Source organism: Ranitomeya imitator, chromosome 9, assembly GCF_032444005.1.
Source record: "Ranitomeya imitator isolate aRanImi1 chromosome 9, aRanImi1.pri, whole genome shotgun sequence".
Lineage (NCBI taxonomy): Eukaryota > Metazoa > Chordata > Amphibia > Anura > Dendrobatidae > Ranitomeya > Ranitomeya imitator.
The window spans coordinates 153,751,535-154,029,989 of record NC_091290.1 but is presented as its reverse complement, the minus strand read 5'-3'; the positions used below and the strand labels follow the sequence as shown (position 1 = coordinate 154,029,989).

General features: G+C 54.3%; 10 protein-coding genes across 17 annotated transcripts in view; 2 read left to right on the top strand and 8 right to left on the bottom strand.

Annotated features, from left to right (window-relative positions):
* EXOSC6 (exosome component 6) overlaps positions 1-3,110 on the bottom strand; it is a gene marked incomplete at its 3' end in the record, with an annotated part of 5,937 nt that extends 2,827 nt beyond the window's left edge. Inside the window, exon 1 of the mRNA XM_069738441.1 lies at positions 2,250-3,110. Within this exon, the coding sequence (XP_069594542.1) occupies positions 2,250-2,904 (655 nt within the window). The remainder of the gene's footprint in view (positions 1-2,249) is intronic.
* A 1,527-nt stretch (positions 3,111-4,637) lies between these two features.
* Positions 4,638-18,350, bottom strand: AARS1 (alanyl-tRNA synthetase 1). 2 transcript variants are annotated; one of them, XM_069739522.1, is made up of 21 exons: positions 18,230-18,350; positions 16,526-16,678; positions 10,232-10,420; positions 10,010-10,155; positions 9,234-9,425; positions 8,996-9,140; positions 8,164-8,309; positions 7,986-8,094; positions 7,756-7,906; positions 7,544-7,668; positions 7,178-7,322; positions 6,918-7,096; positions 6,661-6,774; positions 6,380-6,586; positions 6,125-6,309; positions 5,944-6,052; positions 5,759-5,872; positions 5,569-5,688; positions 5,402-5,488; positions 5,215-5,328; positions 4,638-5,137 (listed from the first exon to the last, which is right to left on the bottom strand). In XM_069739522.1, exons 2-21 carry the CDS (start codon positions 16,664-16,666, stop codon positions 4,952-4,954), a joined length of 2,904 nt encoding a protein of 967 aa, XP_069595623.1. In that variant the 5' UTR covers positions 16,667-16,678; positions 18,230-18,350; the 3' UTR covers positions 4,638-4,951. The 2 variants fall into 2 exon arrangements, with proteins under 2 accessions (XP_069595623.1, XP_069595624.1); XM_069739523.1 differs by lacking the exon at positions 18,230-18,350 and adding an exon at positions 18,173-18,191.
* A 16,549-nt stretch (positions 18,351-34,899) lies between these two features.
* LOC138649275 (fibulin-7-like) lies at positions 34,900-61,371 on the top strand. 2 transcript variants are annotated; one of them, XM_069739520.1, is made up of 8 exons: positions 34,900-35,032; positions 35,120-35,218; positions 46,336-46,486; positions 46,560-46,730; positions 59,859-59,984; positions 60,445-60,582; positions 60,668-60,806; positions 60,911-61,365. In XM_069739520.1, the coding sequence occupies exons 1-8, from the start codon at positions 34,979-34,981 to the stop codon at positions 61,269-61,271; spliced, it is 1,239 nt and encodes a 412-aa protein (XP_069595621.1). In that variant the 5' UTR covers positions 34,900-34,978; the 3' UTR covers positions 61,272-61,365. The 2 variants fall into 2 exon arrangements, with proteins under 2 accessions (XP_069595621.1, XP_069595622.1); XM_069739521.1 differs by lacking the exon at positions 59,859-59,984 and having other exon boundaries at positions 60,911-61,371.
* Positions 61,372-72,598: 11,227 nt separating this feature from the next.
* PDPR (pyruvate dehydrogenase phosphatase regulatory subunit) lies at positions 72,599-100,544 on the bottom strand. Of its 4 annotated transcripts, none has more exons than XM_069739515.1 (18): positions 100,439-100,544; positions 99,970-100,194; positions 90,669-90,802; positions 83,739-83,820; positions 83,508-83,671; positions 82,815-82,936; positions 79,576-79,693; positions 79,168-79,317; positions 78,514-78,706; positions 78,311-78,435; positions 78,072-78,227; positions 77,851-77,984; positions 77,102-77,250; positions 74,313-74,425; positions 74,141-74,235; positions 73,971-74,060; positions 73,718-73,900; positions 72,599-73,538 (listed from the first exon to the last, which is right to left on the bottom strand). In XM_069739515.1, exons 2-18 carry the CDS (start codon positions 100,182-100,184, stop codon positions 73,167-73,169), a joined length of 2,595 nt encoding a protein of 864 aa, XP_069595616.1. In that variant the 5' UTR covers positions 100,185-100,194; positions 100,439-100,544; the 3' UTR covers positions 72,599-73,166. The 4 variants fall into 4 exon arrangements, with proteins under 4 accessions (XP_069595616.1, XP_069595620.1, XP_069595618.1 ...); XM_069739519.1 differs by having other exon boundaries at positions 100,472-100,536; XM_069739517.1 differs by having other exon boundaries at positions 100,446-100,524.
* A 16,996-nt stretch (positions 100,545-117,540) lies between these two features.
* Positions 117,541-118,005, top strand: LOC138648652 (uncharacterized). Its single transcript, XM_069738440.1, has one exon. The coding sequence runs from the start codon at positions 117,541-117,543 to the stop codon at positions 118,003-118,005; it is 465 nt and encodes a 154-aa protein (XP_069594541.1).
* A 4,293-nt stretch (positions 118,006-122,298) lies between these two features.
* Positions 122,299-146,138, bottom strand: GLG1 (golgi glycoprotein 1). The gene is made up of 27 exons (XM_069739511.1): positions 145,800-146,138; positions 135,850-135,882; positions 135,161-135,247; positions 134,839-135,054; positions 134,556-134,759; positions 134,237-134,308; positions 133,954-134,137; positions 133,422-133,636; positions 133,206-133,327; positions 133,022-133,123; positions 132,133-132,286; positions 131,647-131,784; positions 131,480-131,566; positions 131,325-131,387; positions 129,641-129,754; positions 128,387-128,475; positions 126,974-127,091; positions 126,809-126,901; positions 126,340-126,477; positions 126,128-126,251; positions 125,905-126,047; positions 125,471-125,572; positions 125,266-125,373; positions 125,030-125,150; positions 124,710-124,816; positions 124,086-124,249; positions 122,299-122,641 (listed from the first exon to the last, which is right to left on the bottom strand). Exons 1-27 carry the CDS (start codon positions 146,067-146,069, stop codon positions 122,620-122,622), a joined length of 3,390 nt encoding a protein of 1,129 aa, XP_069595612.1. The 5' UTR covers positions 146,070-146,138; the 3' UTR covers positions 122,299-122,619.
* Positions 146,139-149,591: 3,453 nt separating this feature from the next.
* RFWD3 (ring finger and WD repeat domain 3) lies at positions 149,592-161,395 on the bottom strand. 2 transcript variants are annotated; one of them, XM_069739513.1, is made up of 13 exons: positions 161,291-161,395; positions 158,406-158,763; positions 158,107-158,333; positions 156,361-156,479; positions 156,001-156,195; positions 153,507-153,598; positions 153,042-153,156; positions 152,304-152,532; positions 151,017-151,167; positions 150,747-150,923; positions 150,458-150,669; positions 150,166-150,383; positions 149,592-149,850 (listed from the first exon to the last, which is right to left on the bottom strand). In XM_069739513.1, exons 2-13 carry the CDS (start codon positions 158,753-158,755, stop codon positions 149,707-149,709), a joined length of 2,229 nt encoding a protein of 742 aa, XP_069595614.1. In that variant the 5' UTR covers positions 158,756-158,763; positions 161,291-161,395; the 3' UTR covers positions 149,592-149,706. The 2 variants fall into 2 exon arrangements, with proteins under 2 accessions (XP_069595614.1, XP_069595613.1); XM_069739512.1 differs by having other exon boundaries at positions 161,237-161,366.
* An 11,268-nt stretch (positions 161,396-172,663) lies between these two features.
* On the bottom strand, positions 172,664-200,753 carry LOC138649273 (mixed lineage kinase domain-like protein). Of its 2 annotated transcripts, none has more exons than XR_011315283.1 (11): positions 200,577-200,753; positions 197,098-197,584; positions 196,760-196,819; positions 194,703-194,886; positions 194,533-194,630; positions 182,384-182,519; positions 182,191-182,275; positions 181,928-182,073; positions 180,295-180,345; positions 177,585-177,731; positions 172,664-174,047 (listed from the first exon to the last, which is right to left on the bottom strand). XR_011315283.1 is itself a non-coding variant. In XM_069739514.1 (11 exons), the coding sequence occupies exons 2-11, from the start codon at positions 197,546-197,548 to the stop codon at positions 174,001-174,003; spliced, it is 1,449 nt and encodes a 482-aa protein (XP_069595615.1). In that variant the 5' UTR covers positions 197,549-197,584; positions 200,577-200,747; the 3' UTR covers positions 173,863-174,000. The 2 variants fall into 2 exon arrangements, 1 of the variants encoding a protein (XP_069595615.1); XM_069739514.1 differs by having other exon boundaries at positions 173,863-174,047; positions 177,585-177,775; positions 200,577-200,747.
* Positions 200,754-214,438: 13,685 nt separating this feature from the next.
* Positions 214,439-230,116, bottom strand: LOC138649270 (mixed lineage kinase domain-like protein). The gene is made up of 11 exons (XM_069739510.1): positions 230,097-230,116; positions 228,547-229,000; positions 227,020-227,100; positions 226,183-226,342; positions 225,737-225,834; positions 221,977-222,112; positions 221,814-221,898; positions 221,447-221,595; positions 221,057-221,106; positions 220,838-220,963; positions 214,439-216,584 (listed from the first exon to the last, which is right to left on the bottom strand). The coding sequence occupies exons 2-11, from the start codon at positions 228,995-228,997 to the stop codon at positions 216,538-216,540; spliced, it is 1,383 nt and encodes a 460-aa protein (XP_069595611.1). The 5' UTR covers positions 228,998-229,000; positions 230,097-230,116; the 3' UTR covers positions 214,439-216,537.
* A 22,177-nt stretch (positions 230,117-252,293) lies between these two features.
* On the bottom strand, positions 252,294-265,168 carry LOC138649269 (fatty acyl-CoA hydrolase precursor, medium chain-like). The gene is made up of 13 exons (XM_069739508.1): positions 265,044-265,168; positions 261,492-261,693; positions 259,798-259,936; positions 259,458-259,591; positions 259,114-259,267; positions 258,867-258,980; positions 258,178-258,273; positions 257,543-257,683; positions 257,391-257,468; positions 256,874-257,021; positions 254,951-255,100; positions 253,586-253,658; positions 252,294-253,124 (listed from the first exon to the last, which is right to left on the bottom strand). The coding sequence occupies exons 1-13, from the start codon at positions 265,105-265,107 to the stop codon at positions 252,944-252,946; spliced, it is 1,674 nt and encodes a 557-aa protein (XP_069595609.1). The 5' UTR covers positions 265,108-265,168; the 3' UTR covers positions 252,294-252,943.
* Positions 265,169-278,455: the final 13,287 nt, after the last annotated feature.

The following is a 278,455-nucleotide window of genomic DNA, read 5'->3' as shown; positions in this document are numbered from 1 at the left end:
CCGCTCTCCCCCCCCCCCCCCAGTACACGGACCCCGCTCTCCCCTCCCCCCAGTACACGGACCCCGCTCTCCCCTCCCCCAGTACACGGACCCCGCTCTCCCCCCCCAGTACACGGACCCCGCTCTCCCCCCCCCCAGTACACGGACCCCCGCTCTTCCCCCCCCCCAGTACACGGACCCCGCTCTCCCCCCCCCCCAGTACACGGACCCCGCTCTCCCCCCCCCCCAGTACACGGACCCCGCTCTCCCCCCCCCCCAGTACACGGACCCCGCTCTCCCCTCCCCCCAGTACACGGACCCCGCTCTCCCCCTCCCCCAGTACACGGACCCCGCTCTCCCCCCCCCAGTACACGGACCCCGCTCTCCCCCCCCCCCCAGTACACGGACCCCCGCTCTTCCCCCCCCCCAGTACACGGACCCCGCTCTCCCCTCCCCCCAGTACACGGACCCCGCTCTCCCCCCCCCCCCAGTACACGGACCCCGCTCTTCCCCCCCCCCCCGTACATGGACCCCGCTCTTCCCCCCCCCCGTACACGGACCCCGCTCTTCCACCCCCCCCAGTACACGGACCCCGCTCTCCCCCCCCCCCAGTACACGGACCCCGCTCTCCCCCCCCCCCCAGTACACGGACCCCGCTCTCCCCCTCCCCCCAGTACACGGACCCCGCTCTCCCCTCCCCCCAGTACACGGACCCCGCTCTCCCCTCCCCCCAGTACACGGACCCCGCTCTCCCCCTCCCCCCAGTACACGGACCCCGCTCTCCCCTCCCCCCAGTACACGGACCCCGCTCTCCCCTCCCCCCAGTACACGGACCCCGCTCTCCCCTCCCCCCAGTACACGGACCCCGCTCTCCCCCCCCCCAGTACACGGACCCCGCTCTCACCTCCCCCCAGTACACGGACCCCGCTCTCCCCCCCCCCCAGTACACGGACCCCGCTCTCCCCCCCCCCCCCCAGTACACGGACCCCGCTCTCCCCTCCCCCCAGTACACGGACCCCGCTCTCCCCTCCCCCAGTACACGGACCCCGCTCTCCCCCCCAGTACACGGACCCCGCTCTCCCCCCCCCAGTACACGGACCCCCGCTCTTCCCCCCCCCAGTACACGGACCCCGCTCTCCCCCCCCCCAGTACACGGACCCCGCTCTCCCCCCCCCCAGTACACGGACCCCGCTCTCCCCCCCCCCCAGTACACGGACCCCGCTCTCCCCTCCCCCCAGTACACGGACCCCGCTCTCCCCCTCCCCCAGTACACGGACCCCGCTCTCCCCCCCCAGTACACGGACCCCGCTCTCCCCCCCCCCCCAGTACACGGACCCCGCTCTTCCCCCCCCCCAGTACACGGACCCCGCTCTCCCCCCCCCCCAGTACACGGACCCCGCTCTCCCCCCCCCCCCCAGTACACGGACCCCGCTCTCCCCCCCCCCCCCCAGTACACGGACCCCGCTCTTCCCCCCCCCCGTACACGGACCCCGCTCTTCCACCCCCCCCAGTACATGGACCCCGCTCTCCCCCCCCCCAGTACACGGACCCCGCTCTTCCCCCCCCCCCCCCGTACACGGACACCGCTCTTCCCCCCCCCCCCAAATCACGGACCCCGCCCTTCCCCCCCCAGTACACGGACCCCGCTCTTCCCCCCCAGTACACGGACCCCGCTCTTCCCACCCCCCAGTACACGGACCCCGCTCTTCCCTCCCCCCAGTACACGGACCCCGCTCTCCCCTCCCCCCAGTACACGGACCCCGCTCTCCCCCCCCCCAGTACACGGACCCCGCTCTCCCCCCCCCCCCCCCCCCGTACATGGACCCCGCTCTTCCCCCCCCGTACACGGACCCCGCTCTTCCACCCCCCCCAGTACACGGACCCCGCTCTCCCCCCCCCCCAGTACACGGACCCCGCTCTCCCCCCCCCCCCAGTACACGGACCCCGCTCTCCCCTCCCCCCAGTACACGGACCCCGCTCTCCCCTCCCCCCAGTACACGGACCCCGCTCTCCCCTCCCCCCAGTACACGGACCCCGCTCTCCCCTCCCCCAGTACACGGACCCCGCTCTCCCCTCCCCCCAGTACACGGACCCCGCTCTCCCCTCCCCCCAGTACACGGACCCCGCTCTCCCCTCCCCCCAGTACACGGACCCCGCTCTCCCCTCCCCCCAGTACACGGACCCCGCTCTCCCCCCCCCAGTACACGGACCCCGCTCTCCCCTCCCCCCAGTACACGGACCCCGCTCTCCCCTCCCCCCAGTACACGGACCCCGCTCTCCCCTCCCCCCAGTACACGGACCCCGCTCTGTGGCCGCCATCACCTGGTGCAGCGCCGGCAGGAGGCTCAGGTACATGGTGGCTCCCGCCGCCTCCTCCGCGTCGTCCGGGTCCAGCAGCAGCTCGTCCTCCCCGCGGCTCAGCCCCGCTCCCACCGCCAGGTCGTACATCTCCACCCCCGCGTCCGCCAGGGCCAGGGAGGCGCAGGAGACGGCGGCGGGCAGCGCGGAGCCCCGGTCCTCCAGCACCAGAGCCCACAGCGCCAGCTCCGCCCGGGGGAAGCGCTCCAGCCGCACCGCGGCCTCCAGACTCTCCTGCAGCAGCAGAGCGGCCGGGCGGGCGGCGGCGGAGGACCAGGCCCCGGCCCGGGAGAACGGAGCCCAGCGCAGCTCACACAGCAGGCGGCCGCGGCCCTCCCCGCCGCCCCACTCCCGGGGCCCGGACACCGAGCACAGCACCTTGGTGCCCCCGACCTCTATGTACGCGGAGCCTGCGGCCTGACTGAGCAGCCCGGCCCGCACGAAGACTGCCCGCGGCTCCCCGGCAGCACGGCCCGTCCTCCCCGCAGCGGGCTCCCGGGGCACGGCGTACAGCAGCGGAGACTGGGACTCCTCCGGGCCGCGCACACGGCGGCTGTCACCGGGCATCACTGCGGTCCTCCAAGGCCAGCGAGAGGGAGGAGGGACAGAGCGAAAACCAGCGAGAGGGAGGCGGAACAGAGCGGCCGCCGAGAACCAGCGAGAGGGAGGAGGGACAGAGCGGCCGCCGAGAACCAGCGAGAGGAGGAGGGACAGAGCGGCCGGCCAGAACCAGCGAGAGGAGGAGGGACAGAGCGGCCGGCCAGAACCAGCGAGAGGAGGAGGGACAGAGCGGCCGGCCAGAACCAGCGAGAGGAGGAGGGACAGAGCGGCCGGCCAGAACCAGCGAGAGGAGGAGGGACAGAGCGAAAACCAGCGAGAGGGAGGCGGGACAGAGCGGCCGCCGAGAACCAGCGAGAGGGAGGCGGGACAGAGCGGCCGGCCAGAACCAGCGAGAGGAGGAGGGACAGAGCGGCCGCCGAGAACCAGCGAGAGGGAGGAGGGACAGAGCGGCCGCCGAGAACCAGCGAGAGGGAGGAGGGACAGAGCGGCCGCCGAGAACCAGCGAGAGGGAGGAGGGACAGAGCGGCCGGCCAGAACCAGCGAGAGGAGGAGGGACAGAGCGAGAACCAGCGAGAGGAGGAGGGACAGAGCGAGAACCAGCGAGATGAGGAGGGACAGAGCGGCCGGCCAGAACCAGCGAGAGGGAGGAGGGACAGAGCGGCCGCCGAGAACCAGCGAGACGAGGAGGAACAGCGCGAGAACCAGCGAGAGGAGGAGGGACAGAGCGGCTCATCTAGTTCCGGCGGTTCTAGTCGGCTGATACGTGTATTTCTTTAGCTGCGGTTGATCCTGGTGTGTGATCTGTGGGGGAGGAGCTGAGCACTTGTGTTTGAGTCCAGTGGGCGGTCCTGCCAGTGATTGACATCTGCCGTGGGTCGCTGCTCAGTGACGGCTGTTATGTGCTGGACCCTGCGCTGTATATTCCGACCTGTCCTCTTCGGGGCGAGTTCACACCCGGATTTTGCTGCTCTCCCGAATGACCTCCCATTAACCCGTTGTCTTCCAGGTGCCATTCATTCTGCTGTGGAGAAGCTGAATACTAGGCTGGGGGTGCGGGAGACGTGTGACCGCGCCGGATTCCACTGGGAAGCTCCCCGAGTACCTGCCACCCTCCCCCAAGCACCCGCCATCCACCCCCGAGCACCCGCCATCCACCCCCGAGCACCCGCCATCCTTCCCAGCCATTCTCCCCCGAGCACCCGCCATCCTTCCCGGCCATTCTCCCCCGAGCACCCGCCATCCTTCCCGGCCATCCACCCCCGAGCACCCGCCATCCTTCCCGGCCATCCTCCCCAAGCACCCGACATCCTTCCCAAGCGCCCGCCATCCTTCCCGGCCATCCTCCCCCGAGCACCCGCCATCCTTCTCGGCCATCCTCCCCCGAGCACCCGCCATCCTTCTCGGCCATCCTCCCCCGAGCACCCGCCATCCTCCCCCGAGCACCCGCCATCCTTCTCGGCCATCCTCCCCCGAGCACCCGCCATCCTTCTCGGCCATCCTCCCCCGAGCGCCCGCCATCCTTCCCTCCATCTGTCTGTCACTTGGGGCTGGAATGCACCAGGAACTCTGCATTACCGTGGGATCAGCATGTGTGGGGGTTACACAGACCTGTTTGGGGCCCCCATTACCACAGGGGCCACACGTGGGGTCCTGGCTGCAGGGTCTGTTCTCACCTTCCACGGCTGCAGTTTTCTACACTGAGACCACGACAACATTGTGCATTGTTTTTTTTTTTTATTGCAGCTTATTCTACACATGGTGCAGACCCGTTATCCCCATTGCGGGGGCAGCACGGTACAGACCAGTGGCTAATACCACCTTGTTAACAACTTGGTGGCCAGTCCCTTCTTGGCCGGTCAGGAGCGGCTACGAGCTCTAAGTCTTAGTCAATGAAGGATGCGCTAGTACTGAGGCGAGTGGGGGAGGGGAGATGAAACTAGCGGATGATCTGTGCCCGTGGGGCAGACACGTCACATAACACTTTCCATGCCAGGCAGATGAGCAGCCCACCAAAAACGGGCGGACGGAGCGTTTTTCCCCGTGTTGCGACTTTTCAGTTCTTCAAGGATTCGATCTTCAGTTTGGCGAAGTCTTCAGCGAGTCTCAGCACCTCCGGGAGGCAGCCGACGTTCTTGCCCGTGGCCTGTGCAGACGTGTCCTTCCCTCCACCCTTACCGTCCATCAGCTCGGACACCTGCTGGACCCACTCGTTGGCTTTCAGGCCTTTGTCCACAGTTTCCTGTGGGAGACAAGTCAGTAGGTGGCTGGGAAATCTCAGCAGCAGAGTCCCAGAGGCAGGAAGGCGCCAATGCTCACCTGCGGCACCTGGCACAGGCACGTGATCTTCCCAGCTTCATTGTCCACAGCAAAGATGATGGCTGCAGTTTCTGGAGACTGAGACTTGAGGAGCTTCAGAGATTCATTGAGAGCCTGCGGCAGAGACAACAGACATAAGAGCAATGGCTGCCACCACCAATAAGGCAACGCTAGACGGTGTAGGCACCTTGGCCGAGGCTCCGGCTTCCATCGCCAGCACCAGGAGCGGTTGGTTTGGGTTTTCTGTGATCAGCAGCTTGGTTTTCTCCAGAACCTGAGTAGACACCAGTGGGAAGAGGAATAAACCACAGACCCCATCGTGGCCACCACCAGAGCACTCAGCACGGCACTCACCCGCTTCTGGATGTCAGCCTTGGTGGCACGATCCAGATCATCCATGGTCTTCTTCAGGGATTTGAGCAGCTCTCGGAGTTCATCCTTCTGCCACTGAGAGATGACGGCTGTAGCCAGAGTCTGAGGAAGTCCAGAATGTCAGAGGAGCAGGACAGGGCAGAGGATGGCAGACAGGGGGTGGCAGTCCTACCTCACTGAGGTCAGCAATCTCCTTCTGAACCTCCTTATTGGGGGCAGTCTGCTGCTTGACTTTATCTTCCAGTTCAGATAATGCGACTTTCAGGGTCTCCTGCTTCCGCACAGCCTGCAGAGACAGAGAGTCATCATCTGAGCGGCCATTACCTGCCCAAGAAGGCAGGGGGAGGTACAACTCACCTTCTGGGCCTCCGCGCCTGTGACTGCCACAATCCTCCGGATTCCCTTTGCAATGGCTTCCTCTGTAACAATGACAAATTGTCCGGCGTGGCCGGAGTTCTGCAGGTGCCTGGAAGAGAAGCCACCGTCAGAGGCCACGGTGCGAACATCTCCGTGTACCGGACCATTGTCCACCACTTACGTTCCACCGCAGAACTCAACCGAGGTCACAGAGCCTGCAGAGCCCGAGGGGTCAGCCAGCAGATCCTCCACAGGGATCCCCACAGACACGACACGTACGGGGTCTGGATAGGTTTCATCAAACACAGCGCGCAGACCCTGAATCGCTTTAGCAGCTACCAAGGGGCAGTCCAAGGCGTAGACGGTCTGTGCACAGAGAGGACCGGTCACCAGATGAGGATGAGCGGAGGGGTCAGGAATTCGGGCTCGCACTCACCTTGTTCTCCTGGATCAGCTGATTGGCAATCTCCTCTGCTCGGTGGATTTCCTTCGTGCTCATGGCCCCTTTTGCTGTGAAGTCGAACCTCAGTCTGTCCGGAGCCACCAGAGACCCCCTTTGATCCGCCTCCCCGAGGACCGAGCGCAGGGCAAAGTTCAGGATGTGGGTGGCCGTGTGGTTGCTCATAACTGGACGTCGCCTCGTCTGTGAAGAGACTTGTTACAAGATGGCCGGAGGCGTCAGGTCCTCTAGTTACAGGAGCAGAGCTGCGCACTCACCTCATCCAAGTAGAGACGCACGCGGTCCCCGACCTTCAGGCTGCCGTACACTGTCCCCACGTGCAGGATGTAGCCGCCCCGGACCTGCGTGTTCCGGACACTAAACTCTGTTTTCTACAAACAAAAAGAACATTTTTAATGGAAAAATCTCCAATAAACGCGGCCAAGAGACAGACGAGGACCCATCAGAGGTGGTCACTGTACGAGGAGGTGACCAGCAGTCCCTCGCCCACGCCATTACATAAGACACCACTCACGTCCTCGCTGCTGTCGTCCTCCCGGACCATGTACCCCTCATCGTACGTCTGTCCTCCTTGTTCTGCATAGAAGCAGGTCTTGTCCAGGACCAGGCCGCACTCCTGTCCGGTGCTGACCTCCTCCACAAAGGTCTTCTCCCGGCGGATCGCCTTCACAGTGGCCTCCACGCCTTCAAACTCTGGAGACCATGACAATGATTGCCGCTGTTACCTGCCCACCCACAGAACCCCGCCCGTCAGGCACACACCCCTCATCTTACCGTAGTCCCCACCACAACTGGATGTGTAGTTGTACTTCGGAGAATCGTCTGTCGGCTCCAATCCCCGAGAGCGAAGCTCTTCAATGGCGTAAATATCCAACATCAGCAGATCCTCGTCCCCGGCTCCCTTCCCCTGAGACTTCAGCTGTAATAGACAGAGGATGATGACTACTCCCAGCGATAGATATGGGGATCGTCCGCCGTCATAAGATCAGAACACCCTCAGTGGCCAGGGAACCACAAATTCAGAATCTAGGAGATCACTAGCAGGAAGTCTGCTTGTTATCCACACGACACGGCTCGGCACTTCATAGAGATGAGGTCACCCTTCCATACAGATGACGGGGGCAGCAGTCGATGTGTTACCTGGGCAGCTTTCCGCTCTTCCTCAAAGCTATCCATATCCACTCTCAGGCCTCGCTCCTCTGCGATCAGACCGGTCAGATCCACAGGGAACCCATATGTGTCGTACAGCAGCCATGCCGTGTCACCTGGTGAGGGGTAGAAAGGGTCTCCATGTTACTTCTCAGCAAGACCCCGCCAGTCATGGGGTCTCAGCAACCTGCAGCTCCTCTTACCAGGGATGGTCTTGTTCTCTCCCAGACTCTGTATCTTTCGGTCCAAGATGCGGCGCCCCCTATTGAGGGTTTTTAGGAACTGGGTCTCCTCCTCATTGATGATGTCCTTCACCATGTCAGGGTCTTTCTTAAGCTCAGGGAAAGCATCTCCCTGCATGGACAGCAGATGACATTGCAGCAGGCGGAAAAGGAAGGGGCGGCGCGGGAAACACTCGGCAGCGCACACTCACCAATGATTGGACAACCACATCAACCAGAGTAGCGAAGAATCCTTTGGAGGCGTTGAGCTTCTCGTGTGCGTATCTCACAGCGCGGCGAAGGATACGACGTAAGACATAGCTACGACCAAAGACAAGATGAGGCGACTGCTCCACCACGTGTAGGCCAGTGTCGGTATATAAGACTTACCCACGGCCCGTATTGTCAGGTCTCCCACCATCAGCAAGGGCAACAGTGATCGTCCTGGCATGATCTGCCAGCACTCTGTATGCCATGTCTATGCCGTCTTCATCCTCTGCACCCACTTTGCCAGAATAAGGCCTGGCGCCAGTGCCCTGTGGGTAAAGACACATTATAGGGCCAGACAACAGTAAACCAACACTAGACAGCGAGCGCCGGGAGGGGGTACAGAGATGCTCTGCAGGCGAGTAGAGCACCGGCGGCGATGTAGCCCAGGATCCGCACAAGGTACTGAACAAGTAGTTACCCAGAATCCCCCAGTGTGACGCTGCCACGCCCGTGACCCCGCAGAGGACGTGTGCTGCCCATTCACGTGGACCCGAAGTGTCACTGATCCGGTGAGTCTCCGGCCATCAGACTCCGAGCAGCTCCTGTTCTCATCCATTTTGTGGATCAGAATTGGCCATTACAGTCCATAGGATCCGTATAAAATGGACGGCAGACATTGTACTCGGAGACCCGTCCCGGCTTCAGGTGGGTTTTCCCGATCCATTAAGAGTCAAAAGGATAAAACCAGTTCTGACCATTCTAAAGCCGGAGGGGGAAAACAACAGATGCCATATAGGGGCAAAACAGATGTCGCCCAAGAGAAACACCATCCGTTTCTTAAAGCTGACATGGAAGTGTGGATGTAGCCTAAAGCGCAGCAGAGCGGAGCGCCCACGGGGCAAGGCGCACCCCGAGCGGAGCGCCCACGGGGCAAGGCGCAACCCGAGCGGAGAGCCCACGGGGCAAGGCGCAACCAGAGCGTCGCGCCCAGACAACTCGGCGCTGCTCGTACCTTCTGGATGGCGTCAAAGTACGGAACAAAGAGGTCAGTGTCGTAGTTGGACATCTTTGTCTGCAGCACGGACACCAGTCTCTCCAGCCCCATCCCGGTGTCGATACTCTTCTTGGGCAGCGGCTTCAGGCTCCCGTCACTTTCCCTATAACAGAAGGGTCACGTGTACAGTCCCAGGGGTCTACGGACACAGCGATGGGTGGAATCAGCCGTAATGCACAATGCGATGATCCGTTACCTGTTATACTGAATGAACACCAGATTCCAGATCTCCAGCACGTTGGGGTCATCCATATTCACCAAGTGAGCGGCGTCACGGCCCCCAATACGGTCAAAGTGCATCTCACTGCAGGGTCCACAGGGGCCCGTGTCCCCCATCTCCCAGAAGTTATCTTTCATGCTGCCTGGTAAAATGCGGCTCTCTGGAAGTCTGGGGAGAAAGATACAGTCAATACTCCACTGATACCTCTCCCAGCCTTTATAGAGGTCTCAGTGCCCCCCACCCCCCCAGGAGACCCCGAGCAGTAATGTGGCACAGCGCCCCCCCAGCCAAGAAGACCCTGAGCAGTAAGATAGCACAGCGCCCCCCCCCCCCAGAGCCAGGGCAACCCTGAGCAGTAAGATAGCACAGCGCCCCCCCAGCCAAGGAGACCCGAGCAGTAATGTGGCATAGTGCCCCCCCCCCCCCAGCCAAGGAGACCCTGAGCAGTAAGATGGCACAGCGCCCCCCCCCCCCCCCAGGAGACCCGAGTGGCAAGGTGGCACTGCGCCCCCCCCCTCACCTCAGGAGACCCCGAGCAGTAATGTGGCACAGTGCCCCCCCAGCTAAGGAGACCCCGAGCAGAAAGATGGCACAGCGCCCCCCCAGCCCAGGAGCCCCCAAGTAGTAAGATGGCACTGTGCCCCCCAGCTAAGGAGACCCCGAGCAGAAAGATGGCACTGCGCCCCACACCTCAGGAGACCCCGAGCAGAAAGATGGCACTGCGCCCCACACCTCAGGAGACCCCGTCTTACCCCAGGCTGAGCCAGATCTGTTTACATTCCAGGTCCGGATCCAATCCGGCCGCCTCGTTACCACCAAAGTAAGTGACGTACAGGCGCTCAATGTCAATGCCAAACTCCTTGGTCAGAAGGTCCAGGGCCAGTTTACACGCCAACTCCTGCAGGGGGCAGCACAGGGTTATTACCCCCAGTACCACCATCCCTGCACCAGCCACACTGGGCGCCAGGCCTCACCTTGAAGTAGTCTCCAAAAGACCAGGAGCCGAGCATCTCGAAGAAGGTGTGGTGGTAGACGTCCTTGCCCACGTCGTCCAGGTCGTTGTGCTTCCCCCCGGCGCGGATACATTTCTGAGTGTTGGCGGCGCGGCTCAGCCGGGCCATCGGGTGAGAGGGGTCAATGGTGTTCAGGAAGATCGGCTTGAACTGGAGAAAAGGAGCAGAGTAGCAGAGCGAATCCATAACCCTCATCATCCTCAGAGGCGACGTAGTGATGACGCTCAGCAGCAATCACTAGAGCCGCCCGGACCCCCGGTTCTCTCACCCCGTGGACTGTGGCACCTCTGCCCAGGACACTGCCCTGGACCCGCGCCCTCAGCAGACAGAGCTGCCAACTATTACCCCATGGGGAAGGTGTGTGCGGACCCCGGCTACATGGAGGCATATGACTGAGGGGGCCGCGGCCGTCTGTGCAGTGCGGCTGCAGGGGGCTCACCAGGAGCTGCCGACAAATAATCATCCGGCATAGATTACAGCCAGACCCCAGCGGACCACCACCCTGCTGACATGAGGCTGCACCACCCCCGCCCACCACACAAAATGCTGAGTGATAAGCATGTGTGACCGGACCCCCACCCAACCTGCTAATCATAAGAATCGTACCTTTAGGTGGGGGTCACATGCCACATTTGTCAGGGGGAGTAAACTGTTAGGCGGGAGGACAGGAACTTCTTACATGGAGTCTGAGTCGGTTGCATGGGAATCAAATATCTGATCTCACAACATCTCAAGTGCGACTCGAATGTCATTATTAATCTGCTCAAAGCAATAAGAATTTCTACATTCTGCACCACGTTACATTTTAGAGGGGACTCGGAAAATTTTAGGGCTTAAAACTGGGGGGATTGGGGATTAATCAAATTGTCCTGGGTAGTGCATTCCAAAGAATTGGCGCAGCACGTGATAAGTCCTGAAGACTGGAGTGGGAGGTTCTGATTATTGAGGATGCTAACATGAGGTCATTAGCGGAGCAGAGGGCACGGGTAGGGTGGTAGACTGAGACCAGAGAGGAGATGTAGGGTGGTGCTGAGCCATGGAGCGCTTTGTGGGTAAGACTGAAAAGTTTATATTGGACTCTCTACAGATGGGTAACCAGTGCAATGACTGGCACAGGGCAGAGGCATCGGTGTAACGGATGGGTAACCAGTGCAATGGCTGGCGCTGGGCAGAGGCATCGGTGTAACGGATGGCTAACCAGTGCAATGGCTGGCACTGGGCAGCGGTGTAACGGATGGCTAACCAGCGCAATGGCTGGCACAGGGCAGAGGCATCGGTGTAACGGATGGGTAACCAGCACAATGGCTGGCGCCGGGTGGAGGCATCAGTGTAACGGATGGGTAACCAGTGCAATGACTGGCACAGGGCGGAGGCATCGGTGAAACAGATGGCTAACCAGTGCAATGACTGGCACAGGGCAGAGGCATCGGTGTAACGGATGGGTAACCAGTGCAATGACTGGCACAGGGCAGAGGCATTGGTGTAATGGATGGGTAACCAGTGCAATGACTGGGGCAGAGGCATTGGTGTAATGGATGGGTAACCAGTGCAATGACTGGGGCAGAGGCATTGGTGTAATGGATGGGTAACCAGTGCAATGACTGGCACAGGGCAGAGGCATCGGTGTAATGGATGGGTAACCAGTGTAATGACTGGCACAGGGCGGAGGCATCGGTGAAACGGATGGCTAACCAGTGCAATGACTGGCACAGGGCAGAGGCATTGGTGTAATGGATGGGTAACCAGTGCAATGACTGGCACAGGGCAGAGGCATCGGTGTAATGGATGGGTAACCAGTGTAATGACTGGCACAGGGCGGAGGCATCGGTGAAACGGATGGCTAACCAGTGCAATGACTGGCACAGGGCAGAGGCATTGGTGTAATGGATGGGTAACCAGTGCAATGACTGGGGCAGAGGCATTGGTGTAATGGATGGGTAACCAGTGCAATGACTGGCACAGGGCAGAGGCATCGGTGTAATGGATGGGTAACCAGTGTAATGACTGGCACAGGGCGGAGGCATCGGTGAAACGGATGGCTAACCAGTGCAATGACTGGCACAGGGCAGAGGCATCGGTGTAACGGATGGGTAACCAGTGCAATGACTGGCACAGGGCAGAGGCATTGGTATAATGGATGGGTAACCAGTGCAATGACTGGGGCAGAGGCATCGGTGTAATGGATGGGTAACCAGTGCAATGACTGGCACAGGGCAGAGGCATCGGTGTAACGGATGGGTAACCAATGCAGTGACTGGCACAGGGCTGAGGCATCAGTGTAACGGATAGGTAACCAGTGCAATGACTGGCACAGGGCGGAGGCATCGGTGTAACGGATGGGTAACCAGTGCAATAACTGGCGCAATCTTCAGTTTATTGGTAGGAACTATCCACGCAGCACATAACAGAAGGAACAATATCAGGGATGGTAACAAACCAGAACACCCTCACACCACCAAATCATCAAATCTACAAAATGTTCATAATAGAGATCCATAACTCATTAATTGAGAACCCAACTGGATCGTTAAAGTGGCCTCTTCATGTCCTGAAGGGTTGAACAATTCTCTCCCCGCAGTCTTTTAGCCTTCTTCCCCACCCTGGGTTGCAGGTCTCCAGGCTTAGCATCAGATATTCTCTTATTTCTGCCTCCCCCCATCTTATCTCCCCCCTTACTCCCGGCCCCTTTTCTGCATCTTCTTCACATCTAGATTTAGTAATTGTGACGTCATTTTTGTTTTAACCCTTTACCCCCAAGGGTGGTTTGCACGTTAATGACCGAGCCAATTTTTACAATTCTGACCACTGTCCCTTTATGAGGTTATAACTCTGGAACGCTTCAACGGATCCCGGTGATTCTGACAATGTTTTCTCGTGACATATTGTACTTCATGTTAGTGGTAAAATTTCTTTGATATTACCTGCATTTATTTGTGAAAAAAACGGAAATTTGGCGAAAATTTTGAAAATTTCGCAATTTTCCAACTTTGAATTTTTATGCAATTAAATCACAGAGATATGTCACACAAAATACTTAATAAGTAACATTTCCCACATGTCTACTTTACATCAGCACAATTTTGGAACCAAAATTTTTTTTTGTTAGGGAGTTATAAGGGTTAAAAGTTGACCAGCAATTTCTCATTTTTACAACACCATTTTTTTTTTTTTTAGGAACCACATCTCATTTGAAATCATTTTGAGGGGTCTATATGATAGAAAATTCCCAAGTGTGACACCATTCTAAAAACTGCACCCCTCAAGGTGCTCAAAACCACATTCAAGAAGTTTATTAACCCTTCAGGTGTTGAATTTTTGGAATGTTTAAATAAAAATATTTAGAATTGAGAGTCCTCAGTGGTTGATACCATTTAATGGCTAACTGAAAAGATGGTAACAAATTGCAGCTTTCGAGACTACACAGGTCTCTTCATCAGGCAAAGACTAAAACAAATTCTGAAGAATCACATATGTATGCACAACATAGTATAGGAAAAAAAACACGGTACCAAGATATATTTCTTTCCTGTATCTAAATAAAAATGAACATTTAACTTTTTTTTCACAAAAAATTTACTTCAGCTCCAATTTGTTTTATTTTACCAAGGGTAACAGGAGAAAATGGACCCCAAACATTGTTGTACAATTTGTCCTGAGTACGCCGATACCCCATATGTGGGGGTAAACCACAGTTTGGGCGCATGGGAGAGCTCAGAAGGGAAGGAGTGCCATTTGACTTTTCAATGCAAAATTGGCTGCAATTGAGATGGGACGCCATGTTGCGTTTGGAGAGCCCCTAATGTGCCTAAACATTGAAACCCCCACAAGTGACACCATTTTGGAAAGTAGACCCCCTAAGGAACTTATCTAGAGGTGTGGTGAGCACTTTGACCCACCAAGTGCTTCACAGAAGTTTATAATGCAGAGCCGTAAAAATAAAACAAAATTTTTTTCCCACAAAATTTATTTTTTAGCCCCCAGTTTTGTATTTTCCCCAAGGGTAACAGGAGAAATTGGACCCCAAAAGTTGTTGTCCAATTTGTGCTGAGTACGCCGATACCCCATATGTTGGGGTAAACCACTGTTTGGGCACACGGTAGAGCTCGGAAGGGAAGGAGCACCGTTTTACTTTTTCAACGCAGAATTGGCTGGAATTGAGATTGGACGCCATGTCGTGTTTGGAGAGCCCCTGATGTGTCTAAACAGTGGAAACCCCCCAATTATAACTGAAAACCTAATCCAAACACATCCCTAACCCTAATCCCAACAGTAACCCTAACCACATCTCTAACCCTCACACACCCCTAACCCTAATCCCAACCCTATTCCCAACCGTAAATGTAATCTAAACCCTAACTGTAACTTTAGCCCTAACCGTAGCCCTAATCCTAGCCCTAACCCTAGCCCTAACCCTAGCCCTAACCCTAGCCCTAACCCTAGCCCTAACCCTAGCCCTAACCCCAACCCTAACGGGAAAATGGAAATAAATACATTTTTTTTATTTTTCCCTAACTAAGGGGGTGATGAAGGGGGGTTGATTTACTTTTATAGCGGGTTTTTTAGCGGGTTTTTATGATTAGCAGCCGTCACACACTGAAAGACGCTTTTTATTGCAAAAAATATTTTTTGCGTTACCACATTTTGAGAGCTATAATTTTTCCATATTTTGGTCCACAGAGTCATGTGAGGTCTTGTTTTTTGCGGGACGAGTTGACGTTTTTATTGGTAACATTTTCGGGCACGTGACATTTTTTGATCGCTTTTTATTCCGATTTTTGTGAGGCAGAATTACCTAAAACCAGCTATTCATGAATTTCTTTTGGGGGAGGCGTTTATACCGTTCCGCGTTTGGTAAAATTGATAAAGCAGTTTTATTCTTCGGGTCAGTACGATTACAGCGACACCTCATTTATATCATTTTTTATGTTTTGGCGCTTTTATACGATAAAAACTATTTTATAGAAAAAAATAATTATTTTTGCATCGCTTTATTCTGAGGACTATAACTTTTTTATTTTTTTGCTGATGATGCTGTATGGCGGCTCGTTTTTTGCGGGACAAGATGACGTTTTCAGCGGTACCAGGGTTATTTATATCTGTCTTTTTGATCGCGTTATTCCACTTTTTGCTCGGCGGTATGATAATAAAGCGTTGTTTTTTGCCTCTTTTTTTTTTTCTTAAGGTGTTTACTGAAGGGGTTAACTAGTGGTATAGTTTTATAGGTCGGGCCGTTACGGACGCGGCGATACTAAATATGTGTACTTTTATTGTTTTTTATTTAGATAAAGAAATTAATTTATGGGATTTTTTTTTATTTTACTCTTTCACTTTGTCCCGGGGGGGACATCACAGATCGATGATCTGACAGTTTGCACAGCACTCTGTCAGATCACCGATCTGACTTACAGTGCTGCAGGCTTCACAGTGCCTGCTCTGAGCAGGCTTTGTGAAGCCACCTCCCTCTCTGCAGGACCCGGATGCCGCGGCCATCTTGGATCCGGGGCCTGCAGCGAGGAAGGAGGTGATCGCGTTGCTGCGGGGGGCTCAGGGAAGGCCGCAGGGAGCCCCCTCCCTGCGCGATGCTTCTCTGTACCGCCGGCACATCGCGATCATGTTTGATCGCGGTGTGCCGGTGGTCTGTGACCGCTCCTGGCACATAGTGCCGGATGTCAGCTGCGATAGGCAGCTGACACCCGGCCGCGATCGGTCACGCTCCCCCGCGTGAGCGCGGCCGATCGCGCTGGACGTACTATTCCGTCCTTGGGAATTAGGGCCCACCCCACATGGACGGAATAGTACGTCCAATGGCAGAAAGGGGTTAATTGTCGAGGCCCCAGTCACAGTCTCCTGTTAGGTCTGACCTCTAGAAAGCCGTCGGTCGACATCTTGGTTCTTGCACGGCCGATGAGGCGTCCGATCGGCTCTGATGTGCGCAGCGTGAATGAGGATGTTGTGGTTCCTACACCATCTGGATGTTCCCGTCATCGGCAGCGCCCCGGACCACCACTTATATTTACTCTACACGGCCCACCTGCTGGATGGCGCAGATCCAGCTCACCCCCCATCCCATCAGCACACCCCTGAACTCTATGCCATGTGTGGGTGAGGAGGCCCCAAAACCGAAATCCAGGACGGCAGCAGTGCTGGGGGACCCATGCCCAAAGGAGCCGATGTGGGGGCACAAGTCCAGGGAACCGCAGACCTCACAGATCGGGGGTCTATAGGGTGGTATCAGCACAGACAGGGGTCACCAACCTGGTTCATGCCAGCGTTGGCAAACAGCAGCGTGGGGTCATCCAGGGGGACGGTGGCCGAGGAGTGGACGTACGTGTGACCATTGTCCTTAAAGAAATCAATGAACTTCTGTCGGATGGCGGAAGCCGTCATTGTCGTCATGATGACTGTGACCTGCGCAAAAAGAGAGACCACCATGTGTCAGCCATCTGCCCCAGCACAGGGCAACCCCCAGCGTCAGTCATATCGGGGGGCACAGCGCGGACCCCGGAAGACGGCAACTCCAAAAAGGTCTATGAAAGCCAGAACCTTAGAGCCAACAGAGACACGTGGCCCGAGGGGTTAAATCCCCATACCCCTCTATATCTGGGGTAACTCCCCCCCCCCCAATACCCCTCTATATCCGGGGTAACTCCCCCCACCCCCCCAATACCCCTCTATATCCGGGGTAACTCCCCCCACCCCCCCAATACCCCTCTATATCCGGGGTAACTCCCCCCCCACCCCCAATACCCCTCTATATCCGGGGTAACTCCCCCCCACCCCCAATACCCCTCTATATCCGGGGTAACTCCCCCCCCACCCCCAATACCCCTCTATATCCGGGGTAACTCCCCCCCCCCCAATACCCCTCTATATCCGGGGTAACTCCCCCCCCAATACCCCTCTATATCCGGGGTAACTCCCCCCCCCCCCCAATACCCCTCTATATCCGGGGTAACTCCCCCCCCCCCCCCAATACCCCTCTATATCCGGGGTAACTCCCCCCACCCCCCCAATACCCCTCTATATCCGGGGTAACTCCCCCCCCCCCCCCAATACCCCTCTATATCCGGGGTAACTCCCCCCACCCCCCCAATACCCCTCTATATCCGGGGTAACTCCCCCCACCCCCCCAATACCCCTCTATATCCGGGGTAACTCCCCCCACCCCCCCAATACCCCTCTATATCCGGGGTAACTCCCCCCACCCCCCCAATACCCCTCTATATCCGGGGTAACTCCCCCCACCCCCCCAATACCCCTCTATATCCGGGGTAACTCCCCCCACCCCCCCAATACCCCTCTATATCCGGGGTAACTCCCCCCACCCCCCCAATACCCCTCTATATCCGGGGTAACTCCCCCCACCCCCCCAATACCCCTCTATATCCGGGATAACTCCCCCCACCCCCCCCAATACCCCTCTATATCCGGGGTAACTCCCCCCCACCCCCAATACCCCTCTATATCCGGGGTAACTCCCCCCCCACCCCCAATACCCCTCTATATCCGGGGTAACTCCCCCCCCCCCAATACCCCTCTATATCCGGGGTAACTCCCCCCCCAATACCCCTCTATATCCGGGGTAACTCCCCCCCCCCCCCCAATACCCCTCTATATCCGGGGTAACTCCCCCCCCCCCCAATACCCCTCTATATCCGGGGTAACTCCCCCCTCCCCCCCAATACCCCTCTATATCCGGGGTAACTCCCCCCCCCCAATACCCCTCTATATCCGGGGTAACTCCCCCCACCCCCCCAATACCCCTCTATATCTGGGGTAACTCCCCCCTCCCCCCCAATACCCCTCTATATCCGGGGTAACTCCCCCCCCCCAATACCCCTCTATATCCGGGGGGTAGCTCCCCCATTCTCCCCCCATACACCTATATAGCCGGGATAATACTTCTCTTAGCCCCCACTACACCCGGGTCCTGTCCCTCCGGTCCGGGGGTCGCGCTACCTCCGGGGTCTCCTCGCCTCTTCTGCTTCTCACGCTGTCTGTGCTTGGTCAGAAGGCGCTGACAGTAGACCGAAGCCCCGCCCTGACTCTTCGCTGATTGGCTTACAGGTGCCGGTTGTACGATTCTATTGGATGAATCTGCTGCCTGTCTTCGAAAACGAGGCTGTCGGCTGATGCAACTAGCGGTAAAGGCAGGCGCTCAGATCATGTGACCGGGGGTAACCTGGGGGGAGTGACGGCCAGAGGGCAGTGCGCAGCTGCGGGGGGCGGAGAGGGGCCTGTGACAGCCAGAGGGTGAGAACAAATCATCGACCGCCAGAGGGCGCTGCGCACCCAGCCAGTGAGCAAAAGAAGGAAGACCACGGGGCAGGCTGAGATACACGGGACAGGCTGAGATACACGGGACAGGCTGAGATACACGGGGCAGGCTGAGATACACGAAGCAGGCTGAGATACACGGGGCAGGCTGAGATACACGGGACAGGCTGAGATACACGGGGCAGGCTGAGATACACGGGGCAGGCTGAGATACACGGGGCAGGCTGAGATACACGGGACAGGCTGAGATACACGGGACAGGCTGAGATACACGGGACAGGCTGAGATACACGGGACAGGCTGAGATACACGGGGCAGGCTGAGATACACAGGGCAGGCTGAGATACACGGGACAGGCTGAGATACACGGGGCAGGCTGAGATACACGGGGCAGGCTGAGATACACGGGACAGGCTGAGATACACGGGACAGGCTGAGATACACGGGACAGGCTGAGATACACGGGGCAGGCTGAGATACACGGGGCAGGCTGAGATACACGAAGCAGGCTGAGATACACGGGGCAGGCTGAGATACACGGGGCAGGCTGAGATACACGAGGCAGGCTGAGATACACGGGGCAGGCTGAGATACACGGGACAGGCTGAGATACACGGGGCAGGCTGAGATACACGGGGCAGGCTGAGATACACGAAGCAGGCTGAGATACACGAAGCAGGCTGAGATACACGGGGCAGGCTGAGATACACGGGACAGACTGAGATACACAGGGCAGGCTGAGATACACGGGACAGGCTGAGATACACGGGACAGGCTGAGATACACGGGACAGGCTGAGATACACGGGACAGGCTGAGATACACGGGACAGGCTGAGATACACGGGGCAGGCTGAGATACACGGGGCAGGCTGAGATACACGGGGCAGGCTGAGATACACGGGACAGGCTGAGATACACGGGGCAGGCTGAGATACACGGGACAGGCTGAGATACACGGGACAGGCTGAGATACACGGGGCAGGCTGAGATACACGGGGCAGGCTGAGATACACGGGACAGGCTGAGATACACGGGGCAGGCTGAGATACACGGGGCAGGCTGAGATACAAGGGGCAGGCTGAGATACACGAGGCAGGCTGAGATACACGGGGCAGGCTGAGATACACGGGACAGGCTGAGATACACGGGGCAGGCTGAGATACACGGGGCAGGCTGAGATACACGGGGCAGGCTGAGATACACGAGGCAGGCTGAGATACACGGGGCAGGCTGAGATTCACGGGGCAGGCTGAGATACACGGGGCAGGCTGAGATACACGGGGCAGGCTGAGATACACGAGTCAGGCTGAGATACACGGGGCAGGCTGAGATACACGAGGCAGGCTGAGATACACGGGGCAGGCTGAGATACACGGGGCAGGCTGAGATACACGAGGCAGGCTGAGATACACGGGGCAGGCTGAGATACACGGGGCAGGCTGAGATACACGGGGCAGGCTGAGATTCACGAGGCAGGCTGAGATACACGGGGCAGGCTGAGATACACGGGGCAGGCTGAGATACAGGAGTCAGGCTGAGATACACGGGGCAGGCTGAGATACACGAGGCAGGCTGAGATACACGGGGCAGGCTGAGATACACGGGGCAGGCTGAGATACACGGGGCAGGCTGAGATACACGAGGCAGGCTGAGATACACGGGGCAGGCTGAGATACACGAGGCAGGCTGAGATACACGGGGCAGGCTGAGATTCACGAGGCAGGCTGAGATACACGGGGCAGGCTGAGATACACGGGGCAGGCTGAGATACACGAGTCAGGCTGAGATACACGGGGCAGGCTGAGATACACGAGGCAGGCTGAGATACACGGGGCAGGCTGAGATACACGGGGCAGGCTGAGATACACGAGGCAGGCTGAGATACACGGGGCAGGCTGAGATACACGAGGCAGGCTGAGATACACGGGACAGGCTGAGATACACGGGACAGGCTGAGATACACGGGGCAGGCTGAGATACACGGGGCAGGCTGAGATACACGAAGCAGGCTGAGATACACGGGGCAGGCTGAGATACACGGGGCAGGCTGAGATACACGGGGCAGGCTGAGATACACGAAGCAGGCTGAGATACACGGGGCAGGCTGAGATACACGGGACAGGCTGAGATACACGGGGCAGGCTGAGATACACGGGGCAGGCTGAGATACACGAAGCAGGCTGAGATACACGAAGCAGGCTGAGATACACGGGACAGGCTGAGATACACGGGGCAGGCTGAGATACACGGGGCAGGCTGAGATACACGGGACAGGCTGAGATACACGGGGCAGGCTGAGATACACGGGGCAGGCTGAGATACAAGGGGCAGGCTGAGATACACGAGGCAGGCTGAGATACACGGGGCAGGCTGAGATACACGGGACAGGCTGAGATACACGGGGCAGGCTGAGATACACGGGGCAGGCTGAGATACACGGGGCAGGCTGAGATACACGAGGCAGGCTGAGATACACGGGGCAGGCTGAGATTCACGGGGCAGGCTGAGATACACGGGGCAGGCTGAGATACACGGGGCAGGCTGAGATACACGAGTCAGGCTGAGATACACGGGGCAGGCTGAGATACACGAGGCAGGCTGAGATACACGGGGCAGGCTGAGATACACGGGGCAGGCTGAGATACACGAGGCAGGCTGAGATACACGGGGCAGGCTGAGATACACGGGGCAGGCTGAGATACACGGGGCAGGCTGAGATTCACGAGGCAGGCTGAGATACACGGGGCAGGCTGAGATACACGGGGCAGGCTGAGATACAGGAGTCAGGCTGAGATACACGGGGCAGGCTGAGATACACGAGGCAGGCTGAGATACACGGGGCAGGCTGAGATACACGGGGCAGGCTGAGATACACGGGGCAGGCTGAGATACACGAGGCAGGCTGAGATACACGGGGCAGGCTGAGATACACGAGGCAGGCTGAGATACACGGGGCAGGCTGAGATTCACGAGGCAGGCTGAGATACACGGGGCAGGCTGAGATACACGGGGCAGGCTGAGATACACGAGTCAGGCTGAGATACACGGGGCAGGCTGAGATACACGAGGCAGGCTGAGATACACGGGGCAGGCTGAGATACACGGGGCAGGCTGAGATACACGAGGCAGGCTGAGATACACGGGGCAGGCTGAGATACACGAGGCAGGCTGAGATACACGGGGCAGGCTGAGATTCACGAGGCAGGCTGAGATACACGGGGCAGGCTGAGATACACGGGGCAGGCTGAGATACACGAGTCAGGCTGAGATACACGGGGCAGGCTGAGATACACGAGGCAGGCTGAGATACACGGGGCAGGCTGAGATACACGGGGCAGGCTGAGATACACGAGGCAGGCTGAGATACACGAAGCAGGCTGAGATACACGGGACAGGCTGAGATACACGGGGCAGGCTGAGATACACGGGGCAGGCTGAGATACACGGGGCAGGCTGAGATTCACGAGGCAGGCTGAGATACACGGGACAGGCTGAGATACACGGGGCAGGCTGAGATACACGAGGCAGGCTGAGATACACGGGGCAGGCTGAGATACACGGGGCAGGCTGAGATACACGAGGCAGGCTGAGATACACGGGGCAGGCTGAGATACACGGGGCAGGCTGAGATACACGAGTCAGGCTGAGATACACGGGGCAGGCTGAGATACACGAGGCAGGCTGAGATACACGGGGCAGGCTGAGATACACGGGGCAGGCTGAGATACACGAGGCAGGCTGAGATACACGAAGCAGGCTGAGATACACGGGACAGGCTGAGATACACGGGGCAGGCTGAGACACACGGGGCAGGCTGAGACACACGGGGCAGGCTGAGATACACGGGACAGGCTGAGATACACGGGGCAGGCTGAGACACACGGGGCAGGCTGAGACACACGGGGCAGGCTGAGATACACGGGACAGGCTGAGATACACGGGGCAGGCTGAGATACACGGGACAGGCTGAGATACACGGGGCAGGCTGAGATACACGAAGCAGGCTGAGATACACGGGGCAGGCTGAGATGCATGGGACAGGCTGAGATGCACGGGGCAGGCTGAGATGCACGGGGCAGGCTGAGATGCACGGGACAGGCTGAGATACACGGGGCAGGCTGAGATACACGGGACAGGCTGACATACACGGGGCAGGCTGAGATACACGGGGCAGGCTGAGATACACGGGACAGGCTGAGATACACGGGGCAGGCTGAGATACACGGGGCAGGCTGACATACACGGGGCAGGCTGAGATACACGGGGCAGGCTGACATACACGGGACAGGCTGAGATACACGGGAAAGGCTGAGATACACGGGACAGGCTGAGATACACGGGGCAGGCTGAGATACACGGGGCAGGCTGAGATACACGGGGCAGGCTGAGATACACGAAACAGGCTGAGATACACGGGGCAGGCTGAGATACACGAAGCAGGCTGAGATACACGGGGCAGGCTGAGATACACGGGACAGGCTGAGATACACAGGGCAGGCTGAGATACACGGGACAGGCTGAGATACACGGGACAGGCTGAGATACACGGGGCAGGCTGAGATACACGGGGCAGGCTGACATACACGGGGCAGGCTGAGATACACGGGGCAGGCTGACATACACGGGACAGGCTGAGATACACGGGAAAGGCTGAGATACACGGGACAGGCTGAGATACACGGGGCAGGCTGAGATACACGGGGCAGGCTGAGATACACGGGGCAGGCTGAGATACACGAAACAGGCTGAGATACACGGGGCAGGCTGAGATACACGAAGCAGGCTGAGATACACGGGGCAGGCTGAGATACACGGGACAGGCTGAGATACACAGGGCAGGCTGAGATACACGGGACAGGCTGAGATACACGGGACAGGCTGAGATACACGGGGCAGGCTGAGATACACGGGACAGGCTGAGATACACGGGGCAGGCTGAGATACACGGGACAGGCTGAGATACACGGGACAGGCTGAGATGCACGGGGCAGGCTGAGATGCACGGGGCAGGCTGAGATGCACAGGGCAGACTGAGATACACGGGGCAGGCTGAGATGCACGGGACAGGCTGAGATGCACGGGGCAGGCTGAGATGCACGGGGCAGGCTGAGATGCACGGGGAAGACTGAGATACACGGGGCAGGCTGAGATACACAGCTCAGCACCACACGGGACAGGATTAGATAGACGGCTCAGCAGTCAGTATCACACAGGACAGGATTAGATACACGGCTCAGCAGTCAGTATCACACAGGATAGGATTAGATACACGGCTCAGCAGTCAGTATCACACAGGAGAGGATTAGATACACGGCTCAGCAGTCAGTATCACAGGATAGGATTAGATACACAGCTCAGCAGACAGTATCACACAGGAGAGGATTAGATACACAGCTCAGCAGTCAGTATCACACAGGAGAGGATTAGATACACAGCTCAGCAGACAGTATCACACAGAAGAGGATTAGATACACGGCTCAGCAGTCAGGATCACACAGGAGAGGATTAGATACACAGCTCAGCAGACAATATCACACAGTAGAGGATTAGATACACGGCTCAGCAGACAGTATCACACAGGACAGGATTAGATACACGGCTCAGCAGACAGTATCACACAGGATAGGATTAGATACACTGCTCAGCAGACAGTATCACACAGGATAGGATTAGATACACGGCTCAGCAGACAGTATCACACAGGATAGGATTAGATACACGGCTCAGCAGACAGTATCACACAGGAGAGGATTAGATACACGGCTCAGCAGTCAGTATCACACAGGAGAGGATTAGATACACAGCTCAGCAGTCAGTATCACACAGGAGAGGATTAGATACACAGCTCAGCAGTCAGTATCACACAGGATAGGATTAGATACACGGCTCAGCAGTCAGTATCACACAGGAGAGGATTAGATACACTGCTCAGCAGACAGTATCACACAGGAGAGGATTAGATACACAGCTCAGCAGTCAGTATCACACAGGAGAGGATTAGATACACAGCTCAGCAGTCAGTACCACACAGGATAGGATTAGATACACGGCTCAGCAGACAGTATCACACAGGATAGGATTAGATACACGGCTCAGCAGTCAGTATCACACAGGAGAGGATTAGATACACGGCTCAGCAGACAGTATCACACAGGAGAGGATTAGATACACGGCTCAGCAGTCAGTATCACACAGGAGAGGATTAGATACACGGCTCAGCAGTCAGTATCACACAGGATAGGATTAGATACACGGCTCAGCAGTCAGTATCACACAGGATAGGATTAGATACACAGCTCAGCAGACAGTATCACACAGGACAGGATTAGATACACAGCTCAGCAGACAGTATCACACAGGACAGGATTAGATACACGGCTCAGCAGACAGTATCACACAGGAGAGGATTAGATACACGGCTCAGCAGTCAGTATCACACAGGAGAGGATTAGATACACGGCTCAGCAGACAGTATCACACAGGAGAGGATTAGATACAGCTCAGCAGACAGTATCACACAGGATAGGATTAGATACACGGCTCAGCAGACAGTATCACACAGGATAGGATTAGATACACGGCTCAGCAGACAGTATCACACAGGATAGGATTAGATACACGGCTCAGCAGACAGTATCACACAGGATAGGATTAGATACACGGCTCAGCAGACAGTATCACACAGGATAGGATTAGATACACAGCTCAGCAGACAGTATCACACAGGATAGGATTAGATACACGGCTCAGCAGTCAGTATCACACAGGACAGGATTAGATACACGGCTCAGCAGACAGTATCATTCAGGAGAGGATTAGATACATGGCTCAGCAGTCAGTATCACACAGGAGAGGATTAGATACACGGCTCAGCAGTCAGTATCACACATGATAGGATTAGATACACAGCTCAGCAGACAGTATCACACAGGAGAGGATTAGATACAGCTCAGCAGACAGTATCACACAGGATAGGATTAGATACACGGCTCAGCAGTCAGTATCACACAGGAGAGGATTAGATACACGGCTCAGCAGACAGTATCACACAGGAGAGGATTAGATACACGGCTCAGCAGTCAGTATCACACAGGAGAGGATTAGATACACGGCTCAGCAGTCAGTATCACACAGGATAGGATTAGATACACGGCTCAGCAGTCAGTATCACACAGGAGAGGATTAGATACACGGCTCAGCAGACAGTATCACACAGGATAGGATTAGATACACAGCTCAGCAGTCAGTATCACACAGGATAGGATTAGATACAGCTCAGCAGTCAGTATCACACAGGAGAGGATTAGATACACGGCTCAGCAGACAGTATCACACAGGAGAGGATTAGATACAGCTCAGCAGACAGTATCACACAGGATAGGATTAGATACACGGCTCAGCAGACAGTATCACACAGGATAGGATTAGATACACGGCTCAGCAGACAGTATCACACAGGATAGGATTAGATACACAGCTCAGCAGTCAGTATCACACAGGATAGGATTAGATACAGCTCAGCAGACAGTATCACACAGGATAGGATTAGATACACGGCTCAGCAGACAGTATCACACAGGACAGGATTAGATACACGGCTCAGCAGACAGTATCACACAGGAGAGGATTAGATACATGGCTCAGCAGTCAGTATCACACAGGAGAGGATTAGATACACGGCTCAGCAGTCAGTATCACACAGGATAGGATTAGATACACAGCTCAGCAGACAGTATCACACAGGAGAGGATTAGATACAGCTCAGCAGACAGTATCACACAGGATAGGATTAGATACACAGCTCAGCAGTCAGTATCACACAGGAGAGGATTAGATACAGCTCAGCAGACAGTATCACACAGGATAGGATTAGATACACAGCTCAGCAGACAGTATCACACAGGAGAGGATTAGATACAGCTCAGCAGACAGTATCACACAGGATAGGATTAGATACACGGCTCAGCAGACAGTATCACACAGGACAGGATTAGATACACGGCTCAGCAGACAGTATCACACAGGAGAGGATTAGATACATGGCTCAGCAGTCAGTATCACACAGGAGAGGATTAGATACACGGCTCAGCAGTCAGTATCACACAGGATAGGATTAGATACACAGCTCAGCAGACAGTATCACACAGGAGAGGATTAGATACAGCTCAGCAGACAGTATCACACAGGATAGGATTAGATACACGGCTCAGCAGTCAGTATCACACAGGAGAGGATTAGATACACGGCTCAGCAGACAGTATCACACAGGAGAGGATTAGATACACGGCTCAGCAGTCAGTATCACACAGGAGAGGATTAGATACACGGCTCAGCAGTCAGTATCACACAGGATAGGATTAGATACACAGCTCAGCAGACAGTATCACACAGGACAGGATTAGATACACGGCTCAGCAGACAGTATCACACAGGAGAGGATTAGATACACGGCTCAGCAGTCAGTATCACACAGGAGAGGATTAGATACACGGCTCAGCAGACAGTATCACACAGGAGAGGATTAGATACAGCTCAGCAGACAGTATCACACAGGATAGGATTAGATACACGGCTCAGCAGACAGTATCACACAGGACAGGATTAGATACACGGCTCAGCAGACAGTATCACACAGGAGAGGATTAGATACATGGCTCAGCAGTCAGTATCACACAGGAGAGGATTAGATACACGGCTCAGCAGTCAGTATCACACAGGATAGGATTAGATACACAGCTCAGCAGTCAGTATCACACAGGAGAGGATTAGATACACAGCTCAGCAGTCAGTATCACACAGGATAGGATTAGATACACGGCTCAGCAGACAGTATCACACAGGATAGGATTAGATACAGCTCAGCAGACAGTATCACACAGGATAGGATTAGATACAGCTCAGCAGACAGTATCACACAGGAGAGGATTAGATACACGGCTCAGCAGACAGTATCACACAGGATAGGATTAGATACATGGCTCAGCAGACAGTATCACACAGGATAGGATTAGATACACGGCTCAGCAGTCAGTATCACACAGGAGAGGATTAGATACATGGCTCAGCAGTCAGTATCACACAGGAGAGGATTAGATACACGGCTCAGCAGTCAGTATCACACAGGATAGGATTAGATACATGGCTCAGCAGACAGTATCACACAGGATAGGATTAGATACACGGCTCAGCAGACAGTATCACACAGGATAGGATTAGATACATGGCTCAGCAGTCAGTATCACACAGGAGAGGATTAGATACACGGCTCAGCAGTCAGTATCACACAGGATAGGATTAGATACATGGCTCAGTAGACAGTATCACACAGGATAGGATTAGATACACGGCTCAGCAGACAGTATCACACAGGATAGGATTAGATACACAGCTCAGCAGACAGTATCACACAGGATAGGATTAGATACACGGCTCAGCAGACAGTATCACACAGGATAGGATTAGATACATGGCTCAGCAGTCAGTATCACACAGGAGAGGATTAGATACACGGCTCAGCAGTCAGTATCACACAGGATAGGATTAGATACATGGCTCAGTAGACAGTATCACACAGGATAGGATTAGATACACGGCTCAGCAGACAGTATCACACAGGATAGGATTAGATACACAGCTCAGCAGACAGTATCACACAGGATAGGATTAGATACACGGCTCAGCAGACAGTATCACACAGGATAGGATTAGATACACAGCTCAGCAGACAGTATCACACAGGATAGGATTAGATACACGGCTCAGCAGACAGTATCACACAGGAGAGGATTAGATACACGGCTCAGCAGACAGTATCACACAGGAGAGGATTAGATACACGGCTCAGCAGACAGTATCACACAGGAGAGGATTAGATACACAGCTCAGCAGACAGTATCACACAGGATAGGATTAGATACACGGCTCAGCAGTCAGTATCACACAGGAGAGGATTAGATACATGGCTCAGCAGACAGTATCACACAGGATAGGATTAGATACACGGCTCAGCAGTCAGTATCACACAGGAGAGGATTAGATACATGGCTCAGCAGTCAGTATCACACAGGAGAGGATTAGATACACGGCTCAGCAGTCAGTATCACACAGGATAGGATTAGATACATGGCTCAGCAGACAGTATCACACAGGATAGGATTAGATACACGGCTCAGCAGACAGTATCACACAGGATAGGATTAGATACACGGCTCAGCAGACAGTATCACACAGGATAGGATTAGATACACAGCTCAGCAGACAGTATCACACAGGATAGGATTAGATACACGGCTCAGCAGTCAGTATCACACAGGAGAGGATTAGATACACGGCTCAGCAGACAGTATCACACAGGATAGGATTAGATACACAGCTCAGCAGACAGTATCACACAGGATAGGATTAGATACACGGCTCAGCAGTCAGTATCACACAGGATAGGATTAGATACACGGCTCAGCAGACAGTATCACACAGGAGAGGATTAGATACACGGCTCAGCAGTCAGTATCACACAGGAGAGGATTAGATACACGGCTCAGCAGACAGTATCACACAGGAGAGGATTAGATACACGGCTCAGCAGACAGTATCACACAGGAGAGGATTAGATACACGGCTCAGCAGACAGTATCACACAGGAGAGGATTAGATACACGGCTCAGCAGTCAGTATCACACAGGAGAGGATTAGATACACGGCTCAGCAGACAGTATCACACAGGAGAGGATTAGATACACGGCTCAGCAGTCAGTATCACACAGGATAGGATTAGATACACGGCTCAGCAGACAGTATCACACAGGAGAGGATTAGATACACGGCTCAGCAGACAGTATCACACAGGAGAGGATTAGATACACGGCTCAGCAGACAGTATCACACAGGAGAGGATTAGATACACGGCTCAGCAGACAGTATCACACAGGAGAGGATTAGATACACGGCTCAGCAGACAGTATCACACAGGATAGGATTAGATACACGGCTCAGCAGACAGTATCACACAGGAGAGGATTAGATACACAGCTCAGCAGACAGTATCACACAGGAGAGGATTAGATACACGGCTCAGCAGACAGTATCACACAGGAGAGGATTAGGTACACAGCTCAGCAGACAGTATCACACAGGAGAGGATTAGATACACGGCTCAGCAGACAGTATCACACAGGAGAGGATTAGATACACGGCTCAGTAATTTTCCGGTGTTTATGAATCGGATCTTTATGATCGGGGTCCGGACGGCAGAGTTGGGTTATTAGTGGGAGGTTAGAACTTATAGTCTGTGTGTGGCCCCTGTATACAGCTGTATCCATCACCAGCGCAGGGGACTGATGACTGACACTGTGCGGGCTGGAAGAAGTGATCATCTGCAGGAGCGTGTGATGAGATGGCGTACACCCGTTACCAATAGTGATGTGTGATGGTCAAGATGTTCTGCAGATGATGGGCAGGATGCTCTGCAGGTGATGGGCAGGATGCTCTGCGGGTGATGGTCAGGATGCTCTGCAGGTGATGGGGCAGGATGCTCTGCAGGTGATGGTCAGGATGCTCTGCGGGTGATGGGCAGGATGCTCTGCAGATGATGGTCAGGATGCTCTGCAGGTGATGGGGCAGGATGCTCTGCGGGTGATGGGCAGGATGCTCAGGATGCTCTGCAGGTGATGGTCAGGATGCTCTGCAGGTGATGGGGCAGGATGCTCTGCAGATGATGGGCAGGATGCTCTGCAGGTGATGGTCAGGATGCTCTGCAGGTGATGGTCAGGATGCTCTGCCGGTGATGGGGCAGGATGCTCTGCAGATGATGGGCAGGATGCTCTGCAGGTGATGGTCAGGATGCTCTGCAGGTGATGGGGCAGGATGCTCTGCAGGTTATGGGCAGGATGCTCTGCAGGTGATGGGCAGGATGCTCTGCAGGTGATGGTCAGGATGCTCTGCAGGTTATGGGCAGAATGCTCTGCAGGTGATGGTCAGGATGCTCTGCAGGTGATGGGGCAGGATGCTCTGCAGATGATGGGCAGGATGCTCTGCAGGTGATGGTCAGGATGCTCTGCAGGTGATGGTCAGGATGCTCTGCAGGTGATGGGCAGGATGCTCTGCAGGTGATGGTCAGGATGCTCTGCCGGTGATGGGGCAGGATGCTCTGCGGGTGATGGGCAGGATGCTCTGCAGGTTATGGGCAGGATGCTCTGCAGGTGATGGGGCAGGATGCTCTGCAGGTGATGGGCAGGATGCTCTGCAGGTGATGGGGCAGGATGCTCTGCGGGTGATGGGCAGGATGCTCTGCAGGTGATGGGCAGGATGCTCTGCAGGTGATGGTCAGGATGCTCTGCAGGTGATGGGCCGGATGCTCTGCAGATGATGGGCAGGATGCTCTGCAAGTGATGGGCAGGATGCTCTGCAGATGATGGAGCAGGATGCTCTGCAGGTGATGGGCACGATGCTCTGCAGGTGATGGGGCAGAATGCTCTGCCCTGCAGGTGATGGGGCAGGATGTTCTGCAGGTGATGGTCAGGATGCTCTGCAGGTGATGGTCAGGATGCTCTGCAGGTGATGGTCAAGATGCTCTGCGGGTGATGGGCAGGATGCTCTGCAGGTGATGGGCAGGATGCTCTGCAGGTGATGGGGCAGGATGTTCTGCAGGTGATGGGGCAGGATGCTCTGCGGGTGATGGGCAGGATGCTCTGCAGGTGATGGTCAGGATGCTCTGCGGGTGATGGTCAGGATGCTCTGCAGGTGATGGGCAGGATGCTCTGCAGGTGATGGGGCAGGATGTTCTGCAGGTGATGGGGCAGGATGCTCTGCGGGTGATGGGCAGGATGCTCTGTAGGTGATGGTCAGGATGCTCTGCAGGTGATGGTCAGGATGCTCTGCCGGTGATGGGGCAGGATGCTCTGCAGATGATGGGCAGGATGCTCTGCAAGTGATGGGCAGGATGCTCTGCAGATGATGGAGCAGGATGCTCTGCAGAAGATGGGCCGGATGCTCTGCAGGTGATGGGCAGGATGCTCTGCAGGTGATGGTCAGGATGCTCTGCAGGTGATGGTCAGGATGCTCTGCGGGTGATGAGCAGGATGCTCTGCGGGTGATGGGCAAGATGCTCTGCGGGTGATGGTCAAGATGCTCTGCAGATGATGGGCCGGATGCTCTGCAGATGATGGGCAGGATGCTCTGCAAGTGATGGGCAGGATGCTCTGCAGATGATGGAGCAGGATGCTCTGCAGGTGATGGGCCGGATGCTCTGCAGGTGATGGGCACGATGCTCTGCAGGTGATGGGGCAGAATGCTCTGCCCTGCAGGTGATGGGGCAGGATGTTCTGCAGGTGGTGGTCAGGATGCTCTGCAGGTGATGGTCAGGATGCTCTGCAGGTGATGGTCAGGATGCTCTGCGTGTGATGGTCAGGATGCTCTGCAGGTGATGGTCAGGATGCTCTGCAGGTGATGGTCAGGATGCTCTGCAGGTGATGGTCAGGATGCTCTGCAGGTGATGGTCAGGATGCTCTGCAGGTGATGGTCAGGATGCTCTGCAGGTTATGGGCAGGATGCTCTGCAGGTGATGGGCAGGATGCTCTGCGGGTGATGGGCAGGATGCTCTGCGGGTGATGGTCAGGATGCTCTGCGGGTGATGGGGCAGGATGCTCTGCAGATGATGGGCAGGATGCTCTGCAAGTGATGGGCAGGATGCTCTGCAGATGATGGAGCAGGATGCTCTGCAGGTGATGGGCCGGATGCTCTGCAGGTGATGGTCAGGATGTTCTGCAGGTGATGGGCAGGATGCTCTGCAGGTGATGGGCAGGATGCTCTGCAGGTGATGGGCAGGATGCTCTGCGGGTGATGGTCAGGATGCTCTGCAGGTTATGGGCAGGATGCTCTGCAGATGATGGAGCAGGATGCTCTGCAGGTGATGGGCCGGATGCTCTGCAGGTGATGGGCACGATGCTCTGCAGGTGATGGGCAGGATGCTCTGCAGGTGATGGGCAGGATGCTTTGCGGGTGATGGGCAGGATGCTCTGCAGGTGATGGTCAGGATGCTCTGCAGGTGATGGGGCAGGATGCTCTGCAGATGATGGGCAGGATGCTCTGCAAGTGATGGGCAGGATGCTCTGCAGATGATGGAGCAGGATGCTCTGCAGGTGATGGGCCGGATGCTCTGCAGGTGATGGTCAGGATGTTCTGCAGGTGATGGGCAGGATGCTCTGCAGGTGATGGGCAGGATGCTCTGCAGGTGATGGGCAGGATGCTCTGCAGGTGATGGGGCAGGATGCTCTGCAGATGATGGGCAGGATGCTCTGCAAGTGATGGTCAGGATGCTCTGCAGGTGATGGTCAGGATGCTCTGCAGGTGATGGTCAGGATGCTCTGCAGGTGATGGTCAGGATGCTCTGCAGGTGATGGGCAGGATGCTCTGCAGGTGATGGGCAGGATGCTCTGCAGGTGATGGGCAGGATGCTCTGCGGGTGATGGTCAGGATGCTCTGCGGGTGATGTGGCAGGATGCTCTGCGGGTGATGGGCAGGATGCTCTGCGGGTGATGGTCAGGATGCTCTGCAGGTGATGGTCAGGATGCTCTGCAGGTGATGGTCAGGATGCTCTGCAGGTGATGGTCAGGATGCTCTGCAGGTGATGGTCAGGATGCTCTGCAGGTTATGGGCAGGATGCTCTGCAGGTGATGGGCAGGATGCTCTGCGGGTGATGGGCAGGATGCTCTGCAGGTGATGGTCAGGATGCTCTGCAGGTGATGGGGCAGGATGCTCTGCAGATGATGGGCAGGATGCTCTGCAAGTGATGGGCAGGATGCTCTGCAGATGATGGAGCAGGATGCTCTGCAGGTGATGGGCAGGATGCTCTGCAGGTGATGGTCAGGATGCTCTGCAGGTGATGGGCAGGATGCTCTGCAGGTGATGGGCAGGATGCTCTGCGGGTGATGGTCAGGATGCTCTGCGGGTGATGGGGCAGGATGCTCTGCGGGTGATGGGCAGGATGCTCTGCAGGTGATGGTCAGGATGCTCTGCAGGTGATGGTCAGGATGCTCTGCAGGTGATGGTCAGGATGCTCTGCAGGTTATGGGCAGGATGCTCTGCAGGTGATGGGCAGGATGCTCTGCGGGTGATGGGCAGGATGCTCTGCAGGTGATGGTCAGGATGCTCTGCAAGTGATGGGCAGGATGCTCTGCAGATGATGGGCAGGATGCTCTGCAAGTGATGGGCAGGATGCTCTGCAGATGATGGAGCAGGATGCTCTGCAGGTGATGGGCCGGATGCTCTGCAGGTGATGGTCAGGATGTTCTGCAGGTGATGGGCAGGATGCTCTGCAAGTGATGGGCAGGATGCTCTGCAGATGATGGGGCAGAATGCTCTGCAGGTGATGGGGCAGGATGCTCTGCAGGTGATGGGGCAGGATGCTCTGCAGGTGATGGGCAGGATGCTCTGCAGGTGATGGGCAGGATGCTCTGCAGGTGATGGGCAGGATGCTCTGCAGGTGATGGGCAGGATGCTCTGCAGGTGATGGGCAGGATGCTCTGCAGATGATGGAGCAGGATGCTCTGCAGGTGATGGGCAGGATGCTCTGCAGGTGATGGGCAGGATGCTCTGCAGGTGATGGGCAGGATGCTCTGCAGGTGATGGGCAGGATGCTCTGCGGGTGATGGTCAGGATGCTCTGCGGGTGATGGGGCAGGATGCTCTGCGGGTGATGGGCAGGATGCTCTGCAGGTGATGTTCAGGATGCTCTGCAGGTGATGGTCAGGATGCTCTGCAGGTGATGGTCAGGATGCTCTGCAGGTTATGGGCAGGATGCTCTGCAGGTGATGGGCAGGATGCTCTGCGGGTGATGGGCAGGATGCTCTGCAGGTGATGGTCAGGATGCTCTGCAAGTGATGGGCAGGATGCTCTGCAGATGATGGGCAGGATGCTCTGCAAGTGATGGGCAGGATGCTCTGCAGATGATGGAGCAGGATGCTCTGCAGGTGATGGGCCGGATGCTCTGCAGGTGATGGTCAGGATGTTCTGCAGGTGATGGGCAGGATGCTCTGCAAGTGATGGGCAGGATGCTCTGCAGATGATGGGGCAGAATGCTCTGCAGGTGATGGGGCAGGATGCTCTGCAGGTGATGGGGCAGGATGCTCTGCAGGTGATGGGCAGGATGCTCTGCAGGTGATGGGCAGGATGCTCTGCAGGTGATGGGCAGGATGCTCTGCAGGTGATGGGCAGGATGCTCTGCAGGTGATGGGCAGGATGCTCTGCAGATGATGGAGCAGGATGCTCTGCAGGTGATGGGCAGGATGCTCTGCAGGTGATGGGCAGGATGCTCTGCAGCAGAGCTGTGTTTTGCAATGCTCTGCGGGCACAGCTCTAACAAACAGGTCTTGTTGCCGCCGCGCTGTTTACTGTGCTGGAGGAACCCCGCCTGCGGCTGCCAGGAATGTGGAGGTGATGTGTCTGCAGCGCTCGCTGCCACCAATCACATCTCTGCGGAGGCCCCGGACGGTGAGTGACCCTATATGTGCTGCTCCATCTCAGACAGGATCAGAGTATTCTAGTAACTGGGATTACAACTCTCATCGTGTTCTGCAGGACGTCTGTACTGACACCATGCTGCCGACAGTCCTCCTCCTCCTCAGCGTCTCCCTCCACCTGCTCGGTGACAGCGCGGCGCAGGCGAGTCCTCCAGAGGTAAGAGACACAAGTACACGAGGGTCTCCGGGGGGCAACCAGCACAGAGAGCAAGATCACAGCTGAGCCTTCATATCTGACACACCGTGTATCACTACTCCCATCATCCCCGACCCCAGAGCTCACAATCTAATCTCCTATCACACAATGTATCACTACTCCCATCATCCCTGACCCCGGAGCTCACAATCTAATCTCCTATCACACAATGTATCACTACTCCCATCATCTCTGACCCCGGAGCTCACAATCTAATCTCCTATCACACAATGTATCACTACTCCCATCATCCCCGACCCCGGAGCTCACAATCTAATCTCCTATCATACAGTGTATCACTACTCCCATCATCCCTGACCCCAGAGCTCACAATCTAATCTCCTATTACACAATGTATCACTACTCCCATCATCCCTGACCCCAGAGCTCACAATCTAATCTCCTATCATACAATGTATCACTACTCCCATCATCCCCGACCCCAGAGCTCACAATCTAATCTCCTATCACACAATGTATCACTACTCCCATCATCCCTGACCCCGGAGCTCACAATCTAATCTCCTATCACACAATGTATCACTACTCCCATCATCCCCGACCCCAGAGCTCACAATCTAATCTCCTATCACACAATGTATCACTACTCCCATCATCCCTGACCCCAGAGCTCACAATCTAATCTCCTATCACACAATGTATCACTACTCCCATCATCCCCGACCCCAGAGCTCACAATCTAATCTCCTATCACACAATGTATCACTACTCCCATCATCCCCGACCCCGGAGCTCACAATCTAATCTCCTAACACACAGTGTATCACTACTCCCATCATCCCTGACCCCAGAGCTCACAATCTAATCTCCTATCACACAATGTATCACTACTCCCATCATCCCCGACCCCGGAGCTCACAATCTAATCTCCTATCACACAGTGTATCACTACTCCCATCATCCCTGACCCCGGAGCTCACAATCTAATCTCCTATCACACAGTGTATCACTACTCCCATCATCCCTGACCCCGGAGCTCACAATCTAATCTCCTATCACACAGTGTATCACTACTCCCATCATCCCTGACCCCAGAGCTCACAATCTAATCTCCTATCATACAATGTATCACTACTCCCATCATCCCCGACCCCGGAGCTCACAATCTAATCTCCTATCACACAGTGTATCACTACTCCCATCATCCCTGACCCCAGAGCTCACAATCTAATCTCCTATCACACAATGTATCACTACTCCCATCATCCCTGACCCCAGAGCTCACAATCTAATCTATCACACAATGTATCACTACTCCCATCATCCCCGACCCCAGAGCTCACAATCTAATCTCCTATCACACAGTGTATCACTACTCCCATCATCTCTGACCCCAGAGCTCACAATCTAATCTCCTATCACACAATGTATCACTACTCCCATCATCCCTGACCCCAGAGCTCACAATCTAATCTCCTATCACACAGTGTATCACTACTCCCATCATCCCTGACCCCGGAGCTCACAATCTAATCTCCTATCACACAGTGTATCACTACTCCCATCATCCCAGACCCCAGAGCTCACAATCTAATCTCCTATCACACAATGTATCACTACTCCCATCATCCCCGACCCCGGAGCTCACAATCTAATCTCCTATCACACAATGTATCACTACTCCCATCATCCCTGACCCCAGAGCTCACAATCTAATCTCCTATCACACAATGTATCACTACTCCCATCATCCCTGACCCCAGAGCTCACAATCTAATCTCCTATCACACAATGTATCACTACTCCCATCATCCCCGACCCCAGAGCTCACAATCTAATCTCCTATCACACAGTGTATCACTACTCCCATCATCCCTGACCCCAGAGCTCACAATCTAATCTCCTATCACACAATGTATCACTACTCCCATCATCCCCGACCCCAGAGCTCACAATCTAATCTCCTATCACACAATGTATCACTACTCCCATCATCCCCGACCCCGGAGCTCACAATCTAATCTCCTATCACACAGTGTATCACTACTCCCATCATCCCCGACCCCAGAGCTCACAATCTAATCTCCTATCACACAATGTATCACTACTCCCATCATCCCCGACCCCGGAGCTCACAATCTAATCTCCTATCACACAATGTATCACTACTCCCATCATCCCCGACCCCAGAGCTCACAATCTAATCTCCTATCACACAGTGTATCACTACTCCCATCATCCCTGACCCCAGAGCTCACAATCTAATCTCCTATCACACAGTGTATCACTACTCCCATCATCCCTGACCCCGGAGATCACAATCTAATCTCCTATCACACAATGTATCACTACTCCCATCATCCCCGACCCCGGAGCTCACAATCTAATCTCCTATCACACAATGTATCACTATTCCCATCATCCCCGACCCCGGAGATCACAATCTAATCTCCTATCACACAATGTATCACTACTCCCATCATCCCCGACCCCGGAGCTCACAATCTAATCTCCTATCACACAGTGTATCACTACTCCCATCATCCCTGACCCCGGAGATCACAATCTAATCTCCTATCACACAATGTATCACTACTCCCATCATCCCCGACCCCGGAGCTCACAATCTAATCTCCTATCACACAATGTATCACTACTCCCATCATCCCTGACCCCGGAGCTCACAATCTAATCTCCTATCACACAATGTATCACTACTCCCATCATCCCCGACCCCAGAGCTCACAATCTAATCTCCTATCACACAATGTATCACTACTCCCATCATCCCTGACCCCGGAGCTCACAATCTAATCTCCTATCACACAATATATCACTACTCCCATCATCCCCGACCCCGGAGCTCACAATCTAATCTCCTATCACACAGTGTATCACTACTCCCATCATCCCTGACCCCAGAGCTCACAATCTAATCTCCTATCACACAGTGTATCACTACTCCCATCATCTCTGACCCCGGAGCTCACAATCTAATCTCCTATCACACAATGTATCACTACTCCCATCATCCCCGACCCCAGAGCTCACAATCTAATCTCCTATCACACAGTGTATCACTACTCCCATCATCTCTGACCCCGGAGCTCACAATCTAATCTCCTATCACACAGTGTATCACTACTCCCATCATCTCTGACCCCGGAGCTCACAATCTAATCTCCTATCACACAATGTATCACTACTCCCATCATCCCCGACCCCAGAGCTCACAATCTAATCTCCTATCACACAGTGTATCACTACTCCCATCATCTCTGACCCCGGAGCTCACAATCTAATCTCCTATCACACAATGTATCACTACTCCCATCATCTCTGACCCCGGAGCTCACAATCTAATCTCCTATCACACAGTGTATCACTACTCCCATCATCCCTGACCCCAGAGCTCACAATCTAATCTCCTATCACACAGTGTATCACTACTCCCATCATCTCTGACCCCGGAGCTCACAATCTAATCTCCTATCACACAATGTATCACTACTCCCATCATCCCCGACCCCAGAGCTCACAATCTAATCTCCTATCACACAATGTATCACTACTCCCATCATCCCCGACCCCGGAGCTCACAATCTAATCTCCTATCACACAGTGTATCACTACTCCCATCATCCCCGACCCCAGAGCTCACAATCTAATCTCCTATCACACAGTGTATCACTACTCCCATCATCCCCGACCCCGGAGCTCACAATCTAATCTCCTATCACACAATGTATCACTACTCCCATCATCCCTGACCCCAGAGCTCACAATCTAATCTCCTATCACACAGTGTATCACTACTCCCATCATCCCTGACCCCGGAGCTCACAATCTAATCTCCTATCACACAGTGTATCACTACTCCCATCATCCCTGACCCCGGAGCTCACAATCTAATCTCCTATCACACAGTGTATCACTACTCCCATCATCCCTGACCCCGGAGCTCACAATCTAATCTCCTATCACACAGTGTATCACTACTCCCATCATCCCTGACCCCGGAGCTCACAATCTAATCTCCTATCACACAGTGTATCACTACTCCCATCATCCCTGACCCCGGAGCTCACAATCTAATCTCCTATCACACAGTGTATCACTACTCCCATCATCCCTGACCCCGGAGCTCACAATCTAATCTCCTATCACACAGTGTATCACTACTCCCATCATCCCCGACCCCAGAGCTCACAATCTAATCTCCTATCACACAATGTATCACTACTCCCATCATCCCTGACCCCGGAGCTCACAATCTAATCTCTTATCACACAATGTATCACTACTCCCATCATCCCTGACCCCAGAGCTCACAATCTAATCTCCTATCACACAATGTATCACTACTCCCATCATCCCCGACCCCGGAGCTCACAATCTAATCTCCTATCACACAATGTATCACTACTCCCATCATACCTGTCCCGGATCCCACCGTGCTGCCACCAATGTCACGGATCCCACCGGCTATGTCAGGGATCCTACCAATTTGTTATGAACCGGGGTTGTTTCGTTGCCCCCAGTTCCTTCTGAAGGGAATTTATCTATATCCCACTTCTCAGTTCCGCTTTGGAACTTGCAGCTCTCTGGCGCCCCCTTACCCTCAGGTCAGTACTGCACCTAGGATAATTAGTCGCCAGAAAGGCTGCCTGCTATGTACTGGCTACTGGGCATGCTGCAGCGAGGGCGATATAACTACTTACACTCAGGCGGGAACAATAATTATCATCGCCACCACCACTACAAAGCCTCCCAAACGCACATAACAAAGCATGCTGCCACCAGCTTCAATTTCCTAGGATTAATGGGTTCAGAGCCAACCCAAATCAGTAGCGTAAATCACTTCAGAGGACGCGACAGTTTGTTTAGAGCATGGAAAGACAAGCTAGTAATTTTATATTTTACTCCAAAAAAGGTAGGCAGTGTTTACAAAGTATAAAAAGATATTACAAAGAAGACAATATCATATGTACAACACAGATTACAAATAAAATGGGATTAAAATTGAAAAGAACACTTACAGATCGTTCAGATCATTTCATATCATCATGGCTGGCCGTGGGCTTTGTAGGATACATACATCAAGATGCATATCACATCTATATAGCACCAGGACCCTGGACACAAAGACACTGCAAGAATGCTGTCTCACTAAGGTATTCCTAGCGCAAAACCCCGCCACTCCCCCTGCGGTGACATCACTTAGGGATTGAAACCTCCCCTTTTCTAAGAATATGAAAACTATTTTTACGCATATCTCGTATACGAACTATACCAGGTTCCCGGGGTGCACCACGTCGGGGCAATTCTTTTAAATGTAAGCACGGCGCAATTACATGGACTGCTTAAGGAGAAATCCACGCTTTGCACTCGTTGCGTTTAGCTGCTAGCGCTTTCAGTGAGTGATAGATCTATGAATGGACATCTGGAATATATAATTCTTATATTTCTAGCCCAAATCGGTGCCCATACAGTTGTGGCCAAAAGTATTGACACCCCTGCAATTCTGTCAGATAATACTCAGTTTCTTCCTGAAAATGATTGCAATCACAAATTATTTGGTATTATTATCTTCATTTAATTTGTCTGAAATGAAAAAACAGAAAAGAGAATGAAGCAAAAAGCAAAACATTGATCAGTTCACACAAAACTCCAAAAATGGGCCAGACAAAATTATCGGCACCCTCAGCCTAATACTTGGTTGCACAACCTTTAGCCAAAATAACTGTAACCACCGCTTCCGGTAACCATCAATGAGTTTCTTACAATGCTCTGCTGGAATTTTAGACCATTCTTCTTTGGCAAACTGCTCCAGGTCCCTGATATTTGAAGGGTGCCTTCTCCAAACTGCCATTTTTAGATCTCTCCACAGGTGATCTATGGGATTCAGGGCTGGACTCATTGCTGGCCACCTTAGAAGTCTCCAGTGCTTTCTCTCAAACCATTTTCTAGTGATTTTTGAAGTGTGTTTTGGGTCATTGTCCTGCTGGAAGACCCTTGACCTCTGAGGGAGACCCAGCTTTCTCACACTGGGCCCTACCCTTTGTTGGTAGTCTTCAGACTTCATAATGCCATGCACACGGTCAAGCAGTCCAGTGCCAGAGGCAGCAAAGCAACCCCAAAACATCAGGGAACCTCCGCCATGTTTGACTGTAGGGACCGTGTTCTTTTCTTTGAATGCCTCTTTTTTTTCTCCTGTAAACTCTATGTTGATGTCTTTGCCCAAAAAGCTCTACTTTTGTCTCATCTGACCAGAAAACATTGTCCAAAACGTTTTAGGCTTTTTCAGGTAAGTTTTAGCAAACTCCAGCCTGGCTTTTTTAAGTCTCGAGGTAAGAAGTGGGGTCTTCCTTGGTCTCCTACCAAACAGTCCCTTTTCATTCAGACGCCGACAGATAGTATTGGTTGACACTGTTGTACCCTCAGACTGTGTCAGATCTTCTGAAACTCCTAGAGTGAACCCACAGTACCGCGACAACGAACCTCCCAGGGACGAGCTGACCAGGTGACCACCCCCAATGCAGGGAGCGTTAGGGGCAGACCCGAGGGAGACTATTGCCACGGAAGCTGAGAAGACGCAGAACTGACTATAGCGGAGACACGGGACAGACAGGGTATTGCGGTAACACAGAACAGGCGGGGTATGATGGATGCACAAAACAGAGCAAGGCATGGCGGACGCACAGGACAGAGCAAGGTATGGCGGACTCACAGGACAGGGCAAGGTAAGGCGGACGCACAAGACAGAGCAAGGTATGGCGGGACCTGGGTCAAATGACAATCAGGCAAAGAGTAGGGGGAGAGGCTACCTGATATAGCAGGAGTTGCGCTGCACTTCCGAGTCAGGAACCCTCCAGGATCACAGGAAGGGGAGGAGTGGAGGGAGCAAGGACCAGCCTAAGGGAGTGCGCATGCGCCCCCAGAGCAGGAAGTGCACATGCGCCGGGGCCGAGAACCAGGATCCAGCGAGGAGGGAAGAAGAGAGGAGACCAGGCGGCGCGCGGACAGTCTGGGAGCGCGCAGAGACGAATGCGCACGCCGGGAGCCGGAAGAAGCGGCAGCAGCGGCGCGCCGGGACAGGTAAGCATGAGAAGAGCCAGAGGGGAATGCGGGAGGCGTGACAGACTGCAGGGCAGATTGAACTTGTTAGGATGTTAGTCGAGGTTCTTTATCCAACATCCGCACAATATTGCGTTGAAATCTCTTGTCAAATTTTCTTTTCCGTCCACATCTAGGGAGGTTAGCCACAGTGCCACGGGCTTTAATCTTCTTGATGACACTGCGCACGGTAGACACAGGAACATTCAGGTCTTTGGAGATGGACTTGCAGCCTTCAGATTGCTCATGTTTCCTCACAATTTGGTTTCTCAAGTCCTCAGACAGGTTTTTGGTCTTCTTTCTTTTCTCCATGCTGTTAGGTGCCACAGGTAAGTTACAGGCGCTGTTAATTACACAAATTAGAGAAGCATCACATGATTTTTCGAACAGTGCCAATACTTTTGTCCACCCCCTTTTTATGTTTGGTGTGGAATTATATCCAATTTGGCTTTAGGACAATTCTTTTTGTGTTTTTTCATTTAAGACAAATTAAATTAAAATTGCAAACACAAATTCTTTGTTATTATCATTTTCAGGAAGAAACTGAGTATTATCTGACATAATTGCAGGGGTGTCAATACTTTTGGCCACAACTTTATATATCACACTAATAGAACAAAGAATCTCAACAAAGAAAGTACCAGTTTTGGCCATTATTTGATGTGAGGGGGGAAATGAGGAGTCTAGGGAGACTGGAATTTGCAGCGTACAGCCATAAAACTACAGTGATTCTAGTGAGGGTTTTGAATTACGCACATAGCAGCAGGCCGAGTGAGAAGAGGGAGGTCGGAATGGCCTACAGCGTGTCTGTTCTTGAATGCAGCAGAGCTCAGTGTGTGCGACAATATACAGTAAAAAACCCATGTTCCTGACACCTCCCCCTTTTTGGACTGTGCTACGGAGGCAGGACCTCTCAGTACTCCTCCATGCGCTCTTCGGCAGGTTCAACCTGGTGGGACAACCCATCTGCATTGCCATGCTCCCTGCCTGTTTTGTGTTTGATTGTAAAGTCATACTGCTGGAGGGCAAGGCTCCAGCGTAGCAGCCTTCCGTTGGTTCCACAAATGGCTTTTAGCCAGCGCAGAGGGTCGTGGTCCATCACCACAGTGAAGGTGCGACAATAGGGCTGCCAACGTTGCAGGGCCCATACTATGGCCAGTCACTCCTTCTCGATGGTGTAATAGGCCACTTTCCTTGGCAGAAGCTTCCGGCTCAGGTACAACATGGGGTGCTCGTGGTTCCCCGAGTCGACCTGGCTGAGCACAGCACCGAGGCCAAACTCGCCGGTGTCAGTCTGCACCAAGAACGGTCGACTGCTTTCAACACAGGAGCGTTGCACAGGGCCGTTTTCAACGCCTGGAAGGCCCCCTCACAGTTCTCAGTCCAGTCGACTATGTGCGTTAGCTTCGTCCTGGTGAGGTCCGTCAAGGGTTTGCCAGGCTACTATAGTTCTGTACGAAGCGCCTATAGTACCCTGCAGTGCCCAGGAAGGACATCACCTGTTTCTTGGTCCTGGGGGTGGGCCAGGACACTATCGCGTCCACTATCCAAGGCTCTGGCTTTATGGACTTCTCACCTACCCGATGCTCCAGGTAGTGGACCTCTCTCATGCCCATCTGGCACTTTCACAGCTTGATGGTCAAGACCGGCCCGGTGAATTCGGCTGAGCACCTCCTCAACATGCTGCATGTTCGTCCCAGGAAAAACTGAAGATGGCAATGTCATCCAGGTACGCCACCGCGTACTTCTCCAGCCCCTGAAGCAGGTGGTTGACCATCCGCTGGAAAGTGGCAGGGGCATTCTTCATGCCGAATGGCATGACCGTGGACTCGTACAGTCCAAAGGGGGTGATAAAGGTGGACTTCTCCTGCGCCTCGGGGCGCAGGGGATTCTGCCAGTATCCTCGACTCAGATCCATTATGGTCAGATATTTTGCACCAGCTAACCGCTCAAGCAGCACCTCTATGCGCGGCATTGCGTGTGCGTCAGAGGCCGTGATGGTGTTGAGCCCCCTGTAGTCCACGCAGAACTGGGTGGTCCGATCCTTCTTTGGCACGAGAACTACAGGTGAGGCCGTTGAATCTGACCGTTGAATCACCCCCAGCTGTAACATCTCATCGACCTCCTGGCGCATAACCTGCTGCACCTCGTCGGAGATCCGATAGGGTGTTCGCCGTAGTGGGGCATGATTCCCGGTGTCCACCTCGTGAACCGCTAACATGGTCCTTCCAGGTCGGTTGGAGAACACAACCCGGAAAGGTTCCAGCGTGGTCCACAACTGTGACCACTGAGATTCGGTTAACAAGGCGCTTATCTCCACGTCCTTGATGGACCCACCAACCTTGGCTTGGGCCAGCATGTCCAGGAGGGGGTCTTCCTCCCCGTCTTCGGGCAGGCTGCAGACCGCTATAACGTAAGGTTCACGTTCGTGATGAGCCTTCATTGTGTTGACGTGAAAGGCCTTTCACCTACTTCGAGCATGACCACGTAGGTGACTGGGTTGAGCTGTTGGTGGACGACGTACAAGCCTTCCCATGCTGCTTGAAGCTTATCTTTTGGTACGGGGAACATCATCTACACCTTTTGACCAACGTGGTAGGGCTACTCCTGGGTGTTCTGGTCGTACCGGTGCTTCTGATCAGCCTGAGCCTGCGTCATGTTGTCATGCAGCAACTGTGTCAAGGTCTGCATTTTGTCACGGAAGCGCGTGACATACTCCACTATGGAAACTTCAGAAGGGTTCTGCTCCTCTTCCCAGGATTCCCTTACCAACCCAAGGGGTCCCCGGACTCACCTGCCGTACAGAAGTTCGAAGGGGAAGAAACCCATCGAGGCCTGCGGAACCTCTCGGTAAGCGAATAGCAGGTGTGGGAGGTACCGCTCCCAATCGCGCCTTTGGGTCTCAACCAGCATGCGTAGCATCTGTTTGAGGGTACAATTGAAGAACTCACACAAGCCATTGGTCTGTGGGTGATACGCACTCGATACCAGACGCTTCACGTGTATTTTCTTACGGAGAGCCTCCATTAGGCGAGATATGAATTGGGTCCTGTAGTGAGGTATGTATAGATATATATGTATAACCAGCAGTAGTTTAACATCTGTCCTGAGACTGCAGGTCTCACAAAAGTCACAACATATGTATCTTGAGAAGGCAGTCTACTGTCTCCAATCTCGCCAGGGGGTCTCCCTGAAAACCAATAAAGGGAAACATTTCACACCTTCTAGCTCTTTTGGAGAGATGTCAATTACAGCCTAACACTATCTATCTGTTCGGAACTTTACAAAAAAATTTCAGAGAAATAATATATTCATTGATAGAGTGGCCATGCCCAGTGAAAAACAAGCAATTATAATATCAACCTGAGAGGCTGGTCTAGAAATCTGACCTCCAGGGTGACTCTATAAATTAGGCCTGTATACATAGAATCGTTTTCATAGATTGAGGGCAGCCGAGCTGATGTGTTCCAGTCCATAGTCACCCCCCCTCAGGGAGCAGAAAGCAGACTACAAAGTTAGGTATTTCTGTAAGTTTTCTCCTGTTTATTTTTATAACTGTTTTGCATATTTGTATGTCTTTTTATTACCATATTTGTATACCTTTTTTCTTATTGTAAGCGCTGTACCTTTTTGTATTATAGCATAAAACTTAACAAGTTGAACCTTGTATGTTCTAAAGAATCCATAGCCTTAAACTGTGTGAGCCTTATGATTGGCAGACAGTAGTAGTAATATTTCATCGCCCGTGTGTTCGGTGAGTGGTGGCAGCATGTATGAGCGGGTGTGTGGCCTGGGTTGGTGTGGGAGTTATGCTCCCATTACAGCATAAGACAGGTTGAATGCTGGACTGAGAGTGGGGAGATAGATTAACCCTTGCAGGCACAACCCCAAGTCACGTGTGAGAGCGGGCACGTGACAAATAACTGACACCACGGAGGAGGGATCCGTGACATGGGGTCTCCAGATCGGGGGCAGTCAGCGGCAGTTCTCTGTACCCTCAGGTCTGCTCCGAGCAGCGGGAGGCTCTCCGCGCCCTGCACCAGGTCCAGAAGCTGCTCACGGACCACGAGGCCTCGTACCTGCGGGGAGTACGGACCCTCAGCAGAAGACTGAACCAGCTGAGGGGGCAACTGCAGAGACGGGAGGATAAAGGTGGGAGCTGCCCCCAAACCGCCATTTACCTGCCTGCTGACTGTCTCCTGACGGAGGTTTCTTCCCACCGCAGACTCCTGTCCACAGCTGAAGCCACCACGACACGGTCGGATCCTGGGCAGAAAGCTGAAGTTGGGACACGAGCTGCACGTCCTGTGTGACCCTGGCTACCAGCTGAGTGGCTCCGAGTCCAGGACCTGCACGGAGAACCAGACCTGGAGCGGACAGCCGGCCGTCTGCAGCGGTAACAGCGAGAGCGTGGCCAGGGCGGTGGGGTGGCAGAGGGTCGGGCGTGGAGCCTTCACATAAGAAATGGGGCAGTGGCCCGCGGACTTCTGGCACGATCTCGCACCTACCTAGATATCACTTCAGACATACAGCTGACTAACATCACAGAGCCGCTCGTGAGAAGGGGCCTGGCTGACTGTGCCAAGCCAGCGCCATCACGACTGCTGTACAGTCTGAAAAGGGGGCTTAAAACCAGGCCCCCTCTGCGCATAGCACCAGTGTCAGTGACGCCCCCTCCGCTCATAGCACCTGTGTCAGCCGGGCTCCCTCCGCTCATAGCGCCAGTGTCAGCCAGGCCCCCTCCGGGCATAGCACTAGTGTCAGCCAGGCCCCCTCCGGGCATAGCACCAGTGTCAGCCAGGCCCCCTCCGCTCATAGCACCAATGTCAGCCGGGCCCCCACCGCTCATAGCACCAGTGTCAGCGAGGCCCCCTTCGCTCATAGCACCAGTGTCAGCCGGGCCCCCACCGCTCATAGCACCAGTGTCAGCTGGGCCCCCTCCGCTCATAGCACCAGTGTCAGCCGGGCCCCCACCGCTCATAGCACCAGTGTCAGCGAGGCCCCCACCGCTCATAGCACCAGTGTCAGCCGGGCCCCCACCGCTCATAGCACCAGTGTCAGCCGGGCCCCCTCCGCTCATAGCACCAGTGTCAGCCGGGCCCCCACCGCTCATAGCACCAGTGTCAGCCAGGCCCCCACCGCTCATAGCACCAGTGTCAGCGAGGCCCCCTCCGCTCATAGCACCAGTGTCAGCGAGGCCCCCTCCGCTCATAGCACCAGTGTCAGCGAGGCCCCCTCCGCTCATAGCACCAGTGTCAGCGAGGCCCCCTCCGCTCATAGCACCAGTGTCAGCGGGGCCCCCTCCGCTCATAGCACCAGTGTCAGCGAGGCCCCCTCCGCTCATAGCACCAGTGTCAGCGAGGCCCCCTCCGCTCATAGCACCAGTGTCAGCGAGGCCCCCTCCGCTCATAGCACCAGTGTCAGCGAGGCCCCCTCCGCTCATAGCACCAGTGTCAGCGAGGCCCCCTCCGCTCATAGCACCAGTGTCAGCGGGGCCCCCTCCGCTCATAGCACCAGTGTCAGCGAGGCCCCCACCGCTCATAGCACCAGTGTCAGCGAGGCCCCCTCCGCTCATAGCACCAGTGTCAGCCGGGCCCCCTCCGCTCATAGCACCAGTGTCAGCCGGGCCCCCACCGCTAATAGCACCAGTGTCAGCCGGGCCCCCTCCGCTAATAGCACCAGTGTCAGCGAGGCCCCCTCCGCTCATAGCACCAGTGTCAGCGAGGCCCCCTCCGCTCATAGCACCAGTGTCAGCGAGGCCCCCTCCGCTCATAGCACCAGTATCAGCGAGGCCCCCTCCGCTCATAGCACCAGTGTCAGCGGGGCCCCCTCCGCTCATAGCACCAGTGTCAGCGAGGCCCCCTCCGCTCATAGCACCAGTGTCAGCCGGGCCCCCTCCGCTCATAGCACCAGTGTCAGCGAGGCCCCCTCCGCTCATAGCACCAGTGTCAGCGAGGCCCCCTCCGCTCATAGCACCAGTGTCAGCCGGGCCCCCTCCGCTCATAGCACCAGTGTCAGCCGGGCCCCCTCCGCTCATAGCACCAGTGTCAGCGAGGCCCCCTCCGCTCATAGCACCAGTGTCAGCCGGGCCCCCACCGCTCATAGCACCAGTGTCAGCCGGGCCCCCACCGCTCATAGCACCAGTGTCAGCGAGGCCCCCTCCGCTCATAGCACCAGTGTCAGCGAGGCCCCCTCCGCTCATAGCACCAGTGTCAGCCGGGCCCCCTCCGCTCATAGCACCAGTGTCAGCGAGGCCCCCTCCGCTCATAGCACCAGTGTCAGCCGGGCCCCCTCCGCTCATAGCACCAGTGTCAGCGAGGCCCCCTCCGCTCATAGCACCAGTGTCAGCGAGGCCCCCTCCGCTCATAGCACCAGTGTCAGCGAGGCCCCCTCCGCTCATAGCACCAGTGTCAGCCGGGCCCCCTCCGCTCATAGCACCAGTGTCAGCGAGGCCCCCTCCGCTCATAGCACCAGTGTCAGCGAGGCCCCCTCCGCTCATAGCACCAGTGTCAGCCGGGCCCCCTCCGCTCATAGCACCAGTGTCAGCCGGGCCCCCTCCGCTCATAGCACCAGTGTCAGCCGGGCCCCCTCCGCTCATAGCACCAGTGTCAGCGAGGCCCCCTCCGCTCATAGCACCAGTGTCAGCGAGGCCCCCACCGCTCATAGCACCAGTGTCAGCGAGGCCCCCACCGCTCATAGCACCAGTGTCAGCGAGGCCCCCTCTGCTCATAGCACCAGTGTCAGCCGGGTCCCCACCGCTCATAGCACCAGTGTCAGCCGGGCCCCCTCCGCTCATAGCACCAGTGTCAGCCGGGCCCCCACCGCTCATAGCACCAGTGTCAGCCGGGCCCCCTCCGCTCATAGCACCAGTGTCAGCGAGGCCCCCTCCGCTCATAGCACCAGTGTCAGCGAGGCCCCCTCTGCTCATAGCACCAGTGTCAGCCGGGCCCCCTCCGCTCATAGCCCCAGTGTCAGCCGGGCCCCCACCGCTCATAGCACCAGTGTCAGCGAGGCCCCCTCCGCTCATAGCACCAGTGTCAGCGAGGCCCCCTCCGCTCATAGCACCAGTGTCAGCGAGGCCCCCTCCGCTCATAGCACCAGTGTCAGCCGGGCCCCCTCCGCTCATAGCACCAGTGTCAGCCGGGCCCCCTCCGCTCATAGCACCAGTGTCAGCCGGGCCCCCTCCGCTCATAGCACCAGTGTCAGCGAGGCCCCCTCCGCTCATAGCACCAGTGTCAGCGAGGCCCCCACCGCTCATAGCACCAGTGTCAGCGAGGCCCCCACCGCTCATAGCACCAGTGTCAGCGAGGCCCCCTCTGCTCATAGCACCAGTGTCAGCCGGGTCCCCACCGCTCATAGCACCAGTGTCAGCCGGGCCCCCTCCGCTCATAGCACCAGTGTCAGCGAGGCCCCCTCCGCTCATAGCACCAGTGTCAGCCGGGCCCCCACCGCTCATAGCACCAGTGTCAGCCGGGCCCCCACCGCTCATAGCACCAGTGTCAGCCGGGCCCCCACCGCTCATAGCACCAGTGTCAGCCGGGCCCCCTCCGCTAATAGCACCAGTGTCAGCGAGGCCCCCTCCGCTCATAGCACCAGTGTCAGCCGGGCCCCCTCCGCTCATAGCACCAGTGTCAGCGAGGCCCCCTCCGCTCATAGCACCAGTGTCAGCCGGGCCCCCTCCGCTCATAGCACCAGGGTCAGCCGGGCCCCCTCCGCTCATAGCACCAGTGTCAGCCGGGCCCCCTCCGCTCATAGCACCAGTGTCAGCGAGGCCCCCACCGCTCATAGCACCAGTGTCAGCGAGGCCCCCACCGCTCATAGCACCAGTGTCAGCGAGGCCCCCTCTGCTCATAGCACCAGTGTCAGCCGGGTCCCCACCGCTCATAGCACCAGTGTCAGCCGGGCCCCCTCCGCTCATAGCACCAGTGTCAGCGAGGCCCCCTCCGCTAATAGCACCAGTGTCAGCGAGGCCCCCTCCGCTCATAGCACCAGTGTCAGCCGGGCCCCCTCCGCTCATAGCACCAGTGTCAGCGGGGCCCCCTCCGCTCATAGCACCAGTGTCAGCCGGGCCCCCACCGCTCATAGCACCAGTGTCAGCCGGGCCCCCACCGCTCATAGCACCAGTGTCAGCCGGGCCCCCACCGCTCATAGCACCAGTGTCAGCCGGGCCCCCTCCGCTAATAGCACCAGTGTCAGCGAGGCCCCCTCCGCTCATAGCACCAGTGTCAGCCGGGCCCCCTCCGCTCATAGCACCAGTGTCAGCGAGGCCCCCTCCGCTCATAGCACCAGTGTCAGCGAGGCCCCCTCCGCTCATAGCACCAGTGTCAGCCGGGCCCCCTCCGCTCATAGCACCAGTGTCAGCGAGGCCCCCTCCGCTCATAGCACCAGTATCAGCGAGGCCCCCTCCGCTCATAGCACCAGTGTCAGCGGGGCCCCCTCCGCTCATAGCACCAGTGTCAGCCGGGCCCCCTCCGCTCATAGCACCAGTGTCAGCGAGGCCCCCTCCGCTCATAGCACCAGTGTCAGCGAGGCCCCCTCCGCTCATAGCACCAGTGTCAGCCGGGCCCCCTCCGCTCATAGCACCAGTGTCAGCCGGGCCCCCTCCGCTCATAGCACCAGTGTCAGCCGGGCCCCCTCCGCTCATAGCACCAGTGTCAGCGAGGCCCCCTCCGCTCATAGCACCAGTGTCAGCCGGGCCCCCACCGCTCATAGCACCAGTGTCAGCCGGGCCCCCTCCGCTCATAGCACCAGTGTCAGCGAGGCCCCCTCCGCTCATAGCACCAGTGTCAGCGAGGCCCCCTCCGCTCATAGCACCAGTGTCAGCGAGGCCCCCACCACTCATAGCACCAGTGTCAGCGAGGCCCCCTCTGCTCATAGCACCAGTGTCAGCCGGGCCCCCTCCGCTCATAGCACCAGTGTCAGCGAGGCCCCCACCGCTCATAGCACCAGTGTCAGCGAGGCCCCCACCACTCATAGCACCAGTGTCAGCGAGGCCCCCTCTGCTCATAGCACCAGTGTCAGCCGGGCCCCCTCCGCTCATAGCACCAGTGTCAGCGAGGCCCCCTCCGCTCATAGCACCAGTGTCAGCGAGGCCCCCTCCGCTCATAGCACCAGTGTCAGCGAGGCCCCCTCCGCTCATAGCACCAGTGTCAGCGAGGCCCCCTCCGCTCATAGCACCAGTGTCAGCGAGGCCCCCTCCGCTCATAGCACCAGTGTCAGCCGGGCCCCCTCCGCTCATAGCACCAGTGTCAGCGAGGCCCCCTCCGCTCATAGCACCAGTGTCAGCCGGGCCCCCTCCGCTCATAGCACCAGTGTCAGCGAGGCCCCCTCCGCTCATAGCACCAGTGTCAGCGAGGCCCCCTCCGCTCATAGCACCAGTGTCAGCGAGGCCCCCTCCGCTCATAGCACCAGTGTCAGCGAGGCCCCCTCCGCTCATAGCACCAGTGTCAGCCGGGCCCCCTCCGCTCATAGCACCAGTGTCAGCGAGGCCCCCTCCGCTCATAGCACCAGTGTCAGCGAGGCCCCCTCCGCTCATAGCACCAGTGTCAGCCGGGCCCCCTCCGCTCATAGCACCAGTGTCAGCCGGGCCCCCTCCGCTCATAGCACCAGTGTCAGCCGGGCCCCCTCCGCTCATAGCACCAGTGTCAGCGAGGCCCCCTCCGCTCATAGCACCAGTGTCAGCGAGGCCCCCACCGCTCATAGCACCAGTGTCAGCGAGGCCCCCACCGCTCATAGCACCAGTGTCAGCGAGGCCCCCTCCGCTAATAGCACCAGTGTCAGCGAGGCCCCCTCTGCTCATAGCACCAGTGTCAGCCGGGTCCCCACCGCTCATAGCACCAGTGTCAGCCGGGCCCCCTCCGCTCATAGCACCAGTGTCAGCCGGGCCCCCACCGCTCATAGCACCAGTGTCAGCCGGGCCCCCTCCGCTCATAGCACCAGTGTCAGCGAGGCCCCCTCCGCTCATAGCACCAGTGTCAGCGAGGCCCCCTCTGCTCATAGCACCAGTGTCAGCCGGGCCCCCTCCGCTCATAGCACCAGTGTCAGCGAGGCCCCCTCCGCTCATAGCACCAGTGTCAGCGAGGCCCCCTCCGCTCATAGCACCAGTGTCAGCCGGGCCCCCTCCGCTCATAGCACCAGTGTCAGCCGGGCCCCCTCCGCTCATAGCACCAGTGTCAGCCGGGCCCCCTCCGCTCATAGCACCAGTGTCAGCGAGGCCCCCTCCGCTCATAGCACCAGTGTCAGCGAGGCCCCCTCTGCTCATAGCACCAGTGTCAGCGAGGCCCCCTCCGCTCATAGCACCAGTGTCAGCGAGGCCCCCACCGCTCATAGCACCAGTGTCAGCGAGGCCCCCACCGCTCATAGCACCAGTGTCAGCGAGGCCCCCTCTGCTCATAGCACCAGTGTCAGCCGGGTCCCCACCGCTCATAGCACCAGTGTCAGCCGGGCCCCCTCCGCTCATAGCACCAGTGTCAGCGAGGCCCCCTCCGCTCATAGCACCAGTGTCAGCCGGGCCCCCACCGCTCATAGCACCAGTGTCAGCCGGGCCCCCACCGCTCATAGCACCAGTGTCAGCCGGGCCCCCACCGCTCATAGCACCAGTGTCAGCCGGGCCCCCTCCGCTAATAGCACCAGTGTCAGCGAGGCCCCCTCCGCTCATAGCACCAGTGTCAGCCGGGCCCCCTCCGCTCATAGCACCAGTGTCAGCGAGGCCCCCTCCGCTCATAGCACCAGTGTCAGCCGGGCCCCCTCCGCTCATAGCACCAGTGTCAGCGAGGCCCCCTCCGCTCATAGCACCAGTGTCAGCCGGGCCCCCTCCGCTCATAGCACCAGTGTCAGCCGGGCCCCCTCCGCTCATAGCACCAGTGTCAGCCGGGCCCCCTCCGCTCATAGCACCAGTGTCAGCGAGGCCCCCTCCGCTCATAGCACCAGTGTCAGCGAGGCCCCCACCGCTCATAGCACCAGTGTCAGCGAGGCCCCCTCCGCTAATAGCACCAGTGTCAGCGAGGCCCCCTCCGCTCATAGCACCAGTGTCAGCCGGGCCCCCTCCGCTCATAGCACCAGTGTCAGCGGGGCCCCCTCCGCTCATAGCACCAGTGTCAGCCGGGCCCCCACCGCTCATAGCACCAGTGTCAGCCGGGCCCCCACCGCTCATAGCACCAGTGTCAGCCGGGCCCCCACCGCTCATAGCACCAGTGTCAGCCGGGCCCCCTCCGCTAATAGCACCAGTGTCAGCGAGGCCCCCTCCGCTCATAGCACCAGTGTCAGCCGGGCCCCCTCCGCTCATAGCACCAGTGTCAGCGAGGCCCCCTCCGCTCATAGCACCAGTGTCAGCGAGGCCCCCTCCGCTCATAGCACCAGTGTCAGCCGGGCCCCCTCCGCTCATAGCACCAGTGTCAGCGAGGCCCCCTCCGCTCATAGCACCAGTATCAGCGAGGCCCCCTCCGCTCATAGCACCAGTGTCAGCGGGGCCCCCTCCGCTCATAGCACCAGTGTCAGCCGGGCCCCCTCCGCTCATAGCACCAGTGTCAGCAAGGCCCCCTCCGCTCATAGCACCAGTGTCAGCGAGGCCCCCTCCGCTCATAGCACCAGTGTCAGCCGGGCCCCCTCCGCTCATAGCACCAGTGTCAGCCGGGCCCCCTCCGCTCATAGCACCAGTGTCAGCCGGGCCCCCTCCGCTCATAGCACCAGTGTCAGCGAGGCCCCCTCCGCTCATAGCACCAGTGTCAGCCGGGCCCCCACCGCTCATAGCACCAGTGTCAGCCGGGCCCCCTCCGCTCATAGCACCAGTGTCAGCGAGGCCCCCTCCGCTCATAGCACCAGTGTCAGCGAGGCCCCCTCCGCTCATAGCACCAGTGTCAGCGAGGCCCCCACCACTCATAGCACCAGTGTCAGCGAGGCCCCCTCTGCTCATAGCACCAGTGTCAGCCGGGCCCCCTCCGCTCATAGCACCAGTGTCAGCGAGGCCCCCACCGCTCATAGCACCAGTGTCAGCGAGGCCCCCACCACTCATAGCACCAGTGTCAGCGAGGCCCCCTCTGCTCATAGCACCAGTGTCAGCCGGGCCCCCTCCGCTCATAGCACCAGTGTCAGCGAGGCCCCCTCCGCTCATAGCACCAGTGTCAGCGAGGCCCCCTCCGCTCATAGCACCAGTGTCAGCGAGGCCCCCTCCGCTCATAGCACCAGTGTCAGCGAGGCCCCCTCCGCTCATAGCACCAGTGTCAGCGAGGCCCCCTCCGCTCATAGCACCAGTGTCAGCCGGGCCCCCTCCGCTCATAGCACCAGTGTCAGCGAGGCCCCCTCCGCTCATAGCACCAGTGTCAGCCGGGCCCCCTCCGCTCATAGCACCAGTGTCAGCGAGGCCCCCTCCGCTCATAGCACCAGTGTCAGCGAGGCCCCCTCCGCTCATAGCACCAGTGTCAGCGAGGCCCCCTCCGCTCATAGCACCAGTGTCAGCGAGGCCCCCTCCGCTCATAGCACCAGTGTCAGCCGGGCCCCCTCCGCTCATAGCACCAGTGTCAGCGAGGCCCCCTCCGCTCATAGCACCAGTGTCAGCGAGGCCCCCTCCGCTCATAGCACCAGTGTCAGCCGGGCCCCCTCCGCTCATAGCACCAGTGTCAGCCGGGCCCCCTCCGCTCATAGCACCAGTGTCAGCCGGGCCCCCTCCGCTCATAGCACCAGTGTCAGCGAGGCCCCCTCCGCTCATAGCACCAGTGTCAGCGAGGCCCCCACCGCTCATAGCACCAGTGTCAGCGAGGCCCCCACCGCTCATAGCACCAGTGTCAGCGAGGCCCCCTCCGCTAATAGCACCAGTGTCAGCGAGGCCCCCTCTGCTCATAGCACCAGTGTCAGCCGGGTCCCCACCGCTCATAGCACCAGTGTCAGCCGGGCCCCCTCCGCTCATAGCACCAGTGTCAGCCGGGCCCCCACCGCTCATAGCACCAGTGTCAGCCGGGCCCCCTCCGCTCATAGCACCAGTGTCAGCGAGGCCCCCTCCGCTCATAGCACCAGTGTCAGCGAGGCCCCCTCTGCTCATAGCACCAGTGTCAGCCGGGCCCCCTCCGCTCATAGCACCAGTGTCAGCGAGGCCCCCTCCGCTCATAGCACCAGTGTCAGCGAGGCCCCCTCCGCTCATAGCACCAGTGTCAGCCGGGCCCCCTCCGCTCATAGCACCAGTGTCAGCCGGGCCCCCTCCGCTCATAGCACCAGTGTCAGCCGGGCCCCCTCCGCTCATAGCACCAGTGTCAGCGAGGCCCCCTCCGCTCATAGCACCAGTGTCAGCGAGGCCCCCTCTGCTCATAGCACCAGTGTCAGCGAGGCCCCCTCCGCTCATAGCACCAGTGTCAGCGAGGCCCCCACCGCTCATAGCACCAGTGTCAGCGAGGCCCCCACCGCTCATAGCACCAGTGTCAGCGAGGCCCCCTCTGCTCATAGCACCAGTGTCAGCCGGGTCCCCACCGCTCATAGCACCAGTGTCAGCCGGGCCCCCTCCGCTCATAGCACCAGTGTCAGCGAGGCCCCCTCCGCTCATAGCACCAGTGTCAGCCGGGCCCCCACCGCTCATAGCACCAGTGTCAGCCGGGCCCCCACCGCTCATAGCACCAGTGTCAGCCGGGCCCCCACCGCTCATAGCACCAGTGTCAGCCGGGCCCCCTCCGCTAATAGCACCAGTGTCAGCGAGGCCCCCTCCGCTCATAGCACCAGTGTCAGCCGGGCCCCCTCCGCTCATAGCACCAGTGTCAGCGAGGCCCCCTCCGCTCATAGCACCAGTGTCAGCCGGGCCCCCTCCGCTCATAGCACCAGTGTCAGCGAGGCCCCCTCCGCTCATAGCACCAGTGTCAGCCGGGCCCCCTCCGCTCATAGCACCAGTGTCAGCCGGGCCCCCTCCGCTCATAGCACCAGTGTCAGCCGGGCCCCCTCCGCTCATAGCACCAGTGTCAGCGAGGCCCCCTCCGCTCATAGCACCAGTGTCAGCGAGGCCCCCACCGCTCATAGCACCAGTGTCAGCGAGGCCCCCACCGCTCATAGCACCAGTGTCAGCGAGGCCCCCTCCGCTCATAGCACCAGTGTCAGCGAGGCCCCCTCCGCTCATAGCACCAGTGTCAGCGAGGCCCCCACCGCTCATAGCACCAGTGTCAGCGAGGCCCCCACCGCTCATAGCACCAGTGTCAGCGAGGCCCCCACCGCTCATAGCACCAGTGTCAGCGAGGCCCCCTCTGCTCATAGCACCAGTGTCAGCCGGGTCCCCACCGCTCATAGCACCAGTGTCAGCCGGGCCCCCTCCGCTCATAGCACCAGTGTCAGCGAGGCCCCCTCCGCTAATAGCACCAGTGTCAGCGAGGCCCCCTCCGCTCATAGCACCAGTGTCAGCGAGGCCCCCTCCGCTCATAGCACCAGTGTCAGCGAGGCCCCCTCCGCTCATAGCACCAGTGTCAGCCGGGCCCCCACCGCTCATAGCACCAGTGTCAGCCGGGCCCCCACCGCTCATAGCACCAGTGTCAGCCGGGCCCCCACCGCTCATAGCACCAGTGTCAGCCGGGCCCCCACCGCTCATAGCACCAGTGTCAGCCGGGCCCCCACCGCTCATAGCACCAGTGTCAGCCGGGCCCCCTCCGCTAATAGCACCAGTGTCAGCGAGGCCCCCTCCGCTCATAGCACCAGTGTCAGCCGGGCCCCCTCCGCTCATAGCACCAGTGTCAGCGAGGCCCCCTCCGCTCATAGCACCAGTGTCAGCGAGGCCCCCTCCGCTCATAGCACCAGTGTCAGCCGGGCCCCCTCCGCTCATAGCACCAGTGTCAGCGAGGCCCCCTCCGCTCATAGCACCAGTGTCAGCGAGGCCCCCTCCGCTCATAGCACCAGTGTCAGCCGGGCCCCCTCCGCTCATAGCACCAGTGTCAGCGAGGCCCCCACCGCTCATAGCACCAGTGTCAGCGAGGCCCCCACCGCTCATAGCACCAGTGTCAGCGAGGCCCCCACCGCTCATAGCACCAGTGTCAGCGAGGCCCCCTCCGCTCATAGCACCAGTGTCAACCGGGCCCCCTCCGCTCATAGCACCAGTGTCAGCCGGGCCCCCTCCGCTCATAGCACCAGTGTCAGCCGGGCCCCCTCCGCTCATAGCACCAGTGTCAGCGAGGCCCCCTCCGCTCATAGCACCAGTGTCAGCGAGGCCCCCTCTGCTCATAGCACCAGTGTCAGCCGGGCCCCCTCCGCTCATAGCACCAGTGTCAGCGAGGCCCCCTCCGCTCATAGCACCAGTGTCAGCGAGGCCCCCACCGCTCATAGCACCAGTGTCAGCGAGGCCCCCACCGCTCATAGCACCAGTGTCAGCGAGGCCCCCACCGCTCATAGCACCAGTGTCAGCGAGGCCCCCACCGCTCATAGCACCAGTGTCAGCGAGGCCCCCTCCGCTCATAGCACCAGTGTCAGCCGGGCCCCCTCCGCTCATAGCACCAGTGTCAGCCGGGCCCCCTCCGCTCATAGCACCAGTGTCAGCGAGGCCCCCTCCGCTCATAGCACCAGTGTCAGCGAGGCCCCCTCCGCTCATAGCACCAGTGTCAGCCGGGCCCCCACCGCTCATAGCACCAGTGTCAGCGAGGCCCCCTCCGCTCATAGCACCAGTGTCAGCCGAGCCCCCACCGCTCATAGCACCAGTGTCAGCCGGGCCCCCTCCGCTCATAGCACCAGTGTCAGCCGGGCCCCCTCCGCTCATAGCACCAGTGTCAGCCGGGCCCCCTCCGCTCATAGCACCAGTGTCAGCGAGGCCCCCTCCGCTCATAGCACCAGTGTCAGCGAGGCCCCCTCCGCTCATAGCACCAGTGTCAGCCGGGCCCCCTCCGCTCATAGCACCAGTGTCAGCCGGGCCCCCACCGCTCATAGCACCAGTGTCAGCCGGGCCCCCTCCGCTCATAGCACCAGTGTCAGCCGGGCCCCCACCGCTCATAGCACCAGTGTCAGCCGGGCCCCCTCCGCTCATAGCACCAGTGTCAGCGAGGCCCCCTCCGCTCATAGCACCAGTGTCAGCCGGGCCCCCTCCGCTCATAGCACCAGTGTCAGCGAGGCCCCCTCCGCTAATAGCACCAGTGTCAGCGAGGCCCCCTCCGCTAATAGCACCAGTGTCAGCCGGGCCCCCTCCGCTAATAGCACCAGTGTCAGCGAGGCCCCCACCGCTCATAGCACCAGTGTCAGCGAGGCCCCCTCCGCTCATAGCACCAGTGTCAGCCGGGCCCCCACCGCTCATAGCACCAGTGTCAGCCGGGCCCCCTCCGCTCATAGCACCAGTGTCAGCGAGGCCCCCTCCGCTCATAGCACCAGTGTCAGCGAGGCCCCCACCGCTCATAGCACCAGTGTCAGCGAGGCCCCCACCGCTCATAGCACCAGTGTCAGCCGGGCCCCCTCCGCTAATAGCACCAGTGTCAGCCGGGCCCCCACCGCTCATAGCACCAATGTCAGCCGGGCCCCCTCCGCTCATAGCACCAGTGTCAGCCGGGCCCCCTCCGCTCATAGCACCAATGTCAGCCGGGCCCCCTCCGCTCATAGCACCAGTGTCAGCGAGGCCCCCTCCGCTCATAGCACCAGTGTCAGCCGGGCCCCCTCCGCTCATAGCACCAGTGTCAGCGAGGCCCCCTCCGCTCATAGCACCAGTGTCAGCCGGGCCCCCTCCGCTCATAGCACCAATGTCAGCCGGGCCCCCTCCGCTCATAGCACCAGTGTCAGCCGGGCCCCCTCCGCTCATAGCACCAGTGTCAGCGAGGCCCCCTCCGCTCATAGCACCAGTGTCAGCCGGGCCCCCTCCGCTCATAGCACCAATGTCAGCCGAGCCCCCACCGCTCATAGCACCAGTGTCAGCCGGGCCCCCTCCGCTCATAGCACCAGTGTCAGCCGGGCCCCCTCCGCTAATAGCACCAGTGTCAGCCGGGCCCCCACCGCTCATAGCACCAGTGTCAGCGAGGCCCCCTCCGCTCATAGCACCAGTGTCAGCCGGGCCCCCACCGCTCATAGCACCAGTGTCAGCCGGGCCCCCTCCGCTCATAGCACCAGTGTCAGCCGGGCCCCCACCGCTCATAGCACCAGTGTCAGCCGGGCCCCCACCGCTCATAGCACCAGTGTCAGCCGGGCCCCCTCCGCTCATAGCACCAGTGTCAGCGAGGCCCCCTCCGCTCATAGCACCAGTGTCAGCGAGGCCCATTCCATGGCTGTGGAGGGGGCAGGATGAGGCGGTGGATGGGGCTAGGTGACACTGTGGTGGGGGGGCCTGGCTGAGGTTGTGGAGAGGGCTGGCTGAGTCAGGGGGGCGAGCTGAGGCTGTGGGCTGGCTGAGGGCCATAATGTCATCAGCAGTGAGGAGGCAGATGAGGGGTCCGGTCACTATAGACCCCAAGTATTAATATGATCTGCTGCCCTGTTCGACCACACTGCCCCGCGCAGTTCTGGGACCCCATGCTATACATTGGCCCTGGGGGGGGCTACAGATGGAAGCATCTTGTGGTTGAGGGTCCAGGATACTTTCACGTGTTTTCTTTGTCCACAGAGCTGCCGTCTGCAACCAACACGTCGTCCTCAGCGCTGCGTCCGGCCCGCTGCTCCACCGCGCAGGGAGTGCAGCACTGCTCCTGTGACCCCGGATACCTCATCCAGACAGGGGGTCTCTGTCAGGGTAACTGCTCCCCCCGCTCCGTGTGCCCCAGACCCAGTGTGACCCCATAGATGAAGCGACGGGTGTTACTCGCTGTTGGTGAACTGTACGATCTGCTCCTCGCGATGAAATCCATCCGCAGCGCCTCGTGCTCTGCTCCGCCTCGGCGCCTCGTGCTAGGCCCCGCCTCTGCGCCTCGTGCTCTGCTCCGCCTCGGCGCCTCGTGCTAGGCTCCGCCTCGTGCTCGGCTCCGCCTCGGCGCCTCGTGCTTGGCTCCGCCTCTGCGCCTCGTGTTCGGCTCCGCCTCTGCGCCTCGTGCTCGGCCCCACAGCACACCACACACTGGCTCCGGTCTCACTCGTTCACTGTCCAAACCATGAAGGTGCGCACAGCACTTCCCACAGCTGCAGGGCTGTCACAATGTATCGGTGCACCCTACCGGGGCCGCAGTGTCTCCTCATTCTGCCTCCTCTCCCCCCAGACATCGATGAATGTGGTTTGTACCAAGGAAGGGCCGGCTCTAAGCTCTGTGTGCACGAATGTGTGAACACGCCAGGGGCGTACCATTGTGTGTGTCCGCGGGGGTACCTCCTCGAGTCACAGCCCAACACTTGTAAAGGTATGGTGGACACGATGCGGCTCAGAGGTGGTCGGCTCAGAGGTGGTCGGCGCGCAGCTCTTCACCGCGTCCTCCTTTTCTCCAGATGTAGACGAATGTGTCTCCAAGGAGGCGGCCTGTCCTGGAGGAGAACAATGCGTCAATCTCTATGGCGGCTTCACCTGCGTGCGGCCGGAGTGTCCCAGGGCCAAGATGAACGCCACTTACGTGAAGGTCTCTGGCCAGTGAGTACGAGGCGGCGGGCCGTCATCGCCCCTGTGGGGGGCGCACCTGTCCTGCAGTGCCCCCGACAGCCGCTTCTGACCGCTTCCCCTCCTGTCTCCTGCAGCCAGTGTGAGCGGACCCCCTGCCCGGTGGGAAGCAGCGGCTGCCTGGATGCCCCCCACTCCGTCTCCTTCCACTACATCCCTCTACAGTCCCAGCTGCCGGTGCCCCGCGTCCTGTTCACCATGACGGCCCCCCGCTCCCAGGCGGACAGCCAGCGCTTCACCCTGACCAGAGGCAAAGGGCCCCGAGGCCTGGAGGTCCGCCAGGCCGGCCGCCACCGCGGGGAGCTGCTGCTCACCAAGCCCGTGAGCGGCCCGGCCGAGATCCAGGTGGACGTGGAGATGGCGGAGACGTCCGCGGAGGGGCCGCAGGGCCGACACGTCTTCACCGTCACAATCTTCGTCTCGCAGTTCACCTTCTAGGGAGCCCATGTGCGCAGCTTGTGCACCGAAGGGTTAATCCTGGCTCCGCCGCGCTATGCCGAATGTATGGGTCTGGTAAATAAACAAGCTTCATCCGCTCAGAGCCTGGCCCGTGTGAGGGGCACGGCCAGCACCGCAGGGTAACACGAGGACAGGGGCAGCGGACAAAGGGCGACTTGTGGAGAGCCGGGAAGAACGGGCGCAGAGGAGGAGGAGGAGGAGGGCGCCACAGGTCTAGAGGTGGGTGACCAGCGCCCCCCGCCACATACCTACACAGAGGACGACCAATTCCCCCCGCCACAGGCCTAGAGGTGGGTGACCAGTACCCCCCGCCACACACCTACACAGAGGAGGGTGACCAGCGCCCCCCGCCACACACCTACACAGAGGAGGGCGACCAGCGCCCCCCGCCACACACCTACACAGAGGAGGGCGACCAGCGCCCCCGCCACACACCTACACAGAGGAGGGTGACCAGCGCCCCCCGCCACACACCTACACAGAGGAGGGTGACCAGCGCCCCCCGCCACACACCTACACAGAGGAGGGCGACCAGTGCCCCCCGCCACACACCTACACAGAGGAGGGCGACCAGTACCCCCCGCCACACACACCTACACAGAGGAGGGTGACCAGCGCCCCCCGCCACACACCTACACAGAGGAGGGTGACCAGCGCCCCCCGCCACACACCTACACAGAGGAGGTTGACCAGCGCCCCCCGCCACACACCTACACAGAGGAGGGTGACCAGCGCCCCCGCCACACACCTACACAGAGGGTGACCAGCGCCCCCCGCCACACACCTACACAGAGGAGGGTGACCAGCGCCCCCCGCCACACACCTACACAGAGGAGGGCGACCAGTGCACCCGCCACACACCTACACAGAGGAGGGTGACCAGTGCCCCCCACCACACACCTACACAGAGGAGGGTGATCAGCGCCCCCCGCCACACACCTACACAGAGGAGGGTGACCAGTGCACCCGGCCACACACCTACACAGAGGGCGACCAGTGCCCCACGCCACACACCTACACAGAGGGCGACCAGTCCACCCGCCACACACCTACACAGAGGGCGACCAGTGCACCCGCCACACACCTACACAGAGGGCGACCAGTGCCCCACGCCACATACCTACACAGAGGAGGGCGACCAGTGCACCCGCCACACACCTACACAGAGGGTGACCAGCGCCCCCCGCCACACACCTACACAGAGGGCGACCAGCACCCCCCACCACACACCTACACAGAGGGTGACCAGCGCCCCCCGCCACATACCTACACAGAGGGCGACCAGTGCCCCACGCCACACACCTACACAGAGGGCGACCAGCACCCCCCACCACACACCTACACAGAGGGTGACCAGCGCCCCCCGCCACATACCTACACAGAGGACGACCAATTCCCCCCGCCACAGGCCTAGAGGTGGGTGACCAGTGCCCCCCGCCACACACCTACACAGAGGAGGGTGACCAGCGCCCCCCGCCACACACCTACACAGAGGAGGGTGACCAGCGCCCCCCGCCACACACCTACACAGAGGAGGGTGACCAGCGCCCCCCGCCACACACCTACACAGAGGAGGGTGACCAGCGCCCCCCGCCACACACCTACACAGAGGGTGACCAGTGCACCCGCCACACACCTACACAGAGGAGGGCGACCAGTGCCCCCGCCACACACCTACACAGAGGAGGGCGACCAGTGCCCCACGCCACACACCTACACAGAGGAGGGCGACCAGTGCCCCCGCCACACACCTACACAGAGGAGGGTGACCAGCGCCCCCCGCCACACACCTACACAGAGGAGGGCGACCAGTGCCCCCGCCACACACCTACACAGAGGAGGGTGACCAGCACCCCCCGCCACACACCTACACAGAGGAGGGTGACCAGCGCCCCCCGCCACACACCTACACAGAGGAGGGCGACCAGTGCCCCCGCCACATACCTACACAGAGGGTGACCAGTGCCCCCGCCACACACCTACACAGAGGAGGGTGACCAGCGCCCCCCGCCACACACCTACACAGAGGAGGGTGACCAGCGCCCCCCGCCACACACCTACACAGAGGAGGTTGACCAGCGCCCCCCGCCACACACACACAGAGGAGGGTGACCAGCGCCCCCGCCACACACCTACACAGAGGGTGACCAGTGCCCCCGGCCACACAGAGGAGGGCGACCAGTGCCCCCCGCCACACACCTACACAGAGGAGGGTGACCAGCGCCCCCCGCCACACACCTACACAGAGGAGGGTGACCAGCGCCCCCGCCACACACCTACACAGAGGGTGACCAGTGCCCCCGGCCACACAGAGGAGGGCGACCAGTGCCCCCGCCACACACCTACACAGAGGAGGGTGACCAGCGCCCCCCGCCACACACCTACACAGAGGAGGGTGACCAGCGCCCCCCGCCACACACCTACACAGAGGAGGTTGACCAGCGCCCCCCGCCACACACCTACACAGAGGAGGGTGACCAGCGCCCCCGCCACACACCTACACAGAGGGTGACCAGTGCCCCCGGCCACACAGAGGAGGGCGACCAGTGCCCCCCGCCACACACCTACACAGAGGAGGGTGACCAGCGCCCCCCGCCACACACCTACACAGAGGAGGGTGACCAGCGCCCCCCGCCACACACCTACACAGAGGGTGACCAGTGCACCCGCCACACACCTACACAGAGGAGGGCGACCAGTGCCCCCGCCACACACCTACACAGAGGAGGGCGACCAGTGCCCCACGCCACACACCTACACAGAGGAGGGCGACCAGTGCCCCCACCACACACCTACACAGAGGAGGGTGACCAGCGCCCCCCGCCACACACCTACACAGAGGAGGGCGACCAGTGCCCCCGCCACACACCTACACAGAGGAGGGTGACCAGCACCCCCCGCCACACACCTACACAGAGGAGGGTGACCAGCGCCCCCCGCCACACACCTACACAGAGGAGGGCGACCAGTGCCTCCGCCACATACCTACACAGAGGGTGACCAGTGCCCCCGGCCACACACCTACACAGAGGAGGGCGACCAGTGCACCCGCCACACACCTACACAGAGGAGGGTGACCAGTGCACCCGCCACACACCTACACAGAGGGCGACCAGTGCCCCCCGCCACACACCTACACAGAGGGCGACCAGTGCACCCGCCACACACCTACACAGAGGGCGACCAGTGCCCCACGCCACATACCTACACAGAGGAGGGTGACCAGTGCCCCCGGCCACACACCTACACAGAGGAGGGTGACCAGCGCCCCCCGCCACACACCTACACAGAGGAGGGCGACCAGTGCACCCGCCACACACCTACACAGAGGAGGGTGACCAGCGCCCCCCGCCACACACCTACACAGAGGAGGGTGATCAGCGCCCCCCGCCACACACCTACACAGAGGAGGGTGACCAGTGCACCCGCCACACACCTACACAGAGGGCGACCAGTGCCCCCCGCCACACACCTACACAGAGGGCGACCAGTGCCCCACGCCACACACCTACACAGAGGGCGACCAGCGCCCCCCACCACACACCTACACAGAGGAGGGCGACCAGTGCCCCACGCCACACACCTACACAGAGGGCGACCAGTGCCCCACGCCACACACCTACACAGAGGGCGACCAGTGCCCCACGCCACACACCTACACAGAGGAGGGTGACCAGTGCCCCCGGCCACACACCTACACAGAGGAGGGTGACCAGCGCCCCCCACCACACACCTACACAGAGGGTGACCAGTGCACCCGCCACACACCTACACAGAGGAGGGCGACCAGTGCACCCGCCACACACCTACACAGAGGAGGGTGACCAGCGCCCCCCGCCACACACCTACACAGAGGAGGGTGATCAGCGCCCCCCGCCACACACCTACACAGAGGAGGGTGACCAGTGCACCCGCCACACACCTACACAGAGGGCGACCAGTGCCCCCCGCCACACACCTACACAGAGGGCGACCAGTGCCCCACGCCACATACCTACACAGAGGAGGGCGACCAGTGCACCCGCCACACACCTACACAGAGGGCGACCAGTGCCCCACGCCACACACCTACACAGAGGGCGACCAGCGCCCCCCACCACACACCTACACAGAGGGTGACCAGCGCCCCCCGCCACATACCTACACAGAGGACGACCAATTCCCCCCGCCACAGGCCTAGAGGTGGGTGACCAGCGCCCCCTGCCACACACCTACACAGAGGAGGGTGACCAGTGCACCCGCCACACACCTACACAGAGGGCGACCAGTGCACCACGCCACACACCTACACAGAGGAGGGCGACCAGTGCACCCGCCACACACCTACACAGAGGGCGACCAGTGCCCCCCGCCACATACCTACACAGAAAGCGACCAGCGCCCCCCGCCACATACCTACACAGAGGACGACCAATTCCCCTTGCCACAGGCCTAGAGGTGGGTGACCAGTGCCCCCCGCCACACACCTACACAGAGGAGGGTGACCAGTGCCCCCGCCACATACCTACACAGAGGGTGACCAGTGCCCCCGGCCACACACCTACACAGAGGAGGGCGACCAGTGCACCCGCCACACACCTACACAAAGGAGGGTGACCAGCGCCCCCCGCCACACACCTACACAGAGGAGGGTGATCAGCGCCCCCCGCCACACACCTACACAGAGGAGGGTGACCAGTGCACCCGCCACACACCTACACAGAGGGTGACCAGCGCCCCCCGCCACATACCTACACAGAGGACGACCAATTCCCCCCGCCACAGGCCTAGAGGTGGGTGACCAGTGCCCCCTGCCACATACCTACACAGAGGGCGACCAGTGCCCCCGGCCACACACCTACACAGAGGAGGGCGACCAGTGCCCCCGCCACATACCTACACAGAGGGTGACCAGTGCCCCCGGCCACACACCTACACAGAGGAGGGTGACCAGCGCCCCCCGCCACACACCTACACAGAGGAGGGTGACCAGTGCACCCGCCACACACCTACACAGAGGGCGACCAGTGCCCCCGGCCACACACCTACACAGAGGAGGGTGACCAGTGCCCCACGCCACACACCTACACAGAGGAGGGCGACCAGTGCCCCCGCCACATACCTACACAGAGGGTGACCAGTGCCCCCGGCCACACACCTACACAGAGGAGGGTGACCAGTGCCCCACGCCACACACCTACACAGAGGAGGGCGACCAGTGCCCCCGCCACACACCTACACAGAGGGCGACCAGTGCCGCCACACACCTACACAGAGGAGGGCGACCAGTGCCCCCGCCACACACCTACACAGAGGAGGGTGACCAGTGCACCCGCCACACACCTACACAGAGGGCGACCAGTGCCCCACGCCACATACCTACACAGAGGGCGACCAGTGCACCCGCCACACACCTACACAGAGGGCGACCAGTGCCCCACGCCACATACCTACACAGAGGAGGGTGACCAGTGCACCCGCCACACACCTACACAGAGGGCGACCAGTGCCCCACGCCACATACCTACACAGAGGAGGGCGACCAGTGCCCCACGACACATACCTACACAGAGGGCGACCAGTGCACCCGCCACACACCTACACAGAGGAGGGCGACCAGTGCCCCACGCCACACACCTACACAGAGGAGGGTGACCAGTGCACCCGCCACACAGAGGAGGGTGACCAGTGCCCCGCCACACACCTACACAGAGGGCGACCAGTGCCCCCCGCCACACACCTACACAGAGGGCGACCAGTGCCCCACGCCACACACCTACACAGAGGAGGGTGACCAGTGCACCCGCCACACACCTACACAGAGGGCGACCAGTGCACCCGCCACACACCTACACAGAGGGCGACCAGTGCCCCACGCCACATACCTACACAGAGGAGGGCGACCAGTGCACCCGCCACACACCTACACAGAGGGCGACCAGTGCCCCACGACACACCTACACAGAGGAGGGCGACCAGCGCCCCCCACCACACACCTACACAGAGGGTGACCAGCGTCCCCCGCCACATACCTACACAGAGGAGGGCGACCAGTGCCCCACGCCACACACCTACACAGAGGGCGACCAGTGCCCCACGCCACACACCTACACAGAGGGCGACCAGTGCCCCACACCTACACAGAGGGCGACCAGTGCCCCCGCCACACACCTACACAGAGGAGGGCGACCAGCGCCCCCGCCACACACCTACACAGAGGAGGGCGACCAGCGCCCCCCACCACACACCTACACAGAGGAGGGCGACCAGCGCCCCCCGCCACACACCTACACAGAGGAGGGCGACCAGCGCCCCCCGCCACACACCTACACAGAGGAGGGCGACCAGCGCCCCCCACCTACACAGAGGAGGGCGACCAGCGCCCCCCGCCACACACCTACACAGAGGAGGGCGACCAGCGCCCCCCACCACACACCTACACAGAGGAGGGCAACCAGCGCCCCCCGCCACACACCTACACAGAGGAGGGTGACCAGCGCCCCCCACCACACACCTACACAGAGGAGGGTGACCAGCGCACCCCGCCACACACCTACACAGAGGAGGTTGACCAGCGCCCCCCGCCACACACCTACACAGAGGAGGGTGACCAGCGCCCCCGCCACACACCTACACAGAGGAGGGCGACCAGCGCCCCCCACCACATACCTACACAGAGGAGGGTGACCAGCGCCCCCCGCCACACACCTACACAGAGGAGGGTGACTAGCGCCCCCCGCCACACACCTACACAGAGGAGGGTGACCAGCGCCCCCCACCACACACCTACACAGAGGAGGGTGACCAGCGCCCCCCGCCACACACCTACACAGAGGAGGGTGATCAGCGCCCCCCACCACACACCTACACAGAGGAGGGTGACCAGCGCCCCCCGCCACACACCTACACAGAGGAGGGTGATCAGCGCCCCCCGCCACACACCTACACAGAGGAGGGCGACCAGTGCACCCGCCACACACCTACACAGAGGACGACCAATTCCCCCCGCCACAGGCCTAGAGGTGGGTGACCAGTGCCCCCTGCCACATACCTACACAGAGGGTGACCAGTGCCCCCGGCCACACACCTACACAGAGGAGGGTGACCAGCGCCCCCGCCACATACCTACACAGAGGAGGGCGACCAGTGCCCCCGCCACATACCTACACAGAGGGTGACCAGTGCCCCCGGCCACACACCTACACAGAGGAGGGTGACCAGCGCCCCCCGCCACACACCTACACAGAGGAGGGTGACCAGTGCACCCGCCACACACCTACACAGAGGAGGACGACCAGTGCCGCCACACACCTACACAGAGGAGGGCGACCAGTGCACCCGCCACACACCTACACAGAGGAGGGCGACCAGTGCACCCGCCACACACCTACACAGAGGGCGACCAGTGCCCCACGCCACATACCTACACAGAGGGCGACCAGTGCACCCGCCACACACCTACACAGAGGAGGGCGACCAGTGCACCCGCCACACACCTACACAGAGGGCGACCAGTGCCCCACGCCACATACCTACACAGAGGGTGACCAGCGCCCCCCGCCACACACCTACACAGAGGAGGGTGATCAGCGCCCCCCGCCACACACCTACACAGAGGAGGGCGACCAGTGCACCCGCCACACACCTACACCGAGCGACCAGCGCCCCCCGCCACATACCTACACAGAGGACGACCAATTCCCCCCGCCACAGGCCTAGAGGTGGGTGACCAGTGCCCCCTGCCACATACCTACACAGAGGGTGACCAGTGCCCCCGGCCACACACCTACACAGAGGAGGGCGACCAGTGCCCCCGCCACATACCTACACAGAGGGTGACCAGTGCCCCCGGCCACACACCTACACAGAGGAGGGTGACCAGCGCCCCCCGCCACACACCTACACAGAGGAGGGTGACCAGTGCACCCGCCACACACCTACACAGAGGGTGACCAGCGCCCCCCGCCACATACCTACACAGAGGAGGGCGACCAGTGCCCCACGCCACACACCTACACAGAGGGCGACCAGTGCCCCACGCCACACACCTACACAGAGGAGGGTGATCAGCGCCCCCCACCACACACCTACACAGAGGAGGGTGACCAGCGCCCCCCGCCACACACCTACACAGAGGAGGGCGACCAGTGCACCCGCCACACACCTACACAGAGCGACCAGCGCCCCCCGCCACATACCTACACAGAGGACGACCAATTCCCCCCGCCACAGGCCTAGAGGTGGGTGACCAGTGCCCCCTGCCACATACCTACACAGAGGGTGACCAGTGCCCCCGGCCACACACCTACACAGAGGAGGGTGACCAGCGCCCCCCGCCACACACCTACACAGAGGAGGGTGACCAGTGCACCCGCCACACACCTACACAGAGGGCGACCAGTGCCCCACGCCACATACCTACACAGAGGAGGGCGACCAGTGCCCCCGCCACACACCTACACAGAGGAGGGCGACCAGTGCCGCCACACACCTACACAGAGGAGGGCGACCAGTGCACCCGCCACACACCTACACAGAGGAGGGCGACCAGTGCCGCCACACACCTACACAGAGGAGGGCGACCAGTGCCCCCGCCACACACCTACACAGAGGAGGGCGACCAGTGCCCCACGACACATACCTACACAGAGGGCGACCAGTGCACCCGCCACACACCTACACAGAGGAGGGCGACCAGTGCACCCGCCACACACCTACACAGAGGAGGGCGACCAGCGCCCCCCGCCACACACCTACACAGAGGAGGGCGACCAGCGCCCCCCACCACACACCTACACAGAGGAGGGCGACCAGCGCCCCCCACCACACACCTACACAGAGGAGGGTGACCAGCGCCCCCCACCACACACCTACACAGAGGAGGGCGACCAGTGCCCCCCACCACACACCTACACAGAGGAGGGTGATCAGCGCCCCCCACCACACACCTACACAGAGGAGGGCGACCAGTGCCCCCGGCCACACACCTACACAGAGGAGGGCGACCAGTGCCCCCCGCCACACACCTACACAGAGGAGGGCGACCAGCGCCCCCCACCACACACCTACACAGAGGAGGGCGACCAGCGCCCCCCACCACACACCTACACAGAGGAGGGCGACCAGCGCCCCCCACCACACACCTACACAGAGGAGGGTGACCAGCGCCCCCCACCACACACCTACACAGAGGAGGGCGACCAGTGCACCCCACCACACACCTACACAGAGGAGGGCGACCAGCGCCCCCCACCACACACCTACACAGAGGAGGGCGACCAGCGCCCCCCACCACACACCTACACAGAGGAGGGCGACCAGCGCCCCCCACCACACACCTACACAGAGGAGGGTGACCAGCGCCCCCCACCACACACCTACACAGAGGAGGGCGACCAGTGCCCCCCACCACACACCTACACAGAGGAGGGTGATCAGCGCCCCCCACCACACACCTACACAGAGGAGGGTGATCAGCGCCCCCCACCACACAGAGGAGGGCAACCAGCGCCCCCCTCCACACACCTACACAGAGGGCGACCAGTGCCCCCCACCACACACCTACACAGAGGAGGGTGACCAGCGCCCCCCACCACACACCTACACAGAGGAGGGCAACCAGCGCCCCCCACCACACACCTACACAGAGGAGGGTGACCAGCGCCCCCCACCACACACCTACACAGAGGAGGGTGACCAGCGCCCCCCACCACACACCTACACAGAGGAGGGCAACCAGCGCCCCCCGCCACACACCTACACAGAGGAGGGCAACCAGCGCCCCCCGCCACACACCTACACAGAGGAGGGCGACCAGTGCCCCCCGCCACACACCTACACAGAGGAGGGTGATCAGCGCCCCCCACCACACACCTACACAGAGGAGGGCAACCAGCGCCCCCCGCCACACACCTACACAGAGGAGGGTGATCAGCGCCCCCCACCACAGACTAGCAGGTGACACACAGGAGAGGAGGCAGCCCGATGCTCGCACAGCTGGGGGTCCCCAGTCGTCGCTGTGTTTCGGTTTGGATGCCCATAATTTTGATATTTGGGGCTCTGCCAGGGTGCAGCCCCCCATTCCTGTTGCAGTGGGGGCTCAGTCGCCTTCCCTTCAGGTTCCCGATGTAATGAGCACAGACTGGGGCACAGATCTAATCTTTCACACCCCAGATAAGAGATAAGCGGTGCCCCCCACGATCCATCACACTCCAGAGAAGAGATAAGCGCTGCCCCCCACGATCCATCACACTCCAGAGAAGAGATAAGTGGTGCCCCCCACGATCCATCACACTCCAGAGAAGAGATAAGCGGTGCCCCCCACGATCCATCACACTCCAGATAAGAGATAAGCGGTGCCCCCCACGATCAATCACACTCCAGATAAGAGATAAGCGGTGCCCCCGACGATCCATCACACTCCAGATAAGAGATAAGCGGTGCCCCCCACGATCCATCACACTCCAGAGAAGAGATAAGCGGTGCCCCCCACGATCCATCACACTCCAGAGAAGAGATAAGCGGTGCCCCCCACGATCCATCACACTCCAGATAAGAGATAAGCGGTGCCCCCCACGATCAATCACACTCCAGATAAGAGATAAGCGGTGCCCCCGACGATCCATCACACTCCAGATAAGAGATAAGCGGTGCCCCCCACGATCCATCACACTCCAGAGAAGAGATAAGCGGTGCCCCCCACGATCCATCACACTCCAGAGAAGAGATAAGCGGTGCCCCCCACGATCCATCACACTCCAGATAAGAGATAAGCGGTGCCCCCCACGATCAATCACACTCCAGATAAGAGATAAGCGGTGCCCCCGACGATCCATCACACTCCAGATAAGAGATAAGCGGTGCCCCCCACGATCCATCACACTCCAGATAAGAGATAAGCAGTGCCCCCGACGATCCATCACACTCCAGATAAGAGATAAGCGGTGCCCCCCACGATCAATCACACTCCAGATAAGAGATAAGTGGTGCCCCCGACGATCCATCACACTCCAGATAAGAGATAAGCGGTGCCCCCGACGATCCATCACACTCCAGATAAGAGATAAGCGGTGCCCCCCACGATTCATCACACTCCAGATAAGAGATAAGTGGTGCCCCCCACGATCCATCACACTCCAGATAAAAGCGGCGCCCCCCCCCGACGATCCATCTCCCCAGATAAGAGAAAAGCGGCGCCCCCCCTTGATCCATCACACTCCAGATAAGCGGTGCCCCCCCCCCCCCCCCCGACGATCCACCACACTCCAGATAAGAGAAAAGCGGCGGCGCCCCCTCGTTGATCCATCACTCTCCAGATAAGCGGCGGCTGCTGATAGACACGTTTATTGTCAGCTCCTATATGTACAAGAAGAGTAGAAATGGTACAAACCTCGCTGAGTGCTGGATTATTATGGGGAGGGGACCCTGTAATAATAAAGTGGAGGGTCCGGGACCGCTCAGCCCTGCACTTTAGGGGGCGGCCATCACTCACGGTCCATGGATCCGTCCTTTTCTCCGGCACCAGAACCGACACAAACATGGCGGAAACTTTATGGAAAGAGTCACCGGATGGGGTCCGCACGCCAGAGACCCTCCGGGCCCACGACTTATATTGCTTCTTTGATCAGGTGGCAGAGTAGGGGGGTCCTCCCTCAGGTCTCCATGGTAACTCTGCGGCTGAATGAGACCACCCTCTGATTGCATAAAGACATCAGTGATAAGTGTCGGTGCAGCAGATGGTCCCCGGGGGCCACACTCACCTGCTGGCATTAGGACCCCTGTTTCCTTCACATTCCATACACCCAATGAATAAAGCCCGGACCCCTATGGGACCCCAGACCCCTGTGAGACCCCCGACCCTGTGGGACCCCTGGCCGCAGCATTAACCCCTCCCGCTCAGTAGCCCAGCTCCATGTCTTCCTTCCTGCGCCTCTGTGTGAACAGGGAGCTGAAGGGGTAGAGTTTGGCTTTGGCCTGGAACCTCTGGCCGGCGATCTCGATCTCGTACTCCCCGCGGTTTATGAACTCGGGGGTGATGGGGTTGGGGCTGTGGATGAACCCCAGACACACGTGTCGCCCCAGGGTGTAGCTATAGGCACTGCTGGTGGTCTTGCCCACATGCTCCCCATTGCGGTAGATGGGCTCCCCCCACCAGGGCCACAAGTCCAGGTCCGTGTCGTGGTCCTCCAAGATGAACATTGTAAATCGCTTCATTATCCCCTCGTCCCGCTGCCGCAGCAAAGCGTCGCGGCCGATGAAGTCGTAGCCCTGGGGGAGGGGAAGAGAGAGCGGTTACACCGTGCGACCCCCCACCACATCCCTAAAAGCGTGCAGCGCTGAAGATGCGCATCAGCCGCACTGGACGGTCCCGGGCCGTGAGCATGCACGTCGTCTGTCGCCCGCGCCTTCTGTCGCCCACGTCGTCACTCCGTCAGGGTCTCATCTACCTTGTCCAACTTCACCCGGAACTCCCGGCCACACTCCAGCGGCGTGGTGAAGGGGTCCAGGTCCTGCCCCCAGAAGGCGAAGAACTTCTCGATGCGCAGGCTCCGCAGGGCGTAGTAGCCGGCGTTGCGGATGCCGTATTTCTGGCCCACGCTCATGATCTCATTGTAGACGTGCAGCGCGTACTGTGAGGGGAGACATCAGGAACGTCACGGGTATAATGACACCCCCATATACCGGGGCCCGGCTGCTCACCTCGATGGGAATGTAGAGGGTGAAGCCCGGCTCGCCCGTGTGCGTCATACTCATCACCCGGATGCCGTTGGCGTACCCCACACTCATCTCCTGCAGGAAAGGCAGAATGCGGAGGATGAGGCTGCGCTGCGACCTACGGGCAGACCGCAGCGGGCGACAGGGTCACTAACCTTACAGAATAAGGTCGGGAAGTGGTCCGGGCTCATCGGGGCGTAGGACAGCTCCGACAGCACATCCATAGCGCGGGGACCAATCAAATTTAAAGCTGCAAGAAAAAATGGCAAGGCTGACACCAGAGAGCACCAGCTCCGAGTGCGGCAGCGCCAGGTGTTGTCTTCCTACCTGTGTATTTCCAGGTCACGTCTTCAAGAAACAAGTCACTGTCGCTCGGCCAATGCTGCTTCAGCCATGACCAGCAATGCACCTGCTGGTCTGTGGGGGAGATCATGAAAAAGCTGCGGGACACAAAGGGTTAATGCTCCAACCAATGAGATTCACACGAAAAGGAAAAGTGGAAAAACCCTTTAAATCCAAGACGCGGTCTGTGCAAAACTAGGAAACGAACCTTTCTTACCCCAAGGTTTCTGATGCGGACCACCAGTCTGAGCAGTGATGTCACAACTACAGCAAGTGACCACTGCAGCCAATCACTGAGCTCAGCAAGACTCCTACATCGGCAGCATCACTACAGCCAAGTGATTGGCTGCAGCGGACACGTGCTGTAGTCGTGACAATACTGCTGCAGCCGCATGAACAAGCATCGGGGGAAGATGGAGACAGCAGTGAACCAGCAGGGGGCGCGTAGAACATCGGGGGAAGATGGAGACAGCGGTGAACCAGCAGGGGGCGCGTAGAACATCGGGGGAAGATGGAGACAGCGGTGAACCAGCAGGGGGCGCGTAGAACATCGGGGGAAGATGGAGACAGCAGTGAACCAGCAGGGGGCGCGTAGAACATCGGGGGAAGATGGAGACAGCGGTGAACCAGCAGTCGGCGCGTAGAACATGGGGGAAGATGGAGACAGCGGTGAACCAGCAGGGGGCGCGTAGAACATCGGGGGAAGATGGAGACAGCGGTGAACCAGCAGTCGGCGCGTAGAACATGGGGGAAGATGGAGACAGCGGTGAACCAGCAGGGGGCGCGTAGAACATCGGGGGAAGATGGAGACAGCGGTGAACCAGCAGGGGGCGCGTAGAACATCGGGGGAAGATGGAGACAGCGGTGAACCAGCAGGGGGCGCGTAGAACATCGGGGGAAGATGGAGACAGCGGTGAACCAGCAGTCGGCGCGTAGAACATGGGGGAAGATGGAGACAGCGGTGAACCAGCAGGGGGCGCGTAGAACATCGGGGGAAGATGGAGACAGCGGTGAACCAGCAGGGGGCGCGTAGAACATGGGGGAAGATGGAGACAGCAGTGAACCAGCAGGGGGCGCGTAGAACATGGGGGAAGATGGAGACAGCAGTGAACCAGCAGGGGGCGCGTAGAACATGGGGGAAGATGGAGACAGCGGTGAACCAGCAGGGGGCGCGTAGAACATCGGGGGAAGATGGAGACAGCGGTGAACCAGCAGGGGGCGCGTAGAACATGGGGGAAGATGGAGACAGCAGTGAACCAGCAGGGGGCGCGTAGAACATGGGGGAAGATGGAGACAGCAGTGAACCAGCAGGGGGCGCGTAGAACATCGGGGGAAGATGGAGACAGCGGTGAACCAGCAGGGGGCGCGTAGAACATGGGGGAAGATGGAGACAGCGGTGAACCAGCAGGGGGCGCGTAGAACATGGGGGAAGATGGAGACAGCGGTGAACCAGCAGGGGGCGCGTAGAACATCGGGGGAAGATGGAGACAGCGGTGAACCAGCAGGGGGCGCGTAGAACATGGGGGAAGATGGAGACAGCAGTGAACCAGCAGGGGGCGCGTAGAACATCGGGGGAAGATGGAGACAGCGGTGAACCAGCAGGGGGCGCGTAGAACATGGGGGAAGATGGAGACAGCAGTGAACCAGCAGGGGGCGCGTAGAACATCAGGGGAAGATGGAGACAGCAGTGAACCAGCAGGGGGCGCGTAGAACATCAGGGGAAGATGGAGACAGCAGTGAACCAGCAGGGGGCGCGTAGAACATCGGGGGAAGATGGAGACAGCGGTGAACCAGCAGGGGGCGCGTAGAACATGGGGGAAGATGGAGACAGCGGTGAACCAGCAGGGGGCGCGTAGAACATCGGGGGAAGATGGAGACAGCGGTGAACCAGCAGGGGGCGCGTAGAACATGGGGGAAGGCAGAAACACAGCGGTGAACCAGCAGGGGGTGCATAGAAGATGGGGGAAGGCGGAAACACAGCGGTGAACCAGCACGGGGCGCGTAGAACATGGGGGAAGGCGGAAACACAGCGGTGAACCAGCAGGGGGCACGTAGAAGATGGGGGAAGGCGGAAACACAGCGGTGAACCAGCAGGGGGCGCGTAGAAGATTAGGGAAGGCGGAAACACAGCGGTGAACCAGCAGGGGGCGCGTAGAACATGGGGGAAGGCGGAAACACAGCGGTGAACCAGCAGGGGGCGCGTAGAAGATTGGGGAAGGCGGAAACACAGCGGTGAACCAGCAGGGGGCGCGTAGAAGATTGGGGAAGGCGGAAACACAGCGGTGAACCAGCAGGGGGCGCGTAGAACATCGGGGGGAGATGGAGACAGCGGTGAACCAGCAGGGGGCACGTAAAGTTCACTCCTATTTTTTTTCACATTTGGTGCCTTAACCTTAAGATGGAAAACCCCTTTAAGGTAGCGTCCAGACACTGAGGTCTGACTGCTGCACCTTACATCACACATTCAGCACCAACACAAGCAGAACATCAGCCATGGAGGCTGCAGGGACCGGACTCGCATCCTGGGGGCTCAGCTCTAGGAAACAGTACGGCCACATAGCTCAGGACCCCCGATAACGCCGGGCTTACAAATAACTGCTGACATCATCTCTGAATGATCGGATGCCCCCGTTACACCTGTGGTCAGCAGAAACCTGACAGCATCCAACCCCGCGGTGCCATCACTACAGGGTGCAGGGCCCACATAAGAGACGCCATTCCCTACAGCCCACCATGGTCCACACCCGCTGTCACATGACAAGACCACCCCTTACCTGCGTTTCTGGAGTCGCACCACACTGCAGTCGTTCTCATATCCTCCGCGCTCGTTCAGCATCCCAGTGTGGACAATGTGGCCCACAGGAACGTCCACATCATTGGAGAGGAGATACTGGAGGGTGTCCAGAGCCTGATCCCCCGGGGACTGGAGACGAGACACAAGATGTTACCGGGACAGAGCCGTGTCATCAGGAGGATACAGAGACTGTGCGAGAAGAGGCCGAGGAGACCCCCGAGAGGAGACACGACACGGCTAGAGAGAAGCCTGATCCCCGGGGGCTGGAGACGAGACAGAAGATGTTACCGGGACAGAGCCGTGTCATCAGGAGGATAACAGAGACTGTGCGAGAAGAGGCCGAGGAGACCCCCGAGAGGAGACACGACACGGCTAGAGAGAAGCACGCAGAGAGGAGGCCGAGGAGACGCCGAGCACGCAGAGAGGAGGCCGAGGAGACGCCGAGCATGCAGAGAGGAGGCCGAGGAGACGCCGAGCACGCAGAGAGGAGGCCGAGGAGACGCCGAGCACGCAGAGAGGAGGCCGAGGAGAAGCCGAGCACGCAGAGAGGAGGCCGAGGAGAAGCCGAGCACGCAGAGAGGAGGCCGAGGAGACGCCGAGCATGCAGAGAGGAGGCCGAGGAGACGCAGAGCACGCAGAGAGGAGGCCGAGGAGACGCCGAGCACGCAGAGAGGAGGCCGAGGAGACGCCGAGCACGCAGAGAGGAAACGCAGAGCACACAGAACTCACGCTGATCTCAAACTTGGTGAAGGACGACATGTCTATGACACACACGGCCTCCTTGCAGCACTTCACCTCGGAGCCCACAATATCAAACCAGTCCGGCTTATAAAAGGTTTTGCTCTGATCCAGAGACAGTAGATCTGTGGAGGAAGGCGGAGCAGGGTTACAACATGGAGGCTTCGTCCTAGCAAGGTTCTAAGGCCTCACACTCAGTGGATGCTCCTGACCTTTCCCAGGGGGGATAAAGTACTTGGCCCTCTCAAATCCATGCTTCTCCATCCATCGGGCACCCTGAGCATCCAGACGGTCGTAGAGGGGGGAGGTGCGAAGCTGTCGCCCGGTCTGGAAGTCCCAGCGTGGCACCTTCAGATCATAGATGAGCGCTGCAGCGGAGGAGAGCACAGAGGATGGGTGTAAGGGTCCATCAGAGCTCAGGACCAGGACATAATCACTGGCCAGCACTCACGCATGACCTCCATCACTCTGTGCCGCAGGAAGGTCCGGCTGCTCTGCAGGGCTCCAAAGCGCTTGATGTCCAGGGGCCACACATTATCTTGTGGGTAACCGTAGACCATCCACTCTGCGAGGAACCTGAGAGAAGAAGTAGAGACGGTGGTCTCAGACAGGGAAGTCAATCTGTCAGATGGTGGCATTGTGGGGGGCACTTACTTTCCAGCTCCTCCTCCAAGAGAGCAGCCCTGGGAGTTCATTCCGGCAAGTGTGAAGTATCTCAGAAGGGTCGGACTCTCCCCCATCACACAGCGCATGTCTGGAGTGAAGGATTCTGGGCAGTTGACAAGACGCAGGATCTCCAGCGCCTCCAGGGACGGCATCCGGCGCAGCAGAGCACTGAGCAGTGGTTCTGCAGCGAGACCCCCACAAGTACAGCAACTACGAAATACCCCTTTCTAGAAGGGGCCTCTCATAGGGTCATTCCCAAGATAGTAGGCTATCCCCTATTCAGAGTGGGGATAACTCACAGAACACTGGGGGTCTGCGAAGCCCCATCTTACAAGGGGTGGAGATGCACATGCTCCATCTTTGCGCCAATCACTGTCCATGGGACTGACAGAACGGAGCGCTGTGCTGGGTCCTCTCTGACAGTCCCATACACAATGAATGGAGCAGACGTCGCACGCCATCTCCGGTCGGTATAAGACTGGGCCGCACAGCCCTGGACCCCAGAGCCCGCTGTACCTGGGATTGCGGGGTAATCCAGAGGTATGAAACCCAGCGATCAGCAAGTTATCCGCTATCCTTTTAACTCTGTCCAATGATTATACGGAGATGATCGGTGACAATCAGTGACCACGTCCATCTTACCAAAGTGATCCCAGTCCTCCTGCAGATTCTGGATTTCCAGCTGATTGCGGCCCTCTGTAAAGATTGGTTTGGGGTTTTTCTCGAAGCCTCCAGAGAGAATACCACCTTGCCAGCTGCGGATGTAAATCCTGCCATCAGGGTCCACAACACCTAGAGACAGGGGCAAAGGGCAAGGTCCTGACTACAGCCGGCCATACTGGACCTGTGTATGGGGTGAGGGGCAGTCATCCTCCACTGTGAATTCTGCCATCCTTAATTACCACGACTGATCATATAGAGATAAAGGGCACCGCACCGGACCCCCGCTATCCTGTATAACATGTGCACTCCTGGGACATGAGGACCCCCGGACACCCCCACACACACAGGAGCAACCCTGCAGTGTACAGTGAGACAAGCTGCACGTACTTGGCGTGGTATCCTGCAGCGGTGTGCGCAGAGGACGGGTCAGGAGGTAGAAGTGCTCGCAGGCATGAAGAGGAATACTGACCGGCTCCTCGTTGGACAGACCAAGCTCATAGGCCCACTGCAAGAGAAGCAAAGGTAAGAACATGAGCTGAGGACGCAGACCAGGCGATGAACCATGGCAGCGAGGAGTCACAAAGCCTCATTCACTGGAGTTAAAACTGCAGAGTATACTGCCCGGAGTACACAGCAGACACCGCAGCCGCCTGACCCGCTAATGACCAAAAGACCCAGAATACACAGCAGACACCGCGGCCGACTGACCCGATAATGACCAGAAGACCCGGAGTACACAGAAGACACCACGGCCGACTGACCCGCTAATGACCAAAAGACCCAGAATACACAGCAGACACCGCGGCCGACTGACCCGATAATGACCAAAAGACCTGTGGTGAAATATGTGTATATATATCTATATGTGTGTAGTGACATATGTCTAGGGTTATATGTGTGACTAGTGATAATGTAACACCTGTCCTGAAGGCAAGTTGCACCTAGGTGTTAATAGGTACTTCCTTGGGACTAGTAGAAATTGTGTCTCCATATCTCACCAGGAGGTCTAGCTAAAGCCAAGAAGAAGGTAACATTTGGCACCTCATATTTCTTGGAGGGGAAATGTTAATTGCAGCCTGAGGGTATCTATTCCTGAGAACCTTTTCACAAGTGTCTCAAGAGAAAAATAATATATTCATTAGTAGCGCAGCCGTGGCCAATCAGAAAGCCGGCAATTATGATATTAACCTGAGGGGCCGGTCTAGAAACCTGACCTCCAGACCAAAGTTAAAAACTTAGGCTGCAGACAGAGAATTGTGTTCACATGTGAGGGCAGCCTGAGAAGCTGGTGTGATCCAATCTACATTCGCCCTACCCTCAGGGAGCAGAAAGCAACTACCAGTTAGATAATTTCAGTAAGTTTTCTCCTGTTTATGTTGATGCTGCTTCGCAAAAGTTGTATGTCTTTTTATTATCATATTATTATACCTTTTTCTTATTGTAAGCATTGAACCTTTTGTTATTAAAGTATAAAACTTTAACAAGTTGAACCTTGAATGTTCTAAAAGAATCCATAGCCTAAGGTGTGTGAGCCTAATGAGTGATAGACATTACTAGTATTAATAGTCTGGTACTCTTCGCCCATGTATTCGGTGAGTGGTGGCAGCGTGTATGAGCGGGTGTGTGGCCTGGGTCGGTGTGTGATTTATGCTCCCATTACAGCATAGGACAGAGGTTGAATGCTGGACTGAGAGTGGGGAGATAGATGCCTTGCAGGCACAACCCCAAGTCACGTGTGAGAGCAGGCACATGACGAATAAGTGACACCATGGAGAAGGGATCCGTGATAAGACCGGATTACACAGCCGACACCACGGCCGACTGACCCGCTAATGACCAAAAGACCCGGAATACACAGCCGACACCACGGCCGACTGACCCGTTAATGATCAGAAGACCCGGATTACACAGCCGACACCGTGGCCGACTGACCCGCTAATGACCAGAAAACCGGATTACACAGTCAACACCGTGGCCGACTGACCCGCTAATGACCAAAAGACCCGGAATACACAGCCGACACCATGGCCGACTGACTCGCTAATGACCAGAAGACCCTAAGTACATAGCCAACACTGAATGACCCGCTAATGACAAGAAGACTCGGAATACACAGCCTACACCACTGTCGACTGACCCGCTAATGACCAGAAGATCCGGAGTACACAGCCGACACCGCGGCCGACTGACCCGCTAATGACCAAAAGACCTGGAGTACACAGCCGACACCACGGCCGACTAACCCGCTAATAACCAGAAGAACCGGATTACGCAGCAGATACCACGGCCGACTGACCTGCTAATGGCCAAAACACCCGGAGTACACAGCCGACACCACTGCCGACTAACCCACTGATAACCAGAAGAACCAGATTACACAGCAGACACCACGGCCGACTGACCCGCTAATGACCAAAAGACCCGGAGTACACAGCTGACACCGCGGCTGACTGACCCGCTAATGACCAAAAGACCCGGAGTACACAGCAGACACCACGGCCGACTGACCCGCTAATGACCAAAAGACCCGGAGTACACAGCAGACACCACGGCCGACTGACCCGCTAATGACCAAAAGACCCGGAATACACAGCCGACACCACGGCCGACTGACCCGTTAATGATCAGAAGACCCGGATTACACAGCCGACACCGTGGCCGACTGACCCGCTAATGACCAGAAAACCGGATTACACAGTCAACACCGTGGCCGACTGACCCGCTAATGACCAAAAGACCCGGAATACACAGCCGCCACCATGGCCGACTGACTCGCTAATGACCAGAAGACCCTAAGTACACAGCAGACACCACGGCCGACTGACCCGCTAATGACCAAAAGACCCGGAGTACACAGCAGACACCACGGCCGACTGACCCGCTAATGACCAAAAGACCCGGAGTACACAGCAGACACCACGGCCGACTAACCCGCTAATAACCAGAAGAACCGGATTACGCAGCACATACCACGGCCGAAAAAGACCCGGAGTACACAGCCGACACCGCGGCCGACTAACCCACTAATAACCAGAAGAACCGGATTACACAGCAGACACCACGGCCGACTGACCCGCTAATGACCAAAAGACCCGGAGTACACAGCCGACACCACGGCCGACTGACCCGCTAATGACCAGAAGACCCGGAGTACACAGGCGACACGGCGGCCGACTGACCGGCTAATGACCAGAAGACCCGGAGTACACAGTCGACAAATACCTCGTGAGCCCAGTATATACCATATCCACCAAGAGCCTGCTCTCTTCATCCCTGTTGTAACGCTGTGACTGGACTGATACAGGGCACCGCACTGATCCACTGTAACAAAGCTGCAGAACAGAAAGTAAGTGCGGTGCAGAGTTTCGCTCTAGCACTGTGTATCCAGATACATTAGGAGCCCGCTGAGGTCAGGGCAGGTTGTCAGCCTCTGAACAGGATAATGCTCCGGTTAGTAGACGATTCTGCCAGCACTCCCCGCTAGCTCTGCTTAGCGCCCTCGGTGGCAGCCATGGCGGGGCGCCTGGAGTGAGTGACACAGAGTCGGTTATAGCCCCCCAGGGGCATTATCAATAACAGTTTCCAGGAGACGGCTGCTCTGTTATTGGGCTAACGGCCCCCATTACCTGGCCTGCGCAGTTCACAAAGTACTCGCACTCGATCTGCCCGCGGTCGGTGTCCACGCCGCTCACATGACCCCGCTCTACCAGGACGTGGTTGACGGCCGTGTGCTCATGGACCTGGACGCCTGCAGACAGGACAGCAGAGATGGGGTTATTACACGGCCCTCACAATGATTCACCCTAAATGATAACGAGCCCCAACACAAGACCCCCGAGAGCAGAGTCCTGAGAGCACCCCCCGAAAGCAAACCCCTGAGAGCAGAGCCCCGAGAGCACCCCCCAAAAGCAAACCCCTGAGAGCACCCCCCCAAGAGCAGAGCCCCTGAGAGCACACCCCCCAAGAGCAGAGCCCCCGAGAGCACAGCCCCCAGAGAACACCCCCCCAAGAGCAGAGCCCCCGAGAGCACAGCCCCCAGAGAACACCCCCCCAAGAGCAGAGCCCCCGAGAGCAGAGCCTCCGAAAGCACACCTCCCAAGAGCAGAGCCCCCGAGAGCACCCCCCCAATAGCAGAGTCCCCAAGAGCACAGCCACGAGAAAATACCCCCCCAAGAGCAGAGCCTCCGAAAGCAGAGCCCCGAAGAGCACACACCCAAGAGCAGAGCCCCCGAGAACAGAGCCCCAAAGAGCAGAGCTGCCGAGAGAACACCCCCCGAGAGCAGAGCCCGGCCCCGTCACCTGCTTTCTTCTTCTCTTACCTTTACTCCGTGCCGCAGTAACCAAGGCCAGAGCCACGTCCGCTGTCGACACCACCGCGTCCTCAGGTACATACAAGGCTCCCACCAGATCATGAATATTAATCAGGGGGTGGAGCTCGCCAACCCGCCGCGGTGCAATGATCTCACACGGGATGTCCTTCATTCTATAAATAGCAAAGGGATAATCTCAGCCTCAACGATAACAAAGATGGAGGCTGCGCCAACTCTCACCTCAACCGCGACATCATACGCCGGAGAGATATGAGCCGATCCTGGGTCTGCGCCAGCAAGATGGATCCCGTCCGTTTGTAACCTGCAGGACACAATGAGCGGAAAGCATCAGCCCCGAACAGGCAGGAACACCGCAGGGATTATAGGAGGTCACGAGGTAAGGGGGATGGGGGGGATTATAGGTCACAAGTCACCATAACGTAAGGGGGATGGGGGTGTCAGGAATCCCACCGCGCTGCCACCAATATGTCATGGTTCACAGGGAGGACCTTTATCATCCCCACCAGTCACACCAATTTGTTATGAACCGGGGTTGTTTGGTTGCCCCTGGTTGTTTCTGAAGGGGATTTATCTATATCCCACTTCCCAGTAACAGTTTGGAACTTGCAGCTCTCTGGCGCCCCCCTTACCCTCAGGTCAGTCAGGGTACTGCTATATACTGGCTATTGGGCACGCTACAGCGAGAGCGATATAACTACTCCCACTCAGGCGGGAACAATAATTATCAATGCCGCCGGTCGCTACAAAACCTCCCAAATGCACAGAACAAAGTATACTGCCACCAGCTCCGATTTCTTACATAATAACGGGTCCAGAGCCCACCCAGATTAGTAGCGTAATTCACTTCAGAGGACGTGACCGTACGTTATAGAGCAAGGAGAGACAAACTAGTAATTTTATGTTACTCCAAAAAAGGTAGGCAGTGTTTACGAGGTATAAAAAGATATTATAAAGCAGACAAATATCATATGCACAATACAAACACAAATAAAATGGGATTAAAGTTAAAGAGAACACTTACATTGTGTTCAAATCACGTCATCTCATGGCTGGCTGTGTGCTGTGGGGGATGGGCGAGCATCCCGTTAATAATTAAGAAATCGGAGATGGTGGCAGAGGAATTTGTCCTGTGCATTTGGAAAGCTTTGTAGCCTTGATAATTATTGTTCCCGCCTGAGTGGCAGTATGGGGGGAGGGGGATTATAGGGGATCACAATGACTTATGGGGTGAGGGGGATTATAGGGGATCACAATGACTTATGGGGTGAGGGGGATTATAGCAGGTCACAATGATGTATGGGGTTAGGGGGATTATAGGAGGTCACAATGATGGGAGGGGGATTATAGGAGGTCACAATGATGGGAGGGGGATTAAAGGAGGTGACAATGATGTATGGGGGAGGGGGATTATAGGAGGTCACAATGATGTATGGGGTGAGGGGGATTATAGGAGGTCACAATGATGTATGGGGGAGGCGGATTATAGGAGGTCACAATGATGTATGGGGTGAGGGGGATTATAGGAGGTCACAATGATGTATGGGGTGAGGGGGATTATAGGAAATCACAATGATGTATGGGGTGAGGGGGATTATAGGAAATCACAATGATGAATGGGGTGAGGGGGATTATAGGAGGTCACAATGATGTATGGGGAGGGGGATTATAGGAGGTCACAATGATGTATGAGGTGAGGAGGATTATAGGAGGTCACAATGATGTATAGGGTGAGGGGGATTATAGGTCACAATGATGTATGGGGTGAGGGGGATTATAGGAGGTCACAATGATGTATGGGGTGAGAGGGATTATAGGAGGTCACAATGATGTATGAGGTGAGGAGGATTATAGGAGGTCACAATGATGTATGGGGTGAGGGGGATTATAGGAGGTCACAATGATGTATGGGGTGAGAGGGATTATAGGAGGTCACAATGATGTATGGGGTGAGAGGGATTATAGGAGGTCACAATGATGTATGAGGTGAGGGGGATTATAGGAGGTCACAATGATGTATGGGGTGAGGGGGATTATAGGAGGTCACAATGATGTATGGGGTGAGGGGGATTATAGGAGGTCACAATGATGTATGGGGTGAGGGGGATTATAGGAGGTCACAATGATGTATGGGGTGAGGGGGATTATAGGAGGTCACAATGATGTATGGGGTGAGAGGGATTATAGGAGGTCACAATGATGTATGAGGTGAGGAGGATTATAGGAGGTCACAATGATGTATGGGGTGAGGGGGATTATAGGAGGTCACAATGATGTATGGGGTGAGGGGGATTATAGGAGGTCACAATGATGTATGGGGTGAGAGGGATTATAGGTCACAATGATGTATGGGGTGAGGGGGATTATAGGAGGTCACAATGATGTATGGGGTGAGGGGGATTATAGGAGGTCACAATGATGTATGGGGTGAGAGGGATTATAGGAGGTCACAATGATGTATGGGGTGAGGGGGATTATAGGAGGTCACAATGATGTATGGGGTGAGGGGGATTATAGGAGGTCACAATGATGTATGGGGTGAGGGGGATTATAGGAGGTCACAATGATGTATGGGGTGAGAGGGATTATAGGTCACAATGATGTATGGGGTGAGGGGGATTATAGGAGGTCACAATGATGTATGGGGTGAGGGGGATTATAGGAGGTCACAATGATGTATGGGGGAGGCGGATTATAGGAGGTCACAATGATGTATGGGGGAGGCGGATTATAGGAGGTCACAATGATGTATGGGGTGAGGGGGATTATAGGAGGTCACAATGATGTATGGGGTGAGGGGGATTATAGGAGGTCACAATGATGTATGGGGTGAGGGGGATTATAGGTCACAATGATGTATGGGGTGAGGGGGATTATAGGAGGTCACAATGATGTATGGGGTGAGGGGGATTATAGGAGGTCACAATGATGTATGGGGTGAGGGGGATTATAGGAGGTCACAATGATGTATGGGGTGAGGGGGATTATAGGAGGTCACAATGATGTATGGGGTGAGGGGGATTATAGGAGGTCACAATGATGTATGGGGTGAGGGGGATTATAGGAGGTCACAATGATGTATGGGGTGAGGGGGATTATAGGAGGTCACAATGATGTATGGGGTGAGGGGGATTATAGGAGGTCACAATGATGGATGGGGTGAGGGGGATTATAGGAGGTCACAATGATGTATGGGGGGATTATAGGAGGTCACAATGATGTATGGGGTGAGGGGGATTATAGGAGGTCACAATGATGTATGGGGTGAGGGGGATTATAGGAGGTCACAATGATGTATGGGGGAGGCGGATTATAGGAGGTCACAATGATGTATGGGGTGAGGGGGATTATAGGAGGTCACAATGATGTATGGGGTGAGGGGGATTATAGGAGGTCACAATGATGTATGGGGGAGGCGGATTATAGGAGGTAACAATGATGTATGGGGTGAGGGGGATTATAGGAGGTCACAATGATGTATGGGGGAGGCGGATTATAGGAGGTCACAATGATGTATGGGGTGAGGGGGATTATAGGAGGTCACAATGATGTATGGGGTGAGGGGGATTATAGGAGGTCACAATGATGTATGGGGTGAGGGGGATTATAGGAGGTAACAATGATGTATGGGGTGAGAGGGATTATAGGAGGTCACAATGATGTATGGGGTGAGGGGGATTATAGGAGGTCACAATGATGTATGGGGTGAGGGGGATTATAGGAGGTCACAATGATGTATGGGGTGAGGGGGATTATAGGAGGTCACAATGATGTATGGGGTGAGGGGGATTATAGGAGGTCACAATGATGTATGGGGTGAGGGGGATTATAGGAGGTCACCATGATGTATGGGGAGGGGGATTATAGGAGGTCACAATGATGTATGGGGTGAGAGGGATTATAGGAGGTCACAATGATGTATGGGGTGAGGGGGATTATAGAAGGTCACAATGATGTATGGGGTGAGAGGGATTATAGGAGGTCACAATGATGTATGGGGTGAGGGGGATTATAGGAGGTCACAATGATGTATGGGGTGAGGGGGATTATAGGAGGTCACAATGATGTATGGGGTGAGGGGGATTATAGGAGGTCACAATGATGTATGGGGTGAGGGGGATTATAGGAGGTCACAATGATGTATGGGGTGAGGGGGATTATAGGAGGTCACAATGATGGATGGGGTGAGGGGGATTATAGGAGGTCACAATGATGGATGGGGTGAGGGGGATTATAGGAGGTCACAATGATGTATGGGGTGAGGGGGATTATAGGAGGTCACAATGATGTATGGGGTGAGGGGGATTATAGGAGGTCACAATGATGTCTGGGGTGAGGGGGATTATAGGAGGTCACAATGATGTATGGGGGAGGCGGATTATAGGAGGTCACAATGATGTATGGGGTGAGGGGGATTATAGGAGGTCACAATGATGTATGGGGTGAGGGGGATTATAGGAGGTCACAATGATGTATGGGGTGAGGGGGATTATAGGAGGTCACAATGATGTATGGGGTGAGGGGGATTATAGGAGGTCACAATGATGTCTGGGGTGAGGGGGATTATAGGAGGTCACAATGATGTATGGGGGAGGCGGATTATAGGAGGTCACAATGATGTATGGGGTGAGGGGGATTATAGGAGGTCACAATGATGTATGGGGTGAGGGGGATTATAGGAGGTCACAATGATGTATGGGGTTAGGGGGATTATAGGAGGTCACAATGATGTATGGGGTGAGGGGGATTATAGGAGGTCACAATGATGTCTGGGGTGAGGGGGATTATAGGAGGTCACAATGATGTATGGGGTGAGGGGGATTATAGGAGGTCACAATGATGTATGGGGGGATTATAGGAGGTCACAATGATGTATGGGGTGAGGGGGATTATAGGAGGTCACAATGATGTATGGGGTGAGGGGGATTATAGGAGGTCACAATGATGTATGGGGTGAGGGGGATTATAGGAGGTCACAATGATGTATGGGGTGAGGGGGATTATAGGAAGTCACAATGATGTATGGGGTGAGGGGGAATATAGGAGGTAACAATGATGTATGGGGAGGCGGATTATAGGAGGTAACAATGATGTATGGGGTGAGGGGGATTATAGGAGGTCACAATGATGTATGGGGGAGGCGGATTATAGGAGGTCACAATGATGTATGGGGTGAGGGGGAATATAGGAGGTAACAATGATGTATGGGGTGAGGGGGATTATAGGAGGTCACAATGATGTATGGGGGAGGCGGATTATAGGAGGTCACAATGATGTATGGGGTGAGGGGATTATAGGAAGTCACAATGATGTATGGGGTGAGGGGGATTATAGGAGGTCACCATGATGTATGGGGAGGGGGATTATAGGAGGTCACAATGATGTATGGGGTGAGAGGGATTATAGGAGGTCACAATGATGTATGGGGTGAGAGGGATTATAGAAGGTCACAATGATGTATGGGGTGAGAGGGATTATAGGAGGTCACAATGATGTATGGGGTGAGGGGGATTATAGGAGGTCACAATGATGTATGGGGGAGGCGGATTATAGGAGGTCACAATGATGTATGGGGTGAGGGGGATTATAGGAGGTCACAATGATGTCTGGGGTGAGGGGGATTATAGGAGGTCACAATGATGTATGGGGTGAGGGGGATTATAGGAGGTCACAATGATGTCTGGGGTGAGGGGGATTATAGGAGGTCACAATGATGTATGGGGTGAGGGGGATTATAGGAGGTCACAATGATGTATGGGGTGAGGGGGATTATAGGAATTCACAATGATGTATGGGGTGAGGCGGATTATAGGAGGTCACAATGATGTATGGGGTGAGGGGGATTATAGGAGGTCACAATGATGTATGGGGTGAGGGGGATTATAGGAGGTCACAATGATGTATGGGGTGAGGGGGATTATAGGAGGTCACAATGATGTATGGGGTGAGGGGGATTATAGGAGGTCACAATGATGTATGGGGTGAGAGGGATTATAGGAGGTCACAATGATGTATGGGGGAGGCGGATTATAGGAGGTCACAATGATGTATGGGGTGAGGGGGATTATAGGAGGTCACAATGATGTATGGGGGAGGCGGATTATAGGAGGTCACAATGATGTATGGGGTGAGGGGGATTATAGGAGGTCACAATGATGTATGGGGTGAGGGGGATTATAGGAGGTCACAATGATGTATGGGGTGAGGGGGATTATAGGAGGTCACAATGATGTATGGGGTGAGGGGGATTATAGGAGGTCACAATGATGTATGGGGTGAGGGGGATTATAGGAGGTCACAATGATGTATGGGGTGAGAGGGATTATAGGAGGTCACAATGATGTATGGGGTGAGGGGGATTATAGGAGGTCACAATGATGTATGGGGTGAGGGGGATTATAGGAGGTCACAATGATGTATGGGGTGAGAGGGATTATAGGAGGTCACAATGATGTATGGGGTGAGGGGGATTATAGGAGGTCACAATGATGTATGGGGTGAGAGGGATTATAGGAGGTCACAATGATGTATGGGGTGAGGGGGATTATAGGAGGTCACAATGATGTATGGGGGAGGCGGATTATAGGAGGTCACAATGATGTATGGGGTGAGGGGGATTATAGGAGGTCACAATGATGTATGGGGTGAGGGGGATTATAGGAGGTCACAATGATGGGAGGGGGATTATAGGAGGTCACAATGATGTATGGGGTGAGGGGGATTATAGGAGGTCACAATGATGGGAGGGGGATTATAGGAGGTCACAATGATGTATGGGGTGAGGGGGATTATAGGAGGTCACAATGATGTATGGGGAGGCGGATTAAAGGAAAGTGGAGAAAGTAGCAGAAAATCAAAAGAATGATCGCGTCGGTATGAGGATGTGACACTTTCGTTTCCTTCTCTCCAACTCAAAGTTTAAAAACATGAAAGAGACCGGACCGTAAAGTGTCAGTCCCATGTACAACACGCGGTGGGATTTACTTGCAGTCCTGTCACTACGTCCGATGTCTGTACAGTGTCAGGTCACTTTCCTGAATGAAAATCCCTAGAGCTCAGCGCAGACACTGATCAAGCAAGGAATTCTGGGAGATATCAGCTGTTAAACTGCAAAATTAATGTGTAATGGGGTCTCCACGGAGGATCACTAACCTGTGGGCACCCCGGTCTCTGCCTCCAGCTGCTGATAAAGCTTGTTGGAATAATCGGCCATTTCTGTCTCTATAGAAATATGTTTCACCGTACTCACAGCGCCGGCACAGAACCGCGTAGAGCCAGCGGCCAGCCTGCAGGAACAGACGCTGAGAATGAGGGGCAGGACACAGAAAGGATAGTGGAGCCAGTAATCACTGCTCATCACAAAAGAGAAAGTTACATCCTGTATTATCCCCCAGAGCTGCGCTCACTATTCTGCTGGTGCAATCACTGTGTACATACATTACTGATCCTGAGTTACATCCTGTATTATCCCCCAGAGCTGCGCTCACTATTCTGCTGGTGCAGTCACTGTGTACATACATTACATTACTGATCCTGAGTTACCTCTTGTATTATACTTCAGAGCTGCACTCACTATTCTGCTGGTGCAGTCACTGTGTACATACATTACATTACTGATCCTGAGTTACATCCTGTATTATACTCCAGAGCTGCACTCACTATTCTGCTGGTGCAGTCACTGTGTACATACATTACATGAACCTGAGTTACATCCTGTATTATACTCCAGAGCTGCACTCACTATTCAGCTGGTGCAGTCACTGTGTACATACATTACATGATCCCGAGTTACATCCTGCATTATACCCCAGAGCTGCACTCACTATTCTGCTGCTGCAGTCACTGTGTACAAACATTACATTACTGATCCTGAGTTACATCCTGTATTATACTCCAGAGCTGCACTCACTATTCTGCTGGTGCAGTCACTGTGTACATACATTACATTACTGATCCTGAGTTACCTCCTGTATTATACCCCAGAGCTGTACTCACTATTCTGCTGGTGCAGTCACTGTGTACATACATTACATTACTGATCCTGAGTTACCTCCTGTATTATACCCCAGAGCTGCACTCACTATTCTGCTGGTGCAGTCACTGTGTACATACATTTCCCTCCGGAGCTGCACTCCCTGTTCGGCTGGTGCAGTCTCAGTACACACACAGCGGACCCTGCGCTTCCCTCCGGAGCTGCGCTACCTGTTCGGCCGACCCTGCGCTTCCCTCCGGAGCTGCGCTCCCTGTTCGGCTGGTGTAGTCTCAGTACATACACTGCGGACCCTGCGCTTCCCTCCGGAGCTGCGCTCCCTGTTCGGCTGGTGCAGTCTCAGTACACACACGGCGGACCCTGTGCTTCCCTCCGGAGCTGCGCTCCCTGTTCTGCTGGTGCAGTCTCAGTACACACACTGCGGACCCTGCGCTTCCCTCCGGAGCTGCGCTCCCTGTTCGGCTGGTGCAGTCTCAGTACACACACGGCGGACCCTGCGCTTCCCTCCGGAGCTGTGCTCCCTGTTCGGCTGGTGCAGTCTCAGTACACACACTGCGGACCCTGCGCTTCCCTCCGGAGCTGCGTTCCCTGTTCGGCTGGTGCAGTCTCCGTACACACACTGCGGACCCTGCGCTTCCCTCCGGAGCTGCGCTCCCTGTTCTGCCGACCCTGCGCTTCCCTCCGGAGCTGCGCTCCCTGTTCTGCTGGTGCAGTCTCAGTACACACACTGCGGACCCTGCGCTTCCCTCCGGAGCTGCGCTCCCTGTTCTGCTGGTGCAGTCTCAGTACACACACGGCGGACCCTGCGCTTCCCTCCGGAGCTGCGCTCCCTGCGCTTCCCTCCGGAGCTGCGCTCCCTGTTCTGCTGGTGCAGTCTCAGTACACACACGGCAGACCCTGCGCTTCTCTCTGGAGCTGCGCTCCCTGTTCGGCTGGTGCAGTCTCAGTACACACATTGCGGACCCTGCGCTTCCCTCCGGAGCTGCACTCCCTGTTCTGCTGGTGGTCTCCGTACACACACTGCGGACCCTGCGCTTGCCTCCGGAGCTGCGCTCCCTGTTCTGCTGGTGCAGTCTCAGTACACACACGGCGGACCCTGCGCTTCCCTCCCTGTTCGGCTGGTGCAGTCTCAGTACACACACAGCGGACCCTGCGCTTCTCTCCGGAGCTGCGCTCCCTGTTCGGCTGGTGCAGTCTCAGTACACACACGGCGGACCCTGCGCTTCCCTCCGGAGCTGCGCTCCCTGTTCGGCTAGTGCAGTCTCAGTACACACACGGCGGACCCTGCGCTTCTCTCCGGAGCTGCGCTCCCTGTTCGGCTGGTGCAGTCTCAGTACACACACGGCGGACCCTGCGCTTCCCTCGGGAGCTGCGCTCCCTGTTCTGCTGGTGGTCTCCCCACACACACGGCGGACCCTGCGCTTCCCTCCGGAGCTGCGCTCCCTGTTCTGCGGACCCTGCGCTTCCCTCCGGAGCTGCGCTCCCTGTTCTGCTGGTGGTCTCCCCACACACACGGCGGACCCTGCGCTTCCCTCCGGAGCTGCGCTCCCTGTTCTGCGGACCCTGCGCTTCCCTCCGGAGCTGCGCTCCCTGTTCTGCTGGTGGTCTCCCCACACACACGGCGGGCCCTGCGCTTCCCTCCGGAGCTGCGCTCCCTGTTCTGCGGACCCTGCGCTTCCCTCCGGAGCTGCGCTCCCTGTTCTGTGGACCCTGCGCTTCCCTCCGGAGCTGCGCTCCCTGTTCTGCTGGTGGTCTCCCCACACACACGGCGGACCCTGCGCTTCCCTCCGGAGCTGCGCTCCCTGTCCTGCGGACCCTGCGCTTCCCTCCGGAGCTGCGCTCCCTGTTCGGCTGGTGGTCTCCCCACACACACGGCGGACCCTGCGCTTCCCTCCGGAGCTGCGCTCCCTGTTCTGTGGACCCTGCGCTTCCCTCCAGAGCTGCGCTCCCTGTTTTGCTGGTGGTCTCCCCACACACACGGCGGACCCTGCGCTTCCCTCCGGAGCTGCGCTCCCTGTTCTGCGGACCCTGCACTTCCCTCCGGAGCTGCGCTCCCTGTTCTGTGGACCCTGCGCTTCCCTCCAGAGCTGCGCTCCCTGTTCTGCTGGTGGTCTCCCCACACACACGGCGGACCCTGCGCTTCCCTCCAGAGCTGCGCTCCCTGTTCTGCTGGTGGTCTCCCCACACACACGGCGGACCCTGCGCTTCCATCCGGAGCTGCGCTCCCTGTTCTGCGGACCCTGCGCTTCCCTCCGGAGCTGCGCTCCCTGTTCTGCTGGTGGTCTCCCCACACACACGGCGGACTCTGCGCTTCCCTCCGGAGCTGCGCTCCCTGTTCTGCGGACCCTGCGCTTCTCTCCAGAGCTGCACTCCCTGTTCTGCTGGTGGTCTCCCCACACACACGGCGGACCCTGCGCTTCCCTCCGGAGCTGCGCTTCCTGTTCTGCTGGTGGTCTCCCCACACACACGGCGGACCCTGCGCTTCCCTCCGGAGCTGCGCTCCCTGTTCTGCGGACCCTGCGCTTCCCTCCGGAGCTGCGCTCCCTGTTCTGTGGACCCTGCGCTTCCCTCCAGAGCTGCGCTCCCTGTTCTGCTGGTGGTCTCCCCACACACACGGCGGACCCTGCGCTTCCCTCCGGAGCTGCGCTCCCTGTTCTGCGGACCCTGCGCTTCCCTCCGGAGCTGCGCTCCCTGTTCTGTGGACCCTGCGCTTCCCTCCAGAGCTGCGCTCCCTGTTCTGCTGGTGGTCTCCCCACACACACGGCGGACCCTGCGCTTCCCTCCGGAGCTGCGCTCCCTGTCCTGCGGACCCTGCGCTTCCCTCCGGAGCTGCGCTCCCTGTTCGGCTGGTGGTCTCCCCACACACACGGCGGACCCTGCGCTTCCCTCCGGAGCTGCGCTCCCTGTTCTGCGGACCCTGCGCTTCCCTCCGGAGCTGCGCTCCCTGTTCTGTGGACCCTGCGCTTCCCTCCAGAGCTGCGCTCCCTGTTCTGCTGGTGGTCTCCCCACACACACGGCGGATTCTGCGCTTCCCTCCGGAGCTGCGCTCCCTGTCCTGCGGACCCTGCGCTTCCCTCCGGAGCTGCGCTCCCTGTTCTGCTGGTGGTCTCCCCACACACACGGCGGACCCTGCGCTTCCCTCCGGAGCTGCGCTCCCTGTTCTGCGGACCCTGCGCTTCCCTCCGGAGCTGCGCTCCCTGTTCTGTGGACCCTGCGCTTCCCTCCAGAGCTGCGCTCCCTGTTCTGCTGGTGGTCTCCCCACACACACGGCGGACCCTGCGCTTCCCTCCGGAGCTGCGCTCCCTGTTCTGCGGACCCTGCGCTTCCCTCCGGAGCTGCGCTCCCTGTTCTGTGGACCCTGCGCTTCCCTCCAGAGCTGCGCTCCCTGTTCCGCTGGTGGTCTCCCCACACACGGCGGACCCTGCGCTTCCCTCCGGAGCTGCGCTCCCTGTCCTGCGGACCCTGCGCTTCCCTCCGGAGCTGCGCTCCCTGTTCGGCTGGTGGTCTCCCCACACACACGGCGGACCCTGCGCTTCCCTCCGGAGCTGCGCTCCCTGTTCTGTGGACCCTGCGCTTCCCTCCAGAGCTGCGCTCCCTGTTCGGCTGGTGGTCTCCCCACACACACGGCGGACCCTGCGCTTCCCTCCGGAGCTGCGTTCCCTGTTCGGCTGGTGGTCTCCCCACACACACGGCGGACCCTGCGCTCCCTGTTCTGTGGACCCTGCGCTTCCCTCCAGAGCTGCGCTCCCTGTTCTGCTGGTGGTCTCCCCACACACACGGCGGACCCTGCGCTTCCCTCCGGAGCTGCGCTCCCTGTTCTGCGGACCCCGCGCTTCCCTCCGGAGCTGCGCTCCCTGTTCTGTGGACCCTGCGCTTCCCTCCAGAGCTGCGCTCCCTGTTCGGCTGGTGGTCTCCCCACACACACGGCGGACCCTGCGCTTCCCTCCGGAGCTGCACTCCCTGTTCGGCTGGTGGTCTCCCCACACACACGGCGGACCCTGCGCTTCCCTCCGGAGCTGCGCTCCCTGTTCTGTGGACCCTGCGCTTCCCTCCAGAGCTGTGCTCCCTGTTCTGCTGGTGGTCTCCCCACACACACGGCGGACCCTGCGCTTCCCTCCGGAGCTGCGCTCCCTGTTCTGCGGACCCCGCGCTTCCCTCCGGAGCTGCGCTCCCTGTTCTGTGGACCCTGCGCTTCCCTCCGGAGCTGTGCTCCCTGTTCTGTGGACCCTGCGCTTCCCTCCGGAGCTGCGCTCCCTGTTCGGCTGGTGGTCTCCCCACACACACGGCGGACCCTGCGCTTCCCTCCGGAGCTGCGCTCCCTGTTCTGCGGACCCTGCGCTTCCCTCCGGAGCTGCGCTCCCTGTTCTGCGAACCCTGCGCTTCCCTCCAGAGCTGCGCTCCCTGTTCTGCTGGTGGTCTCCCCACACACACGGCGGACCCTGCGCTTCCCTCCGGAGCTGCGTTCCCTGTTCTGCGGACCCTGCGCTTCCCTCTGGAGCTGCGCTCCCTGTTCTGTGGACCCTGCGCTTCCCTCCGGAGCTGCGCTCCCTGTTCTGTGGACCCTGCGCTTCCCTCCAGAGCTGCGCTCCCTGTTCTGCTGGTGGTCTCCCCACACACACGGCGGACCCTGCGCTTCCCTCCGGAGCTGCGCTCCCTGTTCTGCGGACCCTGCGCTTCCCTCCGGAGCTGCGCTCCCTGTTCTGCTGGTGGTCTCCCCACACACACGGCGGGCCCTGCGCTTCCCTCCGGAGCTGCGCTCCCTGTTCTGCGGACCCTGCGCTTCCCTCCGGAGCTGCGCTCCCTGTTCTGTGGACCCTGCGCTTCCCTCCGGAGCTGCGCTCCCTGTTCTGCTGGTGGTCTCCCCACACACACGGCGGACCCTGCGCTTCCCTCCGGAGCTGCGCTCCCTGTCCTGCGGACCCTGCGCTTCCCTCCGGAGCTGCGCTCCCTGTTCGGCTGGTGGTCTCCCCACACACACGGCGGACCCTGCGCTCCCTGTTCTGTGGACCCTGCGCTTCCCTCCAGAGCTGCGCTCCCTGTTCTGCTGGTGGTCTCCCCACACACACGGCGGACCCTGCGCTTCCCTCCGGAGCTGCGCTCCCTGTTCTGCGGACCCTGCACTTCCCTCCGGAGCTGCGCTCCCTGTTCTGTGGACCCTGCGCTTCCCTCCAGAGCTGCGCTCCCTGTTCTGCTGGTGGTCTCCCCACACACACGGCGGACCCTGCGCTTCCCTCCAGAGCTGCGCTCCCTGTTCTGCTGGTGGTCTCCCCACACACACGGCGGACCCTGCGCTTCCATCCGGAGCTGCGCTCCCTGTTCTGCGGACCCTGCGCTTCCCTCCGGAGCTGCGCTCCCTGTTCTGCTGGTGGTCTCCCCACACACACGGCGGACTCTGCGCTTCCCTCCGGAGCTGCGCTCCCTGTTCTGCGGACCCTGCGCTTCTCTCCAGAGCTGCGCTCCCTGTTCTGCTGGTGGTCTCCCCACACACACGGCGGACCCTGCGCTTCCCTCCGGAGCTGCGCTTCCTGTTCTGCTGGTGGTCTCCCCACACACACGGCGGACCCTGCGCTTCCCTCCGGAGCTGCGCTCCCTGTTCTGCGGACCCTGCGCTTCCCTCCGGAGCTGCGCTCCCTGTTCTGTGGACCCTGCGCTTCCCTCCAGAGCTGCGCTCCCTGTTCTGCTGGTGGTCTCCCCACACACACGGCGGACCCTGCGCTTCCCTCCGGAGCTGCGCTCCCTGTTCTGCGGACCCTGCGCTTCCCTCCGGAGCTGCGCTCCCTGTTCTGTGGACCCTGCGCTTCCCTCCAGAGCTGCGCTCCCTGTTCTGCTGGTGGTCTCCCCACACACACGGCGGACCCTGCGCTTCCCTCCGGAGCTGCGCTCCCTGTCCTGCGGACCCTGCGCTTCCCTCCGGAGCTGCGCTCCCTGTTCGGCTGGTGGTCTCCCCACACACACGGCGGACCCTGCGCTTCCCTCCGGAGCTGCGCTCCCTGTTCTGCGGACCCTGCGCTTCCCTCCGGAGCTGCGCTCCCTGTTCTGTGGACCCTGCGCTTCCCTCCAGAGCTGCGCTCCCTGTTCTGCTGGTGGTCTCCCCACACACACGGCGGATTCTGCGCTTCCCTCCGGAGCTGCGCTCCCTGTCCTGCGGACCCTGCGCTTCCCTCCGGAGCTGCGCTCCCTGTTCTGCTGGTGGTCTCCCCACACACACGGCGGACCCTGCGCTTCCCTCCGGAGCTGCGCTCCCTGTTCTGCGGACCCTGCGCTTCCCTCCGGAGCTGCGCTCCCTGTTCTGTGGACCCTGCGCTTCCCTCCAGAGCTGCGCTCCCTGTTCTGCTGGTGGTCTCCCCACACACACGGCGGACCCTGCGCTTCCCTCCGGAGCTGCGCTCCCTGTTCTGCGGACCCTGCGCTTCCCTCCGGAGCTGCGCTCCCTGTTCTGTGGACCCTGCGCTTCCCTCCAGAGCTGCGCTCCCTGTTCCGCTGGTGGTCTCCCCACACACGGCGGACCCTGCGCTTCCCTCCGGAGCTGCGCTCCCTGTCCTGCGGACCCTGCGCTTTCCTCCGGAGCTGCGCTCCCTGTTCGGCTGGTGGTCTCCCCACACACACGGCGGACCCTGCGCTTCCCTCCGGAGCTGCGCTCCCTGTTCTGTGGACCCTGCGCTTCCCTCCAGAGCTGCGCTCCCTGTTCGGCTGGTGGTCTCCCCACACACACGGCGGACCCTGCGCTTCCCTCCGGAGCTGCGCTCCCTGTTCGGCTGGTGGTCTCCCCACACACACGGCGGACCCTGCGCTTCCCTCCGGAGCTGCGCTCCCTGTTCTGTGGACCCTGCGCTTCCCTCCAGAGCTGCGCTCCCTGTTCTGCTGGTGGTCTCCCCACACACACGGCGGACCCTGCGCTTCCCTCCGGAGCTGCGCTCCCTGTTCTGCGGACCCCGCGCTTCCCTCCGGAGCTGCGCTCCCTGTTCTGTGGACCCTGCGCTTCCCTCCAGAGCTGCGCTCCCTGTTCGGCTGGTGGTCTCCCCACACACACGGCGGACCCTGCGCTTCCCTCCGGAGCTGCACTCCCTGTTCGGCTGGTGGTCTCCCCACACACACGGCGGACCCTGCGCTTCCCTCCGGAGCTGCGCTCCCTGTTCTGTGGACCCTGCGCTTCCCTCCAGAGCTGCGCTCCCTGTTCTGCTGGTGGTCTCCCCACACACACGGCGGACCCTGCGCTTCCCTCCGGAGCTGCGCTCCCTGTTCTGCGGACCCCGCGCTTCCCTCCGGAGCTGCGCTCCCTGTTCTGTGGACCCTGCGCTTCCCTCCGGAGCTGCGCTCCCTGTTCGGCTGGTGGTCTCCCCACACACACGGCGGACCCTGCGCTTCCCTCCGGAGCTGCGCTCCCTGTTCTGTGGACCCTGCGCTTCCCTCCGGAGCTGCGCTCCCTGTTCGGCTGGTGGTCTCCCCACACACACGGCGGACCCTGCGCTTCCCTCCGGAGCTGCGCTCCCTGTTCTGCGGACCCTGCGCTTCCCTCCGGAGCTGCGCTCCCTGTTCTGCGGACCCTGCGCTTCCCTCCAGAGCTGCGCTCCCTGTTCTGCTGGTGGTCTCCCCACACACACGGCGGACCCTGCGCTTCCCTCCGGAGCTGCGCTCCCTGTTCTGCGGACCCTGCGCTTCCCTCTGGAGCTGCGCTCCCTGTTCTGTGGACCCTGCGCTTCCCTCCGGAGCTGCGCTCCCTGTTCGGCTGGTGGTCTCCCCACACACACGGCGGACCCTGCGCTTCCCTCCGGAGCTGCGCTCCCTGTTCTGCGGACCCTGCGCTTCCCTCCGGAGCTGCGCTCCCTGTTCGGCTGGTGGTCTCCCCACACACACGGCGGACCCTGCGCTTCCCTCCGGAGCTGCGCTCCCTGTTCTGTGGACCCTGCGCTTCCCTCCAGAGCTGCGCTCCCTGTTCTGCTGGTGGTCTCCCCACACACACGGCGGACCCTGCGCTTCCCTCCGGAGCTGCGCTCCCTGTTCTGCGGACCCTGCGCTTCCCTCCGGAGCTGCGCTCCCTGTTCGGCTGGTGGTCTCCCCACACACACGGCGGACCCTGCGCTTCCCTCCGGAGCTGCGCTCCCTGTTCTGCGGACCCTGCGCTTCCCTCCGGAGCTGCGCTCCCTGTTCTGTGGACCCTGCGCTTCCCTCCAGAGCTGCGCTCTCTGTTCTGTGGACCCTGCGCTTCCCTCCAGAGCTGCGCTCCCTGTTCTGCTGGTGGTCTCCCCACACACACGGCGGACCCTGCGCTTCCCTCCGGAGCTGCGCTCCCTGTTCTGCGGACCCTGCGCTTCCCTCCGGAGCTGCGCTCCCTGTTCTGCTGGTGGTCTCCCCACACACACGGCGGACCCTGCGCTTCCATCCGGAGCTGCGCTCCCTGTTCTGCGGACCCTGCGCTTCCCTCCGGAGCTGCGCTCCCTGTTCGGCTGGTGGTCTCGCACTCACCGTCCCTGCTCCAGGATGACCACGTCCTGCCAGCCCAGCCTGGTGAGGTGATAGGCCACAGACGCCCCCATGATGCCGCCTCCGCAGATCACCACCTGGGCACGCGGGGGCAGGCTCTGCGGCTCCGTGGAGGCCGTCCTCTGCGGGGGGCACAGTCTCCGCCAGCCGTGCCATCTCACCGGCCCCCAGACGTCTGCCAGCAGCCGGGCGTGCATGGCGGCGACTCTGCGGGAAGAGACACGGGCGTGAGCGGTGACCGCGGGCAGGGCCCGGCTCTAGGGCATCACGGCGGCCCTGGCAACAGTTGCCATGGTGACAGCGCAGCCCTGGACCACACAGGAATAATAATACGAGGGCTGTGACTCCCCGGACACACAGAGGTCAGCGCCGCAGGGGGCGCCGCGCTCCGGGGTATCAGGCCTCCGGCCGCGTCCCGTCCATGTCCCCGCTCTCCCCGGGGCTCAGTCACCTCTGACCTCTCCGCTTCCGGTGTTTCTCTCACTTATAAAAACGAGCTGACCCCCGGGAGAAGCGTCCCGTCAGGTGACGTCATGGCGCTAGTCAGGCGGCCAATCAAAAAGCGCGTCCCAGGACCGCCCGCTCCTCTGTTTGGGTGACGCACATGGTCACCGAACAACCAATCAGCGACCTGAGGGCGGTCTGATGAACGACCAATCACAGCACGGGGGCGGGAGCTAAGGAGTAGTCCAAGTTCAACGCTCCAGGAGGAGACAGAAGACAGAGGAAGGAAGGAAGAGACAGAGGAAGGAAAGAGAGACAGAGGAAGGAAAGAGAGAGACAGAGGAAGGAAGGAAGAGACAGAGGAAGGAAAGAGAGAGAGACAGAGGAAGGAAAGAGAGAGAGACAGAGGAAGGAAAGAGAGAGACAGAGGAAGGAAGGAGAGAGACAGAGGATGGAAAGAGAGAGACAGAGGAAGGAAAGAGAGACAGAGGAAGGAAAGAGAGAGACAGAGGAAGGAAAGAGAGAGACAGAGGAAGGAAAGAGAGAGACAGAAGAAGGAAGGAGAGAGAGACAGAGGAAGGAAGGAGAGAGACAGAGGAAGGAAAGAGAGAGACAGAGGAAGGAAAGAGAGAGACAGAGGAAGGAAAGAGAGAGACAGAGGAAGGAAAGAGAGAGACAGAAGAAGGAAGGAGAGAGACAGAGGATGGAAAGAGAGAGACAGAGGAAGGAAAGAGAGACAGAGGAAGGAAAGAGAGACAGAGGAAGGAAAGAGAGACAGAGGAAGGAAAGAGAGAGAGACAGAGGAAGGAAAGAGAGAGACAGAGGAAGGAAAGAGAGAGACAGAGGAAGGAAGGAGAGAGACAGAGGATGGAAAGAGAGAGACAGAGGAAGGAAAGAGAGACAGAGGAAGGAAAGAGAGAGACAGAGGAAGGAAAGAGAGAGACAGAGGAAGGAAAGAGAGACAGAGGATGGAAAGAGAGACAGAGGAAGGAAAGAGAGACAGAGGAAGGAAAGAGAGAGACAGAGGAAGGAAGGAAAAGACAGAGGAAGGAAAGAGAGAGAGACAGAGGAAGGAAAGAGAGAGAGACAGAGGAAGGAAAGAGAGAGACAGAGGAAGGAAAGAGAGACAGAGGAAGGAAAGAGAGAGACAGAGGAAGGAAAGAGAGAGAGACAGAGGAAGGAAAGAGAGACAGAGGAAGGAAAGAGAGAGAGACAGAGGAAGGAGAGAGAGAGAGACAGAGGAAGGAAAGAGAGAGAGACAGAGGAAGGAAAGAGAGAGACAGAGGAAGGAAGGAGAGAGACAGAGGAAGGAAAGAGAGAGACAGAGGAAGGAAGGAAGAGACAGAAGAAGGAAAGAGAGAGACAGAGGAAGGAAAGAGAGACAGAGGAAGGAAAGAGAGAGAGACAGAGGAAGGAAAGAGAGACAGAGGAAGGAAAGAGAGAGACAGAGGAAGGAGAGAGAGAGACAGAGGAAGGAAAGAGAGAGACAGAGGAAGGAAGGAGAGAGACAGAGGAAGGAAAGAGAGAGACAGAGGAAGGAAGGAAGAGACAGAGGAAGGAAAGAGAGAGACAGAGGAAGGAAAGAGAGACAGAGGAAGGAAGGAGAGAGACAGAGGAAGGAAAGAGAGAGACAGAGGAAGGAAGGAGAGAGACAGAGGAAGGAAAGAGAGAGACAGAGGATGGAAGGAGAGAGAGACAGAGGAAGGAAAGAGAGAGAGACAGAGGAAGGAAAGAGAGACAGAGGAAGGAAGGAGAGAGACAGAGGAAGGAAGGAAGAGACAGAGGAAGGAAAGAGAGAGACAGAGGAAGGAAAGAGAGACAGAGGAAGGAAAGAGAGAGACAGAGGAAGGAAAGAGAGACAGAGGAAGGAAGGAGAGAGACAGAGGAAGGAAGGAGAGAGACAGAGGAAGGAAGGAAGAGACAGAGGAAGGAAAGAGAGAGACAGAGGAAGGAAAGAGAGAGAGACAGAGGAAGGAAAGAGAGACAGAGGAAGGAAGGAGAGAGACAGAGGAAGGAGAGAGAGACAGAGGAAGGAAGGAGAGACAGAGGAAGGAAGGAGAGAGACAGAGGAAGGAAGGAGAGAGACAGAGGAAGGAGAGAGAGACAGAGGAAGGAAGGAGAGAGACAGAGGAAGGAAGGAGAGACAGAGGAAGGAAGGAGAGAGACAGAGGAAGGAGAGCGAGACAGAGGAAGGAAGGAGAGAGACAGAGGAAGGAAGGAGAGACAGAGGAAGGAAGGAGAGAGACAGAGGAAGGAGAGCGAGACAGAGGAAGGAAGGAGAGAGACAGAGGAAGGAAGGAGAGAGAGGAAGGAGAGAGACAGAGGAAGGAAGGAGAGAGACAGAGGAAGGAAGGAGAGAGACAGAGGAAGGAGAGCGAGACAGAGGAAGGAAGGAGAGAGACAGAGGAAGGAAGGAGAGACAGAGGAAGGAAGGAGAGAGGCAGAGGAAGGAAAGAGAGAGACAGAGGAAGGAAGGAGAGATGAGAGAGGAAGGAAGGAGAGACAGAGGAAGGAGATATGAAAGACAGAGGAAGGAAGGAGAGAGACAGAGGAAGGAAAGAGAGAGAGACAGAGGAAGGAAAGAGAGACAGAGGAAGGAAGGAGAGATGAGAGAGGAAGGAAGGAGAGACAGAGGAAGGAGATATGAAAGACAGAGGAAGGAAGGAGAGAGACAGAGGAAGGAAAGAGAGAGACAGAGGAAGGAAGGAGAGACAGAGGAAGGAGAGATGAAAGACAGAGGAAGGAGAGAGAGAGACAGGAAGGAAGGAGAGACAGAGGAAGGAGAGACAGAGGAAGGAAAGAGAGAGACAGAGGAAGGAAAGAGAGAGACAGAGGAAGGAAAGAGAGAGACAGAGGAAGGAAGGAGAGAGACAGAGGAAGGAAGGAAGAGACATAGGAAGGAAAGAGAAAGACAGAGGAAGGAAGGAAGAGACAGAGGAAGGAAAGAAAGAGACAGAGGAAGGAAAGAGAGACAGAGGAAGGAAGGAGAGAGACAGAGGAAGGAAAGAGAGAGACAGAGGAAGGAAGGAGAGAGACAGAGGAAGGAAAGAGAGAGACAGAGGATGGAAGGAGAGAGAGACAGAGGAAGGAAAGAGAGAGAGACAGAGGAAGGAAAGAGAGACAGAGGAAGGAAGGAGAGAGACAGAGGAAGGAAGGAAGAGACAGAGGAAGGAAAGAGAGAGACAGAGGAAGGAAAGAGAGAGAGACAGAGGAAGGAAAGAGAGAGACAGAGGAAGGAAAGAGAGACAGAGGAAGGAAGGAGAGAGACAGAGGAAGGAAGGAAGAGACAGAGGAAGGAAAGAGAGAGACAGAGGAAGGAAAGAGAGAGAGACAGAGGAAGGAAAGAGAGACAGAGGAAGGAAGGAGAGAGACAGAGGAAGGAGAGAGAGACAGAGGAAGGAAGGAGAGACAGAGGAAGGAAGGAGAGAGACAGAGGAAGGAAGGAGAGAGACAGAGGAAGGAGAGAGAGACAGAGGAAGGAAGGAGAGAGACAGAGGAAGGAAGGAGAGACAGAGGAAGGAAGGAGAGAGACAGAGGAAGGAGAGCGAGACAGAGGAAGGAAGGAGAGAGACAGAGGAAGGAAGGAGAGACAGAGGAAGGAAGGAGAGACAGAGGAAGGAAGGAGAGAGACAGAGGAAGGAGAGCGAGACAGAGGAAGGAAGGAGAGAGACAGAGGAAGGAAGGAGAGACAGAGGAAGGAAGGAGAGAGACAGAGGAAGGAAGGAGAGAGACAGAGGAAGGAAGGAGAGAGACAGAGGAAGGAGAGCGAGACAGAGGAAGGAAGGAGAGAGACAGAGGAAGGAAGGAGAGACAGAGGAAGGAAGGAGAGAGACAGAGGAAGGAAAGAGAGAGACAGAGGAAGGAAGGAGAGATGAGAGAGGAAGGAAGGAGAGACAGAGGAAGGAGATATGAAAGACAGAGGAAGGAAGGAGAGAGACAGAGGAAGGAAAGAGAGAGAGACAGAGGAAGGAAAGAGAGACAGAGGAAGGAAGGAGAGATGAGAGAGGAAGGAAGGAGAGACAGAGGAAGGAGATATGAAAGACAGAGGAAGGAAGGAGAGAGACAGAGGAAGGAAAGAGAGACAGAGGAAGGAAGGAGAGACAGAGGAAGGAGAGATGAAAGACAGAGGAAGGAGAGAGAGAGACAGGAAGGAAGGAGAGACAGAGGAAGGAGAGACAGAGGAAGGAGAGACAGAGGAAGGAAAGAGAGAGACAGAGGAAGGAAAGAGAGAGACAGAGGAAGGAGAGATGAAAGACAGAGGAAGGAATGAGAGAGATAGAGGAAGGAAGGAGAGACAGAGGAAGGAGAGATGAAAGACAGAGGAAGGAGAGAGAGAGACAGGAAGGAAGGAGAGACAGAGGAAGGAGAGACAGAGGAAGGAAAGAGAGAGACAGAGGAAGGAAAGAGAGAGACAGAGGAAGGAGAGATGAAAGACAGAGGAAGGAGAGAGAGAGACAGAGGAAGGAAGGAGAGAGAGAGGAAGGAAGGAGAGAGACAGAGGAAGGAAAGAGAGAGACAGAGGAAGGAAGGAGAGAGACAGAGGAAGGAAGGAGAGACAGAGGAAGGAAGGAGAGAGACAGGAAGGAAAGAGAGAGACAGGAATGAAGGAGAGAGACAGAGGAAGGTTAGAGAGAGACAAGGAAGGAAGGAAAGAGACAGAGGAAGGAAGGAGAGAGAAAGGAAGGAAGGAGAGAGACAGAGGAAGGAAGGAGAGAGACAGAGGAAGGAAAGAGAGAGACAGAGGAAGGAAGGAGAGATGAGAGAGGAAGGAAGGAGAGACAGAGGAAGGAGAGATGAAAGACAGAGGAAGGAAGGAGAGAGAGACAGAGGAAGGAGAGATGAGACAGAGGAAGGAAGGAGAGATGAGAGAGGAAGGAAGGAGATACAGAGGAAGGAGAGATGAAAGACAGAGGAAGGAAGGAGAGATGAGAGAGGAAGGAAGGAGAGACAGAGGAAGGAGAGATGAAAGACAGAGGAAGGAAGGAGAGAGAGACAGAGGAAGGAGAGATGAAAGACAGAGGAAGGAAGGAGAGAGAGACAGAGGAAGGAGAGATGAGACAGGAAGGAAGGAGAGATGAGAGAGGAAGGAAGGAGATACAGAGGAAGGAGAGATGAAAGACAGAGGAAGGAAGGAGAGATGAGAGAGGAAGGAAGGAGAGACAGAGGAAGGAGATATGAAAGACAGAGGAAGGAAAGAGAGAGACAGAGGAAGGAGAGATGAGAGACAGAGGAAGGAAGGAGAGAGGAAGGAAGGAGAGACAGAGGAAGGAAAGAGAGAGACAGAGGAAGGAAGGAGATAGAGACAGAGGAAGGAGAGATGAGACAGAGGAAGGAAAGAGAGAGACAGAGGAAGGAAGGAGAGATGAGACAGAGGAAGGAAAGAGAGAGAGAGGAAGGAAGGAGATAGAGACAGAGGAGGGAGAGATGAGACAGAGGAAGGAAAGAGAGAGACAGAGGAAGGAAGGAGATAGAGACAGAGGATGAAAGAAGAGATGAGACAGAGGAAGGATGTACACACACTGCGGACCCTGCGCTTCCCTCCGGAGCTGCGCTCCCTGTTCTGCTGGTGCAGTCTCAGTACACACACGGCGGACCCCGCGCTTCCCTCTGGAGCTGCGCTCCCTGTTCTGCTGGTGGTCTCCCCACACACACACGGCGGACCCTGCGCTTCCCTCCAGAGCTGCGCTCCCTGTTCTGCTGGTGGTCTCCCCACACACAGTCTCATACCAAAACTGGTCAAAGTGGGACGCTGGGCCGACAGAAATATTCCACCTAGAGTTCTGCAAGAATCTTCTCCAAGTCCATCGGAGCACATCAAATAGCGCCTGCCGAGCAGAGCTGGGCAGATTCCCACTACACATCGCAATAAAGAAGAAGGCGCTGTCATTCAAGGCTCATCTACAAAGTAGCAGTCCCAGCTCCTACCATCACAAAGCCTTCCTACACCAGGAAGCCTCAGGAAGCCTCCCAAGGAAAAGTACCCAAAGCCAGTCTGACCAAGCCATCAACCTGTGACAAAAGGTGAAATCCAGAAGATGGTACACAAAGTCAAAGAGGAATATCTCAGCATCTGGAGGAACGACATAAACAAATCCCAGAAACTGACAATATACCAGAATCTACAGAGGGAGTACAAACTGGCCCCATATCTAGAGAAACTAGAAAACCCCAAAGATCGAGAGATCCTGAGCCGGTACAGACTGAGCGCCCACAGCCTACTCATCGAATCCGGGCGGCACCGACAGAACTACAAGCCTCGAGAGAGCAGACTCTGCCAGCAGCGCCCCCAGGAGGCCGTGGAGGACGAGGCAGACTCTGCCAGCAGCGCCCCCAGGAGGCCGTGAAGGATGAGGCAGACTCTGCCAGCAGCGCCCCCAGGAGGCCGTGGAGGACGAGGCAGACTCTGCCAGCAGCGCCCCCAGGAGGCCGTGGAGGACGAGGCAGACTCTGCCAGCAGCGCCCCCAGGAGGCCGTGGAGGACGAGGCAGACTCTGCCAGCAGCGCCCCCAGGAGGCCGTGGAGGACGAGGCAGACTCTGCCAGCAGCGCCCCCAGGAGGCCGTGGAGGACGAGGCAGACTCTGCCAGCAGCGCCCCCAGGAGGCCGTGGAGGACGAGGCAGACTCTGCCAGCAGCGCCCCCTGGAGGCCGTGGAGGACGAGGCAGACTCTGCCAGCAGTGCCCCCAGGAGGCCGTGGAGGACGAGGCAGACTCTGCCAGCAGCGCCCCCAGGAGGCCGTGGAGGACGAGGCAGACTCTGCCAGCAGCGCCCCTAGGAGGCCGTGGAGGATGAGGCAGACTCTGCCAGCAGCGCCCCCAGGAGGTCGTGGAGGATGAGGCAGACTGCCAGCAGGGCCCCCAGGAGGCTGTGGAGGATGAGGCAGACTCTGCCAGCAGCGCCCCCAGGAGGCCGTGTAGGATGAGGCAGACTACCAGCAGCGCCCCCAGGAGGCCGTGGAGGATGAGGCAGACTCTGCCAGCAGCGCCCCCAGGAGGCCGTGTAGGATGAGGCAGACTGCCAGCAGCGCCCCCAGGAGGCCAAGGAGGATGAGGCAGACTCTGCCAGCAGCACCCCCAGGAGGCCGTGGAGGATGAGGCAGACTCTGCCAGCAGCGCCCCCAGGAGGTCGTGGAGGATGAGGCAGACTCTGCCAGCAGTGCCCCCAGGAGGTCGTGGAGGATGAGGCAGACTCTGCCAGCAGCGCCCCCAGGAGGCCGTGGAGGATGAGGCAGACTGCCAGCAGCGCCCCCAGGAGGCCGTGGAGGATGAGGCAGACTGCCAGCAGCGCCCCCAGGAGGCCGTGGAGGATGAGGCAGACTCTGCCAGCAGTGCCCCCAGGAGGCCGTGGAGGATGAGGCAGACTGCCAGCAGCGCCCCCAGGAGGCCGTGGAGGATGAGGCAGACTCTGCCAGCAGTGTCCCCAGGAGGCCGTGGAGGATGAGGCAGACTCTGCCAGCAGCGCCCCCAGGAGGCCGTGGAGGATGAGGCAGACTCTGCCAGCAGCGCCCCCAGGAGGCCGTGGAGGACGAGGCAGACTGCCAGCAGCGCCCCCAGGAGGCCGTGGAGGATGAGGCAGACTCTGCCAGCAGCGCCCCCAGGAGGCCGTGGAGGATGAGGCAGACTCTGCCAGCAGCGCCCCCAGGAGGCCGTGGAGGATGAGGCAGACTCTGCCAGCAGCGCCCCCAGGAGGCCGTGGAGGATGAGGCAGACTCTGCCAGCAGCGCCCCCAGGAGGCCGTGGAGGATGAGGCAGACTCTGCCAGCAGCGCCCCCAGGAGGCCGTGGAGGATGAGGCAGACTCTGCCAGCAGCGCCCCCAGGAGGCCGTGGAGGATGAGGCAGACTCTGCCAGCAGCGCCCCCAGGAGGCCGTGGAGGATGAGGCAGACTCTGCCAGCAGTGCCCCCAGGAGGCCGTGGAGGATGAGGCCCACTTCCTGCTGAGGTGCCCCAAATACTCCGCAGTGAGGGACACTCACTTCAAGAGGCTGTCTGATCTCCTCCCAGACTTCACCTCCAAGGAGGAGGAAGAGAAACTGCCGATAATACTGGGGGAAGAGGAAAGTGCAGTGGCCGTAGCAGCGGAATATGTCAGTGCCTGCCACAGACTAAGAGGAGCCTGATATGTCATGGACTCCTGTACCCCAACACTGGACAAATCCCTATCCCCCGACTAAAGAGCCTGATATGTCATGGACTCCTATACCCCACCCTGGAAACATCCCCTATCCTCTAAAAGGAATTTGATATACCCTGGACCTCTATATGCCCCCCCTCCCCCACCCCCGGATTTTTACCATATGCTTTGGCAATGCTAACATGTACTTAGTCCTGCCAATAAAGCTCATTTGAATTGAATTGAATTGATAGAGGAAGGATGGAGAGAGACAGAGGAAGGAGAGATGAGAGAGGAAGGAGAGACAGAGGAAGGAGACAGAAGATAGAGGAAGGAGAGACAGAGGATGGAAGGAGAGAGAGACAGGAAGGAGACAGAAGATAGAGGAAGGAAGGAGAGAGACAGAGGAAGGAGAGACAGAGGATGGAAGGAGATAGAGGAAGGATGGAGAGAGAGACAGAGAAAGGAGACAGAAGATAAAGGAAGGAGAGACAGAGGAAGGAGACAGAAGATAGAGGAAGAAGAGACAGAGGAAGGAAGGAGAGAGAGACAGAGGAAGGAGACAGAAGATAGAGGAAGGAAGGAGAGAGACAGAGGAAGGAAAGACAGAGGATGGAAGGAGATAGAGGAAGGATGGAGAGAGACAGAGGAAGGAAGGAGAGAGACAGAGGAAGGAAGGAGAGAGACAGGAAGGAAGGAGAGAGACAGAGGAAGGAAGGAGAGAGACAGAGGATGGAAGGGGATAGAGACAGAGGAAGGAAGGAGAGACAGAGGATGGAAGGGGATAGAGACAGAGGAAGGAAAGAGAGAGAGACAGAGGAAGGAGACAGAAGATAGAGGAAGGAAGGAGAGAGAGACAGAGGAAGGAGAGACAGAGGATGGAAGGAGATAGAGGAAGGATGGAGAGAGAGACAGAGAAAGGAAGGAGAGAGACAGAGGAAGGAAGGAGAGAGACAGAGGAAGGAGAGAGAGACAGAGGAAGGAAGGAGAGCGACAGAGGAAGGAAGGAGAGAGACAGAGGATGAAAGGGGATAGAGACAGAGGAAGGAAAGAGAGAGAGACAGAGGAAGGAAGGAGAGACAGAGGATGGAAGGAGATAGAGGAAGGATGGAGAGACAGACAGAGAAAGGAGACAGAAGATAGAGGAAGGAAGGAGAGAGAGAGACAGAGGAAGGAAAGAGAGACAGAGGAAGGAAGGAGAGAGACAGAGGATGAAAGGGGATAGAGACAGAGGAAGGAAAGAGAGAGAGACAGAGGAAGGAAGGAGAGACAGAGGATGGAAGGAGATAGAGGAAGGATGGAGAGAGAGACAGAGAAAGGAGACAGAAGATAGAGGAAGGAAGGAGAGAGAGACAGAGGAAGGAAAGAGAGACAGAGGATGGAAGGAGATAGATGAAGGATGGAGAGAGAGACAGGAAGGAAGGAGAGAGACAGAGGAAGGAGATAGAGGAAGGATGGAGAGAGACAGAGGAAGGAGAGATGAGAGAGGAAGGATGGAGAGAGAGAAAGGAGACAGAAGATAGAGGAAGGAGAGATAGAGGAAGGATGGAGAGACAGAGAAAGGAGTCAGAAGATAGAGGAAGGAAGGAGAGAGACAGAGGATGGAAGGAGATAGAGACAGAGGAAGGAAACAGAGAGACAGAGGAAGGAGAGACAGGATGGAAGGAGATAGAGGAAGGAGAGAGACAGAGGATGGAAGGAGACAGGAAGGAAAGAGAGAGACAGAGGAAGGAAAGAGACAGGGGATGGAAGGAGAGAGAGACAGAGGAAGGAGACAGAAGATAAAGGAAGGAGAGATAGAGGAAGGATGGAGAGAGAGACAGGAAGGAAGGAGAGAGACAGAGGAAGGAAGGAGAGAGACAGAGGATGGAAGGAGAGAGAGACAGAGGAAGGAAAGAGAGACAGAGGAAGGAAAGAGAGAGACAGAGGAAGGAAAGAGAGAGACAGAGGAAGGAAAGAGACAGGGGATGGAAGGAGATAGAGGAAGGATGGAGAGAGAGACAGAGAAAGGAAGGAGAGAGAGACAGAGGAAGGAAGGAGATAGAGGAAGGATGGAGAGAGAGACAGAGAAAGGAGTCAGAAGATAGAGGAAGGAAGGAGAGAGACAGAGGAAGGAAGGAGAGAGACAGAGGATGGAAGGAGATAGAGACAGAGGAAGGAAAGAGAGAGAGACAGAGGAAGGAAGGAGAGACAGAGGATGGAAGGAGATAGAGGAAGGATGGAGAGAGAGACAGGAAGGAAGGAGAGACAGAGGAAGGAAAGAGAGAGACAGAGGATGGAAGGAGATAGAGGAAGGATGGAGAGAGAGACAGAGAAAGGAGACAGAAGATAGAGGAAGGAAGGAGAGAGACAGGAAGGAAGGAGATAGAGACAGAGGAAGGAAAGAGAGAGACAGGATGGAAGGAGATAGAGGAAGGATGGAGAGATAGAGGAAGGATGGAGAGACAGAGAAAGGAGACAGAAGATAGAGGAAGGAAGGAGAGAGACAGAGGAAGGAAGGAGAGAGAGACAGAGGAAGGAAGGAGAGAGACAGAGGAAGGAAGGAGCGAGAGACAGAGGAAGGAAGGAGCGAGAGACAGAGGAAGGAAGGAGAGACAGAGGAAGGAAGGAGAGAGAGGAAGGATGGGGAGAGAGGAAGGATGGAGAGAGACAGAGGAAGGAAGGGGAGAGACAGAGGAAGGAGAGAGACAGAGGAAGGATGGAGAGAGACAGAGGAAGGAAGGAGAGACAGAGGAAGGATGGAGAGATGAGAGAGAGAGGAAAGAGAGAGACAGGAAGGAAGGAGAGACAGAGGAAGGATGGAGAGACAGAGGAAGGATGGAGAGACAGAGGAAGGATGGAGAGACAGGAAGGATGGAGAGAGAGAGGAAGGATGGAGAGAGACAGGAAGGATGGAGAGAGACAGAGGAAGGATGGAGAGAGACAGAGGAAGGATGGAGAGATGAGAGAGGCAGAGGAAAGAGAGACAGAGGAAGGAGAGAGACAGAGGAAGGAGACGGAAGATAGAGGAAGGAAGGAGTGAGACAGAGGAGGGAGAGATGAGAGAGACAGAGGAAGGAAGGAGGAAAGAAAAGAGAGGAAGGAGGAAAGAAAAGAGAGGAAGGAGAGAGACAGGAAGGAAGAAGAGAGGAAGGAAGGAGAGAGACAGAGGAAGGCGAGAGAGTAAACTGAGGAAGGAGGAAGAGACAGGAAGGAGAGAAGAGAGACAGGAAGAAGAGAGACAGAGGAAGGAAGAGACAGGAAGGAGAGAGACAGAGGAAACAGGAAGGAAGAAGACATGAAGGAGAGAGAGGAAGGAGAGAAGAGAGACAGAGGAAGGAAGGAGAGAAGAGAGAGGAAGAAGGGAGAGAGACAGGAAGTAAGAAGAGACAGGATGGAGAGAGGAAGGAAGGAGAAAGACTGTGGAAGGAGTGACAGGATGGAGTGACAGGAAGGAGGAAGAGACAGGAAGGAGAGAGACAGAGGAAGGAAGAAGAGATAGGAAGGAGAGAGACGGGAAGGAATGAGAAAAGTGAGAGAGGAAGGAGAGAAGAGACAGAGGAAACTGAGGAAGGAGGGAAGAGACAGAGGAACGAAGGAGACAAGAAGGAAGAAGAGAGACAGAGGAAGGAGGGACATAGGAAGGAAGGAATGAGACAGAAGAGAGACAGAGGAAACTGAGGAAGGAAGGAGAGACAGGAAAGAAGGAGAGAAGAGAGACAGAGGAAGGAAGGAGAGAGACGGGAAGGAGAGAAGAGAGACAGAAGGAGAGACAGGAAACTGAGGAAGGAAGGAAGAAGAGAGGAAGGAGAGAGACAGAGGAAGGGAGAAGAGACAGGAGGGAGAGAGACAGAGGAAGGAAAAAAAGACAGGGAGTAGTGGGACAGAGGAAGGAAGGAGAGAAGAGAGATGGGAAGGAAAGAGAGAAGAGAGACAGAGGAAAGAGAGACAGAAAACTGAGGAAGGGACAGAGGCAGGAAGAAGAGACAGGAAGGAGATGTACAGAAGAGAGAGGAAGGAAGAAGAGACAGGAAGGAAGAAGAGATACAGAGGAAGGAGAGAGAGAGAGAAAACAGAGGAAGGAGATAGACAGGAGAGAGGAATGAAGGAAGAAGAGACAGGGGAAGGAAGGAGAAAAGAGAGAGGAAGAAGAGAAAACTGAGGAAGGAAAAAGAGAAGAGAGACTGGAAACTGAGGAAGGGATAGAGGAAGGAAGGAGAGAGGAGAGACAGAGGAAGGAGAGAAAAGAGAGACAGAGAAGGCAGGAGAGATAGAGGAAGGCGAGAAGAGACAGAGGAAGGAGAGAAAAGAGACAGAGGAAGGAGAGAGACAGAGGAAGGAAGAAGAGACAGGAAGGAGAGAGACCGGAAGGAAGGAGAGACAGAAGAGAGATAGAGGAAGATGAGGAAGGAGAGAGGAAGGAAGAAGAGACAGGAAGGAGAAAAGAGACAGGAAGGAAGGAGAGACAGGAAGGAGACAGGAAGGAAGGAAAGACAGGGAAGGAGAGAAGAGACAGGAAAGAGAGACAGAGGAAGGAGAGACGGAAGAAACAGAAAGGAGAAAGACAGAGGAAGGAAGGTGAGAAGAGAGACAGAGGAAGGAAGGAGAGAGACAGAAGAGAGACAGAGTCTGGTGAAATATGTGTATATATATATATATATATATATATGTCTAGGGTTATATGTGTGACTAGTGATAATGTAGCATCTGTCCTGAAGGCAAGTCGCACCTAGGTGTTAATAGGTACTTCCTTGGGACAAGTAAGACCTCTCTCCAGATCTCACCAGGAGGCCTAGCTAGAGCCAAGAACAAAGGAACACTTGACACCTCCTAGTGCTTGGAGGGGAGATGTTAATTGCTTGAGGGTTAGCTATTCCTGGGAACCATCTCACAAGTGTATCCAGAGGAAAATAATATATATTCATTAGTAGCGCGGCCGTGGCCCAAACAGGCAGCAGTTATGATATTGGCCTGAGGGGCCGGTCTAGAAACCTGACCTCAGACCAAAGCTATAAATTTAGGCTGCAGAGAATTGTGTTCACATGTGAGGGCAGCCTGAGAAGCTGGTGTGATCCAACCTATATTCACCCCCCTCAGGGAGCAGAAAGCAGACTACCAGTTAGATGATTTCTGTAAGTTTATCCTGTTTATATTGATACTGTTTTGCATAAGTTGTATGTCTATTTATTATCATATTTTTATACATTTTTCTTATTGTAAGCATTGAACCTTTTACTATTAAAGTATAACACTTTAGTAAGTTGAACCTTGAATGTTCTAAAGAATCCATAGCCTAGAGGTGTGTGAGCCTTATGAGTGATAACATATTTTTATTAGTATTATTTCTGGGACTCATCGCCGGTGTATTCGATGAGTGGTGGCAGCGTGTATGAGCGGGTGGGTGGCCTGGGTCAGTGTGTGATTTATGCTCCTATTACAGCATAGGACAGAGGTTGAATGCTGGACTGAGAGTGGGGAGATAGATTAACCCTTGCAGGCACAACCCCAAGTCACGAGTGAGAGCAGGCACGTGACAAATAAGTGACACCACGGAGAAGGGATCCGTGCCAGGGTTATATGTGTGACTAGTGATAATGTAACATCTGTCCTGAAGGCAAGTCGCACCTAGGTGTTAATAGGTACTTCCTTGGGACTAGTAGAAATTCTGTCTCCATATCTCACCAGAAGGTCTAGCTAGAGCCAAGAAGAAAGGTAACATTTGGCACCTTAGATCTTGGAGGGGAGATGCTAATTGCGGCCTGAGGTGATCTATTCCTGAGAACCTTTTCACAAGTGTCTCAAAAGAGAAAATAATATATTCATTAGTAGAGCGGCCATGGCCAATCAAACAGCCCGCAATTATGATATTAACCTGAGGGGTCGGTCTAGAAACCTGACCTTAGACCAAAGTTATAAATTTAGGTTGCCGACAGAGAATTGTGTTCACATGTGAGGGCAGCCTGAGAAGCTGATGTGTTCCACCAACTCCATTCACCCCCCTCAGGGAGCAAAAAGCAACTACCAGTTAGATAATTTCTGTAAGTTTTCTCCTGTTTATTTTGATACTGTTTTGCATAAGCACTGACCCTTTTTGTTACTAAAGTATAAAACTTTAACAAGTTGAACCTTGAATGTTCTAAAAGAATCCATAGCCTAAGGTGTGTGAGCCTTATGAGTGATAGACATATTTTTATTAGTATTAATATTTCTTGGACTCATCGCCCGTGTATTCGATGAGTGGTGGCAGCGTGTATGAGCGGGTGTGTGGCCTGGGTCGGTGTGTGATTTATGCTCCCATTACAGGATAGGACAGAGGTTGAATGCTGGACTGAGAGTGGGGAGATAGATTAACCCTTGCAGGCACAACCCCAAGTCACATGTGAGAGCGGGCACGTGACGAATAAGTGACACCACAGAGTAGGGATCCGTGACACAGAGGAAGGAAGGAGAGAGACAGAGGAAGGAAGAAGAGACAGGAAGGAGAGAAGAGAGACAGAAGAAACTGAGGAAGGGACAGAGGAAGGAAGGAGAGGAAGGAAGAGACAGGAAGGAAGGAGACAGAGAGAGACAGAAAGGAGACAGAGGAAGAAGAGGAGAGACAGAGGAAGAGGAGAGACAGAGGAAGAAGAGAGACAGAGGAAGAAGAGAGACAGGCGAGACGGAGGAAGAGGAGAGACAGAGGAAGGATAGAGACAAGAGAGAGTAAGGAGAGAGACAGAGGAAGAAAGAGACAGGGAGGAGAGAGACAGAGGAGAGAAACAGGAGACACATAGGAGGGAGAGAATAGATGAGGGAGAGACAGGAAGGAGAGAAACAGGAGACAGGAAGGAGAGAGACACAGGAGGAGAGAAACAGGAGAGACAGAGGAAGGAGAGAGACAGAAAAGAGAGACAAGAGGAGGGAGAGAAAGGAAGGAGAGAGAGGAATGAGAGAGACATAGGAAGAAGAGACAGGAGGGAGAGAGGAGATGAGAGAGGAACAGACAGGAAGAAGAGAGATGAGACAGAGATAGAAGACAACGGAAGAGACAGCAGAAGGAGAGACAGGGGAAGAAGAGAGGAAGAGACAGAGGAAGAAGAGACAGCAGAAGGAGACAGGAAGATAAGAAGCAATGGAAGGAGATAGAAGAAGAGACAGAGTAAGGGTAAGATGAGATGAGAGAGGAAGAAGAGACAGGATAGAGGAAGGAGAGACAGGAAGGAGAGAGAGGAGGAAGAGACAGATGAGAAGAGACAGGAAGAAGAGACAGGAAAAGAGAAGAGACACAGAAGAGAGAGGAAGGAGACAGGAGAAGAGACAGAGTAATAAGACACAGGAGAAGAAACAGGAGAAGAGACAGAGTAATAAGAGACAGCAGAAGAAACAGGAAGAAGAGACAGCGGAATAGACAGGAAGAAGAGACAGGAGGGATAGACAGGAAGGGAGAGAGGAGATGAGACAGAGGAAGACAGGAAGGAGACAGAGGAAGAAGAGACAACGGAAGAAGAGAGGAAGAGACGGGAAGAAGAGAGGAAGAGAAAGGAAGAAGAGACAGCGGAAGGAGACAGGCAGAAGAGGCAGTGGAAGGAGATAGAAGCAGAGAGAGGAAGGGTAAGAGGAGATGAGAGAGGAAGAAGAGACAGGAGAGACAGGAAGAGACAGAGGAAGAAGAGAGGAAGAGACAGATGAGAAGAGACAGGAAAAGAGGAAGAGACAGGAGGAAGAGACAGTAGAAGAGACAGAGGAATAAGAGACAGGAGAAGAAACAGTGGAACAGACATAGGAAGAAGAGACAGCGGAAGGAGAGACAGAGGAAGGAGCGAGAGGAAGAGAAAGGAAGAAGAGACAGGAGAAGAGAAAGAGGATGAAGAGACAGAGGAAGGAGAGAGAGGCGAGACAGGAAGAAGAGACAGAAGAGAGGAAGGATAGAGACAGAAGAGAGAGGAAGGGGAGAGACAGAGGAAGAAAGGAGAGACAGGAAGGAGAGAAACAGGAGAGACAGAGGAGGGAGAGAATAGAGGAAGGAGAGAACAGAGGAGGGAGAGACAGAAGGAGAGAACAGAGAAGGGAGACACAGGAGGAGAGAAGCAGGAGACCGGAAGGACAGGACAGAGGAAGGAGAGAAACAGGAGAGACAGAGGAAGGAGACAGAGGAAGAAAGGAGAGACAGGAAGGAGAGAGGCAGAGGAGAGAAACAGGAAGGAGAGAACAGAGGAAGAGACAGAAGGAGAACAGATGAGGGAGAGACAGGAAAGAGAGACACAGGGGGAGAGAAGCAGGAGACAGGAAGAAGACAGAGGAAGGAGAGAGACACAGGAGGAGAGAAACAGGAGAGACAGAGGAGGGAGAGACAGAGAAAGAAGAGACAGAAGAATTAGAGAAACAGAGGAAGGAGAGACAGAGGAGAGAAACAGGAGAGACAGAGGAGGGAGAGACAGGAGGAAGAGACAGAGGAAGAAGAGACAGGAGGGAGAGACAGAGGAAGGGAGAAAGGAGATGAGACAGAGGAATGAGAGAGGAAGAGACAGAGGAATGCGAGACATAAGACAATGGAAGAAGAGACAGCAGAAGGAGCGACAGGGGAGGAAGAGAGGAAGAGAGGAAGATGAGACAGCGGAAGGAGACAGGAAGAAGAGAAGAGGCAGTGGAAGGAGATAGAAGAGACAGGAAGAAGAGGAGGAAGAGACAGATGAGAAGACAGGAAGAAGAGACAGAAGAAAAGAGAGGAAGAGACACAGGAGAGAGAGGAAGGAGACAAGAGAGGAGACAGGAATAAGACAGAAGAAACAGGAAGAAGAGACAGACATAGGAAGAAGAGACAGGAGGGAGACAGAGGAAGAGAGGAGATGAGAGGACGAGACAGGAAGGAGAGAGATGAGACAGAGGAAGAAGAGAGGAAGAGACAAGAGACAACAGAAGAAGAGACGGGGAAGAGAGGAAGAGATGGGAAGAAGAGAGGAAGAGACAGCGGAAGGAGACAGGAAGAAGAGAAGAGGCAGTGGAAGGAGATAGAAGAAGAGACAGAGGAAGGGTAAGAGGAGATGAGAGAGGAAGAAGAGACAGGAAGAAGAGAGGAGGAAGAGACAGATAAGAAGAGACAGGAAGAAGAGAGGAAAAGGGGGGAAGAGACACAGGAGAGAGGAAGAGACAGGAGAGGAGACAGAGGAGAAGAAACAGGAAGAAGAGACAGAAGAGAGAGGAAGGAGAGACAGAGGAAGGAGAGACAGAAGAGACAGCAGAAAAAGAGAGAGGAAGAAGAGAGTGGAGGAAGAGAAAGGAAGAAGAGACAGGAGAAGAGAGGAAGGAGAGACAGAGGAAAGAGACAGGAAGGGAGAGATGAGAGAGGAAAAGAAAAGACAGGAAGGAGAGAAGTAGACGAAGGGAGAGAGATCAGACAGAGGAAGGAGAGACAGATGAAGAGGGATGAAGAGACAGAGGAAGAGAAACAGGAGAGACAGAAGAAACAGGGTGAGACAGGAAGAAGAGACAGGAAGAAAAAGAGGTAGAAGAGACAGGAAGGAGACAGGAGGGGAAGAGAGAGAGAGGAAGAGAAGCAGAAGAGACAGAGGAAGAGATAGAAGAAGAGACAGAGGAAGGAGACAAGAAGAGACAGTATGTGTGAAAAAGACTTGGGTATACTAATAATAATAATCTATTTTTACATAGTGCTAATATATTCCGCAGCGCTTTACAGTTTGCACACATTATCAATAGTAATACTAATAGATCACAGACTGCACATGAGTCAACAGTGTGATGCAGCAGCAAGAAGTGCAAACACAGTTCTAGGAAGTATTAAGAGAAGCATAGAGTCTAGATCACGTGAAGTCATTATCCCCCTCTACTCCTCCTTGGTCAGGCCTCATCTGGGTACTGGGTCCAGTTTACTCCTCCTTGGTCAGGCTTCATCTGAATACTGGGTCCAGTTTACTCCTCGGTCAGGCCTCATCTGGATACTGGGTCCAGTTTACTCCTCGGTCAGGCCTCATCTGGATACTGGGTCCAGTTTACTCCTCCTTGGTCAGGCTTCATCTGGATACTGGGTCCAGTTTACTTCTCGGTCAGGCCTCATCTGGATACTGGGTCCAGTTTACTCCTTGGTCATGCCTCATTTGGATACTGGGTCCAGTTTTGGGCTCAACATTATAAAAAAAAGATTGAAAAACTGGAGCAAGTTCAGAGAAGAGCGACCAGGAGGGTGAGCGGACTGCAAAGTATGTCCTACAAGGAACGGTTAAAGGATCTGGGAATGTTAAGCTGCAAAAATAACACTGAGAGGAGACTTAATAGCTGTCTACAAATATCTGAGGGGCGGTCACCGTGTAGAGGGATCATCATTCTCATTTGCACAAGGAAAGACGAGAAGCAATGGGATGAAACTGAAAGGGAGAATGTACAGATTAGATATTAGGAGGGTGACAGTGAGGGAGATCAATTGGTGGAACAGGCGGCCACGAGAGGTGGTGAGTTCTCCTTCAATGGAAGTCTTCACACAGAGGCTGGACAGACACCTGTCTGAGATGGTTTAGTGACTGCTGCATAGAGCAGGGGGCTGGACACGATGACCCCGGGGGTCCCTTCAAAATCTGACAATCTAGGATTCTATGAAATACACAAGTCACAATTTTTAAAAGGTTGCACAAAAATGTTACCACATTTCAGTTTTAAGTTATAATTCTGGCAAAAATTGCTTGAAAATCTGTACGGCTTTCTTACAGGGATTCTCCAGATAAAACATCTTATCTACCGGCTGGAAATGCAAATCATTAAAACGTTGACATTCTATCACTGACGTCCCAGCACTGGGGACTTCACCTCCTCCCTAGTGACGTCCCAGCACTGGGGGCTTCACCTTCTTCCTAGTGACGTCCCAGCACTGGGGGCTTCACCTTCTTCCTAGTGACGTCCCAGCACTGGGGGCTTCACCTTCTTCCTAGTGACGTCCCAGCACTGGGGGCTTCACCTCCTTCCTAGTGACGTCCCAGCACTGGGGTCTTCACCTCCTTCCTAGTGACGTCCCAGCACTGGGGTCTTCACCTCCTTCCTAGTGACGTCCCAGCACTGGGGTCTTCACCTCCTTCCTAGTGACGTCCCAGCACTGGGGGCTTCACCTCCTTCCTAGTGACGTCCCAGCACTGGGGTCTTCACCTCCTTCCTAGTGACGTCCCAGCACTGTGGTCTTCAACTGCTTCCTAGTGATGTGCCAGCATCGGGGTCTTCACCTCCTTCCTAGTGACGTCCCAGCACTGAGGTCTTCACCTCCTTCCTAGTGACGTCCCAGCACTGGGGGCTTCTCCACCTTCCTAGTGATGTCCCAGTACAAGGGGCTTCACCACCTTCCTAGTGATGTCCCAGCACTGGGGGCTTCACCACCTTCCTAGTGACCTCACAGCACTGGGGTCTTCACCTCCTTCCTAGTGACGTCCCAGCACTGGGGTCTTCACCTCCTTCCTAGTGACGTCCCAGCACTGGGGGCTTCACCTCCTTCCTAGTGACCTCACAGCACTGGGGGCTTCACCTTCTTCCTAGTGACGTCCCAGCACTTGGGGCTTCTCCACCTTCCTAGTGACGTCCCAGCAGTGGGGGCTTCTCCACCTTCCTAGTGATGTCCCAGCAGTGGGGGCTTCTCCACCTTCCTAGTGACGTCCCAGCAATGGGGGCTTCACCACCTTCCTAGTGACGTCCCAGCAATGGGGGCTTCACCACCTTCCTAGTGACGTCCCAGCACTGGGGTCTTCAACTCCTTCCTAGTGAGGTGCCAGCAGCGGGAGCTTCACCTCTTTCTGGTTACATCCCAGCTCCGGGGGCTTCACTTCTTTCCTGGTAACGGCACAGAACCGACGATGTCACTAGCTCGGCCGCCCCTGCTCTTCACCCTCAAGGTGCGGTGGTGGTTGGAGGTTTTAATTTTAAGTTTTCCCACTTGAGTCTGAACACTTTTATACATAAATTCTCACGACAGCGCTCGCCCTCCCCAGATCCTGCACTGGTCTCCACCGCTGCTCCCATCTCTGCATACTGCCTGCAGCTGGGACGTCAAGACTACAGTGCACAATGCCGCTGCAGCCAATCACTGAGGTTAGCAGCTCAAACAGTAAAACGTCGGCAGAGTTCAGAGATTGGTTGCATGAACATCACCGCTGCAGCCAATAAATGGTGACCAAAGCAGCAGCGCAGGATCCAGTGAGGGCGAAGATCATCTGGCCTTGTTACTTCAGATGTATAAAAGCATTTGGGCATGATTTTAAAGTGGAAAACCCATTTAAGCCAGCCCCCTCCATCATGTTATGGCCACCTACACATTGTCTAGGTGTAACTATTCTTCTCATCAATAGGGACATAAAGGACAGGGGCCGCCGGAGGCGGCCAGGGAAAAGCCAGAGGGGACAGTGGAAACCAGAGGGAACTTGGGCAGGAGAGGCCTGAGTGGACGGGGGAAACCAGAAAAGACGGGGAAGCCAGATGGGACGAGGGAGGCCAGAGGAGATGGGTCCAGAGGAGACTAGAGGGGAAGGGGGAAACCAGAGGAAACTTGGGCAGGAGAGGCCCGAGTGGATGGGGGAAACCAGAGTGGATGGGGGAAACCAGAGAAGATGGGGAAGCCGGATGGGACGAGGGAGGCCAGAGGAGATGGGTCCAGAGGAGACTAGAGGGGAAGGGGGAAACCAGAGGGAACTTGGGCAGGAGATGCCCGAGGGAAAACCAGAGGGAACTTGGGCAGGAGATGCCCGAGGGGAATGGAGAAACCAGAGGGAACTTGGGTAGGAGAGGCCCGAGTGGATGGGGGAAACCAGAGAAGACGGGGAAGCCAGATGAGATGGGTCCAGGGGAGACTAGACAGGAAGGGGGAAACCAGAGGGAACTTGGGCAGGAGAGGCCCGAGGGGAAGGGGGAAACCAGAGGGAACTTGGGCAGGAGAGGCTCGAGTGGACGTGGAAAACCAGAGAAGATGGGGAAGCCAGATGGGACGAGGGAGGCCAGAGGAGATTAGTCCAGGGGAGACTAGAGGGGAAGGGGGAAACCAGAGGGAACTTGGGCAAGAGAGGCCCGAGTGGACGTGGAAAACCAAAGAAGATGGGGAAGCCAGATGGGACGAGGGAGGCCAGAGGAGATGGGTCCAGGGGAGACTAGAGGGGAAGGGGGAAACCTGAGGGAACTTGGGCAGGAGAGGCCCGAGTGGATGGGGAAAACCAGAGAAGATGGGGAAGCCAGATGGGACGAGGGAGGCCAGACAGGGAGCACTGAGGAGACGGGGCCAGAGGGCAAAGGCAAAACGAGAGGGGACGGGGCCAGGGGAAGCCAGAGGAGAAGGGAAAACCAGAGGAGGAGAACAGAGGGGACGAGGGAGGCCAGACAGGGAGAACAGAGTGGACAGGGCCAGGGGAGGTAGAGGGGATGGGGGTCAGAGGAACCTAGAGGAGAAGGGGAAACCAGAGGGGACTGGGATGGGGGAATCCAGAGGGGACGGGGCAAGGGGAAGTTAGAGAAGGGGGAAACCAGAGTGGACGATGGAGGCCGGCAGCGGGTTGCCCTTTGCATAGCACAAATGTATACAGTTGTAAGCAGAAGGAGCACAGTCAGCTTCGGCCGAGCTCCCAGTATGAGATCTATGGGTTGGCTGCAGCTCATTTTACTAGCCATCTTACAGAACGTCAGACCCGGAGAGCTGACAATCTAATCTCTCTATCACACTATCGCTCTTTTCCTGCTTCTCATTGGCAACGTCCCCCAGTTCGGCACACGCAGGCCCCGCCGCCCTCCTCGTCCTCCCGGTGACCCGGCACATGACGGCACAGGTGTGTAGGTAACATTTTTGTTTTTTATTAAATCTTCCCATTTTCTGTACAGAAAAAAAATGCACATTTTGCCTTAAACATCGGTAACATTTCAATATGACACAGCATGAACAGAATGACGGTATCTATACACAGCGGGGAACCATTTACAGAGGAGATGAGAGGGCGACGCGTTCCCTGTGTGCGGAGGGCTGAGCTCCAGTGTATACGGCACCACCAGAACGGCCGGACAGGACTGAAGGGGTTAAAGCAGTAATGGAGTCTGGGGTGCGGGTGCAGTCCTGGCGTTAGATACAGGAGGGGTTGATTGGAGTCTGAGTGCAGCTAATGGAACAATCTCCTGTAGCTGATGAAAAGAGGAAAAGATTTAGTGAAAGGGTTAAGATCGGAGTGGCCGGCGCTGCCCTGGTGTCGGGGCGACACGTCCCTGATAGTCCTGCAATATGCAGGCTGTGACACTGCGACGGCGGCTTCACCGGCATCCAGGTCTACAGCAGGGGGAGCGCCCCCCAGAGGCAGCGGCGGTACCTGCACTGACAGGAGTGGAGTGTAGGAGAGGCGCACGGCTGGGGGGAGTCTCTGCTAAAGAGGGAGGAAAAGAAAAACACGCAAACCAAGGGCTATCCTGGAAGACAAAGGGTTAAGTTAATGCTCTAATGTTGGGGCAAAAAAGCGCACTTATAATCCGGCGGTACCGCACCGGCCGCGAGAACCGTCAGTCCTGCAGCAGGTCACATTGAGGCAGAGCCACAGAACCAAGACCCTCCAATGTGCGTCCCCTTCCCCCACAGCGGTGTCACTACGGGGGCATTGTGCTCATGGCGTGTATGGGGGACGCTGTGCCCCGCAGGACCCCAGCGGCAGCAAGGGCAGGTGCGGGCAGAGCGCAGCATCCCCCCCATAAGCATCCAGTGCCGGGTACAGTAGTGCAATCACCCGGGGTCCGCCCGTGGGACAAGGGGATACAGAAAGCAGCACAACACCAATCAGAACAAGAAAGGAACCGATAAATAGCAGACATCACAATGAGAGAAGAAAAGTCAGATTAAGACAAAGCGAGGCGAAGGGCGCGAGGCGAAGGGCGCGAGCCGGGCCACGACGGAGAGCAGAACTTCTGGTGCAATGTGTCAGTCTGGAGGGAGCAGAGTGGAGACCCCCAGAGTCATGGCGGCCTCCCCCCTGCTGGAGTCACTAATACTTCTGATGAGGAGTCGGGGGACCCGTCGGCGTCCGCTGAAAGGTTTGGAAGCTCCTGCGCGGTTTGTGTCCGGTGCAGGAAGGAGCAGTTTGTGTGCAGAGTTTTGGCAGCGCGAGAGCCGGCGCTCGGACCCCTCTCTTTGCAGACCTCTAGGCTCAGGCTCCAAATCACTCCGTCTCTCATGATGGGGTATGCAAAGTGGCTGAGGCACGGCTTCCATCTCCAGAGGTGCAGCGGGAAAACTATCCAGGCCCCTCTATCCCCCACCCAAAAAAAAAAAGGGGAAAAACAAAGTCCACATAATGCAGCACGGCACTAGGAGAGAAGGGGCTGTGCAGCCACACGGGGCCGGCGGTCTCCACTGGAAGTAGCCATGTTGTGGGTCAGGGCAGAAAGGATGGAGGAAGCGGGGAGGTGGGATTACAAGAGAATTGGGGGAGGGGACCCCGTCGTTACTTCCAGCTCCCCCTCCAGAGTCAGCAGCACTGGAAGGAGCAGGATGGGATCAAGCTGTATGAGACATGGACACAGGGCTGCCCCCCGCCCCAGGACCCCCGGCTTCTCACAGCTGCTGCTGAGGGGTCTTCTCTACCTGTCCTTCATCTCTCGTGTCACCCTCTTCGTAATGCGCCCGCACAGAAGGCCCCCAAAGAATAAGAGGCAAACTCCAAACAAAATGACGGACAGGATGTAATTCTTGGAGGGAGAACTCATCACTTGCATTGCCAAATCCGAGAACCCGTCAGCCGGGGCCACCTGCGAGAAAACACGAGAGCAATTAGCGACGGGAAGATGTGGATAGAAAGCCGGGCTCCACCACGACGGCTAGCATACAACTCTGTGTCCGGCGCAGGGCGGGGGGCGCTCCAGAGGCACAGGCTGCCCCCAGAGGCACCGGCCGCCCCCAGAAGGAACCGGCCGCCCCCAGAGGCACAAGCCGCCCCCAGAGGCACAAGCCGCCCCCAGAGGCACAAGCCGCCCCCAGAGGCACAAGCCGCCCCCAGAGGCACAAGCAGCCCCCAGAGGCACAAGCAGCCCCCAGAGGCACACGACTTCTCTGAAAAACTTGGTTGTGCCAATTATCATACCTTATTTCCCGTGCCAATCAGGCTCCACACAGCAGTGAAGAACATTAAACATTTCATCCCTGGTCTCCAGTAGGTCGTCATTATTCGGGAGTGGCTGGAGAAATTCTACTTGCTGACTGTTTCCTTACCTTGGCTGCATAACTCCACATGTCCAGCCGGTCCTGCAGTCTCTTCTTACACTCCGGCTGCAGACGGACCATCTTATCTTGTAATGCTTCGATTAAGCAGGACATCTCTGCGGAGAAGACGAGGACATTACCGCGGTATACAGAGGCCTCGGACCACAGACGACGACAGAGCAAAACCCACAAATTGGAAGCAGAATTAGGAACATTTTCTAACTTCTGGTTAAAAAATAAAATGCCACCATGCGGTGGTAAGCGGCCGTTCCTTCGGGCAGCGGCGGTGTGGACGCGGCTCGGATACAGATGTAAAGATAAGAACTTACGGCGTCCTTTGCCCGGGGGGATGGCGGCACAGTGATGTTTAATATCCAGCGCGCAGGCCGTGTGCAGGACGGGATCCACGAAGATGTCCGCTTTACTCTCCTTCAGCATGTTCAGAACCTCCTGCAGAAGAGAGGACGGAGGCCGTGAGAAACGAGACCCTGAAAGATACACAGGCGCGGCCCGGGGGTCTCATCACGCCGTCTCTTCAGCAGGTGCTCTGCGGATTGGAGATTACCTTCTTGCAGCCAGTAGACTTTATTTTCAGCAGGTTCATCTTCAGACACTCTTCCACCTGCCCTGTGGGCTCCTGAGCGGCCGCCTCCTCACCGCACAGCGTATTAATCTGCAGAACAAGACGCCATAACATTGGGGGTATGAGGTAACGGAAGCCCTTGTAATCACAGCCCACACTGATAACTCCGGTAACCGCCGCCACTCACCTCCTCCGAACACTGGATCTGCAGCTGGGGATCCAGCCGGTAATCCAGCGCTGTCTCCTGGATGATGACCCGGATCTGATCCTCGCAGTCCGGGGACAGACGCTGCGCAGACAAAGCCAAATACGAGTCAGGATCAGGGAAAACCAGCTGTGAAAGCTGCGAGGAGCGGCGTCAGAACGGCGCAAGGAGGACATGGTCAACGTGACTATTCCCCCATACATCACCCGCACTCAGGAGAAGCCGCTGCTCGTTAGCTCCTTACTGACATTGTACTGCACCTCGGCTGCTGCCGCCTTGTCGTCTCCCACTAGATTTTCTGTTGCACTGATCCCCTGGAGTTGTGCTCTTCTCTGGAGGTTTTGGCCCACTTTTTGTCATATACCTAGTATCGGGGGGACTCTTACTGGCCACTTTGGTCTTCGCCCCTCACTCACCTGGTCGGCGTACTTCAGCTTCAGGCAGGAGATGACTCTCCCCTCCAGTTCGGTGTCATCTTGGGCGTTGTTCACGATGCTCTGGCAGAATTTGGGGATATCCGCTTTGCAGGACTTGCGGAGCACAGGGTTCAGGCGATAATCTGTCAGAAGAGAGGGGTACCATTATTGAGAGGGTGAGGTGAGGCCGAGCCGCAGTCAGGGGGGACGCCATCACACTGACCTGTGTTCTGGGTGATCTGCCGCTTTGTGATCATCTGCTTACATTTGGGGTCCATGGTCTCAGTGTTCTTGTTCTGCTTCAGACACTGCAGGATGTTCTTGGGGTCACTATCACTGCAGAATCTCTGAGGAGACCCAAGAGAGACTTGTTACCAGGGGCTTCATGGACAGCAACCCTCATCCTCCCCACAGCCTCTGACTCTAAGGTCTCACCTTGATCATCTGCTTGCAGACCCTCATGAGTGTGTAATCCAGCTCCGGATCCATCATCTCGGTCTCCTGCAGCTTGAAGACCTTCTGATGACAAGACGATGTCAGCTGCTTCTTATTTTCCTTTAGACACTCAATGATCTGCAATAAAGGGGTTAAATGTGATCAGTAAGAGGCGGCGGCGGCAGAGAGGCAGCGGCAGAGAGGCAGCGGCGGCGGCAGAGGCAGCGGCGGCAGAGAGGCAGCGGCGGCGGCAGAGAGGCGGCGGCAGAGAGGCGGCGGCAGAGAGGCAGCGGCAGAGAGGCAGCGGCGGCGGCAGAGAGGCAGCGGCGGCAGCAGAGAGGCAGCGGCGGCGGCAGAGAGGCAGCGGCGGCGGCAGAGAGGCAGCAGCGGCGGCAGAGAGGCAGCGGCGGCGGCGGCGGCAGAGAGGCAGCGGCGGCGGCAGAGGCAGAGAGGCAGCGGCAGATCTCACCTGAGCATTTCCAAAGGGCACGTTGGCACAGAGGGCGGTGATGTCGGTCTTGCAGGAGTCGTACAGTTTGGGCTCCAGGCGGATGTCCTCGGACTGTGGGGAAGATGGGCGTTATTACTACATGATGACTGCGGAGGAGACGTCCATAGATCAGTGCTATCTCACCATCTCCAGCTCCTCCACACGCAGCTGCTTCCGACACTTCAAGGACACCCTCTGCTCCTTCAGTTCCTGCAGGGTGTCATTGCGGACTGTGGTGCTGAGGCAGATGACTACGTCCACCCTGTGTGGGGGAGACAGCAGGGTCAGAGGGTGCTCACACCCAACAGTAGGGGTGACAGCGGGGTCAGGGGGTGCTCACACCCAACAGTAGGGGTGGGAGCGGGGTCAGGGGGTGCTCACACCCAACAGTAGGGGTGACAGTGTGGTCAGGGGGTGCTCACACCCAGCAGTAGGGGTGACAGCGGGGTCAGGGGGTGCTCACACCCAACAGTAGGGGTGACAGCGGGGTCAGGGGGTGCTCACACCCAGCAGTAGGAGTGACAGCGGGGTCAGGGGGTGCTCACACCCAACAGTAGGGGTGACAGCGGGGTCAGGGGGTGCTCACACCCAGCAGTAGGAGTGACAGCGGGGTCAGGGGGTGCTCACACCCAACAGTAGGGGTGACAGCGGGGTCAGGGGGTGCTCACACCCAGCAGTAGGGGTGACACCGGGGTCAGGGGGTGCTCACACCCAGCAGTAGGAGTGACAGCGGGGTCAGGGGGTGCTCACACCCAGCAGTAGGAGTGACAGCGGGGTCAGGGGGTGCTCACACCCAGCAGTAGGAGTGACAGCGGGGTCAGGGGGTGCTCACACCCAGCAGTAGGAGTGACAGCGGGGTCAGGGGGTGCTCACACCCAGCAGTAGGAGTGACAGCGGGGTCAGGGGGTGCTCACACCCAGCAGTAGGAGTGACAGCGGGGTCAGGGGGTGCTCACACCCAGCAGTAGGAGTGACAGCGGGGTCAGGGGGTGCTCACACCCAGCAGTAGGAGTGACAGCGGGGTCAGGGGGTGCTCACACCCAGCAGTAGGAGTGACAGCGGGGTCAGGGGGTGCTCACACCCAGCAGTAGGGGTGACAGCGGGGTCAGGGGGTGCTCACACCCAACAGTAGGGGTGGGAGCGGGGTCAGGGGGTGCTCACACCCAACAGTAGGGGTGACAGTGTGGTCAGGGGGTGCTCACACCCAGCAGTAGGGGTGACAGCGGGGTCAGGAGGTGCTCACACCCAGCAGTAGGGGTGACAGCGGGGTCAGGGGGGGCTCACACCCAGCAGTAGGGGTGGGAGCGGGGTCAGGGGGGGCTCACACCCAGCAGTAGGGGTGACAGCGGGGTCAGGGGGGGCTCACACCCAGCAGTAGGGGTGACAGCGGGGTCAGGGGGTGCTCACACCCAGCAGTAGGAGTGACAGCGGGGTCAGGGGGTGCTCACACCCAGCAGTAGGAGTGACAGCGGGGTCAGGGGGTGCTCACACCCAGCAGTAGGAGTGACAGCGGGGTCAGGGGGTGCTCACACCCAGCAGTAGGGGTTTGGGCACTCACTTCTGCTTAATGTTGGGGCACAGCTTCAGCACGTCCTCCTTGCACGCCATCTTAAACTTGTAGGAGAAGCGGAAGTCTTTCATTTGTATCTAAGCAGATAAAAAACCAATGGCATTATTTGTAGTAAGTTCTTGTAGAAGGTGGTGGGGGCTTACTTCTACACCTGATAAATGGACCCGCACTTCGGGATAAGCGACTCTCGGGATACAGCTACACCGCACAAGCACCGTACATAGGACCTGTCCCTTGCTCAAAAAACTGCGTCAAATACTCTGCAAAAACCCACTGACTCTGCTGCTGTTTGCAGCTTTGGGCTGTGTCACTTCATTGCAGAGAAGTCACATTTGGAGCTCAATATGTGACGTCTCTGCTTCTAGCACAACTGGGAGTTTCCTCAGCCTCCTCTGGGGCGTTTGCTACCACACATCCCCAGCCAATCACAGCTCAGCAGCATCTGACATATCAGCTTCTGAGCTTTGATTGGCTGGGCCTGGGAAGGAGAGTTGATAGCACATGCCCCAGAGGAGACAGAGCAAACGCCCAGTCGGGCTACAAGCAGAAATGTCACATACTGAGCTCCAGAAGTAACCAATGTGAATATCTCTGCAATGGAGCAACGCAGCCGAAAACAAAAAACAGGGTCAGAATCAGAGGAGCGCTGGGATTTTTACAAGGTATTTATTAATTCTTATGAGCAAGTGACTTGTCGTCTTTAATGTTGTTCGGTCACTCCCGAGGATGAACGGTTATTGTACAATGTTGATATTTTTCTGGACTGAGTGACAGATCTGTTTGTAGAGCCCTCCGGGCGTGTGGTGCACTAGTGGGGTCCTGCCCCTTGTAGCACAAGACCTCGGCCCCCGGGTGTGATTCAGCCGGATTATTGGTGTGCAGTGCGCCGTGTGTCACATCCGCCGCCCATTATTCCGTCGTACCACGCCATTCTTCCACATGACGTCTGTTCGGTACGTAGAGATGGCTGCGCGGCTTTCCATCCTGCAGACCCCCACGCCACGTGGCCGCATGACGTACACACGTCTGTGCGGAGTCTGCATGCTCTTCTTGCTCTCACGTCTTCATGACATCTCACCGGCATCTTCCATGTCCGTCACACACGGCTCACTTCGGATTGTGAGCATTTAATCACCTGAGCGCCGAGCTCTTCTGACATCAACGAAAGAACGGCAGAAAAATGGAACAATGGATCCTCGTGGGCGGCGAGAGGACGAACAACAATGCACCAGGGCCACGTACCAGCTGGAAGTGTGTGACGCCCACCGCGCACTTCTCATTCATCTCCTTCTGATGCTTGTTCTGGATTAAACACTCCATCAGGTCCCCCGAGTCAATCTGGTTGTCGGCAGACTCCTGAGTAGACAGAAGAGAGCGGTCAGCCAGAGGGAGGAAGAGGAGCGCGGTCAGCCAGAGGGAGGAAGAGGAGCGCGGTCAGCCAGAGGAGAGGAAGAGGAGCGCGGTCAGCCAGAGGGGAGGAAGAGGAGAGCGGTCAGCCAGAGGGGAGGAAGAGGAGAGCGGTCAGCCAGAGGGGAGGAAGAGGAGCGCGGTCAGCCAGAGGGGAGGAAGAGGAGCGCGGTCAGCCAGAGGGGAGGAAGAGGAGCGCGGTCAGCCAGAGGGGAGGAAGAGGAGTGCGGTCAGCCAGAGGGGAGGAAGAGGAGCGCGGTCAGCCAGAGGGGAGGAAGAGGAACGCGGTCAGCCAGAGGGGAGGAAGAGGAGCGCGGTCAGCCAGAGGGGAGGAAGAGGAGCGCGGTCAGCCAGAGGGGAGGAAGAGGAACGCGGTCAGCCAGAGGGAGGAAGAGGAGCGAGGTCAGCCAGAGGGGAGGAAGAGGAGTGCGGTCAGCCAGAGGGGAGGAAGAGGAGCGCGGTCAGCCAGAGGGGAGGAAGAGGAACGCGGTCAGCCAGAGGGGAGGAAGAGGAGCGCGGTCAGCCAGAGGGGAGGAAGAGGAGCGCGGTCAGCCAGAGGGGAGGAAGAGGAGCGCGGTCAGCCAGAGGGAGGAAGAGGAGCGCGGTCAGACAGAGGGGAGGAAGAGGAGCGCGGTCAGCCAGAGGGGAAGAAGAGGAGCACAGTCAGCCAGAGGGGAGGAAGAGGAACGCGGTCAGCCAGAGGGGAGGAAGAGGAGCGCGGTCAGCCAGAGGGGAGGAAGAGGAGCGCGGTCAGCCAGAGGGGAGGAAGAGGAGCGCGGTCAGCCAGAGGAGAGGAAGAGGAGCGCGGTGAGCCAGAGGGGAGGAAGAGGAACGCGGTCAGCCAGAGGGGAGGAAGAGGAGCGCGGTCAGCCAGAGGGAGGAAGAGGAGCGCGGTCAGCCAGAGGGAGGAAGAGGAGCGCGGTCAGCCAGAGGAGAGGAAGAGGAGCGCGGTCAGCCAGAGGAGAGGAAGAGGAGCGCGGTCAGCCAGAAGGAGGAAGAGGAGCGCGGTCAGCCAGAGGAGAGGAAGAGGAGCGCGGTCAGCCAGAGGAGAGGAAGAGGAGCGCGGTCAGCCAGAGGGGAGGAAGAGGAGCGCGGTCAGGCAGTGGGTGGGGGGGGGGGGGGGGGGAACTGGGGGAAGAGGAGCGCGGTCAGCCGGTGGGTGGGGAAGAATGGTCAGGCCCATACATCCAGCACCCCCCCATTAGTAAGTAGAGTCCCTGGGCTAGCAGCGCCTAATGACCCGCTGACCCTGGAGAGACATCGGACGGTGCAGCATTAACATGTGGTGGTTGTACAAGCGGCCGTACACCGTCAGTCCCCACACCCGCACGTCTCCCTTCAGTACTAAGGATCAGCTATGATGACCGTTGCCTTCTGAACTTATGTCAACCGGATATTAAATGCACATTAGATGGTCGCCCGGTCCCGACGTTAACCCCCAGGTCTGCCCCATCATAGGTGAACAACCAAGCGGCTGCTGACCCCATACACAACCCCCGTTCCTATCCAGCCAACCTACGTGGCAGTATCCCTGGATGATGGGCTCGCACGCTCTCATCAGAAGGGTCTCGATCTGGATGTCCTGGAAGAAGAAAACACAAAGGTGAACATGCAGTAACAACAATCCATCGTCAAGGTCCTAATGATGGCGCCAGGGACATGAATGATCCGCACCTCCGACTCCAGCTCCGTCAGATTCCCCACGATCTCCCTGCATTCAGGAACCAGTTCTTCCAGGTGATCCTGCAAACACTCCAGCTCCTAAGACGACAGATGTGACGGAGTCAGTGCCCCGGCAGCAGGTCAGAGCCGGGCACCATCAGGACGCAGCGGCCCCTTACCTGTCCTGTCTCGGTCTTCTCATTGCACCACTTCCCCAGCTCTGTCATGCATTTTCCCTGCATGGCGGGATCCAGCTTCACATCCAGCGCCCTCTGGTGGAGGATACGCTGCACTTCAGCACGGCATTCGCGAGATAACTGCATGGACAGGAGATCTTTAGGCAGCTGGAGTCGATTTTGGGACCCATATCAGCATGTATAATTACAGTATGAGACATATTTTGACATATTTTGCACCAAGACCTTGGAGGGATCACTAACTAACGGACCAAACAAGTCAGAATTCTACATGATGTGAAGTGGAGGATGGGGGTGATTGTTCCAGACCACTCACAGAAGCCTGTGCATTACAGGCGGCCACTGACTCCATGGGTACAGGACGGCTTCCCTTGGTGAGGACAGCTCATTGTCACAGGTGACCTACGGTTATGAGACTTTGTGCATCTGCCTCGCCGTATCTCCAGGGTGCACAGCCTCCGGACTCACCCTGCGCCCCTGCTCCTCTGTGCGGTACGCGTGCCGATACAAACAGGAGAAGATGGCCCCCGCCGGCATGTTCTCATTGGTCTCATTCCAGCCATGTGCGTAGCACAATCGGGAAGCGTCACCCTGACATTTCCTGTATAAGATGGGATCCAACCTGACAAAGAACAAGGATCAGTGTAGTGTAAGCAGCACATGGAGCCGCCGAGCACACAGCCGCCGCCGCAGGGCCAAGGCCCAGCGTACACAGCCGCCGCTGCAGGCCGAGGCCCCGCGCACACAGCCGCCGCCGCAGGCCGAGGCACCGCGCACACAGCTGCCGCCGCAGGCCAAGGCCCCACGCACACAGCCGCCGCAGCAAGCCGAGGCACCGCGCACACAGCTGCCGCCACTGGCCGAGGCCCCGTGCACACAGCCGCTGCAGCAAGCCGAGGCCCCGCGCACACAGCCGCCGCAGGCCGAGGCCCCGTACACACAGCCGCCGCCACAGGCCGAGGCACCGCGCACACAGCTGCCGCCGCAGACCGGGGCCCCACGCACACAGCCGCCGCTGCTGGCCGAGGCACCGCGCACACAGCTGCCGCCGCAGACCGGGGCCCCACGCACACAGCCGCCGCTGCTGGCCGAGGGCCCGTGCACACAGCCGCCGCCGCAGGCCGAGGCACCGCGCACACAGCTGCCGCCGCAGGCCAAGGCCCCAAGCACACAGCCGCCGCAGCAAGCCGAGGCACCGCGCACACAGCTACCGCCACAGGCCGAGGCCCCGCGCACACAGCCGCCGCCACAAACCGAGGCCCCGCGCACACAGCCGCCGCCACAGGTCGAGGCCCCGTGCACACAGCTGCCGCAGACCAAGGCCTCGCGCACACAGCTGCCGCCGCAGGCATCTTACTTCCAGTCCCGGGAGATGAAGTACTGCAGCTCCAGCAGACGGTGCTCACACTGCTCCACCATCTTCTCTGTATACAAGTGCTCCATAAGACACGACAGGATCCTGGAGAAGAGAGAGAGCAGTCAGAGCTCAGCAATACTCCCCGAATGACCCCGTCCCTGCAGGAGGCACACAGCGCACTCACATGGGATCCCCAGAGCGGATGTGCTTGCAGGCCGTCTGGATGACAGATTCGCAGGCCTCGTTGAGAGCGCGGTCTATCCGATAATCCGAGGCAGGGTCGGTCTCCTGCACCAATGTCTGCAACTGTAAGGAGGAGAGGCGGACATTACAATGGTGGACAGACGTACAGGACCCGATTACTGGAGAAAACAGAACCACAGACAGACGTGGCACTCACCGCCTGCTGGCACTTCTCTGCTATATTCCCCTTTTCTCCGCGCACGACTTTCATCAGGCAATGCAGGGTGCGGCCCTTCCGATGCAGGCCGGAGCAGTGATGCTCGATCTCCCCGCGACAGCTCAGGATAATCTCCGGGCTCAGAGAGAAGTCCTCCATTAACATCCGCCTATAATCCAGCATCTCCCCCTGGCACTCGCTGCTCACCTGGCGTCCTAGAGAAAGATACCACAGGGGGCCCAGATTAGGGTCAGATGGGTGTTCATGAACCAGTGGCCAACATCAAGGAGTCATTTATCTCTTTTCAGGTGAGGCATAAAGACCCCCGCACCAGCCATGTATACTTGTTGGGGGTTGCAGGACTCAGTATCTACATCTCGGGGATAGGTTACTGTGCACACTGTACTATAATGTACGATGGGGGGTCCAACGCCTTGTGCTACCGGCGGCACAGACCCAGCAGTGATGGCGCCACCACTGATAAAGAACGGAGAGCGGACGATCAGTCCAAGTGCTAAAGTGAGCTCCGCACCTCGATGCACGGCAGACTCCAGGCACAGCAGCAGGTAGGAGAGCCGGGCCTCCCGGGAGCGCGGATGGTTCTCCACACTGCAGCGGTACTTCTTCAGGTCGGCCTTACAGGACTTGGCCAGCGAGTAACTGACCTTGTAGTCCTGAGCAATCAGCTTCTGGCGGGTGGTCAGGGCGTCGCGGCACTGCACGAGAAACGGATATTAATCACTGCAGCAAATATGAACAGACGGCATAAAGTGCGGGGGAAACAAGGCCCGGGGGCAACGAGGCCCGACACTCACCCGCTCACTCATGGACTCCTCAAACTTGTGGTTGAACAGACACTTGTAAACCCTTCCTTCTCCAGCCTGGACCTGATCACAAAACAAGATGAAGAATCAAGTGGTGCTAGCCTCGGGCCGGCAGAGGGGGAAGGGAGGAAGCGGGCCGGCACAGGGCAAAGCCGCAGCCCCGGGCCGGCACAGGGCAAAGCCGCAGCCCCGGGCCGGCACAGGGCAAAGCCGCAGCACCGGGTCGGCACAGGGCAAAGCCGCAGCACCGGGCCGGCACAGAGCAAAGCAGCAGCCCCCATGGCCGTGTCTCCAGATGACGATCACTCACAGTTTCACAGAATCGCTCCCGGTCATCTCGGCAGGCGAAGTACAGGTGTCTGTCCAGATGGAAGTCGTCAGACGAGAGCTCGGCCACGCGCATTATAGACTGTTTGCACTTGTCAGATATGAGGCCCTGAGGATCGGCCTCCTCGGCTTCCTTTACGATGGCCTTCTCCAGACAAGCGACCACCTCGCCCTGAGAGTGAGGGTCCTGTGTGCAGAGAAGCCATGTTATTGCGGAGATATCGCCCCGGGGTGCTCGTAGGACAATATCAGACGGCAGCGCTCACCTTGTCTCCAGGCCGGATACTGCCGCACTTTTGAGCGTTAATCTCCGCTCTGCAGTCCTCCATGAAGCCGCAGATCAGGCGGTAATCGCTGTAGATGATAGCGGCCATCTTAGTGATGTACTGGTGGCACTGGTATTCTGTGATATTCACGCGATGGTCCACCAGACAGGAGACCACGTAACCCTTCCCAGGTGTCTCCTCCGCACATTCCTTCAGCTGAAAGCAAAGGTGAGAAGCCGGTGACGTCACGGACCTCCAATCCTGCCCCATCCAGAGCCGATCCCACCCGTGATCCCCTGCCGGCCCAGACGGGAGCGCTCACCCCAGACAGCGTGGACTTGCAGATCTCTTTGGCCACAGACTCAAACTTGATGTCTTTAGTCAGGTTCAGTTTAAAATTCCACAGAAGCTGAAAAACAAGAACAGAAATAAAAATCGCAGCAGTGAAACGGCCCAGACCAGGGCCCACCGGACGGCGGCCCAGACCAGGGCCCACCGGACGGCGGCCCAGACCAGGGCCCACCGGACGGCGGCCCAGACCAGGGCCCACCGGACGGCGGCCCAGACCAGGGCCCACCGGACGGCGGCCCAGACCAGGGCCCACCGGACGGCGGCCCAGACCAGGGCCCACCGGACGGCGGCCCAGACCAGGGCCCACCGGACGGCGGCCCAGACCAGGGCCCACCGGACGGCGGCCCAGACCAGTACATGTGGAATATATAGGGTATACGGTCTATATACAGTCCATGTGGTATATAGGGCAGGGGTGTCAAACTGCATTCCTCGAGGGCCGCAAACCATGCGTCTTTTCAAGATTTCCTTAGCTTTGCACAAGGTGCTGCAATCATTATGTGTGTAGGTGATTAAATTATCACCTGTGCAATACAAGGAAATCCTGAAAACATGACCTGTTTGCAGCCCTCCAGGAATGCAGTTTGACACCCCTGATATAGGGTATACGGTCTACATACAGTATATACGGCGGACTCGGTGCATCCATACAACACTTACGTGGTTACAGTCTGAGGAGATCTCGCTGTCCGCCTGTAAAGAGAGAGAGAATGCCATTATTATCTGCGCTAGGACTGACGGCAGCACAATCCTGCAGAACATCCCATTATTACATGTCAGGACGGATGCAACCAGCGAGCAACAGCAGAGCAGCGGCTGCGTGACGCCTCGATACAAGGCAGAGGCCGTTATACTGGAGGGGATCATACCCGGAGACAGAACACTGCAGGGTGCAGCCATACAGAGCGATGCCGGGAGCCAGCGCCGACCCGGACTGTGCGAGTGATTGGCTGCAGCCCCCAAAAATGATCCTGGGTGGGGCACCGTCTCCGGCACACATGCCAGCAGGTATCTCAGGTGATGAATCCCCCTACAAGTATCTACACGAGACCCAGCACCATGACAAGGGTGCAGCAGGCACCGCAGACCTGGGCCATGTGCAGGGGCGGCACAACCTTGGCACTACGTGGAGGAGCATTGTGTGCTGAGCGGGTATAACAATGGCGGGCATCCATCACCTGTCACGGACAATGTGCACAATAAGGCGGACATCCGTCTCACCGCAGCACCGAGCATACTGTACTGATCTGTACACAGGCGGCCGGGGCAGAGGAGTCAGGAGCGGCCCCCGCTCCGGCAGAAAGACCCCCATCATCCAAACATTAGGGACAGGGGAGTCACAGACAGGTCTAGTGAGGGGGGAGAGCAGGATGGAGAACTCCCCGACAATCACCAGAACCGTGCCCCCCCCCCCCCCCGCAGCCAGCCACCTGTCGTCCCCCCGCATCCAGCCACCCGTCGTCCCCCCCGCAGCCAGCCACCCGTCGTCCCCCCCGCAGCCAGCCGCCTGTCGTCCCCCCCGCAGCCAGCCACCTGTCGTCCCCCCGCATCCAGCCACCTGTCGTCCCCCCGCAGCCAGCCACCCGTCGTCCCCCCCGCAGCCAGCCACCTGTCGTCCCCCCGCATCCAGCCACCCGTCGTCCCCCTGCATCCAGCCACCTGTCGTCCCCCCGCATCCAGCCACCCGTCGTCCCCCCGCATCCAGCCACCCGTCGTCCCCCTGCATCCAGCCACCTGTCGTCCCCCCGCATCCAGCCACCTGTCGTCCCCCCGCAGCCAGCCACCCGTCGTCCCCCCCGCAGCCAGCCACCTGTCGTCCCCCCGCATCCAGCCACCCGTCGTCCCCCTGCATCCAGCCACCTGTCGTCCCCCCGCATCCAGCCACCCGTCGTCCCCCCGCATCCAGCCACCCGTCGTCCCCCTGCATCCAGCCACCCGTCGTCCCCCCGCATCCAGCCACCCGTCGTCCCCCTGCATCCAGCCACCTGTCGTCCCCCCGCATCCAGCCACCCGTCGTCCCCCCCGCAGCCAGCCACCTGTCGTCCCCCCCGCAGCCAGCCACCTGTCGTCCCCCCCGCAGCCAGCCACCTGTCGTCCCCCGGCAGCCAGCCACCTGTCGTCCCCCCGCATCCAGCCACCTGTCGTCCCCCCGCAGCCAGCCACCCGTCGTCCCCCCAGCAGCCAGCCACCTGTCGTCCCCCCCGCAGCCAGCCACCTGTCGTCCCCCGGCAGCCAGCCACCTGTCGTCCCCCCGCTTCCATGTCCCCTGTACACCCACCACCATTTTCTTCTGCTCACTCTGGGGGTGACAGTGGGCTGCACAGTCCTACATAGCAGCTCGCCATCCAGCTGCACTAGCTCAGTAATGTGGCAGCGCGGCCCGGAGTTACACCCGGCAGATTAACCACGAGTACAAGAGGGGGCACCGCAGCGGACCCCACATGAGCCGCCCACCAGCCTCATATGGACAGGCGTGAGTACAGTCAGGAATGTCCACAAGGCACCGCAGCCAAGGCCGATCTAAGGAGGCAGGGTGCAGAGAGCGCCACCTGCAGGGGCCGAGGTGATCAGCGGCGTCTCTCCTTCCCGTGTGGGGGCCCCACTCCTCCCGCGCGCCCTCCGCAGGTCACCGCCGTATAATTATCCTCCGCAGGTCACCGCTGTATAATTATCATCCGCAGGTCACCGCCGTATAATTATCCTCCGCAGGTCACCGCTGTGTAATTATCCTCCGCAGGTCACCGCTGTATAATTAGTGCTCCGCAGGTCACCGCCGTATAATTATCCTCCGCAGGTCACCGCTGTGTAATTATCCTCCGCAGGTCACCGCTGTATAATTAGTGCTCCGCAGGTCACCGCCGTATAATTATCCTCCGCAGGTCACCGCCGTATAATTATCCTCCGCAGGTCACCGCTGTATAATTATCATCCGCAGGTCACCGCCGTATAATTATCCTCCGCAGGTCACCGCTGTGTAATTATCCTCCGCAGGTCACCGCTGTATAATTATCCTCCGCAGGTCACCGCTGTGTAATTATCCTCCGCAGGTCACCGCTGTATAATTAGTGCTCCGCAGGTCACCGCCGTATAATTATCCTCCGCAGGTCACCGCCGTATAATTATCCTCCGCAGGTCACCGCTGTATAATTATCATCCGCAGGTCACCGCCGTATAATTATCCTCCGCAGGTCACCGCTGTGTAATTATCCTCCGCAGGTCACCGCTGTATAATTATCCTCCGCAGGTCACCGCTGTATAATTAGTGCTCCGCAGGTCACCGCCGTATAATTATCCTCCGCAGGTCACCGCTGTATAATTATCCTCCGCAGGTCACCGCTGTATAATTATCCTCCGCAGGTCACCGCTGTATAATTATCCTCCGCAGGTCACCGCTGTATAATTATCCTCCGCAGGTCACCGCTGTATAATTATCCTCCGCAGGTCACCGCTGTATAATTATCCTCCGCAGGTCACCGCTGTATAATTATCCTCCGCAGGTCACCGCTGTATAATTATCCTCCGCAGGTCACCGCTGTATAATTATCCTCCGCAGCTCACCGCTGTATAATTATCCTCCGCAGGTCACCGCTGTATAATTATCCTCCGCAGGTCACCGCTGTATAATTATCCTTCGCAGGTCACCGCCATATAATTATCCTCCGCAGGTCACCGCTGTGTAATTATCCTCCACAGGTCACCGCCGTATAATTATCCTCCGCAGGTCACCGCCGTATAATTATCCTCCGCAGGTCACCGCCGTATAATTATCATCCGCAGGTCACCGCCGTATAATTATCCTCCGCAGGTCACCGCTGTATAATTATCCTTCGCAGGTCACCGCTGTATAATTATCCTCCGCAGGTCACCGCTGTATAATTATCCTCCACAGGTCACCGCCGTATAATTATCCTCCGCAGGTCACCGCTGTATAATTATCCTCCGCAGGTCACCGCTGTATAATTATCCTTCGCAGGTCACCGCTGTATAATTATCCTCCGCAGGTCACCGCTGTATAATTATCCTTCGCAGGTCACCGCTGTATAATTATCCTTCGCAGGTCACCGCTGTATAATTATCCTCCGCAGGTCACCGCCGTATAATTATCCTCCGCAGGTCACCGCTGTATAATTATCCTCCGCAGGTCACCGCTGTATAATTATCCTTCGCAGGTCACCGCTGTATAATTAGCGCAGGGACCGCCGGCACCAGACCTGGCGCAGCGTTGTGGGGTCCTGGCCGTGCACTCTGGAGGGTGGTGACGCCCGCTGGGTGCAGTGTGTGCACAGGGAGGGATCACTCCCATCATCTGTAACCTGCGGTGTCTCGCTGCACGGGTGTGGTGGACACTCCAGACACATGATCACCGGATCCTGCGACCTTTGCCCCCAGTGCTGCCGGGAGCACAGACCGAGGGGGGGAAATGAGTCTTAGGCAGGGTCTGCTGGCATATCTGCTGTGCCCCCCGGGCAAGACATGTGGGGGATGGAGGGGACCCTGTATAGTAACCGGCCGCCAGCACCATCGCTCCACACACAGATCCCCAGTGATGGGGGGAGAGCAACAAAAACAAGGCAGCACTGAGCCGGAGGAGGAGAGGAGGGGGTCAACCAACCAGCGCCATCACACGGACCAGAGGAGGGGACAACCAACCAGCGCCATCACACGGACCAGAGGAGGGGACAACCGACCAGCGCCATCACACGGACCAGAGGAGGGGACAACCGACAGCGCCATCACACGGACCAGAGGAGGGGACAACCGACACAGCGCCATCACACGGACCAGAGGAGGGGGACAACGACACAGCGCCATCACACGGACCAGAGGAGGGGGACAACGACACAGCGCCATCACACGGACCAGAGGAGGGGGACAACGACACAGCGCCATCACACGGACCAGAGGAGGGGGACAACGACACAGCGCCATCACACGGACCAGAGGAGGGGGACAACCGACACAGCGCCATCACACGGACCAGAGGAGGGGGACAACGACACAGCGCCATCATACGGACCAGAGGAGGGGGACAACCGACACAGCGCCATCACACGGACCAGAGGAGGGGACAACCGACACAGCGCCATCACACGGACCAGAGGAGGGGACAACCGACACAGCGCCATCACACGGACCAGAGGAGGGGGACAACCGACACAGCGCCATCACACGGACCAGAGGAGGGGGACAACCGACACAGCGCCATCACACGGACCAGAGGAGGGGGACAACGACACAGCGCCATCACACGGACCAGAGGAGGGGGGCAACCGACACAGCGCCATCACACGGACCAGAGGAGGGGACAACCGACACAGCGCCATCACACGGACCAGAGGAGGGGGACAACCGACACAGCGCCATCACACGGACCAGAGGAGGGGGACAACCGACACAGCGCCATCACAGGGACCAGAGGAGGGGGACAACCGACACAGCGCCATCACACAGACCAGAGGAGGGGGACAACCGACACAGCGCCATCACAGGGACCAGAGGAGGGGGACAACCGACACAGCGCCATCACACAGACCAGAGGAGGGGGACAACCGACACAGCGCCATCACACGGACCAGAGGAGGGGGACAACCGACACAGCGCCATCACATGGACCAGAGGAGGGGGACAACGACACAGCGCCATCACAGGGACCAGAGGAGGGGGACAACCGACACAGCGCCATCACAGGGACCAGAGGAGGGGACAACCGACACAGCGCCATCACAGGGACCAGAGGAGGGGACAACCGACACAGCGCCATCACACAGACCAGAGGAGGGGGACAACCGACAGCGCCATCACAGGGACCAGAGGGGACACCGACACAGCGCCATCACACGGACCAGAGGAGGGGGACAACCGACACAGCGCCATCACACGGACCAGAGGAGGGGGACAACGACACAGCGCCATCACACGGACCAGAGGAGGGGGGCAACCGACACAGCGCCATCACACGGACCAGAGGAGGGGGACAACCGACACAGCGCCATCACACGGACCAGAGGAGGGGGACAACCGACACAGCGCCATCACAGGGACCAGAGGAGGGGGACAACCGACACAGCGCCATCACACAGACCAGAGGAGGGGGACAACCGACACAGCGCCATCACAGGGACCAGAGGAGGGGGACAACCGACACAGCGCCATCACACAGACCAGAGGAGGGGGACAACCGACACAGCGCCATCACACGGACCAGAGGAGGGGGACAACCGACACAGCGCCATCACATGGACCAGAGGAGGGGGACAACGACACAGCGCCATCACAGGGACCAGAGGAGGGGGACAACCGACACAGCGCCATCACAGGGACCAGAGGAGGGGACAACCGACACAGCGCCATCACAGGGACCAGAGGAGGGGACAACCGACACAGCGCCATCACACAGACCAGAGGAGGGGGACAACCGACAGCGCCATCACAGGGACCAGAGGGGACACCGACACAGCGCCATCACACGGACCAGAGGAGGGGACAACCGACACAGCGCCATCACACGGACCAGAGGAGAGGGACACCGACCCAGCGCCATCACACGGACCAGAGGAGGGGGACAACCGACACAGCGCCATCACACGGACCAGAGGAGGGGGACAACCGACACAGCGCCATCACATGGACCAGAGGAGGGGGACAACGACACAGCGCCATCACAGGGACCAGAGGAGGGGACAACCGACACAGCGCCATCACACGGACCAGAGGAGGGGGACACCGACCAGCGCCGTCACACGGACCAGCGGAGGGGGACATTGATACAGCGCCATCACATGGACCCTTCCCCAGCTAACTGCAGACCAACCACCCCAGTAACGCAGACTGCCCCCAATCCATAACTTCACTCTCCAAACCCCAGACCAACTCCCAGCAGCGCCAACTCCGGAACTAGCCCCCATCCCCAAACTGCCTGTGAATGCCAGACTGACTGATCACCCTCATGCCAACCCCATAACTTCCCCCGCTGCACCCCCGACAAGGGCCAGGATAAGGACCAGAGAGCAGAAGAGATGGAGCTGTCCTGAGTACGGAGGTGGTAATTACAGAGGAGTGCACTGCGGGGTACTCAGCATCGGGGGGACACTCGTACATGCGTATTGGGGTGCAGCAGAGGAGTGTGAGGTTACAGAAGCGTATATTGGGGTACGGGGGGGCAGCATATCAGGAAGCCGCATTTAGGGGAGACAGAACAGGGCACAGTACGGGGCGACACTGAGGGCTGACACAGACGTCCGCGGATCCCAGCCACAAGTGTCCTCAGCCAAGCGCGACAGCCTGTGTGTGAGACTGGAGCTGGGGAGGTCCGGAGCGAGAGACCCTCATGTCTGCAGGAGCCTCAGGGGTCACACTGCGAGGAGCCCAGCATGGGGGGGCTACACAAGGACACGGCCGAAACTGGGGACGAAGAGGGGCGCAGTATATCGTCGGGTTTACACTAAGGAGTGGAGTATGAGCACGGGGGGGGGGGGGGGGGGCACACTGTCGGGGGCCTCCGTGTCCCTGGGGGCTCAGTATTTCAGGAATCTCTAGATCTCTGGGGGGTGCACTGTCAGGAGGGCCCATATCTCAGGGGGATCCGTATATTGGGAGGTCTGTATCCGGGGCGCTCTGTGTCTCGGGGGGGCTCCATATATTAGAGGGGTTCCATATCTAAGGGGGGCTCCATATATTGGGGCCTCTGTCTCTCGGGGGGCTTCATATATTGGGGGCTGTCTCTCGAGGGCTCCGGCTCTCGAGGGGCTCTCTGTATATTGGGGGCTCCGTGTCTTGGGGGGTCTGTATAGTGCGGATCTCTGTATATTGTGGGGGTCTGTATATTGGGGGCTCCGTGTCTTGGGGGGTCTGTATAGTGCGGATCTCTGTATATTGTGGGGGTCTGTATATTGGGGGCTCTGTGTCTTGGGGGGCTCTGTATATTGGGAGCTCTGTATATTGGGGGTGTCTGTATATTGGGGGCTCCGTGTCTTGGGGGGCTCTGTATAGTGTGGATCTCTGTATATTGGGGTCTCCATATTCCGGGGGGCTCCATATATTGGGGGTCTCCGTGTCTCGCAGGGGTCTCCGTATATTGGGGGTCTCCGTATCTCGGGGGCTCTGTATAGTGCGGATCTCTGTATATTGGGGGTGTCTGTATATTGGGGGCTCTGTATAGTGTGGATCTCTGTATATTGGGGTCTCCATATTCCGGGGGGCTCCATATATTGGGGGTCTCCGTGTCTCGCAGGGGTCTCCGTATATTGGGGGTCTCCGTATCTCGGGGGCTCTGTATAGTGCGGATCTCTGTATATTGGGGGTGTCTGTATATTTGGGGCTCCGTGTCTCGGGGGGCTCTCCGTATATTGGGGGCTACGTGTCTCGGGTGGCTCTGTACATTGGGGGCTCCCTGTATATTGGGGGCTCCGTGTCTCAGGGGGCTCTGTACATTGGGGTCTCCGTGCCTCGGCAGGCTGTATATTGGGTGTCTATCTCTCGGGAAAGGGGGGGGGCGTCTCCGTATATTGGGGGGCTCTGTGTCTCGGGGGGCTCTGTATATTGGGGGGTCTCCGTCTCTCGGGGGGCTCTGTATATTGGGGGTCTCCGTCTCTCGGGGGCTCTCTGTATATTGGGGGTCTCCGTCTCTCGGGGCTCTCTGTATATTGGGGGTCTCCGTCTCTCGGGGGCTCTCTGTATATTGGGGGTCTCCGTCTCTCGGGGCTCTCTGTATATTGGGGGTCTCCGTCTCTCGGGGGGGCTCTCTGTATATTGGGGGGTCTCCATCTCTCGGGGGGCTCTGTATATTGGGGGGTCTCTGTGTCTCGGGGGGTCTCCGTCTCTCGGGGGGCTCTGTATATTGAGGGGTCTCCGTCTCTTGGGGGGCTCACTGTATATTGGGGGTCTCCGTCTCTCGGGGGGCTCTGTATATTGGGGGGTCTCTGTGTCTCGGGGGGGGTCTCCGTCTCTCGGGGGCTCTCTGTATATTGGGGGTCTCCGTCTCTCGGGGGGCTCTCTGTATATTGGGGGTCTCCGTCTCTCGGGGAGCTCACTGTATATTGGGGGTCTCCGTCTCTCGGGGGGCTCTCTGTATATTGGGGGTCTCCGTCTCTCGGGGGCTCTCTGTATATTGGGGGTCTCCGTCTCTCGGGGGCTCTCTGTATATTGGGGGTCTCCGTCTCTCGGGGGGCTCTCTGTATATTGGGGGTCTCCGTCTCTCGGGGGCTCTCTGTATATTGGGGGTCTCCGTCTCTCGGGGAGCTCACTGTATATTGGGGGTCTCCGTCTCTCGGGGGGCTCTCTGTATATTGGGGGTCTCCGTCTCTCGGGGGCTCTCTGTATATTGGGGGTCTCCGTCTCTCGGGGGCTCTCTGTATATTGGGGGTCTCCGTCTCTCGGGGGGCTCTCTGTATATTGGGGGTCTCCGTCTCTCGGGGGCTCTCTGTATATTGGGGGTCTCCGTCTCTCGGGGGCTCTCTGTATATTGGGGGTCTCCGTCTCTCGGGGGGCTCTCTGTATATTGGGGGTCTCCGTCTCTCGGGGGGCTCACTGTATATTGGGGGTCTCCGTCTCTCGGGGGGCTCTGTATATTGGGGGGGTCTCCGTCTCTCGGGGGGCTCTCTGTATATTGGGGGTCTCCGTCTCTCGGGGGGCTCACTGTATATTGGGGGTCTCCGTCTCTCGGGGGGCTCTCTGTATATTGGGGGTCTCCGTCTCTCGGGGGGGTCTCCGTCTCTCGGGGGGGTCTCCGTCTCTCGGGGGGCTCTGTATATTGGGGGTCTCCGTCTCTCGGGGGGCTCTCTGTATATTGGGGGTCTCCGTCTCTCGGGGGGCTCTGTATATTGGGGGTCTCCGTCTCTCGGGGGGGCTCTCTGTATATTGGGGGTCTCCGTCTCTCGGGGAGCTCACTGTATATTGGGGGTCTCCGTCTCTCGGGGGGCTCTCTGTATATTGGGGGTCTCCGTCTCTCGGGGGGGTCTCCGTCTCTCGGGGGGCTCTGTATATTGGGGGTCTCCGTCTCTCGGGGGGCTCTCTGTATATTGGGGGTCTCCGTCTCTCGGGGGGCTCTGTATATTGGGGGTCTCCGTCTCTCGGGGGGGCTCTCTGTATATTGGGGGTCTCCGTCTCTCAGGGAGCTCACTGTATATTGGGGGTCTCCGTCTCTCGGGGGGCTCTCTGTATATTGGGGGTCTCCGTCTCTCGGGGGGGTCTCCGTCTCTCGGGGGGCTCTCTGTATATTGGGGGTCTCCGTCTCTCGGGGGGGTCTCCGTCTCTCGGGGGGGTCTCCGTCTCTCGGGGGGGTCTCCGTCTCTCGGGGGGCTCTGTATATTGGGGGTCTCCGTCTCTCGGGGGGCTCTCTGTATATTGGGGGTCTCCGTCTCTCGGGGGGCTCTGTATATTGGGGGTCTCCGTCTCTCGGGGGGGCTCTCTGTATATTGGGGGTCTCCGTCTCTCGGGGAGCTCACTGTATATTGGGGGTCTCCGTCTCTCGGGGGGCTCTGTATATTGGGGGGGTCTCCGTCTCTCGGGGGGCTCTCTGTATATTGGGGGTCTCCGTCTCTCGGGGGGCTCTCTGTATATTGGGGGTCTCCGTCTCTCGGGGGTCTCTGTATATTGGGGGGTCTCCGCCTCACCTCCCGCACGTCCTGCAGGCACTCCAGCACGGCCAGGTTGTTGTTCCAGGCGTTCTTGGGGCAGATGCGGCTGATGTCCTCCCGGCAGGCCTCTTCCTCGATCAGTCTGATGCCGGGGAGTCTGCGGGGCTGGGAGGCCGCAGGTTGAGCCGCTCCGGCGCCCGCCTCCGCTCCAGCCCCCTCAGCCCGGACCCCCGGGCACACGAGCAGAGGCAGCACCGCGCTCGCCACCAGCCAGCACCACAGCCGGACACGTCCGCAGGCCGCCATCTTGGAATCAGCCAGTCACGGAGCAGCAGGCGCGTCACTGTGCACCGGGCACGACGGAGACGCGCACGTCACCACAGCCGTTACGTCAGCACGTCACGCCAGATTAGCTGCTCCGCCGCCTCTGCCCGCACTCAATATGGCGGCTGCTGGATCCTGACGTCATTGAGGACGAAGCGGAGGCGCCGGTCTCAGGTAAGGAAGAGGAGAGGACTCCAAAAAGATGGCGGCTACTCACACCGGCGACACGGCGCAGAGATGACGTCACTGGGACTGCGCCCGACAGACCCCAACACAAGAAGCTGCTGAACCCCATAAGCCTCACAATTCCCTCATACCTCACTTACCTCAGGGGCCACCGCCTCACAGTACCGCATCCGTAGTGTGAACGTGGCCCAGCAGTGTCTGTAGCCAAAACCCGGAGAGGAACAGTCAGAACAGACGAATAATGGAGACACGGCCGCACTTCTGTGTCACCACTGCTGGGGCTGGCTGCAAATACTGAATGTGGCCTAACAGGGACCACCGCCCTACAGGGACCGGCGACCACCCCACCAGCACAGGGACCACCGCCCTACAGGGACCAGCACCCCCCCCACCACAGGGACCAGCAACCCCCCCACCACCACAGGGACCACCGCCCTACAGGGACCAGCACCCCCCCCACCACAGGGACCACCGCCCTACAGGGACCAGCAACCCCCCACCACCACAGGGACCACCGCCCTACAGGGACCAGCAACCCCCCCACCACCACAGGGACCACCGCCCTACAGGGACCAGCACCCCCCCCCACCTCCACAGGGACCAGCACCCCCCCCACCACCACCACAGGGACCACCGCCCTACAGGGACCAGCAACCCCCCCACCACCACAGGGACCACCGCCCTACAGGGACCAGCAACCCCCCCACCACAGGGACCACCGCCCTACAGGGACCAGCAACCCCCCCACCACAGGGACCACCGCCCTACAGGGACCAGCACCCCCCCCACCCACAGGGACCAGCAACCCCCCCACCACCACAGGGACCACCGCCCTACAGGGACCACCGCCCTACAGGGACCAGCAACCCCCCCACCACAGGGACCACCGCCCTACAGGGACCAGCAACCCCCCCACCACAGGGACCACCGCCCTACAGGGACCAGCACCCCCCCCCCACAGGGACCAGCAACCCCTCCACCACCACAGGGACCACCGCCCTACAGGGACCGGCAACCCCCCCACCACCACAGGGACCACCGCCCTACAGGGACCGGCAACCCCTCCACCACCACAGGGACCACCGCCCTACAGGGACCGGCAACCCCCCCACCAGCACAGGGACCACCGCCCTACAGGGACCAGCACCCCCCCCACCACCACAGGGACCACCGCCCTACAGGGACCAGCACCCCCCCCCCCCCACAGGGACCAGCAACCCCCCCCCCACCACAGGGACCACCGCCCTACAGGGACCAGCACCCCCCCACCACAGGGACCACCGCCCTACAGGGACCAGCACCCCCCCCCACCACAGGGACCACCGCCCTACAGGGACCAGCAACCCCCCCACCACCACAGGGACCACCGCCCTACAGGGACCACCGCCCTACAGGGACCAGCACCCCCCCCCCCACCACAGGGACCACCGCCCTACAGGGACCACCGCCCTACAGGGACCAGCAACCCCCCCACCACAGGGACCACCGCCCTACAGGGACCAGCACCCCCCCACCACAGGGACCAGCAACCCCCCCCACCACCACAGGGACCAGCAACCCCTCCACCACCACAGGGACCACCGCCCTACAGGGACCAGCACCCCCCCCACCACAGGGACCACCGCCCTACAGGGACCACCAACCCCCCCACCACCACAGGGACCAGCAACCCCCCCACCACAGGGACCACCGCCCTACAGGGACCAGCACCCCCCCCCACCACAGGGACCACCGCCCTACAGGGACCAGCAACCCCCCCACCACAGGGACCACCGCCCTACAGGGACCAGCAACCCCCCCACCACAGGGACCACCGCCCTACAGGGACCAGCACCCCCCCCCCCACCACAGGGACCAGCAACCCCCCCACCACCACAGGGACCACCGCCCTACAGGGACCACCGCCCTACAGGGACCAGCAACCCCCCCACCACAGGGACCACCGCCCTACAGGGACCAGCAACCCCCCCACCACCACAGGGACCACCGGCGACCCCCCCACCAGCACAGGGACCACCGCCCTACAGGGACCAGCACTCCCCCCCCACACAGGGACCACCGCCCTACAGGGACCAGCAACCCCCCCACCACCACCGCCCTACAGGGACCACCGCCCTACAGGGACCAGCAACCCCTCCACCACCACAGGGACCACCGCCCTACAGGGACCGGCGACCCCCCCCACCAGCACAGGGACCACCGCCCTACAGGGACCAGCAACCCCTCCACCACCACCCTACAGGGACCAGCAACCCCCCCACCACCACAGGGACCAGCAACCCCTCCACCACCACAGGGACCAGCAACCCCTCCACCACCACAGGGACCAGCAACGCCTCCACCACCAAAGGGACCAGCAACGCCTCCACCACCAAAGGGACCACCGCCCCCGGCCGAGACCACCGCCCCACAGGGACCGGCAACCCCCCCACCACCACAGGGACCACTGCCCTACAGGGACCAGCACCCCCCCCCACCACCACAGGGACCACTGCCCTACAGGGACCAGCGAGCCCCTCACCACCACAGGGACCAGCGACCCCCCCCCCAGCACAGGGACCACCGCCCTACAGTGACCAGCAACCCCCCCCACCACCACAGGGTTCGGCAACCCCCCCACCAGCACAGGGTTCGGCAACCCCTCCACCACCACCCTACGGTGACCATCGACCCCCACCACCACAGGGACCCCCGCCCTACAGGGACCAGCAACCCCCCCACCACCACAGGGATGGGCAACCCCCAGCCAGGACCACCACTCTACAGGGACCAGTGACCCCACCCCCTCCATACAGAGTGCAGTGACAGCTCCCTGGCCGGGACCACCACGCTGCAGTCGTGCTGTGGGATTGGGTCTCCTCACATTTACAGGGGTCCCGCTGTGGTCAGGGAACTTCTCCATAGATACGCAGCGCTGTGTGTGGGCTGTGGTGCGGATTTGGTCTTGTTCACACATTAATGTCACATTGGAGCACGGGGTTAATGTCGTCCCTCCGCAAACACGCCGGGCATTTATCACTGTGACTGGAGGGTGCAGTGCGCTGTCCTAATTACACCACGGTCATGGCAGCTTTCTACAGTAAAGGTGGAGGACAGGGGCGAGATTGGGCAGAGTAGGCAGGACCCCGCACCCCCCCCCCCCCCCCCTTCCTGCGATACAGGCAGGACCCCTGCAGCCCCCGTTACAGGCAGGACCCCGCACCACTGCAGCCCCCGATACAGGCAGAGCTGCTCCTCAGATTACTAAGCCTCAGCATCTCTATATCTCCGTTTGTGGTCACCGTCGGCCATGTTGAAGACAATCAATCACTGCGCCACTAAAATTATGAATTTTATTTTAAGAGGAAAGAAAGAAAAACATACAAGAAACTGTACAGAAACATGGAGACTATGTACAAGAGGCAGGCCCGGATCGGGGGGCACGGATCGGGGGTCACTCCCATCGGTAGATCTTCACCATCTTCTCAGTCAGCGTGGCCAGCAGGCTGCTCTGGTTCACCTCTATGGGGCAGATGTCCAGCACGGGCTGGTCGGCCTGGAGCTTCTGGAGGAGGGAGCCGCTGCCCGAGTGCCAGAGCTGTGCCGGGAGAGAGGAAACCAGAATGAATCATACCCGTCAGGCTAGTCAGCGCCATACTGACGGTCTCCCCGATGCACGGGCAGCTGTCAGCAGTACCAGCCTCGGCGCTGAGCACGTGCACTATGGAGCACTAATTTGGGCACGAGACGCAAATGATCAGACGCTCACCATCCCCCCAGTATTCAGGGATGGTATCCCCCCAATGATGCGTTGGGCCCCCACAAGGGCATATTAATGAGTAGATGGGGGACCCTATGTGGCCACGTCCATGTGGCGGACCCCAGACTGGTTTAGCACTTCGCCCGCTCTCACCATAGCAGAGTTGGAGGCCTCGTCTCCTGCGCACACCAGGACGCTGCCGTCTCGGTCAGGGCTCCGGAATATGGCGTTCTTGGTCAGCAGCTTACAGGTGGGTCCAGCGTTGAAGGTCTGGACTGGACAGCAGGAGCAGGAGTATCCATCCTCGGAGTCCGTCAGCCGGGAGCTGGTCAGCTCCATCATCACACAGCGCAGGTAGTTGTGGCTCTTCCCTGTCAGCACAAGAGCGCCCTCCAGTGACCGGTCACATCACCAGTGCCCAACAGCCAACCTGAGCCACACTCACCGGGGCGGTAGGTCACCAGGCAGTGCCGCGTGCTGCTCTCCGTCTGGATGTCCGTGCATCCTCCCGACTCCAGGGGCAGGAGGTGAGGCTTGTACTGGGCGTCCCTCATCTCCCAGAAGCACGCTCCCTCCAGGGTGCCAGCCAGGACCCCACCACACGGGAACACCTCAGACGCGGCTCGGGGGACGTAGGACAGGGACACCACCGGGCAGCTGCAAGACAGTACCCGCAGGGCAAAAGTCAGGAGCCCATCCCCAACAGACAGCCCCTCGCCGACAGCAGCACCTACCGTGAGCCCAGCGGCACCAGCTCCTTCACATACTGGCTGGTGTCTCTCAGGTCGTAGACCAGCACCGATCCATTGATCAGCCCGGCGTACACGTAGTTGTTATCATCAGAGCACCAGCTGCAGCTCCACACCGGCCGCCCCGTGTTATACGTCTGTACCACCGTGTTAGTCAGCAGGCTGCAGAGAGAGGGGAGCATATCTGAGGACAGAGTCTCAGCCCTCCCCCCCGAGACCCCAACAGTGACTGCCTGCCTGAGCTTTTAGCCTCACCTGGTGAGCTTCACCGTGTTATCCAGGGCGGCAGAGAGCAGCAGACCATCTGTGCGGTTACTGAAGGCTAGGCCACGGATCTGCTTGGCGTGGATGGGCACGTACTGGCTGCTCTTCATATTAGCCGCACTCAGCTTCTTGATCCCACAACCTGCAAACAAACAGTGAGACAACAACCTCTGCTCCACCAGCAGCGGCGACCCTGACAGTCCGTCCACAATCGCCACAGTGCAGAAGCAGGACAGGTGGCGACAAACATGGACAGCTGGAGGTCAGACCGCTGCCCAGCGTCACCTGTACGGCGAACAGCTGGAGGTCAGACCGCTGCCCAGCGTCACCTGTACGGCGAACAGCTGGAGGTCAGACCGCTGCCCAGCGTCACCTGTACGGCGAACAGCTGGAGGTCAGACCGCTGCCCAGCGTCACCTGTACGGCGAACAGCGGGAGGTCAGACCGCTGCCCAGCGTCACCTGTACGGCGGACAGCTGGAGGTCAGACCGCTGCCCAGCGTCACCTGTACGGCGAACAGCTGGAGGTCAGACCGCTGCCCAGCGTCACCTGTACGGCGAACAGCTGGAGGTCAGACCGCTGCCCGGCGTCACCTGTACGGCAGACCAGCTGGAGGTCAGACCGCTGCCCAGCGTCACCTGTACGGCGAACAGCTGGAGGTCAGACCGCTGCCCAGCGTCACCTGTACAGCGAACAGCTGGAGGTCAGACCGCTGCCCAGCGTCACCTGTACGGCGAACAGCTGGAGGTCAGACCGCTGCCCAGCGTCACCTGTACGGCGAACAGCTGGAGGTCAGACCGCTGCCCAGCGTCACCTGTACGGCGAACAGCTGGAGGTCAGACCGCTGCCCAGCGTCACCTGTACGGCGAACAGCTGGAGGTCAGACCGCTGCCCAGCGTCACCTGTACGGCGGACAGCTGGAGGTCAGACCGCTGCCCAGCGTCACCTGTACGGCGAACAGCTGGAGGTCAGACCGCTGCCCAGCGTCACCTGTACGGCGAACAGCTGGAGGTCAGACCGCTGCCCGGCGTCACCTGTACGGCAGACCAGCTGGAGGTCAGACCGCTGCCCAGCGTCACCTGTACGGCGAACAGCTGGAGGTCAGACTGCTGCCCGGCATCACCTGAATGGCGAACAGCTGGAGGTCAGACTACTGCCCAGCGTCACCTGTCCGGTGGCTGGAGGTCGTGGGTGTTTTTTTGCTGCCATTAGCACCATCTTGTCTTTTGAACTGGGTTTTACCATGCAGCAGCCACATAGACCCTTGTGTCCTCTTACCTGGCACCAGCGTGGTGTGGGAAGACGGCTGAGACACCACCAGGCAGCTGAGACGTTCGCAGTACGCCATCACGCGGCAGTTCCCTCCTTGGTTGATCAGAATGGCCTTCTCAAAGTTGTACTTGTGCTGCCCCTCACTGGAGGGCAAAGAGCCGGAGGTCCCTGCCCGGGAGCTGGAGGACGGCTGGGAGGAGCTGGTGGCATGCTGCATCATCAGTGTCTTCAACTCCTGCCAGAGACAAGCATGATCAGCACAGTGCCCACCCCGCCGTCAAAGGCACAGTGCCCACCCCGCCATCAAAGGCACAGTGCCCACCCCGCCGTCAAAGGCACAGTGCCCACCCCGCCGTCAAAGGCACAGTGCCCACCCCGCCGTCAAAGGCACAGTGCCCACCCCGCCGTCAAAGGCACAGTGCCCACCCCGCCGTCAAAGGCACAGTGCCCACCCCGCCGTCAAAGGCACAGTGCCCACCCCGCCGTCAAAGGCACAGTGCCCACCCCGCCGTCAAAGGCACAGTGCCCACCCCGCCGTCAAAGGCACAGTGCCCACCCCGCCATCTAACTCTGCTACATCCTGCTGGAGCGAGGGGGCGCAAAACCGGCGGCAGAGGGGGACGCAAAGCCAGGGGAGTTCTTGCAGTTATCAACCACACTAGTATTAATAGTACTGTGGCACCAGCTTCCCCCAGCAGCAGACATGAAGGCAGCCGGACCCCACGCGACGCGTCTCCCCCTCACCTGGATTTGCTTTCGGAGCTTCCCACACTCGTCAGTCAGGACCTGGACCTGCAGCCGACACTGTGCAGACTCCAGCTCTGCTTTCCTGCGCATCGACTGCTCCTTTTCCAGAGAGCTGTAAGGAAAATGTAATTCCGGGAGCCACGTCTAATCATCCGCATGATAGAATACACACACTAGCAAAACTGTGACCGCAGCTCTGGAGGTGAGTAGAGGGTAAGACATGATGTAACAGCAGAATAGCGAGTGCAGCTCTGGAAGTGACTGGAGGATAAGATGTAACAGCAGAATAGTGACTGCAGCTCTGGAGGTGACTGGAGGATCAGATGTAACAGCAAAATAGTGACTGCAGCTCTGGAGGTGACTGGAGGATAAGATTAATAGCAGAATATTGAGTGCAGCTCTGGCATAGGTGGTGATGCAGTTGCGGGACATGTGGGGGCCACTGGTAGACGGGGTCCTTACCTCTTCATGCGTTCCTGCTCGCTCGTGTCCAGGGCCTTCAGCGTGCGGGCGTACAGCACCACAATGTCGGAACGCTTCGCCTTCTTGTTGCACTAATGGGCAGAAAACCTGAATGCATCTGATGTCCGGTCACATCTGTGAACCCCGCAGCCCAAATTCACCAGAGGCCTTAATGGAGGACAGCAGTGGTCCCTCACAGAGGGCGCTCACACCCTAAATTCAGCCCTGCACCGCGGCGACCCGGTGAGGCCTCGGCGGTGGTCTCAGTATAGATATGGGGCTGATGAGATGCTGTGCGGCAGACGGCAGCAGTACAGACACCGGCACTATATGCACCGCTCAATCATTCATGACTAGGGCCACCTCCTCCTGATCATGAAGCCTGTACTCCCCTCCCACGCCGGCTCAGATCCCGCCGCTCCGGGGCTCCCGTGCAGTTATGACTAGTGACACCAGGGTCTCTGCACGCACTGAACATGAGGAGGATGTCCGGGCTGGAGCCGATCGCCGGCATCGTCAACGCAACAGCCACCGAACAGGAAAGCGCGTGCCGACACCGCAGGAACGGCGCCAGCACGGGAGGGGAATGCTGGCTTGTTTTATGGGGACTCACACGTAACCCTTTGACCCCCGAGCCTGTTTTCACCTTCCTGAGTGGCCATATCTTACAGTTCCGTGTACTGTCACTATGAGATAATAACTGGAGCTTAGATTTGAAGTAACTTTGAGGGGCCTATATGTAGGAAAATACCCAAAAGTGACACCATTCTAAAAACTGCACCCCTCAAGATGCTGAATACCACATTCAAGAAGTTTATTAACCCTTCAGGTGCTTCACAGGGACTAAAGCAATGTGGAAGAAAAAAAAACAACATTTTTGCAAAGGTAGCAGGAAAAAAAAAAAAATGGACCCCAAAACATGTGCAATTTCTCCCAAGTACACCAATATCCAATATGTGGGGGAAACTACTGATTGGGTGCATGGCAGGGCTCGGAAAGGATGGGGGTGCTTTTTGGAACACAGATTTGATGGAATATTTTGCAGGTGTCGTGTCTTGAGAGCCCCCAATGTGCCTAAACAGTGGAAACCCCCAACAAGTGACCCAATTTTGGGAGGCAGAATGAAAAAAAAAAAAAAAATCATCAACAGCATGTGAAGAATTGGTTTTATTTATTTTTTACGCCATTCCTCATGCAGTATAAGTGATTAGGTGACACTACTCTTCGGGTCGGTGCGATTACGACGATACCAGATTTATAGCGGGTCTTTATGATTGGCAGCTGTCACACACTAAAAGACGCTGTTATTGCGAAAACTAGCTCTTGCATCCCCACATTTTGAGAGCTGTAATTTTTCCATATTTTGGCCGACAGTCATGTGAGGTCTCGTTTTTTTAAGGGACAAATTGACGTTTTTATTCATACCATTTGCAGGCACATGACATTTTTTTGATTCGCTATCTATTTCAAGGCAGAATAAACAAAAAATAACATTTCAAGAATATATATATATATATATATATATATATATATATATATATATATATATATATATATATATATATATATATATATATATATATATATATATATATATATATATATATATATATATTTTTTTTTTTTTTTTTTTTTGAGTGGGGGGGGTGCGTTTATACCGTTCCGCGTGTGGTAAAATTGAATTTTACTCTTCAGGTCAGTGCGATTACAGCGATACCTCATTTATGTCTTTGTTTTGGAGCTGTTACACAAAAACTATTTTATGTAAAAAAAATTAATTATTTCTGCATCGCTTTATTCTGAGGACTATAACTTTTATTTTTTCGCTGATGATGCTGTATGGTGGCTCGTTTTTTTGCGGGACAACATGACGTCAGCGGTACCATGGTTATTTATATGCGTCTTTTTGATTTGTTTTATTGCACTTTTTGTGCGGCGGTATGACGATTAAGCATTTTTTTGCCTTAGTTTTATTTACGGTGATCACTGAAGGGGTTAACTAGTGGGACCATTTTATAGGTCGGGATTATGTATTTTTTTTTTTTTTTTAACATAAAGGTATTAAATTTTTTTTTTTGTTATTTATTTTATGATTTTTTGAAAATATTAACTTTTTTTTTTTACATTGTCCCAGGATGGACATCACTGTACACAGGCCGATCGCTGCTCTGATAGTCCCCAAGGGTCCTGCACTGCAGAGCGGCGTCTGACGGGCAGGCGTCGACAGAGCATGAGCTAACAGGCCACCGTCCCTGGGTGACCCAGTGTCAGCCACACAAGCAGAGCAGGAGCTCCTTCCCTCTGCGATGCCACTATTGACAGCAGCATAACAGGGGTTAACCGCCTGCGATCGGTCCTAGCACTGATGGGTGTCGCTGCAGGCTGTCAGCTCTCAGAGCAGACACCCTGATGATCAGTTTGGGGGTCCCAATGATCATCTCGTGTCCCAAACACTGCCTCAGACCCAATGATGAACGGTGAGTAGAGCACCGACCTGCGGACACTTGGCTGCTCCTCCCCTCAGCCAACGATCGATGCAGGTAAAGCCAAACAAATGGCCGCAACGCAGAGCGGAGAGACGGTGCTGACCGGCATTGGTCCACGACTCAAAGCAGATGGCACAGGTGTCGCCTTCATCTTCCTCTGCCACAGGGGGCGCTGCAGACGTCACAGGCTTCACGGGTGATGGCTGAGAAGGAAGCACATGCTGGCAATACTGGATGTAAAAGTAGAATAGTGAGTGCAGCTCTGGGGGTGACTGGAGGATAAGACCTGATGTAGCAGTAGAATAGTGAGTGCAGCACAGGACGTACTGCTCTGCACCCGATGATCATGGCTTTCTCTGGGGTCTCACCTGTTTGCTCGGCTGTGTAATGTCCGATGTCGAGCGCTCGTTTTCGGTTGCGGGGTCGTCAGGTCTTTCTGGGGCGTCTGTTGCGGTGGCCACAAGGTTTATGTGAAGTTCTTCAGGGGCTAAATTTAAAAAAAAAATAAAAAAATACCTAAAATGACTAAGTGCCCCCCGCCATCGGCCCAGGACATCAGCGGCTCCTCATCTCTACAGTAATGGACTGTCACACTGATCAGCAGGGCCGGACTGGCCATCCGGCACTTCTGGCAAATGCCAGAGGGGCCGGTGCCAGGAGTGGGCCACTGCCGCTATCAGCGGCACCAGGGCAGACTCCTCCCGCCAGCGCCGATTCAAACCCCCCACCCCCCGATCGCCCGCCCCGCATTCAACTATTCCGGCGCCGGTACAGTTGAATGCAATGAGGAGAGAGCGTCTGCACTCTGCTGTCGCTCCCTCTCCCATAATTTCCCGCTGACACTGCGGGTGCGCGATGACGTCATATCATCGCGCACCTGCTGTGTGACCGGGCAGACTGCAGCTGCTGAGACCGGAGCCAGGAGCTGCACGGGGCACGAGGAGAGGTGAGTGTTTTTTTTTTTTAAATATATCAGTGAGTGATAAATGGATTGTAAGGCAATTGGGGCTGGGCTGCACTACATTCTATGGGGGCTGGGCTGCACTACATTCTATGGGGGCTGGGCTGCACTACATTCTATGGGGGCTGGGCTGCACTACATTCTATGGGGGCTGGGCTGCACTACATTCTATGGGGGCTGGGCTGCACTACATTCTATGAGTGGGCTGTATTATATTCTATGGGGGGCTGTACTACATTCTATGGGGGCTACATTATATTCTATGGGGGGCTGTGTTATATTCTATGAGGGGTGATTGCATCATACTCTGAGGGGGCTACATTATGCTCTATGAGGGGGCTACCATATATATGCAGGGGCTGCATTATACTATATGAGGGGGCTGCATTATACTCTGGGGTGGCATCATTATACTATATGTGGGCTGCATTATACTGTATCGAGGACTATGTGGAATACGTTATACTATATGAAGAACTATGGGGTACATTATACTATGGGAAGTGAATTGTACTATATGGATGACAATGGTGGAACCAAAAGTGGCTGTAGGCAGAGTTTATGGAGCATCAGAATGAGGTTCCACAATCCCTTCATTATCTACGAGATCCAGTTATGTAGGTAAAGTAGCGGCTTTTCTTGGTCCTGCAACTAAAAGCCATAAATAGGACCGAGCTGTAATGCTGAATACAGCTGTATTATATGTTACATAGTCGTGTTACACTCCCCGCACTTCTTGTAACCTACAAGTGTACAGAGAGATTATACAGTCACCATGTGACAAGTGGGCCTGTGTAACTTCAAATGCCAGGGCTGAATTTTAGTCCCAGTCCGGCCCTGCTGATCGGCGTCTCCCGGCCGCTCTCCCGTCGCTGGCACATTGTGACGGAGCGCTAATTCTGCATCTTTTGGATAGGCTGCACTGGAGCAACCATTATTTGCCCAATCGTCTGACTTTGGCGATCCCCCCATCGTTTTGTCACGTGTGCCCTACTACCTTCAGGGCCGCTGCTTGCTGCGCAGACATTAAGAGGTTAAAGCTGAACTTCCTACATCAGAGAGAGTGAAGACAACTGTAACAAACTCCCAGCTGTGAGCAGCCAGACGAGGCACAGCACTGCGCTCTGTCGGGGGCGACGCTGGCAGCACGCACCTGGCTCTGCCGGCTGAGCCGCTCTGGTGTCGCCGGCTCCGTCGTCCACCTCTGCAGGGCTGTCGTCATCATCACTCAGCTCCACAGTCTCGTCGGAGCTGTCGCCCTCGCCTCCCGGGGGGGCCCTTGTTGGCCCCGAGTTCCACGCCTCGTTTCCTTCGTTTGCAGACATGGCCGTCCTCAGGTTTCCCGATAATTGGAAGAGGTTGTGGAAGGCTTGGTTACGTCTGGAGACAAAACACAGATGAGAGCAGCCGGCACCGGACAGGCGAGAGGCGGCCAGCAGCGCCGTCACCTACCGCATGCCGCCAACACGCTGCGAGGACGCCCGCTGGCGGCTCCGTGCACTCGTCCTGCGGGCTCGTGTCTGCTGTGTGGCGGAGCGATGCTCTGCTGCCTGGCGCAGCTGCTCTAGCGCCCCCTGCAGCATGTGCAGCGCACTGGAAGTGTGAGACAGCGAGGGAGAGTAGATGGGCCTGGTGACGCCCTGCCTGTCCGCACCGCCGGCCTCCGCGCTCCGATCCACTGCTCTCTGTCCGGGAACGTTGCTGAACACCAGTGACGGATCCAGGGCGATGCGAGAAAACAAGGGCGGCTCCGGGAGGAAGCTTCCCCCAGAAAGATCCACGTCCATCTCCTCCTGCGCCATTGTCAGGCCTGCGGAAGACACAGGAGCGAGAAATACAGGAAAGGTAGTCAGCTGGAGAGAAAGGAGCCACAAACACGTGGGGGGGGGGGGGACAGGAGGCGGCGCCACAAACACGCGGCGAGGGGGGACAAGAGGCGGCGCCACAAACACGCGGCGAGGGGGGACAAGAGGCGGCGCCACAAACACGCGGCGAGGGGGGACAAGAGGCGGCGCCACAAACACGCGGCGAGAGGGGGACAGGAGGCGGCGCCACACGGTGAGGGGGCCTGTCCCAGGAAAAGGGGGACACAAACTGACAGGCGATATACACGGCATGATCCATGGCAGCAGTATATACAAGGGATAGACACTATATAGAGGGATGGGGTGATGCGTGCGGCTGCAGTACATGCGCGGGGGAGGGAGATGCGACGCCCCAGTACATGCGCGGGGGAGGGAGATGCGACGCCCCAGTACATGCGCGGGGGAGGGAGATGCGACGCCCCAGTACATGCGCGGGGGAGGGAGATGCGACGCCCCAGTACATGCGCGGGGGAGGGAGATGCGACGCCCCAGTACATGCGCGGGGGAGGGAGATGCGACGCCCCAGTACATGCGCGGGGGAGGGAGATGCGACGCCCCAGTACATGCGCGGGGGAGGGAGATGCGACGCCCCAGTACATGCGCGGGGGAGGGAGATGCGACGCCCCAGTACATGCGCGGGGGAGGGAGATGCGACGCCCCAGTACATGCGCGGGGGAGGGAGATGCGACGCCCCAGTACATGCGCGGGGGAGGGAGATGCGACGCCCCAGTACATGCGCGGGGGAGGGAGATGCGACGCCCCAGTACATGCGCGGGGGAGGGAGATGCGACGCCCCAGTACATGCGCGGGGGAGGGAGATGCGACGCCCCAGTACATGCGCGGGGGAGGGAGATGCGACGCCCCAGTACATGCGCGGGGGAGGGAGATGCGACGCCCCAGTACATGCGCGGGGGAGGGAGATGCGACGCCCCAGTACATGCGCGGGGGAGGGAGATGCGACGCCCCAGTACATGCGCGGGGGAGGGAGATGCGACGCCCCAGTACATGCGCGGGGGAGGGAGATGCGACGCCCCAGTACATGCGCGGGGGAGGGAGATGCGACGCCCCAGTACATGCGCGGGGGAGGGAGATGCGACGCCCCAGTACATGCGCGGGGGAGGGAGATGCGACGCCCCAGTACATGCGCGGGGGAGGGAGATGCGACGCCCCAGTACATGCGCGGGGGAGGGAGATGCGACGCCCCAGTACATGCGCGGGGGAGGGAGATGCGACGCCCCAGTACATGCGCGGGGGAGGGAGATGCGACGCCCCAGTACATGCGCGGGGGAGGGAGATGCGACGCCCCAGTACATGCGCGGGGGAGGGAGATGCGACGCCCCAGTACATGCGCGGGGGAGGGAGATGCGACGCCCCAGTACATGCGCGGGGGAGGGAGATGCGACGCCCCAGTACATGCGCGGGGGAGGGAGATGCGACGCCCCAGTACATGCGCGGGGGAGGGAGATGCGACGCCCCAGTACATGCGCGGGGGAGGGAGATGCGACGCCCCAGTACATGCGCGGGGGAGGGAGATGCGACGCCCCAGTACATGCGCGGGGGAGGGAGATGCGACGCCCCAGTACATGCGCGGGGGAGGGAGATGCGACGCCCCAGTACATGCGCGGGGGAGGGAGATGCGACGCCCCAGTACATGCGCGGGGGAGGGAGATGCGACGCCCCAGTACATGCGCGGGGGAGGGAGATGCGACGCCCCAGTACATGCGCGGGGGAGGGAGATGCGACGCCCCAGTACATGCGCGGGGGAGGGAGATGCGACGCCCCAGTACATGCGCGGGGGAGGGAGATGCGACGCCCCAGTACATGCGCGGGGGAGGGAGATGCGACGCCCCAGTACATGCGCGGGGGAGGGAGATGCGACGCCCCAGTACATGCGCGGGGGAGGGAGATGCGACGCCCCAGTACATGCGCGGGGGAGGGAGATGCGACGCCCCAGTACATGCGCGGGGGAGGGAGATGCGACGCCCCAGTACATGCGCGGGGGAGGGAGATGCGACGCCCCAGTACATGCGCGGGGGAGGGAGATGCGACGCCCCAGTACATGCGCGGGGGAGGGAGATGCGACGCCCCAGTACATGCGCGGGGGAGGGAGATGCGACGCCCCAGTACATGCGCGGGGGAGGGAGATGCGCGGCCGCAGTGCATGCGCGGGGGTCCTCATGCTTGGGGGACATTTCGGGGATGTATATGGGGGGCTGGTCACATGACACAAGCTCTCCCGCTTCATGATGTGGTACATCCCGCCGACACTAGAATGTTCTGCGTTTTTCTCCGCTCCCCATTTTCAGTACAGAATGGAACATGCCAATACAGGATAGAGCCAAACCACTGCAGCATGGGGGGAACCATCACAGGGACTCGTCTGGCACTGCAGTGACCTGAGCCCTCAGCGGTACCTACCGCAGGTGCACGGCCAGAATCCTCGGCACGGAGGCCGCCACCAAATCCTCTCACCTTAGGTCATTCTCCCCGCCAACCGCCAGCGCTCCGCCCGCTGCTGCCGGTCCGAGCTGATTGGAAAACCTCACCGTCACGTCCGATGAGGCGGACCTGTTACCAGGGCAACTACCGGAAGTGAGCGGCCAGCTTTGTACATGTATAGCTGCTGTCAATCATTGCAGAAGAGGAGTCTGTCACGTGACCGCAGGGTCTGAGCGGGAAATTCATCTGCCGCGGTGTGTGACTGGGACGCGTGCGGCCCCTGACAGACAGGGCGTGCGGCCCCAGACAGACAGGGCGTGCGACCCCCGACAGACAGGGCGTGCGACCCCCGACAGACAGGGCGTGCGACCCCCGACAGACAGGGCGTGCGGCCCCAGACAGACAGGGCGTGCGACCCCCGACAGACAGGGCGTGCGACCCCCGACAGACAGGGCGTGCGACCCCCGACAGACAGGGCGTGCGACCCCCGACAGACAGGGCGTGCGGCCCCAGACAGACAGGGCGTGCGACCCCCGACAGACAGGGCGTGCGACCCCCGACAGACAGGGCGTGCGACCCCCGACAGACAGGGCGTGCGACCCCAGACAGACAGGGCGTGCGACCCCCGACAGACAGGGCGTGCGACCCCCGACAGACAGGGCGTGCGACCCCCGACAGACAGGGCGTGCGACCCCCGACAGACAGGGCGTGCGGCCCCAGACAGACAGGGCGTGCGACCCCCGACAGACAGGGCGTGCGACCCCCGACAGACAGGGCGTGCGACCCCCGACAGACAGGGCGTGCGGCCCCCGACAGACAGGGCGTGCGACCCCCGACAGACAGGGCGTGCGGCCCCAGACAGACAGGGCGTGCGACCCCCGACAGACAGGGCGTGCGACCCCCGACAGACAGGGCGTGCGACCCCCGACAGACAGGGCGTGCGACCCCCGACAGACAGGGCGTGCGACCCCCGACAGACAGGGCGTGCGGCCCCAGACAGACAGGGCGTGCGACCCCCGACAGACAGGGCGTGCGGCCCCAGACAGACAGGGCGTGCGACCCCCGACAGACAGGGCGTGCGGCCCCAGACAGACAGGGCGTGCGACCCCAGACAGACAGGGCGTGCGGCCCCAGACAGACAGGGCGTGCGGCCCCAGACAGACAGGGCGTGCGACCCCCGACAGACAGGGCGTGCGACCCCCGACAGACAGGGCGTGCGACCCCCGACAGACAGGGCGTGCGACCCCCGACAGACAGGGCGTGCGACCCCCGACAGACAGGGCGTGCGACCCCCGACAGACAGGGCGTGCGACCCCCGACAGACAGGGCGTGCGACCCCCGACAGACAGGGCGTGCGACCCCAGACAGACAGGGCGTGCGACCCCCGACAGACAGGGCGTGCGGCCCCAGACAGACAGGGCGTGCGACCCCCGACAGACAGGGCGTGGGGCCCCAGACAGACAGGGCGTGCGACCCCCGACAGACAGGGCGTGCGACCCCCGACAGACAGGGCGTGCGACCCCCGACAGACAGGGCGTGCGGCCCCCGACAGACAGGGCGTGCGGCCCCAGACAGACAGGGCGTGCGACCCCCGACAGACAGGGCGTGCGACCCCCGACAGACAGGGCGTGCGACCCCCGACAGACAGGGCGTGCGACCCCCGACAGACAGGGCGTGCGACCCCAGACAGACAGGGCGTGCGACCCCCGACAGACAGGGCGTGCGACCCCCGACAGACAGGGCGTGCGGCCCCAGACAGACAGGGCGTGCGACCCCAGACAGACAGGGCGTGCGACCCCCGACAGACAGGGCGTGCGGCCCCAGACAGACAGGGCGTGCGACCCCCGACAGACAGGGCGTGCGACCCCCGACAGACAGGGCGTGCGACCCCAGACAGACAGGGCGTGCGACCCCCGACAGACAGGGCGTGCGACCCCCGAGAGACAGGGCGTGCGACCCCAGACAGACAGGGCGTGCGACCCCCGACAGTCAGGGCGTGCGGCCCCAGACAGACAGGGCGTGCGACCCCCGACAGACAGGGCGTGCGACCCCCGACAGACAGGGCGTGCGACCCCCGACAGACAGGGCGTGCGACCCCCGACAGACAGGGCGTGCGGCCCCAGACAGACAGGGCGTGCGACCCCAGACAGACAGGGCGTGCGACCCCCGACAGACAGGGCGTGCGACCCCCGACAGACAGGGCGTGCGGCCCCAGACAGACAGGGCGTGCGGCCCCAGACAGACAGGGCGTGCGACCCCAGACAGACAGGGCGTGCGGCCCCAGACAGACAGGGCGTGCGACCCCCGACAGACAGGGCGTGCGGCCCCAGACAGACAGGGCGTGCGACCCCCGACAGACAGGGCGTGCGGCCCCAGACAGACAGGGCGTGCGACCCCCGACAGACAGGGCGTGCGACCCCCGACAGACAGGGCGTGCGACCCCAGACAGACAGGGCGTGCGACACCCGACAGACAGGGCGTGCGGCCCCAGACAGACAGGGCGTGCGACCCCCGACAGACAGGGCGTGCGACCCCCGACAGACAGGGCGTGCGACCCCCGACAGACAGGGCGTGCGGCCCCAGACAGACAGGGCGTGCGACCCCAGACAGGGCGTGCGACCCCCGACAGACAGGGCGTGCGACCCCCGACAGACAGGGCGTGCAGCCCCAGACAGACAGGGCGTGCGGCCCCAGACAGACAGGGCGTGCGACCCCAGACAGACAGGGCGTGCGGCCCCCGACAGACAGGGCGTGCGGCCCCAGACAGACAGGGCGTGCGACCCCCGACAGACAGGGCGTGCGACCCCCGACAGACAGGGCGTGCGTCCCCGGACAGACAGGGCGTGCGGCCCCAGACAGACAGGGCGTGCGACCCCAGACAGACAGGGCGTGCGACCCCCGACAGACAGGGCGTGCGGCCCCAGACAGACAGGGCGTGCGACCCCCGACAGACAGGGCGTGCGGCCCCAGACAGACAGGGCGTGCGGCCCCAGACAGACAGGGCGTGCGGCCCCAGACAGACAGGGCGTGCGACCCCCGACAGACAGGGCGTGCGACCCCCGACAGACAGGGCGTGCGACCCCCGACAGACAGGGCGTGTGCGGCCCCGACAGACAGGGCGTGCGGCCCCGACAGACAGGGCGTGCGACCCCCGACAGACAGGGCGTGTGCGGCCCCCGACAGACAGGGCGTGCGGCCCTAGACAGACAGGCAGGGCGTGTGCGGCCCCCGACAGACAGGGTGTGCGACCCCCGACAGACAGGGCGTGCGGCCCTAGACAGACAGGCAGGGCGTGTGCGGCCCCCGACAGACAGGGTGTGCGGCCCCGACAGACAGGGTGTGCGGCCCCCGACAGACAGGGCGTGCGGCCCCAGACAGACAGGGCGTGCGGCCCCAGACAGACAGGGCGTGCGGCCCCAGACAGACAGGGCGTGCGACCCCCGACAGACAGGGCGTGCGACCCCCGACAGACAGGGCGTGCGACCCCAGACAGACAGGGCGTGCGACCCCCGACAGACAGGGCGTGCGGCCCCAGACAGACAGGGCGTGCGACCCCCGACAGACAGGGCGTGCGACCCCCGACAGACAGGGCGTGCGACCCCCGACAGACAGGGCGTGCGACCCCCGACAGACAGGGCGTGCGGCCCCAGACAGACAGGGCGTGCGGCCCCAGACAGACAGGGCGTGCGACCCCCGACAGACAGGGCGTGCGACCCCCGACAGACAGGGCGTGCGACCCCCGACAGACAGGGCGTGCGACCCCAGACAGACAGGGCGTGCGGCCCCAGACAGACAGGGCGTGCGGCCCCAGACAGACAGGGCGTGCGGCCCCAGACAGACAGGGCGTGCGGCCCCAGACAGACAGGGCGTGCGGCCCCAGACAGACAGGGCGTGCGACCCCCGACAGACAGGGCGTGCGACCCCCGACAGACAGGGCGTGCGGCCCCAGACAGACAGGGCGTGCGACCCCCGACAGACAGGGCGTGCGGCCCCAGACAGACAGGGCGTGCGACCCCCGACAGACAGGGCGTGCGGCCCCAGACAGACAGGGCGTGCGGCCCCAGACAGACAGGGCGTGCGGCCCCAGACAGACAGGGCGTGCGACCCCCGACAGACAGGGCGTGCGACCCCCGACAGACAGGGCGTGCGACCCCCGACAGACAGGGCGTGTGCGGCCCCGACAGACAGGGCGTGCGGCCCCGACAGACAGGGCGTGCGACCCCCGACAGACAGGGCGTGTGCGGCCCCCGACAGACAGGGCGTGCGGCCCTAGACAGACAGGCAGGGCGTGTGCGGCCCCCGACAGACAGGGTGTGCGACCCCCGACAGACAGGGCGTGCGGCCCTAGACAGACAGGCAGGGCGTGTGCGGCCCCCGACAGACAGGGTGTGCGGCCCCGACAGACAGGGTGTGCGGCCCCCGACAGACAGGGCGTGCGGCCCCAGACAGACAGGGCGTGCGGCCCCAGACAGACAGGGCGTGCGGCCCCAGACAGACAGGGCGTGCGACCCCCGACAGACAGGGCGTGCGACCCCCGACAGACAGGGCGTGCGACCCCAGACAGACAGGGCGTGCGACCCCCGACAGACAGGGCGTGCGGCCCCAGACAGACAGGGCGTGCGACCCCCGACAGACAGGGCGTGCGACCCCCGACAGACAGGGCGTGCGACCCCCGACAGACAGGGCGTGCGACCCCCGACAGACAGGGCGTGCGGCCCCAGACAGACAGGGCGTGCGGCCCCAGACAGACAGGGCGTGCGACCCCCGACAGACAGGGCGTGCGACCCCCGACAGACAGGGCGTGCGACCCCCGACAGACAGGGCGTGCGACCCCAGACAGACAGGGCGTGCGGCCCCAGACAGACAGGGCGTGCGGCCCCAGACAGACAGGGCGTGCGGCCCCAGACAGACAGGGCGTGCGGCCCCAGACAGACAGGGCGTGCGGCCCCAGACAGACAGGGCGTGCGACCCCCGACAGACAGGGCGTGCGACCCCCGACAGACAGGGCGTGCGGCCCCAGACAGACAGGGCGTGCGGCCCCAGACAGACAGGGCGTGCGGCCCCCGACAGACAGGGCGTGCGACCCCCGACAGACAGGGCGTGCGACCCCAGACAGGGCGTGCGACCCCCGACAGACAGGGCGTGCGACCCCCGACAGACAGGGCGTGCGACCCCCGACAGACAGGGCGTGCGGCCCCAGACAGACAGGGCGTGCGACCCCAGACAGACAGGGCGTGCGGCCCCAGACAGACAGGGCGTGCGGCCCCAGACAGACAGGGCGTGCGGCCCCGACAGACAGGGCGTGCGGCCCCCGACAGACAGGGCGTGTGCGGCCCCCGACAGACAGGGCGTGTGCGGCCCCCGACAGACAGGGCGTGTGCGGCCCCCGACAGACAGGGCGTGTGCGGCCCCCGACAGACAGGGCGTGTGCGGCCCCCGACAGACAGGGCGTGTGCGGCCCCCGACAGACAGGGCGTGTGCGGCCCCCGACAGACAGGGCGTGTGCGGCCCCCGACAGACAGGGCGTGTGCGGCCCCCGACAGACAGGGCGTGTGCGGCCCCCGACAGACAGGGCGTGTGCGGCCCCCGACAGACAGGGCGTGTGCGGCCCCCGACAGACAGGGCGTGTGCGGCCCCCGACAGACAGGGCGTGTGCGGCCCCCGACAGACAGGGCGTGTGCGGCCCCCGACAGACAGGGCGTGTGCGGCCCCCGACAGACAGGGCGTGTGCGGCCCCCGACAGACAGGGCGTGTGCGGCCCCCGACAGACAGGGCGTGTGCGGCCCCAGACAGACAGGGCGTGCGGCCCCGACAGACAGGGCGTGCGGCCCCGACAGACAGGGCGTGTGGCCCCCGACAGACAGGGCGTGTGCGGCCCCCGACAGACAGGGTGTGCGGCCCCAGACAGACAGGGCGTGTGCGGCCCCCGACAGACAGGGCGTGTGCGGCCCCTGAATCCAGATTCCACAAAGCAGACTTCATCAGCAGGTATCAGTGTAAGGCTATGTGCACACGTTCAGGATTTCTTGCAGAAATTTCCTGAGCAAAACAGGACATTTTCAGCAAGAAGTCCGCATGCGTTTTTACCGCGTTTTTGGTGTTTTTTTTGCGGATTTTTCCAGAGGTTCCCAGTGCAATAATATAGTGAGTGTAACAATTATAGTGGAACACTCAGGAATCTCTTGGCTTGAGACAAATAAGCAGCAGAACCAAGTATAGTGATAAGTCTTTATTATTCAAAACAAACACTGGTGCAAAGTGTGAGCAAGTTCAATACACAGCAAATAAGGTGAAATCAGGATATGTTCCTTGCAGCTCGGCTGCAGGCAAAGTCACTATTCAAACACACAAACGTGGGTGCAGCATGTGCACAACAGTTCAAGTGGACGGCAAACTCGGTCCTTCTTAGGAATAGTTTGCAGCTTTACTGCAGGCAAATTCTTATGGGTGTAGCACTTTCTGAGGAAATGATGATCATAAGACACAGTTCATACCAGGTCTGGCAGTATTAGCAAAGAGTTCAAAAGCAGTGCAGAGCTTCGAGTCCAGAAACAGTCAAATAATCCAGCAGAAATCAAACAAGCTTAGCTGTAGCAGGATGAGCTTACTTGTCCCAGCAGGCAGGAGAAGAATGCAGAGTAATGCAGGAGAACCTCTGACAGCAGAGAAGGTTAGCTGAATAGGCGGAGCCGGAGTATCTGGAGAGGGGAAGTCTCTTGCAGCACAAGCCAGGGATTCAGGCAGAATACACAAGCAAGGAGTATGAAGCAAGCCAGGCTTATAAAGACAGGGAAGTCAGATCACATGAGCAGATTTGAGGCAGCAGATGCCATCTTGGAAAATGGCAATAAAACACCACAGATAAACAAGGAATCCAGAGTCCTTACATTACTCCCCCTTAACAGCAGCCTCAGGACGATCCCGGGCCTGGTTTCTCTGGGTGTCTCTGATGGAACTGAGTAATCTGTGGAGCACAGATGTTGGCAACGGGTTCCCAAGAGTCTTCCTCAGGTGGATATCCCTGCCATCTTATAAGATACTGAAGACGATTTCTGTGGATCTTTGAATCAATGATTTCCTCTACCAAGAATTGTTCTTGCCCATCAACCAGTATGGGTCGTGGAGGGGGCACAATGCGTCCCTGAAAGCTATTGGGAGAAACAGGCTTCAATAGAGAGACGTGAAATACTGGGTGTACCTTCATAGTCTTTGGTAGCTTTAGATGGCAGGCCACAGAACTCACGATACCGTTGATCTTGAAAGGACCGATCAACTTCTGTCCCAGTTTCTGTGAAGGAACGTTCAGTCTTAGATCCTTAGTAGATAACCATACTGAATCTCCTACCTTGAACATGGGCGCCGGCTTTTGGAATATATCCGCCGACCTCTTGTAACGTTCCTGAGCTGAAGTTAAGGAATCCTTAAGGACTTCTAGATTTTCCCTCAAACCAGTCAATCTCTCCTCCACTGCCGGAACTGGAACATCCATTGGAGATCTAGGAAAGATGCTTGGGTGATAACCTAGATTAGCGAAGAAAGGCGTTACCATAGTGGAGGCATTCTGAGAATTATTGTAGGAGAATTTCGCTAAAGGAAGCAGTTCCAACCAGTCATCCTGAAGATGGCAGACATAGCATCGTAGATATTGCACCAGAGTCTGATTGGTCAGTCCAAGCGAACCATTCGTCTGAGGGTGATATGCGGAAGAAAGACGAACATCAATATTAAGCGCAGAACAAAACCTCTTCCAGAATTTTGAAGTAAAATGTACTCCACGGTCAGAAATAACTTCATCTGGGACCCCATGCAGCCGAAACATTCTGTATTAATAAGTTTACAGTCTGTTTAGCTGAGGGGAGGCCGGCACAAGGAACAAAATGAGCAGCCTTAGTCAGACGATCAACTACCACTAGAATCGTGTTCATGCCACCAGAAGCAGGAAGATCCACAATGAAATCCATAGAGATTGAGCCCCATGGGTGAGATGGAATAAGTAGTGGTTGAAGTAGACCCGTAGGAGAAGCTCGAGGAGTCTTATAACGAGCACATACCTCACAAGAGAGCACATAGTCCTTAGTATCCTTCAGGCAAGTTGGCCACCAGAAAAATAGGCTCAGGAATTCTTGTGTCTTCTATACCCCCCTATGACCAGCCAACTTGGAGTCATGTACGAACTTGAGGATCTGCAGACGTACGGCCTCAGGAATGTAGATGCGTCGGTCACGGAACCACAAGCCTCCCTTAAGGGCAAGATTGATATCCACAGGCGGGTTAGCAAGAAATACATCACCATCATAGGCCTCCTTGATCCTTGTCCATAGATCTGAATCATGGATTACTCCGATGAAGTTGGCATCCGAAAGAATGGTCTTGAACGGGGCTCCAGGTACGGAATCCGCAGAATGGATTTGGGACAAAGCATCAGCCTTCCCATTACGTGAACCTGGACGGTACGAAATAATAAAGTTAAATTGGTTTAAAAATAAATTCCACCGAGCCTGACGTGGAGACAGACATTTAGCAGATCCGAGGAACTCTAAATTGCGATGATCGGTGAGCACTACGATCTGTTGTGCGGCCCCTTGCAGATGGTGTCTCCATTCCTTAAAGGCTGCAATAATCGCTAGGAGTTCCTTATCTCCCTCGTCGTAGTTCCTTTCTGCAGGGGTAAGTCTACGAGAAAAGAAAGCACAAGGATGTAATAGAGCCTTCTCTCCAGTTCTCGGACAGAGAATGGCTCCCAGTGCCCAATCAGAAGCGTCCACCTCCACGATGAAAGGCAGTGCTGGGTCTGGATGAATCAAAAGTGGAGCTGAGGTAAACAAGACTTAAGCCGATCAAAAGCCTCCAGAGCCTGTGAAGACCACTTAAAGGATCTCTCCTTCTTAGTCAGAGAAGTGATGTGACGGACAATCTCTGAAAAATTTATTATGAAACGTCTATAAAAATTTGCAAAGCTGATAAAGTGTTTAACCTCCTTAAAGTTCTTAGGCACCGGCCAATCCAGGATTGCTTGAATCTTACTGGATTCCATGTTTATCCCCTGAGGAGTGATGACATAACCTAATAACTGAATTTCAGAACGATGAAACTCGCACTTCTCCGGCTTGATATAAAGATGGTTCTCTTGCGAACGCTTCAAAACCATTTTGACGTGTTCTTGATGCTCCTGTAGAGAGTCAGAAAAAATTAGGATGTCATTCAGATAGATTACAACAAACTGGTCCAGTAAATCTCTAAAAATATCATTGGCGAGATGTTGAAACGTTGCTGGGGCATTGCACAGCCCAAAAGGCATCACCAAGTACTCAAAATGTCCATATCGACATCTGAATTCCGTCTTCCATTCATCACCTGGTCGGATACGTATCAGATTATACACCCCGCGAAGATCCAATTTAGAGAATACCTTGGCATGATGGATTCTTTCCAACAGTTCTAGGATCAAAGGCAAGGGATAACGATTCCGGATGGTCACCTTATTGAGTTCCCGATAGTCGATGCAGGGTTTTAGGGTCCCATCCTTCTTCTTTACAAAAATAATAGGTGCTCCCGCTGGTGAGGAAGAAGGACGTATAAAGCCTTTAGCCAAATTTTCATCAATATACTCTTTCAGAGCTTGGAGCTCAGGAGCTGCCAAAGGGTAGACGTTACTGAAAGGAATAGCTGCCCCTGGAAGCAGTTCAGTGGGACAATCATAATCCCTATGTGGGGGAAGCTGGTCTGCCTTCGTCTTATCACAGATGTCAAAGTATTCCATATACACAGCAGGTAAAGTAACGACCAGTTCAGGGGGTTCCGAATCAAGAGACTCCGGAACAGTTTCCGTTACAGCTGAATCACTCCTGGTTGGGAATGTAATCTCCTTGGTCTCCCAGTTGATTGTTGGATTCTGTGAACGCAGCCTAGAATCACTGGACAATGAGAAGAAATAACTAAAAATGAGTTGCTCCTGATGGTCCGGTTCCAACAAAATGACAAGCGGTACAGTCTCCTGATCAACAGGCCCAGAAATTATAGGTGAGCCATCTAACCGTCTCCATAGCAATTGGAGAAGCTCTGTGCTGAATCTCTATGCCGTGTTTCTTGGCAAATGCAATGTCCATAAAATTACCCCCTGCGCCGGAATCAATCATGGCTGCGCTAGAAATCCACTGTCCAGAACATAAGATTTTAATAGGGAGTAAGCAGTGATAGTCTTTCCTTCTGCTCCCTGGAAGGAGTAGTCATGGAGAGAGAATGAAAAACAGCATTCAATGGTAGGCTAAATTCAGATACATCAGATTGATCGTCATCATTATCGTGTGCCCCTACCACTGCTAACACCTTGTTAGGCCGCTTCGGACAGTTGATTAAGAAGTGATCAGGTTGGCCGCAATAAAAGCAAAGACTCTCCCGGAGGCGGCGCTCCCGACGTTCATTACTCTCACGTCTCTGCACTGAGTCCATTTGCATAGGCATTACCTCTGTCTTCCGAGTGGTTTTACCTGCAGGTTCCTTCGGAGAAAGGGAATAATTAGACATACGATTAAATACCACCAATTTCTCCTGTCTACGCGCAGTAAGGCGAAGATCAATGCGTACACAATGTTGGATAAATGTTTCTAGCTCTTGTGGTGACTCAGAGCGGGTTAGTTCATCCTTTATAACACTAGACAGACCTCTCCTAAAAATGGGCAATTGTGCATAACAATCCCAGTTAGTATCCACAGCTAGCCTTCTAAAATCAGTGGCATATTCAATAACTGAACGTTTACCCTGACGCAAGGACAGTAAGGCGGTCTCAGCAGAGGCGCGGCGGTTAGGGTCATCAAACATTAATGCCATGGCAGCCAAAAAAATCATCCAATACATTTAGACGTGGGTCACGAGACTCGATCATCAGATTTGCCCAGGTGAGTGCTCGTGATGTCAATAGCATAATAATACATAACACTTTACATCGATCAGTGCACATCAAAATATAACATACATTGCTTTACAAAACCACGAAATTTATCACGGTCACCATTGTATCGGAATGGCGGCAGCTTAGGAGGACTGATTGCCTGCGGCTGTCCCGGGGGTAAGACCACTTGTGTGGCCATCTGAGCACTTAAGTCCTAAAAGCCCTGTCCATACTGAGACTCCATGCTTTTAAATTTATTTTCCTGAGCGTCCATTCGAGTACTCAGATCCTGCAGAGTCTGTCCAAACACCTGCTGATTATGTTCCAAGCCTCCCACCTTCCTCTGCAGACTGCCCATCTCTTTTTGCAGATATCTCATCATAGAAAACAGTTGTTCAATCTTAGGTTCAGTAGCCATTGTCTCAGCAGATTCCTTATTTGGCTTGTGTATCCTGTAACAATTATAGTGGAACACTCAGGAATCTCTTGGCTTGAGACAAATAAGCAGCAGAACCAAATATAGTGATAAGTCTTTATTATTCAAAACAAACACTGGTGCAAAGCGTGAGCAAGTTCAAAACACAGCAAATAAGGTGAAATCAGGATAAGTTCCTTGCAGCTCGGCTGCAGGCAAAGTCAATATTCAAACACACAAACGTGGGTGCAGCATGTGCACAACAGTTCAAGTGGACGGCAAACTCGGTCCTTATTAGGAATAGTTTGTTTGCAGCTTTACTGCAGGCAAAGTCTTATGGGCGTAGCACTTTCAGGGGAAATGCAGATTATAAGACACAGTTCATACCAGGGCTGGCAGTATTAGCAAAGAGTCCAGAAGCAGTGCAGAGCTTCGAGTCCAGAAACAGTCAAATAATCCAGCAGTGGAAATCAAACAAGCTTAGGAATAGGTGGAGTTCGGAGTATCTGGAGAGGGGAAGTCTCTTGCAGCACAAGCCAGGGATTCAGGCAGAATACACAAGCAAGGAGTATGAAGCAAGCTAGGCTTATAAAGACAGGGAAGTCAGATCACATGAGCAGATTTGAGGCAGCAGACGCCATCTTGGAAAATGGCAATAAAACACCACAGATAAACAAGGAATCTGGAGTCCTTACAGTGGGAAATCCGCAAAATTAATGAACATGCTGCGTTTTTTACCGCAATGTGTTTTTTTTCGTGGAAAAAAACGCATCATGTGCACAAAAATTGCAGAATGCATTCTAAATGATGGGATGCATAATGTATGTGTTTTTTTCGTGTTTTTATAGCGAAAAATCTGCAACGTGTGCACACAGCCTAAGGCCGGGTCACACTTGCGAGTGCAATTCAAGAAATTCGCCTCAATACTCAGGAGCGGAGCGTGCGGTACATGTGTTTCTATGCAGCTGAACGCTCCGGTCCCAGTGCCGGCGGCAGTGCCCGGTATTGAGGCGCGAGTTTCTCACATTGCACCGACCTGACACTGTCTGTAGTCACTGAGCACAATCCTGATCACTGGGGCACTTACATTTCTGTGGGAGAGTATAGCGGGCATGCTCTGTGTCCTGTGCAGAGGTCACTGTGCAAGGCTCATTTCATAGGTGAGGAAGGAGCTGTGACCGTTACATACTCGCTTGTGTTGTGGGCATGCTCTGTCCAATAATACAGCACACATTATCAGTAATGCTTTATATTTAATAGGTGGTAATAATGTCAGGACAGATGTCACATCTGCAGCAATAAAATCCTCCTCTACATCTGGAGGGACACCCGCATCCTTGGGACACGCGTTGAGAGCTGCCGATGCCGCTGCCCTAGGACATGTTTTAATCTGTAGTGCTTTCATCCTCTTCTGTGAGGTGTAGATGTATATGCAGGGTCCTAGGCCTCCATCTGATCCAAGAGAGCGATCAGCAGATCTGCAATCTCTGCAAACAATGTAAAGTACACCATCATTACCATTTATCCAGAGACCAAACATGTAAAAGTAGGAAATCCTGAATAACACATAATTCACCAGTTACAGGAGGAACTGCTGTTTATAAGCTACAGTACTGGATGAAACGGGTGAGATGGTCAAAAAATGATATTGAGATGGTCAAACTTTAACACTCCGCAGAGGAGAAAATGTAGAGGAGTGCAGCAATGTGCAGAGGACAGGTAGGTGGTAGACAGAGATGAGGAGATGTAGGGTGGTGCAGCACTGTGGAGAGGACAGGTAGGTGGTAGACAGATATGAGGAGGAGATGTAGGGCAGTGCAGCACTGTGGAGAGGATGGGTAGGTGGTAGACAGAGATGAGATGTAGGGTGGTGCAGCACTGTGGAGAGGACGGGTAGGTGGTAGACAGATATGAGGAGGAGATGTAGGGCAGTGCAGCACTGTGGAGAGGACAGGTAGGTGGTGGATGGAGATGTAGGGCGGTGCAGCACTGTGGAGAGGACAGGTAGGTGGTGGATGGAGATGAGATGTAGGGTGATGCAGCACTGTGGAGAGGACAGGTAGGGTAGACAGATGAGATGTAGGGAAGTACTGCACTGTGGAGAGGACAGGTAGGGTAGACAGATGAGATGTAGGGAAGTACAGCACTGTGGAGAGGACCGGTAGGTGGTAGACAGATGAGGAGATGTAGGGCAGTACAGCACTGTGGAGAGGACGGGTAGGTGGTAGACAGATGAGATGTAGGGTGGTGCAGCACTGTGAAGAGGATGGGTAGGAGGTAGACAGATGAGCAGATGTAGGGCGGTGCAGCACTAGAGAGGATGGGTAGGTGGTAGACAGAGATGAGGAGGAGCTGTAGGGCGGTGCAGCACTGTGGAGAGGACAGGTAGGTGGTAGACAGAGATGAGGAGGAGATGTAGGGCGGTGCAGCACTGTGGAGAGGACAGGTAGGTGGTAGACAGAGATGAGGTGGAGATGTAGGGCGGTGCAGCACTGTGGAGAGGACAGGTAGGTGGTACAGAGATGAGGAGATGTAGGGCGGTGCAGCACTGTGGAGAGGACAGGTAGGTGGTAGACAGATGAGGAGGAGATGTAGGGCAGTGCAGCACTGTGGAGAGGACAGGTAGGTGGTACAGAGATGAGGAGATGTAGGGTGGTGCAGCACTGTGGAGAGGACAGGTAGGTGGTAGACAGATGAGGAGGAGATGTAGGGCGGTGCAGCACTGTGGAGAGGACAGGTAGGTGGTACAGAGATGAGGAGGAGATGTAGGGCGGTGCAGCACTGTGGAGAGGACAGGTAGGTGGTAGACAGATGAGGAGGAGATGTAGGGCAGTGCAGCACTGTGGAGAGGACAGGTAGGTGGTACAGAGATGAGGAGATGTAGGGTGGTGCAGCACTGTGGAGAGGACAGGTAGGTGGTAGACAGATGAGGAGGAGATGTAGGGCGGTGCAGCACTGTGGAGAGGACAGGTAGGTGGTACAGAGATGAGGAGGAGATGTAGGGCGGTGCAGCACTGTGGAGAGGACAGGTAGGTGGTAGACAGATGAGGAGGAGATGTAGGGCGGTGCAGCACTGTGGAGAGGACAGGTAGGTGGTACAGAGATGAGGAGGAGATGTAGGGCGGTGCAGCACTGTGGAGAGGATGGGTAGGAGGTAGACAGATGAGCAGATGTAGGGCGGTGCAGCACTGGAGAGGATGGGTAGGTGGTAGACAGAGATGAGGAGGAGCTGTAGGGCGGTGCAGCACTGTGGAGAGGACAGGTAGGTGGTAGACAGAGATGAGGAGGAGATGTAGGGTGGTGCAGCACTGTAGAGAGGACAGGTAGGTGGTAGACAGAGATGAGGTGGAGATGTAGGGCGGTGCAGCACTGTGGAGAGGACAGGTAGGTGGTACAGAGATGAGGAGATGTAGGGCGGTGCAGCACTGTGGAGAGGACAGGTAGGTGGTAGACAGAGATGAGGTGGAGATGTAGGGCGGTGCAGCACTGTGGAGAGGACAGGTAGGTGGTACAGAGATGAGGAGATGTAGGGCGGTGCAGCACTGTGGAGAGGACAGGTAGGTGGTAGACAGATGAGGAGGAGATGTAGGGCGGTGCAGCACTGTGGAGAGGACAGGTAGGTGGTACAGAGATGAGGAGGAGATGTAGGGCGGTGCAGCACTGTGGAGAGGATGGGTAGGTGGTGGACAGGAATGATGAGGAGGTGTAGGGCGCGGCAGCACTGTGGAGAATTTAGTAAGTGAGGGTGATACAACCCTAGCTGTCGCCTTTAGGATAGATTAGAGGGGGGATTTAGTAAGAGGAGACCAATTAGAAAGTTTCAGTAGTCCAGGGGAGAATGAATTAGAGTGACAGTTCGAGTTTTTGTAGAGTCAAAGGTAAGAAGAGATCGAGTTCTAGAGCTGTTTTTGATGTAGGTGACATGAGCGAGTGATCGGATGTGGGGAGTGAAGGAAAGATTGAACCCAATAATAAACCCATGATAGTCACCGTAGTCAGTGCAGGACTAGTAATCCTGCTGCCATATAGTCTTCCATATTCACGAGCTCTGTATAACCCCATCACTGATTGGCAGCTTTCTGTGTGAACACTGTACATGGTCAGTAAACTACCAATGAGTGATGTGGGCGGGGTTATACGCAGCTGTCAATGAGTGATGTGGGTGGGGTTATACACAGCTGTCAATCAGTGGTGTGGGTGGGGTTATACACAGCTGCCAATGAGTAATGTGGGCGGAGTTATACACAGCTGCCAATCAGTGGTATGGGCGGGGTTATACACAGCTGCCAATAAGTGATGTGGGCAGGGTTATATACAGCTGCCAATCAGTGGTGTGGGATGATACAGAGCTCAGCATTTAGAGCACCGCTAGATCTCCAGTAATTAAAACAGTGATCAAAAATGAGAATAAGTAGGCCAGTAAGTGACAACTCAGCTGGAAGTCAAGGTCTCAGCCCCAACATCATGCTGCTCTCAGATGGGGAAGAACAATCATGGTGACAGATTGTATTTCGGAAGGAGTTAACCTAGTAGTGGAAAAAGTCTTTAAAATGAAATGAATGACTTATTGAATATATATGTTGTGATAGGTTCGAGAACTCCCACCAATGGGGGAAACTGGGCCCCCATTCTTTCTCCATCATCATTCCATACGGAAGACCAAATTGGCGTGGAGTGGTCTACAATGTGGATGATGGGTGTTGTGGTAACCGCGGGGCGCATCACAGCTCCCATCATCTACAATGCTGAGGCCCACTCGGAATACTCCGACCCCGTCCTCCTGATATATGGGAAGTGTCGTCAGTAATGTCACATCCCTGTACATGCGGTGAGTGGACGCCACATGTGAGCAGCCGCACCCGTCTGTATCCAGGTGGTCGGGGGTCACAGAACGACATCCTCGGCCCCAGGTAGTGACCCCTGGTACCACACTGATGTGAGGGGTGGACACTTAGCCTCCAATCTTATGGTAACTAATTCATCCATTACAGGAGGCCATGAAGTTATGGGGTCATCCTACAGACCTCCAGCTGAGGGACGGCTCCCTGGATCCATCGCTAGACTTCTCCTAATGACATCACGAAGAGCAGGAGGACACGAGGTATGGAGGTCGGCATCAACCCTTGTGCAGAGCTTCTGATGAATGTCTTCATGATTCTCTGCAGAAAATTCTGGCAAAGTAAATGAAATGTAGGTAATTCCCAGTATTGTGCAGCTGATCCCACCCTTCAGACTGCCATTAAGACTAATAGAGGCCTTCAGTGGAGCGCATGGAGCGGCCTGCACCTCCCTGGGGTTGAGTATTACTCCCCGGTGAGTGTAGACGAGGCAGAAAGCCTATAGGTACCGTCACACTAGACGATATCGCTAGCGATCCGTGACGTTGCAGCGTCCTCGCTAGCGATATCGTCCAGTGTGACAGGCAGCAGCGATCAGGCCCCTGCTGTGATATCGCTGGTCGGGGAAGAAAGTCCAGAACTTTATTTCGTCGCTGGACTCCCCGCAGACATCGCTGAATCGGTGTGTGTGACGCCGATTCAGCGATGTCTTCACTGGTAACCAGGGTAAACATCGGGTTACTAAGCGCAGGGCCGCGCTTAGTAACCCGATGTTTACCCTGGTTACCATCATTAAAGTAAAAAAAACAAACACCACAGACTTACCTACCGCTGTCTGTCCCCAGCGCTCTGCTTCTCTGCTCTGGCTGTGAGCGCCGGGCAGCCGGAAAGCAGAGCGGTGACGTCACCGCTCTGCTTTCCGGCCGCTGTGCTCACAGCCAGTGCAGAGAAGCAGAGCGCTGGGGACAGACAGCGGTAGGTAAGTCTGTGGTGTTTGTTTTTTTTACTTTAACGATGGTAACCAGGGTAAACATCGGGTTACTAAGCGCGGCCCTGCACTTAGTAACCCGATGTTTACCCTGGTTACCGGCATCGTTGGTCGCTGGAGAGCTGTCTGTGTGACAGCTCTCCAGCGACCAAACAGCGACGCTGCAGCGATCCGGATCGTTGTCGGTATTGCTGCAGCGTCGCTATGTGTGACGGGGCCTTAATGTTATCAGGGGCCCCTACGGTGCATAATGTACAGCATATTTACACTGGACCTTGTGTCTTCCATCTATTAATTGGCTTACTTTGGTTATGCCCAATTATCGCCCCTTGATAACACTATTCCCCATTGTTAAGTGTGTCTCATACATGTAATGTGCACAGCATGTCAGATAGTTGTGGCCACTAATTAAGTCAGAATTCTGTGTATGAAATTCAGTCTGTAATTGTGATTGTGTCTTCTGGACAAAAGCTGTAGCTCAATATCGCTGCACAAAGTCTGCGTGTAGTCTGAACCTGGGAGACGCGTCACAAAGTCAGTGTGTAGTCTGATCCTGGGAGACGCGTCACAAAGTCTGTGTCGTCTGAACCTGGGAGAGGCGTCAAAGTCTGCGTGTACTCTGAACCTGGGAGACGCATCACAAAGTCTGTGTCGTCTGAACCTGAGAGAGGCGTCAAAGTCTGCGTGTAGTCTGAACCTGGGAGACGCATCACAAAGTCTGTGTCGTCTGAACCTGAGAGAGGCGTCAAAGTCTGCGTGTAGTCTGAACCCGGGAGACGCGTCACAAAGTCTGTGTCGTCTGAACCTGGGAGAGGCGTCAAAGTCTGCGTGTAGTCTGAACCTGGGAGACGCATCACAAAGTCTGTGTCGTCTGAACCTGAGAGAGGCGTCAAAGTCTGCGTGTAGTCTGAACCCGGGAGACGCGTCACAAAGTCTGCTTATAGTCTGAACCTGGGAGACGCATCACAAAGTCTGCTTGTAGTCTGAACAATGGAGACGCGTCACAAAGTCTGTGTAGTCTGATCCCAGGAGACGCGTCACAAAGTCTGCTTGTAGTCTGAACAATGGAGACGCGTCACAAAGTCTGTGTAGTCTGATCCCAGGAGACGCGTCACAAAGTCTGCTTGTAGTCTGAACAATGGAGACGCATCACAAAGTCTGCGTGTAGTCTGAACCCGGGAGACGCGTCACAAAGTCAGTGTGTAGTCTGAACAACGGAGACGAGTCACAAAGTCTGCGTGTAGTCTGAACCCGGGAGACGCGTCACAAAGTCTGTGTGTAGTCTGAACAACGGAGACGCGTCACAAAGTCTGCATGTAGTCTGAACAATGGAGACACGTCACAATGTCTGCGTGTAGTCTGAACCCGGGAGACGCGTCACAAAGTCAGTGTGTAGTCTGAACAACGGAGACGCGTCACAAAGTCTGCGTGTAGTCTGAACAACGGAGACGCGTTACAAAGTCTGTGTGTAGTCTGAACCCGGGAGACGCGTCACAAAGTCTGTGTGTAGTCTGAACAATGGAGACGCGTCACAAAGTCTGTAGTCTAATTCTAGGAGACGCATCACAAAGTCTGTGTGTGGTCTGATCCCAGGAGACACTGAGCGATAACCGGTGACAGATAACATGGCGCCTGCGGGAAATCCACAGGCTCTGATTAGTGTGTCAGCAATCTTATCACAGAATATTGTCACAAATATGGTGGTAAATGAATATGTGGTGTAGGGTGAGAGCTGATGGTCGTCAGATGTGGCTACTTCTATGGCTTTCACCTTTGGGGTCCCTGAGAATATGTCTGCATGTCGCAGGCAGGGGAGCAGTGGTCCGCTATATGAGTGATGTCTTGTGGCACTAATATCCTCTCCGATGATGAAATATCTGCTTCCATGTGCCGCAGAGCTCAGCTCACCTTGCAAAAAGGAATCCACCAACCGCAATCTCGAAGATCACTACTCCTAAACTGCAAGAGAAGGTGGTCAGACATTGAAGAAGCTTGCGGCCCATTGTAGCTCGCCCCCGGTCCTAGCACGCCCCCGGTCCTAGCTTGCCGCCTGTCCTAGCTCGCCCCGGTCCTAGCTCGACCCCAGTCCTAGCTCACTGCCTTTCCTAGCTCGCCCCCGGTCCTAGTTCGTCCCCGGTCCTAGCTCGCCCCAGTCCTAGCTCACTGCCTTTCCTAGCTCGCCCTCAGTCCTAGCTCACCCCCAGTCCTAGCTCGCCCCCAGTCCTAGCTCGCCCCCGGTCCTAGCACGCCCCCAGTCCTAGCTCACCGACTTTCCTAGCTCGCCCTCAGTCCTAGCTTGCCCCAGTCCTACCTCGCCCCCAGTCCTAGCACGCCCCACGTCCTAGCTCGCCCCGGTCCTAGTTTGCCCCTAGTCCTAGCTCGTCCACAGTCCTAGCTCGCCGCCAGTCTTAGCTCGTCCCCAGGCTTAGCTCGCCGCCTGTCCTAGCTCGCCCCCAGTCCTAGCACGCCTCACATCCTAGCTCGCCCCCAGGCCTAGCTCGCTGTTGTGAATTCTGTGGCTGAATTCACTCCTGTGGTCACAAGTGGTACTGCAGCTTCTGAGCTTCCTCCCTCAGGTGTTCTGGTGAGCTCGTTAACTGCTTCATTACTTAACTCCGCCTGATGCTGCTATCCTTGCTCCTTGTCAATGTTTCAGTGTTGGATCTGAGCTTCTCCTGATTGTTCCTGTGACCTGCTGCTCTGTATAGCTAAGTGCTTTTTGCTTTTTTGTTGCTTTTTTTTCTGTCCAGCTTGTCTTTTGTTTTGCTGGAAGCTCTGAGACGCAAAGGGTGTACCGCCGTGCCGTTAGTTCGGCACGGTGGGTTTTTTTTTTGCCCCCTTTGCGTGGTTTTGCTTTAGAGTTTTTTGTAGACTGCAAAGTTCGCTTTACTGTCCTCGCTCTGTCCTAGAATATCGGGCCCCACTTTGCTGAATCTATTTCATCCCTACGTTTTGTCTTTTCATCTTACTCACAGTCATTATATGTGGGGGGCTGCCTTTTCCTTTGGGGAATTTCTCTGGGGCAAGTCAGGCCTATTTTTCTATCTTCAGGCTAGCTAGTTTCTTAGGCTGTGCCGAGTTGCCTAGGTAGTTGTTAGGCGCAATCCACAGCCGCTTTTAGTTGTGTTTAGGATAGGATCAGGTGTGCAGTCTACAGAGTTTCCACGTCTCAGAGCTCGTTCTTGTATTTTTGGGTATTTGTCAGATCACTGTGTGCGCTCTGATCGCTAAGCACACTGTGTTTCTGGATTGCCTTCATAACACCTGTCATTAGCAAACATAACAGCTCGCCCCCAGTCCTAGCATGCCTCACATCCTAGCTCGCCCCCAGGCCTAGCTCGCCCCCAGTCCTAGCATGCCTCACATCCTAGCTCGCCCCCAGTCCTAGCTTGCCCCCAGTCCTAGCATGCCTCACATCCTAGCTCACCTCCAGTCCTAGCTCGTCCCCAGTCCTAGCTTGTCCCCAGTCCTAGCTTGCCCCCAGTTCTAGCACACCGTAATTAGTCTCTGCACTGTCCATCACCCCGTGCTGGGCTGTTACCTATAGATCTCGCTCCGCTTGTTGTAGGTGTTGATGTCCCGCCAGGTCTCGGGGGCCACATACACCAGTTCGCTGCTTTTTGCTGGACTTTCCACTGGATTCCTTCTCATAGATGACTCCGTCTTGGAGAACTCAAACCCTGATAACTGCAGATAGAAAATGGCGTCACATATGATGTGGCGAGAATGATACTATGCAATGTCCAGACTTCAGACTGCACTGATCAGACAGCGTGGAAAGCTGTGATCGCAGCTGTACTTTACCTTTACACAGTACGTCCTGTCCACCCAGAGCCTGGAGCTGCTCAGACTGCCGTGCAGAATGGCTTTCACCTCTGTCTGGTGTAATCTATAAATACGAGGTCACAGTTACTATCGAGAGTAATCACCATGTGCTGGCGGCATGCAGATCGTCTCCAGGGTCGGACCCCCGGCCCTGACAGGTGGGATACAGCACCGGTATAAGGCTCTGGCTGCATCTAGAGACATCTGGACACGACACTCCCATGACAGGCCGGGCTCTCGTCTCAGCAGCTCTCTCAGGGTCCCTTTCTCACAGTATTCCATCACAAGGGAGTATTGGGGGTCTCTGCCTGGACCAGGGGAGACGACACAGTGAGCTCCAGAAGCAGAGACGGTAAGGAGGAGAGAAAAGAGAGGGAAAGATGCATTCAGAGTGCGCCTTCACCATCTCCAGGTCCTATCATCCACTAATACTGTATCATACTGTGTGATTATCACCATACGTCACTATTACTATACCATAATGTGTGATTATCACTATTACTATACCATAATGTGTGATTATCACTATTACTATACCATACGGTGTGATTATCACTATTACTATACCATACTGTGTGATTATCACTATTACTATACCATACTGTGTGATTATCACTATTACTATACCATACTGTGTGATTATCACTATTACTATACCATACTGTGTGATTATCACTATTACTATACCATACTGTGTGATTATCACTATTACTATACCATACTGTGTGATTATCACTATTACTATACCATACTGTGTGATTATCACTATTACTATATCATACAGTGTGATTATCACTATTACTATACCATAATGTGTGATTATCACTATTACTATACCATACAGTGTGATTATCACTATTACTATATCATACAGTGTGATTATTACTATATCATACGGTGTGATTATCACTATTACTATATCATACGGTGTGATTATCACTATTACTATATCATACGGTGTGATCATCACTATTACTATATCATACGGTGTGATTATCACTATTACTATACCATATGCTGTGATTATCACTATTACTATATCATACGGTGTGATTATCACTATTACTATATCATACGGTGTGATTATCACTATTACTATATCATACGGTGTGATTATCACTATTACTATATCATACGGTGTGATCATCACTATTACTATATCATACGGTGTGATTATCACTATTACTATACCATATGCTGTGATTATCACTATTACTATATCATACGGTGTGATTATCACTATTACTATATCATACGGTGTGATCATCACTATTACTATATCATACGGTGTGATTATCACTATTACTATATCATACGGTGTGATTATCACTATTACTATATCATACGGTGTGATTATCACTATTACTATACCATATGCTGTGATTATCACTATTACTATATCATACGGTGTGATCATCACTATTACTATATCATACGGTGTGATCATCACTATTACTATACCATACGGTGTGATTATCACTATTACTATATCATACGGTGTGATCATCACTATTACTATATCATACGGTGTGATCATCACTATTACTATACCATACGGTGTGATTATCACTATTACTATATCATACGGTGTGATTATCACTATTACTATACCATATGCTGTGATTATCACTATTACTATACCATATGCTGTGATTATCACTATTACTATACCATACTGTGTGATTATCACTATTACTATACCATACGGTGTGATTATCACTATTACTATACCATATGCTGTGATTATCACTATTACTATACCATATGCTGTGATTATCACTATTACTATACCATATGCTGTGATTATCACTATTACTATACCATATGCTGTGATTATCACTATTACTATACCATACTGTGTGATTATCACTATTACTATACCATACGGTGTGATTATCACTATTACTATACCATATGCTGTGATTATCACTATTACTATATCATACGGTGTGATTATCACTATTACTATACCATATGCTGTGATTATCACTATTACTATATCATACGGTGTGATTATCACTATTACTATATCATACGGTGTGATTATCACTATTACTATATCATACGGTGTGATTATCACTATTACTATATCATACTGTGTGATTATCACTATTACTATATCATACGGTGTGATTATCACTATTACTATACCATATGCTGTGATTATCACTATTACTATATCATACGGTGTGATCATCACTATTACTATATCATACGGTGTGATTATCACCATTACTATATCATACTGTGTGATTATCACTATTACTATATCATACTGTGTGATTATCACTATTACTATACCATATGCTGTGATTATCACTATTACTATACCATACGGTGTGATCATCACTATTACTATATCATACGGTGTGATTATCACTATTACTATATCATACGGTGTGATTATCACTATTACTATATCATACGGTGTGATCATCACTATTACTATATCATACGGTGTGATTATCACTATTACTATATCATACGGTGTGATTATCACTATTACTATATCATACGGTGTGATTATCACTATTGCTATATCATACGGTATGATTATCACTATTGCTATATCATACGGTGTGATTATCACTATTGCTATATCATACGGTATGATTATCACTATTGCTATATCATACGGTGTGATTATCACTATTACTATATCATACGGTGTGATTATCACTATTGCTATATCATACGGTGTGATTATCACTATTACTTTATCATACGGTGTGATTATCACTATTACTATATCATACGGTGTGATTATCACTATTGCTATATCATACGGTGTGATTATCACTATTACTTTATCATACGGTGTGATTATCACTATTACTATATCATACGGTGTGATTATCACTATTACTATATCATACGGTGTGATTATCACTATTACTATATCATACGGTGTCATTATCACTATTACTATATCATACGGTGTGATTATCACTATTGCTATATCATACGGTATGATTATCACTATTGCTATATCATACGGTGTGATTATCACTATTACTATATCATACTGTGTGATTATCACTATTACTATATCATACGGTGTGATTATCACTATTACTATATCATACGGTGTGATTATCACTATTACTATATCATACGGTGTGATTATCACTATTACTATATCATACGGTGTGATTATCACTATTACTATATCATACGCTGTGATCATCACTATTACTATATCTGTCATGATCCCAATGGCAGGGGATCACTAAAGGACAAGCACAGATACAAACAAGCTCTAGGGCAATGGAACCTGAGCTGACCGCGACCCTGAACCTAACACACAAATAAAAGTAGCCGGGGAACGTGCCTACGATGATCCTAGACGTCTCGCTCCAGCCGAAGATCTAACTTCCCCTATTAGAAGAAACACAGACCTCTCTTGCCTCCAGAGAAATCCCCCACAGAAATAGCAGCCCCCCACATATAATGACGGTGAAATGAGAGGAAAGCACATACGCAGTATGAAAACAGTTTCAGCAAAATGAGGCCCGCTAAAGCTAGATAGCAGAGGATACAAAAGTGAACTGCGCGGTCAGCGAAAAACCCTTCAAAAAACCATCCTGAAATTACTTGAACTCATGTGCCAACTCATGGTACATGAGGAGCAATTTCAGCCCACTAGAGCAACCAGCAGCAAGAATCACATATCTGCAGGCTGGACTAAAAACCAAATAAAGCAAAACACCAAAACAGGAAAATCCAAACTTAGCTAGACCAGAAGGTTCTAGGAGCAGGGAGCAGAGGTAACAAGACACACTGGATACATTGATAACCGGCGAGGAACTGCCAGCAAAGCCAGGTTAAATAGGAAACTCCCATATGCTGATGGAACAGGTGGAACCCAGAAACCCAGGAAAGACAAGTCACCCAGTACCATCAGTAACCACCAGAGGGAGCCCAAAAACAGAACTCACAACATATATCATACGGTGTGATTATCACTATTACTATATCATACGGTGTGATTATCACTATTACTATATCATACGGTGTGATTATCACTATTACTATATCATACGGTGTGATTATCACTATTACTATATCATACGGTGTGATTATCACTATTACTATATCATACGGTGTGATTATCACTATTACTATATCATACGGTGTGATTATCACTATTGCTATATCATACGGTATGATTATCACTATTACTATATCATACGGTGTGATTATCACTATTACTATATCATACGGTGTGATTATCACTATTACTATATCATACGCTGTGATCATCACTATTACTATATCATACGGTGTGATTATCACTATTACTCTATCATACGGTGTGATTATCACTATTACTATATTATACGGTGTGATTATCACTATTACTATATCATACGGTGTGATTATCACTATTACTATATCATACGGTGTGATTATCACTATTACTATATTATACGCTGTGATCATCACTATTACTATATCATACGGTGTGATTATCACTATTACTATATCATACGGTGTGATCATCACTATTACTATATCATACGGTGTGATTATCACTATTACTATATCATACGGTGTGATTATCACTATTACTATATCATACGCTGTGATTATCACCATACGTCACTATTACTATATCATACGGTGTGATTATCACTATTACTATATCATACGGTGTGATTATCACTATTGCTATATCATACGGTATGATTATCACTATTACTATATCATACGGTGTGATTATCACTATTACTATATAATACGGTGTGATTATCACTATTACTATATCATACGCTGTGATTATCACTATTACTATATCATACGGTGTGATTATCACTATTACTATATCATACGGTGTGATTATCACTATTACTATATCATACGGTGTGATTATCACTATTACTATATCATACGGTGTGATTATCACTATTACTATATCATACGGTGTCATTATCACTATTACTATATCATACGGTGTGATTATCACTATTGCTATATCATACGGTATGATTATCACTATTGCTATATCATACGGTGTGATTATCACTATTACTATATCATACTGTGTGATTATCACTATTACTATATCATACGGTGTGATTATCACTATTACTATATCATACGGTGTGATTATCACTATTACTATATCATACGGTGTGATTATCACTATTACTATATCATACGGTGTGATTATCACTATTACTATATCATACGCTGTGATCATCACTATTACTATATCTGTCATGATCCCAATGGCAGGGGATCACTAAAGGACAAGCACAGATACAAACAAGCTCTAGGGCGATGGAACCTGAGCTGACCGCGACCCTGAACCTAACACACAAATAAAAGTAGCCGGGGAACGTGCCTACGATGATCCTAGACGTCTCGCTCCAGCCGAAGATCTAACTTCCCCTATTAGAAGAAACACAGACCTCTCTTGCCTCCAGAGAAATCCCCCACAGAAATAGCAGCCCCCCACATATAATGACGGTGAAATGAGAGGAAAGCACATACGCAGTATGAAAACAGTTTCAGCAAAATGAGGCCCGCTAAAGCTAGATAGCAGAGGATACAAAAGTGAACTGCGCGGTCAGCGAAAAACCCTTCAAAAAACCATCCTGAAATTACTTGAACTCATGTGCCAACTCATGGTACATGAGGAGCAATTTCAGCCCACTAGAGCAACCAGCAGCAAGAATCACATATCTGCAGGCTGGACTAAAAACCAAATAAAGCAAAACACCAAAACAGGAAAATCCAAACTTAGCTAGACCAGAAGGTTCTAGGAGCAGGGAGCAGAGGTAACAAGACACACTGGATACATTGATAACCGGCGAGGAACTGCCAGCAAAGCCAGGTTAAATAGGAAACTCCCATATGCTGATGGAACAGGTGGAACCCAGAAACCCAGGAAAGACAAGTCACCCAGTACCATCAGTAACCACCAGAGGGAGCCCAAAAACAGAACTCACAACATATATCATACGGTGTGATTATCACTATTACTATATCATACGGTGTGATTATCACTATTACTATATCATACGGTGTGATTATCACTATTACTATATCATACGGTGTGATTATCACTATTACTATATCATACGGTGTGATTATCACTATTACTATATCATACGGTGTGATTATCACTATTACTATATCATACGGTGTGATTATCACTATTGCTATATCATACGGTATGATTATCACTATTACTATATCATACGGTGTGATTATCACTATTACTATATCATACGGTGTGATTATCACTATTACTATATCATACGCTGTGATCATCACTATTACTATATCATACGGTGTGATTATCACTATTACTCTATCATACGGTGTGATTATCACTATTACTATATTATACGGTGTGATTATCACTATTACTATATCATACGGTGTGATTATCACTATTACTATATCATACGGTGTGATTATCACTATTACTATATTATACGCTGTGATCATCACTATTACTATATCATACGGTGTGATTATCACTATTACTATATCATACGGTGTGATCATCACTATTACTATATCATACGGTGTGATTATCACTATTACTATATCATACGGTGTGATTATCACTATTACTATATCATACGCTGTGATTATCACCATACGTCACTATTACTATATCATACGGTGTGATTATCACTATTACTATATCATACGGTGTGATTATCACTATTGCTATATCATACGGTATGATTATCACTATTACTATATCATACGGTGTGATTATCACTATTACTATATAATACGGTGTGATTATCACTATTACTATATCATACGCTGTGATTATCACTATTACTATATCATACGGTGTGATTATCACTATTACTATATCATACGGTGTGATTATCACTATTACTATATCATACGGTGTGATTATCACTATTACTATATCATACGGTGTCATTATCACTATTACTATATCATACGGTGTGATTATCACTATTGCTATATCATACGGTATGATTATCACTATTGCTATATCATACGGTGTGATTATCACTATTACTATATCATACTGTGTGATTATCACTATTACTATATCATACGGTGTGATTATCACTATTACTATATCATACGGTGTGATTATCACTATTACTATATCATACGGTGTGATTATCACTATTACTATATCATACGGTGTGATTATCACTATTACTATATCATACGCTGTGATCATCACTATTACTATATCTGTCATGATCCCAATGGCAGGGGATCACTAAAGGACAAGCACAGATACAAACAAGCTCTAGGGCGATGGAACCTGAGCTGACCGCGACCCTGAACCTAACACACAAATAAAAGTAGCCGGGGAACGTGCCTACGATGATCCTAGACGTCTCGCTCCAGCCGAAGATCTAACTTCCCCTATTAGAAGAAACACAGACCTCTCTTGCCTCCAGAGAAATCCCCCACAGAAATAGCAGCCCCCCACATATAATGACGGTGAAATGAGAGGAAAGCACATACGCAGTATGAAAACAGTTTCAGCAAAATGAGGCCCGCTAAAGCTAGATAGCAGAGGATACAAAAGTGAACTGCGCGGTCAGCGAAAAACCCTTCAAAAAACCATCCTGAAATTACTTGAACTCATGTGCCAACTCATGGTACATGAGGAGCAATTTCAGCCCACTAGAGCAACCAGCAGCAAGAATCACATATCTGCAGGCTGGACTAAAAACCAAATAAAGCAAAACACCAAAACAGGAAAATCCAAACTTAGCTAGACCAGAAGGTTCTAGGAGCAGGGAGCAGAGGTAACAAGACACACTGGATACATTGATAACCGGCGAGGAACTGCCAGCAAAGCCAGGTTAAATAGGAAACTCCCATATGCTGATGGAACAGGTGGAACCCAGAAACCCAGGAAAGACAAGTCACCCAGTACCATCAGTAACCACCAGAGGGAGCCCAAAAACAGAACTCACAACATATATCATACGGTGTGATTATCACTATTACTATATCATACGGTGTGATTATCACTATTACTATATCATACGGTGTGATTATCACTATTACTATATCATACGGTGTGATTATCACTATTACTATATCATACGGTGTGATTATCACTATTACTATATCATACGGTGTGATTATCACTATTACTATATCATACGGTGTGATTATCACTATTACTATATCATACGGTGTGATTATCACTATTACTATATCATACGGTGTGATTATCACTATTGCTATATCATACGGTATGATTATCACTATTACTATATCATACGGTGTGATTATCACTATTACTATATCATACGGTGTGATTATCACTATTACTATATCATACGCTGTGATCATCACTATTACTATATCATACGGTGTGATTATCACTATTACTCTATCATACGGTGTGATTATCACTATTACTATATTATACGGTGTGATTATCACTATTACTATATCATACGGTGTGATTATCACTATTACTATATCATACGGTGTGATTATCACTATTACTATATCATACGCTGTGATCATCACTATTACTATATCATACGGTGTGATTATCACTATTACTATATCATACGGTGTGATTATCACTATTACTATATCATACGCTGTGATTATCACTATTACTATATCATACGCTGTGATTATCACCATACGTCACTATTACTATATCATACGGTGTGATTATCACTATTACTATATCATACGGTGTGATTATCACTATTGCTATATCATATGGTATGATTATCACTATTACTATATCATACGGTGTGATTATCACTATTACTATATCATACGGTGTGATTATCACTATTACTATATCATACGCTGTGATCATCACTATTACTATATCATACGGTGTGATTATCACTATTACTATATCATACGGTGTGATTATCACTATTACTATATCATACGGTGTGATTATCACTATTACTATATCATACGGTGTGATTATCACTATTGCTATATCATACGGTATGATTATCACTATTACTATATCATACGGTGTGATTATCACTATTACTATATCATACGGTGTGATTATCACTATTACTATATCATACGCTGTGATCATCACTATTACTATATCATACGGTGTGATTATCACTATTACTATATCATACGGTGTGATTATCACTATTACTATATCATACGGTGTGTGATTATCACTATTACTATATCATACGGTGTGATTATCACTATTACTATATCATACGGTGTGATTATCACTATTACTATATCATACGCTGTGATCATCACTATTACTATATCATACAGTGTGATTATCACTATTACTATATCATACGCTGTGATTATCACCATACGTCACTATTACTATATCATACGGTGTGATTATCACTATTACTATATCATACGGTGTGATTATCACTATTACTATATCATACGGTGTGATTATCACTATTACTATATCATACGGTGTGATTATCACTATTGCTATATCATACGGTGTGATTATCACTATTACTATATCATACGGTGTGATCATTACTATTACTATATCATACGGTGTGATTATCACTATTACTATATCATACGCTGTGATCATCACTATTACTATATCATACGGTGTGATTATCACTATTACTATATCATACGCTGTGATTATCACCATACGTCACTATTACTATATCATACGCTGTGATCATCACTATTACTATATCATACGCTGTGATCATCACTATTACTATATCATACGGTGTGATCATCACTATTACTATATCATACGGTGTGATTATCACTATTACTATATCATACGGTGTGATTATCACTATTACTATATCATACGGTGTGATTATCACTATTACTATATCATACGGTGTGATTATCACCATACGTCACTATTACTATATCATACGCTGTGATCATCACTATTACTATATCATACGGTGTGATTATCACTATTACTATATCATACGGTGTGATTATCACTATTGCTATATCATACGGTGTGATTATCACTATTACTATATCATACGGTGTGATTATCACTATTACTATATCATACGGTGTGATTATCACTATTACTATATCATACGGTGTGATTATCACTTACTATATCATACGGTGTGATTATCACTATTACTATATCATACGGTGTGATTATCACTATTACTATATCATACGGTGTGATTATCACTATTACTATATCATACGCTGTGATCATCACTATTACTATATCATACGGTGTGATTATCACTATTACTATATCATACGCTGTGATTATCACTATTACTATATCATACGGTGTGATTATCACTATTACTTTATCATACGCTGTGATTATCACTATTACTATATCATACGGTGTTATTATCACTATTACTATATCATACGGTGTGATTATCACTATTACTATATCATACGGTGTGATTATCACTATTACTATATCATACGGTGTGATCATCACTATTACTATATCATACGGTGTGATTATCACTATTGCTATATCATACGGTGTGATTATCACTATTACTATATCATACGGTGTGATTATCACTATTACTATATCATACGGTGTGATTATCACTATTACTATATCATACGGTGTGATTATCACTATTACTATATCATACGGTGTGATTATCACTATTACTATATCATATGGTGTGATTATCACTATTACTATATCATACGCTGTGATCATCACTATTACTATATCATACGGTGTGATTATCACTATTACTATATCATACGCTGTGATTATCACTATTACTATATCATACGGTGTGATTATCACTATTACTTTATCATACGCTGTGATTATCACTATTACTATATCATACGGTGTTATTATCACTATTACTATATCATATGGTGTGATTATCACTATTACTATATCATACGGTGTGATTATCACTATTACTATATCATACGGTGTGATCATCACTATTACTATATCATACGCTGTGATTATCACCATACGTCACTATTACTATATCATACGCTGTGATCATCACTATTACTATATCATACGGTGTGATTATCACTATTGCTATATCATACGGTGTGATTATCACTATTACTATATCATACGCTGTGATTATCACTATTACTATATCATACGGTGTGATTATCACTATTACTATATCATACGGTGTGATTATCACTATTGCTATATCATACGGTGTGATTATCACTATTACTATATCATACGCTGTGATTATCACTATTACTATATCATACGGTGTGATTATCACTATTACTATATCATACGGTGTGATCATCACTATTACTATATCATACGCTGTGATTATCACCATACGTCACTATTACTATATCATACGGTGTGATCATCACTATTACTATATCATACGCTGTGATTATCACCATACGTCACTATTACTATATCATACGGTGTGATCATCACTATTACTATATCATACGGTGTGATCATCACTATTACTATATCATACGCTGTGATTATCACCATACGTCACTATTACTATATCATACGCTGTGATCATCACTATTACTATATCATACGGTGTGATTATCACTATTGCTATATCATACGGTGTGATTATCACTATTACTATATCATACGCTGTGATTATCACTATTACTATATCATACGGTGTGATTATCACTATTACTATATCATACGCTGTGATTATCACTATTGCTATATCATACGGTGTGATTATCACTATTACTATATCATACGCTGTGATTATCACTATTACTATATCATACGCTGTGATTATCACTATTACTATATCATACGCTGTGATTATCACTATTACTATATCATACGGTGTGATTATCACTATTACTATATCATACGCTGTGATTATCACTATTGCTATATCATACGCTGTGATTATCACTATTACTATATCATACGCTGTGATTATCACTATTACAATATCATACGGTGTGATTATCACTATTACTATATCATACGGTGTGATTATCACTATTACTATATCATACGCTGTGATTATCACTATTACTATATCATACGGTGTGATTATCACTATTACTATATCATACGCTGTGATTATCACTATTACTATATCATACGCTGTGATTATCACTATTACTATATCATACGGTGTGATTATCTCATACACATGTGAATATTACGGTACCATTACATTGTGTGACTACACTTCTACCAGCACTATTGTTACTATTGTTACATGTGATTATAGTCTTCTCTGATCGTTATTTCACGTGTTGGTTATAACCTGCTGATAATTTTCCAGTTTTGCTCCTCTGTGTTGTGTTGGACCCTCGCAGTCTGAGGTTTACTGTCATTTTCTGGCCCTGAGGAGATGGGGCAGGCGGAGATCAGCGCGTATTGGGGTCGCCTCTCACCTGAGTTATCAATGCAGATGCCATAAAGACGTAAGATGTTTGGGCTTTCGTATTTCTTCATGGTCTTACACTCAGACTGGAAGGTTTCTCTCACATAGCTGAAAACAGAAGACGCACATGTCTGTGAACGATCACTGAGGATCTTTGGCTTCTCTGCCCAGGGAACTTACTCATCGTTCCTGTTCAGTTCTCCCTTTAAGACTTTGATCATCACTGGGCTCTTGTGATATTCCCCTAGGTACAGACTGTGGCTGTCAGTGGTCTTCTTGCCAGGGATTTCTTGCAGATCCCTGCACCTCAGATCAGTAGCTCGAATCTCCTTTATATCCCACGGTCGCACAAGCTCAGCTTGCACTGTGGAAGACGCCAAAGTTACTTATGTGATTAAAATCAATCTGACATCTCACAATGACTAGGCCCCTTAGGCTACCTGCTGCCGTATGTGATCACTTGGTGCGTGGCACTGGTCTCCAGCCTAAGACGTCACAGCAGCTGGGGGGCCGAAGCCTGGAGGGACACAGGTTGGAGGGATGCAGGCTGGAGGGACGCAAGCTGGGGGGACGCAGGCTGGAGGGACGCAAGCTGGGGGGATGCAGGATGGAGGGATGCAAGCTGGGGGGACGCAGGCTGGAGGGACACAGGTTGGAGGGATGCAGGATGGAGGGATGCAGGCTGGGGGGATGCAGGCTGGAGGGACGCAGGCTGGGGGGACGCAGGCTGGGGGGACGCAGGCTGGAGGGACACAGGCGGAGGGACGCAGGTTGGAGGGACGCAAGCTGGGGGGACGCAGGCTGGGGGGACGCAGGCTGGGGGGACGCAGGCTGGAGGGACACAGGCGGAGGGACGCAGGTTGGAGGGACGCAAGCTGGGGGGACGCAGGCTGGGGGGATGCAGGCTGGGGGGATGTAGTCTGGGGGGATGCAGGCTGGAGGGACACAGGTGGAGGGACGCAGGTTGGAGGGACGCAAGCTGGGGGGACGCAGGTTGGAGGGATGCAGGCTGGAGGGACGCAGGCTGGGGGGACGCAGGCTGAGGGGAAGCAGGCTGGAGGGATGCAGGCTGGGGGGATACAGACTGGAGGAACGCATGTTGGAAAGCCAAAGGTTGGAGGTATGCAGGCTGGGGGGCTGCAGGCTGGAGGGACGCAGGTTGGAGAGCCACAGGCTGAAGGGATTTAGGGTGGAGGGATGCAAGCTGGGGGGATGCAGGCTGGAGGGACGCAGGTTGGAGAGCCACAGGCTGGAGGGACGCAGGCAGGAGGGATGCAGGCTGGAGCGACGCAGGCTGGGGGGATGCAGGCTGGAGGTGTAATGTGCTGCTGCAGTGCAGTATAGAGCAACCTCCACCAGGGGGTGCTGATTAAGGAAAGGAGGCTGCACACACAGCACAGCAACACTGAACAACAACACAGGTGTCACAGGTAATGAAAGGGACATGAAACAAGCCAAGGTCATACACGGAGATAGCAGCGCGGTACAGAAGGGGTGAGCAGAGAATCATCGGGGGCAAGCAAGATGTCAGAACCTACCGGGAACGTGGTAACCAAAACGTGAGACGTAAGACGGAGTCGGGGTACAGGCCAAAGGTCAGAACAAGTAACAAACGGGTGCAGGCAGTCAGAGGCAAAGAGGAACACTAGAACAGGGATCCAGGTCAGGAGCTCAAACAGTGCAGGATGAACTATAGCTGACACTGGCCCACAGGCTGCAGAGGACTTAAATAGCTCAGCCAGCTCCAGGGTGAGGCAGAGAGGATTAACTCCCACATGACCAGTCCAGAGACAAGAGAGCTGAACATAATCTCAGAACTGGATCATGACAGGAGGGATGCAGGTTGGAGAGCCACAGGCTGGAGGGATGCAGGCTGGAGGGACACAGGCTGGAGGGATGCAGGCTGGGGGGACACAGGCTGGAGGGCCGTAGGCTGGTGAGCCACAGGCTGAAGGGCTGTAGGCTGGAGGGACTCAGGTTGGAGAGCCACAGGCTGAAGGGCCGCAAGCTGGAGGGGCGCAGGCTGGAGGGACGCAAGCTGGAGGGACGCAAGCTGGGGGGACGCAGGCTGGAGGGACGCAGGCTGGGGGATGCAGGATGGAGGGACGCAGGTGAGGCAGGTTGGAGGGATGCAGGCTGGATGGCCGCAAGCTGGAGGGACACAGGGCCACAGTCTTGGAGGCCAAACCACGAGGACATGAATGATCCCTACATACTGTATCTGCGGCTATACTTACACATCTGCTGGAGCTGCTGGATCCTCGCATCCACCCTGTCACTTACAGATGTCATCTCACCTGCATAAAACAAATGGTCATCACTCAGACATGAAGAGATGGCCGCCCGTGTGTCCTGTGCTCGCTGATATCCATGAACCATGCAGACGCCCTGTCTTCACATACTGTACACACCGAGGCTGTCGGCAGTCCTCTGCGAGTAGCCTCAGGACCCCAGAGATACATGTTACCTGCACTCTACATTGTATCCAACTATCAGGACAGCAGAGGATAGTGCAACCTGGAAAGCAATAAAGCAAACCCTCAGCTGTGAACAGTACTAGGTCTAGAAAACGTACTCTGTATTAGAGACATCAGACTTTTCACGTCCTCTTCAATGTCCTTCAGATTCTGCTTCCTTAGACTTTCATCATTAAAGTATGTAAGAAATTGTTTTCTGAGTTCAGCGTTGATGAGAAGCTGGAGGACCTGGGCCGAGTTACTCAGCTGCTCACTGATGTGCATGAACTTGTCCTGTATGCCCCTCGCCCGCAGGAACTTATACCACCAGCGGCTCGGCGAGTACTTCGCCACCCAACATTTGGCATTTTGCAGGTTCAGCAACAGCTCGGACAGAGTCCTCTCCAATTCTTTGGATTTTTCAGGATCATTTTTTAGTTTCTCAACCGGAACCAAGAGCAGCTCAATTCTGCTCTTCAGGCGACTGCAGCGCTTCTTGTTGGTCTCCGCCTGTTCACACTGATCATAAATTGCTTTTGCAACTGTAAAAATGCTTTTCACCACCTCCATAATTTTTAAGGCTGCTGCAGAGGATGTGGAAGTCGGCTGTGAAATGAAAGCAGAAAATATTATTGCCTCTGACATAAAGTAGAGGTGGGACGGAGACATTGGGTGAGTGGGGACACTCTAGCAATTCCGGAGGAATTGCTGAGAATACCAGACAGGATACAGCAGAGCATTACTGCAGAGACTATAACCGAGTCACACAGACTGTCCAGAGGAACTGCTGAGAGTACCAGACAGGATACAGCAGAGCATTACTGCAGAGACTATAACCGAGTCACACAGACTGTCCAGAGGAACTGCTGAGAGTACCAGACAGGATACAGCAGAGCATTACTGCCGAGACTATAACCGAGTCACACAGACTGTCCAGAGGAACTGCTGAGAGTACCAGACAGGATACAGCAGAGCATTACTGCCGAGAATGTAACCGAGTCACACAGACTGTCCAGAGGAACTGCTGAGAGTACCAGACAGGATACAGCAGAGCATTACTGCCGAGACTGTAACCGAGTCACACAGACTGTCCAGAGGAACTGCTGAGAGTACCAGACAGGATACAGCAGAGCATTACTGCAGAGACTATAACCGAGTCACACAGACTGTCTGGAGGAACTGCTGAGAGTACCAGACAGGATACAGCAGAGCATTACTGCCGAGAATGTAACCGAGTCACACAGACTGTCCAGAGGAACTGCTGAGAGTACCAGACAGGATACAGCAGAGCATTACTGCCGAGACTGTAACCGAGTCACACAGACTGTCCAGAGGAACTGCTGAGAGTACCAGACAGGATACAGCAGAGCATTACTGCCGAGAATGTAACCGAGTCACACAGACTGTCCAGAGGAACTGCTGAGAGTACCAGACAGGATACAGCAGAGCATTACTGCCGAGAATGTAACCGAGTCACACAGACTGTCCAGAGGAACTGCTGAGAATACCAGACAGGATACAGCAGAGCATTACTGCAGAGACTATAACCGAGTCACACAGACTGTCCAGAGGAACTGCTGAGAGTACCAGACAGGATACAGCAGAGCATTACTGCCGAGAATGTAACCGAGTCACACAGACTGTCCAGAGGAACTGCTGAGAGTACCAGACAGGATACAGCAGAGCATTACTGCCGAGACTGTAACCGAGTCACACAGACTGTCCAGAGGAACTGCTGAGAGTACCAGACAGGATACAGCAGAGCATTACTGCCGAGACTATAACCGAGTCACACAGACTGTCCAGAGGAACTGCTGAGAGTACCAGACAGGATACAGCAGAGCATTACTGCCGAGACTATAACCGAGTCACACAGACTGTCCGGAGGAACTGCTGAGAGTACCAGACAGGATACAGCAGAGCATTACTGCCGAGACTGTAACCGAGTCACACAGACTGTCCGGAGGAATTGCTGAGAGTACCAGACAGGATACAGCAGAGCATTACTGCCGAGAATGTAACCGAGTCACACAGACTGTCCAGAGGAACTGCTGAGAGTACCAGACAGGATACAGCAGAGCATTACTGCCGAGAATGTAACCGAGTCACACAGACTGTCCAGAGGAACTGCTGAGAATACCAGACAGGATACAGCAGAGCATTACTGCCGAGACTATAACCGAGTCACACAGACTGTCCGGAGGAACTGCTGAGAGTACCAGACAGGATACAGCAGAGCATTACTGCCGAGACTGTAACCGAGTCACACAGACTGTCCGGAGGAATTGCTGAGAGTACCAGACAGGATACAGCAGAGCATTACTGCAGAGACTATAACCGAGTCACACAGACTGTCCGGAGGAATTGCTGAGAATACCAGACAGGATACAGCAGAGCATTACTGCAGAGAGAGATTTTGCCCCTTTCGCTCCCTGTAAGGCTACGTTCACATTAGCGTTCCGCTAATGTGCGTCGCTGTTGCGTCGGCGACGCAGCGGCGACGCGCCCCTATGTTTAACATAGGGGACGCGTGCGTTTTTTTGGTTGCGTTTTTCGACACGTGCGTCGTTTCCGACGCTAGCGTCGGACGCAAGAAAATGCAACAAGTTGCATTTTTCGTGCGTCCGATTTTCGTCAAAAAACGACGCACGCGTCGCAAAACGCAGCGTTTTTGCACGCGTTTTTTGTGCGTCGCCGTTGCGTCGCCGACGCACCGGCGCGCAACGCTAATGTGAACGTAGCCTAACTGGATCATTGTACCTGATATTTCCTTCCTACAACCTTTGAGCATTATTAGGACACATGTCTGTCACAGAGCGGTCCTCCCTCTACATGTGTAGTCATCCTACAGACAGATGTGTTGATGTGGAGGGCTCCCATGTAACGCTCCTTTGCTAATGTCAGGCTGCTGCGATCCGCTGGCTTCTTTGGGTTTTTAGGTACCGTCACACTCAGTGACGCTGCAGCGATATAGACAACGAGCCGATCACTGCAGCGTCGCTGTTTAGGTCGCTGTAGAGACGTCAAACACAGAAACTCCAGAACGATGCAGGAGCGATCCAGTGATGTAACGGCGACTCACTTATCGTTCTCGCTGGTTGTTAGCTCCATGTAAAACATTGCTAACATCGTTGCTTTTGATGTCAAACATGACGATACATGCCGACCTGACGACGAAATAAAGTTCTGGACTTCTAGCTCCGACCAGCGATGTCACAGCGGGATCCAGATCGCTGCTGCCTGTCAAACACAACGAGATCGCTATCCAGGACGCTGCAACGTCACGGATCGTTGTCGTTCTCGTTGCAAAGTTGCTGAGTGTGAAGGTACCTTTTGGTGACCATGACGCTCTGAGAAGCTCAAGTCTCCAATGTGATGAGCTACACTGCACAATGTTTAGTGATATATTGCTCAGAGCACTGGATACAAGTGTAACAAACCCGCTGCTGTGTGAGCAGGACTGCGGAGAGTCCCGGCTCCATGACAATGACTCTGTCCCATACACTCGGACACCATAACATGGATGGGTGTGACATTGGTTTCTCTGTGTTTGATGGCTGCTGATTCTCACCCCGGGCCGTGACCTTGCAGAACTCACCGTCTCACAGGTTCCCACTTCACGTCGTAGCAAAGTGGAAATCACTTTGTATATTCGAAGTTTTGCAGTCGGTTGTTTCCGTGTTCCTCCACATTCCGACCGCAGCACACGCCGCCCTTCTCCCGGAATCTGCCTCCTCCTCCCGGTATTGTTTCCTCTGTCTGTTTTATCTTTCACTTTCATTTTCCTCTTACAAGATATAATGACTGAAGCAAACAATTGTATTTTATAATTTGTTACCATCTGTTCTCCCTTGTTGATTTTTGGGGATTTTTTTTGGCCAGCTGTTTTTGTGACTTATCGGGCTGTGAGATTCTCGGCTACTTTCTTTTTATTTGGGGGGATTTTTTAACAATTTTTGGGAAGGGGATTATAGTTCTAGTCAATACGACGAGTAATAAAACAACAGAGTGATCTAAAACTTGTTCTATTAAACAAGTAAGTAATAAGATAAATAATGAAGAATCAGCAGTAAAAAAGGTTAATGCAAGAAGAAAAGAATGGGGAAGGAAAAGTTAGGAAAAGAAAGAAGGTTGGATCAGATAAACGTGGAATTCCGACTTGAGGAAAGAAATAGGTTCCAAGATGACCATGCGGAATTGTTTCTTAGAGCGAAAGAATGTTCGGAAGAATTCTGGGTAGACCTTCTTTTCATTATTTCTGAAATGGAGGGAACATCTATTGTTTTCCACTTAGATGCCTTAAGTATTTTTGTCACAGCAAATAGATGAATTGCGAGATATTTAATTTTTGGGGGGAACAAAACCAGTTGAGGAGACAATTCGACTCCAGAGTTGTTAATATTGCTCCATACATTAGCTACTTCTTTCCACAGGTCCATTATTTTAGGACATGACTAGAAAATATGTAATACGTTAGCGTTTTAAGTACAGTTCCTCCAGCATAAGTCCGATCCGTCCTCAAAAATCTGCTTTAATCTGACAGGTTTAACCAACGAGATAAGATTTTAAAGTAATCCTCATGAATATTCGCATTTGCATTTGATTTGTATGTTATTTCAGTTGCTTCTTTCCATGATTCAGGCGAAAAACATATAGTCATATCTTCTTCCCACTTAACCATGTGTTTTTGATTTTTCAAAGTTTTGATAGGATTATCATTTTATATAAGACAATCCTACCAAGCGATGAAGCATTTGCTTTATCAAAATTCTCAATATTTTTTTAAAATCTGTTTTTGTAGAAGATTCAGATTTTCATCTAGTACTTTACATAAAGATTTGGTAATTATAATTCCTAAATATGGGATGTGATGTTTTTCCCAGTTATAAGGAATTTCTTTTTCTATCATTTTTTTGGTTATGTGGTCTATGAAAAAGCCTAAAATTTTAGATTTTTTTTAATCATTTATTTAATAGTATGAAACTGCAGAGAAGTCTCTTATAGTAGAAGTAATAATTCTCAATGAATCGGTCGGGTCAGTGGTAAAGATTAGTTTGTCATCCGCGAATAGACTTATTTTACGTTGCCTAATGTTAAATGGTATTCCCTTTATTAAGTAATTTGTTCTAATGGGTTCGGCAAAAGGTTCCATGATTAGGTCGAATAAGTGTGTTGTCCTTAGGGCTGGACTAGGACTGAAATGTGACCTTGACCATGATAAAATTTATATTTATAAATTAAAAACAAGTATACCAACAAAATGTCATGTAGGGGACGCTGTTAGAGAGGACACTAAAACATCCATATAAATCATATACCTAAGTGGACTTCTCAACAAAATTATATACTTCCTCCATAAATAGTACAGTACTAGGACAAATAATAATTAGCATATCCGACAGTAATAGTGCACAAAATAACCCTACCAATAGCAGGACCAAATCTCACTTATTAGTAAATAAAATGCTCTAGTGCCCAATGGACTACTGTAGTGATATAATTACCCAAAGGGGAGGAAAAAAGACTACGCCCCCGGAAGAAGCCGGTAGTGAAACGCGCGTCGGGGTGAGGGGACGCTATACCAGACACTTGTCACCACTGCAAATATCCATGCGAGGTAATGGGATATTGGACAAAAGCTGTCTCTGACCATTGGGGTTGAGTCTCTTCATTTTTTGGATAATTTGGCACTAGAGCACTTTCTATATTTATAAATGGGATCCTTCGTTCCATTTGGCAGCGTTATTATGCATTTTCCATATACTTTCATATTTGGAGCATTCCATTAGATGGATGGAGAGGAATTACAATATTGTTGGAAGTTTTATCTAAGTATAGGACCTGTGGTCTTTTTTCCTCCCCTCTGGGTAATTATATCACTACAGTAGTCCATTATATATAGTGAGGAAGTTTAGATGTCCTCTTAACTGCTCTTCCATCACACATGAGAGTCCTAAGATAAGTCCCATCCATGGACAGTTTAGGTGTGCTGATTGTGTGCTCCTCCATCACACACGAGAGTCCTAGGATAAGTCCCATCCTTCAGTAGATGGCCGATTGTGTGCTCCTCCATCAGACACGAGAGTCCTAGGATAAGTCCGATCCATGGACAGTTTAGGTGGCTGCTTGTGTGCTCCTTTGTCAGACATGAGGGTCCTAGGATAAGTCCCATCCATGGACCGTTTAGGTGGCCTCTTGTGTGCTCCTCCGTCACACACGAGAGTCCCAGGATAAGTCCCATCCATGGACAGTTTAGGTGGCCGCTTGTGTGCTCCTCCGTCAGACATGAGGGTCCTAGGATAAGTCCCATCCATGGACCGTTTAGGTGGCCTCTTCTGTGCTCCTCCGTCACACATGAGAGTCCTAGGATAAGTCCCATCCATGGACAGTTTAGGTGGCCACTTGTGTGCTCCTCCGTCACACACGAAAGTCCTAGGATAAGTCCCATCCATGGAGAGTTTAGATGGCCTCCTGTGTGCTCCTCCGTCACACATGAGAGTCCTAGGATAAGTCCCATCCATGGACAGTTTAGGTGGCCACTTGTGTGCTCCTCCGTCACACACGAAAGTCCTAGGATAAGTCCCATCCATGGACAGTTTAGGTGGCCTCTTGTGTGCTCCTCCGTCACACACGAGAGTCCTAGGATAAGTCCCATCCATGGACAGTTTAGGTGGCCGCTTGTGTGCTCCTCCGTCACACACGAGAGTCCTAGGATAAATCCCATCCATGGACAGTTTAGGTGGCCTCTTCTGTCCCCCTCCAACACACACGAGAGTCCTAGGATAAGTCCCATCGATGGACAGTTTAGGTGGCCGCTTGTGTGCTCCTCCGACACACACGAGAGTCCTAGGATAAGTCCCATCCATGGACAGTTTAGGTGGCCACTTGTGTGCTCCTCCGTCACACACGAGAGTCCTAGGATAAGTCCCATCCATGGACAGTTTAGGTGGCCTCTTGTATGCTCCTCCGTCACACACGAGAGTCCTAGGATAAGTCCCATCCATGGACAGTTTAGGTGGCCTCTTGTGTGCTCCTCCATCACACACGAGAGTCCTAGGATAAGTCTCATCCATGGACCGTTTAGGTGGCTGATTGTGTGCTCCTCCGTCACACACGAGAGTCCTAGGATAAGTCCCATCCATGGACAGTTTAGGTGGCTTCTTGTGTGCTCCTCCGTCACACACGAGAGTCCTAGGATAAGTCCCATGCATGGACCGTTTAGGTGGCCGCTTGTGTCCCCCTCCATCACACACGAGAGTCCTAGGATAAGTCCCATCCATGGACAGTTTAGGTGGCCACTTGTGTGCTCCTCCATCACACACGAGAGTCCCAGGATAAGTCCCATCCATGGACAGTTTAGGTGGCTGATTGTGTGCTCCTCCGTCAGACATAAGAGTCCTAGGATAAGTCCCATCCATGGACAGTTTAGGTGGCTGATTGTGTGCTCCTCCGTCACACACGAGAGTCCCAGGATAAGTCCCATCCATGGACCATTTAGGTGGCCACTTGTGTGCTCCTCCATCACACACGAGAGTCCCAGGATAAGTCCCATCCATGGACAGTTTAGGTGGCCACTTTTGTGCTCCTCCATCAGACATGAGAGTCCTAGGATAAGTCCCATCCATTGACAGTTTAGGTGGCCGCTTGTGTCCCCCTCCATCACACACGAGAGTCCTAGGATAAGTCCCATCCATGGACCGTTTAGGTGGCCGCTTGTGTCCCCCTCCATCACACATGAGGGTCCTAGGATAAGTCCCATCCATGGACAGTTTAGGTGGCTGATTGTGTGCTCCTCCGTCAGACATGAGAGTCCTAGGATAAGTCCCAATTATTGACAGTTTAGGTGGCCGCTTGTGTCCCCCTCCATCACACACGAGGGTCCTAGGATAAGTCCCATCCATGGACAGTTTAGGTGGCTGATTGTGTGCTCCTCCGTCAGACATGAGAGTCCTAGGATAAGTCCCATCCATTGACAGTTTAGGTGGCCACTTGTGTCCCCCTCCATCACACACGAGACTCCTAGGATAAGTCCCATCCATGGACAGTTTAGGTGGCCGCTTGTGTCCCCCTCCATCACACACGAGACTCCTAGGATAAGTCCCATCCATGCACAGTTTAGGTGGCCTCTTCTGTGCTCCTCCGTCACACACGAGAGTCCTAGGATAAGTCCCATCCATGGACAGTTTAGGTGGCCGCTTGTGTGCTCCTCCGTCACACACGAGAGTCCCAGGATAAGTCCCATCCATGGACAGTTTAGGTGGCCACTTGTGTGCTCCTCCGTCACACACGAGAGTCCTAGGATAAGTCCCATCCATGGACAGTTTAGGTGGCCTCTTGTATGCTCCTCCGTCACACATGAGAGTCCTAGGATAAGTCCCATCCATGGACAGTTTAGGTGGCCTCTTGTGTGCTCCTCCGTCACACACGAGAGTCCTAGGATAAGTCTCATCCATGGACCGTTTAGGTGGCTGATTGTGTGCTCCTCCGTCACACACGAGAGTCCTAGGATAAGTCCCATCCATGGACAGTTTAGGTGGCCTCTTGTGTGCTCCTCCGTCACACACGAGAGTCCTAGGATAAGTCCCATCCATGGACAGTTTAGGTGTGCTGATTGTGTGCTCCTCCGTCACACACGAGAGTCCTAGGATAAGTCCCATCCATGGACAGTTTAGGTGGCCGCTTGTGTGCTCCTCCGTCCCACACAAGAGTCCTAGGATAAGTCCCATCCATGGACAGTTTAGGTGGCCACTTGTATGCTCCTCCATCACACACGAGAGTCCCAGGATAAGTCCCATCCATGGACAGTTTAGGTGGCTGATTGTGTGCTCCTCCGTCACACACGAGAGTCCTAGGATAAGTCCCATGCATGGACCGTTTAGGTGGCCGCTTGTGTCCCCCTCCATCACACACGAGAGTCCTAGGATAAGTCCCATCCATGGACAGTTTAGGTGGCCACTTGTGTGCTCCTCCATCACACACGAGAGTCCCGGGATAAGTCCCATCCATGGACAGTTTAGGTGGCTGATTGTGTGCTCCTCCGTCAGACATGAGAGTCCTAGGATAAGTCCCATCCATGGACAGTTTAGGTGGCTGATTGTGTGCTCCTCCGTCACACACGAGAGTCCCAGGATAAGTCCCATCCATGGACCGTTTAGGTGGCCACTTGTGTGCTCCTCCGTCACACACGAGAGTCCCAGGATAAGTCCCATCCATGGACAGGTTAGGTGGCCACTTGTGTGCTCCTCCATCAGACATGAGAGTCCTAGGATAAGTCCCATCCATTGACAGTTTAGGTGGCCGCTTGTGTCCCCCTCCATCACACACGAGAGTCCTAGGATAAGTCCCATCCATGGACCGTTTAGGTGGCCGCTTGTGTCCTCTCCATCACACATGAGGGTCCTAGGATAAGTCCCATCCATGGACAGTTTAGGTGGCTGATTGTGTTCTCCTCCGTCAGACATGAGAGTCCTAGGATAAGTCCCATCCATTGACAGTTTAGGTTGCCGCTTGTGTCCCCCTTCATCACACACGAGGGTCCTAGGATAAGTCCCATCCATGGACAGTTTAGGTGGCCACTTGTGTCCCCCTCCATCACACATGAGGGTCCTAGGATAAGTCCCATCCATGGACCGTTTAGGTGGCCGCTTGTGTCCCCCTCCATCACACATGAGGTTCCTAGGATAAGTCCCATCCATGGACAGTTTAGGTGGCTGATTGTGTGCTCCTCCGTCAGACATGAGAGTCCTAGGATAAGTCCCATCCATTGACAGTTTAGGTGGCCGCTTGTGTCCCCCTCTGTCACACACGAGGGTCCTAGGATAAGTCCCATCCATGGACAGTTTAGGTGGCTGATTGTGTGCTCCTCAGTCAGACATGAGAGTCCTAGGATAAGTCCCATCCATTGACAGTTTAGGTGGCCGCTTGTGTCCCCCTCCATCACACACGAGACTCCTAGGATAAGTCCCATCCATGGACAGTTTAGGTGGCCTCTTCTGTGCTCCTCCGTCACACACGAGAGTCCTAGGATAAGTCCCATCCATGGACAGTTTAAGTGGCCTCTTCTGTGCTCCTCCGTCACACACGAGAGTCCTAGGATAAGTCCCATCCATGGACAGTTTAGGTGGCCTCTTCTGTGCTCCTCCGTCACACACGAGAGTCCTAGGATAAGTCCCATCCATGGACAGTTTAGGTGGCCTCTTCTGTGCTCCTCCATCACACACGAGAGTCCTAGGATAAGTCCCATCCATGGACAGTTTAGGTGGCCTCTTCTGTGCTCCTCCGTCACACACGAGAGTCCTAGGATAAGTCCCATCCATGGACAGTTTAGGTGGCTGATTGTGTGCTCCTCCGTCACACACGAGAGTCCTAGGATAAGTCCCATCCATGGACAGTTTAGGTGGCTGATTGTGTGCTCCTCCGTCACACACGAGAGTCCTAGGATAAGTCCCATCCATGGACAGTTTAGGTGGCCACTTGTGTGCTCCTCCATCACACACGAGAGTCCCAGGATTAGTCCCATCCATGGACAGTTTAGGTGGCTGATTGTGTGCTCCTCCGTCACACACGAGAGTCCTAGGATAAGTCCCATGCATGGACCGTTTAGGTGGCCGCTTGTGTCCCCCTCCATCACACACGAGAGTCCTAGGATAAGTCCCATCCATGGACAGTTTAGGTGGCCACTTGTGTGCTCCTCCATCACACACGAGAGTCCCAGGATAAGTCCCATCCATGGACAGTTTAGGTGGCTGATTGTGTGCTCCTCCGTCAGACATGAGAGTCCTAGGATAAGTCCCATCCATGGACAGTTTAGGTGGCTGATTGTGTGCTCCTCCGTCACACACAAGAGTCCCAGGATAAGTCCCATCCATGGACCGTTTAGGTGGCCACTTGTGTGCTCCTCCATCACACACGAGAGTCCCAGGATAAGTCCCATCCATGGACAGTTTAGGTGGCCACTTTTGTGCTCCTCCATCAGACATGAGAGTCCTAGGATAAGTCCCATCTATTGACAGTTTAGGTGGCCGCTTGTGTCCCCCTCCATCACACACGAGAGTCCTAGGATAAGTCCCATCCAAGGACCGTTTAGGTGGCCGCTTGTGTCCCCCTCCATCACACATGAGGGTCCTAGGATAAGTCCTATCCATGGACACTTTAGGTGGCTGATTGTGTGCTCCTCCGTCAGACATGAGAGTCCTAGGATAAGTCCCAATTATTGACAGTTTAGGTGGCCGCTTGTGTCCCCCTCCATCACACATGAGGGTCCTAGGATAAGTCCCATCCATGGACAGTTTAGGTGGCCACTTGTGTCCCCCTCCATCACACATGAGGGTCCTAGGATAAGTCCCATCCATGGACCGTTTAGGTGGCCGCTTGTGTCCCCCTCCATCACACATGAGGGTCCTAGGATAAGTCCCATCCATGGACAGTTTAGGTGGCTGATTGTGTGCTCCTCCGTCAGACATGAGAGTCCTAGGATAAGTCCCATCCATTGACAGTTTAGGTGGCCGCTTGTGTCCCCCTCCATCACACACGAGGGTCCTAGGATAAGTCCCATCCATGGACAGTTTAGGTGGCTGATTGTGTGCTCCTCCGTCAGACATGAGAGTCCTAGGATAAGTCCCATCCATTGACAGTTTAGGTGGCCACTTGTGTCCCCCTCCATCACACACGAGACTCCTAGGATAAGTCCCATCCATGGACAGTTTAGGTGGCCGCTTGTGTCCCCCTCCATCACACACGAGACTCCTAGGATAAGTCCCATCCATGGACAGTTTAGGTGGCCTCTTCTGTGCTCCTCCGTCACACACGAGAGTCCTAGGATAAGTCCCATCCATGGACAGTTTAGGTGGCCGCTTGTGTGCTCCTCCGTCACACACGAGAGTCCCAGGATAAGTCCCATCCATGGACAGTTTAGGTGGCCTCTTCTGTGCTCCTCCGTCACACACGAGAGTCCTAGGATAAGTCCCATCCATGGACAGTTTAGGTGGCCACTTGTGTGCTCCTCCGTCACACACAAGAGTCCTAGGATAAGTCCCATCCATGGACAGTTTAGGTGGCCTCTTGTATGCTCCTCCGTCACACACGAGAGTCCTAGGATAAGTCCCATCCATGGACAGTTTAGGTGGCCTCTTGTGTGCTCCTCCGTCACACACGAGAGTCCTAGGATAAGTCTCATCCATGGACCGTTTAGGTGGCTGATTGTGTGCTCCTCCGTCACACACGAGAGTCCTAGGATAAGTCCCATCCATGGACAGTTTAGGTGGCCTCTTGTGTGCTCCTCCGTCACACACGAGAGTCCTAGGATAAGTCCCATCCATGGACAGTTTAGGTGTGCTGATTGTGTGCTCCTCCGTCACACACGAGAGTCCTAGGATAAGTCCCATCCATGGACAGTTTAGGTGGCCGCTTGTGTCCCCCTCCATCACACACGAGAGTCCTAGGATAAGTCCCATCCATGGACAGTTTAGGTGGCCGCTTGTGTGCTCCTCCGTCCCACACAAGAGTCCTAGGATAAGTCCCATCCATGGACAGTTTAGGTGGCCACTTGTGTGCTCCTCCATCACACACGAGAGTCCCAGGATAAGTCCCATCCATGGACAGTTTAGGTGGCTGATTGTGTGCTCCTCCGTCACACACGAGAGTCCTAGGATAAGTCCCATGCATGGACCGTTTAGGTGGCTGCTTGTGTCCCCCTCCATCACACACGAGAGTCCTAGGATAAGTCCCATCCATGGACAGTTTAGGTGGCTGATTGTGTGCTCCTCCGTCAGACATGAGAGTCCTAGGATAAGTCCCATCCATGGACAGTTTAGGTGGCTGATTGTGTGCTCCTCCGTCACACACGAGAGTCCCAGGATAAGTCCCATCCATGGACCGTTTAGGTGGCCACTTGTGTGCTCCTCCGTCACACACGAGAGTCCCAGGATAAGTCCCATCCATGGACAGGTTAGGTGGCCACTTGTGTGCTCCTCCATCAGACATGAGAGTCCTAGGATAAGTCCCATCCATTGACAGTTTAGGTGGCCGCTTGTGTCCCCCTCCATCACACACGAGAGTCCTAGGATAAGTCCCATCCATGGACCGTTTAGGTGGCCGCTTGTGTCCCCCTCCATCACACATGAGGGTCCTAGGATAAGTCCCATCCATGGACAGTTTAGGTGGCTGATTGTGTGCTCCTCCGTCAGACATGAGAGTCCTAGGATAAGTCCCATCCATTGACAGTTTAGGTTGCCGCTTGTGTCCCCCTCCATCACACACGAGGGTCCTAGGATAAGTCCCATCCATGGACAGTTTAGGTGGCCACTTGTGTCCCCCTCCATCACACATGAGGGTCCTAGGATAAGTCCCATCCATGGACCGTTTAGGTGGCCGCTTGTGTCCCCCTCCATCACACATGAGGGTCCTAGGATAAGTCCCATCCATGGACAGTTTAGGTGGCTGATTGTGTGCTCCTCCGTCAGACATGAGAGTCCTAGGATAAGTCCCATCCATTGACAGTTTAGGTGGCCGCTTGTGTCCCCCTGCATCACACACGAGGGTCCTAGGATAAGTCCCATCCATGGACAGTTTAGGTGGCTGATTGTGTGCTCCTCCGTCAGACATGAGAGTCCTAGGATAAGTCCCATCCATTGACAGTTTAGGTGGCCGCTTGTGTCCCCCCCCCCATCACACACGAGGGTCCTAGGATAAGTCCCATCCATGGACAGTTTAGGTGGCTGATTGTGTGCTCCTCCGTCAGACATGAGAGTCCTAGGATAAGTCCCATCCATTGACAGTTTAGGTGGCCGCTTGTGTCCCCCTCCATCACACACGAGACTCCTAGGATAAGTCCCATCCATGGACAGTTTAGGTGGCCTCTTGTGTGCTCCTCCGTCACACACGAGAGTCCTAGGATAAGTCCCATCCATGGACAGTTTAGGTGGCCTCTTCTGTGCTCCTCCGTCACACACGAGAGTCCTAGGATAAGTCCCATCCATGGACAGTTTAGGTGGCCGCTTGTGTGCTCCTCCGTCACACACGAGAGTCCTAGGATAAGTCCCATCCATGGACAGTTTAGGTGGCCTCTTCTGTGCTCCTCCATCACACACGAGAGTCCTAGGATAAGTCCCATCCATGGACAGTTTAGGTGGCCTCTTCTGTGCTCCTCCATCACACACGAGAGTCCTAGGATAAGTCCCATCCATGGACAGTTTAGGTGGCCTCTTCTGTGCTCCTCCATCACACACGAGAGTCCTAGGATAAGTCCCATCCATGGACAGTTTAGGTGGCCTCTTGTGTGCTCCTCCGTCACACACGAGAGTCCTAGGATAAGTCCCATTCATGGACAGTTTAGGTGGCTGATTGTGTGCTCCTCCGTCACACACGAGAGTCCTAGGATAAGTCCCATCCATGGACAGTTTAGGTGTGCTCTTCGCAGCGCTGTGCAGTACAGAGGTGGAGGCTCCAACGGAACAACACACTATATCTGTGAAGGAACACGTTGACGGCCGTACAGCAGGAAATAATCTAAATTCTAGAAAAATAAACTTACAAGGTATTTTATTTCCCTGAGGATATAACATATTTAATATTTATTATACAGTGTGATACATTCCCTGAATTTTCCCAACACATCTGTGGGCGCATATGTGAGAGCATCAAGTTCATTCATTATCCAGGCCACCGTAATATATTCCTTCCTTATATCCATTTTCTGCGTCTTCCTATCTGGCTTCATACAGGGAAGACCCCGCTGATGAGATTGTGCCTTCACAGCGCGCTGTAAATGGTGCTGGTCTCACTGTAGGAGCCAGGAGATTATGTTTTCTGTGCTGCCATCTAGTGGCAGACACAATTATTAATATTATTATTATTTATTTATCCATGCAGTCTATCATTATCCTATCCCTGGTGAGGCGACGGTGCCACCACCTCCAGCAGGGGAGCACATGTACAGATGGGGGCGGATTTGGCAGCTTGATCCTTGGCACAGTCACTTGTGGTGGCATCTTCATTGTCTGTGGCTGAATGAGCTTCACTTGGGGCCGGAAGGATTCAGGACTCACATTGATTCAGATAAGCAATGAGTAAATCTACAATTACTGCAGAGACAGAAAAGAATCAGGACAGAGGTTCTCTAAATATTTACATTGTGCCTCTTAACAGTAGCATTAGATTGCTGCCTGCAGCACAGAGTATTTCAGGAGTGGAGTGTGGTGCTATCATGGGAGGTCACCGATTGGGAGGTACTCAGCGGAGGGATCAGAACCTTCCTGGCAGCACACAGCAGCTGCAGGTGTTTCGGGCAGTGGGATGTGTTTGTGGGCAGCGGGCGGTGTGTCAGGCAGTGGGCAGTGTGTCGTAGAGTGTGTTGGGCGGTGAGTCTGCTGTTGGGCAGTGGACGGTGTGTAGGACAGCAGGCCATGTGTCAGGCTGCAGGTCGTGTGTTAGGTGGTGTGTCGGGCAGTGAGTGGTGTGTCGGGTAGTGGGCGGTGTGTCGGGCAGCAGGCGGTGTGTCGGGCATTGGGCGGTGTGTCGGGCAGCGAGCGATGTGTCGGGCAGCGGGCGGTGTCGGGCAGCGAGTGGTGTGTCGGGCAGCGAGCGGTGTGTCGGGCAGCGGGCGGTGTGTAGGGCAGCGGGCGGTGTGTCGGGCAGCGAGCAATGTGTCGGGTAGTGGGCGGTGTGTCGTACAGTGTGGTGGGCGGTGTGTCTACTGTTGGGCAGTGGACGGTGTGTTGGACAGCAGGCCATGTGTCAAGCAGCAGGTTGTGTGTTGGGTGGTGTGTCGGATGGTGTGTCGGGCAGCGAGCGGTATGTCGGGCAGTGGGCGGTCTGTCAGGCAGTGGGCAGTGTGTCGTACAGTGTGGTGGGCGGTGTGTCTACTGTTGGGCAGTGGACGGTGTGTTGGACAGCAGGCCATGTGTCAGGCAGCAGGTCGTGTGTTGGGTGGTGTGTCGGATGGTGTGTCGGGCAGCGAGCGGTATGTCGGGCAGGGGGCGGTGTGTCAGGCAGAGGGCAGTGTGTCGTAGAGTGTGGCGGGCGGTGAGTCTGCTGTTGGGCAGTGGACGGTGTGTTGAACAGCAGGCCATGTGTCAGAAAGCAGGTCGTGTGTTGGGTGGTGTGTCGGATGGTGTGTCGGGCAGCGAGCGGTATGTCGGGCAGCGGGCGGTGTGTCAGGCAGTGGGCAGTGTGTCGTAGAGTGTGGCGGGCGGTGAGTCTGCTGTTGGGCAGTGGACGGTGTGTTGAACAGCAGGCCATGTGTCAGACAGCAGGTCGTGTGTTGGGTGGTGTGTCGGGCAGCGAGCATTGTGTCTGGCAGCGGGCGGTGTGTCGAGCAGCGAGCGGTGTGTCGGGCAGTGGGCGGTGTGTCGTAGAGTGTGGCGGGCGGTGAGTCTGCTGTTGGGCAGTGGACGGTGTGTTGGACAGCAGGCCATGTGTCAGGCAGCAGGTCATGTGTTGGCAGCGAGCGGTGTGACGTGCAGTGGGCAGTGGACCATGTGTTGTGCAGCAGGCAGCATGTCATGCTATGTGTCGCACGGTGTGTCACTCAGTGGGTTGTGGCTGTGTTGGGTAGTGTGTTGATCAGCGGACGGTGTATTAGACAGACACACGAGAGTCCTAGGATAAGTCCCATCCATGGACAGTTTAGGTGGCCTCTTCTGTGCTCCTCCGTCACACACGAGAGTCCTAGGATAAGTCCCATCCATGGACAGTTTAGGTGGCCTCTTCTGTGCTCCTCCGTCACACACGAGAGTCCTAGGATAAGTCCCATTTATGGACAGTTTAGGTGGCTGATTGTGTGCTCCTCCGTCACACACGAGAGTCCTAGGATAAGTCCCATCCATGGACAGTTTAGGTGGCCTCTTCTGTGCTCCTCCATCACACACGAGAGTCCTAGGATAAGTCCCATCCATGGACAGTTTAGGTGGCCTCTTCTGTTCTCCTCCGTCACACACGAGAGTCCTAGGATAAGTCCCATTTATGGACAGTTTAGGTGGCTGATTGTGTGCTCCTCCGTCACACACGAGAGTCCTAGGATAAGTCCCATCCATGGACAGTTTAGGTGGCTGATTGTGTGCTCCTCCGTCACACACGAGAGTCCTAGGATAAGTCCCATCCATGGACAGTTTAGGTGGCCTCTTCTGTGCTCCTCCATCACACACGAGAGTCCTAGGATAAGTCCCATCCATGGACAGTTTAGGTGGCCTCTTGTGTGCTCCTCCGTCACACACGAGAGTCCTAGGATAAGTCCCATTCATGGACAGTTTAGGTGGCTGATTGTGTGCTCCTCCGTCACACACGAGAGTCCTAGGATAAGTCCCATCCATGGACAGTTTAGGTGTGCTCTTCGCAGCGCTGTGCAGTACAGAGGTGGAGGCTCCAACGGAACAACACACTATATCTGTGAAGGAACACGTTGACGGCCGTACAGCAGGAAATAATCTAAATTCTAGAAAAATAAACTTACAAGGTATTTTATTTCCCTGAGGATATAACATATTTAATATTTATTATACAGTGTGATACATTCCCTGAATTTTCCCAACACATCTGTGGGCGCATATGTGAGAGCATCAAGTTCATTCATTATCCAGGCCACCGTAATATATTCCTTCCTTATATCCATTTTCTGCGTCTTCCTATCTGGCTTCATACAAGGAAGACCCCGCTGATGAGATTGTGCCTTCACAGCGCGCTGTAAATGGTGCTGGTCTCACTGTAGGAGCCAGGAGATTACAGTGGGGCAAAAAAGTATTTAGTCAGTCAGCAATAGTGCAAGTTCCACCACTTAAAAAGATGAGAGGCGTCTGTAATTTACATCATAGGTAGACCTCAACTATGGGAGACAAACTGAGAAAAAAAAATCCAGAAAATCACATTGTCTGTTTTTTTTATAATTTTTTTTGTATATTATGGTGGAAAATAAGTATTTGGTCAGAAACAAACAATCAAGATTTCTGGCTCTCACAGACCTGTAACTTCTTCTTTAAGAGTCTCCTCTTTCCTCCACTCATTACCTGTAGTAATGGCACCTGTTTAAACTTGTTATCAGTATAAAAAGACACCTGTGCACACCCTCAAACAGTCTGACTCCAAACTCCACTATGGTGAAGACCAAAGAGCTGTCAAAGGACACCAGAAACAAAATTGTAGCCCTGCACCAGGCTGGGAAGACTGAATCTGCAATAGCCAACCAGCTTGGAGTGAAGAAATCAACAGTGGGAGCAATAATTAGAAAATGGAAGACATACAAGACCACTGATAATCTCCCTCGATCTGGGGCTCCACGCAAAATCCCACCCCGTGGGGTCAGAATGATCACAAGAACGGTGAGCAAAAATCCCAGAACCACGCGGGGGGACCTAGTGAATGAACTGCAGAGAGCTGGGACCAATGTAACAAGGCCTACCATAAGTAACACACTACGCCACCATGGACTCAGATCCTGCAGTGCCAGACGTGTCCCACTGCTTAAGCCAGTACATGTCCGGGCCCGTCTGAAGTTTGCTAGAGAGCATTTGGATGATCCAGAGGAGTTTTGGGAGAATGTCCTATGGTCTGATGAAACCAAACTGGAACTGTTTGGTAGAAACACAACTTGCCGTGTTTGGAGGAAAAAGAATGCTGAGTTGCATCCATCAAACACCATACCTACTGTAAAGCATGGTGGTGGAAACATCATGCTTTGGGGCTGTTTCTCTGCAAAGGGGCCAGGACGACTGATCCGGGTACATGAAAGAATGAATGGGGCCATGTATCGTGAGATTTTGAGTGCAAACCTACTTCCAGCAGCAAGGGCATTGAAGATGAAACGTGGCTGGGCCTTTCAACATGACAATGATCCAAAGCACACCGCCAGGGCAACGAAGGAGTGGCTTCGTAAGAAGCATTTCAAGGTCCTGGAGTGGCCTAGCCAGTCTCCAGATCTCAACCCTATAGAAAACCTTTGGAGGGAGTTGAATGTCCGTGTTGCCAAGCGAAAAGCCAAAAACATCACTGCTCTAGAGGAGATCTGCATGGAGGAATGGGCCAACATACCAACAACAGTGTGTGGCAACCTTGTGAAGATTTACAGAAAAACGTTTGACCTCTGTCATTGCCAACAAAGGATATATTACAAAGTATTGAGATGAAATTTTGTTTCTGACCAAATACTTATTTTCCACCATAATATGCAAATAAAATGTTAAAAAAACAGACAATGTGATTTTCTGGATTTTTTTTTCTCAGTTTGTCTCCCATAGTTGAGGTCTACCTATGATGTAAATTACAGACGCCTCTCATCTTTTTAAGTGGTGGAACTTGCACTATTGCTGACTGACTAAATACTTTTTTGCCCCACTGTATGTTTTCTGTGCTGCCATCTAGTGGCAGACACAATTATTAATATTATTATTATTTATTTATCCATGCAGTCTATCATTATCCTATCCCTGGTGAGGCGACGGTGCCACCACCTCCAGCAGGGGAGCACATGTACAGATGGGGGCGGATTTGGCAGCTTGATCCTTGGCACAGTCACTTGTGGTGGCATCTTCATTGTCTGTGGCTGAATGAGCTTCACTTGGGGCCGGAAGGATTCAGGACTCACATTGATTCAGATAAGCAATGAGTAAATCTACAATTACTGCAGAGACAGAAAAGAATCAGGACAGAGGTTCTCTAAATATTTACATTGTGCCTCTTAACAGTAGCATTAGATTGCTGCCTGCAGCACAGAGTATTTCAGGAGTGGAGTGTGGTGCTATCATGGGAGGTCACCGATTGGGAGGTACTCAGTGGAGGGATCAGAACCTTCCTGGCAGCACACAGCAGCTGCAGGTGTTTCGGGCAGTGGGATGTGTTTGTGGGCAGCGGGCGGTGTATCAGGCAGTGGGCAGTGTGTCGTAGAGTGTGTTGGGCGGTGAGTCTGCTGTTGGGCAGTGGACGGTGTGTAGGACAGCAGGCCATGTGTCAGGCTGCAGGTCGTGTGTTAGGTGGTGTGTCGGGCAGCGAGTGGTGTGTCGGGTAGTGGGCGGTGTGTCGGGCATTGGGCGGTGTGTCGGGCAGCGAGCGATGTGTCGGGCAGCGGGCGGTGTGTCGGGCAGCGAGTGGTGTGTCGGGCAGCGGGCGGTGTGTCGGGCAGCGAGTGGTGTGTCGGGCAGCGAGCGGTGTGTCGGGCAGCGGGCGGTGTGTCGGGCAGCGAGTGGTGTGTCGGGTAGTGGGCGGTGTGTCGGGCAGCGAGTGGTGTGTCGGGTAGTGGGCGGTGTGTCGGGCGGTGTGTCGGGCATTGGGCGGTGTGTCGGGCAGCGAGCGATGTGTCGGGCAGCGGGCGGTGTCGGGCAGCGAGTGGTGTGTCGGGCAGCGAGCGGTGTGTCGGGCAGCGGGCGGTGTGTCGGGCAGCGGGCGGTGTGTCGGGCAGCGAGCAATGTGTCGGGTAGTGGGCGGTGTGTCGTACAGTGTGGTGGGCGGTGTGTCTACTGTTGGGCAGTGGACGGTGTGTTGGACAGCAGGCCATGTGTCAAGCAGCAGGTTGTGTGTTGGGTGGTGTGTCGGATGGTGTGTCGGGCAGCGAGCGGTATGTCGGGCAGCGGGCGGTGTGTCAGGCAGTGGGCAGTGTGTCGTAGAATGTGGCGGGCGGTGAGTCTGCTGTTGGGCAGTGGGCGGTGTGTCGTACAGTGTGGTGGGCGGTGTGTTTACTGTTGGGCAGTGGACGGTGTGTTGGACAGCAGGCCATGTGTCAAGCAGCAGGTTGTGTGTTGGGTGGTGTGTCGGATGGTGTGTCGGGCAGCGAGCGGTATGTCGGGCAGTGGGCGGTGTGTCAGGCAGTGGGCAGTGTGTCATACAGTGTGGTGGGCGGTGTGTCTACTGTTGGGCTGTGGACGGTGTGTTGGACAGCAGGCCATGTGTCAGGCAGCAGGTCGTGTGTTGGGTGGTGTGTCGGATGGTGTGTCGGGCAGCGAGCGGTATGTCGGGCAGCGGGCGGTGTGTCAGGCAGTGGGCAGTGTGTCGTAGAGTGTGGCGGGCGGTGAGTCTGCTGTTGGGCAGTGGACGGTGTGTTGAACAGCAGGCCATGTGTCAGACAGCAGGTCGTGTGTTGGGTGGTGTGTCGGGCAGCGAGCATTGTGTCTGGCAGCGGGCGGTGTGTCGAGCAGCGAGCGGTGTGTCGGGCAGTGGGCGGTGTGTCGTAGAGTGTGGCGGGCGGTGAGTCTGCTGTTGGGCAGTGGACGGTGTGTTGGACAGCAGGCCATGTGTCAGGCAGCAGGTCATGTGTTGGCAGCGAGCGGTGTGACGTGCAGTGGGCAGTGGACCATGTGTTGTGCAGCAGGCAGCATGTCATGCTATGTGTCGCACGGTGTGTCACTCAGTGGGTTGTGGCTGTGTTGAGTAGTGTGTTGATCAGCGGACGGTGTATTGGACAGCAGGCCATGTGTCAGGCAGCAGGCCGTGTGTTGGGTGGTCTGTTGGGCAGCGGGCAGTGTGTCGAGCAGGCGGGCGTTGTGTCAGGCAGCAGGCTGTGTGTTGGGTGGTGTGACGGGCAGTTTATTTGGCAGGGCTCACCTGCTGTCGGTCAGCGGGCGGTGTGTTGTGTGCTGTGTCGGGCAGCGGGCATTGTGTCGGGCAGTATATCGGGCAGGGCTCACCTGCTGTCGGTCAGCGGGCGGTGTGTCGGGCAGTATATCGGGCAGGGCTCACCTCCTGCTGCCAGGCAGCGGACGGTGTTTTGTGTTCTGTGTCGGGCAGCGGGCGGTGTGTGGCGGGCCATGTGTTGGGCAGCGGGCGCTGTGTCGGGCAGTATATCAGGCAGGGCTCACCTGCTGTCGGTCAGCGGGCGGTGTGTCGGGCAGTATATCGGGCAGGGCTCACCTCCTGTCAAGCAGCGGACGGTGTTTTGTGTTCTGTGTCGGGCAGCGGGTGGTGTGTGGCGGGCCATGTGTCGGGCGTTGTCGGGCAGTATATCGGGCAGGGCTCACCTGCTGTCGATCAGCGGGCGGTGTGTTGTGTGCTGTGTCGGGCAGCGGGCGGTGTGTTGTGTGCTGTGTCGGGCAGCAGGCATTGTGTCGGGCAGTATATCGGGCAGGGCTCACCTGCTGTCGATCAGCGGGCGGTGTGTTGTGTGCTGTGTCGGGCAGCGGGCGGTGTGTTGTGTGCTGTGTCGGGCAGCGGGCATTGTGTCGGGCAGTATATCGGGCAGGGCTCACCTGCTGTCGGTCAGCAGGCGGTGTGTTGTGTTCTGTATCGGGCGTTGTCGGGCAGTATATCGGGCAGCACTCACCTGCTGTCGGTCAGCGAGCAGGGTGTTGTGTGCTGTGTCGGGCAGCAGGCATTGTGTCGGGCAGTATATCGGGCAGGGCTCACCTGCTGTCAGTCAGCCGGCTGTGTGTTGTGTGCTGTGTCGGGCAGCGGGCCGTGTGTTGTGTGCTGTGTCGGGCAGCCGGCTGTGTGTTGTGTGCTGTGTCGGGCAGCGGGCATTGTGTTGGGCAGTATATCGGGCAGGGCTCACCTGCTGTCGGTCAGCGGGCGGTGTGTTGTGTGCTGTGTCGGGCAGCGGGCTGTGTGTTGTGTGCTGTGTCGGGCAGCGGGCATTGTGTTGTGTGCTGTGTCGGGCAGCCGGCTGTGTGTTGTGTGCTGTGTCGGGCAGCGGGCATTGTGTTGGGCAGTATATCGGGCAGGGCTCCCCTGCTGTCGGTCAGCGGGCGGTGTGTTGTGTGCTGTGTCGGGCAGCGGGCGGTGTGTTGTGTGCTGTGTCTGGCAGCGCGCGGTGTCGGGCAGTATATAAGGCAGGGCTCACCTGCTGTCAGTCAGCCGGCTGTGTGTTGTGTGCTGTCGGGCAGCCGGCTGTGTGTTGTGTGCTGTGTCGGGCAGCGGGCATTGTGTTGGGCAGTATATCGGGCAGGGTTCACCTGCTGTCGGTCAGCGGGCGGTGTGTTGTGTGCTGTGTCGGGCAGCGGGCGGTGTGTTGTGTGCTGTGTCGGGCAGCGCGCGGTGTCGGGCAGTATATAAGGCAGGGCTCACCTGCTGTCAGTCAGCCGGCTGTGTGTTGTGTGCTGTGTCGGTCAGCGGGCGGTGTGTTGTGTGCTGTGTCGGGCAGCGGGCCGTGTGTTGTGTGCTGTGTCGGGCAGCCGGCTGTGTGTTGTGTGCTGTGTCGGGCAGCGGGCATTGTGTCGGGCAGTATATCGGGCAGGGCTCACCTGCTGTCGGTCAGCAGGCGGTGTGTTGTGTTCTGTATCGGGCGTTGTCGGGCAGTATATCGGGCAGCACTCACCTGCTGTCGGTCAGCGAGCAGGGTGTTGTGTGCTGTGTCGGGCAGCAGGCATTGTGTCGGGCAGTATATCGGGCAGGGCTCACCTGCTGTCAGTCAGCCGGCTGTGTGTTGTGTGCTGTGTCGGGCAGCGGGCCGTGTGTTGTGTGCTGTGTCGGGCAGCCGGCTGTGTGTTGTGTGCTGTGTCGGGCAGCGGGCGGTGTGTTGTGTGCTGTGTCGGGCAGCGCGCGGTGTCGGGCAGTATATAAGGCAGGGCTCACCTGCTGTCAGTCAGCCGGCTGTGTGTTGTGTGCTGTGTCGGGCAGCGGGCGGTGTGTTGTGTGCTGTGTTGGGCAGCGCGCGGTGTCGGGCAGTATATAAGGCAGGGCTCACCTGCTGTCAGTCAGCCGGCTGTGTGTTGTGTGCTGTGTCGGGCAGCGGGCATTGTGTTGGGCAGTATATCGGGCAGGGCTCACCTGCTGTCGGTCAGCGGGCGGTGTGTTGTGTGCTGTGTCGGGCAGCGGGCGGTGTGTTGTGTGCTGTGTCGGGCAGCGCGCGGTGTCGGGCAGTATATAAGGCAGGGCTCACCTGCTGTCAGTCAGCCGGCTGTGTGTTGTGTGCTGTGTCGGGCAGCGGGCATTGTGTTGGGCAGGGCTCACCTCCTGCTGTCGGGCGATCGCTTGGATTCCTTTGCAGGCAGCTTGTAATAATGTCTTGTAACACGGGAGGACAGGACACGGACAGCTTTGCATCCTCTGGCTGATTGTCCTTTTCGCCGGTCGGACCTACAACAATAACCTTTGTGGATTATGGCGCCTGGCGTTGACCTGCTGGATGTCCTATAATGACCTGTGGAGGGTGAAGCAAGCAGGACTTACCCTGATATGGGAGTCTCCCACTTGCAATCTCATAAAGCACCATGCCGAGGCTGGAAGAGACAACAGCGAGATGTACAACAATGCACTGCGGACCATAAGACCCCCGACCAGTGCTGACGATGGCCCAACCGCGTATACACAAGTTACTGCTCAGTATGGAGATGTGCAGCGACCGCCATCTGGGGCAATTGCACAGTCTCCCACGTCACAGGAGCCATTGGAGAAGGAAGTTATTGCAGAAGTGATTAGAGGAACTTTTCATCTGGAGAAGTTTCATTCCACGAAGTTTTGATGCAAAATTTTTCTTTTTGCAGCATCATAAAATGTCTGCATAGACTTCTGCTGGGGATCTCCAGTGAGGCATGGGGGCTGTGATGCTGCAGAACTGACCTGTAAATCTCGCTCGGTTTCTCGTAGGCGTTGATGTCCTGTAGGGTCTCGGGGGCGATGTACGCCAGCTCCGTGCTCCTCTGCCTCCTCTCTGCATTAGATGGTCGTCTTAGGGATGATTCAGTCTTTGAGAGCTCAAATCCCCAAAGCTGTAGATGTGAAGAGTCCGGATGAGGATGTGCCTGTCCGACACGTACAGTACAAGCGGAGGGACGGAGGCCGTCAGTCTGCACCCATTAAATTGTGTTTGAGGTCGAGCTCTGAGCTGTCAAACAACTGGTCAAGGTGGGAAATGCTCTGCAGGGGTGTGACTGTCAATGGGGCGGGGGTTAGTGACTCGCAGTAATGCACCGCATGTGGCCGTTACCTTTACACAGTACGTCCCGTCAACCAAGAATTTGGAGCTGCTCAGACTCCCGTGCAGGATCGCCTTCTTCTCCGTCTGATGTAACCTGCGAGATGGTAGAAGGTAACGTATTCATGTTCCGGAAAAACCCGAGATCCGGTAATGCCGAGAGCAGAATACTCACCGGTACACTGCTCTGGCCGCATCCAGAGCCATGCGGACACGCCGCTCACATGACAGGTCAGGCTCATTGTCCAGCAGCTGCCGCACGGTTCCTTTCTCACAATATTCCATCACGAGGGAATAGCAGGTGTCCGAACCTGACCAACAGAGGAGGCTCAGTAATCAGAAAGATGGAGGACTGTAGTGAAACATCGTAGTATAAGAGGGCGGACAGTTGTGAGACATCGGGGTATAAGAGGGCGGACAGTAGTGAGACATCGGGGTATAAGAGGGTGGACTGTAGTGAGACATTGGGGATAAGAGGGCGGACAGTAGTAAGACATCGGGGATAAGAGGGCGGACTGTAGTGAGACATTGGGGTATAAGAGGGTGGACAGTAGTGAGACATTGGGGTATAAGAGGGTGGACTGTAGTAAGACATCGGAGATAAGAGGGCGGACTGTAGTGAGACATCGGGGTATAAGAGGGTGGACAGTAGTGAGACATTGGGGTATAAGAGGGTGGACAGTAGTGAGACATCGGGGTATAAGAGGGTGGACAGTAGTGAGACATTGGGGATAAGAGGGCGGACAGTAGTAAGACATCGGGGATAAGAGGGCGGACTGTAGTGAGACATTGGGGTATAAGAGGGTGGACAGTAGTGAGACATCGGGGTATAAGAGGGCGGACTGTAGTGAGACATCGGGGTATAAGAGGGTGGACTGTAGTAAGACATCGGGGATAAGAGGGCGGACTGTAGTGAGACATCGGGGTATAAGAGGGCGGACTGTAGTGAGACATTGGTGGATAAGAGGGCGGACTGTAGTGAGACATTGGTGGATAAGAGGGTGGACTGTAGTGAGACATCGGGGTATAAGAGGGTGGACTGTAGTGAGACATTGGTGGATAAGAGGGCGGACTGTAGTGAGACATCGGGGTATAAGAGGGCGGACTGTAGTGAGACATCGGGGTATAAGAGGGCGGACTGTAGTGAGACATCGGGGTATAAGAGGGCGGACTGTAGTGAGACATTGGTGGATAAGAGGGCGGACTGTAGTGACACATCGGGTTATAAGAGGGCAGACTGTAGTGACACATCGGGGTATAAGAGGGCGGACTGTAGTGACACATCGGGTTATAAGAGGGCAGACTGTAGTGACACATCAGGGTATAAGAGGGCGGACTGTAGTGACACATTGGGGTATAAGAGAGCGGACTGTAGTGACACATCGGGGTATAAGAGGGCGGACTATAGTGACACATCAGGGTATAAGAGAGCGGACTGTAGTGACACATCGGGGTATAAGAGGGCGGACTGTAGTGACACATTGGGGTATAAGAGGGTAGACTGTAGTGACATCGGGGTATAAGAGGGCGGACTGTAGTGACACATCGGGGTATAAGAGGGCGGACTGTAGTGACACATCGGGGTATAAGAGGGCGGACTGTAGTGACACATCGGGGTATAAGAGGGCGGACTGTAGTGACACATCTGGGTATAAGAGGGCGGACTGTAGTGACACATCAGGGTATAAGAGCGGACTGTAGTGACACATCGGGGTATAAGAGGGCGGACTGTAGTGACACATCGGGGTATAAGAGGGCGGACTGTAGTGACACATCGGGGTATAAGAGAGCGGACTATAGTGGCACATCGGGGTATAAGAGAGCGGACTGTAGTGACACATCGGGGTATAAGAGAGTGGACTGTAGTGACACATCGGGGTATAAGAGGGCGGACTGTAGTGACACATCAGGGTATAAGAGGGCGGACTATAGTGACACATCAGGGTATAAGAGGGCGGACTATAGTGACACATCAGGGTATAAGAGGGCGGACTGTAGTGACACATCAGGGTATAAGAGGGCGGACTGTAGTGACACATCAGGGTATAAGAGGGCGGACTGTAGTGACACATCGGGTTATAAGAGGGCAGACTGTAGTGACACATCAGGGTATAAGAGGGCGGACTGTAGTGACACATTGGGGTATAAGAGAGCGGACTGTAGTGACACATCGGGGTATAAGAGGGCGGACTATAGTGACACATCAGGGTATAAGAGAGCGGACTGTAGTGACACATCGGGGTATAAGAGGGCGGACTGTAGTGACACATTGGGGTATAAGAGGGCAGACTGTAGTGACATCGGGGTATAAGAGGGCGGACTGTAGTGACACATCGGGGTATAAGAGGGCGGACTGTAGTGACACATCGGGGTATAAGAGGGCGGACTGTAGTGACACATCGGGGTATAAGAGGGCGGACTGTAGTGACACATCAGGGTATAAGAGCGGACTGTAGTGACACATCGGGGTATAAGAGGGCGGACTGTAGTGACACATCGGGGTATAAGAGGGCGGACTGTAGTGACACATCGGGGTATAAGAGAGCGGACTATAGTGGCACATCGGGGTATAAGAGAGCGGACTGTAGTGACACATCGGGGTATAAGAGAGTGGACTGTAGTGACACATCGGGGTATAAGAGGGCGGACTGTAGTGACACATCAGGGTATAAGAGGGCGGACTATAGTGACACATCAGGGTATAAGAGGGCGGACTATAGTGACACATCAGGGTATAAGAGGGCGGACTGTAGTGACACATCAGGGTATAAGAGGGCGGACTGTAGTGACACATCGGGGTAGAAGAGGGCGGACTATAGTGACACATCAGGGTATAAGAGGGCGGACTGTAGTGAGACATCGGGATACCGTGTGATGTCACAGTGTGTGTCCTGTTCTGTGTGATGTCGGTGTGCGTGTCCTGTCCGGTGTGATGTCACCTTGTGTGTCTCATACAATATGATGTCTCATGTTTGTCTCATACAGTGTGAGGTCACCGTGTGTGTCCTGTCCGTTGTGATGTCACCGTGTGTGTCCTGTGCAGTGTGATGTCACCATGCGTGTCACGTCCGGTGTGATGTCACCGTGTGTGTGATGTCACCATGTGTGTCCTGTCCGTTGTGATGTCACCGTGTGTGTCCCGTACGGTGTGATGTCACCGTGTGTGTCCTGTCCGTTGTGATGTCACAGTGTGTGTCCTGTGCAGTGTGATGTCACCATGCGTGTCACGTCCGGTGTGATGTCACCATGCGTGTCCTGTCCGTTGTGATGTCCCAGTGTGTGTCCTGTGCAGTGTGATGTCGCCATGCGTGTCACGTCCGGTGTGATGTCACCGTGTGTGTCCTGTCCGTTGTGATGTCACAGTGTGTGTCCTGTGCAGTGTGATGTCACCATGCGTGTCACGTCCGGTGTGATGTCACCATGCGTGTCCTGTCCGTTGTGATGTCCCAGTGTGTGTCCTGTGCAGTGTGATGTCGCCATGCGTGTCACGTCCGGTGTGATGTCACCGTGTGTGTCCTGTCCGTTGTGATGTCACCGTATGTGTCCTGTGCGGTGTGATGTCACCATGCGTGTCACGTCCGGTGTGATGTCACCGTGTGTGTCCTGTACGGTGTGATGTCACCGTGTGTGTCCTGTACGGTGTGATGTCACCGTGTGTGTCCTGTACGGTGTGATGTCACCATGTGTGTCCTGTACGGTGTGATGTCACCGTGTGTGTCCTGTACGGTGTGATGTCACCATGTGTGTCCTGTGCAGTGTGATGTCACCATGCGTGTCACGTCCGGTGTGATGTCACCGTGTGTGTCCTGTACGGTGTGATGTCACCGTGTGTGTCCTGTACGGTGTGATGTCACCATGTGTGTCCTGTCCATTGTCACTAAGGGGCAGCACTATCTCAGGAGGAGGGGGCAGTGCACATGTGACCTGGCTCTTACCCGAATTGTCTATGAAAATTCCATAAAGCCGTAAAATATTCAGACTCTCAAATCTCTTCATGGTTTCGCTCTCAGACTTGAAGGTTTTTATGATAAATCTGGAGAAGTAAAGTGATAGATGAGTGCGGAGAACAGGACGGCCCCTGAACATGGCGGAGGGACAGAGGGGGTTGTATCATATTAGTTTGATGGTGATTGTAACAAACCCCGAGAACCAGTGGTGAATTGTTGTACTATTTATATTGACCACTAGATGTCAGCACAGAGCCGCACATAGGACTGTCTCGCTTTACAGCCTGCTGTGAGGCTGTTCTCATTGTCAGCGATCACGGGGCTGGCACCAGAGCGACATGTTTAATGAGCCACAATCACTGCACTCAACGTCTGCCACTCGTCTGTCTCTGCTCTCACTTGTTACCGGCCTCATTTCTTTGTCAGTTACTCACTCTGGGTTCTTGATCTGTTGACCCTTGAAGACTTTAATGGCCACTGGACTCTTGTGATATTCGCCGAGGTACAAATCATGGGTGGGTTTCTCCAGTATCAGTGGTCCACGCTTTAGATCTGTGGTTCGAATCTCGGTGATGTGCCAGGATGAGCGTTTACCTGCAGACACAAGAATGGGGGATCTTTACCAGCAGGAGCCTCGCGGCAGAGACCCTGGTGATTGTGTCACTGTGGGTCATACACATCACGTCTATACAGATGCCGGCCGGGGAGAATGCACCACACATCTTAAGAGGCGCATACCTTGTAATAAGTACGGAACGACATAAGTCAGTGACTGGGAGGCGGCGCAGGCTCCCGCTATAATGAGGCCATTGTCTGCGCTAAGGCGCAGAGCGGGGAAGAAACTTCACAAACGTTCCACAAAACAAGCAAAAGACTGAAAACTGGGGCAAATATGGTCACAAGTCCAAGCCGAAGCGGTGATCTGCTAATCACACTTTTCTCTTGTCCACCTGAGGTGGCTGGGGGCCGATGTGTCGTCCAGAAACAGATGGACGTGAAGACCAGCATGTCCAGAAATGGAGACCAGACTGCCTCCAGTTATTGACGACAAGCAGAGATTGTAACCTTCTATTAGAAAGTCACAGAAAATGGGAAACTTGCTTCATCCGATGGTGGGATCTAACAACAGAATGGCCACGTGCAAGAAATGTGAGTGCTCCCCGACTGCCCCCCAACCACAACTGCCAGCATCCCCGCCCGACCACAGCCTGCAGGTCAGAATCCCCGCATGGTGCTGCTTTTCTTACTATGGAGGAGCCGACGGCACTTACACACAGCCTTTATGGCGGACATTTCAGAGAGGATTTTATCCATTCTCTCCTCTACGTTCTCCATCTTTTCAGAAAGATTTTCTACATCAAACAAACAAAAAACAATTTTAGAAATAAAAAAAGCACCCAAATTATTCTATCACCCCAAGAGGAAATCTGGTTGTACACCCCAGTTAGAGGACACTGCACGGTGCGCTACAGTGGTTGTATACCCCAGTGTGAGGACTGCATGGTATGCTACAGTAGTTGTACATTCCAGTGTGAAGACACTGCATGGCCTGCACTACTGTGGTTGTACACCCAAGTGTGAGGACACTGCATGGCCTGGCTACAGTGGTCGTGTGCCCCAGTGTGAGGGCACTGCATGGCCTGTGTGACGGTGGTCGTACATCCATGAGTGAGGAGACTGCATGGCCTACGCTACAGTGGTCGTACACCCAAGTGCGAGGACAGTGCATGGCCTGTGTGACGGTGGTAATACATCCCAGTGTTAGGAGCCTGCATGGCCTGAGCTACAGTGGTCGTACACCCAAGTGTAACCAAAAATACTTGATGGAAAACATACCAGTCAGTTATGTGATAATAATCACAATAGTGAGCAATCTAGCAGGAAGTAATAATACTGGACAGGACCGTAACAGACAAACTGCATGTTCAACATGACCAAAAAAACAATAAAGAAGCAGTCATGAGTCCCATTGTATGCAAATCAAGAAAAAAGCTTTATTAATAACAACAGGTATAAAACGGCAGAGAGAGGATCCCCCGTGGCACCCTCAGCACGTAAAAAAGGACACAAGTGGGTTCATAATGGTATCTATTAATGGCAGTGTTGTCAGTACCAACCTTCCATGTGCCTGAATAGTACAGCCAAATAGTTACATACATTACTGGCAAAAAGTATATCAAGTATATATACACGTACATATGGTGGTACATACCCGTAGATCAGAAAGTATAAGTAGATATACACCCAGCTCCCGTCCACCCCAACGCGCGTTACGGCTGATGCCTTTCTCAAGGGGAGATACAATACAATGGGACTCATGACTGCTTCTTTATTGGTTTTTTGGTCATGTACACCCAAGTGTGAGGATACTGCATGGTCTGGCTACAGTGGTTGTGTTCCCCAATGTGAGGACACTGCATGGCCTGTGTGAAGGTGGTCGTATATCTTAGTGTGAGGAGACTGTATGGCCTGCACTACAGTGGTCGTACACCCCAGAGTGAGGACATAGCATGGTCTGGCTACAGTGGTTGTGTGCCCCAATGTGAGGACACTGCATGGCCTGTGTGAAGGTGGTCGTATATCTCAGTGTGAGGAGACTATGGCCTGTGCTACAGTGGTCGTACACCCCAGTGTGAGGACATAGCATGGTCTGGCTACAGTGGTTGGGTGCCCCAATGTGAGGACACCGCATGGCCTGTGTGACAGTGGTCTTACACCCCAGTGTGAGGACACTACATGGTCTGCGTTTCAGTGGTCGCACACCTATATATCCCACGTAGTCCATTTGAATATCTTACCGGTTAGGTACTCCTTCAGCTGCTTCAGGTCTTCCTTTATGTCCTTCTGGTTTTGGCGTTTTCTTATATTCTCTGTAAAGACATTAAAAAACTTTTCTCTGTGTTCGACCGCCAACATCAGGGAGACGTGTGAGGCGGCGTCTCCGAGCCGGTCCGTGAGCAGCTCAAACTCCTCCTTGATGCCGTTGGCCTTAAGTATCTGCTGCCACCAAGCCTGGTGTGAATACTTTACGACCCAGCACTTGGCATTGTCCAGGGTCACCCGCAGCTCCTTCATCACCACCTTCAACTGCTCAGACTTCTCCTTCTGCGTCTGTAAAGCCTTCGAGGCCATCATCAGAATTTGTATCCGCTTTTTCAGGCGACGGCACTGCTGCTTATTGGAGCTGGCCTTGTCACACAATCCATAGATGGTTTGGGCAATGTCCAGGACCTGACCTAGGACGTCCATCACCTAGAAGACATCACCCAGAGAGGACACAGTGAAGGAAGTGACGGCAGATAAACCCATCTCATGAAATCACATTGGAAGCGGGAGGAGAACATGGTCACTGGTAATGGATGGCACACAGCAGCTCCGAAAACCAAATCGTCCAAGACATCCTCTACCGCCAGGCCACGTATCACCCAGGACACAAGCCTCCATGGACAGATGTCTCGTCTGCTGTGATATCCGGTGGCCACAGAACGTACAATATTATAGGCTGCCCCGGACGCCACCTCCATCAGACGCCCCACCTGAGACCACCTCCATCAGACGCCCCACCTGAGACCACCTCCATCAGACGCCCCACCTGAGACCACCTCCATCAGACGCCCCACCTGAGACCACCTCCCATCAGACGCCCCACCTGAGACCACCTCCATCAGACGCCCCACCTGAGACCACCTCCATCAGACGCCCCACCTGAGACCACCTCCATCAGACGTCCCACCTGAGACCACCTCCATCAGACGCCCCACCTGAGACCACCTCCATCAGACGCCCCACCTGAGACCACCTCCATCAGACGCCCCACCTGAGACCACTGACACCGCACAATGGAGAAAGGATGAGATTATCCCCCTGCTGCGGCCTGGTCGGCTCCTGACAAGTCACACGACGATGACCCTCTAGACCCGGTATATTACATGCCGTTTGGCTGGTAATAATCCTCACGTGACCCTCATGGGGACTGCAATGACGGCCATATTGGAGGTCAGCCAATTTTCCAACAGTAAGAAAGCTTCGGGGGAAGTATGCTTAGAGGAACTAGCAGATTTCAGGAAGACAATGTAAAAATGAGAGGGCTTTCTATGAACAGTTCTGCAATAGGTGTCCAGATCATACAATTCTTTAACTTCCAAAACCTGAAAACCCTCCTGATCCAACTGCTGCTAAACCAGAAATCATCTGCACTGATACATAGTCACGACAGGAGAGAGATTAGTACAGAATTCACCCTGCTGGGTACAATTGTCCCAAACCCTCAGCTGTGAAAAGTATTAGGTCAGGATACACAAGCTGCACTCTTCCCTGTCACTCACTGAACATTACAGCGTGAACTCACTGATTGTGCAAGGCTCCGACTTCTCTGTCCTGTGACTCAGAGGCCCGCACTTTTATACCCCGGCCCAGCGCCCGCCCATCCCCGGATTACCCTCATTTGTATTCTTCCTATCATGTGAGACGGATGGACAGAAGCTGAGATGATGCACATTTACTACAAAAAGCCAAAGATCTGCAACTTCTGGTTATTTGCTGATTTTATCTTAGAGGAAGAAACAAAACTTTTTGAAAAAGTCTGATTGCCTTTTCAGCATACGTCACCCGCCATACGTCCCCTGGCATACATCACCCAGCATACATCACCCAGCATAAGTCATTCGGCATACGTCCCCTGGCATACATCACCTGTGATCAGGGCTGGACTGGGACTAAAATTCAGCCCTGGCATTTGAAGTCACACAGGCCCACTTGTCACTTGGTGACTGTATAATATCTTTGTAGGTTACAAGAAGTGCGGAGAGTGTAACACGACTATATAACATATAATACAGCTGTATCCAGCATTACAGCTCGGTCCTATTTATGGCTTTTAGTTGCAGTACCAAGAAAAGCCGCTACTTTACCTACATAACTGGATCTCATAGATAATGAAGGGATTGTGGAACCTCATTCTGATGCTCCATAAACTCTGCCTACAGCCACTTTTGGTTCGTGACCCGGTGACTCTGGAGAGCGGTGACATCAGTAACGTCACCGCTCTTCCGATATTCCGGGTCTTGCGCTGAGCTCGGCGAATGTGAAGAGCGGTATTGTTACTACCGTCACCGCTCTTCAGAGTCGCTGGGTCTCACCGGGTCTGGGCTAGTAGTGGGGGTGTCTGATAAACACCTCTCCATTACTTACACCAGGGATTGATAGCAGCTGACATTACGCAGCTGACATCAACCCTAAAAATCATTACACATTCCAGAATTAAATGCTCTGGCAGCTGGGAAAAGCAGTAGAGTTAGCGCTATTCCCAGGCGCCAGATGCTAACTACAACTGTCATCATCCTTGCTTGTTTAGTATAATACACCCCATAGTCCTCCATATATTATAATGTGCACCTCAGTCCTCCATATAGTATAATACACTCCTCAGTCCTCCATATAGTATAATACACTCCTCAGTTCTCCATATAGTATAATACACTCCTCAGTCCTCCATATAGTATAATACACTCCCCATAGTCCTCCATATAGTATAATACACTCCCCATAGTCCTCCATATAGTATAATACACTCCCGATAGTCCTCCATATAGTATAATACACTCCCCATAGTCCTCCATATAGTATAATACACTCCCCATAGTCCTCCATATATTAAAATACATTGCAATTCCTCCATATAGTATAATACACTCCTCAGTCCCCCATATAGGATAATGTACTGCCACAGTCCTCCATATAGTATAATACACTCCTCAGTCCTCCATATAGTATAATACACTCCTCAGTCCTCCATATAGTATTATACACTCCACATAGTCCTCCATATAGTATAATACACTCCTCATAGACCTCCATATGTTAAAATACACTGCAATTCCTCCATATAGTATAATACACTCCTCAGTCCTCCAAATAGTATAATACATTCCTCAGTCCTCCAAATAGTATAATACATTCCTCGTAGTGCTCCATATAGTATAATGCCCTGCCATTGTCATCCATGCAGTACAATTCACTTCCCATAGTATAATGCACCCCATAGTTCGTCATATAGTATAATGCAGTGGTTCCCAACTCCAGGCCTCGAGGGCTGCCAACAGTGCAGGTTTTCAGGATTTCCTTAGTATTGCACAGGGGTTGGAATCCTCACCTGTGCAGATGATCACATTACCACCGATGCAATACTAAAGAAATCCTGAAAACCTGCACTGTTGGCGGCCCTCGAGGCCTGGAGTTGGGGACCACTGATATAATGTATTCCCCATAGTCCTCGATACAGTATAATGCAGCCCACATATAGTATAATGATGCCACCCCAGAGTATAATGCAGCCACCCCACAGAATATATTGTAGCCCCCTGAGTATAATGTAACCACCCAGAGAATATAATGCAGCCCCCTCATATAGTATAATGCAGCCCTGCATATATAATATATGGTAGCCCCCTCATAGAGCATAATGCAGCCCTCATAGAATATAATGTAGCCCCTCCATAGAATATAATACAGCACCTCAAAGAATGTAATACAGCCCTCCCCCATAGAATGTAATACAGCCAGCCCCCATAGAATGTAATGCAGCACAGCCTCCATAGAATGTAATACAGCACAGCCCCCATAGAATGCAGTGCAGCCCAGCCCCCATAGAATGTAATGCAGCACAGCCCCCATAGAATGTAATGCAGCACCCCCCCATAGAATGTAATACAGCACAGCCCCCATAGAATGTAATGCAGCCAGCCCCCATAGAATGTAATGCAGCCAGACCCCATAGAATGTAATGCAGCCCCCCCATAGAATGTAATGCAGCCAGCCCCCATAGAATGTAATGCAGCACAGCCTCCATAGAATGTAATGCAGCCCAGCCACCATAGAATTTAATACAGCACTGCCCCCATAGAATGTAATGCAGTCCAGCCCCCATAGAATGTAATGCAGCCCAGCCCCCATAGAATGTAATACAGCCAGCCCCCATAGAATGTAATGCAGTACAACCTCCATAGAATGTAATACAGCACAGCCCCCATAGAATGTAATACTGCCAGCCCTCATAGAATGTAATGCAGCCCAGCCCCCATAGAATGTAATGCAGACCAGCCCCCATAGAATGTAATGCAGCACAGTCCCCATAGAATGTAATGCAGCTAGCCCCCATTGAATGTAATACAGCACAGCCCCCACAGAATGTAATGCAGCCCAGCCCCCATAGAATGTAATGCAGCCCAGCCCCCATAGAATGTAATGCAGCACAGCCCCCATGGAATGTAATACAGCCAACCCCCATAGAATGTAATGCAGCACAGCCTCCATAGAATGTAATACAGCACAGCCCCCATAGAATGCAATGCAGCACAGCCCCCATAGAATGTAATGCAGCACAGCCCCCATAGAATGTAATGCAGCACAGCCTCCATAGAATGTAATGCAGCACAGCCTCCATAGAATGTAATGCAGCCAGCCCCCATAGAATGTAATGCAGCCAGCCCCCATAGAATGTAATGCAGCCCCCCCATAGAATGTAATACAGCACAGCCCCCATAGAATGTAATGCAGCACAGCCCCCATAGAATGTAATGCAGCCCAGCCCCCATAGAATGTAATACAGCCAGCCCCCATAGAATGTAATGCAGCACAGCCTCCTTAGAATGTAATACAGCCCTCCCCCATAGAATGTAATGCAGCACAGCCCCCATAGAATGTAATGCAGCCCAGCCCCCATAGAATGTAATACAGCCAGCCCCCATAGAATGTAATGCAGCCCAGCCCCCATAGCATGTAATACAGCCAGCCCCCATAGAATGTAATACAGCCAGCCCCCATAGAATGTAATGCAGCCCAGCCCCCATAGAATGTAATACAGCCAGCCCCCATAGAATGTAATGCAGCCCAGCCCCCATAGAATGTAATGCAGCACAGCCCCCATAGAATGTAATGCAGCACAGCCCCCATAGAATGTAATACAGCCAGCCCCCATAGAATGTAATGCAGCACAGCCCCCATAGAATGTAATGCAGCCCAGCCCCCATAGAATGTAATGCAGCACAGCCCCCATAGAATGTAATACAGCCAGCCCCCATAGAATGTAATGAAGCACAGCCCCCATAGAATGTAATGCAGCCCAGCCCCCATAGAATGTAATGCAGCACAGCCCCATAGAATGTAATACAGCACAGCCCCCTGTTGTGAATTCTGTGGCCAAGCTCCCTCCTGTGGTCGTGAGTGGTACTTCGGCTGGTTCTGTCTGTGAGCTTCCTTTGGTGGATGAGAGTGGTACTGCGGCTTCTGAGTTTCCTTCCTCAGGTGATGAGGTTAAGTCGTTAGGTGCTGCTCTATTTAACTCCACCTAGTGCTTTGATCCTGGCCTCCAGTCAATGTTCTAGTATTGGTCTTGCTTCCTCCTGGATCGTTCCTGTGGCCTGTCTGTCCTGCCTAAGCTAAGTTTTGCTTGTGTTATTTTTGTTTGCTGTTTTTTCTGTCCAGCTTGCTATATTGGTTTTTCTTGCTTGCTGGAAGCTCTGAGACGCAGAGGGAGCACCTCCGTACCGTTAGTCGGTGCGGAGGGTCTTTTTGCCCCTCTGCGTGGTTGTTTGTAGGTTTTTGTGTTGACCGCAAAGCTATCTTTCCTATCCTCGGTCTATTCAGTAAGTCGGGCCTCACTTTGCTAAATCTATTTCATCTCTGTGTTTGTATTTTCATCTTACTCACAGTCATTATATGTGGGGGGCTGCCTTTTCCTTTGGGGAATTTCTCTGAGGCAAGGTAGGCTTATTTTTCTATCTTCAGGGCTAGTTAGTTTCTCAGGCTGTGCCGAGTTGCATAGGGAGCGTTAGGCGCAATCCACGGCTGCCTCTAGTGTTGTGTGATAGGATTAGGGATTGCGGTCAGCAGAGTTCCCACGTCTCAGAGCTCGTCCTATGTTTTTGGTTATTGTCAGGTCACTTTGTGTGCTCTAAACTTCAATGTCCATTGTGGTTCTGAATTACCTGTTCATAACAGCCCCCATAGAATGTAATGCAGCCCCCCCCCCCAATAGAATCCAGTTATCTCTCAGTGATATATTTAAAAAGATAAGAAAAAAACCACTCACCTCTCCTTGTGCCCCACGCTGCTTCTGGCTCCGGTCTCAGCAGCTGCAGTCTGCCCAGTCACACAGCAGGTGCGCGATGATATGACGTCATCGCGCACCTGCAGTGTCAGAGCAGGGAATGATGGGAGAGGGAGCGACATCATTGCATTCAACTGTTGAGTGCTGCGGTGCTGGCGGGGGGGGGGGGGAGTCGGCGGCGGGAGTCGGCGCTGGTGAGCGGCCCACAACTGCCACCGGCCCTTCTGGCATTTGACAGAACTGCCCGATGGCCAGTCCGGCCCTGCCCCCATGGTGGGCCGCGTGTCTCGTCCCGGCGATTACAAGGTTCAGCCCTCATTTACTTCATTCCTCCTGTGGTTTTTGTCAGTGCTGTGTGATTATTGGTGACGTCGGATCTCACAAGGGCGCCATCCTCGTCCAGGGGTTGTGTCTGGTATTCCCTTTATTTATGGCTGCTGAGAAGATGCCGTGCTGCGTGTAAGGCCACATTCACACGCTCAGCATCTGGTCAGTATTTTACATCAGTATTTGTAGCTAAAACCAGAGGAGGCGTATAATGGAGACTTGTCACCACTGCTGGCTCTGGCTTATAAATACTGATAACTACACAAATAAACCCATAAATAAAGTTAAATGGCACGTGGACTGGGTCAACTATAACAACAACACAGAGCTACAGCCTATAATGCCAGTAAAAATACAGATTTATTTTGAACAAGTTTAGAATTAGTAAATCACACTATTTAATACAAGGTAACTGCATACCAAGCGGGGAGGACCGGAACACTTTGTGTAATCTAGTGGAAAGGTGCCGCACACTGCAGAGTAAATAGAGCCCTTAATACATAACACTTAACGAGGGATACGTTGTTCCATATAGAGTTAATACGCCACTAAAGCAAAGTAAAATTCAGCACTTACATGAAATACACTGTGTTCCAAATTATTATGCAAATTGGATTTAAGTGTCATAAAGATTTAATTGTTTTGTTTTTCAAATAAACTCGTGGATGGTATTGTGTCTCAGGGCTCAATAGATAACTGAAATCAATCTTAAAAACATGTGATAATTAGTTTTCCAGGTGATTCTAATTAAAGGAAAACTACTTAAAAATGATGTTCCACATTATTAAGCAGGCCAAAGGTTTCAAGCAATATGGGAACTAAAAAGGATCTCTCTGCTGCTGAAAAGCGTTAAATAGTGCAATGCCTTGGACAAGGTATGAAAAAATTAGATATTTCACAAAAACTTTGTGATCATCATACTGTGAAGAGATTTGTGAGCGAAACAGAGCACAGACAGAGTTCATGCAGATAAAGGCATAATGAGGAAGGTTTCTGCCAGACAAATTAATTGGATTAAGAGAGCAGCTGCCAAAATAGCATTACAAAGCAGCAAACAGTTTTTTGAAGCTGCTGGTGCCTCTGGGGTCCCTCGAACCTCAAGGTGTAGGATCCTTCAAAGGCTTGCTGTGGTGCATAAACCTACTATTCGGCCCCCCCTAAACAGTGTTCACAAGCAGAAACTGTTGCAGTGGGCCCAGACATACCTGAAGACTCCAAACAGTCTGGTTTACTGATGAGTGTGGAGCAACCCTGGATGGTCCAGATGGATGGAGTAGTGGATGGTTGGTGGAGGCCACCATGTCGCAACAAGGCTGCGACGTCAGCAAGGAGGTGGAGGAGTCATGTTTTGGGCCGGAATCATGGGGAAACAGCTGGTGGGGCCCTTTAATGTTTCTGAAGATGTGAAAATGACCTCTGTAAAGTAAATAGAGCTTCGGACTGACAACTTTGTACCATGGTCTAAAAGCAGAAACGTGCCTTCAGGAGCAAAATCATCTTCATGCTGACAATGCCCCATCTCATGCTGCAAAGAATAGTGAGTGATTGGCTGCTATGGGCATAAAAGGAGATAAACTCATGGTGCGGCCACCATCTTCCCCTGACCTCAACCCTATAGAAAACCTTTGGAGGATCATCAAGCAAAAGATCTATGAGGGTGGGGGCCGTTCACATCAAAACAGCGGCTCTGGGAGGCGATTCTGACTTCATGCAAAAACGTACCAGCAGAGACTCTCCAAAAACTCAAGAATGCAAGAATTGTGAAGGTGATATCAAAGAAGGGTCCTATATTACATGTAACTTGGCTGTTAGGATGTTTTGGAGTTTTTTGTTTTTTTGTTCAGTGAATGTGACCTCCTAATGCTGCAAATTCCACAAATGAGCATTTTCAGTTCTTTAAAACACATCAAATGTTTAGAAATTCTACTGTGCCTAATAATTTGGAACAGTGCATTTTGAGTTTTTATTCATTTTGGAGATTATACTGTTATCATTGGGAGGTTTCTTCAATAAAATTCGATGTATAATCTAACGGATGATGACTTTTATTAGACTGACTGTCATTTGCACCGACCATTTAGGAAAATCGAAGAAAAATGTCATCTGCATAATAAATTGGAGCATAGTGTAAAGCAGTAGTGTGTGGCGTCCCCACCACCCCAACGCACGTTTCGCTCCTTCGTCAGGAGGCGTGGGGAGGGACGGGTTAAATAGTGTGAGAGGCCAGCAGCGGCACGTATTTAGAAGGTATGTGTGGGTCACGTGTGCTCAAATGTATTCAGGGAAGTGCAGCGAGTGGAAGGAAAGCCCCAGTTTGAACCGCACATCCGCCGCCAATGTCACTTCTCTTAGATGGGTCATAGGCTTCTGGCCGTGGAACACAAGCCGGCATAGTCCGGCAAGGAGATGGCGCATGCGCCTTGGTCCCTGAGGCCACTTATCTGGGCATCCGAGGGTGAGAAGGCGCTGCATGCGTAACACTCGGGAAAATAACCAATAGAAGGTATTGGGACATGTAGACTGTGTAAGTGCTGAAAGGTGGAGGTTTCTAATGAAAAACTAAATGTGTGCAGAAATGAAGGATTGGTGTGGAAAATGATTATGTGCAAAAAAGGAAGGGATTAATATAAAGAGTTTAGCATCAAACTAAAATGGTGAAATAGATGTGAAATGATGAGCACTAGTAATAACAAGATATGTCTGAAAATATTATAAAGTGCAGTGTGTGTGAGTGCCGCCATGAGAATAAAAATAATACAGAGCTGTAAAGAGACCACAAATACACAAACAAGACTAAGGACTTACTATACAAACAATCATCCTTAATAACCAAAACTCTCAACAAATCAGACTCATCACGCGTTTAACAACCACATGGGATCAAATCATCAGTATCGTCCACCAGCATTGGAAGGTATCTGATCCAATCTCTATTTATTTTAGAACTAAACTGTATTTGCCATGATGATCTGAGGTCGGGCTGAGTTGGTTTGGTCACGTGTATCCTGCCAGGTCTCCCTCCTGACGCTTCCTCTTCTTTCTTCTTTTTTATTAGAATCTGCGCATGAATCTTGAAAAAAAAAAAAAAAAATCTCTACCATCAGTTTAGGACGCTTTTTCAAATCTTTTAGTCCACTGCAAGAAAACGTTTTTCAGGACTTTGCATGATTGATTTGGACTGGAAGATTATTTATAATTTGTTTCTTATATTTTGCTTCTTTTGTACTACAAATATTTCTTATATTTACCGTATTTAAAGCTTGAACTATAATTTATATTTTTGAGTATTGTACTCGTTACTCTTTTGGAGCTTATGTCCGAGTTATCTCATCCACTTTACATGCACTAGGCACTTTATATCATGTCACTAGTCTTGTTAGTGTATTTGTAGTCTTTTTACAGCTTTGTATTATTTTTATTCTCATGGCGGCACTCACACACACTGCACTTTATGCGGCGCCTTCTCACCCTCGGATGCCCAGATAAGTGGCCTCAGGGACCAAGGTGCATGTGCCATCTCCTTGACGGACCATGTCAGCTTGTGTTCCACGGCCACAAGCCTATGTTCCATCTAAGAGGAGTGACACTGGCGGCGGATGTGCCATTCGAACTGGGGCTTTCCTTCAACTTGCTGCACTTCCCTGAATACATTTGATCACACGTGACCCGCACATACCTTCTAAATACGTGCCGCTGCTGACCTCTCACACTATTTAACCCATCCCTCCCCACGCCTCCTGACGAAGGAGCGAAACGTGCGTTGGGGTGGTGTCGACGCCACACATTACTGCTTTATTTCAAGTAAGTGCTGAATTTTACTTTGCTTTAGTGGCGTATTAACTCTATATGGAATAATGTATCCCTCGTTAAGTGTTATGTATTAAGGGCTCTATTTACTCGGCAGTGTGCGGCACCTTTCCACTAGATTACACAAAGTGTGGCGGTCCTCCCCGCTTGGTATGCAGTTACCGTGTATTTAATAGTGTGATTTACTAATTCTAAACTTGTTCAAAATACAATTAGATTTTTACTGGCATTATAGGCTGTAGCTCTGTGTTGTTCTTACAAATACTGATGTAAATACTGACGGTGTGAACGTGGTCTAGGAGAACCCTCCATGGGGCTTCATTTTTCAGTTTTCAGGCGAGGTGTTTTCCAGGGTTTCCTATGTCCTTGCTCTTCATGGTTTTGTGCTGCGGTGACCGGGTCAGGAGGAAGCGGATCGTCCTCAGCTGCCTGGAAGTTCCACAGCTAAGAAGTAGCTGAGAGTTTCCCAGCCTGTGAGTCACCAGCCATAGTGACCCCCAGAGGGAGCGCAGGGCCACAGAGACCACAGGACAAGCCGTCTGCACTTTCATAATACCTCTCATTAACCCTCCAGACACCGATTCTGACCTGATATCTGGTGAGTTTGCAGTACGAGGGTCCGGTGTCCTCATACACTATCATGGGAGAGCCCAGATCAGTCATCCTTGTCCCATAATTTAATGTATCTATCTACAGAGCATATGTGTGGATGGAGGTCTGACGCAGGGACCACCGCTGGTGGCAAACGAATGGAACGGTACTGAGCATGTGCGACCACTGCTCCATTCTCTGTCTATAGCAGTGGTGGTCGCACATGCTCAGTGTAACTTGTGGAGAGATGATGGATCTTGTTTATGGGATTATGTAGTAAATGAGCTCACCGGTAAGTGTGGACAGTCCTATATGTGACCACTGGGAGGCATAAAGGGGGTGCCAGTGGTCACTGCAGAAGCTGCCTACATGTGGCGCTCATCGGCTGTTCCAGGTACAGGCGAGGGCACGGGAAGGGCAGATTAGCAGTCTGCAGGCCCATAGGGATCCCTGCAGAAAATAACATTGGCCTTATGGGATGTAGGGCTGATCACTGTGGGTGGGGCTGATCACTGTGGGTGGGGCTAATCACTGTGGGCGGGGCTGATAATAAGGAGTAATAGATTGTAGGACTTTTTTATTATATATAGATACATCACATGACACAACTACGATACATTACAGGATCAGACACAACAGAACAAAACAAGCACAAAGCTTCAGTCAGACAAGACGAAAAAATCAGACACAAATCACAAAGAAAACCAGAAATGGAAACAAAATGGAGGAAAGTTCTTGACCTACAAATCAGGGAAAAAAAATAAAATAAAGACACACAAAGAAAACAAAGCTTAAAGGGAAGGAACAAACTAACCATAACTACATGAATACTCCCCTAAAATACTAAATAGTATAAAATCATGTAAGACCCCCAGCCCAGCTTCATTCATACTACTATATACAACCCCAACTACATTCACACTGTCTTATATACAATATTATATACAATATATGCACTATAAACACATTACACTAAGCCGAATATTATACAACCCCGCAAACACTACAAAACCCTACTGGTCCCACTGCCGAACCTTACAGCCCCCCTTACACCACCACATTCACCCTACAACAAACCTAAATACAACACAATATACAAAATTAACAAAAAAAAGTTTATTTTTTTATTTTATTTCATATTTATAGATTTTTTACCTATATATAAGCACACACCTACTCTAACTATCCCACCAACGCTGATCCAGCTCTGGCCACAAAGTTCAGGAATCATCCGAGCTAGGATCAGGCCCCAAAGTTTATCCCCAGGCGGAGCCTGGGCCAGGCCAGATCAGTCTCTTATCACTGCTGTTGAACTCCCCAATCCCCCCACCCAGCCTAAGACACTCTATTATACACAATATATATAATACACTATATACAATATATACAGATACATAAATCCAACATCACAGAACACAACCTACGTACTCACCACCCAAGGTTCAAGGTCGATGCCTGCAAACCTCCTATTTCAGGATACAGAAATACAAGACAAAAATCTAGGGTGCAAATATATCAGCCCATCACCAGGATATAGGAGTACTAACGGACTAAGGCACCCCGAAGGAGAAACCCCTCCAGAGATGGGCTGCCTTCCGGGCACCCAGTCTTTCGAGGAGGGTTTCCAGAAGATCAAACCCGGGATCTTCGCCTCCCAGCCAGAGACTCTAACACTTGTCCTGGTTGACCTTGGACCTGGATGCCTCTGAGCAGGTCTCCACTTCTGACATCACCACCATCACCTCCTCTTGCAAAGAAACAAATACGGTGACAACGTCCACATAGGCCACAACCCTCAGGATAGCCTGAGAATGCTGCTTCAAACTTCATCTACACGGACGATTTTACTCTGCGACAAAACTAAAAATTGTGCATTCCACGTGAAGTACCTGACCACTGCGCTGACTATGAATAAAGTGGCTCGGTCGGTCCCTTCTCCCGATGTCTCTGAACGTTCCATAGGCTCACTCGTATAGGACACAGTAGCCAGCCGGAGCCAACAATGGAAGCTCCCACCCTATTGTACACCTCTGTATTAAAGGGACAATGAAGCAGGAAGTGCTCCATGCTTTCCAGCATGGTAGCACAAGCCTCACGGAGACAATTCATGTCTTCGGACCTCCTGTACTTCAAATTGTCCCTCACATACAACTTACCTTGGAAGCAGTGCCAAGTTAAGTCCCAGTACTTCTTGGGGATCCTGCTAGAACTTAAACTCAACCCAACCTCTAAATCCCGATTTGGCCAGTCGTTGAAGACCAATGGTCTCTGAAAATGTGAAAGCAAGACATGTCTGTTGAGGAGTTTCCTTGTTAGGGAACTCACCTCTCACATTCCCAGACCCCTTTGGCGCATCATTTTCAGAACCAGGGTAACATAAGCCAGGAGTTGCCCGTTTGGTGTGCAAAGATCCTTTAATCTTCCTCCTGTCTCTTATTCCTGGAGGAAGGCTCAAACCATCCCTTGCAGGAGAATGCCCACGAAGGAGCCCTCTCTTTCCAGAGATTTGCCACGTTAACCTTCTAATGGGTGTTCACTAGGAACACCACAGGGTTCTCCATATTCAACCCCCTAGTCTCCTCGTACGGGAAGTGACCTCCCGCTTGACTAGTTTCGGTCTATTCCCGCATAAAATCTGGAAGAACAGACTGTAGACCCGTGTCCAGAGAGGCTTTGGCAAGACACAGACACTGCTCAGGTAGATTAGCAAGGGGAGCAGGATAGCTTTGCACAGGATAATCCTTTCCCTCAGGGTCAAAGACAACCCTTCCATTGGTCCACTCTTTGGGTGACACCTTTGAGTCTGCCTTCTCAGTTTTTTGTGGGGTAGTCACCCTGGCCAAATTCGATGCCTAGGACTTTGGCATGTTCTTGGGGTTTGAGCAGGGTGTCCAGAAGATCAAACCCAGGATCTTCGCCTCCCAGAGACTCACACACTTGCCCTAGTTGACCTTGAACCCGGATGCCTCTGAGCAGCTCTCCACTTCTCACATCACCACCACCTCCTTTTGTGAAGAAACAAAGACGGTGACATCGTCCACAACCCTCAGGATAGCCTCTGGCGCCACCCCGCCCATCCTCACCCTCCCCAGCGGTCCACAATTGACCCTTCTGAGGAAGGAATCAATTGCAATTGCGTAAACAAAAGGGCTAAGAGGGAAGCCCTGGCGTACACCAGATCCTACCCCAAAAGGTTCTCCAATCCACCCGTTTACCAGAGGGAAAGTCTCAGCCCCTGCATACAAGGTTTTAAGCCAGTCCACAAACCCTCCAGGCAGACCATACCTCAAAAAAGTGGACCAGAGTTACTCGTGGTTGACCCAATCAAAGGCTTTTGCCTGAGCCAGGGTCAGAAAGAACCCCTTCCAAATGGCCCGCCCTGCATTGCTCCACGGCCTCTTGGACACCCAGAACAGCACTGAAAGTGCTACGGCCAGGAACGCAACAGTGCTGGGCCTCCGAAAAGGAGCCGCAGTGCAAACTTCAACAGCCTGTTTAAAAGTATCTTAGCCAAAACCTTCCTGTCCACATTGAGAAGTGCTATGGGACGCCAATTCTCAATGCGTGACGGATCCTTACCCTTTGACAAAATGATCAAAGCTGACCAAACCAGGGATTCAAGCTTCAGGAGGCTAATTTGCATATTCCAGGTGCCTTCTGGGAGAAGCGAAGTCTCCCTAAGCTAGAAGATCGTTGGGTACAGCCGGGACCAGCTGCTTCGAAAGCATCACCAAACCAGGGATTCAAGCTTCAGGAGGCTAATTTGCATATTCCAGGTGCCTTCTGGGAGAAGCGAAGTCTCCCTAAGCTAGAAGATCGTTGGGTACAGCCGGGACCAGCTGCTTCGAAAGCATCACCAAACTGCGCGCCTTACGGCGCGCGAATTTTTGCCTGTAGGACATTATTGCAAGACAGCTTGGCTGAGTAGATTACACAAGAAGGAAAACACACAGCAAGTCAGCAGGATCTAGGAGCAACATGGCAGATGTGACAACCTACATGGTGAGCTGCAGCATGTGCTACATGTTCACAGATCGACCAGAAGAAGAATCCAATTTCACCTGTCAGAAGTGTAGACTAGTGGCCCTTTTAGAAGAAAAGGTGCGGGGTCTGGAAGAAAGAATAGCAACTTTGAAACTCATCAAAGAGAATGAAGACTTTCTAGACAGAACAGAAGCATCTCTACTGGTCACAGAAGGTGCAAAAAGTGTCAGAGAACCTCCAAAAGCAGATGATTGGAAGCATGTGACCAAAAGAAGCAAGAAGACCATGGAGAAATCACCAACCACACAACTGAAGAACCGATATCAAATCTTTGTAGAGGATGAAGATGGCACACCTAAGAATGAAGCAATACCAGCAAGCAAAAAAGAAAAGGGCACACAGCAACAAGTGACAGCAAAAAGTACAGCCAAGAAGCAACGAAGAGTGGTGGTGGTGGGAGACTCACTACTGAGAGGCACCGAAGCAGCCATCTGCAGACCGGACATAACTGCAAGAGAAGTATGCTGCCTTCCAGGTGCGATGATCAAGGATGTGACCGATAGGATACCAAAGCTCTTCAGCTCCAAGGACGTCCACCCATTTCTTCTGATACATGTTGGCACCAATGACACGGCAAGGAAGGACCTACCGACAATCTGCAAGGACTTTGAAGAGTTGGGGAAGAAAGTAAAGGAACTGGATGCACAGGTAGTTTTTTCTTCTATCCTTCCAGTAGACGGGCATGGCACCAGGAGATGGAACAGGATCCTTGATGCAAACAACTGGCTAAGACGATGGTGCAGACAACAAGGATTTGGATTCCTGGACCACGGTGTGAATTACTGGTATGATGGACTCCTCGCCAGAGACGGACTACACCTCAACAAACCTGGGAAACACACATTCGCCAGAAGACTCGCTACACTCATCAGGAGGGCGTTAAACTAGAAGAAGAGGGGACGGGAAGAAAAACATTAGACTCGAACAAAGACGACCCAGGAAAACATACTCAGAAGGGAGGTAAGAACATTTCTAAAACAATCCACAGTGAGGAGATTGGAACAAAACAAAATCCTCTAAACTGCATGCTCGCAAACGCCAGAAGCCTGACAAACAAGATGGAAGAACTAGAAGCAGAAATATCTACAGGTAACTTTGACATAGTGGGAATAACCGAGACATGGTTAGATGAAAGCTATGACTGGGCAGTTAACTTACAGGGTTACAGTCTGTTTAGAAAGGATCGTAAAAATCGGAGAGGAGGAGGGGTTTGTCTCTATGTAAAGTCTTGTCTAAAGTCCACTTTAAGGGAGGATATTAGTGAAGGGAATGAGGATGTCGAGTCCATATGGGTTGAAATTCATGGAGGGAAAAATGGTAACAAAATTCTCATTGGGGTCTGTTACAAACCCCCAAATATAACAGAAAGCATGGAAAGTCTACTTCTAAAGCAGATAGATGAAGCTGCAACCCATAATGAGGTCCTGGTTATGGGGGACTTTAACTACCCGGATATTAACTGGGAAACAGAAACCTGTGAAACCCATAAAGGCAACAGGTTTCTGCTAATAACCAAGAAAAATTATCTTTCACAATTGGTGCAGAATCCAACCAGAGGACCAGCACTTTTAGACCTAATACTATCTAATAGACCTGACAGAATAACAAATCTGCAGGTGGTTGGGCATTTAGGAAATAGCGACCACAATATTGTGCAGTTTCACCTGTCTTTCACTAGGGGGACTTGTCAGGGAGTCACAAAAACACTGAACTTTAGGAAGGCAAAGTTTGAACAGCTTAGAGATGCCCTTAATCTGGTAGACTGGGACAATATCCTCAGAAATAAGAATACAGATAATAAATGGGAAATGTTTAAGAACATCCTAAATAGGCAGTGTAAGCGGTTTATACCTTGTGGGAATAAAAGGACTAGAAATAGGAAAAACCCAATGTGGCTAAACAAAGAAGTAAGACAGGCAATTAACAGTAAAAAGAAAGCATTTGCACTACTAAAGCAGGATGGCACCATTGAAGCTCTAAAAAACTATAGGGAGAAAAATACTTTATCTAAAAAACTAATTAAAGCTGCCAAAAAGGAAACAGAGAAGCACATTGCTAAGGAGAGTAAAACTAATCCCAAACTGTTCTTCAACTATATCAATAGTAAAAGAATAAAAACTGAAAATGTAGGCCCCTTAAAAAATAGTGAGGAAAGAATGGTTGTAGATGACGAGGAAAAAGCTAACATATTAAACACCTTCTTCTCCACGGTATTCACGGTGGAAAATGAAATGCTAGGTGAAATCCCAAGAAACAATGAAAACCCTATATTAAGGGTCACCAATCTAACCCAAGAAGAGGTGCGAAACCAGCTAAATAAGATTAAAATAGATAAATCTCCGGGTCCGGATGGCATACACCCACGAGTACTAAGAGAACTAAGTAATGTAATAGATAAACCATTATTTCTTATTTTTAGTGACTCTATAGCGACAGGGTCTGTTCCGCAGGACTGGCGCATAGCAAATGTGGTGCCAATATTCAAAAAGGGCTCTAAAAGTGAACCTGGAAATTATAGGCCAGTAAGTCTAACCTCTATTGTTGGTAAAATATTTGAAGGGTTTCTGAGGGATGTTATTCTGGATTATCTCAATGAGAATAACTGTTTAACTCCATATCAGCATGGGTTTATGAGAAATCGCTCCTGTCAAACCAATCTAATCAGTTTTTATGAAGAGGTAAGCTATAGACTGGACCACGGTGAGTCATTGGACGTGGTATATCTCGATTTTTCCAAAGCGTTTGATACCGTGCCGCACAAGAGGTTGCTACACAAAATGAGAATGCTTGGTCTGGGGGAAAATGTGTGTAAATGGGTTAGTAACTGGCTTAGTGATAGAAAGCAGAGGGTGGTTATAAATGGTATAGTCTCTAACTGGGTCGCTGTGACCAGTGGGGTACCGCAGGGGTCAGTATTGGGACCTGTTCTCTTCAACATATTCATTAATGATCTGGTAGAAGGTTTACACAGTAAAATATCGATATTTGCAGATGATACAAAACTATGTAAAGCAGTTAATACAAGAGAAGATAGTATTCTGCTACAGATGGATCTGGATAAGTTGGAAACTTGGGCTGAAAGGTGGCAGATGAGGTTTAACAATGATAAATGTAAGGTTATACACATGGGAAGAGGGAATCAATATCACCATTACACACTGAACGGGAAACCACTGGGTAAATCTGACAGGGAGAAGGACTTGGGGATCCTAGTTAATGATAAACTTACCTGGAGCAGCCAGTGCCAGGCAGCAGCTGCCAAGGCAAACAGGATCATGGGGTGCATTAAAAGAGGTCTGGATACACATGATGAGAGCATTATACTGCCTCTGTACAAATCCCTAGTTAGACCGCACATGGAGTACTGTGTCCAGTTTTGGGCACCGGTGCTCAGGAAGGATATAATGGAACTAGAGAGAGTACAAAGGAGGGCAACAAAATTAATAAAGGGGATGGGAGAACTACAATACCCAGATAGATTAGCGAAATTAGGATTATTTAGTCTAGAAAAAAGACGACTGAGGGGCGATCTAATAACCATGTATAAGTATATAAGAGGACAATACAAATATCTCGCTGAGGATCTGTTTATACCAAGGAAGGTGACGGGCACAAGGGGGCATTCTTTGCGTCTGGAGGAGAGAAGGTTTTTCCACCAACATAGAAGAGGATTCTTTACTGTTAGGGCAGTGAGAATCTGGAATTGCTTGCCTGAGGAGGTGGTGATGGCGAACTCAGTCGAGGGGTTCAAGAGAGGCCTGGATGTCTTCCTGGAGCAGAACAATATTGTATCATACAATTATTAGGTTCTGTAGAAGGACGTAGATCTGGGTATTTATTATGATGGAATATAGGCTGAACTGGATGGACAAATGTCTTTTTTCGGCCTTACCAACTATGTTACTATGTTACTATGTTACTATGACCTCCTTAATGATCTCGGCAGAGTGCCTGAGGAGAGACACTCATTGAACACCTGAGTCAAGAGGAGGACCAAGGAGTCCCTAAAGGTCCTAAAGAACTCGGATGTTAAGCCATCCGGACCTGGCAACTTTTTTGGGCCTGAGTCCATTGATCGCCAGTCTCACTTCCTCATCTTCGATTGCTTCTGCCAAACCACGCAGCGAGAGGTCAGCCCATGGCTCAGGAACAGCTTCAGCCAGGAAAGCCGACATCCTGTCATGATCCAGTTCCCTCTTTCCCAAGAGGTGTGAGTAGTATGAACGGACGACCTCCAAGATCCCTGATCTGGACCTTCTCAGGGATCCCATACTGTCTATCGGCCCCGTCACTATCTCACTATTCACTGACATCTTGCGGCATCTGTAAGGGTCGAGCATGTAGTACTTCCCGTAGCCCCTCTCAAAAATCAAAGATGGGTGCCTATCGTACTGACACCTCTTCAGCAAGGACTTCACACACTGTAGATCTCCTCGCGGCTACCTCCAGTCGAGATAACATGTTCGAGTTTCCTCCTCCGGCTGTGAAACAGGCGCTCCCAGTTCAGGCTTCTGAGGTTCGAGAGTTGCCAGAAGAATCTCGCCACCCGATGTTTGAACGTCTCCCACCACTCTGACTTAGGGTATGTGCACACGATGCGGGTTTTGCTGCGGATCCGCAGCAGTTTCCCATGAGTTTACAGTACAATGTAAACTTATGGGAAACCAAAAACGCTGTGCCCATGCTGCGGAAAAAGCAGTGCGGAAACGCAGCGGATTATTTTCCGCAGCATGTCAATTCTTTGTGCGGAATCCGCAGCAGTTTTCCATCTGCTCCAATAGAAAACTGCAGATGGAAAACCGCAGTGGAATCCGCATTAAAAACTGCAGCGGTTTTCCAATGCGGATTTAGCAAATCTGCTGCGGAAAAATCCGCAGTGGCCCATTCTACGTGTGCACATAGCCTTAGTGTTACTTAGGCCAAGCAGTGGTACCTGGCTTTGAAGAAATTCCTCAAAGGACCATCTTACAGCTTCTTCCTCAAGGATTGACGAATTCAGCTTCCATTAACCTCTTCCCATCCGAGGAGTCTCTGTAACGTTCAAAGAAAACAATCAAACAGTGATCGGAGAATTCCACCTCCACAACTGACAATGGTGAGGAGACGGCCCCTCCTTCAACTAAAACCTGTCAACTGTCTATCCTAGACCTGCACTGACTATCTCTAAAAAAGGTGAATCCTGCGTGGCCTGTGATGTGCCAGATGTGGACATCCTGTTTAGCGTGACGCAATCATAAGCCAGCCGGTCTCCGGAACCTCCTCTATCACAGGGTGTTGTGACGTTGTTGAAGTCCCCTCCAAAGACCACCTGCTGACTCGAAAATGAGAAAGGTTTGATCTTCATGAAGAGACACTTGTGGTCCCACTTGGACTGGGGACCGTAGATGTTAATGAGCCGAAGTTCCTGTACCCCATGGAGACATCTAGGATCAAGCATCTCCCCATTTCTAATTCGATTAATCATCTACATTCAATCACTGCAGTCTTAAAAATGATCGCCACCCCGCTATATGGCTCAGCCGCAAGAAACAGTAGGAGGGCTCATGCCTCCACTCCTGCCTTGTTTTATGCATGGTTGGTAGGTCAGTCAACCTGGTCTCCTGCAAAAACAAAATGTCAGCATCAAGTTGGCCGAGAAAATGAAAGGCCATGTATCTTGCCACTTCTGACTTTATGCTGGCAGCAATAATGGTTGCCAGCGTCAACAGGGTGGGTGCGCGATCATGATTGATTGAATTAGATAGCCTTTTTCTTCCCACCCCTGACAATTTCACCATCTTCCTCTGGCAATGATGAGTTTTTAATGCACTTAAGACAAAACAGGCTCAGCCATTCTCTCCTTACATACACGCTGACCCTTGTCTGATGGTCCTGAGTTAGTCCCCCCTAAGAGGGCCTTTTATTTGCCCCCTGAGAACACCCAACAACCTTGTCCGCAACCTCCGGCCCCGGGTCCCCATCGCCCCCCTCTGGAGGGGAGTCCTGGAGGGCCCCGAACCTGTTAGAGAGATCCACCAGAGGGGGGGCGTCTGGACCTTCCAATGGCACCTGGATCAGGGCCAAAGAGTCAGAGGGGTCGCACTCCAAGGAGGAGACTCGAGGCCCAGACCCCCTCTTATCCTTAGTTGTTTTCCTGTTACCCTTTTTCTTTTTCTGTGACCACTCGCCCTCTCCCTCATCCAGACTGTCACCGGATGAAGGTTCCTGGGCAGACATGGCGTCCTTTTGCTCCTCCCTTTCAAGTATCTTGACTTTCTCGCTAAATTCGCTGTTTTTAGGTTCCTCAGCTGCAAGTGAAGTACCCGGGTCAGAGTTTAGAGTCATTACTCCCTTCCCCCATAGCGCTGCTCCTGCCGCATGATATTGGATGGTGGCAGCCTGCTCCTCGCCGGTTCCCTGCCTCCTTCATCCCTACTGGTCCCTTCACCAGCGAGATTAGTCCCGGCTTTCGCCTGTCCCGCACTCGCCGCTTTTAGGACCGTATTGGCGAAGGAACGCGGACAGCGACTGAACGGGTGACCGAGGTCACCACACAAGTTACACCTAATCCTGCCACAGGTCGCAGCGAGATGGCCGAGGTCCCCACACAGTGCGTATTTCTGGGTGGTACACTGCGCACTGAAGTGTGTGGGGCTGCCGCACCTGTGACAGACCTTAGGCTGCCCCAGGTAGAAAATCAATATCCTGTCCCTCCCCAAAAATGTTGAGGAAGGGATATGGGTAATGGTGTTTCCTGAAACCTTCAATTTCATGATGAAGGTCTAGGCCCATAACCAGATACCATGGTCATCACAGTTCTTCTCAGGAATACCGTCAATGTTGCCTTGTCTACTGACCCAGGTGGAGATGTCCACACAGGAAAGTGACGCGTTACTGGTCGAAACGGTCACCTTCCTGGCTGGGTTCTGGCGGGATATCTCAACAGGAAAGAAACCCTGCCATTGGGGGCGAAGCCGAGCTTGCTCATGGCGAGACCACAAAATCTCAAGGCCCTCCAGTCTCACGAAGCTGGCATCGAAGTAGGAGGTCCCATAGGGATGGATCAAGGCGAAGATGTCATAAGCCGTGAAGCCCATCCCCAGCAGGAGCTCAGCAACCTTCCACCGATCAGGACAGGCATCCTTGCTTACCCACTGGAGACGGGCCATGTTCCTACGGATACGCCTCTGCCCCGGTGTCGGTAGAGACCAGACAGTCTCAGCCCCTCTATCTCAGAACGCAGAAAGAACGCATCTCTCTATCCAGAAAGACAGTTCAACCTCCCTCCCCTCTACATTGATGGAACTCTCCCCTTTCCTCAGGGCGTCCAGGAAGCGCTGCTGCAAGTCACCATCCTCAGGGTCACCAGACAAGGGCGCACTACTACCCCCAGCAGTGACAGCTCCTGAATAGCTTGGGGCTGAAGCCCCCACCTCCTCTCCACCAACACAAGTGCTGCTCTCCTCATTCACTCCACCACTACTCCCATCATTTTCTGCACAACTCCTTTACATAGTTAGTAAGGCCGAAAAAAGACATTTGTCCATCCAGTTCAGCCTATATTCCATCATAATAAATCCCCAGATCTACGTCCTTCTACAGAACCTAATAATTGTATGATACAATATTGTTCTGCTCCAGGAAGACATCCAGGCCTCTCTTGAACCCCTCGACTGAGTTCGCCATCACCACCTCCTCAGGCAAGCAATTCCAGATTCTCACTGCCCTAACAGTAAAGAATCCTCTTCTATGTTGGTGGAAAAACCTTCTCTCCTCCAGACGCAAAGAATGCCCCCTTGTGCCCGTCACCTTCCTTGGTATAAACAGATCCTCAGCGAGATATTTGTATTGTCCCCTTATATACTTATACATGGTTATTAGATCGCCCCTCAGTCGTCTTTTTTCTAGACTAAATAATCCTAATTTCGCTAATCTATCTGGGTATTGTAGTTCTCTCATCCCCTTTATTTTGTTGCCCTCCTTTGTACTCTCTCTAGTTCCATTATATCCTTCCTGAGCACCGGTGCCCAAAACTGGACACAGTACTCCATGTGCGGTCTAACTAGGGATTTGTACAGAGGCAGTATAATGCTCTCATCATGTGTATCCAGACCTCTTTTAATGCACCCCATGATCCTGTTTGCCTTGGCAACTGCTGCCTGGCACTGGCTGCTCCAGGTAAGTTTATCATTAACTAGGATCCCCAAGTCCTTCTCCCTGTCAGATTTACCCAGTGGTTTCCCGTTCAGTGTGTAATGGTGATATTGATTCCCTCTTCCCATGTGTATAACCTTACATTTATCATTGTTAAACCTCATCTGCCACCTTTCAGCCCAAGTTTCCAACTTACCCAGATCCATCTGTAGCAGAATACTATCTTCTCTTGTATTAACTGCTTTACATAGTTTTGTATCATCTGCAAATATCGATATTTTACTGTGTAAACCTTCTACCAGATCATTAATGAATATGTTGAAGAGAACAGGTCCCAATACTGACCCCTGCGGTACCCCACTGGTCACAGCGACCCAGTTAGAGACTATACCATTTATAACCACCCTCTGCTTTCATTTTCCTTACTGCCACCTCCCTCCTGGGATCACATCCCATTACTTCTTGTTGGGTGAGTGCAGGAGAAAAGGGTCCAAGAGGACAACCCCCACATCGCAGACAAGACAGCAGACACGTAACACAAGTATCAGTCATTTAATGAAGTGTCCTTCCAGCAGTAGTGATTTTTCACAGATCAGTGATCGCCAGACATTATGCAACAATAACTCCCAGCATGCCCTGCAGATGCAGACCACAGCTAGAGCCCAGGATGTGGAGCGGTGCTGGCAGCCGGACATTGCTGTATTAGATCAGGAGGGTGGTCACTGATCGGGCACCGACGGCCCCCATTATACAAGCTTTATCCATCTATGTGCCTGTTCCAGCATTACACTCCGGAGCTGCGCTCACTAATCTGCTCCTCACATTCTCTGCTATTCTAGCTGCAGTTTGTTGTTTTTGTGTTCTTGGAGGCTGGAGGGTTACACCGGGTGTGAGCAGACACCTGTATAACCGGTTACTCCCCCCGTATTACAGGAGCTGCAGCAGGTTGTTGGGGAGTTTGGGCAGTAAGCCTGCTGACTGTTTCCAATGACAATGGACAGGCCTTGGTCCGTCTGTGTTGTGGATTAATTGTACATACAGCCTGTATAACGGGTCTCAGGGGGTGCAGTCACCGCTGTGGGGCGCGGGAACAGGGGTCTCAGATCATCATCCTAATTATTGTTAGGAGGGTGTGAAGAGGGGTCAGTGCATCTTGTAATCTCTGCAGTAAATGACTGTGGCACCGTTTACAGCTCACTGTGCTGCTGCTGCAGCGCCTCCTGCATCTTCTCCGGGAGCACGCGGGTCCAGAATTCATACTTTTTGGCCTTCAGGTGTTTTGCCGCTGTCTGCTTCAGTTTTATCTCCATGTAATCTTCATCCTCGTCGTACTGTGGCCAGTGTTCCAAGCCCGAACCATTGGGGTCACTGGAGAGAAAAATGGAGTAAGAGTAAGGGTAAGTTCACACAGAGCGTTCTTGCTGCATTTTTTTTTTTTTTTTTTTTGGTTAAATTTTAGCTGCTTTTTACAGTACCAGCAAAGCTTATGAGATTTCAGAAATCTCCTGCACACACATTGGTTTTTTGTTTGATCAGTATTTTGTGCTTTGCTGCGTCGTTTTTTTTTTTGGAAACAGCATGTCACTTCTTCCAGCGTTTTTGCTGTGCTTTTTCACCCATTGACTTGAATGGATGTTGAAAAACAAAAAAAAAAAAAAACGCCCTATGTGAATTTACCCTAAAGATGTATAAACTGCAGAGCAGGACAGTGGTGGGATATACATGTGGTATGAGGGGGGGGGGGGGGGGTTGAGTGAGGGGGCCGAGAATGTGGGGGCTGAAGCCAAGGAAGCCCCCAATATCTGCCAGTCACCCAGCATATGTCTTACCCGGTGCGGGCGAAGTTGGCCCAGTATCTCATAACTGCTTTGCTCAGAACCTTCTCTTCTTCTGTGGAGGTTCCTGGAAGAAAAATAGAAGTAGAATTAGATGACAACACGCAGTAAATGTTCCTGCACGGGACCAGACAAAAATAATTTATTACCAGAACATCTTACATGTAGGAAAAAGAAACGAAGTTTGATAATAAAAAGAACAAATTCTGTGCCACAAAGTAGAAAGATGGAGGCAGGATGTGGTCCTGCATTATGTTACTGAAATATACAAAGTCTTCCCTGACACAGGACAAACATCTGCTCCACGCAGACGTCTAACACCTCTATATAACACTGGGGTCCCATGTGTGCACTGCTCCAGCCACAGACACTAATGCCCCCCATATATCAGAGACGTGACCAGGGCACTGATAAGCTGCACCATCTTTCTCCTCCCCAACAAGCTGGAAGATCCGTCTCCATGATGACAAGCTGGATGGTCCGTCTCCTCTATAACTAGCTGGATGGTCCCCTTTCCTCAATGACAAGCTGGACGGTCCCCTATCATCAACAATAAGCTGGATGGTTCGGTCCTCCTGAACCTGCAGGACACGATGTTCGGATCTCCAAAGAAAGTTTCACGTTCTGATTCCTCCGATCACAGAACAGTTTTCCTTCTTGCCGCCATCCATTATAAATGATCTGAGGCCCCAAGAAAACGGCAGTGCTTCTAAATTGTGCAACTTCCCTCCATAATGGAGCTGACACTTGCATTTGTGGATGGCACGGGGACCTGAGATCATAGCCGATGATTTCTGGACATTTCCTGAACCCATTCAGAGATTTGCATGATCGGATCCTGTCTGTATTTAATGCAGTGCGGCCTGAGGGCCTGGAGACCAGGAGCCCCCAATACTGATCGTCCACTTTCTCCCTTGTGCAGATGGATTTCTCCACAATCTCTGAATCTTGATATGTGATGGAGGTGGAGGATAGTCAAAGTCTGTAACTTCACGTACGATGACATTTTTATTAAATTGTTCCACCATCTTAAGATGCATCAGTCACCTCTGGTCGTCTTTACTTCTGAGAGACTCTGCCTCTCTCACATGCTCTTTTTATACAGTCATGGGACAGTTTTCCAGCCTTTTGTTTCCCTTCTCCCAACTTTGAGATTTGTCGCTGTTAACAATTTAGAAATAAAACAGATCTGTTCTGTGTGATACAATATGGCAAGAAGAGAATTCCATTCTTGTTTTCTATACATTTAAACAACTTTTTGGCTACATTGTGTGACTGACCTTTAAATGCCTCGATCATCCACCCACTAACCACCATCCATCATCCACCCACATGATTACCGCAGACTAAGGTGGTCACCTGTAAACAGAACATCACCCTTCAAGAAAGGACCTCCTATCACAAAGAACACCTCATCCCCGTGATCGGCTTTCACAAAGTCCGGCTTCAAGTCCTCAAAGACCGATGGACGGTGCTGGAACTCGTAGAAGTAGGTGGGATGGCCAGAATCTGGAATAAAAGATTGTGTGGGGCTCAGAACAAGAACCTATGCTCTGCAGAGACTCCCAACACCATAGAGAGGAGGTGACCGTGGTCCCCGTCCTTTCACCCTATATACAGGTCCTTCTCAAAAAATTAGCATATAGTGTTAAATTTCATTATTTACCATAATGTAATGATTACAATTAAACTTTCATATATTATAGATTCATTATCCACCAACTGAAATTTGTCAGGTCTTTTATTGTTTTAATACTGATGATTTTGGCATACAACTCCTGATAACCCAAAAAACCTGTCTCAATAAATTAGCATATCAAGAAAAGGTTCTCTAAACGACCTATTACCCTAATCTTCTGAATCAACTAATTAACTCTAAACACATGCAAAAGATACCTGAGGCTTTTATAAACTCCCTGCCTGGTTCATTACTCAAAACCCCCATCATGGGTAAGACTAGCGACCTGACAGATGTCAAGAAGGCCATCATTGACACCCTCAAGCAAGAGGGTAAGACCCAGAAAGAAATTTCTCAACAAATAGGCTGTTCCCAGAGTGCTGTATCAAGGCACCTCAATGGTAAGTCTGTTGGAAGGAAACAATGTGGCAGAAAACGCTGTACAACGAGAAGAGGAGACCGGACCCTGAGGAAGATTGTGGAGAAGGACCGATTCCAGACCTTGGGGAACCTGAGGAAGCAGTGGACCGAGTCTGGTGTGGAAACATCCAGAGCCACCGTGCACAGGCGTGTGCAGGAAATGGGCTACAGGTGCCGCATTCCCCAGGTAAAGCCACTTTTGAACCATAAACAGCGGCAGAGGCGCCTGACCTGGGCTACAGAGAAGCAGCACTGGACTGTTGCTAAGTGGTCCCAAGTACTTTTTTCTGATGAAAGCAAATTTTGCATGTCATTCGGAAATCAAGGTGCCAGAGTCTGGAGGAAGACTGGGGAGAAGGAAATGCCAAAATGCCTGAAGTCCAGTGTCAAGTACCCACAGTCAGTGATGGTGTGGGGTGCCATGTCAGCTGCTGGTGTTGGTCCACTGTGTTTCATCAAGGGCAGGGTCAATGCAGCTAGCTATCAGGAGATTTTGGAGCACTTCATGCTTCCATCGGCTGAAATGCTTTATGGAGATGAAGATTTCATTTTTCAGCACGACCTGGCACCTGCTCACAGTGCCAAAACCACTGGTAAATGGTTTACTGACCATGGTATTACTGTGCTCAATTGGCCTGCCAACTCTCCTGACCTGAACCCCATAGAGAATCTGTGGGATATTGTGAAGAGAAAGTTGAGAGACGCAAGACCCAACACTCTGGATGAGCTTAAGGCCGCTATTGAAGCATCCTGGGCCTCCATAACATCTCAGCAGTGTCACAGGCTGATTGCCTCCATGCCACGCCGCATTGAAGCAGTCATTTCTGCCAAAGGATTCCCCACCAAGTATTGAGTGCATAACTGAACATTATTATTTGATGGTTTTTTTGTTTGTTATTAAAAAACACTTTTATTTGATTGGATGGGTGAAATATGCTAATTTATTGAGACAGGTTTTTTGGGTTATCAGGAGTTGTATGCCAAAATCATCAGTATTAAAACAATAAAAGACCTGACAAATTTCAGTTGGTGGATAATGAATCTATAATATATGAAAGTTTAATTGTAATCATTACATTATGCTAAATAATGAAATTTAACACTATATGCTAATTTTTTGAGAAGGACCTGTATGTGGGGCACAACATATGTGTGGAGGTTATTCTCCGTCTCGTTCATCATACCTCGGTGGTATTTCGCCGCTCTTAGTGCTGGGATGACAAAGATAAGGTCTCCAATCAGATCTATGAGGCGGTTCCGGACTTCGGCAGGATCAGTCTCATCTCCAATGTATTCGTCAAGCAGGAAGCTGGTGGCGCTGCTGAATGGACCCTGAAATATATCAATATCACCAGAATGACACCACAAGCGGAGATTTCACAGGAGGTCTAAAGCCGATGGTAGAAGATGATGGCTGCCGGCCTCGGCTCCTGGTGGGGTCACAGACAAATGAGCAGAATCTCGTATACTCTGCAGGATGTAGAAGTCGGGACATATTGAGCAAGTAAGGACCTCCAGGATCAGGTGGGCACAGAAAAACTGGTGGATGGTTCATCATCTCAGGGTGGGCACCATTGTCATGGCTTTCTGTGGCTACCACCCTGTTTACAAGGCCTGTGGCTTATAATCATGCATGTTGCCATCTAAGTGCCCCATAATCCACCCTCAGCCATTGGCAGCTCCTGCCAGCAGTGCTCATACCAGAATAGGGAAGTTCTTCAGCATTTCTTCTACCTGCTCTCTCTCCATTCCTTCTCGAAACCCTGAGATATTCATCGCCTGGGGATAGAATGAGAAAGATCAATGATGTAAAGATAAGATGATCTCAGCATTTCCTCCTCTATCAATCTTACCGAAGGGAGGATCCATCCAAATTCCTGGTTGTTGACTCCGGTAATAAGAGGAACGCTGTTCACCTCTTTATCGGCCATAATCTGCTCGGCGGCTTTAGGGAAGAATGCCCCATCGACACTTGCAGGCAGAGCTATCATTTTCTGCGGGCAGAGGAGAAAAGTAAAGGGTGAAACCCAACTGTGCCCCCTCAAGACCCCCAAACTATTACAGAGAAATTAAATGCTCCAGCATTAAAAATCAAAAGCAGTTAAGAGAGCGGTGATTTAAAGGTTCAAGGAAAGGAGGTGGAGGGTGGTGGTCACTGGAACAAAAAGGACAGAATGTGTGGTGGTGGAGACCACTGAGCCAGAGGACAGGATGGTGGGGTGGTGGGGACCACTGAGCCAGAGGACAGGAGGGTGTGGTGATAGAGGCCGTGGGAATGAAGATGCTGCAGATTTTGTAATATGCTTTCCTTCTGTATAACTTCATACATTTCGTTCACATCCAGAGCTGCATTCACAATTCTGCACAGCTTTCTGCCAGTAGGAAATCAGTGTGATGTAGATAGAACTGGTGAATATTCCCTGGATCACTGGGGGTCAGGGGTGGTGAGGAATCAGGGTGATGAACCCTATGACTTCACTGACCGTACCATAGAGACAACTAGAGACAGGATCTCTTCTTCAGATTTCGCCTTCAGACAGTCCACAAGCGTGTCCAAACCACAGCCCGAAATATTGGCTACGATCTGCAGAAGAGAGAAAAATTCGACACAAGCAAATAGTCAGTGCTTGCCCCATTACTGCACCTTCGTTCGTCTCTCGCATCCCACACCTGACAGGCTCTTACATGGCCTCCGCTGCCACAGCATTGTAGGTTCCCCAGACACCTGATGTGGCCTCAGCCACATGGCCCACAATTCCCCGCTACTCCCTTATTAGTATGGCCCCCATCAAGTGGCTAGCAGCAATATTAAAGCACTCGGCTGCATAAGATCACACTCGGCCAGTGAAGAACAGTGCAGGGAGGATTTGTGAGAAGAAAATGAGAAGATTATCAACAATATAGCAGAGTTCTGGGAACAGTGATGGACCCCGAGAGTAAGGGCCCGATAACAACTGCACCCGATGGGAAGTCGCTCAATGGTTATCCTAGCGGCAGAAGCAAAATTTGCAATCATCGTTATCCACAGCAAATTGCCTGACTACACTGGATGGTGTACGAGTGATCCTGTCACCCATCAGACTAGCGCTGAGGTCATTGGTCGGACGATTGACGGCACTTTTACTCGAGGCGCTAGGTCCTCACAGTGCAGCATTTTATGGCCTTAGTCATACTTACATTACTGTAAAACACACTTTCCTCTTTAGTCTGGGCCACCAAACCCGGCATTATGGCTACACCACTCTCAGCAATAGCTCTGTGGAATAAGCCTTTGGCCAGTGGAGACGCCACCTGAATATAAGAAATACACAGAAGGGGGCAGGATCATTAAGGGTTGAACTACAAGCCTTTACCTTCATCTATAGAACAACCGCCCAATCAGACCCTTAATAATGAGCAACATATCAGCATCACAACTGCTCACCAGTGCAGAGACGCTGATCCCCCCCGCAGACTCCCCAAATATAGTCACAGAGTCGGGGTCCCCTCCGAAATCTGCAATGTTCTTCTGAACCCACTGGAGAGCTTCAACCTGATCCAAGAAGCCGTAGTTCCCAGGAGCGCGGTCATCTCCAGTACTGCGACAAGAAAAGATAGCTGTTAATAAAATGAGGTGACCTCAACCCAGTGGCTCCCTGCAGAGTAATGTGCACAAAGACTGACATTGGTCCCGTCCACATAACACCAGGTATAGCCGGATGGCAGCACAGCATTGTCATTTCATGTCTTGCCTCTGGGCAGTAAAGTCACTGTCTGTATAGACATTACCTAAGGAAGCCGAGGAGCCCCAGCCGGTACTGGATGGAAACAACTACAACGTTTTCATGGGCACCCAGTGCAGAACCTTCAAACATCATGGCTCCCCCCATCGTCAGGGCTCCGCCATGTATGAATACCATGACCTAGGCAATGAGTAGAAGCTGTTCATTAATAGGGAATGCAGGTCAATGTGAATGAGATTTACTCTCAGTGTCTCCAATTAGAAACATAAGGGACTGCCATGGGCACGGCCTCAGTGCACACAAAAGTGGAAGCAATAAAATCTGCACCTGCACACAGCAGCAATTATATAGAAATGTTAGTCACACAATACACGCTTGACTCTTACTGGCAGCTTCTCCTCCTTCTCTCGATCAGAAGGTGTGAACACGTTTAGGTACAAACAGTCCTCTGACACTGGAGGTAAAGTACATTTCGCTTTCACTGCCTCCATTATCTGCTCCATCGAGTGGGGATTCTGCAGACATCTAATAAAAAAAAAAATGCTAGAGATTAGATCGATATAATTTTTTCACAAGGGGAACACTAAAATCTGACATCCCAGATGTCACAGAATTAAATATTCCAGTTGCAAATTATTTGTTTCATGGTGGAATGTGTTTAGAACAATAAAACAAAAATAACCAATGTAAGTCACAACTAATATCCCATGCAGGTTTGGATTTCGAATGATACTCAAAATCAAAGTGGGAAATCAAATTACAGGCTGATCCAACTTCAGTGAATTTGCCTCAAAACAAGGAAATGATGCTCAGTAGTGTGTGGCCTCCGCGTGCCTGTATGACCTTCCTTAAACGCTTGGGCATGCTCATGATGAGGCGGGAGGATGTTCTCCTGAGGTATCTCCTCTAGGCCTGGATTAACGCATCAGTCAACTCCTGGACAGTCTGTGGTACAAAGTAGCGTTGGTAGATGGAAGGAGACATGATGTCCCAGATGTGATAGTTTTGATTCTATTCTGGGGTACGGGTGGACCAGCCATAGCAGCAATGCCATCATCTTGCAGGTACTGCTGACACTAGCCATATGAGGTCTAGCATTGTCATGCATCAGAAGGAACCCAGGGACAACCGCACCAGCATATGGTCTCACAAGGGGTCTGAGGATCTCATCACAATACCTAATGGCAGTCAGGGTATCTCTGGCTATCACATAGTGGGCTGTGCGGCCCTCTAATAAAAAAAAAAAAATAAAAAAATATGGCACGTTTGTCACATATGCGCAGTGTGAACCTGCTCTCATCCGTGAAGAGCACAGGGTGCCAATGTCAAATCTGCCAGTTTTGGTGTTCTCTGGCACATGCTAGTTGCCCTGCATGGTGTTGGACTTTAAGCACAACACCCACTTAGACATCGTGCCCATACCACCCTCATGGGGTCTGATTCTGACAGTTTGAGCAGACAATGCTGTTAGTGCCCTGCTGGAGATCATTTTGCAAGACTGGCACTGCTCCTTCTTGCTGGGGAGGTAGCAGTTATGCTGGATTTCTGCCCTTCTACGGCCCTCTCCACATCTGCTGTAGTACTGGCCTGTCTCCTGGTCCCTGCTCTGAACACTATGCTGACAGACAGAGCTACCCTTATTGCCACAGCTCGCATTGATATGCCATCCTGGATGAGCTGCACTACCTGAGCAACTTTTGTGGATTGTAGACACCGCCTTATGCCAATGTACCTCTAGGGGGTGAAAGCAACGACAAAATTCAAAAATGACCAAAACAGCCAAAAAGGGTTAGAACAGAGAAATGGTCTGTGGTCACCACTTGCAGAACCACTCCCTTATAGGGATTGTCATGTTAGTTGCCGATCATTTCTACCTTGTACAACAGCAGGAGAAATTGATTTACAATCAGTGCTGCTTCGTAACTGGACAGGTTGATGTCACAGAAGTGATGGATTTGAGGTTACATTGTGGTGGCTAAGTGTTCCCTTTATTTTCTTGCGCAGTGTATATATATATATATATTTATTACAGTATGAATGTGTTTGCCGTTCTTTCACACCAACCTCTGAGAGCACTTACATTGGGGCATAGTCGGAGGCCTCCCGCACGGAGCTCCAGGACTCGGGGGGTTCTGGGGATGCAAATCTCAATGGACCAACTGGAGGTTTAGCGAAGGGGACTCCATAGAAGGCGTGAACGGTTCTGTCTGTTCCCTTCGCAGACAGCGTCTTCCCCTGCAGTTTACCATATTGTGTCTCCACCTGAGGGGGATCGTCCTCTCCTAAAGCCACAAAAAAGCAGATTATTGGATGCAGAAAACTGCACAGACATCATGCCTGTACTCGTGTCACAGCCAGAGCTGCACTCACATCATCCTTGTACTCCGATCACGGCCAGAGCTGCACTCACAGGTGTGCAGGACTCAGCCCTTCATCAGACAGGCGTGGATTGTTATTGTGGCCTGTACGCGAAGATCTGATGGGATTGGTCATATTCACACCTGGATCTGTGCAATCATGTGATGGAGGAATAACCAACTGTCCCCGAGCTTTACAAGGCTATGTGCACACGTTGCGGATTTTGCTGCGGATCCGCATCTGCAGGTCCGCAGAAGTTTTCCATGAGGTTACAGTACCATGTAAACTTATGGAAAACAGAAACCGCTGTGCACACGCTGCGGAAAAGAAAACGAGCCGAAACGCAGCGGTTTACATTCCGCAGCATGTCAATTCTTAGTGCGGATTCTGCAGCGGTTTAGACCTGCTCCATGATAGGAATCTGCAGGTGTAAAACCGGAGGCACAAAATCCGCAGTAAATCTGCAGGTAAAAAGTAGTGCCTTTTACCTGCGGATTGCTCAAATCCGCTGCGGAAAAATCTGCAGACCTCAAAAATACGTGTGCACATAGCCTAAGGGCTCAGGCTAGCAGTAAGGTGCGGTCCAGGCTGCAAGGTCTGAACACGTCCCAGCGCTCCTCACTTCTCACTTCCAGCAGGTGCAGGGTTATTATGTGCGGGGACAGATGACTCACAGGTCGCCGCTCCTTCACCCAGTGCCCTCGGTCACATGATTGTCCGCAGCACAATACAGGCGATCATGTTACCGCCGCGCCTGTAACACCACAGATCTCAGGGCAGAGAATCTCACCTGGACAGTAAGGGGAAAGGGCCGTAACTGCTCATTCTCCACCCTGGACACAATGTATCCGAGCTGTTAATAAGCCGAACACCTGTGTAATCTGGAGCATATGTATATGAAGACCCCCAGGTATCACATAGGAGGGGATCATCACTGCTCTGAAGGGAGCAAAAAGGGCGAATGTAGCAAGAGCAATTATCAGACGGGACCACCAACATCACAAGGGACCGGCAGAGAAGAGCAGACAATCATCAGATTACTGAGAAAATCAACAACCTTTGTAACAATCCATGAGATACCACAATGTCAGCAGCCTGTTATCTGTGGCCCCAGGGACACTGCCACACTTAACCCCTTTCTGACCTTGGACGGGATAGTACGTCCGAGGTCAGATCCCCTGCTTTGATGCTGGGCTCCGCGGTGAGCCCGCACCAAAGCCAGGACATGTCAGCTGTTTTGAACAGCTGACATGTGCCCGTAATAGGTGCGGGCAGAATCGCGATCTGCCCGCACCTATTAACTAGTTAAATGCCGCTGTCAAACGCAGACAGCGGCATTTAACTACCGCTTCCGGCCGGGCGGAAATGACGTCATCGCCGACCCCCGTCACATGATCGGGGGTCGGCGATGCGTCAGGATGGTAACCATAGAGGTCCTAGAGACCTCTATGGTTACTGATCACCGGTGGCTGTGAGCGCCACCCTGTGGTCGGCGCTCACAGCACACCTGCATTTCTGCTACATAGCAGCGATCAGCAAGCTGTGCCTGCTTCTAGCCTCCCATGAAGGCTATTGAAGCATGGCAAAAGTAAAAAAAAATAAAAAAAAATAAAAGTTTAAATCACCCCCCTTTCGCCCCAATCAAAATAAATCAATAAAAAAAAAAAAAAAATCAAATCTACACATTTGGTATCGCCGCGCTCCGAATCGCCCGATCTATCAATTAAAAAAAAGCATTAACCTGATCGCTAAACGGCGTAGCGAGAAAAATATTAGAAACGCCAGAATTACGTTTAGGTCGCCGCGACATTGCATTGAAATGCAATAATGGGCGATCAAAAGAACGTATCTGCACCAAAATGGTATCATTAAAAACGCCAGCTCGGCACGCAAAAAATAAGCCCTCATCTGACCCCAAATCACGAAAAATGGAGATGCTACGAGTATCGGAAAATGGCACAATTTTTTTTTTCTTTTTTTTTAGCAAAGTTTGGAAATTTTTCTCACCGTTTAGATAAAAAATAACCTAGACATGTTAGGTGTCTATGAACTCGTAATGACCTGGAGAATCATAATGGCAGCTCAGTTTTAGCATTTAGTGAACCTAGCAAAAAAGCTAAACAAAAAAACAAGTGTGGGACTGCACTTTTTTTTGCAATTTCACCGCACTTGGAATTTTTTTTTGTTTTCTAGTACACGACATGCTAAAACCAATGATGTCGTTCAAAAGTACAACTCGTCCCGCAAAAAATAAGCCCTCACATGGCCATATTGACGGAAAAATAAAAAAAAGTTATGGCTCTGGGAAGGAGGGGAGTGAAAAACGAACACGGAAAAACAAAAAATCCCAAGGTCATGAAGGGGTTAAGGTACCTTCACACTCAACAATATCGCTAGCGATCCGTGACGTTGCAGCGTCCTGGCTAGTGATATCGTTGTGTGTGACAGGCAGCAGCGATCAGGCCCCTGCTGTGCCGTCGTTGGTCGGTGCAGAAAGTCCAGAACTTTTTTTGGTCGCTGGACTCCCTGCAGACATCGCTGAATCGGCGTGTGACACCGATCCAACGATACCGGTCCCCTGGTAACCAGGGTAAACATCGGGTTACTAAGCGCAGGCCGCGCTTAGTAACACGATGGTTACCAGCGTAAAAGTAAAAAAAACAAAACAAACACTACATACTTACATTCCGCTGTCTGTCCTCCGGCGCTGTGCTTCTCTGCACTGTGAGCGCCGGCCAGCCGGAAAGCAGAGCGGTGACGTCACCGCTCTGCTTTCCGCTCACAGTCAGTGCAGAGAAGCACAGCGCCGGAGGACAGACAGCGGAATGTAAGTATGTAGTGTTTGTTTGTTTTTTACGTTAACGCTGGTAACCAGGGTAAACATCAGGTTACTAAGCGCGGCCCTGCGCTTAGTAACCCGATGTTTACCCTGGTTACCAGGGGACCGGTATAGTTGGTCGCTGGAGAGCTGTCTGTGTGAGAGCTCTCCAGCGACGCTGCAGCGATCGGGATCGTTGTCTAGATCGCTGCAGTGTCGCTAAATGTGACGGTACCTTTACTCTATAGCACCAACAGAGACCTGAGAGCTGTACAAAGAAGCTAATAATCCATGACAATACTGAACACCCCACTGACCATAAGAGCTTAGACTCTACAGGAGAGACTGGATCCAGCTGAGCAGTGGCTTCCATGGTTTCTCAGCTCTCTTCTGCTCTCCGTGTGACTCTGTCACTGTCGGATTGCACAGGACCCACTCATAACAATGTTTCCTCACCTGATGTCAGGACCCCCAGAGCCAGGGTACACAGCACAACTACCCTCATCAGAGCACGCATCATTGTGGAGTGTCACAGATGATCTCCAGGACTCCTAATGAGGCAGCAGTTCTGGGCTGAGGCTTTATGTAGAGGAGGAGCTGGACTTGTGATTGGCTGATGGGAGTGTTAATCATGTGTAATCACCAGTTCTATCAGGAGAACATGACCCCGGCTTCAAGTGAGCTGGTGAACATGGGCCGCACCTGCTGCTGTGTAAGGACCCTGAGCCCAGTGACCGTCCTGACTGTGACTTTCTGTGGTTCTGCTACAACCTGCACTAACTGCTAATGGTGAAAGGGAAATGGGGAATATATCATCCGTGGTCAAAAGTTCTAAGACTTTTGGTTTTCACGTTTTTGCTCTTCATTGTTTTTGCTTTTTAGTCGCTGTTTCTATCGTTAGTGACAAGCAATAATAAACCTTCCGCATGTTGTTACATTTTATTGACAAGCACATGATGTATCTGTGATGCCTCAATATCCCCAGCACTGCCCCTTAGGCTACTTTCACACTAGTGTTGCTTGGCGTACGTCGCAATGCGTCGTTTTGGTGAAAAACGCATCCTGCAAATGTGCCCACAGGATGCGTTTTTTCTCCATACACTTGTATTACCGACGCATTGCGACGTATGGCCACACGTCGCATGCATCGTGCGACGGATGCGTCGTGTTTTGGCGCACCATCGGCACAAAAAACATTACATGTAACTTTTTTTTGTTTGTCAAGTTCGCCCCCTCCACTGCCCACGTTGTTCTACATCAATCACACTGTCCGTCAGGCCGACGGTTTGCGATGGCCCCGTACCGACGCAAGTGTGAAAGTAGCCTTAGTCTCCGCACTCCCGCCCCTTAGTCTCCGCACTCCCGCCCCTTATTCTCCGCACTCCCGCCCCTTATTCTCCGCACTCCCGCCCCTTATTCTCCGCACTCCTGCCCCTTATTCTCCGCACTCCCGCCCCTTATTCTCCACACTCCTGCCCCTTATTCTCCGCACTCCCGCCTCTTATTCTCCACACTCCCGCCCCTTATTCTCCACACTCCCGCCCCTTATTCTCCACACTCCTGCCCCTTATTCTTCGCACTCCCGCCCCTTATTCTTCACAATCCTGCCCCTTATTCTCCACACTCCCGCCCCTTATTCTCCGCACTCCAGCCCCTTATTCTCCACACTCCTGCCCCTTATTCTCCACACTCCTGCCCCTTATTCTCCACACTCCTGCCCCTTATTCTCCACACTCCTGCCCCTTATTCTCCACACTCTTGCCCCTTATTCTCCGCACTCCTGCCCCTTATTCTCCACACTCTTGCCCCTAATTCTCCGCACTCCCGCCCCTTATTATCCACACTCCTGCCCCTTATTCTCCGCACTCCTGCCCCTTATTCTCCACACTCCCGCCCCTTATTCTCCATACTCCCGCCCCTTAGTCTCCGCACTCCCGCCCCTTATTCTCCAGACTCCCGCCCCTTAGTCTCCATACTCCCGCCCCTTATTCTCCACACTCCTGCCCCTAATTCTCCACACTCCTGCCCCTTATTCTCCACACTCCTGCCCTTTATTCTCCACACTCCTGCCCCTTATTCTCCACACTCCCGTCCCTTATTCTCCACACTCCTGCCCCTTAGTCTCCGCACTCCCGCCCCTTATTCTCCACACTCCTGCCCCTTATTCTCCGCACTCCTGCCCCTTATTCTCCACACTCCTGCCCCTTAGTCTCCGCACACCCGCCCCTTATTCTCCACACTCCCGCCCCTTATTCTCCATACTCCCGCCCCTTAGTCTCCGCACTCCTGCCCCTTATTATCCACACTCTCGCCCCTTAGTCTCCGCACTCCCGCCCCTTATTCTCCATACTCCCGCCCCTTAGTCTCCGCACTCCTGCCCCTTATTCTCCATACTCACGCCCCTTAGTCTCCGCACTCCTGCCCCTTATTCTCCACACTCCCGCCCCTTATTCTCCACACTCCCGCCCCTTATTCTCCACACTCCCGCCCCTTATTCTCCACACTCCCGCCCCTTATTCTCCACACTCCTGCCCCTTATTCTCCGCACTCCTGCCCCTTATTCTCCATACTCACGCCCCTTAGTCTCCGCACTCCTGCCCCTTATTCTCCACACTCCCGCCCCTTATTCTCCACACTCCCGCCCCTTATTCTCCACACTCCCGCCCCTTATTATCCACACTCCTGCCCCTTATTCTCCGCACTCCCGCCCCTTATTCTCCACACTCCCGCCCCTTATTCTCCGCACTCCCGCCCCTTATTCTCCACACTCCTGCCCCTTATTCTCCGCAATCCTGCCCCTTATTCTCCGCACTCCTGCCCCTTAGACTCCGCACTCCTGCACCTTACTCTACACACTCCTGCCCCTTAGTCTCCGCACTCCCGCCCCTTATTCTCCACACTCCCGCCCCTTATTCTCCAGACCCCCGCCCCTTATTCTCCATACTCCCGCCCCTTAGTCTCCACACTCCCGCCCCTTATTCTCTGCACTCCCGCCCCTTATTCTCCCCACTCCTGCCCCTTATTCTCCGCACTCCTGCCCCTTATTCTCCGCACTCCTGCCCCTTATTCTCCGCACTCCTGCCCCTTAGACTCCGCACTCCTGCCCCTTATTCTCCACACTCCTGCCCCTTAGTCTCCGCACTCCCGCCCCTTATTCTCCACACTCCCGCCCCTTATTCTCCACACTTTAGCCCCTTATTCTCCACACTCCCGCCCCTTATTCCCCAGACTCCTGCCCCTTATTCTCTGCACTCCTGCCCCTTATTCTCCACACTCCTGCCCCTTATTCTCCACACTCCTGCCCCTTACTCTCCACACTCCTGCCCCTTATTCTCCGCACTCCTGCCCCTTAGACTCCGCACTCCTGCACCTTACTCTACACACTCCTGCCCCTTAGTCTCCGCACTCCCGCCCCTTATTCTCCACACTCCCGCCCCTTATTCTCCAGACCCCCGCCCCTTATTCTCCATACTCCCGCCCCTTAGTCTCCACACTCCCGCCCCTTATTCTCTGCACTCCCGCCCCTTATTCTCCCCACTCCTGCCCCTTATTCTCCGCACTCCTGCCCCTTATTCTCCGCACTCCTGCCCCTTATTCTCCGCACTCCTGCCCCTTAGACTCCGCACTCCTGCCCCTTATTCTCCACACTCCTGCCCCTTAGTCTCCGCACTCCCGCCCCTTATTCTCCACACTCCCGCCCCTTATTCTCCACACTTTAGCCCCTTATTCTCCACACTCCCGCCCCTTATTCCCCAGACTCCTGCCCCTTATTCTCTGCACTCCTGCCCCTTATTCTCCACACTCCTGCCCCTTATTCTCCACACTCCTGCCCCTTACTCTCCACACTCCTGCCCCTTACTCTCCACACTCCTGCCCCTTATTCTCCACACTCCTGCCCCTTACTCTCCACATTCCTGCCCCTTATTCTCCACACTCCCACCCCTTATTCTCCACACTCCCGTCCCTTATTCTCCGCACTCCTGCCCCTTATTCTCCACACTCCTGCCCCTTATTCTCCACACTCCTGCCCCTTAGTCTCCGCACTCCCGCCCCTTATTCTCCACACTCCTGCCCCTTATTCTCTGCACTCATAGTAACATAGTAACATAGTAACATAGTTAGTAAGGCCGAAAAAAGACATTTGTCCATCAAGTTCAGCCTATATTCCATCATAATAAATCCCCAGATCTACGTCCTTCTACAGAACCTAATTGTATGATACAATATTGTTCTGCTCCATGAAGACATCCAGGCCTCTCTTGAAACCCTCGACTGAGTTCGCCATCACCACCTCCTCAGGCAAGCAATTCCAGATTCTCACTGCCCTAACAGTAAAGAATCCTCTTCTATGTTGGTGGAAAAACCTTCTCTCCTCCAGACGCAAAGAATGCCCCCTTGTGCCCGTCACCTTCCTTGGTATAAACAGATCCTCAGCGAGATATTTGTATTGCCCCCTTATATACTTATACATGGTTATTAGATCGCCCCTCAGTCGTCTTTTTTCTAGACTAAATAATCCTAATTTCGCTAATCTATCTGGGTATTGTAGTTCTCCCATCCCCTTTATTAATTTTGTTGCCCTTCTTTGTACTCTCTCTAGTTCCATTATATCCTTCCTGAGCACCGGTGCCCAAAACTGGACACAGTACTCCATGTGCGGTCTAACTAGGGATTTGTACAGAGGCAGTATAATGCTCTCATCATGTGTATCCAGACCTCTTTTAATGCACCCCATGATCCTGTTTGCCTTGGCAGCTGCTGCCTGGCACTGGCTGCTCCAGGTAAGTTTATCATTAACTAGGATCCCCAAGTCCTCCCTGTCAGATTTACCCAGTGGTTTCCCATTCAGTGTGTAATGGTGATATTGATTCCTTCTTCCCATGTGTATAACCTTACATTTATCATTGTTAAACCTCATCTGCCACCTTTCAGCCCAAGTTTCCAACTTATCCAGCTCCATCTGTAGCAGAATACTATCTTCTCTTGTATTAACTGCTTTACATAGTTTTGTATCATCTGCAAATATCGATATTTTACTGTGTAAACCTTCTACTAGATCATTAATGAATATGTTGAAGAGAACAGGTCCCAATACTGACCCCTGCAGTACCCCACTGGTCACAGCGACCCAGTTAGAGACTATACCATTTATAACCACCCTCTGCTTTCTATCACTAAGCCAGTTACTAACCCATTTACACACATTTTCCCCCAGACCAAGCATTCTCATTTTGTGTACCAACCTCTTGTGCGGCACGGTATCAAACGCTTTGGAAAAATCGAGATATACCACGTCCAATGACTCCCCGTGGTCCAGCCTATAGCTTACCTCTTCATAAAAACTGATTAGATTGGTTTGACAGGAGCGATTTCTCATAAACCCATGCTGATATGGAGTTAAACAGTTATTCTCATTGAGATAATCCAGAATAACATCCCTCAGAAACCCTTCAAATATTTTACCAACAATAGAGGTTAGACTTACTGGCCTATAATTTCCAGGTTCACTTTTAGAGCCCTTTTTGAATATTGGCACCACATTTGCTATGCGCCAGTCCTGCGGAACAGACCCTGTCGCTATAGAGTCCCTAAAAATAAGAAATAATGGTTTATCTATTACATTACTTAGTTCTCTTAGTACTCGTGGGTGTATGCCATCCGGACCCGGAGATTTATCTATTTTAATCTTATTTAGCCGGTTTCGCACCTCTTCTTGGGTTAGATTGGTGACCCTTAATATAGGGTTTTCATTGTTTCTTGGGATTTCACCTAGCATTTCATTTTCCACCGTGAATACCGTGGAGAAGAAGGTGTTTAATATGTTAGCTTTTTCCTCGTCATCTACAACCATTCTTTCCTCACTATTTTTTAAGGGGCCTACATTTTCAGTTTTTATTCTTTTACTATTGATATAGTTGAAGAACAGTTTGGGATTAGTTTTACTCTCCTTAGCAATGTGCTTCTCTGTTTCCTTTTTGGCAGCTTTAATTAGTTTTTTAGATAAAGTATTTTTCTCCCTATAGTTTTTTAGAGCTTCAATGGTGCCATCCTGCTTTAGTAGTGCAAATGCTTTCTTTTTACTGTTAATTGCCTGTCTTACTTCTTTGTTTAGCCACATTGGGTTTTTCCTATTTCTAGTCCTTTTATTCCCACAAGGTATAAACCGCTTACACTGCCTATTTAGGATGTTCTTAAACATTTCCCATTTATTATCTGTATTCTTATTTCTGAGGATATTGTCCCAGTCTACCAGATTAAGGGCATCTCTAAGCTGTTCAAACTTTGCCTTCCTAAAGTTCAGTGTTTTTGTGACTCCCTGACAAGTCCCCCTAGTGAAAGACAGGTGAAACTGTACAATATTGTGGTCGCTATTTCCTAGATGCCCAACCACCTGCAGATTTGTTATTCTGTCAGGTCTATTAGATAGTATTAGGTCTAAAAGTGCTGCTCCTCTGGTTGGATTCTGCACCAATTGTGAAAGATAATTTTTCTTGGTTATTAGCAGAAACCTGTTGCCTTTATGAGTTTCACAGGTTTCTGTTTCCCAGTTAATATCCGGGTAGTTAAAGTCCCCCATAACCAGGACCTCATTATGGGTTGCAGCTTCATCTATCTGCTTTAGAAGTAGACTTTCCATGGTTTCTGTTATATTTGGGGGTTTGTAACAGACCCCAATGAGAATTTTGTTACCATTTTTCCCTCCATGAATTTCGACCCATATGGACTCGACATCCTCATTTCCTTCGCTAATATCCTCCCTTAAAGTGGATTTTAGACAAGACTTTACATAGAGACAAACCCCTCCTCCTCTCCGATTTTTACGATCCTTTCTAAACAGACTGTAACCCTGTAAGTTAACTGCCCAGTCATAGCTTTCATCTAACCATGTCTCGGTTATTCCCACTATGTCAAAGTTACCTGTAGATATTTCTGCTTCTAGTTCTTCCATCTTGTTTGTCAGGCTTCTGGCGTTTGCGAGCATGCAGTTTAGAGGATTTTGTTTTGTTCCAATCTCCTCGCTGTGGATTGTTTTAGAAATGTTCTTACCTCCCTTCTGAGTATGTTTTCCTGGATCTTCTTTGTTCAAGTCTAATGTTTTTCTTCCCGTCCCCTCTTCTTCTAGTTTAACGCCCTCCTGATGAGTGTAGCGAATCTTCTGGCGAATGTGTGTTTCCCAGGTTTGTTGAGGTGTAGTCCGTCTCTGGCGAGGAGTCCATCGTACAAGTAATTCACACCGTGGTCCAGGAATCCGAATCCTTGTTGTCTGCACCATCGTCTTAGCCAGTTGTTTGCATCAAGGATCCTGTTCCATCTCCTGGTGCCATGCCCGTCTACTGGAAGGATAGAAGAAAAAACTACCTGTGCACTCCTGCCCCTTATTCTCCACACTCCTGTCCCTTAGTCTCCGCACTCCTGCCCCTTATCCGCACTCCTGCCCCTTATTCTCCACACTCCCGCCCCTTATTCTCCATACTCCCGCCCCTTAGTCTCCGCACTCCTGCCCCTTATTCTCCAGACTCCTGCCCCTTATTCTCCACACTCCCGCCCCTTAGTCTCCGCACTCCCGCCCCTTATTCTCTACACTCCCGCCCCTTATTCTCCGCACTCCCGCCCCTTATTCTCCACACTCCTGCCCCTTATTCTCCGCACTCCTGCCCCTTATTCTCCACTCTCCTGCCCCTTAAACTCTGCACTCCTGCCCCTTATTCTCCACACTCCTGCCCCTTAGTCTCTGCACTCCCGCCCCTTATTCTCCACACTCCCGCCCTTTATTCTCCACACTCCCGCCCCTTATTCTCCAGACTCCTGCCCCTTAGTCTCCGCACTCCCGCCCCTTATTCTCCACACTCCCGCCCCTTTTTCTCCACATTCCCGCCCCTTATTCTCCACACTCCTGCCCCTTAGTCTCCACACTCCTGCCTCTTAGTGTCCACACTCCTGCCCAATATTCTCCACACTCCCGCCCCTTAGTCTCCGCACTCCCGCCCCTTATTCTCCAGACTCCCACCCCTTATTCTCCATACTCCCGCCCCTTAGTCTCCACACTCCTGCCCCTTATTCTCCACACTCCTGCCCTTTATTCTCCACACTCCTGTCCCTTATTCTCCACACTCCTGCCCCTTAGTCTCCGCACTCCCGCCCCTTATTCTCCACACTCCTGCCCCTTATTCTCCGCACTCCTGCCTCTTATTCTCCGCACTCCTGCCCCTTATTCTCCACACTCCTGCCCTCTATTCTCCACACTCCCGTCCCTTATTCTCCACACTCCTGCCCCTTAGTCTCCGCACTCCCGCCCCTTATTCTCCACACTCCTGCCCCTTATTCTCCGCACTCCTGCCCCTTATTCTCAACACTCCTGCCCCTTAGTCTCCCCACTCCTGCCCCTTATTCACCACACTCCCGCCCCTTATTCTCCATACTCCTGCCCCTTAGTCTCCGCACTCCTGCCCCTTATTCTCCACACTCCCGCCCCTTAGTCTCCGCACTCCCGCCCCTTATTCTCCACACTCCTGCCCCTTATTCTCCACACTCCCGCCCCTTAGTCTCCGCACTCCCGCCCCTTATTCTCCACACTCCCGCCCCTTATTCTCCGCACTCCCGCCCCTTATTCTCCACACTCCTGCCCCTTATTCTCCGCACTCCTGCCCCTTATTCTCCGCACTCCTGCCCCTTAGACTCCGCACTCCTGCCCCTTATTCTCCACACTCCTGCCCCTTATTCTCCACACTCCTGCCCCTTACTCTCCACACTCCTTCCACTTACTCTCCACACTCCTGCCCCTTATTCTCCACACTCCTGCCCCTTACTCTCCACATTCCTGCCCCTTATTCTCCACACTCCCGTCCCTTATTATCCGCACTCCTGCCCCTTATTCTCCACACTCCTGCCCCTTATTCTCCACACTCCTGTCCCTTATTCTCCACACTCCTGCCCCTTAGTCTCCGCACTCCCGCCCCTTATTCTCCACACTCCTGCCCCTTATTCTCCGCACTCCTGCCCCTTATTATCCACACTCCTGCCCCTTAGTCTCCTCACTCCTGCCCCTTACTCTCCACATTCCTGCCCCTTATTCTCCACACTCCCACCCCTTATTCTTCACACTCCCGTCCCTTATTCTCCGCACTCCTGCCCCTTATTCTCCACACTCCTGCCCCTTATTCTCCACACTCCCGTCCCTTATTCTCCACACTCCTGCCCCTTAGTCTCCGCACTCCTGCCCCTTATTCTCCACACTCCTGCCCCTTATTCTCCGCACTCCTGCCCCTTATTCTCCACACTCCTGCCCCTTAGTCTCCTCACTCCTGCCCCTTATTCTCCACACTCCCGCCCCTTTATTCTCCATACTCCCGCCCCTTAGTCTCCGCACTCCTGCCCCTTATTCTCCACACTCCCGCCCCTTATTCTCCATACTCCCGCCCCTTAGTCTCCGCACTCCTGCCCCTTATTCTCCACACTCCCGCCCCTTAGTCTCTGCACTCCCGCCCCTTATTCTCCACACTCTTGCTCCTTATTCTCCACACTCCCGCCCCTTAGTCTCCGCACTCCCGCCCCTTATTCTCCACAATCCCGCCCCTTATTCTCCGCACTCCCGCCCCTTATTCTCCAGACTCCTGCCCCTTATTCTCCGCACTCCCGCCCCTTATTCTCCACACTCCCGCCCCTTATTCTCCACATTCCCGCCCCTTATTCTCCACACTCCTGCCTCTTAGTGTCCACACTCCTGCCCAATATTCTCCACACTCCTGCCCCTTAGTCTCCACACTCCTGCCTCTTAGTCTCCACACTCCTGCCCCTTATTCTCCACACTCCCGCCCCTTATTCTCCACACTCCTGCCCCTTATTCTCCACACTCCTGCCCCTTATTCTCCATATTCTCCACACTCCTGCCCCTTATTCCCCACACTCCCAGCCCTTATTCTCCAACACTCCCACCCCTTATTCTCCACACTCCTGCCCCTTATTCTCCGCCCTCCTGCCCTTTATTCTCCACACTCCTGCCCCTTATGGCAGCATACCTTGTCCTGTGCAATCGGGCGTCTTTGCAGCTACCAGCGGCGTTGATAATATTGTTCCCGCCTGTGTGGGAGTAGTTATATCGCCCTCACTGTAGCATGCCCAAAAGCCAGTACATAGCAGGCAGTCTTTCTGGCAACTAATTACCCTAGGTGCAGTACCCCGACTGATCTGAGGGTAAGGGGGGCACCAGAGAGCTGCAAGTTCCATACCGTAACTGGGAAGTGGGACATAGATAAATCCCCTTCAGAAAGAACCAGGGCAACCAAACAATTCCCCACACTCCCGCCCCTTAGTCTCCACACTCCCGCCCCTTATTCCCCAGACTCCTGCCCCTTATTCTCCACACTCTCACCCCTTAGTCTCCACACTCCAGCCCCTTAGTCTCCGCAGTCCTGCCCCTTAGTCTCCGCACTCCCGCCCCTTATTCTCCACACTCCTGCCTCTTTTTCTCCACACCCTCCGCCCCTTACTCCCCAGACTCCTGCCCCTTATTCTCCACACTCCCGCCCCTTAGTCTCCACACTCCCGCCCCTTAGTCTCCACACTTCAGCCATTTAGTCTCCGCACTCCCACCCCTTATTCTCCACATTCCTGCCCCTTATTCCCCAGACTCCTGCCCCTTTTTGTCCACACTCCAGCCCCTTAGTCTCCGCACTCCCGCCCCTTAGTCTCCGCACTCCCGCCCCTTATACCCCAAACTCCCGCCCCTTATTCTCCACACTCCCACCCCTTATTCTCCACACTCCTGCCGCTTAGTCTCCACACTCCTGCCTCTTAGTCTCCGCACTCCCGCCCCTTAGTCTCCGCACTCCCGCCCCTTATTCTCCACATTCCCGCCCCTTATTCTCCACACTCCCGCCCCTTAGTCTCCGCACTCCCGCCCCTTATTCTCCACACTCCCGCCCCTTATTCTCCGCACTCCCGCCCCTTATTTTCCACACTCCTGCCCCTTATTCTCCGCACTCCTGCCCCTTATTCTCCACACTCCTGCCCCTTAGACTCCGCACTCCTGCCCCTTATTCTCCACACTCCTGCCCCTTAGTCTCCGCACTCCCGCCCCTTATTCTCCACACTCCCGCCCCTTATTCTCCGCACTCCCGCCCCTTATTCTCCACACTCCCGCCACTTATTCTCCAGACTCCTGCCCCTTATTCTCCGCACTCCCGCCCCTTATTCTCCACACTCCCGCCCCTTATTCTCCACATTCCCGCCCCTTATTCTCCACACTCCTGCCCCTTAATCTCCACACTCCTGCCTCTTAGTGTCCACACTCCTGCCCAATATTCTCCACACTCCCGCCCCTTAGTCTCCGCACTCCCGCCCCTTATTCTCCACACTCCCGCCCCTTATTCTCCGCACTCCCTCCCCTTATTTTCCACACTCCTGCCCCTTATTCTCCGCACTCCTGCCCCTTATTCTCCACACTCCCGCCCCTTAGTCTCCACACTCCCGCCCCTTAGTCTCCACACTTCAGCCATTTAGTCTCCGCACTCCCGACCCTTAGTCTCCGCACTCCCACCCCTTATTCTCCACATTCCTGCCCCTTATTCCCCAGACTCCTGCCCCTTTTTGTCCACACTCCAGCCCCTTAGTCTCCGCACTCCCGCCCCTTAGTCTCCGCACTCCCGCCCCTTATACCCCAAACTCCCGCCCCTTATTCTCCACACTCCCACCCCTTATTCTCCACACTCCTGCCCCTTAGTCTCCACACTCCTGCCTCTTAGTCTCCGCACTCCCGCCCCTTAGTCTCCGCACTCCCGCCCCTTATTCTCCACATTCCCGCCCCTTATTCTCCACACTCCCGCCCCTTAGTCTCCGCACTCCCGCCCCTTATTCTCCACACTCCCGCCCCTTATTCTCCGCACTCCCGCCCCTTATTTTCCACACTCCTGTCCCTTATTCTCCGCACTCCTGCCCCTTATTCTCCACACTCCTGCCCCTTAGACTCCGCACTCCTGCCCCTTATTCTCCACACTCCTGCCCCTTAGTCTCCGCACTCCCGCCCCTTATTCTCCACACTCCCGCCCCTTATTCTCCGCACTCCCGCCCCTTATTTTCCACACTCCCGCCACTTATTCTCCAGACTCCTGCCCCTTATTCTCCGCACTCCCGCCCCTTATTCTCCACACTCCCGCCCCTTATTCTCCACACTCCTGCCCCTTAATCTCCACACTCCTGCCTCTTAGTGTCCACACTCCTGCCCAATATTCTCCACACTCCCGCCCCTTAGTCTCCGCACTCCCGCCCCTTATTCTCCACACTCCCGCCCCTTATTCTCCGCACTCCCTCCCCTTATTTTCCACACTCCTGCCCCTTATTCTCCGCACTCCTGCCCCTTATTCTCCACACTCCTGCCCCTTAGACTCCGCACTCCTGCCCCTTATTCTCCACACTCCTGCCCCTTAGTCTCCGCACTCCCGCCCCTTATTCTCCACACTCCCGCCCCTTATTCTCCACACTCCCGCCCCTTATTCTCCACACTCCCGCCACTTATTCTCCAGACTCCTGCCCCTTATTCTCCGCACTCCCGCCCCTTATTCTCCACACTCCCGCCCCTTATTCTCCACATTCCCGCCCCTTATTCTCCACACTCCTGCCCCTTAATCTCCACACTCCTGCCTCTTAGTGTCCACACTCCTGCCCAATATTCTCCACACTCCTGCCCCTTAGTCTCCACACTCCTGCCTCTTAGTCTCCACACTCCTGCCCCTTATTCCCCACACTCCCGCCCCTTATTCTCCACACTCCCGCCCATTATTCTCCACACTCCCACCCCTTATTCTCCACACTCCCGCCCTTATTCTCCACACTTCAGGCCCTTAGTCTCCACTGTTGTGAATTCCGTTCTTGGGCTCCCTCCTGTGGTTTTGAGTGGTATGGCTGCTTCTTGGATTTAGCTTCAGCAGCTGTTTTCACTGATCGTCTTTCTGGCTCGGCTATATTAGTCTGGCCTTTTCCCTCATTCAATGCCAGTTGTCATTGTTCCTGCCTGGAGTCTTGCTCTTAGGATTTTCCTGACACTCTGACCAATTCAGCATAAGCTAAGTCCTTGCTTGTTCTTTTGCAGTTATCTTGTTGTTGACTTGTGGTTTCCACTTTCTATGTTTTGTTCATTTGTCCAGCTTATCAGTATGGATCTATTCAGCTAGGCTGGGAGCTCTGGGCAGCAGAGTTTGCCCTCCACACCTTTAGTCAGGTGTGGACATTTTTGCTTTTCTCTGCGGTGGACTTTTTCTAGTTTTTATTACTGACCGCACAGCGCTCTGTCCTGTACTTTTTCCTATCTAGCTAGAAGTGGCCTCCTGTGCTAAATCTTGTTTCATACTACGTATGTCATTTCCTTCTCCTCTCACAGTCATTATTTGTGGGGGGCTAATCTATCCTTTGGGAATTTTCTCTGAGGCAAGATAGGTTTCCTGCTTCTATCTTTAGGGTTAGTTAGTTCTCCGGCTGTGACGAGATGCATAGGCAGTGTTAGGAGCATTCCACGGCTGCTTCTAGTGTTGTGTTGAGCTTAGGGACTGCGGTCAGTATAGTTGCCACCTGCTCAGAGCTAGACGCATGTCGCTCCTTAATCACCAGACCATAACAGTACAACTGGCCAAAAATGTGCTGATTGCCTCTCAAAAGAAGGAAGAGAAAAGGAGTTCTGAGCCATTTTTTTTTCTTTGGTTTGTTTTGTCTTTTTTTCTTCCTCTTAATGTCTGGGTGATTCTGGATTTGGATGCAGGCATGGATTTTCAGAGTTTATGTTCTGGTGTGGAGCACCTTGCTGCACGAGTACAGAGTATTCAAGATTATGTTGTTCAGACTCCGGCCTTAGAGCCTAGAATTCCTACTCCAGATTTGTT

Bases quoted from the DNA above. Each gene is read 5' to 3' on its own strand.
- AARS1 (XM_069739522.1), bottom strand. From the start codon at position 16,666: ATGACGACAATGACGGCTTCCGCCATCCGACAGAAGTTCATTGATTTC. The intron at 8,095-8,163 runs GTAAGTCTTATA...CTTTGGTCGTAG, and splicing joins CCTGACAATACGGGCCGTGG to CTATGTCTTACGTCGTATCC. The intron at 6,310-6,379 runs GTGAGTGCGAGC...CTCTGTGCACAG, and splicing joins AGCTGATCCAGGAGAACAAG to ACCGTCTACGCCTTGGACTG.
- LOC138649275 (XM_069739520.1), top strand. From the start codon at position 34,979: ATGTGTCTGCAGCGCTCGCTGCCACCAATCACATCTCTGCGGAGGCCC. The intron at 46,487-46,559 runs GTGGGAGCTGCC...TTCCCACCGCAG, and splicing joins GCAGAGACGGGAGGATAAAG to ACTCCTGTCCACAGCTGAAG. The intron at 60,583-60,667 runs GTATGGTGGACA...CCTTTTCTCCAG, and splicing joins ACAGCCCAACACTTGTAAAG to ATGTAGACGAATGTGTCTCC.
- PDPR (XM_069739515.1), bottom strand. From the start codon at position 100,184: ATGCACGCCCGGCTGCTGGCAGACGTCTGGGGGCCGGTGAGATGGCAC. The intron at 79,318-79,575 runs GTACGTGCAGCT...CCCTGTCTCTAG, and splicing joins GCTGCAGGATACCACGCCAA to GTGTTGTGGACCCTGATGGC. The intron at 78,228-78,310 runs GTGAGTGCTGGC...CCTCCGCTGCAG, and splicing joins CAGAGTGATGGAGGTCATGC to CGCTCATCTATGATCTGAAG.
- LOC138648652 (XM_069738440.1), top strand. From the start codon at position 117,541: ATGAGAGAGGAAGAAGAGACAGGAAGAAGAGAGGAGGAAGAGACAGAT.
- GLG1 (XM_069739511.1), bottom strand. From the start codon at position 146,069: ATGGCGGCCTGCGGACGTGTCCGGCTGTGGTGCTGGCTGGTGGCGAGC. The intron at 135,248-135,849 runs GTAAGTGTTGTA...CTTGTTTTTCAG, and splicing joins TCTCCTCAGACTGTAACCAC to CTTCTGTGGAATTTTAAACT. The intron at 133,637-133,953 runs GTGCGGAGCTCA...ATCTTTCTCTAG, and splicing joins GGAGTCTGCCGTGCATCGAG to GACGCCAGGTGAGCAGCGAG.
- RFWD3 (XM_069739513.1), bottom strand. From the start codon at position 158,755: ATGGCGCAGGAGGAGATGGACGTGGATCTTTCTGGGGGAAGCTTCCTC. The intron at 156,196-156,360 runs GTGAGACCCCAG...CTTCCTTCTCAG, and splicing joins TTACACAGCCGAGCAAACAG to CCATCACCCGTGAAGCCTGT. The intron at 153,157-153,506 runs GTAAGGACCCCG...TTTTCCTTACAG, and splicing joins GAGCAGGAACGCATGAAGAG to CTCTCTGGAAAAGGAGCAGT.
- LOC138649273 (XM_069739514.1), bottom strand. From the start codon at position 197,548: ATGGAGGTGGTGAAAAGCATTTTTACAGTTGCAAAAGCAATTTATGAT. The intron at 194,631-194,702 runs GTAAGTTCCCTG...TTCTGTTTTCAG, and splicing joins GAACTGAACAGGAACGATGA to CTATGTGAGAGAAACCTTCC. The intron at 174,048-177,584 runs GTCTGTAGGATG...CATTGTTTGCAG, and splicing joins GAGCCGTCCCTCAGCTGGAG to AGATTGCAGATCTGCTGATC.
- LOC138649270 (XM_069739510.1), bottom strand. From the start codon at position 228,997: ATGGACGTCCTAGGTCAGGTCCTGGACATTGCCCAAACCATCTATGGA. The intron at 226,343-227,019 runs GTAAGTGCCGTC...TTGTGTCTGCAG, and splicing joins GTCCGCCATAAAGGCTGTGT to GTAAACGCTCATCCTGGCAC. The intron at 221,596-221,813 runs GTAACGGCCACA...TCACATCTACAG, and splicing joins ACGGGACGTACTGTGTAAAG to CTTTGGGGATTTGAGCTCTC.
- LOC138649269 (XM_069739508.1), bottom strand. From the start codon at position 265,107: ATGATGCGTGCTCTGATGAGGGTAGTTGTGCTGTGTACCCTGGCTCTG. The intron at 258,274-258,866 runs GTAAGTATGACT...TCTCTTCTGCAG, and splicing joins AAAGTGTGTTTTACAGTAAT to ATCGTAGCCAATATTTCGGG. The intron at 253,659-254,950 runs GTGACCACCTTA...TTTTTCTTCCAG, and splicing joins GGGTGATGTTCTGTTTACAG to GAACCTCCACAGAAGAAGAG.